The sequence below is a fragment of the Sus scrofa genome, chromosome 4, assembly GCF_000003025.6.
Source record: "Sus scrofa isolate TJ Tabasco breed Duroc chromosome 4, Sscrofa11.1, whole genome shotgun sequence".
NCBI lineage: Eukaryota > Metazoa > Chordata > Mammalia > Artiodactyla > Suidae > Sus > Sus scrofa.
In genome coordinates this window covers 88587663-88873133 of record NC_010446.5, presented here as the reverse complement: position 1 = coordinate 88873133, position 285471 = coordinate 88587663, and the positions used below count along the sequence as shown (strand labels likewise).

At 38.2% G+C, this 285471-nt stretch overlaps 4 protein-coding genes, 1 long non-coding RNA gene and 1 pseudogene across 12 annotated transcripts; 5 read left to right on the top strand and 1 right to left on the bottom strand.

The window, feature by feature from the left end:
• Nucleotides 17824–27080, top strand: FCRLA (Fc receptor like A). Of its 3 annotated transcripts, XM_021089517.1 has the most exons (5): nucleotides 17824–17980; nucleotides 23358–23555; nucleotides 23877–24143; nucleotides 24616–24900; nucleotides 25867–27080. In XM_021089517.1, exons 1-5 carry the CDS (start codon nucleotides 17848–17850, stop codon nucleotides 26166–26168), a joined length of 1185 nt encoding a protein of 394 aa, XP_020945176.1. In that variant the 5' UTR covers nucleotides 17824–17847; the 3' UTR covers nucleotides 26169–27080. The 3 variants fall into 3 exon arrangements, with proteins under 3 accessions (XP_020945176.1, XP_020945177.1, XP_020945178.1); XM_021089518.1 differs by lacking the exon at nucleotides 23877–24143; XM_021089519.1 differs by lacking the exons at nucleotides 23358–23555; nucleotides 23877–24143 and having other exon boundaries at nucleotides 17833–17980.
• Nucleotides 33826–40408, top strand: FCRLB (Fc receptor like B). Its single transcript, XM_021090810.1, has 5 exons — nucleotides 33826–33856; nucleotides 34499–34819; nucleotides 36965–37231; nucleotides 37858–38148; nucleotides 38469–40408. The coding sequence occupies exons 1-5, from the start codon at nucleotides 33826–33828 to the stop codon at nucleotides 38879–38881; spliced, it is 1323 nt and encodes a 440-aa protein (XP_020946469.1). The 3' UTR covers nucleotides 38882–40408.
• Nucleotides 54621–61569, top strand: DUSP12 (dual specificity phosphatase 12). Its single transcript, XM_001924537.5, has 6 exons — nucleotides 54621–55100; nucleotides 56058–56171; nucleotides 56257–56375; nucleotides 56758–56854; nucleotides 57166–57352; nucleotides 60975–61569. The coding sequence occupies exons 1-6, from the start codon at nucleotides 54718–54720 to the stop codon at nucleotides 61134–61136; spliced, it is 1062 nt and encodes a 353-aa protein (XP_001924572.2). The 5' UTR covers nucleotides 54621–54717; the 3' UTR covers nucleotides 61137–61569.
• LOC110260306 lies at nucleotides 61203–66944 on the bottom strand. The gene is made up of 2 exons (XR_002343375.1): nucleotides 66831–66944; nucleotides 61203–63967 (listed from the first exon to the last, which is right to left on the bottom strand). It is a non-coding gene; the product is annotated as an uncharacterized LOC110260306 (long non-coding RNA).
• ATF6 (activating transcription factor 6) lies at nucleotides 66978–281855 on the top strand. Of its 6 annotated transcripts, none has more exons than XM_021089515.1 (17): nucleotides 66978–67024; nucleotides 75377–75453; nucleotides 79252–79339; nucleotides 81245–81351; nucleotides 87366–87495; nucleotides 88493–88696; nucleotides 96251–96471; nucleotides 113406–113591; nucleotides 114845–114936; nucleotides 127088–127150; nucleotides 132647–132778; nucleotides 140617–140730; nucleotides 141798–141897; nucleotides 147461–147528; nucleotides 149668–149782; nucleotides 218271–218355; nucleotides 276194–281855. In XM_021089515.1, exons 3-17 carry the CDS (start codon nucleotides 79291–79293, stop codon nucleotides 276400–276402), a joined length of 1875 nt encoding a protein of 624 aa, XP_020945174.1. In that variant the 5' UTR covers nucleotides 66978–67024; nucleotides 75377–75453; nucleotides 79252–79290; the 3' UTR covers nucleotides 276403–281855. The 6 variants fall into 6 exon arrangements, with proteins under 6 accessions (XP_020945174.1, XP_020945175.1, XP_020945171.1 ...); XM_021089512.1 differs by lacking the exon at nucleotides 66978–67024 and adding an exon at nucleotides 67706–67982 and having other exon boundaries at nucleotides 149671–149782; XM_021089510.1 differs by lacking the exon at nucleotides 66978–67024 and adding an exon at nucleotides 67707–67982.
• On the top strand, nucleotides 184430–190581 carry LOC100154887 (annotated as a pseudogene).

The following is a 285471-nucleotide window of genomic DNA, read 5'->3' as shown; positions in this document are numbered from 1 at the left end:
CTCAACGAAGCCATCCCAGCAGGTTAGAAATATGACTAATAGCTCCCTTGGGAGTTTGGTGGGTGCCCTTGGAGAAGCCTCGTTTTCCTGGGACTCTGACACAGCTTCATTGTGCAACACTTTTGCATTAAGGATTTAGCAGCTTCCTTTGTTGGGTAGTTTCTATAGCTTTCTATAATATTCACATATCAGATTTCATACCCACATATTGTTATAAAAATAGGGAATAGTAATTGCAATTACTGGGTTATTGAGGACTTACTTTATGTCAAACTATGTGCTTTAGAATTAGAGTACTCTGGTGGCTCAGCGGGTTAAGGATTGGGAGTTGTGCCTGCTGTGGCACAGTTTCAATCCCTGGCCCAAGAACTTCTGCATGCCACCAGGGCAGCCAAAAAAAAAAAGTGCTAGTCATTCATGGTTCTTCTTTTGTGATTTTCTTGTTCACATACTCATGCCCATTTTTATAGTAACAAATCCCTTTATAAATTACACAGTAGCAACTGTTTTATTTAGATGTAAATTATTTTATTCCACGAATTTAAAAAAACAGATAAGCAAAAAAGAAAGAAAAGATATAGAAAAACCTGATCAGATCAATAATCTGAAAAAGATATAATTAAGATCACCTATAGGAATTCCCATTGAGGCTCAGCAGGGTAAGAATCCTACATAGTGTCCGTAGGATATGGATTAGATCCTGGGCCTTAATCAGTGGGTTAAGGATCCTGCATTGCAACAAGCTGCAGTGTAGTCCGAAGATGTGGCTCAGATCTGGTGTTGCCATGACTGTGGCATAGGTCTCAGCTATAGTTTCGATTTGACCTCTAGCCCACAGGCTTCCATAGGCTGCAGGTGCAGCTCTCAAAAAAAATGATTGCATGTCCTCCCAGAGTATATTAGGGTATCCATTTCCTGACCCCCTTCTCAGTGTTGACTATTTAAAATTTTTTCCAACCTGATTATAATGGATTATTTCCCTACCCAGCATGAATTTCCCCTCATTCTAGTATCAGAACCTGTTTTCTCTTTGACTAAATAGCTCTACTTCCCCTTTCAGTCCGTGTGAGTAGGTAGGTTGACTTCATCTCTTGATTCTAGATGAGAACATGCACTTCAAACTGGGCCAATCAACAGCATTTCCCTGGAATTTAAATCTTGAGCAGAGACACTACGACTGAAAACAAGCGAAGTTCGTTCATCCCAATGACATTGCCCAGATGAGACCAGCTTCCTATATCCCTATATCTGCCCTGTTTCTAATAGTTTTTAGGATCCTTCAGCTTCTTCTTAATTAATTTAGATTTGATAGAATTCTCCTATAGTGTCACATGGGCTTGAAAGCTTTTTTACGATAGATTTTTGACAAATTTTTTTCCTGTCATTATTGATCAGTTTTTTCTATATCTTTGGAATTAGTTTTGAAAAACATGTTACTTTCCTAGAAAATTATCCATTTTACTGCTGTGCAGCTATATACATTGTATTTTCTTCTATTTTTTTTTGTCATAATTTATATATCTATACTTTTCTCTTGCCCCCATATGCAGGCTTGCTTTCTTTTATCAGAATGACTTCAGATAGAAATAACGGGAAACCTGATTTGAATTGGCTTAAACAATAAGGAAATCCATTATCTCCTATAACAAAAAGTTCAGAGACAGGATGTCTCCAGTACATCAGAACTCTGGATCCACTTTTCTGTAATCCTCTGAGTGTTGCCCTTAGCCTGGCTGCATGATGATTATAGCATTTCTAGGCATCACTCCCAAAGATATAGAGAAGGGGACTAACTACTTCTTCTATGTGTCTCTCTCTCTCTCTCTCTTAAGAATGAGAAAACTTTCTCCAGAAGTATTCCTGTCCCATCATATTGGTCAAGACTAGGTCACATGCCCATTCCTAAATCAATCACTAGAAAGGGGAATAACTTACTTTAGCTTAATCATTTTGAGGTGGAGTTACTTTTGGAAAGTAAACCATCTTGACTATTATATATGTTTATCTTAGGGACTTGCCAAAGGTTTGTCTGTGGGGTTTTTTTTTTTTTTTTTTGGTCACAACTTTTGACTTAATGAACCAAGACATGTTTATTTTCTAATGTATTATTATTATTATTTTTTTTTTTTGGTCTTTTTTTTTTTGCCATTTCTTGGGCTGCTCCTGCGGCATATGGAGGTTCCTAGGCTAAGGGTCCAATCAGAGCTGCAGCCGCCGGCCTACACCAGAGCCACAGCAACACGGGATCCGAGCCTCGTCTGCGACCTACACCACAGCTCACGGCAACGCCGGATCCTTAACCCACTGAGCAAGGCCAGGGATCGAACCTGCAACCGCATGGTTCCTAGTTGGATTCGTTAACCACTGTGCCACGACGGGAACTCCTCTAATGTATTATTTCTTTATTGTACTTTATTTAGATTTACTGTATTATTCATTTATTTTTATGCTTCTGTTTTTAAACAAATTTACAAAGGCTATAACTTTCCCTCTTATTGCTATTTTTGTCTACATCCATTCAATTTTGATAAGTATTTTTGTCATTGCTATTTGTCCCTAAATGATCTACAACTTTCGTTTTATTTTCTTCTTAACTCAAGGTTTATTTAGATGAGTGTTTCATTCTGTTTGTTTTATTTCCAAGAGGAATGAGTGCTATCATTTTTATTGTTATTTTCCATTCTCATTTCACAGTGATGTGATCTGTATGATTTTTCTGCATGTGAATGTTTTAAATGTGTGTGACGATAATGCTTTGTTTTTAAATAAATTTTAATTTTCTATTAAATTAAAACACATAATTTGAATTATATAAGAGTACAAGGCATATAACAAGAAATAACTGTGACACTATATAAATGTTATCTAAAATGCTCTTGTTTTTGTTTGTATTTTTTTGTTTGTAAATCTTGTTTGTATTTAATTTCCTCATTTGTTTTTATTTGAGGTTTAATTAGAAATTATAAGCACAAGGGGTTTATGGTTAGTGTTATCTAATGTGATAAAATTTTAAGTAAATTTAAAAAAGAAATAACTGATTTTTGCCTCTATCACCCTTTGTTCCTATTCTGCAGATGCAATCATTTTCAACAATTTCAACTATGTGTTCTGTTAATTTATGTCGATATTTCCAAATGATACAATTTGCTACTTTCTTGATTTTACTGTTAGAAATTATTCATTTGATTTCCTACTATAGAATATGAGACTGTAACTTCACCGTGGTTACTCAGTTCCTTTTCCTTACCTAGTGCTCCAATATAGTTTATCCCTATTTTATGTCTACTGTTTATTACTGAGAAAAATAATATTTTCTGATTATATTTCTCCTCCTGAATAATCTTTTTTCCCCTCTAGAGATCATTACTGCTTCATTTTTGCCATTTGTTTAGTTTTCTATGTACCTATTATTAGCTTTTCCCAAAATTTTCAAAAACTTTCTGAAGGGGCTTATCACTATTTCCCATGTGGTCAAATGCACCAAGGAGTTTTTCTTTTTCATTTTCCTCCTCCCTCGCTCTTTCCCTCCCTTCTTCCTTCCTCCCTCCCCCTTCTTTCTTTCTTTTTTCTCTCTCTTTCAGGTCCCCTCTAGAAATCTCTGTTGTTCAACACTAATTGAGTGAGGTCAGGGATCGAACCTGAATCCAAAACCTGATTTTTTGATTTCTAGGCCCCCTGCACAGCAGTTGTCTTGGAACTTCCCTTCATCTGTTTTTGTATTAAATCCCCCCCCCAATTTTATGCATTCCTATTTCTTGATTTACTTCTTTACTTGGGTAGATTGTGTTTGCCAGAGTGTCCTGAGAAATGATGCCTGGGTGGTATAGCAGGTACCATTGATGCCACACCTCATATTCACTTGACTCACCCAAGTTCACAACCACTTGCTGGCTGGTTTAATTTCTGCTGAGAATTAATCTATAGTGAAGGAAAATGAGTCACCTGGAAACAACTACTCCCCCTGTGTATGAGAGAGGCCTTAAGACTCTAACTTCTCCTTTTACAGACTTTCCAGCTATCCCCTCATTTTTAAAATCAGTCCTTATCCACATCTTGTGTTGTACCTAATGCCTCCAATTCCTGAACCTTTCCAGAACTTCCGGGAAGATTGCTTTGCTTCTCAATAGGCTTCTCTTCTTTAGGGAAGTAAAATCAATTCCCTACAGGTCAGTTTTCTGCATTAATGTGACCAAGATTTGTGGTCATCCCAATGTTACTTCTTAATTCTTAAACAAAATTTTGTGGTTGAATGGTTGAATACCAAAGGGAAATCTTTATACCTCTTTTAACCAGAATTGTCAAAAGTCTATTTCATTAGTCTTTTCACAAAATCAACTTTTGATTTTTGATCGTCTTCTCTTTTGTTTTTTTATTTCATACAATGAAATCTCTTCTACATTTTTAATAATTTTTAGTCTTGAATATCCCCTTTCTTATTTCTAACGTTACATTTTTAATACCAAGGAATATGTATAAATTTAAAGTCATCTATGATATTTGCCCCACTAGTCTATTCTCATTTATTGTATTCCTGTGTCAACTGGATTAAATTAAATTGAATATTCCTTAATTTCTTTTTTATTTTTGCCAAAAAGCAAAATTTCATCAGAGCATTTAGATTATACTAGTATTTACATCAACAAGATTACTGAAAACTTCTCACCAGGCGTTCCCGTCACGGCTCAGTGGTTAACGAATCCGACTAGGAACCATAAGGGTACAGGTTTGATCCCTGGCCTCCTCAGCTGGTTAGGGATCCAGTGTTGCTGTGAGCTGTGGTGTAGGTCACAGACACAGCTTGGATCTGGCATTGCTGTGACTCTGGTGTAGGCCAGTGGCTACAGCTCTGGTTAGACCCTCCGTGTGCTGCAGGTGTGGCCCTAGAAAAGATAAAAAGACGAAAAAAAGAAAAAAAAAACCCCCAGAAAACCCAAAAAACAAAAAACAAAACTTCTAACCAAAAATCTTATAACATGCATTTCTATAATTACTGTTAGTCAAATAAATGAACCCCTTCAATGGATGATTTCCACATATTCAATGAAAATCTCTGTATTTTAACAGAGCATGTTTTGATATCAAGTCTAACTCTCTGCTTATCATCAGAGCCCCCAAAACATTTCTCCTATATTTTTGTAAATGTTTTATTGTTATACCTTTTATATTTAAGCTTATGATCAATTTTGAGTTCATTTTTTTATGAGATGTGAGACAAATTGAAGTTCCCTTTTTTTGGCTATGAACTACTAATTACTCAAGGAACCATCTATTTAAAAAGTCTTTCTTCACTGAATTACCTTTGCACCTTTGTCAAAAATCTGTTGGACATATTCTTGTGGGTCTGTTTCTGGTTCTCTGCAGAGAACATTCCTCTATGTGTCTAATCCTCTGCCAATCACCTTGATTACTAGAGATTTTTTTCCCTCTCATTTTATTCTTTTGTAACTTTATTTTAGCTACTCAGCTTCCTTTGTCTTTCCGTGTATGTTTTATAATAATATTGTCTAAATCTACAAACCTGTCTTGCTAGGGTTTGACAGGAATTATGTGCAACCCATGTATTACACATAATAAGTTTGAGAAAAATGACTCTTTTTTTAACTGTGTTAAGTTTTTCTTTTTCTTTCTTTCTTTTCTTTTTTTTTTTTTTTTTTTTTTTTTTTTTTTTTTTTTTGTCTTTTTGCCTTTTATAGAGCTGCTCCCGTGGCAAATGGAGGTTCCCAGACTAGGGGTCCTATCGGAGCTGCAGCGACCGGCCTATGCCACAGCCATAGCAATGCCAGATCCAAGCTGCATCTCCAACCTACCCCACAGCTCACTGAAACGCTAGATTGTTAACCCACTGAGCGAGGCCAGGGATTGAACTCGCAACCTCATGGTTCATAGTCGGATTCGTTAACCACTGCACTACAACGGGAACTCCAATGTTGAATTTTTCTAATCCATAAACATGGTATGACTCTCCATTTATTTATGTATTTATTATTTTTTAATAAATTTTATTGGAGTATCCTTGACTTACAGAAAGTTGTGTTAGTTTCAGGTGTACAGCAAAGTAAATCAGTTATACATATACATATATCTACTTCTTTTGGATTCTTTTCCCATATAGGTTATTACACAGTACAGAGTAGGTAACCCTGTGCTGTACAGTAGGTCTGTGTTACCTATCCATTGTATACATGGTAATGTGCATATGTCAATCCCAATCCCCCAATTACCCACACCCCACGTTTCCCCTTTGGTAACCATAAATTTGATTTCAAAATCTTTGTGTCTATTTCTGTTTTGCAAGGTTTTTTGTATCATTTTTCATTAGATTCCACATATTAGTGGTCTCATATGCTATTTGTCTTTCTCTGACTGACTTCACTTAGTATGATAATTTCTAGGTCCATCCATGTTGCTGCATATAGCATTATTTCATTTTTTTTTCTTTTTTTTTTTTTAGGCTGCACCTGCGGCATGTGGAGGTTCCCACCTAGGGTTCAAATCAGAGCTACAGCTGCTGGCTTATACCACAGCCACAGCAATGCAGGATCCGAGATGCATCTGTGAACTATACCACAGCTCATGGCAATGCCAGGTCCTTAACCCACTGAGCGGGGCCAGAGATCAAACCCAAAACCTCATGGTTCCTAGTCGGATTTGTTTCTGCTGTGCCATGATGGAACTGCTATTTCATTCTTTTTATGGCTGAGTAATATTCCATTGTATATTTGTACTACATTTTCTTTATCCAGTCCTCTGTTGATTGATATTTAGTTTGCTTCCATGTCTTGGCTGTTGCAAATAGCACTACAATGAACTCCATTTATTTAGATTAACATTTTTTCATCAGTATTGTATAGTTTTCATCATACAAATTCTGTACAACTTTTGTTAGATTTACACTTTTTATTTCTTTAGTGATTATAAATGGTATTGCTGTGTGTGTGTGTGTGTGTGTGTGTGTGTGTGTGTGTGTGTGTGTGTGTCTTTTTAGGGCCATACCGGCTACATGTGGATGTTCCCAGGGTAGGAGTCAAATCAGAGCTGTATCTGCCAACCTATACCATAGCCATAGCTACTCAGGACTTAAGGTGTGTCTGCAACCTACACCACAGCTCACGGCAACACCAGTTCCTTAATCCACTGAGTGAGGTGAGGGATCAAACCCACATCCTCATCCTCATAGATACCAGTTGGGTTCTTAGCCCACTGAGCCACAATGGGAACTCTGAATTCTAGGAATTTTTAATGAATTATTCAGATTTTCTACATAGATGATCAAGTAGGAATATTTTAAAATTTTATTTTCTTACTTTATTAAACTGGCTAGAACTTTTAGCATTATGTTAAGTAAGTGGTGAGAGCAGACATCTTTGTCTCGTTTCCTATCGGAAGGGGAAATCATGTAGTCTTTCACTGTTAGGTATGATGTTAGCTGTAGGCTTTTTTTTTTGAAGGGAACCCAAGGTGTGCAGCAGGCTGATGTGGGATCTCAATTTCCACACCAGGGCTTGAACCTAAGCCTCGGTGGTGAAAGTGCTGAGTCCTAACCACTAGGCCACCAGGGGACTCCCAGCTGTAGGCCTTTTGTAGATGCTCTTTATCAAATGTGGAAGTTCCTTTCTATTCATTTTTTTCCTAAGAATTTTCATCATGAGTGGGTGTTGATTTTGTCAAGTGTTTTTTTTTTCATTGATTGATATGATCATCTGATTTTGTCCTATTAATATGGTGAATTAACATTAAATAACCTTTTTTTTTCCGCTTTTTTTTTTCTTTTTCTAAAGCTGCACCCGAGGCATACGGAGGTTCCCAGGCTAGGTGTCCAATTGGAGCTACAGATGCCAGCCTATGCCACAGCCACAGCAACATGGGATCCAAGCTGCATCTGCCACCTACACCAGAGCTCACGGCAATGCCAGATCCTTAACCCAGTGAACAAGGCCAGGGATCGAAACCGCAACCTCGTGGTTCCTAGTTGGGAACTCCCCTTTTTTCTTTTTCTTTTTAGGGCCACACCTTTGGCACATAGAAGTTCCTGGGCTAGGGGCTGAAACACAGCTGCAGCTTGCAGGCCTACACCACAGTCACAGCAATGCTAGATTCAAGCCACATCTGCAACCTATACCACAGCTTGCAGCAATGCTGGAAACTTAACCCAGTGAGTGAGGCCAGGGAATGAACCAGAATCCTCATCGATACCATTTGGGTTCTTAGCCCGCTGAGCCACAGTAGGAACTCCTTAAATAACTTTAAATATTCAAGCATCCTTACACCCCAGGGATAAACCCCACTATGTCATGGTGTATAATTCTTTTTTGTATGTTCTTAATTCTATCTGCTAATATTTTGTTAAGAATTTTTGTTGGAGTTTTTGTCATGGCTCAGTGGAAACAAATCTGACTAGTATCCATGAGGATGCAGGTTCGATCCCTGGCCTCACTCAGTGGGTTAAGGATCCAGCATCGCCATGAGCTGTGGTGTAGGTCACAGACTCAGCTCAGATCTGGCATTGTTGTTGCTGTGGCTATGGTTTAGGGCAGCGACTGCAGCTCCAATTCAACCCCTAGCCTGGGAACTTCCATATGCCATGGGTGCAGTCCTAAAAAAAGAGAGAGAGAGAGAAAAGAATTCTTGTATTAGAGGTTCCCATTGTGACTCAGTGACTCAGGAACCCAATGTAGTCTCTGTGAGGATGCAGGTTTGATCCCTGGCCTCCCTCTGTGGGTTAAGCATCCAGCATTGATTGCCACAAGCTATTGCACTGGTCACAGATGTGGCTCAAATACAGCCTTGCTGTGGCTGTGGCATAGGTCGGCAGCTCTGATTCGACTCCTAGCCTGGGAACTTCCATATTCCATAGGTGCAGCCATAAAAAGAAAAATTAAAAAAAGAATTTTTGCATTAGTATTGATGAGAGGTATTAGTCTGTAATTTTTTTTTATTTTTATTTTTTGACTATGGGCATGACCGGCAGAAGTTCCCAGGCCAGGGGACAAAGTCAAGCCACAGTAGCAGCCAGAGCCACAGCAGTAACAATGCCAGATCCTTAACCTGCAGTGCCACCGGGGAACTCCTGTAATTTTCTTTTCTTTTCTTTTTTTTTTTTTTAAGCGATTTGGTGTTTTTTTCTATTTTTGTTTGTTTGTTTTAATGGTTGCCATGTGGAAGTTCCTGGGCCAGGAATTGAATCTGAGCCACAGCTGCAGCAATGCCTGATCATTTAACCCACTGTGCAGGGCTGGGTATTGAACCCATGCCTCCACGGTAGCCTGAGCTGCTACAGTTGGATTATTAACCCACTGCCCCTCAGTGGGAACTCCTGTAATTTTCTTTTTATATGTGTGTTAAACCTGTATTTGTTTGGGGCAAAGGATATAGTCTATATTTTTATATATTCCACGGACACAGAAATAATGTATGTTCTTTGTCTGGCTTTGGTTTCAGGGTAATACTGACTTCTTAAAGTAAGTTTGAACATGTTCTCTCATCTTCTGTGTTCTGGAAGTGAGCCTTAAAAATTGGTGTTAATTTGGAATTTGAGCTGTGGCGAAATGGGATTGGCAGCGTCTTGGTAATGCTGGGACACAGGTGGATCCCTGGCCTGGCTCAGTGGGTTAAAGATCCTGTGTTTCTGCAGCTGCAGCTTACATCGCAACTATGGCTCTAACCCCTGGCCTGGGAAATCCATATGCCACAAAAAAATAAAGAACAAAAAATAAATTGGTGGGTGTTCCTATTGTGGCTCAGCAGGTTATGAATCCAACTTGTATCTGTGAGGATGTGGTTTCTATCCCTGGCCTCCCTCAGAGTAAGGATCTTGCCAGCGAGCTGTGGTGTAGGTTGCAGATGCGACTTGGAAACAGAATAACAAAAAATTAAAAATAAATTGTGTTGCCATGGCTATGGTGTAGACTGGTAGCTGCAGCTCTGATTTCACCCTGATCCCTTGCCTGGGAACTTCCATATGCCATAGTGAGGCCCTAAAAAGAAAAAAAAAAAAAAAAAAAAAGTGTTATTTTTTTCTTTAAATGTCCAACAGAATTCTCCAGTGAGATTATCTGGGCCTGGAGATTTCTTTTGGAGGAGTTTAAAAACAACAAATTCATTTTCCTTTATAATTATAGAGCTATTCTGTTATCTGTTTCATTTTGGGTGAGTTGTGGTAGTTTGTACTTTTCAAGAATTGTTCCATTTTATCTCAGTTGTCAAATTTATTTTTATTTTTTGGTTTCTTTTTGTCAGGCCTCACCCACGGCATATGGAGGTTCCCAGGCTAGGGGTCAAATGGGAGCTACAGCTGCAGGCCTATACTACAGACACAGTAACAAAATTTTTTTTGTTATTTTATTTCCTTCTTTCTCTTTTTCATTGTCAGTCTTGCTAGAGGTTTGTCAATTTTTTTAAATCTTTTCAATAAAATCAACTTTCTCTATTTTTCATTTCGCTGATTTTCTCTTTTCTCTCTTTTCATTGTTTTCTGCTCTTCTCCTTATTATTCCATTTCTTCTGCTTTCTTTGGACTTAATTTGCTCTTCTTTTGCTAGGTTTTTGAGGTGGGAGTTTAAATTATTGATTGATATTTTTCTATTTTTTAATATAATAGTTCATGCTGTATATGTCCCTCTCAGCAATACTTTGTGTCCCACAAATTTTGATACATTGTATTTTCATTCTCATTCAGTTTAATGTATTTTTTTCCCTTGAGACTTCCTCTGACTTATGTATTATTTGGAAGTATGTTGTTTAGTTTCCAAGTATTTATAGATTTTTTTTTCCTGTTCTCTTTCTGTTGACTATATTGGGTCTGGAAACCATAATCTTTATAATTTCAGTTCTTTCCAGTTTGTTGATTTTGTGTGTTTTTTCTTTTGTTTTTGCCCAGAATGTGTTTCAGCTTTGTATATACTCCATGGACACTTGAAAAGAATGTATGTTCTGCTGTAACTGGGTGGAGTGTTCTATAAATATTGAACGGATCCTGTGGTTAATGGTGGTGTTGAGCCTCTTTCGTTCTTGTTGATTTTCTGTCTAGTTGTTTTATCAGTTGTTAAGAGAGAGCATTGGAGCCTCCAAGAGTAATTATGGATTTGTCAAGTTCACCTTCCATTCTATCATGTTTGCTTCACATATTTTGCAATAATATTGTTTTCCACATGTTAATGTAGGGTCTTTTTTGGTGGATTGATCCTTTTATCATTATATGTGTCCCTCTCTGTCTCTGGTAATGTTCTCTGCTCTGAAGTTTGCTTTATCTGATGATTTTGTGGGTAGTGTGGGGGCACAGATTTTCCCTGGGGCATTTATTGTCTGAATGTTTTTGGTTATACTAAGCTGTTCCTTTTCGAGTCCTTTGGCTGGAGAGAACTTTTTCTGGGCCTTCTTTTTTTTTGGCTGTGCCATTGGTATTTCTGTGTTGTTGGTATTCAACTCCAAATTTGAGATATATAAAGCAAAAAGAAAACCCAGGAAATATACCATTGTGTCATTCCTCAGGTCCTAAGGTCTCTAAGCTGGTCTATTTTCTTCTCCCCAGTTTTTAAGAATTTATTTTTGTTTATTTATTTTTTTGGTCTTTTTGTCTTTTTAGGGCCACACCCGTGGCATATGGAGGTTTCCAGGATAGGAGTGGAGTCGTAGCTGTTGTAGCCGGCCTATGCCAGAGCCATGGCAATGCCAGATCCAAGCCGTGTCTGCGACCTACACCACGGCTTATGGCAATGCAGATCCTTAACCCACTGAGTGAGGCTAGGGATCGAACCCACAATCTCATGGTTCCTAGTCAGATTCGTTTCAGTTGCACCATGATGGGAACTCCAAGAATTTAATTTTTGTTTTATGTATAATGTCCAGCACTTTTTGTTGTACTCAGCAGGAGGAATAGAGAAAATAAACTTTTATTCACATTCCCAGAAGATATCTGAAGATTTATGTTTTTAATATGCATGTTTAAACATATTTTCTATTGATACATAGAATTAATTATAGTCTGCATTTTCCTCCTAAATTTGTTGGGGGGAAAACACCCAACCAAACTATCCATAGAAAAAGTCTCTAGGTGAAGGAGTTGTGTCTGATTTTTTTTCCTTTATTTCTTTTTTCTGTCTTTTCTACACCTTCTACAATTAACATGCATCATTATAAATAACATTTGGAATATCAGTGGTCGATGTGCTTTATGTTACTATTATGAAGTAAAACCCTATTCATTTCTGCATAATTTCTAACGGCAAAATAGGCCGTTAGAATTTTATAGGCCTTCTTTTTGCTTTAGGGCTAATGATTAAAATTTCAGATTCTAATCTTAAAAATACATCTTCATAACTAATAAAAGGAGTCTCAGAAAGAGATGAAGGAGATGTCCCCTCTCTCTTGAATCAACAGAGGGAGCATTATCCTTCTGCATTATGAAGTGGGCTCAAAGAATCCAACTTGATAAGATGTTACACTGAAGACTCTAATAAGAATATCAAAAGACTTAAAATCCATAATTCTATTTGGTTATCTTATGTCATAATTTGTTGCTTGTACAATAATGCAATTGACATTTCTGTATTCCTGCACAGAATAGATATTTGTAAAACTGCTCTGTCAAATAACTAGTTACTGATGTTTTCATTTTCTCAGTCAAGTGTGTGGGAGAAAAAAAGCCTGTGGTTCTGCTAATCTACTTTAACAAAGAAATCAAGAGACTTATTTCAATTAATTAACAAATTGCATTAATAAATCCATGCAGGGCTGAGAGCTGAAGGCTATGCTCTGTGCTGACAGGCCCAAATAAAGAAAGCAGCAAAGAGAGGGGCGATAGACCATCTCTTTGAACCCTAGAAAGAGTCTGCTTGTCTCTGTGATGTAACTCTTGCCAACTCAGACTAACTCTGTTCTACTGAATGAGTCTGCAGAACCATCACAAAGAGAGTAAGAAAAAATACACACATATATGGTGTAATCCCCCGTGGCCCAAGAACCTCAAGCAGTTTTAATTTCTCAAGGAAGAGGAGCCCAGGGCACTATCCTCTGTGAAATAAATTCTTTGATTTGCTGCCAGCAGTCAGGCTAAAGGAAGAGCTCTGGGCACAATCTTCCAGGAATATGTGAGTTTTCTTTATGAAAAGGAGGCCACTTGGTAGCAGGGTGAGTTTCCCCATACTTTTAGTCTCCTGGAGGTAAAACACTGGCTTTCTTTGGGAACCAGGAGTTGCTCCCTGAAAAAGAAACAATAGGATGAGAGATCTGGTGCATTTTTAAGAACTCAGAGCATCTTTGTATGTGCTTTCTGAATGTGTGTCCTGAAACTTTAACTGTAGGTGAAGCAGGCATCCAAAGAGGGTCATTTCAATTCATATCTGACATGTGTGGAGACTTCCAGCTTCCACCTGGGCAACATGACACTGGACCTGAGTGTATTCTTTTTTCCTCTCCCTCCCCTTTTTCCCTTTATCCCTCTTTCTCTTCCTCCCTATTCCTTCTCTTTCAAGAGAGAAGCCGCACCTGAAACTAACATAGTGTTGTAGGTCAATTAAATCTCAATAATTTTTTAAAAAAGGAAAGAAAAAAGAAAAGAAATACTGGACCATACACACACACACACAACCTCACAAACACACATACATTAATTTGGATGATACCAAAAATTTTAAAAAGAGAATGATATGAAAATAAAATGATGGAGTTTCCTTCGTGGCTCAGCAGTTAACAAACCCCACTAGGATCCCTGAGGATGTGGGTTCAATCCCTGGCCTCACTCAGTGGGTTAAGGATCTGGTGTCGCCATGAGCTGTGGTGTAGGTCGCAGACATGGCTCGGATCTGGTGTTGCTGTGGCTGTGGTGCAGGCTGGAGGCTGCAGCTCCGATTTGACCCCTAGCCTGGAAACCTCCATATGCCGTGAGTGCAGTCCTAAGAAAGAAAGAAAGAAGGAAAGAAAGGATCAGTCAGATTAGGATAAAATACTTCTAAAACATATTATGTAATGAAGGACATAATATTTAGAACTAAAAAAAAGAAGAAAAAGGAAAAAACCTCTTACAACTCAGTAATAAGAAAAAAATCACAACTTTAAAACATGGGCAAAGATGTGAATTAAAGTCTTATGAAAGAATATATATGTTTACTAAATAAATACATGAAAAGATGCTCCACAGCATTAGTACATGGATGTTTATAATAGTTTTATTGATAACTGCCAATCCTTGGAAGCAACCAAGATAACTTTCAGTAGGTGAGTGGATGAATAAACTGGTATATTTAGACAATAGAATCTTTTTTAGGGTTAAAAAGAAATCAGCTATCAAACCACGAAAAGACATGAAGGAACTTTTAATGCCTTTTGCTAAGTGAAAGATAATCTGCAAGGACTACACAATATATGATTTCAGCTATATGGCATTCTGAAAGGGGCAAAACTGTGGAGACATTAAAAAAAATTAGAGGTTGCCAGAGGTAGGGGAAGTGGATGGGTGAATAGGCAGAGCACAGAGAATTTGTAGGGCAGTGAAAACACTCTGTATGATGCTATAATGATGGTTACATTTGTCCGAACCTATGGAATATACAACACCAAGAATGCATCCTAATGTAAACTATAGACTTTGGGTAATTATTATATGTCAGTATGGGTTTGTCAGTTTTAACAAATGTACCAACTCTGGTGGGGGATGGCAATAATGAGGGAAGTTATGCATCTCTGGGGGCTGGAGGTTTATGGGAACTCTCTGTACCTTCCCTTCAATTTTGGTATGAATCTAAAACTACTCTTAAAACATAGCTTTTAGAGTTCCCATTGTGGTGTGGCAGAAACAAATATGACTAGGAACCATGAGGTTGTGGATTCGATCCCTGGCCTCACATGTTAAGGATATAGCATTGCCATGAGCTATGGTGTAGGTCACAGATGAGACTTGGATCCACAGTTGCTGTGGCTGCAGTGTAGGCCAGCAGCTGTAGCTCTGATTTGACTCCTAGCCTGGGCCCTAAGAAGCCAGATAGAATAAAATAAAATAGTTTTTAAGTGGCATGGACTGGGAATTTGGGGTTAATAGATGCAAACTATTGCCTTTGGAATGGATAAGCAATGAAATCCTGCTGTATTGCACTGGGAACTATATCTAATCATTTATGATGGAGCATGATAATGTGAGAAAAAGAATGTATATATGTATGTGTGACTGGGTCACCTTGCTGTAGAGTAGAAAATTGGCAGAACACTGTAAACCAGCTATAATGGAAAAAAATTAACATCATTAAAAAAAAGTTTTTAAACATGAAACACACAAACACACACACATACACATACATCTGACCTGAAGGGTGCCAGAAAAAGAATGAAGAACGTTTTGTCCAAGGCCAGCACAAGGTTAGTAAATTCACAGGGAAAAAAGGAGAAAGCACGTCTCAGAACAATAAATACAATATTCTTCAATTTACTAAAAGTTCAGGTGCAAAATTATTACAACAACTATGAAGTAAAGGGAGTGATAAATACAAGATTAGGATTGTAGTTGATTGTCATAGGGAAGGAAGAAGATATAATCAGAAGGGATCCACATGGTACTTATAGGATAATGGTAATATTCTATTTTCTCAACTGGGTGAGGGTACAAAAGTCAGCGTTGCATTATTATTCTTTTTTTTTTTTTTTTTAATCTTTTTGCCATTTCTTGGGCCGCTCCCGCGGCATATGGAAGTTCCCAGGCTAGGGGTCGAATCAAAGCTGTAGCTGCCAGCCTACACCACAGCCACAGAAATGTAGGATCCGAGTGGCATCTGAGACCTACACCATACACAGCTCACCACAACAACGGATCCTTAACCCACTGAACAAGGGCAGGGATCGAACCCGAAACCTCATGGTTTCTAGTTGGATTCGTTAACCACTGAGCCACGACGGGAACTCCGCATCATTATTCTTTATACCTTCACATCTTTTATAAATATTTTTATCCATTCAATTAAAAGTAAAGGAAAAATAAATATCAGCCCACTTGTGACAAGCCAGGCACAGCTGAGGATGATATCCAAGTCTAATTTGTACTGAGGTGGGATGAGAATGGGAACTTGCCCTGTCACCCTGTGAGAATTCTGGGGTGATCTTCATGGTGGAAATAACTCAATGAACTGAGGTTGGCCTCCATATGCACATAATAGGCCCAACATTACTCTTTTCCCAGGGAATCACACCTGATCTGAATGGTTCATGCATCAGTCTTCAAGTGAGTAAAATTTTCCAGATGCTTAGTTGAAATTTAAGTGCAAAGAATATGACCGCTTCACCTCATATCTTCAGAGGCCTTCTTCCTCTCCATACTGACAGTGGGATCCTTTGGGGGTAGATGCAGATGGTATGTACAGATGAGGGTCTCTGTCCAGGTATGACTTGATGGGAAGGGCAGCTAGGAGAAGGGGTGGCATGAGAAGGGAAAGATTTCTGGGGTTAGTTTGGAAGCCCCTTAAAGACCTAACTCTGAGAATCTATATTTTTAGGGAGTGTTAGGGGTGGATGTCCATTTAAACTCATTTCATTTTCTTAATTTTCATTAGGGCTGGCCTAGACTTCTCTTCCTCTTCTGTGGCTGCTGGTTTTTTTCACATCACATCACCTGCAAGGCTTACTGCCTCACTGCCTCCTCCCCATGCCCATATTCGCCACCCCCCCCACTCCTGCTGGATTCCCTGGGGCCGCTTGCACAAAACATTTGTCTCTCAGATAATGGAAAATTTATTCTAAATTCTTATTTTAGATTGAGAAATATCCGCTCTCTCGTGCCTCTGTTGCTAATATATCTGTAACCTGTGGTTTTTGCACAGTTGAAGGGTCATGCTGGCCCTCCTTCTCCCTTCAAGCAGGACTGTCTTCCCCCATTTCTGACGGCTCATTTCATCTTCAGTTAACCAGTTGAGGGCCTGGTGGATGTTATGATGGGGAAGGGAGAAGAGTTTGATGTCTGCAAAAAGAGTCATGGGCCCTGACATTGAGGAGACCTCAATTAAACAGCAAATATTTGGAGGCAGGGACAGTGGTTCCCCCTGGAGCTGAAGAGAGATGCCGTGGCCTCCCTATCGCCCCTATTCCGGAGTCTCCTCAGGTTTCTCAAGCTATCAGATGCCTTCTATCTTTAATTTCGTCAGGATCAGTGGCTTGTGCTTTGGCCATGAACTTGAGCCCCAGGTTTATGGCTAGGTCCTCTGAAAAATGGCTTTCCATTTTTGTGTGCTCTTTCCCAGGGCCTCCCTCTGCCTTTTACTCAGATTTCCATTGAGACTAAATAGCCTTAGTTGTACTGGAGAAACAGAGAGCTGAGTCATGAGTCTAGAGAAATTCATGTACAAATTTGTGTGGCCATTGGATGGTAGGAGCCATCATTAGATATCAGATTAACCAGGGGATGAATCTGATATTTAATTGGGTACCATTGCCAATCTTCCCTCTTCTGTCCGGCTCTAGTCTGGTTAATAGGAACATGTAAGACTTGGAACAGGACAGGGCAGGGCACAAGTTCTCTCTATTGCTCTCACTGTGACTTTCTGTGTCAATTTCAAGCAATTTCCTGCCCCCATTCCCAGTTGTTTCGATGGTGAAATGGATGGTTATGGCACTGACCTTTCCCAGAATTTTTGTGACGGCTGGTGAGATATCAGACAATTAGAGGGTTGGAAAGGGCTCTGAGCTCTTATGGGGGAGTTCTTGAACAACTGAGAGAGCTACCATTTCACCCACAATCCTAAGGGTGCTGATGGTGCAGGAACCAACCTGGCCAACCTGAACAATGAAAGCCAATTGTAAAGTTGAAAATAGGCCCCAGATGCGAGGCAATTAGACAGTTTGATTTACTTCCTCTTTTCTAATTTGAGAGGTTTCATGTTGAAGAAAGTCAGTGTGTTAGAAGCTGCAGGAGACCTAAACACAGTCACCATGAAGCTGGGCTATGTCCTCACGACAGGGGTCTTTTCCTTTCCTCCTCCTATGCTCTGGGCCGCTCAGATGCTACTTGGTAAGTAAAATGTTTGAATAAGTGGAAATGGAGAGATGCATGACTTTGGGGAAAGGACCCAAAAGAAAGAAGCATGGATGACTAACTTCAGTCCTCCAAAGAAGCAGTGTTCAGGTGGGATGTGAAGGGTAGTATAAGAAATTTGGTGTATAGAACTGCATGGCTCTTTCTGAATATAATAATCTTCAACACTGTTCCATCCTAAAAATCCCCTTGACTGTGATGCCCTCCTCAGGTACAATCTTGACTCTTTTTTTCTTTTCTCAGATAAATTTCTTGAAAGAGCAGCCTTTACCTGCTATCTCCATTTCCCATTTCACTTACTCTTCAATTCTTACTGTCTGGCTTCCCCTGGAATCTGTTTTAGCCAGGGTGCAATGACCTCTATAATGACATTGCACCCTTTTAAAATCTCATCCTGCTGGACTTCTATGCTGCACTGGGCACTGGTTTTGTTTTTGTTTTTTTTCTTTTTCTTTTGTAGGGCTGTACCCGCCTCATATGGAGGTTCCCAGGCTAGGGGTCTAATCGGAGCTACTGCTGCCGGCCATGGCCACAGCAACCCAGGATCTGAGCCGGGACTGCAACCTACACCACAGGTCACAGCAACACCAGATTCTTAACCCACTGAGTGAGGCCAGGGATCGAACCCACGTCCTAATGGGTACTAGTAGGGTTCGTTAACCACTGAACAATGATGGGAACCCCAGCACTGGGCACTGTTGATTGCTTTTTCTTTCTCAGCAATCTCTACTCCCTTGGCTTCTGTGTGCCATTTTCTCCTTGTATTCCATGTCTCTCTCTTGGTCCCTTTGGTGGCTTTTCTTCTCTTCCCCTTAAAGACTAGTGTTTTCTACACTTGCGTCCTTATCTCCCTACTTTACTTTACAAGAAAGATAAAGTGAGATTATTTGTTTGTATAATTTTTACCATAACAGTATAATTAAGGGTTCTAAATCATGTCTCCAATCCTAATTATGATTTTGAGTTTCACATTCAAATATCAAGCTTTGCAGAAGACGTATCTACCTGCGTGTTTCAAGGTACCTCAGTACAATAAGACCAGAGTTGAACCTGTCTGTCCTCTTGGCCCCTTCCTCTCCTAATTTCATCTTTCATTATTATTATTATTATTTTGTCTTTTGTCTTTTTAGGGCCGCACCTGTGGCATATGGAAGTTCCCAGGCTAGGGGTCGAAACAGAGCTGTTGCTGCTGGCCTATGCCAGAGCCATGGCAATGCCAGATCTGAGCTGCATCTGAGACCTATACCACAGCTCACGGCAACACCAGATCCTTAACCCACTGAGCAAGGCCAGGGATCGAACCCGCAATCTCATGGTTGGATTCATTTTGGCTGCGCCACAATGGGAACTCCCTTTTGTTATTTCTGATCTCAGTTAACAGTAACCATCTAGATACCCAGGGCAAAAATTTGGGAGACAACCTAGATTCTTCTCTCACCTTTATCCTCTATACATGATCAATTATCAAGTTCGGCAAGGTCTACCTTCTAAGTTGGTCATAGAGCCAGTCTCTTCCATGGAGCTTAACTAAAGGTATCCTAGGACAAGCCCTCATTATTTCTGACTTGGTCTAGTCCAACAATTTCCTAACTACTCGTCATGTCTCAGCCTTGTGTCCTTGAAATAAGTTCTGCACTCTGAAGCCAGAAGGATTTCTAAAATTCAAGCCTGCTGGGCCAAGCTCTTTATCATGGCATTCAAAGTCCACTGTAACTTGGCCCCTATTTAACCTCTTCTCTCATTCTTTGAGCCTTGCAATTTATAATAGCAATAAATTATTATTATTATTATCTAATAAATCCCAACCTGCTTATATTCACACACTAGACTCTTACCTGTCTCCAAAGTTTTGCTCATACTGCTACTTCTGCCTGATATGAGCACTCCCCATTGCCCTGTATTCCTTTCTCACTTACAAACATCTAGGTATCCTTAATGACTCAGCTAGGTGGCATCTTTACCAGGAAATCCTCCCTGAAACTTCCTTTATGCTCTGATAGCTACCTGTGATAATTCTTTCTTATTACATTCTTCCTCATGCTAAAACAATCTCTTCATGTGCCTGTGCCATCTGCTGAACCAAGAGTTATTTGTAGGCAGGGACAGTGCTTTTTTGTTTATGGCTTTTAACTGTGTCTTATTTATCTTTGACTTCTCAGCACCTGCATTGTCCCCAAAACAGAACAATAGTTTTGTTGAATTGTTGTACTGAGATCTAGAAACAGGACTAGGTGGCTGTATTAATATACAGCAATGCTATTGTGGCAAGAACTCCAGTCATGGAATCAGATGCTCTGGTTTCAAGCTCCTCTTCTTTTATTTACTAGCTCTGGGTCACTTTGGAAAAGTCACTTTCATATCTCTGAATTCAGTTTTCTTATTTACAAAATGAGAATAGTAATACCTACCAAAAGTTTATTGAGTGAAAGTGTCTGGTAGCCCACCAATATTTTTATTTTACAAAATGAGAGAAGACCAGGTCCAGTTGAGTGACAATGGAGGAACTGAAAAGGAGTAGCAGGGTGATGAAGGGAGCTGACAGAGGACCTAAAGAAAGCACTTGGTACTGATGTCATGAGAATTAGGAAGTAGAGAGGGGCCTTGCTAAGGGAAGTTACAAGGTCAAGGGAAAGTATTAGGCCTTTGAAGTGGAAGGGAACAAAGCAAGTGGCATAGGAAAGGACAGACCGAAGAACTGAGTATAAGAGAATGGCCATGGGGCCAGAAGAAGGGGAGAGATGTTAAGAGGGACAAGAAGCAATCATGGAGATGGGAGAAATTTACCTTACCTGGGTAAACCATGGAGCTAAGAGATAGACTGAGGAGATCAGGTGAAAAATCTGTAACTCTTAGTTTCAACCCTGAAGCAAAGAAAGGAGTGTTCTTTAGTTACAAGTACAGACTGAGAATAGAGAATCAGGGGCAGAAAGAAGGACATGGGATGGGCTCTGCTGTTGCCAGGGAATGTTCAAGGAACAGAGGATGTGAAGGTAGAGATGGATGAAAAAGGAAGACCTGAAAGGGGAAGCAAGGAAGAAGGTATTAAAAGCTATTTGGTGAATAACATATTCAAGGATGAAGAGCCACATGAAATGTGGGAAAATGAAAATATGAAAGAAAGCCTTCATGGAAGGTCTGAAGATTGAAGTAAATCTGAACAGCTCAGTAGTCTGAACAGTGAAGTAAAAAGAACACTGACTTTGCATTCAGACATACATGACTTTCTTGCTCTGCGCCCTACTCTCTTTTAAAATTTGGGGTAAACTGACCTTTCTAAGACTGTTCATTTGAGATTTGTAAAATGGGGGTGAAATCACGTACCTAGAAATCTTAAGATTTTTGCGATAAAATAAGGTGTTAACATGCCTGGCAGTGTCTGGTACGTGGTAAATACCCAACAAATGTTAGAATCTGATCATCTTCCTTTCGCTCCTGTCCTGTGTCTGCCTGCTCTGGGCTCCTCATTGTCTTTGGCCTCTGGCTTCCTGCACCTGCAGCTAGATGTTATGCTGGTGAGTTCTCTGTTCTCTCTCTACCCATCTCCTTAAACCACAGCTCATTCACTGACAGCACCTGCAAGCCATCAAAATGAGTCAGAATTATTCCTCTGAGAGATCCTTATGGGTCTTTTGGAAAAAAGAGAGTTCTTTTAATTTAAAAAATTGTTTATTATAGTTTATTACAATTATGTCAATTTCTGCTGTACAGAAAAGTGACCCAGTTATAAATATATCTATGTATATGTGTATATATATATATTCTTTTTCTCACATTATCTTCCATCTTGTTCCATCACAAGTGATTGAATATAATTCCCTGTGCTATACCATAGGACCGCATTGCTTATTCACTCCGAATGCAATAGTTTTTATCTACTATCCCCAAACTCCCAGCCCATCCCACTCCCTCCCTTTCCCGTGGCAACCACAAGTCTGTTCTCCATATCCACGAGTTTGTTTCTTCTCTGTAGATAGGTTCATTTATGCCATATATTTGATTCCACATATAAGTGATATCATATGGAATTTTCTTTCTCTTTCTGACTTACTTCACTTAGTATGAGAATCTTTAGTTCCATCCATGTTGCTGCGAATGGCATTATTTTGTTCTTTTTTATGGATGAGTGGTATTCCATTGCGTATATGTACCACATCTTAATCCTTTTGTCTGTTGATGGACATTTAGTTTGTTTCCGAGTCTCAGCTATTGTGAATAGTGCTGTGATGAATATAGGAGTGCATGTATCTTTTTGAATGAAAGTTTTGTCCAGATATATGCCCAGGAGAGGGATTGATGGAACATACAGTAGTTTTATATTTAGTTTTCTGTGGTACCTCCATACTGTTTCCTAGTGGTTGTACCATTCCCACCAACAGTGTAGGAGGGTTCTCTTTTCTCCACACCCTCTCCAGCATTTGCTATTTGTAGACTTATTAATGATAGCCATTCTGACTGGTATGAGGTGGTACCTCATAGTAGTTTTGATTTGCATTTCTGAAATAATTACTGATGTTGAACATTTTTTCATGTGCCTGTTGGCCATCTGTATGTTTTTGGAAAAAAATCTATTTAGGTTTTCTGCCCATTTTTTCATTTGGGTTGTTTGTATTTTTGCTGTTGAGTTGTATGATTTGTTTGTATATTTTGGAGATTAAGCCCTTGTTAGTTGCATCATTTCCAATTATTTTCTCCCATTCCATAGGTTGCCTTTTTTTTTTAATGGTTTCCTTTGCTGTGCAAAACTTATAACTTTGATTGAGTTGCATTGGTTTGTTTTTGTTTTTATTTTTATTGCTTTGGGAGACTGACATAAGAAAACATTTGTACAGTTGATGTCAGAGAATGTTTTGCCTGTGTTCTCTTCTAGTTTTATGGTGTCTTTAAGCCATTTTGAGTTTATTTTTGTGCATGGTGTGAGGGTGTGTTCTAGTTTCATTGATTTACAGGCAGCTGTCCAGTCTTCCGAGCACCACCTTGCTAAAGAGACTGTCTTTTTCCCATTTTATATTCTTACCTCCTTTGTTGAAGATTAATTGACCATAGGTGTCTGGGTTTATTTCTGGGTTCTCTATTCTGTTCCATTGGTCTGCATGTTCTGTGAAAAATGTCATGGGTAATTTGATGGGGATTGCATTAAATTTGTAGATTGCTTTGGATAGTATGGTCATTTTAACTATATTAATTCTTTCAATCCAGGAGCATGGAATATCTTTCCATTTGTTTGAATCTTTCTTAATTTCTTTGATTAATATTTTATAGTTCTCAGCATATAAGTCTTCCTATTCTACTCTAAAGATTCCCTGAGAAGAGGGAGAAACCCTTGTAGAGCAATTTCATGTCCTCTTTCTCCAAGTTGCAGCATCATTTTCTGGTTCTTTGCGGACCATGGCCTCCCCAGCTGCCAGTTTTGATGCACTCCAATGCAAAGTACCTCTCAGCAGCCAGGAGAGCAGGTGCCACATGGATGAGGACTTGACGGACCTGAGGGATGTCGACTTCCAGATCAAGGGCTACACTTTCAGTGAACCCTTCCATCTGATTGTGTCCTATGGTGAGGTCCCAGAAAGGACTGACCGGTGCAGGGCTGCTCTTTTTCCCATTTCCCAAAGCTCTCTTTTCAGCCCCACAGCCTACTCAGGAAGTTACCCCCAGAAAATTGGCCATGGGAGGGGATGCCTTCTTCCCCATCTTCAGCTTAAGAAGCCAGGGTGCCCTCTGTGCTAGGCCCTAGAGAAGTTGATTTATGTTCCCAACCAAGGGTGAGAGTTACCTGGCTTCTCAGAGAAAGATTAGAGGGGTCTCTTATGGGCAGGACCTGGGGAGCTCCCAAGGAGGACAGTGGGTCACACTCAGCTCTTGCTTTGGACCACAGACTGGTTGATCCTCCAAAGTTCAGTCAGGCCCATATTTGAAGGAGACCCACTGGTTCTACGCTGCCAGGCCTGGCAAAACTGGCCGCTGACCCAGATCACCTTTTACCGAGACGGCTCAGCCCTGGGTCCCCCTGGACCTAACAGGGAATTCTCCATCGCTGTGGCGCAAAAGGCAGACAGTGGGCACTACCACTGCAGTGCTGTCTTCAGGAGCCCTGGTCCTGGGAGCCTAGAAACAGCATCATCTGTGACCATCACAGTTCAAGGTAAGAGCTGGAGGCAGTGTCATTTTTGCAGAGGCAGGTGGGGAGAGACAGAGGGACCAAAAATATCTTTCACTTGGGGATGGCAAGATCACTGAAGGCCTGAGGAGTAGATTGCTGGCAAATGCCTAAGTTGGGCTTCAGGAAGGACAGAGTCTAGGCATTGCATTTTCAAGTCATTCAGCCCCATTTCAAGCTTAACATGTTTCCTACTGTTCTATCCTACAGATCTATGCTTCCCAATTTTCACTGACTGGCATCTGGTCTATTGTCAGATTTGCCCATCTCCAGATCTAGTCCAGTCCTATCTACTGAAGAGAGAGAAAACCTGAAAGGTTCAAATGGAACTTTTCTAAGAGAGCTCCTTCCTGATAGAAATAGGGGAAAGAAAGTGTAAATGGGGTTCTTTGCCTGTCATGGGTCTACCTGAATGTAGGATGGCTGAGCTCTTCTTTCTCACCTCTCTCTCCCTCAGAACTGTTTCCAACTCCAGTGCTCAGAGCCACACCCTCGGCTGAGCTCCGGGAGGGAAGCCCGGTGACCCTGAGCTGTCAGACAAAGCTGCCCCTGCAAAGGTCAGCTGCCCGCCTCTTCTTCTCCTTCTACAAAGACGGCAGGAGAGTGCGCAGCAGGGGCCCCTCCTCAGAGTTCCAGATCCCCACAGCTTCAGAGGCACATTCTGGGTCCTACTGGTGTGAAGCAGCCACTGAGGACAATCAAGTTTGGAAACAGAGCCCCAAGCTGGAGATTAAGGTTCAGAGTGAGTTAGTGTGTTTGTGTGTTTGGTGTGCGTGAAAAGGCAGGGAGGAAGGGATAGGACAGTTGGGTCCATGAGCTAGGGTTTGGTGTGAGCAGTTTAAGAAGGGACATACAGGTGGCAGGAACAATGAGCCAGAGTCCCTGGTGATGGAAGAAAGCACAAATAAGGAACTTTTCCTTCAGACTATGGTGCACATCGCACCAAACCAAAACCTCAGCCAGCTCCTCTGCTGCTGCCCCATAGATCTTACACTCCCTCTGGGCATTTGTAGGAATACAGCATGCAGAGTGAAGATGAAGTAGTCTGGAGTTAACATTCAATTCTGGGAGTCCCAGTTAAGAAGGCTGCATTTGACCTGACATATACCAAGATGAGGGGTCTTGAGTCATGTCATAAAGAAAATAATGGAAAGGAATGGGAGATGCTTATCCTGAAGAGGAAATAATTCAAAGAACCAGCAGAGGTGTCCTCAAAACACTGAAGGCTATGGAGTTCCCTTGTGGTACAGCAGGTTAAGTATCCAGCATTGTCACTGCAGCAGCTCAGACCTGGCCTGGAAGCTACCAAATACTGTGCGCACAGCTTAAAAAAAAAAAAAAAAAAAACGCAGAAGGCTGGCAAAAGGATAAGGATTTATACTAAAGCCATTTGCCATAATAGGTTGACCTAAGACCAGTTACCACACGTATGCTGTAGGAAATTCAATACTGCCTTGAAAGAGGAGGAACTGGCTAAAATCAACAGTTCTCTGACGATGAGACCTTATTGCCAAAGATTTTCAAGCAGAGGGAATCAAGCTTCAGATTCAAATTTGGACCAGAGTCCTCCAGTTTCTGCTGCTATTGGGCCCCACAGCTACATTCAGAGAATAAGAAAAATTGACCAGGAATATAAGGGTAGGGCTAGAGTCAGACTTCACCCTTATGTGTATCTCCTCTTATATGTATCTCCTACTCCATGATCCAGGTCCCTCCAGCTCTGCTGCACCCCCCATCTTGAATCCAGCTGCTCAGAAGTCAGCTGCTCCAGAAACTACTTCTACTGAGCGCCCTGGGCCTCTGCCTCCACTGCCCACCCCTTCTTCTAAGGATCCAGGCTTCTCCTCTCCTCTGGAGATCCTAGACCCGCATCTGCGTCACCAAGTGCGTGAACTCCTCAAACAAATGCAGGATATAAGGGATCTCCTTGGTCACCTGGTCATGGAGCTGAGGAGTTTGTCAGGCTACCTGAAGCTTGAGATCACAAAGGGTCCTGCCGAATACAAGTAAAGCGTTCACCAACAGTATTTACTCAACTGCCTGCGATAAATCCAACTCTATTTTTCCTCTTTTTGTTCTGTATTTACCCATAAATACTTGTGCAAGTTTCCCAGTGTTTTATTAGTATAACAGAGTTAGATGAGTATAAATGTTTGTACACAGTGATAATTGGATTTTAGCTATAGAAAAAAATTGTGTATTCTCTCCTAATATGACAACATAATCCTGCTCTGTCTAGATTAGGAACTGCCTTCTGTTGTCCAGACCAGAATCTGGTGATCGAAAGAGAAGCAATGAGATAGATTTAGCGCAGTAGTCTCAACCAAGGGCAATCCCTCCCCACCCTAGGGGACATTGGACAATGTCTGGAGACATTTTTGGTCTTCGCATTGTGTTGGGGCTGCATATTACTGGTGTCTAGTGAGCAGAAGCCAGGCATGCTGTTAGACATCCTATAATCCACAGAACAGCCTCCCACAATGTAGGATTATCTTGTCTAAAATGTCAGTAGTGCCAACTTTGGGAAACTCAGCCTAACAGAGACATTGGACTCTGGGATGGACCTTTGCCTCATCTACTTACTCTCCCCTATACCCTCCTAGCCTTATTTAGCAAATATTAGTTACATGCTGGTATTTCATTGGCCTCTGCTACATGCCCAAGTTTATGTTATGCTATGTTAAGTATACTCATACGACAACGTCTCTGTCTATGTAGGGTTTACAATTTGAGATGGAGAGGCAGTAATATTCCTACCCATAAACAATTAAGCAGGGTATATAAAAATTCCCTACAGGATCCTACTAGGCTCAGAAGTATGTGATCAAGTATAACATTGCCTGAGTAACAATTAGTTGTTTTAATTTGTCTCTGAAGTAATTTTTCTTTAAAAATACACATAAATCTATTTTGGTACCATAAGAATACTCTTTTGTGTGTGTGCGTGGACTGCTGGTGTACATTCTCAACCAATGAGAGCTAGCCTGACAGATTCTACAGTAACCTTTGGTCAATGAGTTAGCACATCATTTGACCTCAGCCAATGAGTGTTCTACCATGTTATCCTAAATTACATGGTATGAGGTTATCCATGTACTCTTTCTTTGTGCCATTTATTCTGTGCATAGTTTTGATCCATGATAAATTACAAATCATACATATGTGATTATTGCAGACATACCACAAAAAAACAAAGGAATAGAATCATGCTGAATTTTAAAACTCAAGTGTTATGGTAGTTCCTAGACCCCTCTAAAATGTGAGTTTTATGATGGTCCCTAACACATTTAAGGGGGATCAGGAAGCAATTGGGAATTGGTAAAAGTCCATAAACATCATGGATTTGAGTAAGTGGAGGCTCAGTTGCCAATGGACCATGTTGGATGTGCCTCCAAAGATAATATGGTATAGCCATTCTACATGGAATTGATTTTGGTTAGTGGTACCATTTTCATGAATGCACCCTGCAAGCTCATACTAAGTAAGGAAGTCATGTACAGACAATAAAAGCTATCAGAAGGAGTTCAATTGTGGCATAGTGGAAATGAATCCGACTAGTATCCATGAGTATTTGGGTTCGATCCCTGGCCTCACTCAGTGGGTTAAGTGAGCTGTAGTGTAGGTTGCAGATGTGGCTCGGATCCTGAGTTGTTGTGGCTGTGGTGTAGGCCAGCAGCTACAGCTCTGATTTGACCCCTTGCCTGGGAACCTCCATAAGCTCGGGTTTGGCCCTAGAAAGCAAATAAATAAATAAATAAATAAATAAACAAATAAATAAAAGCTATCAGAGATCAAGGAGAGAAGACATGGGTGCAGCTGCACTCCTCATCCATGTGTCTGCATGGACCTCTATCATCACACTGCATTAACTGTATTTTATTTTATTTTTGTCTTTTTAGGGATGCTCCTGCAGCATGTAGAAGTTCCTAGGCTAGGGGTTCATGACTTTGGAGCCAGTTGTCCACCAACAGAAAAATGGATATGTCGTGCTATTTTCACAGAATGGAATACTATGTAGTAATAGAGTAAATGAACAATGGCTACTATGCAACAACATAAAAGAATATCAGGAATAGAACATTCAGTGAAAAAAATCAAGTCCCATAAGATACCATATAGTATGATGCCCTTTTTACAAAGGAATATATTGCTTAGCCATTCACTCATACATATGATAAACCTTTCTAAAAAGGCATGAAAATAAGCACCAACGTCAGGATGGTAGTTACCTCTAAGGGACTAGAAGAAGACCATAGGGGAAGAGCATGTAGGTAGATATTATTAATTTTTAAAATCTTCTCAAAGTAGGAATTTAGTCCTCCTTTAAATATATGTATTTCTCTAAATCATCTTCAAATTCCTATATTTTCCGACTTTATCTTTCTTAGAGGTAGTAAGAAGCCAAGTTTATAACTTATAATGTAAAGTAGTTCTTTCTTTTATTGATCCCCAAGTAATTCCAACCTGCTAAAGAATGTTCCCAGTACACTCTTAGTACTGCTGGATTTGGTGAAATTTTTTTTGTTCACCTTAAAATCATGACTGTAAATATTTCACATATTTTCCCCAGCCTTCTTCAGAGTAGACAAGATAACTATTTTTGTTTTCAGTACTAAAGCATCTTCATTTAGTTTGGCATTTATGTGCAAAGTACTATGCAAGGTGCTATAAGAAAAAAAAGGAAGATAAATTTAACATGATCTCTGCTCTCAAAAGAGAATTTAGTTGAAGTTTATGAATAAAATCTTGCCACACACAGATTTGTAGTTGGAAAAGGTAGGAGCATTTTTAAGAGCCTTTTTATATAATTGTAGATATTCTTCTTTGATGCTACATGAAAACTTGACATTGCTACACGAAAACTCGACATGAGTTGCATTATGGAATCTGAAACCATATCAACAAGCATTTCTTACTTTGTTACATTAAAATTCATTTGTTCATTACTATCGGATTTTTTCCCTTGAAATGACAGATTCACTTAGTTCACTTTTCAGAAAATGTGGAACACCCATGTCAGAATCACCATAATCTTTCAGTCATTCTTTCAGTTAAAAATGGTATTCTAAGAAAAAGAGAAGCTGGTTAGGATCAGAATTCAATTGTGCATGAGCTTTCCCTAAAAATAGCCATTTATATTTCAGTATGGAACAAAAGTTCACTCCTCCTTATTCATCACACAGAATAATAAAAAGATGTATACCTGCGCTCAAAATTTAATAAATTAATTTTAAAAATCATTTCAGGAGTTCCCATCGTGGCACAGTGGTTAACGAATCCCACTGGGAACCATGAGGTTGCGGGTTCGGTCCCTCCCCTTGCTCGGTGGGTTAACGATCTGGCGTTGCTGTGAGCTGTGGTGTAGGTTGCAGACGCGGCTCGGATCCTGCGTTGCTGTGGCTCTGGTGTAGGCCGGTGGCTACAGCTCCGATTCGACCCCTAGCCTAGGAACCTCCATATGCCGTGGGAGCGGCCCAAAGAAATAGCAAAAAGACAAAAAAAAAAAAAACCAAAAAACATTTCATCAAGGTTTTGTTTTGTTTTTGATTTTGTTTTCTTACTGTAAGTGCATAATGGTGAAAGAGAAAGTTTGTTGCCACTGCTTTAAATTGTGCTAAGGAGCCAGTAGTTTTATCCCACATTGCTTTGTACCATCAGTGCAAGTGTCAACTTGGTGCAAAAAGCAAAGAACCTCTTAGTATTAATATAAACATAATTTTGACTTTGCAGACACCCTGAAAAGGAAATTAGAACACCCAGGCATCCACAGATCAAACTGACAACCACTGAACTAGACCATTCTTAAAGCCCAGCCTGACGCTACCCTGAGTAACCTCAAGATCTATGCATTTCTGAAGAGACGAACCCAGTTATCTTTGTATTCCTAAATCAGTTCTCTGGGCTTAATACAATAATTCTGACCTCTACTTCAGGTCAATCTTTAAAATATTTTAATTAATTAGTTAATTATTATTTTTGTCTTTCTGTCTTTTCTAGGGTTGCACCCATGGCATATGGAGGTTCCCAGGCTAGGGGTGTAATAGGAGCTATAGCCACTGGCCTATGCCAGAGCCACAGCAACACCAGATCCGAGCCATGTTTGCGACCCACACCACAGCTCATGGCAACGCCGGATCCTTTACCCACTGAGCAAGGCCAGGGATCAAACCCGCAACCTCATGGTTCCTAGTAGGATTCGTTAACCACTGAGTCATGGCGGGAACTCCAATTTTTTTTTTTAATATTTTTAATTGAATGCTTTTTAAAATCTAAGTTGATTACACTATATGTTTATTTATTCCTTTGTACATCTGTGAGAAATAGCATTAGCTTCTGCACAGCGGTGGAAATAATCAACAGAGTGAAAAGGCATGGAATGGGAGAAAATACTTGAAAACCCTATATCTGATAAGGTTATATGTATATAATATATGTGTTATGTGATATATAATAAACTCATACGACTTACAGCAAAATATATAATAAACTCATACAACTTAATAGCAACAAAATCAATCAACATTATTTTAAAAATAGGCCAAGAACCTGAACAGACATTTGCCAAAAGAAGATGTACAAATGGCCGACAGGTATATGAAAAGGTGTTCAAGAGACTTGGTAGATTTCTATTCAAATTCCGGTTCCATCACCACATTCTCCACACATGTAAAGTGAAGATAATAATAATCCTTCCTTAAAGTGCCTTTGTGGTGTTTAAATAAATTAATATCTGTGAGGTGCTTGGTATGGTGCCTGTCATACACGTAGGGCTGCCACGCTCACCATAGTAAGCTAGTGTCGTTTTTGATAGCAACAGCAGCATTATCTCATTATCATCACTGAAAATGTCTTATTTCTCAGAATTATTACCAGATAATGGCATAACTCATCCAAAAATTATGCCTGATAGGTTTCAAAAAATTGCTCAGATAATAAAGGATAATTGCTAAATTTCTCTCCATAGTAAAGATGTGATGAATTAGGAGTTTCCGTTGTAACACAGTGGAAACGAATCCAGCTGGTAACCATGAGGTCGTGGGTTTGATCCCTGGCCTCACTCAGTGAGGATCCCTGTGGCTGTGGCTGTGTCTGTGGTGTAGGCCGGCAGCTGTAGCTCCAATTCAACCCTAGCCTGGGGTGTGGCTGCGGGTGTGGCCCTAAAAAAGTTAAAAAAAAAAAGATGTGAAGAATTAGAAATTTTGCAGCTAAAAGTTCTGCGTGGATGGAGTTCCCTTCGTGGCGCAGTGAAAACTAGGGGCCTGGGGTTGTGGGTTCGTTCGCGTTGCTGTGAGCTGTGGTGTAGGTCGCAGACACAGCTTAGATCTGGCGTTGTGGTGGCTGTGGTGTAGGCCGGCGGCTACAGCTCTGATTGGACCCCTGGCCTGGGACCCTCCATATGCCATGGGTGGGTCAAAAGACAAAAAGACCAAAAAAAAAAAAAAGTTCTGTGTTGAGAAAAAGATCCAATTTGGGAAAAATGCAGAAGAAAGCCTAGAATAAAGAAGTGTTGGGTGGGAGATTCTTCAAGCCAAAATTTAAGCACTGGCACTGTATGATGTGAACTCTACGAGTAATTCTAGAGATTTTCAGGGAAGACCATACACCTTACGAATTTTGAGTGTAATCAGGTTTCTTGTGAAATCTGATAAAGAGGCTGAGATCTATGTGGTGAGTCATAAAAAGCCAAAATAGAGTCATTCATGTAGACTAAGAGAACAGCTGATGAGTGCATTATATTCTTATCATACAGGCAGTTGCCTGGTGCCGAGCTCAGACCTCAGGGGCAGGTAGTAGATGAAGTGGGAGGCCTGAGCCGACCCTGGATGAGGCATCAGGCAGACCGTGGGGAACTGGGAGCATCGCCTACCCGGCCCTCTTAAGCAGGCATTTTATGATCTCTGTTTCTGATATGTAGTTCTCTCCCTCCTCCACTCTTAAGCACCCTATCAATTACCTCCCTGCTCTTCAGACCCATATGACTCCATCTCTCTTTTATTTTATAAGTTATTTATTTTTAGGGCCTCATCCGAGGCATATGGAGGTTCCCAGGCTAGGGGTCGAATCAGAGGTGTAGCGGCTGGCCTATACCACAGTCACAGCAATGTGAGATCTGAGCCATGTCTGCAATCACAGCCCTAGGGGAATGCTGGATCCTTAACCCACTGAGCAAAACCAGGGATTGAACTTCTGTCCTCATGAATGCTATTCAGATTCCTTCTGCTGACCCTGAGCCACTGTGGGAACTTTCTCTCTTTTAGCAAAACCTGCTCTCAAAACAGGATCAGTGGTTAATGAACCTTACTAGTATCCGTGAGAATTCGTGTTCTATCCCTGACCTCACTCAGTGGCTTAAGGATCTGGCATTGCTGTGAGCTGTGGTGTACGTAACAGACACAGCTTGGATCCTGAGTTGCTGTGGCTGTAGTGTAGGCCAGCAGCTACATCTCCTATTTGAGCCCTAGCCTGGGAACCTCAATATGCCACAGGTACGGCCCTAAAAAAAAGAGAGAGACACACACACACAAACTATGAGGGATTTCTCAGAGTGAAGCTTTGGGCATCAACAAACAAGAAGGGAAGAGACGGTTTTCAACAGAGTTGACAGGGTCAGATAATCCATCTCTTTCCTGCCGAGTTCCAAGGCAAGGAGGTGCCTCAGTATTAAACAGCTATAGGTGAGGACAGAAGGCTGTCCAAGGAGACATACTATCAGGTTGGAAAATTCTTTAATTATTTACAGGAGAATTCAGGTTCCTCATTGCTCAGGGTATGCTCACATGGTTTGGAAAGCACAAGAAGTAGAGAAGAGAGGTCAGATCTGAGAAGCTTCTGAGGGACTGAGCAGTGACTTCTCTTCCACAGGTAAGTTCTGTTGGAATTGGGGCATAGTTGGAGATGCACAGAAGGAAGGAAGGCACAAGTGATCAGAGATGTCATAGAGTAAGTTCACTGGGATGGGTAGGGACAAAGAGTTTTCTGATTTCAGAAGTTTTAAGTCTCTGGGAAGGGAGAAAGGAAAGGGAAACACAACATTTCTATTTTTGACTGGGACACTGTAAGACAGTGACACAGAAGGTGGTTGGTGAGTCATGCTTTTCTGTATATTCACCTGTGGGAGGACATGAACTCTGGGGGCACAGAACCCAATGTCAACCTCAATAGGCCTCACTCCAATGTCTGCCACAGGAAAGTGAGCAGAATTAGTGTCCTGGGTGGAACTTGAGGACATGAAGATGTGTCTTTCTCAATTGAGGCTTACCGGGCCTGCTAGAAGATGGGGAGGAGGTGGGATGGGAGTTGATGTTGATGGCAGCCTGAAGGTGGCAGGGTCATCTGCCAGAACCTAGGGTTCTCTGTGGCTTTCTTGGGCTGAAGAGGCACAGACTTTGCTCAGCAGGTCTTCTCTACAGGAGTTGGGGTTGGCCTGAGATACGAGGTGGCTCGAGGGGTAGTAGGTGGGACAATGTCTGGTGTTTGGGACACCTGAAGTTTGACACATATCCAGCCTGTCTCTTGCCCTCTCCAGTCCACCATCTTCAGGAATTAGGAATGGGTGGGAGAAGCAGCAATGTCTCCCAGGCCTCAGTGGTCAGGACAGGTCTCTCTCTCCCCTCATCCCATGCCAGGGCATCTCCATTGTTCTGCAGCTGCTGCAGGTATTTCCATCATGTGGTCACTAGCAGCCTTCCTGCTCCTGGGTAAGTCCTCAGTGAGGCAACAGCCACAAAAGGACTTTGGGTGTGGGGAAGAGGGGGATAGGGTGTGTGTGTGTGTGTGTGTGTGTGTGTGTGTGTGTGTGTGTGTGTACGTGCGCACGTGCATTGGGGGGATACTCAGTCATCGATTCCAACAGTTCATTATCTATTTTTGGAGAGGAAAAGAGGAAAGGTCTTTCTCAGAGCTGAAGAAACTAAAGGCAGAAGGAAAACAGGTCTTGAGACCTATTGAGTCTTTCTTAGGGTGAAGAAAGTCCCTTTCTTTTCTCTCATCTCCAACGTTCTCCTTCTACTTTCTTATTTATTTCTTGTTTTACAGTTCCAAGCATTGGGCAAGCTGGTGAGTCTTACACATCCCTCATACCAATTTTCTACAACTTCCACTCTGACCATCCTAAGTGACCTGCTTGGGTACTCCCCACTTCTTAGCTGTTCTGGGATAGGGTCTCCTCTCATGGCTCCTTAATCCGTATGGCTCAAGTTGCCTGTAGGCACTGGCACTTAGAAATGGGTGCTGCCCAAGGGATTGGTTTGTAGCTCAACATGGTCTTGCCTCTTAAAGGGATGAGCTATAAATGGGCTGGGTCCTAGAAGCTGGTGTTTTCTGAGACGTCCCAACCTCAGACCCCATCTTTGAGCACCTCACCTTGATTCTCTTTTTCACATTGACCCCTCACATACCCTCCCCAGCTACTCTGGAGAAGCCCATATTGTCTCTACACCCACCTTGGACCACAATCTTCAAGGGGGAGAGGGTAACCTTGCGGTGTGATGGGTACCACCCTCTGCTCCTGGAGCTCCGACCCATCAGCACTCTCTGGTATTTGGGCCACCTACTCCTGCCTTCTCACAAGAAGAGCATTGAGGTGCAGACACCGGGGATCTATCGATGCCAGACACGGGGAGCACCTGTCAGCGACCCCATCCACCTCTCTGTATCCAATGGTGAGTATTTGAGCACGGGGGAGAAGCAACACACATGTCCTCAGGCAATACTGGTCCTCCTGTGGGAGAGGACACTGGGCCACTCTCATTGGGGCAGGAAGGAGGGGTTTACATTGAATTTCTGGGGGCAGGCAAAGGACTGCCCTAGTGCTATGTGAGAGATGCAGTAAGGCTTGTTTGGCCCCAAAGTCCCTTCACCCTCCTGCTGCAGTGGACAGCAGCTAAACATTTCTGTTCGTTTACTGGCTCTGAAGAAAACAGGCTCTGAGGACCTGGGATACTGAACAGAGAACTTTTGAGGAGGGCGGTGTGGGCAGGGAGGGAAAGGGCAAAGCAAAGAAAAAAAAGTGAGGGTCCCTGGAAGGCCGGGAGAAGTACTCCTCCTGAAGTATGATGCTTCTCTGTACCTCCCATCAGTAAAGTAGGGACAAAAATAATATCTATCTCTTTGGTTGTTGTGAAAATTAAAAATGAATTATGATACGTTGTCGAAGGAAAAAACAAATGAACAAAACACTTCATTGAAATTTTATTACAGGAGCTCCTGTAGTGGCGCAGCAGAAACAAATCCAACTAGGAACTATGAGGTTGTGGGTTTGATCCCTGGTCTCGCTCAGTGGGTTAAGGATCCTGTGTTGCTGTGAGCTGTGGTATAGGTCACAGACACCGCTGGGATCCTGTGTTGCTGTGGCTATGGCATAGGCCAGCAGCTATAGCTCTGATTTGACCCACAGCCTGGGAATCTCCATATGCCATGGGTGCGGCCCTAAAAAGCAAAAAACAAACAAACAAAAATTTTATTACAGACATGTATACATGTGCACATAGGAGACAATTAAGAAACTAACTCCTCAGGGATACTTAAGGTGTTTCAAGATAGGATAAGAGAAATAACAGCAATTTTTTCATTAGGGCACAGGATTGGCTACTTTGTAGGAAAGATTATGTCGTTGTAGTCTGGTAAACTATACTTTGTATTCGGAATTTAAATATCATCACTCAATGTGCAGATTAGCACTTATATTCCATGTCCATACTCTGTGGTTTCTTGTTTGGAAATTGATATTGGAGTTCCTGTCATGGCTCAGTGGTTAACAAATCCAACTGGGAAGAATGAGGTTGCAGGTTCGATCCCCAGCCTTGCTCAGTGGGTTACGGATCTGGCGTTGCCATGAGCTGTGGTGTAGGTCACAGACACAGCTCAGATCCCGAGTTGCTGTGGCTCTGGTGTAGGCTGGTGGCTACAGCTTTGATTGGACCCCTAGCCTGGGAACCTCCATATGCCACGGGTGCGGCCCTAGAAAGACAAAAAGCCCAAAAACAAAAACAAAAAAAGATAAAGAAAAAGAAATTGATATTGAGTGCAAATAAGATACTGAATGTAATAGCTGGTAGTTACTGCTTGTAGAACTGAGAATAGCGTAAGATTGTGGCTATAACTTGCAGAATTCTTTCTCAATATAAAACATCTAAAGTGGCATCTAGCACACACTAGGGCCATGTAAGTGTTAGGTATGAAGATGATGATGGTGATCAGGTAAATAGGGTGCTGCGGGAAGTGCCTAAGGCTCTCTCTCTTTTTAGCTGGGGTAGTGGGTGATCAGCTAAGTTTTCTGAAGGAGAAGAGATCTAAGCCCAGACCTGCAGGATAAATAGGCCTCAACTAAAGCTGGTGAAGGGGTCTTCTTGGTAGGTACAAAAGCTCTGAACTCAGAGCAGGGCCAGTTCTCCCAGCAGTCCAGCATGGATGGACATAGCCAGCATTAGGAGAGAAAGGTGGAAAGGGAAAAGGAGACACAGGGCAGAGGAGAAGCCCAAGATGGTGCTGAAAAGGTAAGTAGGGGTAAGGTCAGGAAGGCGGTGTTGCCATCCTAAGGAGTTTAAACTGGATTATGATTGGCATTACTCTTTGAGGCTGGAACAAAGTCTCAAATATTTTTGCCTTCTTAGTACCTAATGAAAGACTGGCCTTTCCTCCCCACTCATCATCTGATGGTTCCAATTCTGAGGTTCCTGAGGTGCTCAGAAGTGGAGAGGAAGCTGGTGGGGAAAAAGGGGAAGGAGAGGGAGCAGGGAGGTGGAGAAGAATGAGAGACTCCAAGGTCTGGATTTTCTCTTGGAGTCAGGCTGTTTGTGCTGTCGTAGACTGGCTGATCCTGCAAGTACCCTATGCTGTGGTGTTCGAGGGCGAGCCTCTGGTCATGCGCTGCCGCGGTTGGTACGACAAGGTCGTCTACAAACTTCACTATTACCAAGATGACCAACCCGTGCGCTACTTCCACTCCAGCGCCAACTACACGGTGCCCCAGGCGCGCGCCAGCGATAGTGGGCGTTATCAGTGCTCCGGCACCATGCGCATCCCGGTAGAGAGCGCGCCCATGTTCTCCGCTAAAGTGGCCGTGACCGTGCAAGGTGGGAGAGACTTGGGGCCCGAGGGGGAGGCAAAAGAGCACTGGGAAATTCCGGGACAGAAACCAGGCGGGGAAGGAGGGGCGAGGTTCTAGTTGCTGCCAAGTGGCGGATTTCCCTGCGGGACAACTTTCTCCTTTCTTCCTCCTCCTCGATGTGGTAGCACTTGATCTGTATCCTGCGAGGGGGTGGGGCGGTGGTGAGGTGGGCAGGTGTCCCTTCTCTCCAACACGCTTACTCACGGTGGGGGCCCCAAGTAGGTGGCAGCTCTGTCCGCAGCCCCATCAGTGTGGGACTGGGGCGGGGGAACAGCTCCTGAATGTCCTGCAAAGCAGGAGCAGCGACGCCCTTTCTGGCTGGAGAATCCAAGCTGGATATCAGTCGGGATGTGACACGAAGCATCTGGCCTTGTCTTGCCTGCCCTCCCTCGTGGACTCGTTCCCCACATTTCAAGATTGTCCTCTCTCCACGTGTACACACAGCCTTCTCCCTAGTCGGCGAGGAACCCTCGCGGGAAACTGGAAGGGGAGAGGGGTCGTGGGACTGTGGACAGGCGGGACCAGGTTCCCTGGGACTCTTGCGCCAGCCTTAATTGCATCCCTAGCCACTGGGCCCCCTCCTCTCCGCAGAGCTGTTCCAGGCGCCAGTGCTGAGGGTGATGGGCCGGGTGCAGGGTCGCGGCCCGGCCCTCGGCGGGGTGGTCTTGCGCTGCGAGACGCACCTGCATCCGCAGAAGCGCGACACGCCACTGCAGTTTGCCTTCTACAAGTACAGTCGCCCAGTGCGCCGCTTCGACTGGGGCACGGAGTACATGGTCCCCGAACCCGAGGTCGAGGAGCTGGAAACCTACTGGTGCGAGGCAGCTACCGCCACCCGAAGCGTCCGGAAACGCAGCCCCTGGCTGCAGCTCCCTGGGCCGGGTGAGAGACCTAACGCCCACCCGGGCGGGCAACCCCACCCCCGCCCTTGGGGAACTCCTGTTTCCCCCACCCCTCACTCTCCCTCCTCGCACTCCCCCTCCTCTCTCCTGCCCTCGCCTTCCCATCTCCGTGCCACATCTCCACGCGCTCCTTCACACCTCCCTCCCCTCCTCTCTACTTCTATTCCCACCCCCACTCCCCTCACTCTCCTCCCCGGCCTGGAGCTCTCTCCTACTCACCCAACCACTCGCCCCCTCTTTCTGCTGCAGGCCATGGCAGAGCGATTTCAGCCTGCGGTACTTTGTGTGTTGCGTTCACAGGTTCTCCCCTGGACTTGGCGTCCACCACGGCCCCTGTCCCAAAGGCCGCGGCCTTGGCGCCGGCTAACAAGCCGCTTTCCTTCAGAAAGCCCCCAGTGTCCAGATCGGTCCCCGCTGTCACCTCCGTCCCGAACACCACCTCAGCGGGGCTGCAGTTCCCCTCAGGTAGAGGGCCCACTGCTGAGCCACCAGCCTGCGCTCCCCCAACGCCCTTGGAACAAACCGCTGGAGCCCTGAAACCTGATGTGGACCTTCTGCTCCGAGAAATGCAGCTGCTCAAAGGCCTTCTGAGCCGGGTGGTTCTGGAATTAAAGGAGCCAAAGGCCTTCCCAGAGCACAGGGAAACACTCGAGACCACTTCCCACTTTGCTGTGAGTCAGGGAACCCCCGAGACCACTGCTGTGGAGAGCTGAGGGAGGGGGTGCTACTGTCTCCTCTCCAGGCGTGTTCATCCCTGGTCCTGCTTATCATCGTGTGGAGACCTTCCAAAGCCATCTATTTGCATCCCTCTGTCTTGCTGTGGTTTGTAAAGTGTGGTGGCTGACATGTCCCTCTCACACAGCACATTTGAACAGTTTGTAACCACAAGGCCTTCCCTCTGATTCCCTTCTTTCCCCTCACAGTTTTCAGTAAGGAAGTAGAAACCTGATATTTACTACTTTGAGGTTTATGTTTGGAAGTGAATTTAGTCATCCTTAGGTTTTCATATTAACCCCCCCCCCACACACACACACATATTTCAGGAGGGGCAATTTTTTTGTACTTAAGGTCATTGAGATAACTGAGTCCTTTGGAGCATTTAAGGGTCAAGTTGTAATTTGTTCATCATGAATTTAATGTTAAACTTTAAAAGACTTTCAGTTCTGTTTCTGATGAGTCCTGGGTTCTAGTTTTAGAGGGGGAAAAGGATTTGTGTGGACCTTCCATTCCAGGTTATAATGATCAGTGTACTGTCACACTCACCCAGATGTACCTCTTGCACTAATGTTAGACAGACTGATGGACTCTGGTGGCAGCAGGCAGGCCAGACTCACTTTACCTTGAATTAAGTGGTACTATCTGCATCAATAAATCTCTTTGAAGAAAATTTAAGACAAATTCTCAAAACTGCTGAATTCTAGTTTTTGGCAGTTTAATTTTTTTATATTTCCCTAAGAACCATTCTAACACTAATACTCAATTCAATTTTTACGAGTCCTCCATCTGCCTACAAAATAACTGGTTCTCTACAAGGCTGGCATGAATCATTCCCAGGAGATCTCATTCTCATTGGCTCCATACCCCTCATCATTTAAGCCTTACCATTAAGGCTTAGAACTTGTAACTACCCTCCCATCCTTCTGCTTAATAGATATTCAGTCACAACGCAATTTCCCATTTCTTTTTGAGCAGTTAACCAGAATAACATCAACATCCTTCATCTTTTTCTTCTTAGTATTATCTTCATCATGTTATTATTACAAAGTCACTGAAATTAAACAGAGAGAGGCAGGCGGGTGCCCACTAAATTACAATGCAGTGTGATAAGCGCTGTATGAAACTCGGGGAATTCAGAGAAGGAGGCTGAACCTTGAAGAAAGAGCAAGATTTCATCATGCGGAGATGTGCAAAAGATTGAGGGGTAGGCTGAGGATGCAAAGGCAAGAAGATGTGAAAGACCCTAGTGTGTTTGTAAAGCTGAAAAAAATTGGAAGTGGTTGGAGAATTATGTGTTTTTATGTGTGTGTGCTGGAGGGTAAGGTGTATTTTAGGGAGAAGGTGGCAGGAGATGAACATGGGGAAGTAGAAAGGGATCAGAACATGAAAGTCTTTTTAAGAGGTACTTTAACCTGTTGGATATTTTGGGTGGATATTTGGAAGCATTCCTTATTGAGGGCATCAATAAACTTTACTGGAGAAGTTAATTTAAAATTAGAAAAGAGCAATCAAATGAACTGATTTCAGTGAACACTTGCTTAACTGTGAGAAGGTAATTTGGGCCCCATGATCCAGTACTGGGGTTCTGGTTTACAAAGGTCTTTGTAGTTCTGATTTCCAGCTTGCTTGCTTGTTTTTTTTTTTTTTTTTTTTTTTTTTTTTTTTTTTTTTTGTCTTTTTAGGGCCATACCCACAGCCTATGGAAGTAGCTGTCGGCCTACACCACAGCCACAGCAATGTGGGATCTGAGCTGTGCTTGTGACCTACACCACAGTTCACAGCAACGCCGGATCCTTAACCCACTGAGCAAGGCCAGGATCGAACCTGAGTCCTCGTGGATACTAGCCAGGTTCATTTCTGCTGAGCCATGACAGGAACTCCCCCCCCCCCCGCCCTTTTTTTTTTTTTTTTTTTTTTTTAAGGGCCACAGGTGTAGGCATATGAAAGTTCCCAGGCTAGGGGTCTAATAGGAGCTACTACAGCTGCCAGCCTGCGCCACAGCAATGCAGGATCCAAGCCATGTCTGCAACCTTCACCACAGCTCACAGCAATGCTGGATCGTTGACCCACTGAGCGAGGTCAGGGATCAAACCTGCATCTTGATGGATACTAGTCAGATGCGTTTCCACTGTGCCACAATGGGAACTCCAGGAACTCCCAAGAAGAAAGGCAAGTTTGGCTAAGCTTTCTAATGCAGTCTCATCTCACTCCCCACTCTCCCCTAGTAAGCCATCCCTGGCTAACCCCACTCTAGTCCAGTGGCCCCATCCTGATTTTGTTCTCCTGAAGTTTCTGCCATCCCTAATCTAGATAGGAAGTAACTAGTATTAATGTCAAGAGGCTAGGGAATAAAAGAATCCCAAGTCATTAAAGAAACAAGCAAGTAAACCAAAACAGTTGATCACTTTTTAGGAGAGCAAAAGAAGAGAGCAAAAGAGTGCAATAACTTTTCAGAAGAGAGTTGTATCTCTTCATTCATCTTGTTAGTGACCATGAACTTTCTTTTTGTCCTGCCCCCTCCTCCATTTAAGGCTAAGGAAGTGGCATAATGGGGAAGAATAAGAATTGCTGGGTTAGGAGTTCCCATCATGGTTCAGCAGAAATGAATCTGACCAGTATCCATGAGGACACAGGTTCAATCCCTGGCCTCACTCAGTGGGTTAAGGATCCGGCGTTGCTGTGAGCTGTGGTGTAGGTCGAAGATGTGGCTCAAATCTGTTATTACTGTGGCTTGTGGCATCGTAGGCCAGCGGCTACAGCTCTGATTCAACCCCTAACCTGGGAACATCCATATGCCATGAGTGAGGCCCTAAAAAGACATAGTAATAATAATAATAATAATAATAATAAAAGAATTGATGGCTTAGAATGAAAATCAGGACTCAAGGGGTGTGTGTGTGTGTGTGTGTGTGTGTGTGTGTGTGTGTATGGGAAGAGTGACTCTTAGGCCTTCTAGCATCCACTCTCTTTAAGGCCCCCAACTCTCATTGATCAGTCCCTACAATATCTGTTAATAGCCTCCCAGGAAGACCTGAACTAAAGAAATGTCAGGAAATATCACACAGGCAACCTGCTGGCCATGTTCCTCCGGGGGAAAAAGTCCTCATCCAGCACTATTTCAGGCTTCAACACTCATTTATGGAAACAGAGGGCTGGATAGCCCAGGCTGCTGGAGGAGAATCTCAAGCTCATTCCCAAGCAGCAAGTATGGCAACAAAATGTTAGAGAAGCCTGGGGAGTTCTTTCTGGTTCTCTCTGATCACTTCTGTGTCTCAGACTGAAGCCTCAGCCCTAAACTTGTGGGTATCCATACCCAACAGCAGGCAAGGAAACGCAAATGTCTTCCATCAGAGAGTAGAAAGCATCCTGGCAAGTTTCATCTGGATATCAGCTTTACTCTCTCATTCTGTTCTCCCTAAGTTTCTTATCTGGATTTAACTCTTTGGAAAGAAGGAACTCTTTGGGTTCTACACTTATGACTGTTTTCCTAAGAGAGTAAATCAAATTCTCTAGGTTGAAGTCCAAACTCCCTCTCATGCGGTCAAGAGCCCACTCACCCTGTGTTGCAGTCACATTGACCACTTGCTCTTTCCGCAGCACGCCACCCTCTTTCAGGCCTCTCTGCCATTGGGTTACTTTTGGCTTGGGAACTCCAAAGAATGCCTTTTTAAATTTTAATATATATGAGAGTTCCTGTTGTGGCTCAGCAGAAATAATCTAATATCCATGAGGATGCAGGTTCGATTCCCTAGCCTCACTCTGGGGGTTAAGGATCTGGCATTGCCACGAGCTGTGGTGTAAGTTGCAGACGTAGCTCAGATCTGTCATTGCTGTGGCTATGGTGTAGGCCAGCAGATATAGCTACTCCTTTGTAGCCTGACAACTTCCATGTGCCCTGGGTGTAGCCCTAAAACAAAGCAAAAAAAAAAAAAAAATTAATTTAATAGATATTATTATCAAATTACCACACAAAGAGAAGTAGCAGTTTTCACTTCCACTAATTATAATGAGAGAGCTTGTTTCTCTTTCCCTAGTCAGGAGAGCAAATAATTATACTTATATTCCTTAATTAGACCCAGAGAACCTCTTGACTCTTTAACTACTGTTGAATTGCCCCCAGTTAGATCCTGACAACATTACTAACCTTGTGTCATGCAACACCCCAGTAGTACAGTCCTTCCAGGGTCTGTGCCCCAGTTTGTAATGCTAACCCAAGCATCTTCTGAATTCTTGTTTGCCAGTTTGCAGTTAAATAAGGAAAATGCAGTCCTGAGTATACTTCCTTATTAAATGCAAACTTTCTGCCAAGTAGAGGTCTTATCTCAAGCCAGATCATTCTAGTTCTTCACCAGATTTCCAAGCCATAATAGTTTATTCCCCAGTCACTACACCCGCAAAGATAATTGGTTTCTACGTTTAACAATGTTTTTTTTTTTCTTTTTAGGGCCGCACCAGCAGCATATGTAGGTTCCAGGCTAGGGGTCCAATTGGAGCTACCGCAGCTGGCCTACACCACAGCCACAGCAAAGTGGGATCTGAGCCATGTCTGCAGCTCACGGCAATGCTGGATCCTTAACCCACTGATCGAGGCCAGGGATCATCGAACCCGAGTCCTCATGGATACTAGTCGGGTTTGTTAACCACTGAGCTACAACAGGAACTGTGACATTTTAATTATAATGAGGCCTCATATAATTGTCCATCCCTGATTCAGGTAACAGCTGAAGCTAAGGAATTGGTACAGTACACTTAAGTCTTTTCAGTTTAATGGAGCCAATCTCACTACAGTGATGTGGGAGATGATCACTCTCCCATCTCTTTACAGTGAATATGCTCCTAATATAGGATGTTAAGTTGTCTTTTTTTTTTAGGGGCACACCCAAGGCACATGGAGGTTCCCAGGCTAGGGGTCTAATCAGAGCTGTAGCCGCTGGCCTACACCACAGCCACAATGCCAGATCCAAGCAGCATCTGCGACCTACACCACAGGTCATGGCAACACCAGATCCTTGACCCACTGAGTGAGGTCAGGGATCGAACCCAAAACGTCATGGTTACTAGTAGGGTTGGTTAACCCCTGAGCCACGACGGGAACTCCTAGGATGTTAAGTTGTAATAGCCAAGCTAAGTAGCTGTGGACCTAGAAGTGGAGGAGTAGAGAGGATAAGAACCCTGGCTAAGCAGTTAAGAGACTTACATCCAAACACCACTTTGGGAGTTCCCACCGTGGCACAGTGGTTAACAAATCCGACTAGGAACCATGAGGTTGGGGGTTCGATCCCTGGCCTTGCTCAATGGGTTAAGGATCTGGCATTGCTGTGAGCTGTGGTGTAGGTCGAAGACATGGCTCAGATCCTGCATTGCTGTGGCTCTGGTGTAGGCTGGTGGCTACAGCTCTGATTAGACCCCTGGCTTGGGAACCTCCATATGCCGTGGGAGCGGCCCTAGAAAAGGCAAAAAGACAAAAAAAGAAAGAGAAAAACATCGCTTTGGCTGCTTAGCTGCTGTGTAGCCTTGGGCAAGATACTTTGTCTCTGAAGTTGTGTTTCCTTATCTGCAAAGCCTAATAATATTAACTGCCTTACAGAATTGGTAGAAGGATTAAAAGAGATTATGCAAGTAATTTACTTGATACTAAAAAGCCATAAATTTTTATTATGACTGTAATTCACTGAATCTAAAATGACACTGACTATAGGATGCACCATTAAAGAGAACACCAGGAAAGGGAATCATGGCCAGATACTTACATAATATCTTTTAGGCTTAATTAGAAATAGAAAATTTGGGGAGTTCCCGTCGTGGCTCACTGGTTAATGAATCTGACTGGGAGCCTTGAGGCTGCGGGTTTGATCCCTGGCCTTGCTCAGTGGGTTAAGGATCTGGCATTGCCGTGACCTGTGGTGTAGGTCGAAGACGCGGCTCGGATCCCGAGTTGCAGTGGCTGTGGCGTAGGCCGGTGGCTACAGCTCTGATTAGACCCTCCTAGCCTGGGAACCTCCATATCCCGCTGGAGCCGCCCTAGAAAAGGCAAAAAAGATAAAAAAAAAAAAAAAAAAAAAGAAAGAAAGAAAGAAAGAAAAGAAGAAAGAAAGAAAGAAAGAAAAAGAAAGAAAGAGAAATTTGGGGACTTCCCTTGTGGTCTACAGCATAACTATGTGAGAGTTGTCACTACAGCAGCTCTGCTTCAGTCCCTGGCCCTGGAACTTCCACATGCCATGGGTGGAGTCAACCAAAAAAAACCTTTTTTTTTAAATTAAATTATAATCACTCTTAAATATGTATAAAAAGGACAATATAAGGGAAATAAAGTGGGTAAGGTATTCCTAAAACTGCTTTCAGAGTCTGACTTTACTGAATCAATTTTCAACTCAGATTCATCAATTTATATTTTCCCATGCTTGTAACATACTCTTCCCATGAAGAGTGTTAGTAATGAGGCATTTCTCAAAAGAAGTCATAAGAAGCATAACAGTCATCATTGCCATTCTGTTAGGCTGGCTTTGCAATTAACTGGTGCTAGCTTACTTCTGACTCCTGCTTCAGGAATGTTGCTAAACATGTCTGATTCACCACCAGCCACTCCACTTCTCACAACCTGCGATACTCTCACCTCCAGAGAATTTCCCCAAGCTGCTCATACCCGTTCTTCAATTTTGATGCCAGTACTTTAACGTTGGTGCTTATTTAAGCAATGATCATTATGACAAGACAGCAATTATAAGATGCACCATGGTTCCAGAGATGTTACTATGTAGTTTTTAAAAAACTCATGTCTTAGAATACAATACAAAATGCATTCTGAAAGCAAATCCAGGAAAGCAAATTTAAAATGTCTGGAAAAAAAAAAGTTACATATGATTCCACAGGTAGCCAGAGACTAAAGGTGGGCATCTTTTGAGTTGAAGTCTTCAAAAACTTGAAAGGAATTGAAATTGTTTGGTTCAACCAAGAAACCACTTATGGAGACTTAAACTTCTCTTGCCATGTGGCCATGCAAGCATTCTTGACTTATTGTGAGCATGTGGTCCTTATTACCTCCCACACTATCTTGGGATTGCTCTGGCAGTTACAGAGTTCTTCCTATGGATAATGCGCAAAATGATTTTGTCATATCTTCTACTTACTATACTTCCTAGGGTTACACAGAACAGATCTAATTCCTGGCCTTCTTGTCAGGCCATTTGAAATTTAAAGACACTGTTTAGCTCATACTTATTTTTCTTAAAAATAGACTCTTTTTTTGTTTGTTTCAGTGTTTTCAGCTGTTCCTAATTTTGAGTTCCTTCTCCACCCTGGCTTTTCCGAGCACATCTCAATTGTTCTGTATTTACTTAGCTTACAATGTGACACCCACATCTGACTACAGTTTCTCAGGTGGGTGTGTCCAGGGAGCATAAGGTAGGAAGGGAGAATTTTTTTTTTTTTTTTTTTTTTTTGTCTTTTTGCCTTTTCTAGGGCCGCTCCCATGGGACATGGAAGTTCCCAGGCTAGGGGTTTAATGGGAGCTGTAGCCACCGGCCTACACCAGAGCCACAGCAACTCTGGATCTGAGCCTTGTCTTCGACCTACACCACAGCTCACGGCAACACTGGATCCTTAACCCACTGAACAAGGCTAGGGATCGAACCCACAACCCCATAGTTCCTAGTCGGATTCGTTAGCCACTATGCCACCACGGGAACTCCTAGGAAGGCAGAATTTTATTTTTATTTTTTACAATTAAGCAATTGCCCTTGTGACAGGATGTCTAAAGTGCTATTTCCCGATATAATAGAAATTCTGAAGCCAGATCATCATATGCAGAATTTACGAAGGAAATGGTTGTGGATCTGTTCCTTGACTTTTGAACTCTGAAATCACTTCAAGGAGATAAAAAGGAGTCAGAGTATGGAAAGGAGAGGGGCCCTGTGAAGGGATTTCTTTGCAGTGTGAAGAATATTCATCACAATTCATACTCACGGAGGAGAATTTTGGGAAAAATTACCCTCTCCTCCTCAAGCCTAATGAGATGCCCATGGACTCGCTCAGAGAGGTCTGAAACATGTTCCCTGCAGCTGGGAGACACAGGAAACCGGCCCTGACTCCTTCCTAAGAAAGCAAACGTGAGTTGTGGCTGTAGAACAGAAGAGCCTATTTGGGGTTTTTTGTACTATAAAATATGCTGGGGTGAAGCCATGTGTGTGTGTGTATTTCTGTGCTCCATGAAAGATAGCTGGCATGAGGTTGTCTAGATTCCTGTACAATAAGGTCACCAGGAGGAATTGGAAAACAAAAACAAAAACAAAAAACAAAACAAAACAAAACAAACCGGAGGTGATCCGGATTCCCGGGGAAAAAAGATGCATCTGCCTTGAGTACAGGACCAGAGGAGAGCAGTTCCCCCCCAAAACAAATGCCTCCAAAGTCCACAAAAGTGGAGAAAGAATTGGCCATAGTCAGTGGGAGAAAGAACTGGCCATAGTCACCTCCAGGTTCAGAGAGTAGGAAGCTGCCTGGCCAAAGAAGAATTTTCTATTTTCTGGCTGTCCTATTTGGCCTAGGCGAGGCAAGGAGATATGAGGGGAAGGAGATATGGAGAGACACACACATGCATAGAGAGAGAGAGAGAGAGAGAGAATGAGAGAGGGAGAGAGAGGGAAGGAGAGGCCAAACAAGCTCCTTGCCAAAGTCAGGACCTAAATTGAGTAATTAAGTAGGAAGGTGATGAAATATCTCTAAATCAACATTGAAAGTCTGATTAATGTCTAGGACTGGGAATTCTAATTCATAAGTTGAAACTATGCTTGCGACCTAAAGTCATTAAAGGACTATCCATTACCAAGAGAAGCAGAAAAATCAGGGATTTGCTGAAACTTTAAAGTACACATGAATCACCTGCAGCCCTTCTGCAAATACAGATTGTGATTCAGTGGGTCTGGAGTAGGGCCAGAGAGTACATTTCTAACAAGTTCCCAATTGATGCCAATGATTGCAAGTTCTTGGGGCATATTTTGAGTAGCAAGGAGAGCAGGGAATTTCCCTATTGAAAGAATTTTAAATAGATTATGAAATACATTAAAAAAAAACTGCATTTGATCATACCACGAATTATGCTTTAACATATGGTCCAAGAAATGAATGCTCAGGGCCCTTCCTCTTGCACCATAGAGCTAGAGTCTGGACACTGGGATTGCTGCTATTGCTGCTACAGAAAAAAACCCAAAAGCCTCCTCAATCTGGTCTCCAGAAGCAACACAGCTACAGCTTCTGCTTCATTTTCACCTTCCATAAGTTGTCCAAGGGTTTTTTTCCTTCCTGCTGAAAGATTATTGTCTTATCAAAGAAGTAATTCAGAAATGAGATGGAAATTGAGAAAAGAAAGTGAGGATTTATATAGGTGATAAATAGACCCCCAAAGGGGAGGTAGACAGACGGGTGTGAGCAGCAGCTGCCCTGCATTTCTTTGGCAAGCTGGTTTTGAGGGGTATACAAACGAAGGGATGGATATCCACTGGGGATTCAGGAGGGGTTTGGAGGTTATATTCCCAGATTTTCATTTCAGCTCCACTTTCCCGAAGGGAGGAGGAATTTTTTTTGTCCTTATTCATCCTTTATTGGAAGTGTCTTGGCGTCCCAAGCACAAAGGGAACTTCGAATCTGCAAGGCTAATTTTATTTTAATGAGGGCATAATGTGCAACAGTTTACGTTTAGATGTTAGAGATTCCTGCCTTTTCTACCTTTCTTTGCCTCCAGGACAGACACCTTAAATGTGTGGTTTCCTGTCAATATGGAGGTTCCTGCTTTTCTTTGTCTGCCCATGGACCCCCACTGTTTACAAGATGCTGGGTTTCCTGCCACCCTTCCTGTGGGCCTCTGCTCATACCTAGCTATCTGCCTGCTGTAACAATCCGAGTGTTCAGATCTAAATTACACCGGGCACCTATCAGCAAGGGAGTCTCAGTCCCCTTTAATTCTCCAGGCTCTGCAGTTCAGAAAGGCACTTGAGATGGCAATGAAAGCTGTTGACCCCACCTCCACAGACAATAAAGGGGTGAGTCCTACCTAGGCTTTTACTGCTGTAAAGGACCTAGAGATTTAGTCCCACTTGTTAATTTACAGATCAGGAGATTAAGACCCAGAGACTAAATGACTAGTTAGTTGTGGGGTAGATATAGAATTCAAGTCTTTTGACAAGGAATTTGGTGTAGCCTAAAGGATAGCTACTTTCTCAGGAGTCCAGTGTATTGCCTCATTAAGCTTATTCCAACAAACCCATCCAAGAGACTCTTTTCATCTAACATACCTCTTTGACCCCCAATTTATATTTATGTAGTTTATTTGGGGGACGAAACTGTAGAATCTTATATTTATCTTTTTTGAATTTTGTTTTTGTTAGCCTAGTAAAAAATTTTTGATCCCAGTACAGACCCCTGCAGCTGTAACATGCAGATTAGGTAAGCATGTCTCCTGTACCTTAATCCAAATCACTCAAAAGAAAAAAAAAAAAAAAAAAAGAGTTGAATAAAACAAATTAAAGAAATTTAGATGATTGCTCCATCTCACTAGAAATGTTTCTCTTGTTTGCCATTGAGCCATTTTTCTCTCTGGGTACAACTGCTTAACGAATTACCAACCTAATTCAATTGCTCTCACATTCAGCCTATATTTCCCACTCTTGTCCATAAAGAGATCTGTCTAAAAGTCTGGAAAAGTACAGATTCAGATTTCCTCTAATCTGCCTGTCTAGGCCATTGTCAGGAAATAAAACAGACTATCAGGGTAAGACTATCCTTGGTAAACTCATGCTGGCCCCTGGTGGATGCTGTTGCTGCTGCTGCTTCTTCTTCCTCTTCCTCCTCCATCTTCTTCTCTTCTACTTCTCCTCCTCCTCCTCCCCTCCCTCTCCCCCTCCTTCAACTGAGGTACTATAATGGACATATAACATTATACTAGTTTCAGGTCTATAATGTAATGACTGGATATTTGTATATATTACAAAATGATCACCACAATAAGTCTATTTAACATCCTTCACCATACAGGGTTACACGATTTTCTTCTATTTCCTTCCTTCCTTCCTTTCTCTCTCTCTTTCTTTCTTTCTTTCTTTCTTTCTTTCTTTCCTTCCTTTTTCTTTCCTTTCTTTCTCTCTTCTTCTTTTTTACCTTTTTAGGGCTGAACCTGAGGCATATGGAGGTTCCCAGGCTAAGGGTCCAATTGGAGCTGTAGCCACAAGCCACAGCCACAGCCACAGCAATGCCGCATCGCTGACCCACTGAGAAAGGGTAGGGATCAAACCTGCATCCTCATGGATACTAGTCAGGTATGTTTCCACTGAGCCATAGTGGAAACTCCATCTTTCTTTCTTTTGATGAAAATTTTTAAGATCTACTCTCTTGGCAACTTCCAAATAGGCAATACAGTATTTTTTTTTTTTTTAATGCTGCACCTGTGGCATATAGAAATTCCTGGGCTAGGGGTCGAATTGTAGCTGCAGCTGAGGCAATACAGTATTATTAACTATCGTCACCATGCTTCCTGTAGTTGATAATATTAGAGTTGATATAGCTACTTTTTAAAATAAATGCTTAAAAGACATTACTGCAGTAACATTACTGAATCTTTTTGGATTCGAGAAAGCCTTACTAGTTTGATACCCTAAAGATATAGAAGCAGATTGGGGCTTATCCACTTAGTACCCCACTACCCATTTTCCATTTAGTGACCCCACTAAGGGATTCTGAGATCCTCTGTGAAAGGGACTGTGGAAGCATTAAGCTTGTGAGGGGTATGGAATAGCCTTCTTTCCACAAGGGCTGCACCTCTGTGAGGCTGCTGTTAGGACTGGATGTGGCTGGTGGGACCAAATACAATGTTCCAGGACAGCTTGTGAAGTCTCAAAACAAATCATCCATTTTTTGGACATACTGGGCACATTTAATGAAATATTCTCAACTGTCTTAGCCCTCATATCTCTTTGCCTTCACCGCTTTCTGTCTTCCCACCACCTTCCCAGCCCTTTCTCTCTCATCTCCTTCACCAGTGGGAAAGTCCCAATTCAAATGCCACCTTCCTGGAGAATTTTTCCCAGTTTCCTTCAGACAAAATAATTTTTGTTGTTGTTGTTGTTGTTGAGAGCCCCCAAGTGTTTTGTCTGTACTGTCAGTTGAACACTTGGTTTTTGGTACTTTCATCCCTTAGAAACTTGAGTCTAAGATCTTCGTCTTATTCCATGCTCCATCCCTGCTTTGGGGCCATATGCAAGTGCTTCTACTGAACATATAAATCTAGTCTTTTTCTCTTTATTTATGCAGCTTCCTCCAGCCAACTTGAATGTTCGTAAATAGCCCATCTTTGTTTTCAGTTCTCGTGGCTGAGGATGTATAAATTACTAGTAGGTGTGAACAAAGAAATGTATCTTGGAAGAGGTGAGATAGTGAATGTGAAGCATACTTAGAAGCAGCAGCAGAGTATATTTGGTAGTAAGGAGGGTCAAGGAACAGATTTGAAAAGGTTTTAGGAATATTCTGTGGACTGACCAAAAGTTTATAGGATTTCTGATTTGTATAGTTTAAAGACATTTAGGGAATGTCAGGGCAGGCATTATGAATATTGCTTTTTTTTAATGGGGACACTAACTGGCTTGGCCAAATTATACAACCATTACATGAGAGAACCAGAACTTAAGTCTAGGACTTGTGCATACAAGTCCAGAGCTCTTTCCACTACAACACACTGGACTATGTTTACGCAAGAGAGCTCCAAAGGTTGTGACATTGGGAAGGGGGAACTGTGACCATTCTCTGTATTTTGTTTTTCTGGTGATGGATGGAAGGAGAGGAGTTCTGCAAAATGTAACCCACCAAACCCTTGACATGGAACAGGGAACATCTGTGGTCTCCTTTGCTCTACTCATCTGACTCTTTTTTTTGGTTTACCAGTTTCTCTTTGAGTCAAAAAAGGAACTGAGCACAACCCAACTGTCACCAACCAGTTCCTGCCCCAGTGTTTCTCAGATGGTAGCCCCAATGTGATGAGTTTGCAAATGTTGGGGGTGATTGGAAGGCACAGTTGGGAGTAAGGCAGGAGTTGTCCTTGACATAACAAGGGTGTTATCTGTGTTCCCAGGTTTCATGAAGCTGAAGTTATTCCCAAGAATCTTGACAACAGGTGCCATTCTAGGGAGGACACTTCTAAACTAAGTGGACCTCAGGATGTGGTTATAGTTGCGTAGATAGTTCGGATCCACTTTCTTCTAAGTCTCATGACCACTGAATTCATGGATGATCACACTCAATGATTCATTTCTGCTCAGCAGCTTCCTCAGGACAAGCCATCTATAGCCTTTTCTCCCTCATTGCACGCATCCTCTCCTGCACTGTATCCTCTCCGAGCTGCTTCTGATGCAATGGTTCAGCTTAGGATTTCTTTCTCCCACTAAGACGACATGTTGTTAAGTTAATTCTTATCAGAACTCTGCAGTATGGCCATAATTACTCCCATTTTGTAGATGAAGAAACCGAAGCTTAGAGAAATCATACAACTTTCTGAAGACACATGATCACATATTGGTAGGTAACATGGTCAGAAGCAGATGGGGATTCAGACTTAGGTTTTCTCTGACTTCAGACTGTGCCCTTCAAAGACAGGACCAAATCTGAACTCATCACTTTCTAGGTATCCACCTTTTTTCTTCTGGCCACACCTCTGGCATATGGAAGCTCCCAGGGCCAGGGACTGAATCCGAACAGCTGCGGCAATACAGGGTCCTTAACCTGCAGGAACTCCTAGGTATCCACCTTCTCATGAACACAGACAAAATAATAGAATTATGTTATTACTACTCACTTATATTTTTTCTCAACATTTTAAGTTGGGAGCTTAAAGTATATTTCATGTGTATCTTCATAACTGTTCTAGATCTTAAGTCCCTTTAAGAGCATAAATGGTGGAGTGTCTTTCATGGCTCAGTGGTTAACAAACCCCACAAGGATACATGAGGATGCAGGTTCCATCCCTGGCCCTGCTCAGTGGGTTAAGGATCCGGCATTGCCATGATCTATGGTGTAGGCTGCAGATGCAGCTTGGATCCCATGTCACTGTGGCTGTGGTGTAGGCTGGCAGCTGTAGCTCCCATTAGACCCCCAGTTTGGAAAATTCCATATGCCGTGGGTACGGCCCTTAAAAACAAACAAATAACCAAAACATAATTGGTAATCATTTAGCAACCATATACTGATAATTATTGGGTGTAGGAGGGCTTGGGCAACATGCTGGGGATAGAAAGAGGAACTTAACTTTGGGCCATGATGGGGAGGCAATGGGGCAAAAGAGGGGAAATTTCCCTGCTTATTGCTCAGCACGGATATTATCACGGATGGCACTTACAGCAAATATTTTTAAAGATGAAAGTGGTAAATCATGCTTGTGGTCACAAAGATGAAAAAACCAAAGAACAGGAAGGCCAGGTGATGTGTATTCTCACGTAATTAAGCCATTCATAAAATGAGTGGGTGTCTTCTTAAAATGCAAGCCACCACATACTTGGCTATATCTTAGAATTTTTGCTTAATTCATGTTTATCAATGTTGTAGGCTTGCTTCCGATAAAATGAGCAGATAAGCAGTGCATGTGTGCGGGTGCACCGACCAATGCTAAGACATAGAGCCTCTTCTCCTCTCTTTGACAGGAAGCAACCCCGCTCCTTCTCCAAAAACAAAAACAAAAACAAACAAACAAACAAACAAAAAACAAATTTCCTTCCCTGGGACTAACATTCTGCTTTTTTGGGGGTGGGGGGAATCAGTAGACAGATTAATTTTTCCGTATTTCAACGGAGGTACGGAAAATATATCGTAAAAGGGCACATGGTGCCACCTAGTGGCTAAGATTATAAATACAGAAGCAGGTAATAGACAAGCCTCAGGAATTGAGATATTCCTATTATTCACCCAGATACAGATATTCACTGCATGGGGTATTCCATAAAAATTCAGAAGTATGTCCTACTCCCATCCTTGTAGGAACTTATATTCATTTTAAGGATTTGAGAAAGAAAAGCTCATTTCCAAGAGAAAACTAAAGCCAAGGGAATGATTAGGATTCCTTAATAAAATGTCCAGGAGATGAATCCTTAAATTTTTTCTATTTTTCCAGAATGTAAATATCTATGATTGTTAACAGTGAATAATTTTAATAATACTGGTTGAAAAAAATTAAAAATATATAGAAAGAAGTGTATAAAGTGTATCATGTAAGTCTCCTCATGTCAGCTCCCAGAAATAACCAGTTAACTGTTCAATATATATCTTTCAATATTTTTCATATATATATACTTGGTGGTCTTTAGCTGGAGGGCACTGACACACAAAATCATGAGATTAATATATAGAATAGTATACATTGACAAGAAAAGGATTAACATACCGTAAGCAACTAGGAAAAAAGAAAAAAAGGGAAAGCAGTCACAGGGAAGAACAATAAAGAAATGGCTTCATGAGCATTGAAAAAACGTTTTACTTGAAATGCATAAATATGTGTTTCTGATTCAGTTGATGGAACTATCATTTCAATTTGAATCCATCTTCTGCTCCTGCAGAAAGTCCAGAAAATCTCAACACTAAGCGCCTGAGAACTCTTGTATTTGGGTTGATTTATCCTCTACCACCAAACTGGGGGAGTGGCGGAGAAGCTTCTTTTAATGGGGTTTAGCTCCAGCCAAGCCGCAGTAATGTCACTTTCCCCAGTCAGCGCACATTCCCGAAGTCGACGTGGTCCTCCGATGGAGCCACTGAGCAACTCAGGCCCAGCGGGCCCAGAGGAAAGACGTTCTAGCCAGCCATCTACCCGATGGTAGGGCAAGCAGCATCCTGGCCTCTGGGCGCGGCCATGTTGGAGACTCAGGATAAGAGCCATGGCGGCGAGGACGCTTTCCGCGGGCAGAGCCCATCCAGCTCCGACGGGCAGATGCTGGAAGTGCGACCGGGGTTGTTCCTGGGTGGAGCCGCGGCCATCGCAGAGCCCAACCACCTGAAAGAGGCAGGCATTACGGCTGTGCTGACGGTGGACTCGGAGGAGCCCGACTTTAAGGCAGGGGCTGGGGTCGAGGGTCTACGGAGTCTCTTCGTGCCAGCGCTGGACAAACCCGAGACCGACCTGCTCAGCCATCTGGACCGGTGCTTGGCTTTCATCAGCCAGGCCCGCGCTGAGGGCCGAGCGGTGCTAGTGCACTGGTGAGTGGCCTGGTCTGTGGGGAGAGCAGCCCCGCCTCGCTTCCAGCCTGTCCCCCTCACCTTTTTTTCTCCGAGGCCTCAGAAGAGGACGAAGGGGCTGTCAGGTAGCTAGAACGTCCTTCAACTCTCTCCTTCGTAGACCTGTGTCGTAGAGAGAGAAGTGGGCAAGAGGCAGCCCCTGATGGCGTGCAGGCTTTCATTTGTTCTAGTTTGTGTTGGTACCTTATGCAGCCGCCGAGGTTTGTTTTTGTTTTTTTTTTTTTTGGAGGTTAGGAGGAATCGTCAGATAAATGACAAAGTCCCTGCTCTTAAGCGTTTAAAGCTCTCTAGGAGAAGCCAGACCCTTACCCAGATTATTGTGATGCAGTGCAGGAGAGGTTATGCAAGTTTAAGAGGAAGAGCAGATTATTTTCACTGTTTTTGTTTCAGGCAGGGGATGGCTGATGGACAGGATAAATCGGTTAGGATGTAAATGATTCCTAAGCCATGCCTCGGGGAAAGACAGTGTGCGTGATAGCAACGGCAAAAAGTGCAGTAATAATAGTTTGTTTATTGAGCTGATGCCTTTACTTTGTGCCAGCGTTTGTTCTAAATATTACACAAAGCAGTGAAGGTAGTAATACTATTGGAAAGAAATCTGGGACCAGATCTCCAGGGCCCTTAACTCCAAGAGCAAAGGAATTTAGATTTGTTCCGAAGCCATTATAAAATTTTGAAAAACTAGTGTAATTATTTTTGAATAGATGGTACATTCTCGAGGTTCAGAATTCAAAAGGAATAAGGAAAAAAAGGGATAATTCTTTTGTACAGTGGTAGTATTTCAGAGGCAGAGGGTTCGTTTGAGTAGAAGAAGCAGACAAGAAGTGGACCTGAACTTTACCCTTAAGAAGGAGCTGAAAGTTTTTGTTTTTTTAATTGCTGCTATTTGCTATTTTGTTTTAAAGATTTCTTTTTCAGTCATGCAGGAGTCAGTCGAAGTGTGGCTGTAATGACTGCTTTTATGATGAAGACTGACCAACTTAGCTTTGAAAAAGCCTATGAAAATCTTCAGACTATCAAACCAGAGGCTAAGTGAGTTTGTCATTATAGCAATTCAGCTTTTGTGATGTGATTTTATGTATTTAAAGAAAATTCAACTCTATATTTGTCCTTGCAGGATGAATGAGGGATTTGAGTGGCAACTGAAATTATACCAGGCCATGGGATGTGAAGTAGATACCTCTAGTACAATTTATAAACAATATCGTTTACAAAAGGTTACAGAGAAGTATCCAGGTAAGAGATAATTGGTGGTATGTATTGGGTCTTTTCTAGACGCTCTTTACTCTGACACCAAATGCTTCAGGTGCATTATCTCGCTTTTCCAGCAATCCCTGGAGACAGGTAGTTTTATTTCCTTTTGAAACCATGGCTTAACAAGAAATAGCTAGTTCAGGGTCACATAGTTTATAAGTGGCTGGCTTGGCTTTGAACTCAGGCAGTCTGCGCCCAGAACCCAAGGACTTCATCACTGCTGTCCTACCTCATCCTGATATCTCAACACTGGATTTTTCTTTTTAATTTTTTTTAAAAGTTTTGCCTCTACTTGACATTAACTGCATTTGGTCTAAAGATGCAGGATTGATTTTGACAAATGGCTATGATTTATGTTGTGTAGAATTGCAGAGCTTACCTCAAGAACTCTTTGCTGTTGACCCGTCTGCCATTTCACAGGGATTGAAAGATGGGGTTCTCTACAAATGTAGAAAGTGCAGGTAAACTATTTTGTATCTTTTGAAGATTTTATCTTGTCTCAGTAGCTGAAAAGTACTGAAAATTTCAGTTTCCTAAAATCTGTAGGAAGATTTATTAACTGAATAATTACAGAAATTTCATTTTCAAATCTGGTTTGAAGAAGAATATGAATTCTTTAAAGGGTAATCCAGTTACTTATAGAGGTTATGGAAAATTTAAGTAGCACTATCAATGAGATGTTATTTTGTCCTCTAAGAAATACTGCACATTTCATCTATTTTTTTCATCCATTTGGAAGTCATTAATCTTTTTACTTGTTTGGGAATTGCAGGCGATCTTTATTTCGAAGTTCTAGCATTTTGGATCATAATGAAGGAAGTGGTCCTATAGCCTTTGCCCACAAGAGAATGACACCATCTTTCATGCTTACCACAGGGAGTCAGACTCAGTGTACCTCCTATTTCATTGAACCTGTACAGTGGATGGAATCCACTTTGTTGGGAGTGATGGATGGACAGGTGAGAACACATTTTAATTTTATGTTATCTATATTTTGTTTCTTCTTTCATTTTAAACCGTATTTTGCTCCATCTTAACTACTTTTCTTTCTAAAGATTTTATCTTTCTATTATAGACAAGATTCTATCAAAGCTGAATTAATTAAATAAAAACCAGCTGATCTGAAATAGTGAACCACTTTTGGTTGAGTGCTGATGGTCTAAGTTAATTCTTTTTTAAGGCTATTGTTTATATTTTTTCAAATAAAGACTAACAATAATTAGACTATAGTTAACAAAACTTAAACTTTGTGGCAAGTAGGGCAAATCAAGGGTTTACAAATTAGATCTGGAGAGTTCCTTTCTTGGCTCAGTGGTAAGGAACCCAGCTGGGATCCAGGAGGATACTGTTCCATCCCTGGCCGTGCTCAGTGGGTTAAGGATCCAGCATTGCCGTGAGCTGTGGCTTGGATCTTGCATTGCTGTGACTGTGGTGTTGGCTGGCAGCTGTACCTACAATTTGACCCCTAGCCTGAGAACTTGCATATGCCAGGGGTTCGGCCCTAAATAGCAAAGCAAAATAAAATAAAAACTAGATCTTAATTTTCTCTTAATCTTTTTTTCTCTTTTGCCTCCATGTCTCTTTCTGTTTTCTTTCAGTTTTGTGTGTTTGTTATGATATTCTTTTTCATTTTCTGTCAGTTTTTAAGAATGCAGCTCATATGACCATCCTGTGACAGCCACAGTTCTCCTTTAGGTTTACTTGATATTAATCTAAGGATATTCTTAATCTAAGATACACTAATGTTTACGGTTTGTATGGGCTGTATCAAAGTTTGTACAATGAGTATTTTATGAAACCCTTTCACCATATTATTTCATTTGAAGAATACAATAACTTTATAAAATAGAGCAGATATATTCACATTTTATTTATAAGGAAACTTAGTTTACATTAGTGTCTTGCTTAGAAAAAGGTACTCTATCTTCAAAACTATGTTTTCAGGTGATGCTGCTTTTTGGAGATATATTCACTTACCATGTAATTCATCCATTGAAAGTATACAGTGGTTTTTAATATATTCACAGAGGTTTTTGTAACCATCACCATTTTTATCATTATCAAATAAACCCTTTACAACAGTCACTTCCCATTCTTTATATTGTTTGTTGAAGTTCACTTTACCAGTTTTTTCTTTTGAGGCTGTGCTTTTGGCTTGCTGCTTTTATTTAACCTGGAAAACATGCAAGAGAAAGGCATTTTTGTGAAATATTCTAGATTACATTTATGCATACTTCTTTGTATTCTTATTTAAATTTTCATTTTTTTATGGCTGCACACACAGCACATGGAATCCGAACCGCCAGGGATTGAATCTGAGCTGCTGCTGCAACCTATGACATAGCTGCGGCAGTGCCGGATCTTTTAACCCACTGTGCTAGACTGGGGATCGAACCCGTACCTCTATAGCAATGTAGGCTACTGCACTCAGATTCTTAATCCATGCTGTGACAGTGGGAACTCCCATTTTAAATATTGGTAATATTATGGGCAGACATTAACAATGCCCATACAATTTGCCATTTACTAATGTTGAATGCATGTGTTAATTTCCCCATACCCTTGGCACAATGGATATTGTAAAACGGGTCCAGTTTTGTCAGTCGGTCTGTGAGATGAAAAATGTTAATCCTAAAATGGTGTAATTTGAATCTCCATGACTATTATGGAAGACCAACACTTATATGCTTATCAGCCATTTATAGTTTCTTTTTCAGTTAATTTCCTTTATATCCTTGGCCCATTTTTCTGTGAATTTTGTCTTTTTTGTATGGATTTGTAGGAGCTCTTTCTCTAGTCTAGAGTTTTAATCTAATATTTTATTTTTTTTGTCTTTTTGCCTTTTTCTAGGGCCGCTCCCACGGCATATGGAGGTTCACAGGCTAGGGGTCTAATTGGAGCTGTAGCCACCGGCCTACACCAGAGCCACAGCAACGCGGGATCCAAGCTGTGTCTGCGACCTACATCACAGTTCATGGCAATGCTGGATCCTTAACCCACTGAGCAAGGCCAGGGATTGAACCCTCAACCTCATGGTTCCTAGTCGGATTTGTTAACCACTGCGCCACGATGGGAACTCCTGATCTAATATTTTATAGGTATCTTCTCCAGTCTGTTGCTTCTCTCAGTTTTGTAATACATTTTTTTTTTTTAGTTTATTGAGATACAGTTGACATATAGCACTGTATAAGTTGAAGGTGTACAGCGTAATGACTGGACATACATATATTGTGAATGTGGGCTTTTTAAAAAATTGTAAAATATTCATAACATAAATTTACCATTTTAACTATTTTAAGTGTATAATTCAGTAGCATTGAGAACACTCACAGTGTTTGCAACCATCACCACCAACCATCTCTAGAATTTCTTTTTCCCCAACTGAAATGCCCCATTCATTAAACAATAATTCTCTATCCACCCCTCCACAGCTGTGCCCCACTCCTCAGCCCCTGGCAACCACCATTGTACTTTCTGTCTTTATATATTTGACTACTCCAAATACCTCAAAAAATGGAATTACACAGTCCTTTTGTGACTGGCTTATTGCTCTTGGCATAATGTCCTCAAGGTTCATTCATGTAGCATGGATCAGAATTTCATTCCTTTTTAATTCTGAATAATGCTCCATCTTATATATATTTACCACATTTTATCCATTCATCCATCCATGGACATTTGGGTTATTTCTTCCCTTTTGCTGTTGTGAATAATGCTGCTGTGAACGTGGGTATACACATATCTGAGTCCCTACTTTTATTTCTTTTGGGTATGTATTCAGAAGTGGAATTGCTGGATCATATAATAGCTGTGTGTTTAATTTTTTTGAGGAATGTGGTATATTTTGTCAAACTAAAATTTAAGATATTTGTGTAATCCTAGTTTCTGGGTTTATGTCCATATTTTTATAGCTCAAGATTAGAAATAAAAATCGCTGGTTTAGGAGTTCCCTGGTGGCCTAGCAGTTGAGGATCTGGCATTGTCACTGCTGTGTCATGGCTTTGATCTCTGGCCCTGAAACTTCTACATGCTGTGGGTGTGTGGCCAAAAAACAAAAACAAAAATGTGCTTTAAAACTTAACACAGGAGTTCCTGTTATGGCTCAGCAGAAACAAACTAGACTAGTATCCATGAGGATGCGGGTTCAGTCTCTGAACCCTGCTCAGTGGGTTAAGGATCCTGTGTTGCCATGAACTGTGGTATAGTTCACTGACGCAGTTTGGATCTGATGTTGCTATGTATGTGGCATAGGCTGGCAGCTGCAGCTCTGATTCAGCCCCTAGCCTGGGAATTTCCATATGCCACAGGTTTGGCCCTAAAAAGAAAAAAAAATTGAACTGAACACATATGCCACAATCATGAGACCTTCTGTTTCACATCTCAAGCTTCACCTTTCTCTCTTAACACTAGAGTGAATATGTTCCTCCTACAAACTCCTACTAGAGTACAACGTGCTTCTTATACTCTTTTGTAGTCCACTATCTGTTACAATAAATTGCCACTACATTTTATGTAATGTAATGAATAACTTTGTTTTGTATAAAAGTGAATCACTGAAGTAATGCTTTTGTTTTATTGCAGCTTCTTTGCCCCAAATGCAGTGCCAAGTTGGGTTCTTTCAATTGGTATGGTGAACAGTGCTCATGTGGTAGATGGATAACACCTGCTTTTCAAATACATAAGAATAGAGTGGATGAAATGAAAACGCTGCCAGTTTTGGGACCACAAACGAGAAAGACATGAACTTGTGCCATTTGATAACTTGGGAAGAAACTTGCTGAGGATATGTGTTACCCTTGCTTGTTGTCATTCATGGCAGATTGTCTACTTTTATAGGCCATCAGCATTTCATTTGAAATGTGAGAAAAACTCAATATGGGCGCAGCAGAAATGAATCTGACTAGGAACCATGAGGTTATGGGTTTGTTCCCTGGCCTGGCTCAGTGGATTAAGGATCTGGCGTTGCCATGAGCTGTGGTGTAGGTTGCAGACGAGGCTTGGATCTGGCATTGCTGGGGCTCTGGCATAGGCCAGCAGCTGTAGCTCTGATTTGACCCCTAGCCTTGGAACCTCCATATGCCACAGGTGTGGCCCTAAAAAGCTAAAATAAAATAAAAACTTTTTAATCATGTAAATTATATTTTATTTGATATTAAAATCTACAGGAACTCCCAAATTAGCTTTTCAGTGTGTTCTTTGGAGACTGGAATTTATTTTACTCATTGCTGATAGTTAGAATTGTGCCTAATTAGATATGTGAACATTTACATGAAATCAGAATTATCTAATAAAGAGAAATATAGTACATGTTCATAACATATTTTTCATATGTGAGTATATCCATATGTACATAACACCAAAATGAGAATTATCTTAAATGCAAAAATAAGCGTGAATAATGATCTTTAAAAGTGTGAGAGTGTTACAGATGATTTTTGAGACTGTTTCAACACAGGACCTAAATCAACTTTCATATAAATTTTTCTTAGAAGAAAAAATTTCTCCATTTCTGCCTCAGCTTGCACAGTATCTTTTACTTCTTTACTTTATAATGTTATACTCTAGAAAGCTTTTTTTTTTATAAACAATTAGATTGAACTGTGTAAAATTGCCTCTTAGAAGTAAGAAGTAGTCAAAAAGCAGGAGTTTCATGTAGTTCAAGCTAATATCTATCCATAACACACCACGGCATCTAACACAGAAAATTACATAGATTTTATTTGAGTTTGTAATTGTTAATTCAGTAAATATTTACTAAGTATCTATAATATGCACAATTCTAGGTGATACACTGAACAAGATAGATAAAACCTCTGCTGCCTTGTAATTTCTATCCAGGAGATAGCAAAATGTCTTTTTTGAAAGATAATTGGTATTTGCCAGTGAGGAATGATTTGGGGGATACTTGATTTTTCTTTATGTAAATGTTGAAGTTTTGTGAAACATCTACTAAGCAAAATTTTCAGATTTAAAGCCGTTTAATGTTTTGACTTTTTGGGGTGGTAGGTAGAAAATCCATTATGCCTTTATTCTCAAATGGCAATGAAAGGATCCTTTCTTTTTAACATTTAGGGATATCAATGTAAAACATTTAGATTTACACATTTGTGAAAATAGTAATATTATTTCAGAGGCAATAATGGCACAGTGAAAACAATACTGAAGTAGAAGTCAGAGTGGGCTTTAATAAATCTGGATCCACTGATTACTGTCTTCCTGAAAGTGAACAAGTCATTTGAAAATCGTCATTTTTCATCTTCACAAACTGGCATTAATATTTGCTCTGTCATCCTGACAGGGTTGTTTGAAAGGTCATTTGTATTAGTTTTAATTCCTTTTTATATAAAGTGGAGATGATATCCACATCTGGATTATTAAGAGAATTTTTGTGATACAGTGCAGATAAAGAACTTAGTGTAGTGCCTAACTAGTAGCATTTAACATTTTCCCATAAAGTAGCTGCAATTTCTTGAGAACTTAGGATATCAGTCACTATCCTAAACACTTAATGTGTATTATTTAATTTAATCCTCAAAACAGTCCTGAGATCCTTTATTTTCATTTTACAGGTGAAATTGAGGCTCAGAAAGGTTAAATCACTTCCTCAAAGTTACAATGCTAGCAAATGAACATGGATTAAAAGCAATATTTGGCTTATTCCAAAATCTGAGCTTTTCATCTCTCTAATAATGTTTGGGATTTGGGTTCATTTCAGGCTGATACTGTCTTTTTGTCTTTTTGCCTTTTCTAGGGCCACTCCTGGGGCATATGGTTCCAAGGCTAGGGGTCCAATTGGAGCTGTAGCCACCAGCCTACTCCAGAGCCACGGCAATGTGGGATCTGAGCCACCTCTTTGAGCTATCACAGCTCAGGGCAATGCCAGATCATTAACCCACTGAGCAAGGCCAAGGATCGAACCTGCAACCTCATGGTTCCTAGTTGGATTCGTTAACCACTGAGCCATGATGGGAACGCCAGGCTGATACTGTCTTAAAGATGTCATACTGAAAATGTCAATCAGATCGTAAAATCTGATAGTACTGATGAAATGCAATTTTTAACTATTAAGTCCAGGCATCCCACCAGCACTTACAGGGTTCAGACAGGAGTACAAATCGAGGCCCACATTACTATTTGTCTTAATATTTAAAAGTTATTAATAAAGCTACCAGACTTAAATAAAATGTTTTATTCTCTTGACAAGTATGTTTTCATAATGATATGAAAGACAAGGTTCAAATTTAGAGTTCTCTGACTTCATGGAGTTACATGACAAAATATGAAATTCAGTGAAAGTTGGCCCCTGACCCACCCACTGCCCCCTTTCCCCACAGCTGAATTTGTTCATCGGGATGGTGGTGCATGTGTATTTGTGGATTCCCCACCTCACTTTTCTAAGCTCTGTCTACACTCCTGGCATATACCATTGGCACAGTTCTTCCTTAGGAAGTCAGAGGTCTGAGCAAGCCTTGGATGCACATTTGGAGCTATTGGGCTATGTAAGAGTCAGAAGCATGTCTAGAAGGAGACAGGTATTTTGGCTGGGCGCATAACTGGCATCATGGCTTCTTAACCTGTGGAAAGTGACATTACTAGAAGTCAGTATAGTCCTAGGTATGGATCTGGACATAAAACTCAAATTTCATTTCTCTGACAGTGGTTTAAGTTGAAAGCAAATAAGGACTAAATTAAGAAGTATTCAATACTACTCAACATTAATGACTTGAAAAAAAAAGCATGTGATTGTGACTAGGTCTTAGCTGCAGCTCCGATTCAATGCCTTGCCTAGGAACCTGTGTGGCAGGTGTGGCCATAAAAAGGAAAAAACAAAAACAAAAAGTGCATGACGGGATCCGTGGCATCTTGGGAGTGCCGCAGCTGGGACTTGGGCTCAGATATGATCCCTGGCCTGGAGCAGCCAAAATAAATAAATAAATAAAATATTTTTAAAAAAAGCATGGTAACTAGAACGGAAGGAAGCGTCCTTAAACAATATGCATATAAAAAATAAAATCTACAAACAGCGCATTTCTTAATGAAAACTGAAAATAAATGTCCTTGTATTTTAAAAAAGTCTCCAATTTTTTTTTTTTTTTTTTTTTTTTTGCAAAAACAAATGAAGAAGTAAAAACAAAAAGCCAACCACCCCTCTAGATTTTACAATCAGCACAACCACAAAGTGAGAAATTCTACAGGACAAATGAGAGATTCTTGTCTCTTTGAAATTTTCCATAGTAAAGGTTTATTTTAAAAGTGATGTTAAATAAGCAAAATCGATTTTTTTTTTGTTTTCTTTTTAAGGCTGCACCTGTGGCATAAGTTCCCAGGCGAGGTGTCAAATTGGAACTGCAGCTGAAGGCTTTGCCCCAGCCACGGCCACAGCAACACCAGACCCAAGCTGCATTTGCAGCCTACGCCAAGGCCTGTGGCAACGCCAGATTCTTAACCCACTGAGCAAGTCCAGGGGTGGAACCTGCATCCTCAAGGAGGCTATGTTGGGTTCTTAACCTGCTGAGCGACAATGGGAACTCCAACATAGATTTTTAAATGTTACTGTTTGCATTCAGTAAGTTTTTCTACACAGAAAAATCCAAGGGAATCAACACGAAAAATCTTAAGAGTCATCAAGGTTTTTAAATACAAGATTTCTGTATGAAAGTCAATAATGTTATTATGCCTCAAAAATAACTGAATTAAAAAAAAAAGGGATGTGTAAATCGAAACTATAAAACTATGAAAAGAACAAAAATAGACCTCAGGAGAGGGAAGGATTTCTTACCCATTATGCAAATAGCAGAGATCATTAACAAAAGTTTGATAAATTTGACTACATTGAAATTAAAGCATAGAGGAGTAAAAAAACCAATAAACAAAGACAAGTGTCAACTTAGGAGAAGGTATTTACAATATACATATAGATTAAATGAATAGAATAGGCCATCTAAAGGTGAACACATCATCGAGAGAAAGAAAATAGGAAATTTTGTAAAAGATAATAATGGGCAATTCACAGAGGAGGAAATAGGGTTTAATAAATATGAACAGATACACCACCTCTTTAATTGTCAGAGAAATGTAAATTATAGTCACACCCTTCACAACCAAAAAAAAAAAAATGTAAAAGTCTGATCACATCTAGTGTTGGTGAGTGTGAATTAATATAATTTGGCAAACATTAGTACTCCTCCTTCATGACCCAGCATATATCTAAAAGACATTCTTGCATATTTGCACAAGGAGTCCCATACAAGCATATGTTTTATGTAACAGAAGTTGAAATATTCCAAATGTCCATTTAGTAGGGAAATGAAAAAATATATATTCAAGGAAATACCATGTAACAGTTAAAAAACAGTTAAAACTTGAAAATAATGCTGAATGAGAAAAGAGACTTGGAGAACACTAGTATGGTATGTTTATGTAAATTAAAATACCCCCAAACAACACTAACTATGTATATGTATACACACATATTTAAACATGATAAAAATAGAAATAGATTTGAATGATTACCACAAAATTCATAATGGAATTTGTCTATGTGGAGGAAGGGAAATGAAGCAGAGGAAAAAGCAGAGCTCAACTTAATCTGCAATGTTTAATTTTCTTCCTTCCTTCCTCCCTCCCTCCCTTCCTCTCTTTTTTTGCTTTTTAGGGCCCTACGGTGGCATATGGAAGTTCCCAGGCTAGGGGTCAAATCCTACAGCTGCCAGCCCACGACCTACATACACCACAGCTCACAGCAACACCGGATCCTTAATCCACTGAGTAAGGCCAGGGATCGAACCCGGATACTAATCCTAGCTGAGCCACAATGAGAACTCCCTGCAATGTTTGATTTCTTATGAAAAGTCTGAAAGTGGAAAATGTTAATATTTGTTAATTCTTGGTAATAAGTACACAAATGTTTTGTAATTACCTGCACTTCTTGAATAAAATATAATAGTTGCAAAAATTTAAAAAAAAAGGGGGGGGAGCTCTGCCATGGCTCAGCAGAAACGAATCTGACTAGCATCCAGGAGGAGGAAGAGGTTTGATCCCTGGCTCTGCTCAGTGGGTTAAGGATCCTACAATTCGGTGAGCTGCCGTGTAGGTCGCAGATCCCTCTGGGATCTGCGTTGCTGTGGCTGTGGTGTAGGCCAGCAGCTGCAGCTCGGATTCGACCCCTAGCCTGGGAACTTCCATATGCGGCGATGCGGCACTTAAAAAACAAACAAACAAACAAACAAAAAAAGAAAATTTGCTTAAGTTCAGTTATGATAATTTACTTAAAAAAAAAAAGACTAAGGTGTCTGGTGCATATAAAATAGAAGACTCTTGCTAGTTTTATTTTAGTTTTTATGCCAATATTTGAATTTGCAGTTGAGTGAGAATAAAAACTTATAAATTGCACCCGAAATGAAAACCGGTTAGTTAGTTTGTGATAGAAGGAAACACCTTTAATGTCAGGGCATTTCGATAATTCCTTTTTTCCGGAGTTGGGTCCCAGGGATATTTCGTATGCTGCGGATGGTGTAATCAGTAGTAATCAACCAGCCACAAGTAGTTTGGAGGATTCTGGGAAACATTTGTTTTGTTTAGTAACCGAGGGAAAGATTCCACTTGGTCTTAGAGGGATACGTGTTCTTAAGGTAGAGTATATTAAATAGTCAACAGCTGAAATTCTTTAAAATACATTCCATTAAATAGCGTTCTTGAAACTGTCTCATCAGACTCAGTTCAAATTTTCAGTAGAAGTTTCTGATGTATGTGGGATTTTTCTAAACAAAACCGGTTCTTAAGTTTTAGTAATAAAAAGATTGGGAACTTACATTATTGTAGATGTTAGGGTAGTCTGGCTTGGACTGTCACTACCAAGTACGATGCTTTAGAGATGCATATTTAAGGAGATAAGTTTGATCCTAGGGAGTTTATCTTTCATATTTGCTTTGCTTGAATTTGTTTTTTAAAAGTAAGCTTTTTAAAAATCCTAATTCATAGTATTTTTGCTTGTCTCCGATACTGTGCCCGTAGAGAGGCAGCTCTAACGAATGTGGAAAAAGTTGTGTGTTTTTCTTCCCCAAACTTGTGTATAAAGATAATTTTTAAATTGATACCGAGTTATTCGTTAAAAAATTAAACCAAATTTACTTGCTTAGTCTCTAGTTTTGTTCTGATATAGCCACGCTGTGGTCTTAAGGCTATTCAGGGGATAAGCCAAGGCGTTCAGAGTGGGTTTTTCCATCTTTTAATATGATCAGTATATTTTATTTAACCGAAATAGTTTACTTTTTTTTCTATATATTTTTTTTCCTTCAAACGGCGGGACAGAAAATGCCGACAAATTCAAAAGAGAAATATTTGCCCAGAGATTTGGTTAAAATTAGCTTGGTCTCTGACGTCCCCTGTGCCGAAGTAGTTTGTCTTCATTCGGCCACCGTCTCGACAGCGTTTCGGAGTATTTTGTCCGCCTGCTGCCGCCGTCCCAGATATTAGTCACCGAGTTCCAGCGCAGGGGAACGTGTGTTTCGGGGGAGCAGGCTGGCGTTGCCGGCACCATGGAGTCACCTTTTAGTCCGGGACTCCCTCACCGGTCGGATGAAGATTGGGGTGAGTGGGATTTGAGACTGTATCAAGGTGGCTCCGGGTTTCTTCCTCCCTGCTTCCGCGCACTTGTGGTGACAGGTGTGGACAAACCCCGCCGGGGGAGCGAGGGCCATTCGTCGCTTCCGTCTGTGGTCCTGGTAGAGTCTAGCAGAATCTGTCGGTTTCTGCCCTGGCGACAGCGAGCGTAAAATGTTGCCCGATTGGAATTGCTATCGTTTTCCACTGTTTCCTCTGGGAAAGTACCAGGTGATGATATTATGGGGCGAAAACGACGTCATTAGGAACCTTAGGGCAGGATGGCTGTGATCACTCAAAACGCTACAAGCTATTTTCTGTGTGTGGGATGTGTGGGTAGTGCTTGCCGTGGAGTGTTTATACGTGTATGTTTTTGGTTTGAGGGAGAGAATGTGAATCTTCATCTCGAAGCTTCTGCTGTTGATTCAGGCTGATGTCTATGTTGGCAGGGGAGCAAAATACACCACCACATGACCTTAGGTCCCTGATTACCTAGACCTAACGCTTGTAAAGGATACGTATACAATTCCGACCGCTTTCCTGGTACATCTCTGAATTTTCTCGTTTTGTCTGGCTTCGTTGTCAGGAAGAGTTTGGGATGGTATGCAGTGGAAATGAGAGTGGAGAAGCTTTATCATCTAAATGTTTACAAGAAACTTTTATTCCTCTCTTGTTTGCAAGACATAGTACTATATTGTTCTTGGGCTTCGGTGTGAATTTGGGATCGTATACGTCCCTGAATGGGTCCTGTAGTGAATCTGCAGGATTTACCAGCTTTAAAATCCTAGGGGGAACAGAGACTGATCTTCATCATTGCACCAGGGACCATCATTCTCAGTACCAAGAGTGTAATCTCAATTCTATTTGTTGAACTGAAGTCCTCTTTTGATTTTCCAAGGGCAGCCCCACCCCCAGCCCCGGCTGCGCCCGTGGCATGTGGATGTTCCTGGGCTAGGGATGGAACCCACACCAGAGGAGTCACCTGCGCTGTTGTAGTGACAACACCGGATCCTTAACCTACCGCGCCACAGCCAGAGAACTCCAGAACTTCTTTTAAAGTATGTACCGTTAGAAGAGTTCCCATTGTGACCTAGTGGGTTAAGAACCCGATGATGTCTCTATGGGGGTGTGGGTTCGATCCTAGGCCTTGCTCAGAAGGTTAAGGATACAGCGTTGTTGCAAGCTGCGATGTAGGTCTCAGATTCCGCTGGAATCTGGTGTGGCTGTGGAGTGGTGTAGGCCAGCAGCTGCAACTCCTAATCGACCCCTAGCCTGGGGAATGTTCATGAGCCACAGGTGTCAGTAAAAAGAAAAAAAAATACGTATGTACTGTTAGAGATTTATTTCAATCTTTGGATAGATTTTCTATGAGTTGTTGGAAAAATTTTAAACTATCTATCCCAAGTATATTTTCTCAAGCCAAATATAGTAGTAGTTATAGGAACAATTACCATTTATTTAGCACTTTATTTGTGTCAGGTGCCCTGCCAAGCTCTTACAAGCATTATCTTATTTAATCCTCCTAGCATTCCAGTGAGGTATTGTTATTTTATAGATGAGGAAACTGAGGCTGAGAGAGAATGAATAGTCAGGTTTATAGCTAGTGAGTGTCAAAAGCAGGATCAGAACCAGATTTGTCTACCTGCACTTAGTCACTATTTTATATTGCTTTCCTAAATTACTTCTACAAGATTCTTACCAAGATTCCCCATGGTTATTAACAAATCTACTTCAGTATATTAGGTAATTATCTGTTTTCTCAGCTTGTCAACTGTTATATTTTCATGATGTTTTTTAAACGATGTTTTTTAAACTATAATTGTAAGATACTTCCTGATGGTGTTCTGATAGTTGTTAGAGTGAAAAATTAAAGAGGCAGGAGGCTGGAGGGCCGAGACTTCAAGCCAGTTTTATTGACCAGCAAGACTGGCCAGGAGCACTGAGAGAGAATGCAGGCTTTACTTGGTTTAGGGAGCAGTTAGTTATATAGGAAAAGGGGTAGTTTGTATTTTTAGCACATGTTTGTTCTGTGCTAAATCAGTGTTCAAGGGTTAGGGGAAGGCAGTCTCCTTAGGAATGTAGGTAGTGGTTTAGGGTAGGGGTAGAGGGAAGTTGTAAAGAAAGATTGCATGACAAATGACTGTTTAATTGGTCCCCAAGGCAGTTCGTTGGGGGAGGGATCACCCTTCTAGATTGTTAAGTCTGATTAGAGTTTTGGTGATACCTAGCAAGTCTTGTCCGATTCCCCACCTAAGAATACTCAAGCTGCATTTTCCTAACTAAGCTGATCAGTTGACTCCCAGTCTTGTTCTTTAACCGAGCATTTGGTTCTTTGTAGTCAGTTCACTGACTCAAGTCAGGTATCTTGCCCTGCTTCTCCCTGAATATGGCCATTTCCCATGGTTTTTCAAGTTTCTTTTTCCAGACTCTTAGCAGTCTTCTCTTAGTTGAACATTTTAATTCTGATTCTTCTGGTGTTAGTAAGTAGGCTAGATTTTGCAGGCCCTGGAGTGAAATGTTAATGTCTGCTAGCATTTCTCAGTAGAATATGGATTCTTTTTCTGGGAGTTGCCATTTTGGGTGTTCAGGTACTTCACTGATTTGATGATTTTTTTCATATATTAGAAGCTAGCCAGTTAAAAATTTAAAATCAGATTATATAATTAGTATTTGTGATTCTTAACAACTTTGAATAGTTAAAAATGATTTACTCAGAATAGTTTATGATGGGATGTGCTTTTTCCCTTTTATGTAGGGTAATGAAATTTAGAATGGGCCAGTAAACATTTTCTGTAAAGGTCTAGATAGTAAATATTTTAGGCTTTGTGATGGTGTGGTTTCTGTTATAAGTACTCAGCTCTACTAGTTCTAATACAAAAGTATCATGGAGAGTGTAAACGGAGCATGACTGTGTTCTAAAACAACTTATTTATGGATGGTGAAATTCTATTTCATGTAATTATTTTTAATACTTAATAGAGTTTGCTTTCAGTACAGTTTTAGATTTATAGAATAACTGAATGGCCAGTACAGAGTTCCATTTACCCTCCCCTCCTTTCCCCTATTGTTAACATCTTGAATTAGTGTAGTACATTTGTTACAATTGATGAGCCAGTATTGATACATTAACTAAGTCCACAGTTGACATTAACTGTTCACTGTTCTTCATTCTGTGGAAATGTATAGTGTCGTGTATCTACCATTACAGTATCATATGGAGTAGTTTCACTACCCTAAAAGATCCCCTATGTTTCACCTCTTTGTCTCTCCCTCCCTCCTCCTGAGCCCCCAGAAATGACAGGTCTTCTCACTGTCTCATTTTAATGGCCTGATAGTTCTCTCCTTCCCTTCCTCCTTCCGTTTCTTTTTCTTACATTTGTGCAAAAGCCACTTTGTATGCGTGTGTGCCACATGTAAGACATTATGTACCAAGATCAGACACTTCTATCTGCCGCTGCGGTTTCTTTGGTAACCTCAGTATCTTCTGTGAAGTTCTTTCTGCCTTCTTGCATTGACCAAAAACCAGTTCCCCTGATGACTCTGTTTTCCCTAAAGTCCTAAAGAATGGTAGCTATTTTCATTCTCAAAAATTTTTTTTTAAAATTAAAAAAATTTTTTTTAACCATTAGGGCCTCTGAAGAGGGGTTAGATGTCTTCCTTGTTCTTCATTGCTACTTTTAGATCATTCTCCTTTCATCCTTCCTTAAAACATCCAGATTTAGATCTCACATTGTCTCTCTCACAAGCTATCCTCTGCCTCTCCCTCTGTAGTTGTCTGCTGATTCCTGGTTTGCTTCTGCCTCACTTATTGAAAAAAATTTTATAGTTCTCTCTTTGATAAAATTTTATAGTTCTCTCTTTGATAAACCACAACCTTGGGTAAATCCAGTTCTGCCTACTCCATGACTACACTCATACAGCTGAACATGGCTGAAAAAAGTTCACCTGACTGGTCTCACTTTAAATTTATGACGCTAACATGAAACAAACCTTTAAGTATTGCCTGGTCAATCATATTTTTCTGGTCCTCCCACTCTGATGATTATTTGTATAGTTTCTTCTCTCTTCAAACCTCCAACATCTCCTCCCGCATCATTTGAATCAGAACTGCTGCAATCTCCTACTACCTCGTCTACCCACCTGCCAGCATGTTTGCCTTCTCTTCCGTTGGTGGGATGAATGGCTTTCTTGTTCTTAGCTAGAGCTGATCCCTTCCATGTGTGCTGTAGACCCCTCCTTCTTTATTCAAGAATATTACTCAAACTCTTCTTCCTTCTGTTTCCTGCATCATCATTTCCCTTCCTGCATGTGGTTGCTTCTCCTATCTAGAGTGGGAAAAAACCAAAACAACCCAACCCTCTTTAGATGTTACTTCCCTTCTAGCTGCCACCAGTTTTTTGTTTTTGGTCATGCCAGCAACATGTGGAAGTTCCAGGGTCAGGGATGGAACCACACCCCAGCAGCGACCTGAGGTGCTGCAGTGGCAGTGGCAGATCCTTAGCCCACTGTGCCACAGGGGAACTCCACAGCAGAATTCTTTTTTTTTTTTTTTAAAAAAAAGTCCATGTTGGCTAACTCCAGTTTTTCTTCTCTCATTTTCTCTTGAACCCACTGCAGTTAGGCTCCACCACTCCACCGAAACTGCTCTTTCTAAGGTCACCACTGATATCTGGTGGCCATTTCTCTTCTTGTAAGAAGTGAATGAATAATACTAAAGGTGGTGGTCATGTGGGAAAGCTTTCTGAGCAAACTAATAGCTACCATAGTTTACTACTGTTAGGAGAAATTAAATAGTAGTGTGGAATTGGTGAAAAAGATAAAGAAGTATTCAGTAGATTTTAGAGATGCCTTACAGGTAGCCAGCACCACCACTTTCTTATAAATCCTTCTCAGATGTTCTATAGATATACAAATGTATTTATCAACCCATTCATTTTTTTTAAGTTTTCACAAACCGCAGATATTTAAAAGATCAGTGTAGTGATAACCTATATTTCCCTTATCTAGATTTACCAACTGTTAACATCCTGCCATACTCAGTTTTTCTCAGTATTACCTGTACTTCCCTCTTCTTTCATGATCTGAAAGCAGGTTGTAAATAATATGAAACTCCTAAACACTTCACCGTATATCTCCTAAGAACAGGGAAATACATATTTTTTTAATTTTTTTTTTTTTTTTTTTTTTGCTTTTTAGGGCCATACTCGCAGCATATGGAGGTTCCAAGGCTAGGGGTCCAATTGGAGCTATATTTGCCAGCCTATACCACAGCCATAGCAATATAAGATCCGAGCTGTGTCTGCAACCTGCACCATGGCTCATGGTAACATCAGATCCTTAACCCACTGAGTGAGGTGTGGGATTGAACCTGCAACCTCATGGTATTGTTCTGAACTACCTTTTAGACATCCAAGAGAAGATGTTGAATACTCAGTGTATACATTGATCTCGAGGCATGGACTGGAGATGTGTTTCAGGAATTCTCGGCCTATAGATGTTATTTAAGGCATGAGCTCAGTGATCACAAAGAAAGTATAATAGAAAAGTTTACACTTATCCTGGGGACAATTTCATGTTAAGGAGATGAGGAAGAACCAGCAAGATAGGGCCAACCAGTGAGGTGGGAAGAAAACCAGGTGAGTATGGTAATTTGGAAGGAAGCCAAGCGAAGAAAATGCTTCAATTAATGTGAAAGGATCAACTGTTTCAAATACTGGTGATAATAAGATGAGGGACCATGAATTTACTATTGAATTTAGCAATGTAGAGGTCGCTGGAGACTTTAAAAACTGGTGTGGGTGTGCACACGTGGGAGCTTGATTGGAATAGCTTCAAGAAGGAAAGGGATAAATGAGAGACAGTGGATAAAGAGAACTATTTCAAGGAGTGTTAGCCTATGTGTAAGGTACATACATGGTTTCATCTACTTACATGGATTTGTTTGTTTTGGTTTGTTTTGGCTCTGCATCTGAGTTTAAGGTAGTCCTTTTCTGAGTGTTATATGAATAACCTTTCATTATCATTACACACAAACTATTTTCCTATGTACTGTTTTGTTTTAGGTTAGTGAAATGTTTCTACCATTGGCCAAGTCAATGATAGGCTGGCATTGTAGTTCCTATGTATGTGAAATGAGGAAATCACCAGAGCACATTTCAGTGGCATGATAGTAGGGAGTACAAAGGCAGACCTAGTTTTTTTTGTCTTTTTGCCATTTCTTGGGCCGCTCCCACGGCATATGGAGGTTCCCAGGCTAGGGGTTGAATCGGAGCTGTAGCCACCGGCCTACACCAGAGCCACAGCAACTCGGGATCCGAGCCACATCTTCGACCCATACCACAGCTCACGGCAACGCCGGATCCTCAACCCACTGAGCAAGGACAGGGATTGAACCCACAACCTCATGGTTCCTAGTCGGATTCATTAACCACTGAGCCACGATGGGAACTCCAAGACAGACTTAGTTTGGAAAACTCTTCAAAGTTCTTGAGGTTCTGAAAATGTTAGAAAAAATAATTTATAGGTTGTACAATAATCAGCCTTCTTTGGGCTTGTCAGCACCTTGACCTTCTGTGGTCATATATTTCTTGGTTTATAATGAAATCTTATTAAGAAATTGAAGCATAGTTAAACTTGCCGAAATAAGTTTAATGGTTTAGATGAGTCAGTCATTTATTGTTTGGTTAGAAAATTGGTTGTACCTTTAAGTCATTGGAGATATATGTGCTGCCATATTCCTCTCTTGTTATCACTGTTCATCAGCCATGTTACTTTTTTTGTGTTGAACCCAAATAGATGTAGCCTCAGAATTTGTGTTAGAAAGTCACTATGAGTTAGTTCAACGTAACATCACAGAACATAAAACCATTTTTTTAATCCCTGGTGTAATGATTTAGTTCGAAAGAGGAGTTCCCATTGTGGCACAGTGGAAATGAATCCGACTAGGAGCCATGAGGATGCAGGTTCAATCCCTGACCTCCCTCAGTGGGTTAAGGATCTTGTGTTGCCATGAGCTGTGGTGTAGGTCGTAGACATGGCTTGGATCCCATGTTGCTGTGGCTGTGGTGTAGGCTGGCAGCTGTAGCTCCAATTTGACCCCTAGCCTGGGAACCTCCATATGCTGCAGGTGTGGCCCTAGAAAGCAAAAAAAAAAAAAAAAAAAAAAAAAAAAGATTTAGCTCACAAGATAAAAATTAAGTGGAGAATAATATATATGTTAGAAACTGGCTTTGAATAGGTTGTCATTCACACTGTTAGGGTTTATTAATAATAGTTATGGCTAATGAAAAACCATAATAGAACTGGCATAGGGATACAATGCTTATTTTTTTGTCAAAACATTGAGTTAACAGTTAATGTCTATTATTTTCTTTTCTCCAAAGATTCTACCCTGTTTGCTGAACTTGGCTATTTCACAGACACTGAAGACCTGCAGCTGGATGCAGCAAAGGAAACTTATGTAAGTATTCACTAGAGGAGAAATACTGAATAATGTGATATTTAATCTTTATTCTGATTTTTGCAAGAGATTTCAGGATAACACATTTAGGTTACTTGTTTAAGTTTTAATTACTGTTAGCATTAAGTATGAAAGTTAATAGCCATTTTGTAGTCAGTGAATGTTGGATTATAGGAATTGCATTGGTCTTGGTGTGAGAAGACTTGTATCCTAAGTCTGCCTTGGAAAAATTACTTAACTGCCTACTTGGTTTTTACAGCTATTTTGCTACATAGGGGAAACGTAGGAGGTATGTGTGAGTTATGGATCTAGTTAAGTCAAACTAATCAATGTCTTTTTTTTAAAGTTCTGTATCTTTAGGATAGAAAGTTCTGAAACTTAGAAATGTCCTTACTTTTTGTCTTTGAGTGGTTAGAAGTCTGCCTGAAGCTATTGCTATAGTACTTAATATCTCAGAATTTTCAAATTCTTGAATTAGAATTTTTTTTCAAAATTCTAGGATATCTTAGTAATTTTTTTTTTTATTTCAAAATATCTTAGGACTTTTTTCTTCTTTTCTGGGTTAGTATATGTGAAGCTCTTTGGCCTATAGATCTTATTTTATCTTATTCTTTAATGGATGAGGTGCTGTTTGACTTGGGAAGTAGTTTAAGTGAACAGAGTGATTTTTATATCCACAGGTTGAATACTTAATCACTTTTGTAAGCCCTTATTAAATATAAAGCTTACTCAGTGGGTTTAAGCCATTGCTCAAAGAACAATTTAGCGGTTGTTTTACCATGAATCAATAGAAGGAGGTGAAGCACATGATATTTTTAAAAATCAGTACATGCAGTCTTAATGGTTTCATTTACTCTGTGAGATGCTTTACAGTCTTGTCTGTTGATTAAATTGGTGTTTAGTATTGGCCGGTTGCTTAAGCAACTGATATTTTTTCATAATTTCCAGAGCCTGATATCATCAAGAAACAATATAGTAAATTTGAAAGATTCAAGGAAATATCATCTTGATTTTATAACATTGTTACCTCAAACAAGTCACTTAGTCTTTCAGTTCCATAATTTTTCTGGTATAAAATAAGAGATTGGATTAAATGGTTTTGGAGAGCCCTTTCTAGCTTTAAAACTGTATAATTCTTCTTTCACATGGCAGTAGTTTTCAAGGAGAAGTCACTGAAGAACCAGAATATATAAGTACCAGTATGTTTCATGTACATAAAATGGGCCTGTGAAATTTCCAACTAGATAAAATTCTTATGCTGTAAAAAGTATTTGGCTTTTTTCGCTGAAGATTGAAGAAGTATCCCTGAAGTAGGTCATGCCACTATGGAATATGTTAAAAAGTATTGCCAGCACTCAGGCAAATATCATTGCTGAATTTACTTAGAAGGTTTAAGGATTTTTTTGGTTGCCGAAAGTGTGAGGCTGCTTAAATTTTTGATGTATAGACTCAAATAAGAGAAAAAAAGCAAAGGAAATTGATTTAAAAGATGGTTCTTTCATAATTTAAGTAGTTTTGGAGTTCCTGATGTGGCTCAGCAGTAATAAACCTGACTAGTATCTGTGAAGACTGGGGTTTGATCCGTGGCCTCACTCAGTGGGTTAAGGATCCTGCATTGCCATGAGCTGTGGTATAGGTTGAAAATGCGGCTTGGATTCTGCGTTGCTATGGCTGTGGAGTAGGCTGGCAGCTACATTGATTCAGCCACTAGCCTGGGAACTTCCATGTGCCTTGGGTGCAGCCCCCCCCCCTGAAAAAAATTTATAGTTTTTTTTTGGTCTTTTGTCCTTTTTTCTTAGGGCCACACCCATGGCATATGGAGGTTCCCAGGCTAGGGGTCTAATCAGAGCTGTAGCCACCGGCCTACGCCAGAGCCACAGCAACACCAGATCTGAGCCGTGTCTGTGACCTACACCACAGCTCATTGGCAACGCTGGATCCTTAACCCACTGAGTGAGGCCAGGGATCAAACCCTCAACCTCATGGTTCCTAGTCAGATTTGTTTCTGCTGTGCCACAATGGGAACTCCTATAGTTTTTTTTTTTTTTTTTTTTTTTTTAATAATGTGAACTTTCACACATTTTTCTTTATGTAACTTGCTCTAATATTTACTCATTTTAGGGCAGTATGATAAGAAAAGTTTCCCTTCTCTCCTTCTGTTACATTCTCAATAAGAATAATCCATATTATAGACATTTTTTGAAATGATATTATTCTAGAAATTGTCATCAAATGGTTGTTAATAACTACTAGATTAATTTTTACTTTTTGCCTGAGGCTTCCTTTCTCTTTTGATGCTGGTATTTTTTTTTTTTTTTTTTTTTTTTTTTTTTTTTTTTTTTTTTTTTAGGGCTGCACCCATGGCATATGGATATTTCCCAGGCTAGGGGTCAAATAGGAGGTATAGCCACTGGCCTACACCACAGCCACAGCAGTGAGAGATCCGAGCCATGTCTGTGACCTACACCACAGCTCACAGCAACTCCGGATCCTTAACCCACTGAGTGAGGCCAGGGATTCAACCTGCGTCCTCATGGATGCTAGTCAGATTCGTTTCTGCTGAACCACGATGGGAGCTCCTTGATGCTGTTTTATTATCTGTCACATTAAATTGACATTGACTGCTGTTGTACTGTTTGTTAAGGTTACTTCTCTTCTTATCTCTCTAACCCTAGACATTTTAAAATAGTGGTATCGTCTTAATCTTAAACTCATATGAGGGCTATGAAGTCATGTGGCAGTTCTTTATTAATGTATATGGTATAAGATGGTCATCGAGATGACCCAGAATATGCTTATATTTATTTATTTATTTTTTTGTCTTTTTGTCTTTGTTGTTGTTGTTGTTGTTGCTATTTCTTGGGCCACTCCCGCGGCATATGGAGGTTCCCAGGCTAGGGGTTGAATCGGAGCTGTAGCCACCGGCCTACGCCAGAGCCACAGCAACGCGGGATCCGAGCCGCGTCTGCAACCTACACCACAGCTCACGGCAACGCCAGATCGTTAACCCACTGAGCAAGGGCAGGGACCGAACCCGCAACCTCATGGTTCCTAGTCAGATTCGTTAACCACTGTGCCACGACGGGAACTCCAGAATATGCTTATATTTAAATTAAAAAATTATCACCTGAATGAAAAGAAACTAAGAGCCCCTCTAAGAGGGTTATTGATCCCTATTTGAGAAATGTAGCTTTTTCTTCTAGGATTAAAAAATTTTATAAATTTTATTTTAGAAGTTTGAAAAGTACAAAACAGTAAAAAAAATATCAAATTACTTATCATCCTATGGACCTCTTCCTTCTTCCCTAACCTTTTTAATATTTGGTATATCTGAAGGTTCAGTTAGTCTCTTTTTGACTCCTGTGGGTCTTTTGGATACATTTATATTCTTTCCATTGTATATAGAAATGATAGGGTAAATAGACATTTGCTTTGACTTTTTCCTCTTAATGGCAATGGGAAAATTTATTTTACTGGATCTCCCTTAAGACATAGTACCTATTTTGTGACTCTTGTAATAGTCTATTTCCATTGAAAAGAATGAGACTAACTGAATCTTTCAGATATTGACTCTGTTATCTTCTTCCTAGATCTTACTACTGTGCGTAACATAACCAAATTGGTTTTTCTCTAAGCCACCCAGGAAGTATTCTCAAGATGAACTGATAATTTAGTAAAGTACTTTTACTAAGTTGGGTAATAGCAGTTAATATTATTTATGGCAAATTTTGCCTGTTTAATTTCTGAATATATGTGTTTTAATCTTCTAATACTCTTTTGCTGATTTGATACCTGCAGGAAAACAATTTTGATAATCTTGATTTTGATTTGGATTTGATGCCTTGGGAGACAGGCATTTGGGACATCAACAATCAGTTCTGTGAAGGTAATGGTGTATTTCATTGGTAAAACCTTTAAATGGATCCCTTTTATTTTGTAGTTTGATAATAGTCAAAATTAGGTGGGGTTTGTTGGGCTACTTTTGTGGGTTAAAAAATTCCAGGACTATATTCTACTTCTGGTATGACAGTGCGTACATAAGTCTCTTGCCAAAATAGATGTAAAGAATTTAATAGTTATGTCTTAGTCACATAATTAATGCAAAATTTATCATTCAGAAATACTGATTTTTGAATTATATGTAATACTTTTAAGAGATTAATCTGAGAATTAGAATTTAGGGAATCAAAAGGAAGAGGTTTGGGATTATCAGAACCTAGGAATTTGGTGTAGGGGTTCCATGTATATATTGCTGAGGAGACACTACCCGGTGATGCTAGTATCTTTAAGACACCCAGTGAGCTATTTTTTTGGGGTATGCTGAAAAAAGCTGGAACCTGCAGCAAACTCACTTCTGGAGTGAGCTGATGGGAGGGTGAAGAAATTCCTTTTCCCCTTCATTTGTTGTTTTTGTTTTTGGCTACACCTGTGGCATGTGGAAGTTCTGGGCCAGGGATTGAACTCATACCACAGCAGTGAACCCAGCCACAGCAGTGATAACACTGGATCCTTAACCTACTGAGCCACCAGGGAACTCCCCCTTCTATCTTTTAGCATCCTTCTGGTGTCCTCTGTTGACAGGATTGAAAAGGAGGCCAGCTGGAACATGTATTAATAATTTGCATCACAGACTTTGGGAGGTGGACTTCAAGCTGGGAGAAAATAACCACATTTCCCCATCTAAGTTGCAGCCCTCCCCATCCCTATGTTTCCTGTTCCCCTTCATTTTATGTCCTTTTATATCTTGTTCAATTTTGTCTTCTCTCATAGGCTGTGGGCTATAAGGCCGGTGTTCTGGTTACTGTTGTATAAAACAAACTACTCTAAAACTTGGTGGCTTTAGAACAACACCCATTTTATTAGGCTCCCAGATTCCGTGGGTTAGGAATTTGGACAGAATGCACCAGGAATTGCATGTCTCTGCTTGTCATGATGTCCAGACATCATCTGGGAAGATTTGAAGGCTGGGGTAGTTTGACATCTGGGGACTAGAATTATCTTAAGGTTTCTTTACTTAACATGTCTGATGCCTGGTCTGGAATGACTTGAAGACTAGGACTGCCAACTAGTGTGCCTACACATCACCTTTCCATATGGCCTGGCTTCCTCCCAGCCTGGTAATTTCATGGTTGTTAGACTTCAGAGGCTCCAGTGTGAGTATTTCAATGTAAAATATAGAAGCTGCATTGCCTAATGTAACCCTGTGGCATATGGAGGTTCACAGGCTAGGGGTCTAATCGGAGCTGTTGCTGCCAGCCTACACACAGCCACAGCAACGCAGGATCCGAGCCACGTCTTCGACCTACACCGCAGCTCATGGCAATGTCAGATCCTTAACCCACTGAGTGAGGCCAGGGATTGAACCTGAAACCTCATGGTTCCTAGTCGGATTCATTTCTGCTGCGCCACGACAGGAACTCCCGAGAATCTATAATTTTTTGCAGATGTCGTAATATTCTAAAGGTACAAAAAGTCAATAGAGTAGGAAAATGTCTTTGGCTCTTGTCCCTCAGCCAACGAGTTCTGCTTCCCAGAGACAACCACTTTTACCAACTTCATATGTTTATTCCTCAAGAGAATTGGTGTAGATGTTAGTAGTAGACACATACATAATTCATTACACAAATGGAAGTGTACCGGATATACTTTTTTCTGCATCTTGAATTCTCTCTTGGTATATTTTGGTGACTTTAGCTTCCATATCATTGAATTTTAAGAGTAGATTTTGCTTATTTATTTCATTCTGAGTATATATTGTCCAATGGAAAAATTTTTGTTCCTTGTTTTTCAGTTAAAGATATTAAGGCAGAACCTCAACCACTTTCTCCAGCCTCCTCAAGTTGTTCGGTTTCATCTCCTCAGTCAGTGGACTCTTATTCTTCAACTCAGCATGTTCCTGTAAGTAGGCAGTCTTTTATAATGATTTTGGTTATAATGATATCTGGAAAATATGTATGTGTGGAAGGCAGTTAACATTAATAAATTGTTGCTATAAGCCTTATTATCTCATTTAATCCTGAGCAAACTGAATTTTGAGCAAGAGCCTTCAGGGAGCTAGAAAGTTGTTAGTTACTATGTTTTTTTCCTCTTTCCCTTCTGTTCTCTTCTTTGTAACTTCATTGTTTTATTTGTTTCATTGTACTTTACCAATATCTAATATTTTTTGGTTTATTGACTTACTGCCTTTTCTCTCTGCTGTCCTCTCTACTCACTATTAGAATATACATTCTTTGAGAACGTGGAAGACTGTAAGGTGGTCTGTTTTTGTAACCTCTTAGCCGTAGAACCTAGAATGGTCTCCAAAAAGTTCAGGACTGCCAAGCACTACCTTTTGAATGAGCTAATAAGGTTTTTTGTTTTTGTTTTTTTTCAAAAGTCTAGAAAAACTTAAAAATGTTTTGCTTCTGCTCCTCACAAAAGCTCTGAAGCCAGGAAGTTCCAAAGGACTTGGGTATTTTTTGGAATGGAAAAGGAAAGGAAAAACTTAAGAAAAATTCAAAATAATGTTTCAGTATATTATATCTGCTGTAATATATTTTCATTCTGACATGATTTACATATAGTCAATTAATAAATCCAGATGATTCTGTCCACTTAGTATCTTTAGGATTCATCTTCTCTACCCATGCCAGAGCATCATCACCGTAGCTGGATTAAGGTATAGAATTTTGACTGATCTCTCTGCCTCCTAACTCCCCAAACCTTTCTTAGTACAGGACTGGAAATCTTTAAAAGTCACACATTTGATTATGTCAATTTTTTTGCTTAAAACCTTTTAATGTCTTTCCAACCCTTACAAGGACAAAATCAAATTGCTAGTGTACTAGGTCCTCCTGCTTACCTTTCCAGTCTTGTTTCTCAGAGCATCCTTCCTATTCCTACCTTCACACTCCCTTTAGCTTTAACCCTGAGAGCTCGTATGCGCTCCAGTCATTTAGCACCTGAGCCAGCAACTGTGCCAAACACCAGCAGTGAACAAGAGCAGTGAGATCTCTGCTCTCACCATTTTAGGTTTTGCACATACTCTTCCTTCTGCCTGGAATAGCCTCATTTTTTTCCCCTTCCCTTAGAGAACTTCTATCATCCTTAAGTTTCAGTTCAAAAATCATCCTCTGAAGCTTTTCTCTGATTACTGCTATTGAAAGTTCTCTGTGGTCCCTACAATTTCTCCAAATGATTTAATTTAAAAAATTAATTTGCTTTTGAATTCAAAAGTATATAACAGGGTATATTTACAGACGCCTGATTTCTGTCTTTTGCTTTCCATCCTTTCTATACAAAAGGTAGCATACTGTGTACCCTGTTCTTCACCTTTCTTGTTTAACTCAGTGATATATCCTGGAGGCAACTCCAATTTCAGGATATAGGATCTTTGTCATTCCCGTTTATAGCTGCATAGTGTTCCAATGTGTGGATATAGCATACTTTAATGATTTACTGATTGATGAACATCTGTGTTGATTTTGGTGTTTTCCAGGCTCAAATAATGTTGTAATAAATAACTTTGTACCTAACTCACTTTCTATTTTTGCCAGGATATCTTTGGAATATATTCATAGAAATCTGATTGCTGAGATCAGGGTGAATACATTTGTAATATTACTGTTTATTGCCAGATTTCCCTCCAAAGGTTATACATTTGTGTATTCTGATCAGCAGTATGTAAGAGGGCCAATTTCCCCATCATCGCTATATAGCTGTTTTATTTCTTTTTCTTTTCTTTTCTTTCTTTCCGTTTCTTTTACTTCTTTTCTTTCATTCTTTTCTTTCTTTTCGTTCGTTCTTTCGTTCTTGGCTGCACCCACTGCATATGGAAATTCCCAGGGTAGGGATTGAATCAGAGCTGTAGCTGCTGGCCTAGGCCTATGCCACAGCCACAGCAACGTGGGATCCTTGCCATGTCTGCAACCTTACACCACGGCTCATGGTGATGCCAGATTCTTAACTCACTGAGTGAGACTAGGGAATCAACCTGTATTATCATGGATGCTAGTAGGATTCGTTACTGCTGAGCCACAATGGAAACTCCTATTTTTTATTTCTTTTACTATAAGTGTAGTTGAACATGTTTTCATATATTCATATGTATAAGGCCTATTTGCATTTCTTCTTATGAACTGTCAGTTCAAATTTTTGTCCACTTTTAGTATTGCATTATATTGGTCTTTGTCTCTTCAGTTTTTCAAGTATTTTACTACATATTAGGATTATATTAGTGCTTAGTTTGTGGAAAAAAAGTTACAAGTATTTTCTCCTCCAGTGTGTCATTTGTCTTTAAACTTTATTTCTGATGTTTATTTTCTCCAGGCATACTTTTCTTCATAGTTGAATTATCAGTCTTTTATTTATTGATTGATCAATTGATGGGTTACTTAAAGGAGGGTTTTTGCATTCAGGGGTTATAATATTTTTATTCTTGTTTTCTTATATTAATATTTTGGTTTGGAAAAACCTCAAACTCATGTTACAAGTACATTGCAAGAATTTTTTTTTCTGAACCATTTGAGGGTAAGTTGCCAACTTGATGCCCTATCACCCCCAAATACTTCGGTGTCTACTTCCTATAAGCAAGGCTATGTCTTATAGCCACAATACAGTCATTAAAATCAAGAAATAAATGTTTGTATATTAGTATCATCTAATCCTCAAATCCCATTTAGATTGTGCCACTTGTCCCAAAGATGTCCTTCAGGCACCAAAGGGATCTCCTTTAGAATCATATGTTGCGTTTGGTTGTCTCGTCTCTTTAATCTCCTTCACTTGAAACAGTTCATTCTTCTTTGACTTTCATGACCTTGTCACTTTTGGAGATTAAAGACTAGTTATTTTGTAGAATGTCCCTCAGTTGGGTTTGTCTGCTGTTTCTTCAGAATGAGATTCAGGTTTTGTATCCATGGCAGGAATATCACAGAAGTGATACTGTGTCTGTCTCATTTACTTTTGATGAGATGGTACACAATTTTAATTTGTCCTATTATTGATGAGATTCACTTTGTACATTTGATTAAGGTGGTGTCTGCCAGGCTAGTCCACTGAGAAGTTGCTCTTTCTCCCTTTGTCATAAATAAGTATTTTATAATGAGGCAGCTTGTTTATTTATTTTTGTCTTTTTAAGGCCACACTCACTGCATATGAAGTTCCCAGGCTAGGTGTTGAATTGGAGCTGTAGCTGCCAGCTTATCCCACAGCCACAGCAACACCAGATCCCAGTCACATCTGCAACCTATATCCAGCTCACAGCAACGCCAGATCCTTAACCCACTGAGCAAAGCCAGGGATCAAACCCATGTCCTCATGATACCGATCAGGTTCATTACTGCTGTGCCACAGTGGGTACTCTGGAGATACTTTATATAAAAATATCCTCTTCTTCATCAGACTTTAAATTTTCATTTATTTATTTATATCAGTATGGACTTAAGGTTTCCCATTTTATTCAGTGGATTGTAACCCACTACTATAATTATTTATTTTCACACTTACGTTGTCCTGGATTTGACCAGTGCAGGTACCTCCACACCTGCTCCTGTGTTCTCTTCACATGTCTCCATTGGGCCATGACACCCTATATCAGGCAGACCCAGTGTGATGTGCTTATTTCCTTGCTCCGACACCCCATTCTGGGCTACCTGCCCCCACCTTCTCCCCTTAGACTCTGACAGCACCAGCCTGCCTCTCTGTGCTGCCCCATCTAGTGGCTTTAGGATCAAATTGTTGAGGAAGAAATCATTTGTGAGTGACTTAATAGATATTTTTCATAAAGTTTTTCTTTTGTGTGTGTGTGTGTGTGTGTGTGTGTGTCCTTTTAGGGCCATTCCCACAGCATGTGGAAGTTCCCAGGCCGAGGGTCAAATCCGAGCTGTAACTGCTGCCTTACACCATAGCCACAGCAACACTGCATCTGAGCCACATCTGTGACCTACACCATAGCTCGCGGCAACATCAGATCCTTAACTCACTGAGGGAGGCAGGCCTCAAACTGGCGTCCTCATGAATACTAGTTGGATTTGTTACTGCTGAGCCATTGCAGGAACTCCATATTTTTCATAAAGATTTATTTTTAATGTTTAGATCTCTGATCCATTTGGAGTAATCCTGGTTTATGATACAAGATAAAAATCCAATTATTTTGTTTTTCCAAATGACTATCCAAAGGATAGTTCCAATATCATTTATTAAAAAATTCATCTTTTTCTCACTGACTTCAGTTTTGTGTATTTTAAATTTTTAGTTAAGTATTATAGTTTTCTTCATATAGGTCCTGTACATCCCTTAGAAAATTAATTCCTAGATATTTTATAATTGCTATTACTATTGTGAGTGAACTTTTTAAAATTATATTTTCTAAGTGATTATATACAAAATATTTTCATAGTGAAATTTGTTTAGTTCTTAAATGTGTTCCATGTAGACAGCCCATGACCTTGCAAACAAAGGCACTTCTGTCTCTTCAAGTTTAATATTTATTACTTTTATTTCATTTTCTCTTTTAATTATGCTTCCTAGAATTACAGAAAAAGCAGTTGTTTTCTGCCTGGCTTTAGTGTTTTACCATTAGGTATGACTTTGGCTATACAATTATGCATAGCTTTTTTTTTTTTTTAGTGTTAAGAAAGCATCCCTGCAGTCCTTATTTTCTAGGACTTTTATGAGAAATCTTTGCTGATTTTATCAGATATCTTTTAAGCATCTAAGGCCACGAAGATAATCATTTTCTCTTGTTTTATCTCATACTCTTCATTTTTTTCTAAATATAATATACTCTCCAAGGTTCATAACTTGGAGCTTATGGCTGCATGCTGAGTAGTTAAGGATAAAACAAAGCATTTTTCATTCTCACCAGCATGGCTAAGAATGACTGTTTTTCCTATAGGCTCTTTCAGGTCATTTTAACTCTTCTTATCTGATGACTGAAAAAAAAAGATTTTTTAAAAAAAATTTGTCTTAACTACCATTTGCATTTTCTATTCAGTGAAATGGCGATTCCTGTCCTTTGTTCACTTTATTTTTGGCAAATATTTTTCTCCCAACATGTATGTTTTAATTTTGTTTATTGTCTGTTTTTATTATAAAATATTTTAATTATTTACTTTATGACTTCTGAATTTTTTGACCTAAGGGGGCCTACATCATTCTGAGAGTAAACAAGTATTCTCTTAACTCTTCTTTAATTAATTTTTAAGATTCTTTTGAATATGGTATGTTGGATGTGTGTGTGTATGTATATGTATGCCCATTCCATTATTATAGATAGCACTTTTTTCTCTCAGAATTGAAATGCTGCTTTTATCCTGTGTTAAGTTTCTTTGTTCTAATGAAATAAGACAGATCCACTGAATATTAAAAAACATATGGAAAATACTATTATCTTTATTTATCTCTGATTATCGATTCACTCATTAAATAAAAGAAAATAACTTTGCCCCTTTCAGTGTTTTTCTTTCACAACATTTGGGACAAAGGCAGTATTAATAAATAGAAAAGGATAAAAATACTAATTATTTGCTTTTGAGAGTCCTATAAGACTGAATAAGATGGTAGGGAAAGGATATTAGCATTCTAACTCTTTATAATGATACTAAATGCTTGTATGACTAGGAACCAAGTAAAATATAATATTTATGGGAGAAAATATAGAAGCACATCGGGTCAGTGGTTCATATCTTTGCCATAAGAGAATGAAATATACCTACTTAGCATTTTTAGTTATTTTTCCTTTAGTTGATGGATAGTGTAGATTTATCCATAATCTCTTAGTGCTTGGTATATATAGTTGTGATATAGCACACCTTTGCTTGAAGTTGTCTTGAAGTGTTTCTCTGTATATGGATCTTGTCTCTCTTTCTAAGCAATTTTTTACTCAAGGATAGTATTCTTTTGCATGAATGTATTTGTGTTTTATTTTGCTACAGGAGGAGTTGGATTTGTCTTCTACTTCCCAGATGTCTCCTCTTTCCTTATATGGTGAAAGCTCTAATACCCCCTTCTCATCAGAGCCGCTAAAGGAAGATAAGCCCATTATTGGTCCTAGGAGCAAAACTGGTATTACTCCATCTTCTATCTTCTGTTATTTATTTATTTATTTAGGACTGCACCCTTGGCATATGGATATTCCGAGGCTAGGGGTCAAATAGGACCTGCAACTGCTGGCCTGCACCACATCTATGAGGGATCTGAGCCATGTCTTCAACCTACACTGCAGCTCCTGGCAACGCCGGATCTTATCCCACTGAGCAAGGCCAGGGATCAAACCTTCATCCTCATGGATATTAGTCAGATTCATTTCTGCTGATCCATGATGGGAACTCCTGTTATAGACTAAGCTTAGTCTCCATTTCTTAAAAGAATATGTTGGATAAAGTGTATGGTTATTAAGCTGGCTTGCCATTTTTAAATTAATGGACCTGTTTTGTCCGTTGTGGATAATGAATGTGGAAAAGAAAGGGAAGAAATAATCTTTGGTTGTTTTTATAGATGAACAGTACTTTAAAATAGAGTTAGGGCCCCATTCATCTTTGGGAGAAATTTTAAAATTATAGTTACAGATACTAAGTGTGGGGGCCATTTGCTTGTGACATATGTTATCTCATTCGCCTTGAGGCTTTATTCAGAGATTTTACTTTATTCTATTTTGTTTATTAATTTTTTTTTTTTTGGCCTCACTTGACGCATGCAGAAGTTTCTGGGCCAGGGATTGAACCCACACCAGAGCAGGGACCTGAGTGACAATGCGAGATCCTTAACCCCCTGCATCCTTAGGGAACTCCTTTATTCAGTGATTTTAGCTATTCTCCTTTATTGGTTCATGTGTCCCCTTCAAAGAACTGCACCTTGGTCAGAAAGGAAGACCTCTGATTGAGGACTTTTCTTCAGTCCATTAAGATATAGAGTAGCTATGCTTAAACTTGAGTAAAGGATAGTCAGAGGTCAAGATAATGTGTCCAGAAGGATGTGTAATAGAATCTTTTTTCTAGGATTTGCTTAATTGCCTTTAAATTGATTTATGGTTTTGTTTTGTTTTGTTTTTATATTTCTCCAGAAAATGGACTGACTCCAAAGAAGAAAATTCAGATAAATTCAAAACCTTCAATTCAGCCCAAGCCTTTGTTACTTCCAGCAGCACCCAAGACTCAAACAAACTCCAGTGTTCCAGCGAAAACCATCATTATTCAGACACTACCAACACTTATGCCATTGGCAAAGCAGCAGCCAGTTATCAGTATACATCCTGCACCCACTAAAGGTACCTGAATGGAATTTGAGCTGTGTGTGTTTAATTGGAGGATGCTAAGGCATGTGTCATATGATTTTTTTTAATTCAGGTTATAATTTCTGAGCACATGCTGTGTGTCAGGAATTGTCCTTGGTTCTGAGGATGTCGTAGAGAGGACTGATAGGTGGTTCCTCTTCTAACAGGGGAGATAAGCTGTATAGATCAATTATATCTGTATGTCTTTTTTCTCACAGTTTTAATCATGAAAACACCTGTCTCTAAAGCTTGTGGTTTTGAAGTTCCCTTGTGGCACAGCGGGTTAAGGATTCAGGATTATCACTATAGCAGCTCAGGTCACTGCTGTGGTGTGGGTTTGATCCCTGGCCCAGGAACTTCCACGTGCCATGGGAACAGCCAAAAAACAAAATGAAACAAAGCAAAAAACCTACACAGCTTGTGTGTGGTTTTGTGTGTGTGTGTATGTGCACGCGCACGTCTTTTTTAGGGCCATATTCACAGCATATTGTGATTCCCAGGCTAGGAGTCAAATCAGAGGTGCAGCTGCCGGCCTGCACCACAGCCACAGCAATACCAGATATGAACTGCATCCCTGACTTAGGCTGCAGCTTTCGGCAATGCCTGATCTTTAACCCACTCGCATCCTCATGGATACTAGTCAGGTTCTTAACTCGCTGAGTCACAATGGGAACTCCAAAAACTTGTGGTGTTATATAACCACTTGTAATGAAGAAAAAAACCTGGGAAACTTTCTTGGTGCCATTTTATTCTGAGATTTTTGTGTCCATGAACTTTTTTATATTTAAGGAGAGGTCAGTATGAAGTTCTCATCGTGGTGCAGAGGAAACAAATCCGAGTAGGAACCATGAGGTTGCGGGTTCGATCCCTGATCCCTGGCCTTGCTCAGTGGCTTAAGGATCTGGCATTGCCATGAGCTGTGGTGTAGGTCACAGATGTGGCTCGTATCTGGCGTAGCTATGGCTGTGGCTTAGGCCCGCAGCTGCAGCTCCAATCGGACTCCTAGCCTGGGAACGTCCATATGCCGTGATTGTGGCCCTAAAAAGCAAAAAAAAAAAGAGAGGTCAGTATTTAAAATAATATGGTCCATTTCAGGTCTAATAGGCATATTTTGACAATAGAATCAGCCTCTTAGTCTCTGAGGAGACAGCATTGTTTAATAAGTATGATCTTGTGTGGTCGTAAGAAGAGACCTGAAAGTGTCAGGTAGTTAAGAATGTGTTTCTATATTTTGTCCACCAGATGGCCTCATTTAATTGATTCTATAAGAAATTGAGGTCTTTATTGAAAGAAGTTCAAGTTTGAGGATTTGGTACTGTTTAGATACAGGAATCATTTGCACATAGAGATCTCTTGGGAATATTACTCATCATTATACTGAAATGTGTACACACGACTAAAGGAAAACTTGTGCGGCATTCTTTCCGTGGATTTAGCTTGTTGGCAGCAGGTAGGACTAGGTGTCAGTGTGTTATGACTTGTAAATAAACACCAATGTTACATTTATGGTTATATTTCCAGCTATGGATTGTTAGCTTATTTCTTTGGAGCATGGTTTTAATGAGGACAAGGTCATAAATTTGATTTCCAGGTACTCTCTTATCTTTGTTCTATTCCATAGTCCTAGACAATATGACATTGATAAAAAGAACCAGATAAGAGGATTTCCCATTGTGGCTCAGCAGAAACAAACCTGGCTAGCACCCATGAGGATGCAGGTTCGATCCCTGGCCTCACTCAGTGGGTTAAGGATCCAGTGTTGCCGTGAGCTATGGTGCAGGCCAGAGACTCCAGCTCCGATTTGACCCCTAGCCTGGGAACCTCCATATGCCATGGGAGTGGCCAAAAAAAAAAGAAGAACCAGATGATAAACTGGATGGATCAGTGCAAATCCGTCAATCAATCCCTACCAAAAAAACCCCAGCTAAACAAACCTGAAATACCTGCCTTCTCAGTAAAGGGTTAAAACTGCTGTCTTTTTCATGAGAAAGCAGTCCTATAGGATGGGTCTTATGGTCTGTGAGTAGATGTTAAGTGTTTTTGAACTCCTTGAAATAAAATGTAAGATTTAGTGTATGTTACGTGTGGATTTTTCTTTTTTTCTTTTTTGTCTTTTTTGCTAATTTTTGGGCCGCTCTCACAGCATATGGAGGTTCCCAGGCTAGGGTTCTAATCGGAGCCGTAGCCGCCAGCCTACACCAGAGCCACAGCAACGTGGGATCCGAGCCGCGTCTGCAGCCTACACCACAGCTCACGGCAACGCCTGATCGTTAACCCACTGAGCAAGGGCAGGGACTGAACCCGCAACCTCATGGTTCCTAGTCGGATTTGTTAACCACTGCGCCACGATGGGAACTCCACGTGTGGATTTTTCTAGGGAGAGTCTCCAAAACTTTCGTCAGGATCTCAAGAGTCTGTGTCTTCCCAAAGGCTAAGAATTTGAACTATAATGAAGCTCTTCCCATAAACTATTAAAACACATGTGTAAAAAGTTGAAGTTTGACAGAATATGACCAGTATGTAAATCAAGGGGTTTTCCTAAGAATTTGCTCTTAGCAGACCAGACCATTGGCTATGTTTGAATGATAGATGGTCTTAACCTATACCAAGAAGAGAAATTTCTTTTCTGAGTAGTTTATCAGTTTCAGAAACCTGAATCATATGTTATTTAGAACTTCAGTGATTTCCCATTATCTGAAGATAGTATTTATTTTGGGGGAGCATATGCTAATACAAGGCACTTGTCTGTCTTTATAGTATAATCTGTAAAGGTGATATTATACTAACATACAGATTTAAGTATATGTCTTCCATTTATTTGGGAGTGAGGAGAGAGGAAGAAGGGACATATAGGAAAGGCATTTTACAGTTAATTGATACATGTATCAGAAGTAAATATTTTGCTCTTGAAAAAGAACCTATATGGGAAAAGAATTGAAAAACGAATGGATATATATATACAACTATAACTGATTTACTTTGCTATATACCTGAAACTAACACAACTTTCTAAGTCAACTATACTTCAATGAAATTTTTTAAAAAGTAATTTTTACAGGATTAAGTTCAGATTCTCTGGCTTTAAATGGAAAACCATCATGGTTCAGCTCTAGTTTAGTTTTCTAACTTTACCTTATAGTATCACTCCCTTTCTATAAATCCTTTAGTCCAACTAATTTGGCCATTGGTCCTTTAATTTTCTTGTTTTTTTCTAGTTTCTTGATGTGACATTCTGTCTGCCTAAAATAGCTTCTGTCTACTTATACATCTAAGTCCTGTACATTCATTAAGACTGTTAATGAGAGGAGTTCCTGTTGTGGCCAGTGGGTTAAGAACCCTATAGGTATTCACGTGGATGCAGGTTTGATCCCTGGCCTCTGTCAGTGGGGATCTGGTGTGTCTGCAAGATGTGGTATAGGTCGCAAATGCAGCTTGGATCTGGCATTGCTGTGGTTGTGGTGTAGGCTGGCAGCTTGAGCTCTGATTCGACTCCTAGCCTGGGAGCTTCCATATGCCACAGGTGCAGCCCTAAAAAGGCAAAAAAAAAAAAAAAAAAAAAAAAAAAAGATTCTATGAATAGTGCAGGTGAGAAATGATGAAAACTTAGAATATCAATGAAAATGAAGAGCCAGGATGGACAGTAGAGATGTTAAAAAGGATAGAATCACAGGGCTCGGTAATTAGATGATGTGAAAGGGGGATGGAGGATGAAGAGGAAGCTATCCTATCTTGGGCTTTTTGGGTAGTAGTGCTAATCATTGAAATGGAGGATAGAGGTAAAATAACTTGCTCCAGGTCATTCTCCTAGTGAAAGGTAGCGTCAGAACTTGAGCTCAGGTGGTCTGGCTCAGAGTCTATGAATTAATCATTATACTATTTTTGCCTCTAACAGAATTCAGAGATGTGGTTCTTTGATCTCAAGAATTCTATCTAATTGGGGAGTTAACAGATTTATATAAATAACACTCACTATGAGAACTGATGAATAATTATACATGCAGTGCACTTACGGAAGCTGCTATTACACCTAAAAGTAGATTGGTAGTAGTAGTAATAATAATAAATTACTATTACTACTATTATTACTGTTAATACTGGCTAACATTTGATCTTTCTATGTGCCAGATACTGTTCTAAGTGCTTAAGTGCATTATCTTTTTTTTTTTTTTTTTTGGTCTCTTCTAGGGCTGCGCCTGTGGCACATGGAGATTCCCAGGCTAGGGGTGTAATCAGAGCTGAGCTGCCATCCTACACCAGAGCCACAGCAACGCTGGATCCAAGCCACGTCTGTGACCTACACCACAGCTCATGGCAACACTGGATCCTTAACCCACTGAGCAAGGCCAGGGATCGAACCCAAAACCTCATGGTTCCTAGTTGGGTTCATTAACCACTGAACCACGATGGGAACTTCTTAAGTGCATTATCTTATTTAATCCTTGTATGAACTCTGTGAGGATAGATGCTATTATTATCATCTCCATTTTATAGATGAGAAAGTTAATACACAGAGAAATTATTTATTCAGTCACAAAGCCATACTGTTTTAGACAAAGCAGACATTCAATAAATCTTTGATAAAAAATTTGAAATCTTTGAAGATAATCGAAAGGGAAGAAACTGACTATGACAATCAGTGAGTCATAAATAGTCAAAAATATATAGCATTGAAACCATCCATAGTCCATTAAGGGAGATTTGTATGTAATGCCAAAGAGGCTTTTGAGCATGCTGAAATGGATAAACAGCCTTTTGGTATATCCTTTTTAACTGTTTCCACAATAGGAAGAGTAGTAACTATCTGTATTCAGCTGCTAACTGTTTAAGACTAGAAACAGTCCTTGTATTGCATTTTTTGGTCTGGTAAGCATCTAGCATGTCAGATTTATCAAGTCACCATCAACACATTGTAATAGAAATTTAGTTGTTTCTCCCCATTCTATCTTGAACCCAAACATGCCTAGAATATGTAGAGGATCCTTGATTTAGATGCCGAATAATTTGAGGTTAATTGGGCACTCTGGGGTGAAAGGGCTTGATGTGCATTTTTGGAGAAAAAAAGGAGCTATCAGTGGCTTGGCAGGACTTGGAGCCACGTTTGCTACACAGATCTTGCCTTGGTATTGCTCCATCTCCCTCACTTCCTGCTGCAGTTCTTTCAGCAAGGAGGTGGTGATAACCAAGTAATGGATGTTATACAGTTGGGTTATTTTTCTAAATTAATTTTAAGAAGTGTTACAAACCAAAGCCATCTGCATGTGTTATCTGCCAGTGCTTTAAATCTATAACTGGAGCTTGAAGTAGGATCTTTTTTTGAAACGACTGAATTCTTTATGTTTACTGCCGCCTCTGTTCTTTGGGATAATCCTCAAATTCGTTGAACAGTGTTTAGTTTTTTGGGATCTTTTTATCATAATTTTAAAACTCAGAATATGTGGAACATTGCATCTGATAATGCTTTTCTCAAAGTATTGGTTTAAGTCAGTGGTTCTCAACCTTTATACTGTAGACCCTGGGGTATGGGTGGTAGGACGAGTGGTAGTTTTTGGCTTTTTTGCAGGGCATCTGCAAATCTGTATTTTCTGTAGACTGAATAAATAATTAGTTTCATATGTCTTTGTATTGCTCCCTTTCAGATTTCGTTAATACGCTCCAGATTCATTACTAAATCATTACTAAATTCTTAATAGGCTTTTCTCGTTACATATTTTCTCAATCCTCAGAAACTGAAAGGACACCCATGATCTTCTTGGGTGACCATGGTATTTTTTGATATTAAAGAAGGGTCCTTATATTCAAGGTGGGAACCCTTGGTTTAAGTTTTACATTCTGAGTATGTATTTTCTCCGTACCAGATTGACTGTAGTATCTCAACAAGTGTTATTAAAAACCCTAACATTTGGTCAAATGCTATTTACTTTTTATTTTTATTTGGCTACTTGACCTAGGCAGATTTGTATCTGCTTATGAATCATTTCTGTATTTTATGTTTTTATTTCATAAAATAAATTGTTCCAAGGGAAAATCAGAAGGTGAAAATATGTAGTAGTCATTTATGCTCAAGTAAATTGTACGTATTGCAAATTATTTTTAGTTTTTTCTTACTAATTTACTAATTTACCTGGGGTAAAATGCCAATTCTAGTTTTAGTATGCTTTTTGAGGCCATCTGAAATATAAAGACTTTGACTTTATGGAAGTGGGTTTTTGTTTTTTTTTTTCTTTCTCTTTTTCTTTTCTTTTTAAGCCACATCCACAGCATGCAGAAGTACCCAGGCCAGGGATTGAACCTGTGCCACTATATTGACAATGCTGAATCCTTAACTTTTAGGCCACCAGGGAACTCCAGATGTAATTTTTTTTTTTTAGGCTAAGGCAGATGTTCTTAAGAAACAGGTGTTTTGATTTTTAGTTTTCCTTGATCCTTTGAAATGCTGAGCTAAGTTTTACATGGGTCATGTTATACCATCAGAAAGCATTAGTGAATTATTTTCCCTTAAAAAAGAGTATTAATATACTAGGTGAAATTTTAGTTGCCAGTTACTTAGTACCTTTATTTTGCTAGATGGGCTCAAGTAAATGTGGATATTAGGTGAGACTTTCAACACCTTATAAAATTGGCCAGATCTGAAAGGAAACACTCAGCAGGCAAGTAAAATTTTTAATAGACCAGTGTTATTAGTTGTATGTGCCTTCTTTAGGTTAGCGATAGTAATTCTCCTCAGGTTAGCATTAAGGAAAGATTTGTAGACCATTATGGTGGGGAGTTGATATTATCTATGTACTATTTAAAATTATAGATTTGTTCCCTATGTCAAGTGAGAATTCCTTTCAAAAGGTTTTAACATTTTTGGTATTTGTAGCCTCTTGTTCTTCCAAGTATTGAGGTACTGAATCTCTGTTCATGTATTCTTGGTGTGGATGTATTTCTGAATTCCATTAATTTAAAGTATATGATTCTGTTTTCAGTATAGTTATCCATAATAGGAAAAATACTTTTAGCACTAATACATTTCAGAGGTTAAGACTTAGAGAAATCCATGTATAACGTAAGAAATTTGATATATGTTAGTTGAAAGAGTGTGGAAATATGTTGTTAGCGACAGCTTAAAAGAGAATGAATTTTGTTGGTTTCATTAAAAATAACAACAGGAGTTTCTGGTGTGGCTCAGTGGAAATTAACCTTTGGCTAGTATCCATGATGATGCAGGTTTGATTCCTGGCCCCACTAAGTGGGTTAAGGATCCGGTTTTGCGGTGAGCTGTGGTGTAGGCTGGCAGCTGCAGCTCCAATTTGACCCTTAGCCTGAGAACTTCCATATGCCTCATCTGTGGCCCTAACCCCCCCCCCAAAAAAAAACCCCCAAAACAATAGCAGTAAAAGTCAGTATCAGTATGTGCTGCTACTGATTGTGTTTTAATTGGTGGTTTCAAATCCCTCTGTGTGATCTTACCTATTACTTTGCAGAAGAGACCTAAACGTTAAACAGCTTCCCTTGCTGCAGTAGTTAATGCACCCTCTGATTCCTTTTCATTTTTCTCTATTGCAGGTCAGACGGTGGTGCTCTCTCAGCCTACCATGGTACAACTCCAGGCACCTGGAGTTCTGCCCTCCCCTCAGCCAGTCCTTGCTGTCACTGGGGGCGCCACACAGCTACCTAATCACGTGGTGAATGTGGTCCCAGCCCCTGTGGCAAATAGCCCAGTGAATGGAAAACTTTCTGTGACTAAACCTGTGCTTCAGAGTACCATGAGAAGTGTGGGTTCAGATGTAAGTTTTGAAACTTAGTACTTTTTTAATGCCTGATTTAAAAAATGAAAACAGTACGAAACACTTTTTTGTTGCCTTGTTTTTGTTTTTGTTTTTTAAAGTTTGTCATATTGTGTCAAATGTGCTGAAATTGCCCATCCAATCTTTGGCAGAAAGTTAGGGTAAGGCTTACTATGTTAGAATCTAAATGAAAGGTTTTAAAGAGTCTTAAGTGGTTTGATGAAAAGAGAAGTATGCATATCTTCTTTAAATCCTTCTTTTGAACCTTTTCATCACATTCCTCCTAACCGTAACCCCCAACTCAATCATATACTAGTATTTTACAGGATTCTTTCATGTTTCCTGATTGAAATGTTTTTGGCAACTCCCCAGATAAGAGTCTGCAGACTGCTTTTGAGTCAGGGTTTATATTTAGCTTTTCGCTTGACTTATTGAAGGATTTTCACCACCACATAACGATGACTTGCTGCTCTTAGGAATTCTGTTTCTTAATAATTATTTAGTATTTTCCCATCTTTGCAAACCTTCAGGTCTTCTGTTGCAGGGATTTTTTTTTTTTTTTTTTTTGTAATTTATAAATCACAGAACATTTCCTAAGATCTCTCACAGGCTAAGACCAGTTACAGTACTTGCCTGCTAACTCTTGCTTTCTTTAAAAGTGATGTAAAATACCTCATGTTATGTATTAAACAGTAATTGAACATTATGGGCCTAAAGTTTAATGAATGTTAAAGTCAAATAATTAGTATAAAAGTGGATTCTCTAAAATTGTGATTGGGAAAGCAAATCCTATATGTTTTCTTTAAAATAAAAGTGTTTATTATTGGTGGTTACTATTGCTACTCTACCTTTTCTTTAGGTCTTGCAAAGTACTTTTAAAATCCTGTGAGTTATGTAAGGTTGTTTATCAGACTACTGACTGATCTGTCTACCAGAATTTATTAAGTAGCCCATTTAGTTGTGAAATTACTCTACTGTTGCATAAACACAACCAAGTAATCTCCATCAGCAGTATCGTAAAGCCCCATAATGAAAAAATATTATCTAGTGGAAGTAGAACATTAAAGTTCTACATGAATTCCCCCAGTTTATATAGATATTGAAAACAGTGCATGCCAAGACATGAATGAGGAACATTAGTTTCATATGAGAATAGGCATGGATAATTCAGGATTAATTTTGACTATTATTATGTTTATTTTGAGGACTAGAAAAGGTAAGGACAGTGCTTGTGGTGTAATAGGCACTAGTGCATAGTATGTGTTTCAGTTGATGAAATGATATGATGCTGGAATTTGCTTTAAAAAGCTATGGGGAGGTGACGAGCGCAGGATAGAGGAAACATGTTTGGCAAAATGTTGATAACACTTGAAGTTGGGTATGAAATTTCCTTTTGGGAAATTTTCTATAATAAGTCAATGAACAACAAGAACAAAAGTCTAAAAATCTTTCATATTTTCAATTAAAAAGTTGTATAGTCAATAAAGAAGTATGTTTTTCGCAGACTGAGAAAATTAAAAATGATGAGGATTTTTGCATGCAGATAGATTCTATGTCATTTCTAGTGATTGGTCTGTTCAAATTATCTGTTTCTTCCTGTCTTAGTTTTGGCAAGCTGTGTGTTTCTGGAAACTTGTTTGTTTCTTTTAAGCTTTCCAATTTGTTGGCATATAACTATTCATAATATTATGATTTTTTTGTATTTCTGTGGTATCAGTTGTTAATTCTCCTTTTTCATTTCTTATTTTGTTTGAGTCCTCTTCTTGGTGAGTCTGGCTAGATGTTTGTTGATTTTGTTTATGTTTTCAAAAAACCAGCTCTTGGATTTATTGATCTTTTCTATTGTTTTTGATATCTATTTTATTATTTTGTTTTTCAAATTCTTTGAGGTGGCAGATTGGGTTGCTTATTTGAGATTTTTCTTGTTTCTTGACAAAGGATTCTTGCTAGGAACTTCTCTGTTAAACCTTTTTTGCTACGTCTCATAGATTTTGGAAAGTTGTGTTTTCATTTTCATTTGTTTTGAGGCGTTTTCTGATTTCTTCTTTGATTTCACTGTTGACCCATTTTTTTTTTTTTATAGCATGTTGTTTAGTCTCTCTGTGTTCATTCTTGTCCAATTTTTCTTTCTTTGGTTGATATCTAGTTTCATACCATTGTGGTCAGAAAAGATGCTTGAAATAATTTGTATTCTGGAAAATTATTTTAAAAAAATGGTCTCTTACAATTTCCTTTTAGTACTTTTAAATCATGAGTTTGAGTGTTTCTTCTGTAATACTACCAAATAGAACTAGTAATAGAAAATATTCAGAGTTGTCTTTATATAATTTATCTTGATATTCAAGATGTGTGTTATAAAATATTTTAGATGTGAAAAAAGGTAATGACTAAATAGAAATTTAAAAAATGTAGATCACTAGTATATCATGGTTGTTAAAAAATGTTAACATATTCTTAGCCTCCAGTCCTAGAATTATAACATCCAGTCATGGGACAGTCCATAGTAACATGGCTAGGATGGGGAGGAGGTCTAGAAACCATGTCAGAGGGAGAGAGATAGTTTAAGGTAAGTATGATTCAGTAAACTGAGGAGAGAAGACTGAAAGTAGAGCCATCTTCTAGGAACTGAAAGTAGTCATGTGGAAAATAGGATAATTGTTCTGAATTATTCCAGAGGACACATCTAAAACAGGTGCAGGTAAGTTATAAAATAATTCTTTATAATTCTAAGATTCTTTGTTACAGTTATTGTATTTAAAAACCAGAAGAGGTCACTGTCTCCTCTTAATGAGACGTCTAGTGAGCATCTTAATGTTGGCAATCATCATTCTATTTCAACAACTCATTTTATAGTCTCTAAATATTTCAATTAATTATTTGTTCATCCATTAGCCAGACATCCTTTATAAGTTCTTTGGTGTGAAAGACTATGTCTGTTTTGCTTTTGCACTCTTAAGAGTGCTCTGTAAATTTGGTGAATAATTCAGTCAACATTGGAAAAACTGGGAGATATGTGAGATGAGAAAGTATAGAACCAACAAGTATTAGCTTTTTTAAAAGCAATGTTTATTGACTAGCATTCTTATTACTTTTCAGAATTTGGAGTTGATAGTAGTAGAGAAGAAAGTTTCAAGTATTGTGTGTCTGGTGCCAGAGACCTAAAGATGGGTAGAATAAATTTTCTAGTCAACCTGCATTGAGATTTTTGTGCTTATTTTTCCTTGGCTAGCACATCAGGAAGTGAGCCAAGCCTTTTCAGTATGAGTTTTCTGGAAGAGGTTTTGACTTAATGTTTATTTCAAGTAAAGAAACATCAGTCTGTCCTATCAGCTGGCCAAACCACTCAGGAACCCAGAGTAAATCTGTTCCAGAAGGAGCTGTAGAAAACTTTGGTCTGCTCATATATATAGTCTCCTGTGTTAGTAGCTTGGTTGACCTCAATAGTGCGTGTGTTTGTTAGACTCAAGTCCTATTAAGTTAGGATAAATTTGAATTACTATAAATTCCTGATTCAAAATGGGCAAATGAAAATTTTTTCATCAGGTTTTTTCTTTTGTGTGTTTTAAACCAAAAGTGTGGTGAAAAAGTTGTAATTCAGCACCAAAAAGAAAAAAAAAAAAGGATACCAGTCTTTTGTGGCTTTGTATTGCTGACAGGGCTTCTTTTTTTTTCTACTTTTTTTTTTTTTCCTTTTGTTTGGCTGGTTTCACTCTCTAGAGGCCTGCTACTGCCATAAAGTAGCATTTTTAGCATACCATATTCTGCAAACTACATTAAGTGCCACATTTTCTGTTATGAAACAGTTTGCCTGGTTCAAATTATAATCTCACTCTTCCTGCCTTTTGCTGGTAAATCTGTTCTGTTTAACTCTTGGAAACCTCACCTAAGTTTTCAAGAAGTATAGTTGGTTTTTGGCTCTGATCCTGATGGAAAAAATGAACATGGTCTCTCATTTCAGTGTAGAAGTTCTCTTATGTAGTTTCTTAGTAAATGGCAATCTTGGAACTACAAAGGTGCCTTCGTGGGAGAACATGGGCTTATCTTTCTTTAAAGTGCTATTGAATGTTGCCAAGTCAAACCAGGGGCTTGGAAACAGCCTGTTTAAATCTGCCTTTAGTGCTTTCGCCTACCCATCATTATTCCATAAAGTTCATCAGACATTAAGGCCCTGGTTTTAAGGCTATGGAGCTAAATTTGTTTTGGTTATTGAGACAATAGACTGGGGGAAAAAGTAGTGAAATTCTCTTCTCCATGCTCCACAGTAGATCAAGGTGGGAGCTTAATAGAAATCAGTTGGTGGGCATAATGGAAAGAAAATGATCAGAAACCAGGAGGTCGGAACTAGAAGTAATATCAGATGGGAAGGCCGATGAAGGGATATAGTCTATACTGACAGGAGGCCCCGGTCTTCTTATCAGCCCATTTACTTCATTGAGCATCTTCTAGACCCTTTATTCCTTTGGATCCTCTATCTGTTTCTTTACTTAGTGGCCTTGACCCCTTCCATCCCAGTTCCTACCCTTTGGGAGTCCCTCCCCTGAGTCACTAGAGCCTTCATGAGGAGGTATGTGCTGGAGGGATCCATTTCTACCAGCCTTCAGGTATTAGAAGTGTTGTGATGGAGATTCCCTTGGCAAACAGAGTAAATTGAAGTTTTGTATTTCTTCTCAATGGAGACAGTGTTATACAGTTAAGTTCAAGATTTCAGGTATTGTGTTATTGTGAGCATGGAGGTGATGTGATACTGGCTCAGATAGATGGGTGCTGTGCCCATAGTATTCCTTTATTGTAGTGGCGGCATGCTGAATTTGGGAGTTGCCTGCCTTTACAGCAAGCAGTAAGCAAGTTTCTTTACTGTCCAGAGGGAGATGTCACCTCATCTCTCAAGGTTTCAACCCTGAGAAATGGCCTGGGTGAAGATTGGTCAGCGCCTCTTCCTGGGTATCCTTGTTGTACCCAGGAAGACATGTAGTAGCACGATTCACAGGGGACCCACTAAAGGAGTATCTTCCAGAAAAATATGAATCTAAAATAATCTATTTACAATGCAAAGAGTGTGGAGGGAATCTTAGAAAAATAGAGAGTGCCTGTGTTCTATTTCAGAAAAAAAAGTGTAACTTCTACTGATACTTAAGTGGCTTATTTTGTCTGTAACACCCAAGAATAGATACTCTGTTAGGTCAAAGCATGAGCTGAATATCCTTAAATTATGTGACTATCTTAGATCTAAGAAGATAAAGGAAAGATACTTTAGAGTAACTAAATTGTCTAACAGCAAAGACATTGAGGTCATATTTCTTTAGGCTACAGAGCAGAGGGATCTTCAACAGGAAGTTTTGGAGATCTGAAAAGCTCTCCAGATTCTAGTAAAAAATTACTTCTGTACTGACTACGTTTTGGCTTTTGTGCTACCAGGGACTCAGCAAATAAAAGAAAAACATGCTTTGTTAAAATATTTGCAGTTCCTCTTTAGATGGAGATTTGGGGACTTCTAAAAATTTATCTTGAATAAAGAATTTGGCAAGTAATCTCTTTTGTGGTTACAGTAGCTTTGGAATGGTAAGTGAACAGGTTTTTTTTTTTTTTTTTTTTTTTTAAATTCTGATGTGTTGCATTAGGTTGGATTTATGTTGTGGCAACTTTAGGTTTTGTTTGTTTTGTCTGCACCTATGGCATATGGAAGTTCCCAGGCCATGGATTGAACCCAGGCCACTGCAGTGACAATGCCAGATCTTTAACTTGCTGGGCCACAGGAGAACTCCTACTTAAGCATTCTTTATTCTGTATTTTAAAGTTTGGCATCCTGATAAGGTTAATATGTAATTATTTTTAGAGGGATGCTGATTTGTGTCTTAATAAATAAATGCTTCTCTCCTTTCTGTGATTTTTCTTCCCTAACCTGCCTCCGCAAACTCATTCTTAGGGAGACGGTCCTCCCATGTCCCAGATGCTTTCTAGCCATTTTGTTCCCCTGCTCAGAAGCAGTCATTGTTACTAGTTAATGAGACAGTTCTTTAATATATTGAGTATTTGTCTTTTTGCTTATTTACCTAATTTATGAAAATGGTAATATAGCATGAACACTGTCCTGCACTAAAGGATCTGGTGTTGCTGCAGCTGTGGTATAGGTTGCAACTGAGGTGCCCATCTGATTCCCAGCCCATATGCCATGGGGCAGCCGAAAAAGAAAGAAAAAAAAGAATAACTTGATGCTTATTTCATTTTGTTCATGTACAGGTTTATCTGTAGGAGAAATTCCTGGAATTGGAATTGGAGAGTCAGAAAGTAGGTAGTTTTTCTTTTCTCTTTTTTAGCACCACACCCATGGCATAAAAAGTTCCCCAGCTGGGATGGAATTGGAGCTGCAGCTGCTGGCCTACATCACAGCCACAGCAACACCAGATCCAAGTTGAATCTAAGACCTGCACCAAAGCTTTCGGCAATACCAGATCCTTAACCCACTGAGGGAGGCCAGGAATCAAACACACATCCTCATGGATACTAGTTAGATTCTCAACTCACTAAGGCACAGTGGGAACTTGATTTATTTTTTTAAATGTTTGTTTATGTGTTTTTTAGTTTTTCACATTGGGGAAATTCTCATTTGTTCTTCCACTTACAGAGTATGAGAGTGACAGTCACAGGGTTTCTTAATGGAGCCCATAGATAGGTTTCATTTTTCCATAAACAAGTTCTCTTCACCTCACTCCTTTCTTGGCATAATTGTTTGTAATACTTTTTGTGTGTGTGAGCCTTTGTCTGGAAAGATAGTCCATAGCTTCCTATGTAGTTTTTGTTTGTTTTTTTAAGAGTTGCACCTGAGGCATATGGAGGTTCCCAGGCTAGGGGTAGAATCTGAGCTGCAGCTGCTGGCCTATGCCACAGCAGCTGAGGATCTGAGCCACATTTGTGACTTATACCACAGCTCACGGCAACGCCAGATCCTTAACCCACTGAGTAAGGCCAAGGATTGAACACTCATCCTCATGGATCCTAGTTAGGTTTGTTTCCACTGAGCTACAATAGGAACTCATGGATGTTTTAGTTTTTTTTGTTTTGTTTTATCTTTTTGCCTTTTCTAGGGCCGCACCTAGAGGTTCCCAGGCTAGGGGGTCCAATTGGAGCTACACCTGCTGGCCTACGCCACAGCCACAGCAATGAGGGATCCGAGCCGCGTCTGCAGTCTACACCACAGCTCATGGCAATGCCGGATCCTTAACCCACTGAGCAAGGCCAGGGATCGAACTTGCAACCTCATGGTTCTTAGATTAGTTAACCACTGAGCCATGACGGGAACTCCTCATGGATGGTTTTTTGATAGCTTAATTGAGCTAAAAGTCATATATCTTAGAGTTTTAAAATGTACTATTTAGTGATTGCTTAGTATATTCCCAGAGCTGCTGTTATCACCACTATCCCTGCTGTCTAATTCCAGAATATTTCATCACCCTAAAAAGGAACCCTCTTCATGTTAGCAGTCATTCCTCATCTCTGCTCTCCCCCACCCCTGGCAACTACTAATCTACTCTCTTTATGAGTTGCCTATTCTGGACATTTTGTATCAGTGGAATTATATACATAGTATATAGATTTTGTTTATGACCTCTTTCACTGAGGATATTTTTCAAGGTGCATTCATGTTGTGACATGTTTCAGTACTTCTTTTTATGGCCAAATAACATTGCATTGTTTGGGTAAACTACTTTTGGATTATCCATTTATTAATTGATGGGCAATTGGGTGATCTCTACTTTTTGGAAGTCATGAATGATCCTACTTTGAATATTTGTGTTCAAGTTTTTCAGTCTTTTAAAAACAATTTTTAGTGTAAAAGTGTGACAAATTAGAAAAATGCGAGTTAACACAACAGTCAAATGTACAAAATAAGTAATTTTACAAAGGAGAATGTCAAATTATTTCCGTGAAAGTATCAGTGGCTATTTATTCTTGAAGGTGTATGTCCTCTGAAAACTTACTACTTTACAAGTATAAAATATTATATATTGCCAAGTGGAAGAATATTAATTGTTAATAAAAGAGGGCTTTTGACTGGTTAAAGGTGGTTTACAAATGGTATTCAAAGATTAAACCCTGTTATGGTTAATATTTTCTGCAGTTCTTACCCTGTTGATTATGGGTTCTAAAGGAAAATATCTTTGTGTCTTTCCTGTAACTCCCTAGTGTTAAGTGTGTACCACCACCCTGTGGGTGTGTGTGTACATGTGTATTAGATCTTGTATATGGTAGTAATTTTCAAATTTTAGAAAAGGTGACAAAAGAAAAAGTGAAGAGAACACCCACGTGCCTTTACTTGGATTCACCTATTGTTAACATTTAACCACATTTGCTATATTAGTTCTTTCTTTCTATCTGCCCATCTGTCTCTCCATCCACACACATACACAGCTTTTTTTTTCTGAACTATTTTAGAGTAGGTTATATGCTTCATAGTCCTTTACCCCTAAGGATTTCAATGTGTATATCCTCAGAATAGGAATATTCTCTTACATACCCATAGTACAGTTAACCACCTTCATAAATTAACCTTTGTAAAATACTTTAATCAACTGTCGATATCACAGTTTTGTCAGTTGAATTTTTTCCCCTCCAATACAGGATTCAGTCTAGGGTCAGGCATTTATTTTATTTATTCATTTTTATTTTACTTATTTATTTTTTGCTTTTTTTAGAGCCCCACTGGTGGCATATGGAGGTTCCCACGTTAGGGGTCTAATTGGAGCTACAGCTGCTGGCCTATGCCACAGCAATGCAGGATCTGAGCCGCATCTGCGACCTACACCACAGCTCATGGCAACACTGGATCCTCAACCCGCTGAATGAGGTCACGGATCTAACCTGCAGCCTCATGGTTCCTAGTCGGATTTGTTTCCTCTGTGCCATGACGGGAACTCCATTTTTAAAATTAAAAAAAAATTTTTTTTAGGGTCAGGCATTTAGATGTCTAGAACATTTACCTTTTTTTAATCTAGAACATTTTCACAGCCTTTATCTTTTTTTTTAATCTAGAACATTTTCACAGCCTTTATCCTTTTGACACTTTTTTTAATCTAGAACATTTTCACAGCCTTTATCCTTTTGACACTTCTGAAAAATTCAGCTGTTTTCTAATACAGTTTTGGTAAGTACTTCATATTTGTTTCCACATAGTCCTATTTGATTCACACAAAATCCTTGTAAAGTAGGCTTTAGTCCCATTTTACCATTGAATGAATCAGTTGATTAAATGTTTCAGCCAAGGATATATTGCTTAAATGGCTAATCGGATACAGTGGTATGTACTGAACACTTTCTAAGTGCATAAAACCTTCTAGAGGGCTTTTGAGTTGAATGAAGTCCTGGTAAATACAGAATAAGGAGCAGACGGAGGGATCTCTCTGGAGTGTGAATTAGATTTTTATTCTTAGACTCTGTTTTTCTGCTTTTATAGGGATTAAATGAGATTTCCAGATTTTGTCTATTTTTTATTTTTTGTTTTTTTTCAGTTTGGTATTTAAAATTTAAATATGTGAAATAGGCACTGGAATGAGGACAGGTATTTTCAGTATTACTTCAGTTGTACTGTTAGGGCAGCTGGATAGCACATTGTTTATTGAAATTAAGAGTTTTTGCCTCCTTCCCAGTTTATTCATAGCTATAGTTTCTTTCTTTTTACTGAAACTTCTGTGTATGATACATTACAGTTTACAAAAAAACCTTTATGTCCACTACTCACTTGATCCTCACCTTAATCACATGACCTGCTATAATAGAGTTAGGATTCAAGCCTATGCCTTCTCTTAGTCTAGCATGATTTTTTTCTCTCCCTCTGCAAATGTATTCTCTTAATTTAAAAAAATTTCGGGAGTTTCCATCGTGGCGCAGCGGAAACAAATCTGACTGGGAACCATGAGGTTGGGGGTTCGATCCCTGGCCTTGCTCAGTGGGTTAAGGATCCGGCATTGCCGTGAGCTGTGGTGTAGGTTGCAGACGTGGCTCAGATCTGGCGTTGCTGTGGCTCTGGTGTAGGCTGGTGGCAGCCCTAAAAAGACAAAAAGACCAAAAAAAAAAAAAAAAAAAAAAAATTTCAGGCAAGTGGTTTTAAGTTGAGAGACAAAGTATAATAAGGGTTGACAGGGAGTTCCCGTCGTGGCGCAGTGGTTAACGAATCCCACTAGGAACCATGAGGTTGCGGGTTCGGTCCCTGCCCTTGCTCAGTGGGTGAACGATCCGGCGTTGCCGTGAGCTGTGGTGTAGGTTGCAGACGCGGCTCGGATCCCGCGTTGCTGTGGCTCTGGCGTAGGCCGGTGGCTACAGCTCCGATTCAACCCCTGGCCTGGGAACCTCCATATGCCGTGGGAGCGGCCCAAGAAATAGCAACAACAACAACAAAAGACAAAAAGACAAAAAAAAAAAAAAAAAAAAAAAGGGTTGACCTTATTTGAACAAACTAGTATCAAGTAAAACAGCAAACTTAATCTTATCCATATTTTATGATACAATAGTCATTATTGTGCTGCGTGGTAATTAAGTACACATGTTTAACAGCAGTACTAGAACCGTTTTGTTTTTGGATTGGATGAGACCTTTAGAGGATTAAAGTGGTTGCTTTAAACTTTTTGCCCACAATCCACAGTAAGAAATGTATTTTACATCTCTTTCGACATACACAGTCTAATGAAACAAGAGCTAATCTCTTGAACTACATACAAAGCCTTCTCTTTTCTTTTATTCTATCCTGTGGTTTTTTTTAAAAGCCTGTCAATTTTTAAAAAGTCTGTTGTGATCCACTGAGTTTTTCATACTGCCTGATACTGGGTTATAATAGTTTCAAAAACATGTTGTGGTCTAACTCCCTCTTTTTATTAATGTTTAAATAGACCCTTGGAGAAGAAGTGATTTTTCCAAGATCTTCCAGTTAATTTATTGTAGTGCTGGGACAAGCATTAAGAACTCCTGATTTCCAGTGTTGTTGTTTAGTGACTAAATTACTGTTACTCTTATGGAGCTACACCAAGTATTTCTAGGGATTTATGAAGCAGAGGAGTCCATAACTGAAGGCACAGGAAACTCCTTTGCGGATCTTTGAAGATCCTTATGCATGGGACTAAAATTCCTCCAATCCTTCAGGAGGCTCTGCCCACAGTGTGGCTTTCCTAAGGGCATCTGGTAGATATTCCTGCCTTTGTCTCTACTAGTTGCTTTTTCTTTTCACTCAGAAGATGAGATCAAATAGGGCAGCCTGGATCTATAATCTAGCAGGGATTAAGTCTATTATCCTTTCTCACTCTGGAAATCATACTACATGTCACAGGACATTCTTCATTAGGAAAGAAAAAAAAGAGAGAAGGAAATTGCAGGGCAAAAATTATTTCCTTGACTCTCCCAATTAAATAGCTCAGGTTCCCAGTAATGAAGCATCTTTAATGTAATTTAAAAAAAACTTTAATTTTTTTTGTGAGTAGGAACTTGTTATACCACACACACACACAGCTTAGTAGAGAGTAAAAATGAAATTTTGACTTTCTGTTGTGAGATTTGAGAAAAAAAGGTAGTATAAGTAAAAATTATGTTTTTCTGCTTTAAATAATTTTACAAGGAAAAGGAGTATACTTAAGATTCTTAAGATAAATCAAATTAAAATATGTAATTTATTTGAATATTTAAAATAAGCTAGCCACTAATTAAGTTTGTCAATGATTTTAGCTATACACCTTTTCTAAAAATTTTTTAATATAGTTGATTTCCAATGTTGTATCAATTTCTGCTATATAGCAAAGTGACCCAGTCATACGTATATATACACATTCTTTTTCTTGTATTATCTTCTATCATGTTCTATCACAAGTATACACCTTACTAAGGATATAGTTATAAATATATTTACTATGATAGACAGTGATATGTAAATTAAAAGAAATATGTAAGGAAATTTATTCCTTTGGCTTTTAAATCGGTTTCAAGCAGACAAAGTGTATTTCTTTTTTAAATTTAATTAAAATTTTTTTTGTATGATGAAGAGGTTAATCAGTACTTCATTTTTCAGTTTAGAGGGAAAGATTCAGCAAAAAGAGAATTAGAACTGATAGATGTGTAGTAAGTCGGTGATTCCTTCACCTGTAGGTTATCAGTACTTGGTCTGTCTTGAATTTGTGTGAGATGTTGGAATGTATTTCTTAGCATTAAAATATCGTATTTTAGGAGCTCCCATTGTGGCTCATCAGGTTAAGAATCTGGCTAGTATCCATGAGGATGTGGGTTTGATCCCTGGCCTCGGTCGGTAGGTTAAGGATCTGGCCTTGCCGAGAGCTGCAGTATGGCAGATGTGTCTCGGATCCCATGTTACTGTAGCTGTGGTGTAGGCCAGCAGCTGCAGTTCCAATTTGACCCCTAGTCTGAGAACTTCCATATGCCACAGGTGCGGGCTAAAAAGAGAAAACAAATTATTTTAATATCTTTAATTTATAGCCATTCAGAACTCTGAAGCTCATTTTTTAGCAATATCACAGAATCAAGGGTCTAAATAGCCTATTTTTGCAAGGAGAGCATAATATCTTATAGTCAATAGCAGTCAATAACTTAAAATTAAAAAACATCATGCAGAGAGGTTTAGGATTTTGACTCTTAAATGGATCCAACCTTCAAAAAGTACTTGTCCGTTTGTGAAAGTTATCCTTTTATGAGAGTCTTTCTTACAGTCAAATAAATGTTTAATAATTAAACACCATATTTTATAGTGCAGTGGCACTAAAGGGAGAATATTTTGCAGCTGTGGAGTTTTTTCTTTCTTTTTTTCCCCCAAGGCACAATGCTTGGTGGGAGATTTATGTGAAGACAGGATGATCAGAAGCAGGGTCTGGCTGGCTGTTCACACATTTCAGTCATGTCATATCATCTGATACGGCCATAAGGGAGATGTGTCAATTGATGAGTAGGCCACAGAATGGATTTTAAGTTTTCAGACTGCTAACAAAGGAGATTAACCTTTCAGATACAAGCAGTTCCATAAGCCTTCAATTTCAAACAGGCACATAATTAAAGTAACCACACAGTTCACTGAGTTTAGAGTTCCATACTGTGATGCAAGACTTCCTATTTGGTATTTAAAAACAATGTGGAGCTGTTGTGTAAGTAGTACTGGCTTGGAACCAAGGGTCCTAAATCTAGCCTTGGCTCTTCTACTCTCTAACAGTATTAAGTGATGAGATTTATCTTAAAGAATCTTAAAAACTATACAAATTTCAACAAGAAGAGATTAATAAAATGTGTTATAGAACATCAAGATAATTTAAATAGTATGCTGCTATCCTCATGGCCTGTCAGAGTTAATCATGATACACTGTATGTACAAATTAGTTTACTGGCTTTCCTGCTGTGGCCCAATGGGTTAAGAATGTGACTGTAGCAGCTCAGGTTGCTTCGGAGGCACCTGGCCCTGGCCCTGTACAGTGGGTTAAAAGATCCGGCATTGCCACAGGCACAGCACAGGTTGCAGCTGCAGCTTGGGTTTAATCCCTGGTCTGGGAATTTACATTTGCCACAAGTGCAGTCATTAAAAAAAAAAAAAAATCACGGAGTTCCCATTGTAGTTTAGCAGGTTACGACTAGTCTCTATGAGGATGCAGGTTCAATCCCTGGCCTCAGTCATTGAGTTAAGGATCCATTGTCATGTGAGCTGTAGTATACGTTGCAGGCATGGCTTGGATCCATTGTTGCTGTGGCTGTGGTGTAACCTGGCAACTGCAGCTCTGCTTTGACCCCTAGCCTGGGAACTTCTATATGCCTCAGGTGTGGCCCTGAAAAACAAAACCAAAAAATCAGTTTGTAAAACAGTAATTACAATGTAATCCTTTTTTCTTTTTTCTCAATAAATTTTATTACATTTATAATTGTACAGCGGTCATCATAACCAAGTTTTACAGCAGTAATCCTTTCTTTCTGGTAAAGTATTTCCCCCACCAAGAAATCAAACAATATGTATGTGTATTTAATCTGAAAATTATATATAGTTTTTGTCTAGAAATACAGAATAAATGTTTATTCATATAGCTGAAGATAGCTTTCTGAGATGTAAAGTTGGAACTTCATGTTTTGTGATTCCTATGGATTTTTATATGTTTTTACTGTATTTATCTTTTGTATTTACTACTACTAGTGAGTATTGACTGCATTTTCAGAAATGTTGTACCTTCCTCTATGGGAAGGAAAGAATATTTGGCTACAGATGGTTTTCATTTTTTCAGTATGAGGCACGTGCATTGACAACCTTTGAAACTTTATGCTGTATAATATGCAGGTGCTTTTATTGTTTATAGAAATCCCTAATCTTTGTTTGAAATTTATTAAACGGTTTGCCATCTGTAAGCCTCCCCAAATTCCATATATTAATTAGCTTTTAAAATAAGATTGCCTTTTATCTAACTTTTAGTATAAACTCTTCCATCTGGGAACCTTCTCTTTTATGTGCTTATTCGGCATACTGTGCACTTTAGCACTCTAGTGTTCAAGTATTAATTATGGACCCTGGCATTCTCAGTAACAATGAAGATCTCTAAGAGTAATAGTAGATTGAATAAAGCAGCATTGTTCCGAGAATAATTTGAAATTGACGAATAATCAGTCTATCATGGTTTTACCATTGCTGTGTGTATGTTCGTGTGTGCATTTAGAATTATTGAAGAATGGGAGAGTTATTCCACATGGAAATTTTATAGATTGTTGGTTATGTAAGTCAGCATTCTTGTGAAGTTTCACTTAAAAAAAATGAAAAAATATTCTTTTTGATATCGCATGTACTGTTTCTATTCTGGTAGATTCTGATTGAAAGGTTGTTGACTTTGGTGCTGAGAGATGCTTGGTTGGCTCTGGTATACCTCACTTTCTAGTAAATTTAGTCTAGGGTGGGAATTTTGTTATTTCAAAAGAAATCAGTATTAAATTTTTAAGTTTTATTTATCCATCTCAGTAAGAGTTATTAAATCACAGTAAAATACTTTTTTTTTTCTTTTTTTGTCTTTTTAGGGCTGCACCCCCGGCATATGGAGGTTCCCAGGCTAGGGTTCGAATTGGAGCTGTAGCTGCTGGCCTAGCCACAGCCATAGCAACTCGGAATCTGAGCCACATCTGTGACTTGCACCTCAGCTCATGGCAACGCTGAATCCTTAATCCACTGAGTGAGCCAGGTATTGAATCTGTGTCCTCATAGATATTAGTCAGATTTGTTTCCACTGAGCTATGACAGGAACTCCTTATTTTTAAAAAATCTCTTAAAAATAAAGAGGTCAGTAATTTAGTTATCTGTATACTTACAGTAATAAATTTTAATATTGGTGCTTTTTATGGACCTAATTTTGCTATCTCGCCATCTCCCCCAAATGAACTAGCCTAATGCTAAAACAAATAGGTTCCACACTTTAGTTTAGAAAGTATGATAGCACTAATTTTGCTCAATAAGTTTTGATTATGGTAGATTTTGTGGGGAGTATTACATAGTTTTGGATTCTAAGGTATAAAATCTAGGTGGAGAGAGAGAGTCAACATTTTTTTTTTTTTTGTCTTTTGTTGTTGTTATTGTTGTTGTTGTTGTTGTTGTTGCTATTTCTTGGGCTGCTCCCGCGGCATATGGAGGTTCCCAGGCTAGGGGTCGAATCGGAGCTGTAGCCACCGGCCTACGCCAGAGCCACAGCAACGCGGGATCCGAGCGGAGTCTACAGCCTACACCACAGCTCATGGCAACGCCAGATCGTTCACCCACTGAGCAAGGGCAGGGACCGAACCCGCAACCTCGTGGTTCCTAGTCGGATTTGTTAACCACTGCGCCACGACGGGAACTCCAGAGTCAACATTTTTGACAGTTTAGATGGTTAAAGTGTTCGGGTGTATTTTCCAAATTATAAGGGCATAAGAAATGAAGAAAAAAATTAAAGCTCTGAGTGGTTCATCATAATTAGAATTTAGAAGTTTCTTAGAATTAGCTCAGTAGAGGAGACAGATTCCAAATTGGAATAAATAATATGATTAAAGGAATAAGTTAGATATGTGTGGAGATCATGGAGTAGCCTTAAATGATAAGATTGGAGAGTGTGGAGTAGATAGTTGTGAGGTTAGGGCAGTAGGAGATGGTCGCATTATGGAAGATTTTGAAAGCTAGAGCATGACTGCCTTGCTTTTGCAATGGAGTAGCAAGGTTGAAATGTTTTTAGGGGAAGGAAGTTATCTTAGAAATGGTAGACAGGATAAGACTGAAGCCAGTTAAAAGGAGAGACTATTGTAGTAGTCTAGAGTTGAGTTAACGAGTGCCTGTATTAGAAGAATGGCAGTGGAAATAGAAAGGAATGATTGAGACACACTTTCTCAGGAAGAAGTTTGCTCATTAGCATATCCTCAATACATATTTAGCAAGTAAATGAGAGGTTGAGAGAGAGAGTAAATTTAGGGGATGAGGGAAAATAGGTTAATGGTCCCACCTTTTCTTTATATCCTGAGAGATCCTTACCACCGACATGAGATGAACAGATTTTTAAAAATCTAGGTAGAAGGAGATAATTGGTTCAGTTTGCACATTGTGAATTTAAAACGATGGTAACTCTACAAGTAGAAGTGGTCTTATAAGTAATTGGACATATGGTTCTGAAAAATAGTCAATTCAGGTCCTGTGTTCTAAAGTGTATAAATACATACATACATATGTAATGTTTCTAAAGGGAAAATTGGAAGATCAATAAACCTTAGAAAACACAAGAAGAAATCATTTAACATTTAGGTTTTAGAAGGCCTTATTCAATAATTTGACTTGTTTGAGTAGTGTTTTTAAAAAGAACGAATAACCTATGTTTTGAATAATTCATTTAAAAATAACTGTAAAAATCAGTATATTCTAGTCTGATCTGATCTGATTCTGAAATTCAAATATTCTGATTCGCTGTAACTTTTCCTAGATTGCTGTGCTAAGAAGACAACAGCGTATGATAAAAAATCGAGAGTCAGCTTGTCAGTCCCGCAAAAAGAAGAAAGAATACATGCTAGGGTTAGAAGCAAGGTTAAAGGCTGCTCTTTCGGAAAATGAGAAGCTGAAGAAAGAGAATGGATCACTGAAGCGGCAGCTGGATGAAGTTGTATCAGAGGTGAGTGCTAGAGCCGGGATAATGGGTTCTTTTTGTCTGAGATGTCAACTGAAAATTTTACATTTATTTATTTATTTTTATTTTATTTTTATTTTTATTTATTTATTTTTTTTACAGCTGCACCCTCTGCAAGTGGAAATTCCCAGACTAGGGGTCAAATTGGAGCTACCGCAGTTGGCTTATGCCACAGCCATATTAACACAGGCTCTGAGCCACATCTGCAACCTACACCACAGCTCATGGCAATACCGGATGCTTAACCCACTGAGCAAGGCCAGGGATTGAACCCACATCGTCACGGGTTGTAGTCAGGTTTGTTAAGTGCTGAGCCGCGAAGGCAACTCCACATTTTAAATTAAATTGTGTAAAATAATAGTACTAGGAAAAGGTGGGCACAGTAAGTCCAAAAACATTTGTAGTAAGGATAAAGTATTGGAAAGAGGAGCTTTTGAGTTGTACCTCCCAAGCTACGTACAAAGTTGTCTCCTTTTCCCAGGTGTCTCCTCACTCATGACTAATAGAACTCTAGCTTTCTCTCCTGGTTTTTTTGTTTTGTTTTGTTTTGTTTTGTTTTTGTTAAACTAAGTGAATCATATTGAGACTTCTAAGTAGTCCCACTAGGTCTTCCCTTTTGAAAAAGAAAACAACACAAAGTTAAAAATTTTGAATGTTTTCTCTGTTCACCTGACTACTATTATGTTTTGTATTTTGCTGCTCTGCTGGTCCCAACAAGGTTAATTTCCTCATTTCTGTTCATGAAATCTACTGTTTTCAGGCTTTCCTACTGCAATGCTGTCCTGGATTGAATAGATGCCTCTGCCTACAGAGTAGGGCTTCTTTCATTGCTCTTTATGTCTTGCCCTGAGCACATGGGAATATTTCATTATGTTACTGAAAACAATCATTTAAGAAGGAGACAAATCATAGAAATACCTCAGTATTCTTTGAAGAGCCATGCAAATATAAAATTTTTGAGTTCTTTCCTTTTGGGTGAAGGGGCCTGTGCAGCAGGGTGACTGCTATATTCTTTCCTGCTCCTCTCCTTTTCTCTCTCTCTGCTGAAAACAAAACTTGGAAGGTTCTGCTCTAGTCTTTAACAGTACTATTTCCTCACGTTTGCATTTGGGTTTTTTGTTTGCTTGTTTGTTTAAGCATTCACATAACTCGTGAAAAGGAGAGTTGTTATCTTAGATGTCGCTTTTTGTGATGTTGATTTGAAGTTCAATTGTGCTTAATGTGGTCGTTTTCTTTAGAACCAGAGGCTTAAAGTTCCTAGTCCGAAGAGAAGAGCCATCTGTGTGATGATAGTTTTGGCATTTGTCATACTGAACTATGGACCTATGAGGTAAGAGTATAGATATTTATTTTGGATCTAATGTTAATATTTTAAATTCTTGTTATTTATTTTCATTCTAGTTATAAGCTAGAGAAAAATGGCTTTGTTTTGTTCTTAGAGACAAGATAGGAGAAGAAAGATTTGTTCCTCATTCTTCATGTAGGTCTAGCAGAAAGTTCAAGTTTTTTAATGAAGGGAGCTTTAAGTTATTAAATAGATCATGGATAAAGCAGAATAATGAACTGATTAAGATCATGGGCCTTGAAATTAGACTGCCTGAGTTCAAATCCTAGCTCCTCCACATAGTAACTTCATAGTGTTTTTTTTTTTTTTTTTTTTTTTTTTTTGTCTTTTTGCTATTTCTTTGGGCTGTTCCCATGGCATATGGAGGTTCCCAGGCTAGGGGTCGAATCGGAGCTGCAGCCACTGGCCTACGCCAGAGCCACAGCAACTCGGGATCCGAGCAACGTCTGCAACCTACACCACAGCTCATGGCAACACCGGATTGCCTGATCGTTAACCCACTGAGCAAGGGCGGGGACCGAACCCGCAACCTCATGGTTCCTAGTCGGATTCATTAACCACTGCGCCACGATGGGAACTCCAGTAACTTCATAGTTTTAGGCAAGTTACTTAATCTCTCTGTGCCTCAGTTACTAACCTTTGAAATGATTTTATAGTAGTAACATTACTTACCTTAATACTATGATACTTGAGTATCAGTGATTACAAAGCACTTGAGTGGCTTCCTCTCTAGCTAGAAAACAAGGAGCTATAGCAGTAATTCTGTTTCTTCTTTAGTAAGTTTGGAATGGGAATCAATATAAGTATCTTAAGCATTTTAGTTGAATTTGGTACAGGTTTTAAGCTAAGTCACAACTAAGAAATGCTGCTTTTAGGTTGGAGTTTTTGAATACTAGAATTCAGAGGGATCTTGGAAAGCATCTTTTTCAGGTTCCCACTCACCATAGACATTCAACACATGATTAAGTCAGCATCATGGATGTTGGGGAGTCAAAGAGTTAATTATAATTAGGCAGTGGTCATGCCTTTAAACCTCCCATGATCTAGCTGGGAGGAGAGACATATGAAGGGATGACTATAGGATAATGTGATGAATGCCATAATATCAATATGGAACAAAGTACTAAAAGAATAGAAATGAGAATATGGATTCCTTAAGGAAAAGGTTCATGTCTTATTGATAGATGCTCAATTTTTTTGTTGTTCAATGGCAGAATGATAAGGGAAATCCCATAAAGGAAGCTGCATCTTGAAGTGTGGTGACAGTTTGCTAAGTACAAAGTATGGGAAAGGCATGCCAAACAGAGGGAGCAGCATGAAAGAAGGCACAATTGTGAAATGGCCAGACATTTTCAGAAGAAAGTGAAAAATTCAGTGCATTTTATATATGTGGGATTGTGTATGAGGAAATACGGCTAGAGGTATAAGTGGGGGCCAGATAATGAAGGGCCTAGTATGCTACTATATACAGTGAGGCATTCCTAGGTTTTTAGGCATAGGGTAACACAATCAGTTTTGTATCTTAGGAAGATGACTCTCAGGGTGGTATTGAGGGTGTATTGGACAGAGGAGAAACTATTGGCAGAGACAGGGTTAGGAGACTGCCTATTTATTTAAGGGAATAGATGAGATTCTGAACTTAGACTGTGAGGATGGAAAGGATGGACTATCCCAGAGTACATCTCTGAGATAGACTCTGTGGGATTTGATGATGAATACAATGTGAAATGTGAGGAAGAAAAGAGAGAAATTAAGATAATTCCAAAATTTCTGTCTTGAATGGTGATGCTGTTACTTGAGGTAGCAAACACAGAAAGATGAACCGTTTTATAATGGAAGACAGTGGTTTTTATTATGAGTATGGGAAATCTATGATAGTGACTGGATATTGGGAATTACCATAGTTGGTAGCTAGACAGATGTTAGATAGTTGAGATTTTCCCAGGAGAACAGCAATAAGAAGAGGAGGTGGAGTATTAAGAATCTGGAGGAATCAGCTTGAGCAGTAGATGGACTCAGGAAAAGAACCCCAGAGTGAGTAAGTTAGGAACAGAATGAGAAAAAAAAAAAAATGGTTTTCTGAAGCCAAGGATGAAGAGATTGTCAAGAGGGCCTTGAGCTGGAAGTTCCCGTTGTGGCTCAGTGGAAGCGAACCTGACTAGTATCCATGAGGATACAGGTTTGATTCCTGGCCTCACTCAGTGGGTTAAGGATCCAGCAGTGTTGCTATGAGCAGACATGGCCCAAGTGTTGCTGTGGCTGTGGTGTAGGCCAGCAGCTATAGCTTGGATTCAATCCATAGCCTGAGAATTTCCATCTGCCATACCTGCACCCCTGAAGTTAAAAAAAAAAAAAAGAGGGGCTTGAGCAGAGTGGTATCACAAGTTGAGGTCTTGGGAGAGGCACAGAGCTGAGGTGAGAACATTGAATTTGGTAATTGGCAGGCCCAGTAGTACTCTTGGAGAGCAGATTTATTAGGGGTAGGAAGTCTATGTTAAAATTAGTTGAGAACCGAAGGGAATTATAAGTTGAATGATCTTTTATTAATAAAATGTTTTATTATGAAGACTTTCAAACATACAGAAATTAGAGAAAATAGTACAATGAACTCTCTTAGACCCGTCACCTAGCTTCAGTAAATATCAACATTTTGCTAGCTTTGCTGAAAAGAGTTTAGGTAGTAGAGACAGTGAGCATGCATTATCCTTTTAAGAACTTTGGGAGGGAAAGGAGAGTAAGGATTTGGGAGGATTAAGTAGATTCTGTTTTTAGGATGTGGGAAACTTTACAGATGGTCATTTAGTTTTTGATGACAGTGAAATGCACTTCTGACAGTTGTTTACATTCTCAAAGATAATCATATTAATCTTTATTTTTCTAGCCTTACTCTCAGGCTCAATAAACCTAATTTCTTTACTCATTTGTCCTGTGTTTTAGTTTTCAAATCCGTTCTCTGTCCTGGTCCCTCTTCTGGATACTCATTCATCCATTTCCTTCATACCGAGTTGCATCTTTGTTCCAGGCTTTGTGATGGCCTTATTTATCAGCATACATGCTGGAATGTGAAGTCCAGAGCTGAAACATTTCCTCAGATGTGTTCTGACCTGAGTAGAATATAATGAAACTCTTACTTTCTAAGAGCTCTTTTTTTTTTTCTTGCAGCCCAATATTGTGTTAACTTTTTTTTAAGAGATGTATTATTAACTAAAATCCCCATATCATTTTCAAATGTTTGATGACCAAAATATGTCACTCCCATTTTATTTCTATATAGTTGGATTCTAAAGAATGAAATATAGATCTTGTATTGAACTCTTGTTATTGCATTTTTTTGTGTTGCTTTTTAGGGCCACATTCACGACATATGGAGGTTCCCAGGCTAGGGGTCTAATCGGAGCTACTTATTATTGTTTATTGTGACTCTTGTCACAGTTTCCCAGAGCATTTGATATCCTCATCATGGAGCTCCAGAGACCAATCTTTTTTTTTTAATGATTTTAATTTTTTTCCATTATAATTGATTTACAGTGCTCTGTCAATTTCAGAGTGCCCCAGCCATATATATATAATTTTTTAAATTAATTTACTAAGACAACTCTGAAAAGAAGTCGTAATTCTGAGTTGACTTATTTTTAATTTTTTAATTTTTTTTTTCTTTTTAGGGCCACACCCATAGTATATGGACATTCCCAGGCTAGGGGTCGAATCTGAGCTACAGCTGCCAGCCTACGTCATAGCCACAGTAACATCAGCTCCGAGCCATGTCTGTGACCTACACCATAGCTCACAGCAACGCCAGATCCTCAACCCTCTGAGTGAGGCCAGGGGTAGAACCCGCAACTTCATGGTTCCTAGTCAGATTCGTTTCTGCTGCACCACGACGGGAACTCCAGAGTTGACTTATTTTTGAAAGTTCAGGAGTTCCCATCGTGGCGCAGTGGTTAACGAATCCGACTAGGAACCATGAGGTTGCGGGTTCGGTCCCTGCCCTTGCTCAGTGGGTTAACGATCCAGCGTTGCCGTGAGCTGTGGTGTAGGTTGCAGACGTGGCTTGGATCCCGCGTTGCTGTGGCTCTGGTGTAGGCCGGCAGCTGCAGCTCCGATTTGACCCCTAGCCTGGGAAACTCCATATGCCGCGGGAGTGGCCCAATAAATAGCAAAAAAAAAAAAAAAAAAAAAAAAAAGAAAGTTCATACTATACTAGACATGTTACATAGTATATGCTGAAGAGATACCTGGATCAAGCATTTGAATTATTAAAAAATTTTTTTACTACTTTATTCATTATTTACTCTTGATAACTTACCCATATTCTTCACATTAAAATTATTTTGTCCTTTTAATTTTTGTGTTTAAATTTTTGTCTTCTTTATTCATGAAAATCTGTCTCTTGATTCATAAAGGAGAAAAGAGACATGCTAATCAAAACTTTACCCTCCTGACTTAGGAACTTGAGTATAATTAAATTTCTTGACTAGAGCAAATTGGATTATTATAGAGTGGGTATGGAGCCACCAGCAGCTCCCTAAATGAAGCATTTTATACTGGGACCTTCAATACTAGAGGGGGCTACATGACTGTAGGCCATTTGTTAGAACTCCAGCTATACTCATTTCTTCCTTTCAAAGTCTCTTTTGTATAATGACTTTTTCTGTGACTTCCCTCCATGACTTTTGGCCACAGCCATTGAGGAAAACAGAGCCGTAGGTTTTAATTATTATCTTATATTTAAATGTCAGCTTTTTAAGGTAATCATTAATAGTTATACCCTGAAGATTCTAACTATTATTGCACTCCTTTTCCTTTTGAATGCTCTTTGGACTACTTGGAACTGCAGGGCTCTACACTTTCAGAACTGCTATAATTAATTTGACCATTCTCCTATTAGTGGGCATTTACAAGTTATTTCTGCACACACACACACACACAGGGTACTGTCCACATGTATAGAAAGAAAGTATATATCGTGTGCGTGTCTGTGTGTGTGTGTGTGTGTGTGTGTAGAGAGAGAGAAGTAGACTGGAGTTAGAAAGCATGAATATCTGAAATTGTGATAGATTCTGCCAAATTACCTTCCCAAAAGACTGTGCCAGTTTACACTCCCACCAGCAAGTGAAAGGAAGATTCATTTCTCTGTATCTTTCCTGACATGGATATTGTGTTGTTGTTTTTTTTAAGATTTACCTATCTTCTGGATCAAAGTGTTATCATTATTCCGGCCACACTGGCTTCCCTGCTCTTCCTAAACACACTAATGATGTTCCTGCTTCAGGGTCTTCACATTTGCTTGCCTAGAATCTTCCCCCAGTGGCCTTCCTTCAATCATAATCTGAAATGCCCCCTCAGTCAGACTGTCCCTGGACTGCCTTCTCTAAATTGCCACCTCTGCTTCTACCATTATACTCACTATTTTCTGTCTTCCTTTACTCTTCTCCATAGCACTTCTCATCTTCTAGGATAATAAAATTTACTTGTTTTTTTTATTTCCATACAGATATTCATCTCTTTTTGTTTTACGGTGCTTAGAACAGTACCTGGGACATAATAGTCACTCATTAAATATTTGTGGGTTGAATGAATGTTTCCCTTCCTACCCCATCCCCTTTTAGTGTTATTTTTTGATATGTCTTTAGCTAGTTATATTTCCCTTTTAAAAGATTATTTGCTGTCTGACCAAAAAAAATCCTTTTTTTCTGTGTGAATTGCTGTAAACCCACTTGCATGTATCAAACATGTATCTAGTGTTTATTGGCAACTAACTTGCTTGCTGTACTTGGCATATGTTTACTAATTCCTGCTTTTGTATGTTTACATACACCAGTCCTAAATTGAAAGAATTTCCTTCTCTCTTTCAATGTATGTTTTTTATTCAACTGCTTCTCACCAGTTATGAAATTTATTACATTTTCTTCTACTTGTTGAAGTTGTGCTTTGTGCTGTTGTTTCTTATGTATGTTTTAGCACAGCTCTAAGGTCTTAGATCATGTTGTCTAGTTCTTTAATTTTGTCCTATAGGGACAAGGCAGTGTTCACCCTAGAGCAGATACACATTTATGTGTGTTCATTTGCTATTTCTCAAAAGCTATGTGCTTTTGGTTTCTCATTTCTTATCTAGGCTATATGAGAGGTACTCATTATTCAGTCAGATACATAGCAAATATTTTTAGAGCACTCTTGTTTTCCAGGTACTGAGCAAGGAACCAGGAGTGTAAAAATGAATAAAAGTCTAGTAAGAGAAGCATATATGTAAACAATTATAGTATGAGAAAGATTTATGTAGATATTATATAAAAATTAGGGACTTTTTTGAAGGAACATCAATAACTTTGCAAATGGCAGTCATAGAACTTTATGCAGTAGCATTTAATGAACAAATAAGGAGAATGGAATTATGCTGAAGGAATTGAGCAGTCTTTTTGTGAAAGCCCTCATAACTCAATAGAGGTTTGAAAAATAAGATATGAACAGAAATTTTTTCATGAATTAATGATCTTCACAGATATTGAGGTGATGATGTATCAGGGGATGGGTCTCATTTCCATGAGCAGGTAGATTGATGCATTATGGTTCAAGGAGATTTTGGTCTCAATTTATCAATAAAGATTTGTGTTTAAAAAAATTAGATGGACAATACAAAAAGGGGAATTAAGAATGGAAGAGAGTTAAATACTTGAAAACCCTGAGGAACAACCAGAGGAAATCTGTTTCTGTCTTTCTGTGAAGGCTTTATGAACAGCAGGCCAAGAAGTAGTGGGAATATTAGGAACTGTTCAAATTTTAAAAACATGTTAAAAGGCTTAGTTTGAAGAAAAGCAACAAACAGAAGAGCTGGAAGGAATGAAGAAATATCAAAGTATCTCAACAAGTTGGAATATCTCCAGGCACCAAAAAGGAAATAGGAAAGAAACTGGCTATGAAACTCATAAAAACTGGGAACCATTTCTTCTAGAGAATATTTGGCACAAACAGTGAAATATCAAAGCTCAGGGAACAACGATGACTTGAAAGATTGAAATCTACCCCTGAGCCAAATGTTGGGAATGGAGCTATTCCATCATTTATATTATTCAGAGTTATTTCTTGATTGACTTCATCATTTACAGCCTCTTCACTGCAAGGCTGAGGATCTTCTTAGGCCTGGGACTCTGCCAGCAGAGCAGAAACTCCCCAGTTGAACTCTATTAGTACACCTGGAAGATATTTGTTGAACAACTTCCACATCCATGGCATTGTATATCTATAAAGCAAGCATTATTATGTTTTAATTGGTATGAAATTGCATAGGCTTTTAAGTAGCAGATTGTGAGTTCTAACTCAACTTTTCTCAGGTCCGCAAAAAACTAAGTCTGGCCAAACCAATAGACATTTTAATCAGAGATTTCCAAAGTATTTTAAATTTAGGAACTTAAACTCTTTCGTAAGAGATCATGTTACCATAATAAAGTTGTTAATGTTGTTTCAGATGTTCAGTGTAGAATTGAACTTTTGTGCCTTATTGGTATGGGTCCAAGTGAGAAAAATATATAACAGACATTTGCCAAATGTAGGTATGCCTTAAGAAACATTGCTTGAAGGCACTTGGTGATGAAATGTAAATACATCTTATATGTAAAGTAGTGAGTTTTGTCAAAGTAATGTGTAGTGAAACTGACTACTTTGAAGAGTTTTGGGTTACTGAAAAGAGTTTCGGGTCACCACACGGAAAAAGAAAATAAATAGACTTAAAAGGGTTAATTTTCTAACGTTATTGATATTGTGTGGATGGTAAAGAGGGCATCTAGCTATTTTTGGCACAGGATTCAAGAATTGGCCTGCTCTGGGTGGTCTTTAAAAATAGTAACTGGGCAACAGGGAATGGCTAATCAGGACAAATGTGAATTGGTAGGAAACCCTCTTCTCACTACTTGTTGGGTTTAAGTCTATGATTATTAGTCATATTTTATAGTTGAAGTACCTGAAAGTTATCCCGTTTCTCTTTTTAAAAGTTATCATCAGGAGTTCCCGTCGTGGCGCAGTGGTTAACGAATCCGACTAGGAACCATGAGGTTGCGGGTTCGGTCCCTGCCCTTGCTCAGTGGGTTAAGGATCCGGCGTTGCCGTGAGCTGTGGTGTAGGTTGCAGACGTGGCTCAGATCCCGCGTTGCTGTGGCTCTGGCGTAGGCCGGTGGCTACAGCTCCGATTCGACCCCTAGCCTGGGAACCTCCATATGCCACAGGAGCGGCCCAAGAAATAGCAAAAAGACAAAAAAAAAAAAAAAAAAAAAAAAAAGTTAGCATCAAAAACTACACCTTTTCTGCTAAACTAAAGCATTTTCTCATCATCTGCCCCGCCCCCATTGTTGAAGAAACCTTAAGACCTTTTGTTTTTGGCAATAGGATGGGCTAGAAGTTCAAAAAAAACTTTGCATTTTAGTACACCAGAAAATACTGGATTAAAAAACAAATCGAGTTCCCATCATGACTCAGTGGGTTAAGAATCCAACTAGTCTCTGTGAGGATGTAGATTTGATCTCTGGCCTCAATCATTGGGTTAAGGATCTGGTGTTGCCTCAAGCTGTGACATAGGTTGCAGATGGCAGCTCAGATCCAGTATTGCTGTGACTGTGGTGTAGGCTGGCAGCTGCAGCTCTGATTTAACCCCTAGCCTGGAAACTTTCATATGCTGCAGATGTGCCTTAAAAAAAAATCAAAACTCTTATTTCCACAACATTGTAAAACAACTACACTTCACTAAAATTGAAGCAAATAGTGTACTTCTCTCAGTAATTGATAGAACACATAGACAAGAAAATTTGCAAGAATACTGAAGATTTGATTATTGTCCTTATTAAATTTGATCTAGTGGCCCTATCTATCAATGCAAAGTTTTTCAACTATATGTGAAAGTGTTCAAAAATTTTAATAGGTCATAAAGGAAATATAATCAAATTTTCAAAGAATAATATATGGACTGCATTTACTGTTCATGCAATTAAACTAGAAATCAGTAGCAAAAAGATGAAACTAAGAACCCCTATACTACTAAAAATTATAAAGCACAGTTCTAAATAATAACCCATAGATCAAAGAAAAAATCATAATGAAATTTGGTATTAAATTATGGTATTAAAATGCTATTTATCAGACCTTGTAGGAAGTACCATACTCGTAGGAAAAGCAAATTGCAGAGAAATATTTACAGTGTGATTACATATCAGATTCAGATCAGGAAAATTGTACACTATGAATGCATGTGCATATGTGGTATAGCTATAAAGAAAAGCAAGAGGATTGTTAGATTTCAAAAGTGGCATTGAGCAAGTTTAACTCACTGCTAGACTGGGCTAAGTATTTCTTCTTGGTGTTCCCAAATTATCCTATATAGATATAATAGAATGTATCACATTTTACTAATTATTTATTGGTGTATCTGTCTTCATCACTACAGACTTTTTTTTTTTCTCCAAAGAATAGAAGTTCTACTTTATTCCTTTTTTAAAATATTCTCAGCATGTAGGATACTATGTATAGTCGTTGCACTGAATTGCTAAGAAGGGTTTTGTCATGGTGACAAAGAGGGAAGGGCATTCTAGGCAGAGGGAATACCCTGAACAAATGATTAGAGAGGTGAAAGAGGATGGCTTTTACCTGCAGTAAGAAGCAGTCAAGGATGGCTAGAGCTTGCCTTGCTTTTATTTTTTTTATTTTAAAAAATGTTTTCTTTAATTTTTTTGTCTTTTTAGGGCCCTGCCTGAGGCATATGGAAGTTCCCAGGCTACGGGTCAAATCAGAGCCATGGCTGCTGGCTTGCCCCAGCCACAGCAGTGCCCAATCTGAGCTGTGTCTGCAACCTGGGAACACTGGATTCTTCACCCACTGATCGAGGCCAGGGATCGAACCTCCATCCTCATGGATACTAGTCGGGTCATTACTGCTGAGCCACAAGGGGAACTCCAAGCTTGCCTAGCTTTTAGATTGTGCTTAACATATTGTAGCTACTTCATAAATATTTGTTAGATGATAGTTGAGTGACTGACTGAATGATTGAATGTGAATGAATGTAGACAGTATGGTGGGGAATGGTAAATAGTTGGGCTGAAAGCGTAGGCTGTGTTTAGGTCATATAGGCCATCATGTTTGCTGCAAAGGAGAACAGCATAAAACAGTGACTAATGCAGGGAAATGTTCTAATGAGTACCAAGTAATGTGTTGTATGTGTGAGTGTTACTGAGAAAAGGGAGAAAAATGGAAATAGTTTTTATAAAAAAAGGCTTCACGGAGAAGAGTAAAATTAAAGGCTTATAAGGAGAGAAGGAGAGAGAGACATTCCAAGGGAAGTGTGTGATACATGGCAGTAACAAGGTATAGTATAGAAATGGAAAAGAAGTTATTCCCTTTTTTAAAAAATAAAACAGGCAAAAATTTTTCTTGAGTCCATTTTCTTTATTTCTTCTAAAATACATTTATTTTACATTTTCTAAGATACATTAATTTTCATAGCTATTCTTTTTATCTCATTTACTACTACTTTCTGATTATAAATGTGGTTTCTTCTAATCATTTTTCATAAACTAAACCTTCTAACATGTTGATACTGGATAGGATACAATAAATGGTTATTAAGTTTATTTTCTGAAATTGAATAAGCAATATTTTCTCTGTAGGGAGGGGATTTAATCTTTAGAATTTCCTCCTCTTGGGTTCCTACTTCCTTAAAGCAGTGGTCAAAAGTCATACCTGACGTTCATACCTAAAGCGTAATTTTTCATTGCTTCTCTATTCTGTGTTTCTGTTTAATTTGTAAATTTTGTTGTTAAGTTTATGCTTCATGACTTTTGATATTAGGTGTAAGTTTAACTTGCTCCCTGACTCCAGGGATTGATGTAAATCTCAGATATCCAGGAAATATGGTGAGGTAGGGGAAATGAGCAGTATTCATTTTAAGTAGTTGTAAAAATACTTCTTCATAAAGAAAAGTTGAATTAATTTAAGAAATGAGGGGGAAATAAAGGGAGAGAAAGGGAAAATAGATTAATTTTGATGAAAACAATTTCTGAAAGGTTCTGTTAGCAACATAAATTTTAACCAGGAACAAGTTTTTCTAAAAATACTTCCTTCTTTATAAAACAGGGTGACTAAGAGCTAGTTGGGAAACACCAGTCTAAATGCCACTTGCAGTTTGTTGTTTATCAGCTTTGTTATGTTCTGAATTTTGCCAACTCTTGAGTAATGGTAGAGCTAATTTTTGTCAGAGAAGTTTGTCTGATGTTTTGTAAATTTTACTTTTCTCCTTAACAGTTTGGATTTTTTTTTTTTAGGGCCACATTTGTGGCATATGGAAGTTCCTGGGCTAAGGTGTTGAATCCGAACCTCAAAGGGTTGAATTGGAGCTGCAGCTGCCAGCCTACACCACAGCCACAGCAACGCCAGAGCTGAGCCACGTCTGTGACCCATCAAGTGAGACCAGGGTTCATACCCATATCCTCATGTACATTAGTCAGGTTCTTAACCTACTGATCCACAACAGAAATTCCCTGGACTTTTTATTAAATTCTCTCCTAGTGGTTTTCAACTGTGCCTAAAATTAATTGCTATGAAATCTTAAAAAGATAGCTAACTGAGCCCTACCTCAAACCTATGGAATCTAGTAAGATGGATCTAAATAATTTGTTTTTAAGCAAAGTTTTTTCTTCCAGTGATCCTGAAGTATGTCCAGGTTGGAAAACTATGGTGTATAGTTTTGTATTTCTCTCCTTCTATACATTGACCCATATGGTAATGTGAGAGCACTTATCCATTAAGTTAGAAGATAATATATATAAAAACAGTTTTATTAAATTTCTAGACAGACACTTATGTATTTATAGGTCTGTATTACATAATTGCAGAAATTTATGGGTCTGTGCTTTTTTCAGAATAGGAGCCATAGCAATAACTCTGTGAGAGGAACTTCTTCCTGGCACCTAGGAGGGCAGTATATAGATTATTTTGTTACTTTTTCCCCTTTCTGTTTTAAAAGTTACTATAATTATCTCTTTTTCTGCCAATAATAAAGCAACATCTCGAGGAGGTTGTGCATATATTAGGTATTAGGTCTTTAAAAAAATAATAATTATTTGAAATTGACAATCCTTTTTCCTTCTTTGTTCTTGGTGAGGTGCTGTCCCCTCACAGAACCAGAATCTTTACAGTTTGAGACATCAGACTTGGATGAAGAAGGGTAAATCATACTACTTTATTTTTTGCCCTTTTTTTTTTTTTTTTTTTTTTTTTTTTAGGGGCCGCACCCATAGCATATGGAGGGTCCCAGGCTAGGGGTCAAATTGGAGCTATAGGTGATGGCCTACACCACAGCCACAGCAACGCGGGATCCGAGCCACGTCTGCGACCTACACCACAGCTCACGGGGAACGGAACGCCGGATCCTTAACCCACTCAGTGAGGCCAGGGATCAAACCCGCATCCTTATGGATACTAATTGGGTTCATTACCACTGAGCCACAATGGGAACTCCTCATACTGCTTTAAAGTCCAGTTACTCTGTGGTGTTGTTATGAGACTATGTTATAAGGAAAAGGTTGCCACAGAGAATACTGAATTGAATTTGAGTTGTCTGGAACTAGTTAGAAATAAATGTCTCTAATTCCAGTATTCTCTACTTTTGTCAGCTTTCCATTATTTTTACAGGAAGAATTATAGTTTTTTATCCTGACATGAGCCTGTCCCTAAATTTGGCTTCAATTTTTTTTCCCCAATTCAATTGCAAAGCACATTTTGCTGTATGATATCACTATTGGCTGTAGGTTAAAAGTTACTGTATAACGTACATGTCAGACTTCAAACCACCAAGTATACATGGTTTTGTTCAGATAGATTTTTAAATGAAATCTAATTCAAGTTTTTGGCTAAAAGTATTTTCCACATTTATCAAAGTGACACATAAACTGAAGAAATACAATATGACTAAATACCAGGTGTCATTGAATCTGGGATTGCAGAGAGGTAGCAGAATTAAGGGCAGTTTTTTTCCCTAGTCTTAATTTATTCATGTTCTTCAAAAAAGTATCAACAAAGTAGTTAGTTCTCTTTTCTTCCAGCCTCTGTAGATTTCATCTTTTGTTCTTACAAATGGCTTGCAGTCTATCAGTAGTACAGAGCTGAGTTTTGAGGGCATGGAAAATTCTGTTGATGATTTTCTTTAGTTTTGGCTTTCATGTGAGTGGTATATAGGGAGGCTTATAAGGAATATCCTGGTGACTATCACATATGACTTGGCTACCTTTCCCCTCCGATTCGATTTGTTGATGTGAAAGGGAAGCAGTTGAAATCAGAAACTTACTTACATCTTTTGTTAACTTATTTCTTTACTTTAAGTCACTATGTCACTTTCACAGATAAAAGGAGATAATGTAACTTCTGCTGCTTCTATCTTATGAGATGGCAATCAGTGAGAAACTAGGGCAGATGAGAAAACTGTCAGCATTTAAGTTGATCATTTTGGTATTTTCTTTAGACTATAAATCTTAGTTTAACATGATATAAGGACCAGGGGATGATTTGTCTGAAATAGCTTTCTCAGGCACCATTTTCAGTACTGAACTGTGCAAAACATAAATAATAGAGGAATGCACAGCTTTACTTTGTAATAAGTGGAGGTCTAGCCTAATATTAAGGTAGTACAGGCTAACTTTGAAACTTTTAATTTATCAAAATATATATGTATTATATAATTAAAATTATAATTATATAATATAATAATTATTATATAATTACGTGTATGATATGTAATTATTATATATTTTTTCTAGGCAGTTTGTCATTAGTTTCTTATTTTCTCCATAGTTGACCTGTTTTGTCATTTCAGTAAGCATCTGAAACTTATATTTTAAGGGTCATTCTACAGATTGTTTTCAACCAAGTTATGGCTGATATAGCAGGAACTGTGTGTGCTGTGCATCTAGACTTCATGGTTGTCTGTGTGTTCTGAACATAAACTGGCATCGATACCTTATGTTTCCAGTTAATTGATCACAATCCATGACTTCTGAGGAGCTAGAATTGGGGAATTACAGACACTCTGTATGCTTTATATGGCTTTCTATCTCAGCCCTTTTACTAACTTTCTCAATACAGTAATGTTGCTTGCATTCATTCCCCTCTACCCCCCATTTTTGTCTGAAGTGAATTTGAAAATGAGAGATAAATGGAAATAAGGCATTTGGAAAGAGAAGTTGAAGACAAAAGAAGGGCAGACAGTTACAGAATATTATGGGTTGGCTATATGTTGATACCGTCTACACTTGGTTGGTTAGTAGTTTTCGTGTTTTGTTGTGTTAAACTTTTATTTATCAAACATTTTCTATGCACCAAGTACTAGTCTAAGCACTTTAGATAAGTTAATTCCTCCTTGAACTATAAGTATTATTGTCTCCATTTTATAGATGAGGAAACTGAAGTCCCAGTTAACATGGGCAGAGCTAGGATTCACAGTCTGCATTTGGAGCCCTTGTGTCAATCACTAATAGAACAACAGCCATGCCATGCAGAGAAAAAGAAATTGGTGTTTGCAGAAAGAGGAATTAGGACTCTATCCAATAATTTAACCCATTTTCCTGAAGCTTAAGACTGGATATGAAAGGAGAAAATATGTATTTTATGGGTTGATGGGACTGATGTAACTATAACAGAAAAGAGATTGCACTCAAATTTATAGACATCTTGACATTTAGAATCATTACAGTATGTCTTTCTCAAGTAAGAGTATACCAAAGGTTGTTTGCTGTGTTAAATGACTCATTGACTTCACCAATTTAATTGCGGGTGTTATGAGTTATCTATTGCTATGTAGCAAACCATCCCAAAAAACTTGAAGGCTGAAAGTCATTTATTTTGCTGAAACATCTGCAATTTAGGAAGGGCTCAGTGGAGACAGCACTTCTTTGTTCCCTGGAGTGTCAGTAGGTTGGCTTGTGGTAGGGGACCTATTTTTAAGATGGCTCACTCATGGCCAGCAAGTTGGTGCTGGCTTCAGCTGGTACCTGAGCCAGGTCTGTTGGCTAGGTGTCTTTTTTTTTTTTTTTCATTTGGGCCTCTCCACAAGCTGCTTAGCCTTCCTCACAATATAGTGGCTAGGTTCCAAGAATGAGCATCACCTATTAGAAGAGTGCTTGCTTTATAATTGTTCATTGAATGGATGAAAGAATATCAGGTTGTTTTCTTGCTCTTTTTGGCTAACTTGGCAAACTGCCACCATAAAGTAGGTGTTTCAGAGTCTGGTAATCCTTGGTTCTAAAAACTGCTACTTAGAGGATTTTTTTTTTTTAATATCTTGACTATTGATCTATTTCTTCATTCAGTCAAATTTCTGTTCCTAGTAAATTACCCCTGATTACTTCTACCCTGCAAAGATCATCTGTGAACCATTTAATAAACAGAGAAAGAAAGCTCTTTTAAGATTGGGAGAAATTCCTTGAGAGCGCCCTGTCTTTAGCCTTAGTTGCAATGAAAATTAACATAATTTCCTGTTCCTGGATCTGGAGATGTTGCAATAATGAGTTCACCACCTGCCATTTAGGGTTAGTTTCCCTAAAATAAAGACCTTGATTTTTCTCCTGGCAAGAGGCAGAATGGTACATAAAATTCATTTGTTACTTAAAAAAAAGAAGGAATGTCTCCTATGGGTCAGGCATTGTCCTAGAATAGCACAGAAGTCTCTATACTCTTTAACTTATAGTTTAGTGAGGACATAAGAGATAATGAACATAATAAGTAAAATGATACAATTGTAAATTCCTTTTTTTTCCTTTTCTTTTTTGGCCACACCCACAGCACATGGAAGTTCCCAGGCCAGGGAGAGAGTCTGAGCTGTTGATGTGGCAATGCTGGATCCTTAACCCCCTGCACTGGGCCACGACCAAACCCGGGCCTCCACAGAGACACGCCGGCTCACTAACCCACAGTGCCACTTCGGGAAGCCCTACAATTGTAAATTCTGTGAACAAAAGGATAAAGTATGGCAGGGTAAATGGTTTTACAAGTGTGAGGGTAGATGTTGGAATTGTAGTTTATTTATTTAGGGACTGTAGTTTTAAATAGTGATTAGTGTAAAGTAGACATTTGAAGTAAGACTTGCAGGTGATAATTAGGCATATGGATATATGGGGCGAGAACATTCTAGGCAGAGGAAACAGCTGGTACAAAGACCTAGGATGGAAGTGTGCCTTGTATGTTTAGGGAAAAGCAAGGTGGGAGGGGTCAGTGTGGCAGGACCAAAGTGAGCCAGGGGGAGAGTAGTAGGAGATGATGCCAGAGAGGTATGATGGAAGGAGAGGTTGAATTTGGTGAGGCCTTGGTCATTTTAATGATTTGGGCTTTTACCATGATAGAAATGGAGAGCAATCTGAAGATTTTGAGCAGAGAAGTGACATAGTAATCTGACCTAGATTTTAAAACAATCACTGCAGTTGCTATGTTGAGAATTGCCTGAACCTGGCAGATAGAAAGAAGCTGAGCCACTAACTGGGTCATCTTTGGGACACATAGCCCTTCCAAATTTATAAAGCATGTTCACATCTGTCATCTGATTTGAATCTTTGGAAAAACCCTGTGAAATATTTATTTTTCCTATTTTACATGTGTGGAATTGGAGGCTCAGAGAAGTTAACTGACTTTCCCAAAGCTCTCAAGTGGGAATTCTCAGAGCCACCCATTGAATCCAGATTTCCTGACTCCAAATTTTGTGTTCTTTCCACTATTCCACATTAAAACCTGAATATCTCCATGCTTTTTTCAGCTTAAAGTGATTTCAGTTTTTCATGTGCCTTTCTCAGGCAGAGCAGTAGCAGCATATGGGTTTCCTTTGGGTATGGGAACCAGTATGGTTCTTACCTGCTGAGATGAATTGAACTTAAAATTGACCTACTTGTACCATAAGGAAATAGGTTTGCAATGAACAGAATAGATTTGGAGATATGCCATTTTTTGTTCAGCTACTTGTTTTGGAAATTGGGTATCTGAAATCATCTCTTTAGGATTAAGTTGGCTTTATAAATTAGCCTAAAACAGTTGTTGGCTTTTAGAATTTCATAAATGAAAAAGAAAAGTAACAATTTTCTTCTTTTTATATTTTTTCCAGACTTTTGGGGAAATTGAAATTACTTGTATTTTATTAATCTATGCTTTTCAGGCCCATTGACCTATAGCATGAGCAAGGTTTATTGGTGTAGTGATTATTTTGTGGCTTAAAACTGTTGTGACTCTTGCAGAGTAGCATGTTTCTGGTCTTACAGACATAGAGACTTCTATTTTTTTTTTTTTTTTTTTTTTTTGTCTTTTGTTGTTGTTGTTGTTGCTATTTCTTTGGGCCGCTTCCGCGGCATATGGAGGCTCCCAGGCTAGGGGTCCAATTGGAGCTGTAGCCGCCGGCCTATGCCAGAGCCACAGCAACGCGGGATCCGAGCCGCGTCTGCAACCTACACCACAGCTCACGGCAACACCGGATCGCCAACCCATTGAGCAAGGGCAGGGACCGAACCCGCAACCTCATGGTTCCTAGTCGGATTCGTTAACCACTGCGCCACGACGGGAACTCCATATGCCTGGCATTCTTGATGCATGGACCTGCACAAGTAATTCTGATTTGCTTCAGAGCTACATGTAGTATGCATTTGTATGACATTTTGATTTCAGTTATTTCTTATCATTTTAAATTTTTCAGTATATTGGAACAGGATTCCAGGCGAATGAATCCTAGTGTGAACCCTGCAAATCAAAGGAGGCATCTCCTAGGATTTTCTGCTAAAGAGGAGCAAGATACATCAGATGGTATCATCCAGAAAAACAGCTACAGGTTAGATGGCATGTCTCTATTAAATTGATTTAATGAAACTGAAACAGAATTATGTAGTATGACTGTACATCTAAATTGTTTATCTACAGTTTTAACTAGTAGAGCGAACGGATTGCAAGGACGTTAATAAATTTTACTGTTAAGATCTCTTCTAAGAATAAATTTACTTTTTAAAAACTCCCAGTTTTAGAATTCTTGTAGAGATGTGACCTTAAAATCTGATTGTAACTATTAATATACATATTATATTGTATATAACCTCTTTAATATAGTTATTTTATGTCTATCATATGTTTATATATATAATACATTTAATATTTGCTACTATATAATCTGTGGTGGATAAGATTTGGTGGAATAATATGTTTGAACCTATTTGCAGTCATTAGATAAAATCATTTATAATTGTTTATTGTGATCTTTGTTGAATCTCCTTCCCTTGTCATAATTTGATATTCTCTCATAAATTTCCATATAGTTTGTCGATAGTAAAAGACTTAACTCTATGAAAATACAATTTCTATATTATATTAACTAGAAGAAGGTTATAGTGGACCTTTTCAGACTTGTATACTTTTTTTTTAATGGCTTGTTCCTGCAGCATATGGAAGTTACTGGGCATCACAGCTGCAGCTGTGACCTACCTGTGGCAAAGCCAGATCCTTTAACCTACTGTGCTGAGCCCGGGATTGAACTCGCACCTCTGCAGCGCCCCAAAGTGCTTGAGTCAGATTCTTAACCCACTGTGCCACAGTGAGAAATCCAGACCTGTATACATTTTGATAAACATTTCCCTTGGTTGCCATAAGCTGCAGCATAGATTGCAGATGTGACTCAGGTCTAGTGTTGTCATGGCTAGGGCATAAGCCTCAGTTGCAGCTCTGATTTGCCCCCTACCCTTCCATATGCTGCAGGTGTGACTGTAAAAAGAAAAAAAAAATTTCCCTGTATTATTTGGAATTTTTATTAGAGTCAAATGGAGCTAGGTCCTTGACTAAGAAGGCAACAGGAGGTCATAGTGTGGCAACTGTGGCACAGAATAATGTTTGAAAATCATTAAGGGAGTTCCTATCATGGCTTAGCAGAAATAAATCTGACTAGGAACCATGAGGTTGCGGGTTCGATCCTTGGCCTCACTTAGTGGGTTAAGCATCCAGCGTTGCGGTGAGCTGTGGTGTAGTTCACAGATGCAGTTCAGATGTGGCGTGGCTGTGGCTGTGGCTGTGGCCGGCAGCTACAGCTCCGATTAGACCCCTAGCCTAGGAACCTCCATATGCCATGAGTTTGGCCCTAAAAAGACCCCCCCCCCAAAAAAAATCATTAAGGATTTGTTTACTCAACTCTCTAAGGTTTTACAGGTCAAAGGCCATTTGGGAATCATTCTTCTGATTTTTACTCTGTTATACCCATCCTATTTAATGAGATTATAACCATAGCTCTTCAGGCTTATCTCCATTTAGTCTTCCTGGAAAAAATGCTAAAATTCATTTTGTCTAGGAATTGGCAGTGTGTAAAGTACTATGCTAAGTGTGGCAGAGGATCTGAAGAATTGTATGGTAGTGACTGTAATGTAGCATAGAATGTGATGAACCATAATATTGGAAAACCTAACACTTCCTGCTTTTTTTCTTTAATGCCAAAATTAGCCATACTTCAGAAATACTGATCTTAGTGATCATGTAAGTGTTCCTGAATATTACTAGAGTTTAATAGTTTTTGTAATTTTATTGAGTGATTTTTCCACGTTTGCCCCACATGCTCTGTAACTTTTTCTATTGTTGTCTACATGAGAGCCATCAGAAGTTACATTTTTGGGAGTTCCCGTCGTGGCGCATCGGAAATGAATCTAACTAAGAGCCATGAGGTTGAGGGTTCGATCCCTGCCCTTGCTCAGTGGGTTAAGGATCCGGCATTGCCGTGAGCTGTGATGTAGGTCACAGACACCGCTTGCATCTGGCGTTGCTGTGGCTGTGGCGTAGGCCAGCGGCTACAGCTCCGATTCAACCCCTAGCCTGGGAACCTCCATATGCCACGGGTGCAGCCCTAAAAAGACAAAAAAAAAAGTTACATTTTTATGAAGTTCCCTTGTGGTGCAGTGTGTTAAGGAACTGGCATTGTTGCAGCTGTGGCACAGGCCTCAGCTGCACTGTGGGTTCAATCCCTGGCCTGGGAACTTCCACATGCTGTGGGTGCAGCCAAAAAAAAAAAAGGTTACATTTTAACGGGTAGTCTTTGGGTTTATGAGGATTGAGAGTGTACTACTTAGTGATATAGCTTGTTGCTAAAAATAAAACAAGCTATTGAATAGACACCTGAAATTGCAATTCAGGTGAGCTTTATAAGAACACTACTTATTTTGCATTAACCATAAATAGAATCCTTCACTTATTTGTCCACCCATGATAGTGTAAGCTAACATGGTGGCTCCCAGAATGCATAGAACTCTGTACTAGTTGAATCTAGAGGTCTGAATGACTTGTAGCTGTAATTTATCAGCTTTTAAAGCAGTGTGTGGATAATAACTTATATGGGAAAAAGAATGGAGATATGTGTGTGTATATATATATATATATATATATATATACCCATATTAATATATCCATGTATAAGTATGTATGTGTAACTGATTCACTTTGCTTTACACCTGAAACCTAATACAACTTGTAAGTAAAAAAACAAAACAACCCCTGTCAAAAAAACACCAAAGTGGTGCATGTAATGTAAGCTATCTCTCTGTCCCCTGCCCTAAAGTCACCATTGCCTGTGCATAATCCAGGTTACTGGTTTTAGTAAAAAAAGGAAATGATTATTAGTTGTTGGCTACATGCAAGTCTCTTAAAGTATCTAAGATTATTATTGAGTCCCTTGGAGATTTAGCTTGGTGCTGGTCCATTAATTTGACATTCTTGCTTGCGTCATTATAAATCATGAATAAAAGATATCAAAAATATTTGTGAAACATTTGAAAGCACCAAATATGAATTTGTTTTAAACTGAATCTTAGACATTTATTTATACTCAACCACGACACTTGTATTTTTTTTTTTTTTTCTTTTTTTAGGGCCACACCTATGGCATATGGAAGTCCCCAGGCTAGGGGTTGAATTGGAGCTACAGCTGCCGGCCTACACCACAACCACAGCAACATGGGATCAGAGCCATGTCTGCTCATGGCAGCAGCTCATGGCAATGCTGGATCTGCTACCCACTGAGCAAGGCCAGGTATCAAACCTGCATCCTCATGGATACTAGTTGGGTTTGTTTTTGCTGTGCCACAACGGGAACTTGCTATGTTAATTTTTAAATGCAGCTTATTTTATATTATGTTTCATTTTTTAAGAGAGTTACAGTAACTGATTCAAATAAAGTATTATATTCTAATCTCATAATTTATAATATTGCATTTGCCTAGCATTTAATAATTAACCACACATATATTTTCTGTGTTAGAAATGTATGGTATATAAATAAGATGACCATATAATTTGTCACCAAATTGAGACACTTTTAAGAATGAAAGGTAGTGTTAGTAATAATTATGTCAGGACATTCAGCATAAATCAGGACTATTTTGGATAAAGGGAAAAGGGTAGTCACCCTACATATAAGGCATCAGCCAGAACCTTTTTTTTTTTTTTTCCTAGGAATTTTCATTAACTCTAGCTCCTTAACACTGTCCCTCACTAGTGATATATTTGTTGAAATTTTTCCTGTTATGGAATGGTTTGCAAACAGCCTAGAACTCTGACTAGCTCAGGAGTCGTATGGATCTAATTGTCTCCAGATTGCCTGCTGGCTTAGAGTCTCCCTTTTCTTTCCCCATCAACTCCACCCAGTCCCTTCCCTGATATTTCTCCTATCAGATTTTTTCTTTCTTTTCCAAAGAAATTTTTGGCCAATAGAACAAAGCCAGTCAGCACAGATGTGCAGAAATCATTATTTATCACATGGAAGTAAAGTTATAAATCAGAATTACATTTTCAAAAGTAGTTTTAGGCTTTTCTGATGGTCTAGAATATTTGTATTTTTGTTAAGTGCGCAGACCTGATTTTTAAAATAACACAGTTGTGACAGATCTTTGTTCTTAGGGTTTTTTTTTTTTTTTTTTTTAGTGTGGCAAACAGCCTCCTCTCATAAACATTCAGAATTTACAAAGTGTAGAGTTTTCTTTCTTCTTCAACAGTTAATTTAGACTGATTTCCTTTTGTGTGTACAATCATTACTTGTGTACCGCTATCTCTGTTTTATTCCAAATAACTGTAACAGGCAGAAGAAAGGACATCAAGAATGTTTCTGGTGCAATCTGAAGGGAAGAATGATCTACATATCCTCAGCTGTTGCTTTTTTCCCTTTGTGTGTGGCATACATAGAAGTCTCTAACTTTTATCTTGAAGTTAGTTTTCCACTCTGCCAAAATTATTTTTGTCAAGGGGGCCAGTGATTTCAGTGTTGTCAAATTCAGTGCATATTTCTGTCTTCATCTCACTTGATCTTTCCTCAATATTTGGCTGTTGTAGATCACTCCTTCTTAAAATATTCTTTTATATTACTATGTTTTTAGTTTACTCTTCTTTTAAGGGGCTCTGCTTCATCTTTGTAGGCTCCTCCTCTATCTTAAGGTTTGGAACTGTGAACTTCTTGTTTTTTTTTCTGCCTAGGTGATTCATTCATAATTTAGCACACAGTCCATTTCTGTATATCCTAATGATTCTTGAATTTATTTCCCATCCAGACTTCTCTTCTGAGTCTCCAGAGTCATATATCCATTAGTTTCCGTGACTTCTCTTTTAACATTTCAAACCTAACACCTGTACAGTGGAACTCTAGGTTCTTTTCCATGTTTTCTTTTTCTTTCTTTCGTTCGTTCGTTCGTTCGTTTTAGTTCTTCATTTATTTATTCTTTTTTGGCTACTCCACGGCATATGGAGTTCCAAGGCCAGGGATCAGAGCTGAGCCAAAGTTGCAACCTAGGCTGCAGTTGCAGCAATGCCAGATCCTTAACCCACTGTGCTGGGCTGGGGATTTAACCTGCATCCCAAGATGTTGCCAATCCCACTGTGCCACAGTGGGAACTCTTCCATAGTCTTTTTCCACCCACTTTTCTACAATAGTCTTCTTCATTTCTGTTGTGCAAGCCCAGAAACTCTGATTGCTTCCTTTCAGCAAATGCTGGTGATATTCTTTACAAATATTATCTTGAATTAGTTCATTCTTCCTCATCCTTCACTGCCCTAGCTTAGTCCACAGAATCTTCAGCTCTTGCCTGAATTACTACAGCTCTCTCCTAACTGGTTTCCCAGCTTCCCCATTTGCCTTCATTAAAACTGTTTTTGGTACAGTGACAAGATGTAAACCTAAATTAAAATATATTACTTCTCTACTTAACACCCCTTTTGTGGCTTCTTGTAACATTTAGTAATTGCTCATCATAATCTGGTCTCAGTCCTTCCAACCTCATCTTGGGCCTCATTCACTTCCTCACAACTCTTGAGCTGGTGAGTAGTCTTCCTTAAGTTCCTTGAACCCTCCTTTTTCCCACTTGCCTTTATTTAGAAACTCTTCTCCCAGTTTCTGTAGGATTTGTCTCACCTTTGTGCCATCTCCTCATTTTATCTAAAGTAGACATTGCCACTGGTTTTCTATTTCAACCATATGTTTGTTTCTTTCATAGCTCTAACCACAGTTTGGGTTTATTTTATGTATTTGTTTTCTTATATTTAGTCCATCTTCTCCATTAAGGCCTTTAAGGAGAGAGACTTCATTTCCCTTGTTCTGTGTTGGAATTCCAGCACTTGGCACAGTACTTGGCACACATTTGGTATTCAGTAAATATTTGTTGATTGAATTAATGAAAAGTACAAATCTAGCCATGTCCCATTTTATGTTTATAGTTTTTATTTTTGGATTTTAATATATCTAGCTTTCTAAATCCAGAGTATTATATATAAAGAAATTCAAGATAGATCTAAGATTTCTTAGTGAAAAAGGTTAAAGTAGCAGACTGAAGAGAATAAATATCAATAATGCCCTCAGCTCAAATTCTAATTTTTAAATCAGATTTTGCTCCCTACTTCACATGTTAGATCTGAATTCATATGATATAGATCACTGTGATGGAAAGTTTATATTTTGAAGCTAATGGAATAACTGATTAATGTCACTCTGATGTTTGGCTAGAGATTCCTCCATGGTTTTAAAATTTATATTAGCTTTTCAACATTTTTACTTTTCTCCTGCCTGTTATTTTTTGCTTTTCTCTACCACACACACAATTTTAAGATTGTCAGTCTGTTATCATAGAATTGTGAATGACGGAGTTCCTGTCATGGCGCAGTGGAAATGAATCTGACTAGGAACCATGAGGTTGCAGGTTTGATCCCTGGCCTTGCTTAGTGGGTTAAGGATCCCGAGTTGCCATGAGCTGTGGTTTAGGTCACAGACATGGCTTGGATCTGGCATTGCTGTGGCTGTGGCATAGGCTGGCAGTTACAGCTCCGATTAGACCCTTAGCCTGGGAACCTCCATATGCTGTGGGTACGGCCCTAAAAAAAAAAAAAAAGAATTGTGAATGACCACAAAAACTTTTGTTCTGGTTATGTAATACTTTCATATTAATAATAATCTTTCCTATCAATCAGTGAGTCTTTCCCCTCTTACCATGTTACCTCCTCTGTTCCAGCAGCACTTTGTATGCCTTGAGCTCATTGAAGATATGAACCATGTGTTATCATTGTATACCTAGTTTCTGGTACCATACAATTGCCCAGTAAATATGAACTACCGTGATAATCTTTGTAGAAAATTGGAAAATTGGAGTTCTTGTTGTGGCTCAGTGGGTTAAGAACCTGAAATAGTGTCTGTGAGGATGTGGGTTTGATCCCTGGCCTTGCTCAGTGGGTTAAGGATCCAATGTTGCCGCAAGCTGCAGTGTAGGTCGAAACTTGGGTCCTGTGTTTTTGTTGCTATGGTTGTGGTGTAGGCCTGCAGCTGAAGCTCCAATTCAGCCCCTAGCCTGGGAATTTTCATATGCTGATATGGCATAAAAAGAAAAAAAAAGAAAAAGAAAATCAGAGAATGACATTTGTGTTGTGTTAAAATTATATTTGCTTTTTTCTTTCAGTATGTTCTATTTGCTATATATATTTTTCTTTTAGGGCCTGTGCCTGTGGTGTATGGAAGTTCCCAGGCTAGGGGTTGAATCAGAACTGTAGCTGCCGGCCTGCGCCACAGCTACAGCAATGCCAGATCCCTAACCCACTGAGCAGGGCCAGCGATTGAACCTGCATCCTCATGGATACTAGCCTGGTTCATTACCGCTGAGCCACAAGGGGAACCCTGCAATGTGGGATCCTTTAACTCACTGAGCGAGGCCAGGGATCAAACCCACATCCTCATGGGTACTAGTTGGGTTCTTAACCCGCTGAGCCACAAGAGGCACTCCCCTATTTACTATATTTTTATTTTCGTGAAAACTTAATGCTAGCGATGATTTTCTTTCTTTTTTTTTTTTTTTTTTTTGTCTTTTTTGCTATTTCTTGGGCCGCTGCTGCGGCATATGGAGGTTCCCAGGCTAGGGGTCGAATCGGAGCTGCAGCCACCAGCCTACACCAGAGCCACAGCAACTTGGGATCCGAGCCGCGTCTGCAGCCTACACCACAGCTCAGGGCAACGCCGGATCGTTAACCCACTGAGCAAGGGCAGGGATCGAACCTCATGGTTCCTAGTCGGATTCGTTAACCACTGCGCCACGACGGGAACTCCAAGCGATGATTTTCTTACAGCAAACTTCTTACGAATTTAAGACACAAAGTGACACATTTTTTATGTGTATGTTTCAGGTACGATCATTCTGTTTCAAATGACAAAGCCTTGATGGTGCTAACTGAAGAACCACTACTCTATATTCCTCCACCTCCCTGTCAGCCCTTGATCAACACAACAGAATCTCTCAGGTGAGTCTTGTTTATAGTTGACGATATATCTGAGTGAGTTCCTGTGTTTTGCTTTGGAACCTAGGAAAGTATTTGTTCAGATATACCAAGTGGCTGAGAAAATGTCTGAATTATTTATTGGATAACCATAGGCATATCAGTTGTCCATTTTCTCCACCAGCCTAATAGAGATCATGATGGATTTACTTCATGTGATGGTTGGTATTGGGGTTGTATACTTAAATATATCTTATTTGAAAGCTACAGAATGATATTAATATAAAAATTCAGGGGAAGTGATAGACTTGCAGGTGGTAAAATTCATAGTAGAAGGTACCTTTATCTTTAAATTAAGGTAATAATTTGAAGATATGTGATTCTGAAATCATTTTTGAACTGCTGTCCCTATCTTTATCTACTTTTCCTGTGAATTTTTGCCTATAATTTTGAATCCTGTCCCTGAACCTCAAAAACTGCTTCAGTTTTTTTATGATACATAGTAATCAACTAAGTCTACTCTAACATGGTTCACAACTGCTGTAAATAGTAAGAAAAATAAAGAAAAGATATATTTGAACTAGGCTATTTTTAAAAAAATTTTATTTCCAGGATTGGAAAATTGGATTATAGTTCAGTGAAATTTCTCTTCCTGAGCAGTTGATGCATTCTTTTTCTACTCCTAAAGAGCATTGTTTTCAAAGGCTTTAATGCATCCATTTGTTATTAGCAGTCCTATGACTGTTATGTGCTCTTTGGCTCTCCAGTGTCTGTGTGTACATAGTTCAGGAGCAGAAACAGGAAATACTTTTTAATGGAAAAACTTTTGCATCCAATATTCATGTTTGACAGATACTTCACTATGATTTTCTTTGAATTTTGAACTCATGATTGAGGAGGCTACTATATAAACTGCCTGTCTTATTAAAAACAACATTGAATATCTTAGCTTTCTCAAATCTAAAAACAATATTGAATCATTAGGCACTTAGAAGGCTCTTAGGAACCTAAGAATATGACTAAATTCATTTCCCACCAAAAGAGACAGCTCTTTGTATGGAACATGTTTAATTAATTAAGCTATCTTATAGGTTAAATCATGAACTTCGAGGGTGGGTTCATAGACATGAAGTGGAAAGGACCAAGTCAAGAAGAATGACGAATAATCAACAGAAAACCCGTATTCTCCAGGTTTGTTTCTGCTCATCTTCCAACAATAGTTGGCATATTTGCTAGAAGACTGCCTTCTGTTTCCTTTTTTTTTTTTTTTTTTTTTTTGTCTTTTTGCCTTTTTTAGGGTCACACCCCAGACATAGGGAGGTTCCCAGGCTAGGGGTTGAATCGGAGCTGTAGCTGCCAGCCTATACCACAGCCACAGCAATGGCACATCCAAGCCACATCTGTGACCTACACTGCAGCTCACAGCAACACTGGATCCTTAACCCACTGAGCGGGGCCAGGGATGGAACCCGTGTCCTCACAGATACTAGTCAGGTTTATTAACCGCTGAGCCACAGCTGGAACTCCTCTCTCATTGCTTTTGATGCAGCTGTCACTGCCACCGAAGCCCTTCTCCAAGTTTCACAGCACTCATTTAGGTTGTATAGCGTTGGTATTTCCTGCTCAGGCATGGTGCTGTTTCCTGTTCTCTCCCTCAAGTTTGCTTTCAAACCAAGGGTTCCTATGCATGAACATCTGTATCAAATGTTTTTGGCACAAATGGTATAATTAATGATACTCTTTATCACTTATGTTCTTAGAGCTTTTCAAACATAGAACAGCTTGGAAGTAAAGCATATCTCCATGAAGGGCATTTTTGTATTTGGACTTGTAGCATTATGGATTAGTGACAGCTCTTATAAGAAAACCTATTTAGTTGGGCTTCTGTCCTAATGCTCTTTACCACAAAGCACAATTCTAATATTTATTACTACTTCTGGAGCACTTAGACTGACATATTGCAGCTCCCAACAAATGATACCGGTGTTAGTAATTATGAGCCAGGTGCTATTCTAGACCCTCAGATATAGTAGTGAGTATGATAAAATCTTGCCTTCATGGAACTTACATCCTACCTGGAGAGATGAACAATATACAAGTACAGTGTAATAAGTCAGAAAAAGACAAATACCTTATGATCTTATTTACATGTGGAATCTTAAAAAAAAGCCAAACTCCTGGATACAGAGAAAAGATTGGTGATTCCCAGAGGTATTAGATGGAAGTCAAACTTCTTGTTATAAAATAAAGAAGTTATGGGGACATAATTTACTACATGGTAACCATAGTTAATAATATTGTAGTGTGTATCAAAAGTTGCTAAGAGCTATATCTTTAAAGTACTCATCACCAGGAATAAAATTAAATTTAAAAAAGAAGTAAAAAAATAAATAGGAGTTCCCATCGTGGCACAGCAGAAACAAATCCAACCAGGAACCATGAGGTTGCGGGTTCGATCCCTGGCCTTGCTCAGTGGGTTAAGGATCTGGCGTTGCCATGAAATGTGGTGTAGGTCGCAGACGCGCCTCGGATCTGATATTGCTGTAGTTGTCGTGCAGGCCGGCAGCTGTAGCTCCAATTTGACCCCTAGCCTGGGAATCTTATGCCACAGGTGTAGCCCTAAAAAGCGAAAAAAAAAAAAAAAGGAAATAAATATTTAAATATACTCAAAGTTAGAAATTTTCTAAAGAAAAAGCAGGATTGGAGGTTAGAGTTTGAATTAATAGATAAGTGGCTATTGTAGACTGGTGGTTAGAGAAGCCTTCTCTAAAGAGTTTCCACTTGAGTAAGGTATTGTCAAGGTAATTAATGCCAGCTGTTATAACAAACTGACCTCAAAATCTCAGTAGCTGAAAGGAATAAAAATTTGTTTCTTGCCCACTCAGAGTTTGAGGTACCTCTCTAGAATGGCTTTCCTCTAAGCAGTGACTAAGCAATCCAGGTTCTTTCACATTGTGGCCCCAACAACTTAAAATCCTTTGCTTCTAGCTTTGGGTGTTGGGGGAGTAAGAGTTTGGAAGAGAATGCAAGATATTTTAGGGATCAGACCTGGACTTGAGTGTTCAGTTGACTAAAACTGTCACTTTTCCCAGTCTCCCTTTGCAATAGGTTAGGCAAATATAGTCTTCTCATGTGGTCGGGAAGAAGAAAGGGTTTGGTGAGAGTATTGTTTTTGCCACAGACAGAAAATAAAGGAGTAAATAATGTAAAGATCTGGGGGAAAATTTGGAGAGCTTCCAGTCCAAGGGAGTATAGAGACCCTCAGGAGGAAACCGTTTGCATATTATTCAAGAAGTCAGATAAGGCTGGGCTGCAGTGACTCAGGGGGGAGTAGCCAAAGTTGATGTCAGAGAGACGAGGCTAAATCATACCAAATCTCATAGGCGATGGTGAGAACCAATGGTTTTCCTTCTGTGTGTGAGAGGACAGCATTGAGGGGTTTGAGCAAGGGTGTGACTTGATCTGATTTATGTTTTTAAGCAATCACTCTAACTGCTCCACAGAGTGGACCCTAGCAGGGAACATGAATGAAAGCAGGGAGAACAGTTAGGCCATTTCAGTAGTCTAGGAGAGATCATTGCAGCCCATATTAGTATGGTAGATGTGAAGGAGGAGGAAAATACTTGAATGACAAATGTATTTTGAAAGTAAAGCTGATAGAAATTGCTACCGTAAGAAAAAAAGTAATCAATTATAATTCCTCTGCTATAGTTATTTGGTGAATGGTGATCCATTTACTGAGACTGAGGTTGGGGAAGGAGAAGTTGAAGGCAGGAAATGAGAGTTTTAAGGGCATTAAATTTGAGATGGGTTATTAGACATTCCTGTGGAGAAGTCAAGTGGACAGTCAGATATCTAGGTCTGGAGTTTAGGGGAAGAGGTTGAGACTGGAGGTTTAATTTAGGATGATAGCATTTAGAAAGTAAAAAGAATAGAAAAGTGGTAAGGAGCTGAGCCCTGAAACAATTCCTACATTAGAGGCTGAAAGACAAGGAAGAATCAGTACTCAAGAAGGAAGAGGAATGGCTGGTCAGTAGAATAAGAGAAAATGTAGGATAGTTATGTCCAAAAACTCAAGCAAAGAAAGTTTTTTTTAAGAGGATGTGATTTACTTTTACAAAGGCTGAGACATTAAGATGAAGACTGAGAAGTTACCAGTGAAATTGATTATTAGAGTTTGTAGCAACTTTAGCAGAAGTCATATCACTGGAATGGTGATGACAAAAGTCTGATTGATGTGGATTCAAGAAGTAATAATAAAATAAGGAAATACAGAAAAGTATTTTGGGAAAATCCCCATAATAGGAACAGAGAAATGGAATAGCTGTAAGAATCAAGGAAGAGGTTTTATTTTGGGGTGGGATTTATTTCACCAGGCTTACCTGTGTATATGCTAATGGAAACTCCTTAACTATTTGATTATGTGGAGACTAATTGGAAGCAGTTTGTGATGTGTTCAAAAGTACATTAAAAGAATATTGAGAAACGTGGACTTTTAACCTTAATTAAGAGAGTATTTTCATATATAAAATAACGAGAGTTAGTCTAAATGAGCTTATTAAGCTCTGACATTCTGAGATTCTATAATCATCCATTATGTGTTTCTCTGGACCTCTCCCAACACCTTTTGTTCATCTATTGTGGCAATTTTATTGGTTGGTTGTACTTTTGGAGGCTACAGGAAGTCATTGCTGATGTCATATTTACCGTAGAGTCCCAAAGCTGCTTAGTGGCACTGGAATGAGATGTCCAATACTGCAAAAACTCAGGTCTGCCAAAGCCTACACATTAGCTGCCACCATGGCCAGAGGAAAAATGGACTGTGTCTACCTTCTGCTTCCCAAATATGGTGCCAGTGTATATATTATTGGCAGAACCTACATTATATCTACACCTTGGTAGCAAAAAAGTTTGGGCAATATAGTTTTCAGGATTTTATCCCTTGTTATATAGGGGAAGAACAAGAAAGGGAGAAGGAATAGCTAATTGTTAATAGATAATTTCACACAGATGGTAAAATGGACGTTATGAAAAATTAGATTAAAATTATTGACCTAAATGAGTTTTTTGCCTTTTGATATAATTTTCATGTTATTCTAATATTCCATGTTATTCTTTCCTGTTCACTAGACAAATAGAGTTAACTGTGTAAGTGTGCTTGGTGTTCTTTAATCTTAAAGAAATTTTAATGCAAGGAAAGTGATTTTGTTTTAAATTTATGGCCTTTGAACATTTGGAGGAGATTTGTTGTTTAAAGTCTTATCTCTTTCTCTGCCATCTTGGGTGCATATCTCCTGTAGGAAGCTTAGATAATGGTAAAAAATGGGAGACTCCTATATATTACAGAAAAAGGAATGACAGAGATGTATCTATTTGTTAAGGGTAAAAGAAGTTCTTGGTCAGTCAGGGGAAGGAGAAGTCTCATTCTTTTTCTGCTGTTGCTGATACCAAAGCATATAAAGAATTCATCTGATTTTCTTTCTCAGTGTGGAGAGCCTGTATCTGCTGTGCTTAATCTTCTTTCCTCATTCCAGCCTTCTTTTTCCTCACAGTTACCCCTTCAGATGCTAAAAGGTCTTAATGGTCTAATAAAATAGTCTATAAATTTGACAAATTGACTTGTAAAAACCATTTGTCGTCTCTAAGCATTCTATCCTTGATTTGGCTTTTCCCATTTCATAATTGTAACTTCCTGGAATGTTCTTCTTATTTAATGTATTTATTGAACACTTACTATATGGTAAGACCTACATTAGCTTCTCATTAAATAGGACCCTTGACTTCTCACAGAACTATTCATTCCTGCATATTGGTTCCATCTACCATCAAACATTGTTCCCTCTTCTTTCCTTCTTAACCCTTTGTCTATTCTGTTTTAGCATCATATTGCATTAGTTGCACACACTGTCTTCCCAGTTAAAGTATAAGCATGTTGAGGGCTAAAGTCAAATATTAAATTTTGTAGCCCCGATGCATGTAGTAGGCACTCTATGAAAGCTTGATTGCTGAAGAATGGATAGATGGACACACTACTGAACAAATACTAGTAATCTTATAATTAAACAGTAACTTAGGTCCCTTTGACAGGGTAATAGTAAGGTCACTTCCTAACATGATAATTGGTAAGATGCTCTTGAACTCTGATACTCTCACAAAACTTTTCTGAAGATCAGCTTATAAAGCTGCCAGGGTGTATAAGAAGTCATAGTGCAAAGCAGATGCTATGTAGAAGGTAGATTTCCAGTACAGTGCATGTGGACACTAATGATTCCAGATTGGACTGTTCTCTGGCTAGGAGTCATTGCTGAGATCTCTTTAATGATGGATTGATCCATAGACATATTTAGGCATGAAGATCTTTGTGTTTAACTCAGTAAACAATAGGATCTAGTTTTATTATAGATCTTTTATACTTTAGGAAATTTTCTTTGGGAAAATAATTATTTCAGACCAACATAATTGTTATATGTTCAGTATGAATTAGTCATAATACCTGTGATCCTTGGACTAAGTTTTTGGGCTATTTTCTTCATCTTTGTGGGAATTGCCTTACATCTCTTAGCCCAGAATATGGCCAGAGTTCTAATTTCTGTGTTGGTGTTTAATTGTGTACTTAATATGTCAGAATATTCATGAAAAAAACTTTATGAATACTTTAATGAAGTTTCATAAATGTAAGTGTAGAATGTGTCAATATAGTAAGCTCTTCATATAATTTCATTATATGACCTTAAACCATTTTTTTTTCTTCCAGGGTGCTCTAGAACAGGGCTCAAATTCTCAGCTCATGGCTGTCCAATACACAGAAACCACTAGTATCAGGTAAGAAAGTGTGGAAGCTCTTGGATAAGGAATTTTACATACCTAGTATTTCAGTAAAGTTGAAGTGCACACTGTTCTCATTATTATCTTATAGAAATAGATAATTCAAATATGTATAGTAACTAATAATTCCCTGTAGCCAGAGTATTTCATTCATTTACTCTGTGTATATTTAAATATATATATATTTTTTGACCCATCATTATGATGACATATTACTTCATTAGTTAAAAATGTACCTTCCCCTCAAGTTTTCTGTGAACTTGAAACTGTAATTTAAAAAAAGTTTTTAAAAAATGATTTAAGTGAATTATAATGACCTGCTTTATTCATGTGTTCTGTATTTATGAATCCGCTTGCTTGTGAAAATTTATTTGTACTCCCAGAATCAATACTCAGAGAGCTTTCATGGTCGTTTGCATTCCCACGAGAAGTTTTACAAAGCAATACTTTGCTTCCTATTTCCTTTCTCTTACTGTAAACAGCTGTCCTTTTTGGGATCTATCTAGTGCCATATTTTTCACATTTTTGTGCTTTTTGCTTGTGAATTCTTCATTTAAATTGGCCCTCAAGCATAGAACTGAAGTGCTGCTTAGTGTTCATAAGAGCGCAAGAAAGCTGTATAGTGCCATATGGAGAAAATACACATTAGATAAGCTTCATTCGGGCATGAGTTACAATGCGATAGACTGTGAGTTCAGTGTTAATGAATGAAAAGTATTTGTTTAAAGAAGATATCTTTAAATAGAAACACATAAAACAAGGTTATTTATTGATCAGTTGACAAAAATTTATTAGTTTAGGCTCACAGGAACCTAACCTGTATTTTCCTTACGAGAATTGTACGGTATTTGCTAATTCAGTGTTTACACTGACTTTATAGAACAAAACCACCATTAATAATAATTGACTATATATTAAAAATATAGTCAGAAATGGCCTACTGAGCACATGAAAAAAAAAATTTTTTTGTCTTTATAGGGCCGCACCTATGGAGGTATATGGCATATGGAGGTCCCAGGCTAGGGGTCTAATCGGAGCTGTAGCCTCCAGCCTGTGCCGCAGCCACAGCAACACCAGATCCTTAACCCATTGAGCAAGGCCAGGGATCAAACCCACAATATCATGGTTCCTAGTCAGATTCATTTCTGCTGCACCATGATGGTAACTCCGACATGAAAATATTTTAAAGGAAGTTCTTATGGTTCATTTATAATTTCCTTTTAGGTCAGTCTTTCCCTTCTCAAGTTAATAAAGTTTATTGAAGATATGAAAGAAGAACATATAAGAAAAAAATATTTATATAAGATTTCTTTTGGAAGAAAAATGAAACATTTTAAAATTCTCCTTTAACTTTTGGGTGTTGACTTATTGTGCTAAACAGTAAAAGACCCTGAAAATATTATTAAGAACTATATGAATATCATTTGAATATATCTTTTGGGATATGATGTGGTTTGAGGTATTATAGTTTTAGTTATTTTATCAAGGCACTGACATGGTACTTTTAATATCTGTGGCTAGCAATTGTTGAGTGACTCCTAATGAATAAGACCCATGCTTGGTACCAACATCTCTGACCCCAGTGACAGTCTTGCAAAGTTTATGTCATTATCTTCATTTTATTAATGAGGAAACTGAGGTTGCTCAGAGATTGATTTCCCCAAGAATATCCAGTTAAGGAGTAGAGCAGGAATTCAGAACCAGGTCTACTTGTTACTAAATCCTAAGGTCTTTTCACCTTTCATTCAGCCTTATAGGCAAGTGTGCCTTCACAGATTTGACAGAATGGTGAAAAATAACTTTTCCTCAGACTTAAATTTTGTTACTAAAATTTTCAAATTATGCAGACCAAGGCAGAAATCTATATTCTGGCATGTTTTTTGTTTTTACATGCTTTGCAATGCACTTGACTATCCGGTACATTTTAGAGTCTTGATTCAGAAATGAGAGTTTTAGCTTTGGTGAATTGGGTGCTATAGTGTCCTAACCTTGAGCTTTTCAAAAAGTCGTTATAAAAATTCCTGCCAAAATGCTGCTAATATTTTAGTTGAGATTCTTATAATTGAGACATCACCTTAGTATGAGAAGCATAGAAATTTATTAGTTTAAGAACACTTTGCCACTTTCTTTCTTCAGCAGGAACTCAGGGAGTGAGCTGCAGGTGTATTATGCTTCACCCAGAAGTTATCAAGACTTCTTTGAAGCCATCCGCAGAAGGGGAGACACATTTTATGTTGTGTCATTTCGAAGGGTAAGTTCATTTTGGAAGAAAAAAGAAAATGTTTTTGAATACCTGCTACATACAAGGCATTGTGCTGAATATTGTGGAAGATAAAAAGGTATGTGATATGAAGCAATATAAAATGAATTATATGAGTGAAACAGTTTAAATGCTATAATACATGCTTGACTTCCAGCTGTTCAGCATTATGAAGAGGAACATGGATTTGATATCAGGCAATATTTAGAAAATATAAACTGATTGTTGATTTTTACTCTTTGTCATCCCTGTAGGCATACTGTTTGTTTATAACCAAAGGGGAAATAAAACATAAAAATTTCTTTTTAGCTTTGTGGTTGTCCTCCCATTTGGTTATTGAAAAGTAGACTTCTCAAATTTTGTTTAATATGAATCATAGGCTGGTTAATATATTAATTATGAAATGTTTGTATCTATGTTCCTGACTTTTCTATTCTTCGTTTCTCCCTCTTTTCACCAAACATTTACTCCTGCTAAGTGAAGAATGTGTTAGATAATCAGTCACTTATGCAAAAGTAAATATTTATATGAGTACTTTTGAAAGTTACAAATGTTAGACTAAATGGGGAAAAATGCATAGCTTATTTTCATTCCATCTGCTTTTCCTCTGAGATGATAAATACATTTTTCATAGGCTTGTCATCTGTTATGGTGTATCTCTGTTAGAGTGCTATATGTTAAACCAGTAGTAACACATGAATGAGTTAGAATCCCTTTGTATTTTGTGTCCTAGGTTTTTCTTTTTCTTTTTTTTAAAGAATGTAGAGGGGACATGATAGAAATATACTAACAATAAATGATTCATTCTCTGGTTATTGTCACCACTCATTATCACTTAACTTCTCAGTTGACTTAATTATTTTCTTAAGATATAAAATATCTAGCAGCTTAGGATTTTGGACCAGAGAACTTTGACACCTGGAAATTAAGGGAAATCAAACATTTCTTGTGTTTTTAATTATTAATCAAATATTCTAGGAGATGCTGGTGACATCTCACTATTTCTGCCTTTTCGCAAAAATTCCCTGTGCTCAGCCTACTTTTTAAGATGTAACTGATGTATTTCCATATTGCACTAGCCTCAAAGTTCATTTTCAGCAGCAAGGGGGCAGCTGAGAACAGGGTTTCAGCAAGGATCCAACTGTATTGGCTGGTGAGAACTAAGTATTAGCTTAGTGTTGACATATTCATGTTGAAAGTCGGGGGAGGAAGTAAACTTTTAAACCTGATGTTCAGTACTGTGAAGAAGAGACTTGGTGGATGTTGAAGCATATGTTTTAGAAATTATCACAAAAGGATGTTTTTAACACTCAACTAGCTGAATACTTTTTCTCAGATTCAGGATAACTTCTTTATTTGATGGAAACAGTACAGTATATATTAAAAGTAGCAATAGTCAAGCCACGGATTGATGTCATGACTAGTAACATTTTTCTAGGGGAGAAAATAAGTATTTATTACGAAGACAATTATCCTAGCCTTGAAGGGACTATGTTTTTACAAAGGAAGATGTGAATGGTGTTCTTTTTTAAAATAAACACATTATATTTCTTGCATTTGTAAAAACTATTTCTCATTAGTTTGCTGTGAAAAGTGCTATTAGAAAATAATTTATCACTCCCCCCCCAAATGTTCTAGAAGAAACAGTCTCATATTTAAGAAAATTGTTAAGGAGTTCCTGTTGTTGCTCAGTGAGTTAAGAACCCGATCTAGTGTCCATGAGGTTGCAGGTTCTATCCCTTGCCTAGCTCAGTGGATTAAGTATCCAGGGTTACTGTGGCTGTGGCATAGGTGGGCAGTTGCAGCTCTGATTTGACCCCTAGCCTGGGAACGTCCATATGCTGCAGGTGTGGCAGTAACGAGGAAAAAAAGAAAACTGTTAGGTCTCTCTCACATTCTATTTGAGGTTTTCATTTCCTGAAACTGATTTATCATATCTTAGTGTTTTATATCAAGGTAAAGATAAGCCTGAACTTACTTAGATAACAGTAGTTAGAGACAGTATCCTTTTTTTACTTTTTTCTCTCGTTTTAACAGTAGGGATAAGAAAGTTAATTTTATCATATGACTTCAAACTATGTCATTGGCCAAGAATTTGATTCTTAAATCCTGGGTTGTTCTTTTGTTCTTACTAAAATGAAAATGAAAGAAGTAATGATTTCATGCTTAGTTTTCTTATCTGTTTTTCAGCATACAATATTCTAATAGTTTCATCAAAAAGGCAAGTGGCGTCATTTCTTGTGTGGAAGGATGTAGGCTTTCTCTCCCACTTAGGTTCTTAATTTCATTGACAGAAATTATTATAATTGATACTGTGTTATTGCATTAGAAATTAAGAAATACAGGAATTCTGATGTCCCAAGGTTTTGCTTAGTATAAGCCAGACTTAACAGAGCCAATAAGCAAGCCATACTGTTTTATTTTTATAATTGAACACGTATTTAACAAAATACTTCAATATCTAAAAAATAGATGTTTGGAAGTTCCTTTGTGGCACAGTAGATTAAGGGTCTGGCATTGCCAGTTTCATTTCCTCAGGAACTTCTATGTGCTGTGGGTGTGGCACAAAAAAATTTGAAAATAGATGTAGCCATGTATACTATTATGTAATAAACCAACTCTCTCCAAAACTTCCACTCCCTTAAACCCCACACTTCTGTTCCCTTTAGTCTGTAGTGGAGCTGCTGAAATGATTTTCTCCAAAGCAGACTCGCTCTTTGATAACTACTGAGTTCCTGTTAAAGGTCAGCAAGAAAGAATGCTTATGATCTCAGTAGTCCTGACAGAAGTTCAGACCTCTACTGTTCTTTTGACTTTCCTTTCTGTTTCTGCCTCCTGTATAATAACCTGCTTTGCTCTCCTGTTTTCTTCGAGGTATTCATAACTTTTTTTCCTATAAGTGTTTTGTCTTCCTTTCTTTGACGTGTTTTAGTTTGATTTGGAGTTGGGGGGTGGTTGGAAATAACTTTTTCTCAAACTTCCAAGTCACTTTGAGTGTGATATAACTGATACATTGATAAGAAAAAATCCAGTTAAGTTAAATGTTTATTTTTCTCAATGCTTTCTATAGTGTAGGGAAGGAGGCGGTGCATTAAAGAATGTAACGAAATGAATTCAGGAGCATGGGACAGCTAAAGATAATCAGGAAAGCTCAAGTAAAATAGGATAAGAAAGTGATTCCAAAGGGGGGAGAAAAGAACACATTGAGAAGAAAGGTAGGAAAATTATATTTACTTTATAACTCCAATAAACATTGAAATACTATCCTCCGATGCTGCTATCTTATCCCCTGATAACTACGGAAAGGAATTTTTTTGTCTTCCCAGGGTAATGTCTCATTAAGGACAGGTTCTCTTTGATTCAGATGGCTATGAATGTCATTTTACTGTATTATCTCCATTCTTACCTAATATTTCTCTTTCAAATGAATTGGATGCCTACTTTTGAAACACTTTTTATTTGTTTTATGTTTTCCATTTTCAGTACCCGTCCCTCAAATCAAAAGCAGACATTTAAGATTGTCTTTTCATTTGGTTCAAATACATATATAATGTAGCATACATAAGGAGAACCTGAGTCATAGCTATATGCCTGCCTCAGAGATGTTTCTCTCAGGAATTCCCTGGTACTCTAGTGGTTAGGATGCCATGCTCTCACCGCTGTAGCCTGGGTTCAATCCTGGTCTGGAAGCTGAGATCCCACATCAAACTGCCGCATGCCATGGTCATAAAAGGAAAAAAAAAAAGGAGATGTTTCTCTCTCCCTCTCTTCCTGAGTATTGAATGCATTCTAGAAATAGTATGATATTTGGGTACTTCACGTCTTCTTGCTCTCTTATAAAAAAAATTAAGAGCAGTATCGTATGTATAGCATAGATTCTAAGGATAGCCTTTAGTTGTAGGGTCTTATTGTGAGATTCATGGGAATTGAAGAAGCACAGGAAACTGACCCCAGCAGCTAAATAGTCCCTCTGTGCTTAGGCTTCATAGACTGGAATGTACACTGGTCCTCACGGAGAATTAGAATAGCAGTTTGTTGTCATTCCTGACTCAACAGCAGTTCAAGTAGTTCCACTTCAGTCATTTTCACACATTGCTCATTCAGACTCCCCAAACAGAAAGAGGGTCTGATTATATATGTTTATTTTTACCATTTCTTATGTAGAATCGCTGTGATAACCTTGGCTCATGATCTGTGGGCCATTCATTTATGACCAGGGAAAAAGGGTTGATTTCACTAAATGTGTTCTGGTTTTTTTTGTAAGCCAGCAACTTTATGCAAAAGGAATGACTGGGGCCACTCTTCTGAGAAAATGATTGTAATGGGCCCTTAGAACTTGATAAACTGTTTTTATACTATACAACCCTGCTTTAAAAAGAATTCTTTCTTGTATTGGTCCCTAATTGTTCTAAAAGGCTTGTCTTCTCATCTATATCATAAGCACTTTAAAGGCAGGAAGTGTCATGTGCTTTTTTTATTGCCATTCCTGGTGCTCGGCACAATGCTAGCCACTCAGTGCTTATTAAACTGAACAATTTTAGGTGTGGTTCACTAAGAAAGTCAAATGATGGAAGGTTATTGTTTTCCATAATCATTTAAAGTGTATATTTACATCTGTTTTGCTTAAAGAAACTTAAATCTATTTTACTGTTTTAAAAAGTACTGAATTCCAGCAGAAAGTTCCGTTAGCAATGACCTATCTTTGTTCATTTATGATTGTATCAGCCACAGATGCATCAGTGTTGTGCTTGTCTGTGAATCTAAGCTTTAGAGCTAAAGAAGTCACCTTGGTGAAATGTTTGACTCTGAATGTTTAATAGTCAGTAGGTAGAACTTTGGGGTACTTGCATCCTTGTTTTTTTAATATTTGGCAGGAACATTCTGGAGTAGATAGTTGTTAGATCTCACTGCTTTCTTTTGTGGAGAAGGGACAGTGTCTAGTATCTACAGATTCAAGCAGCATGAGCCAGAAACTTGAAACTTTGGACAGAGGATAGAAAAGACTCTAATTAGTGCAGAAAGATTGATTGGTGATATTATTGGTTCAAAATGTTTGCCAAAGGTTTATTCTCAGATAAGGCCATAAAAGAGAATTTCACAGAATAGCAATGCTATTTTATAAATTAGTGCCGAGATTAATACCCAACACATGCTTAGAAGAATGGCATATTTTCTTAATGCATATTATTTATTTCTTGGAAATTTTCGTTTAGTATATGATTTTATATAAACTCTTCAGAGGCAAGAGGAATTTCCTTAGTAATCAAAGGAAATTACAAAGTCTGCTTCAAAAAGAATACAGCTCCTTTTGTTTTGGGACTTCACAACTTGAGCATACACATGGATCTGGGAGTTTGGCCATTTTCTTATCTCTGCTTTCATGGCCTTTTAGCCAAATTCTTTCTCTGGCTGGAAAAAAAAAATGTGAATAAATGAGTTTGGAAAGACGCTTACATTAAAAAAACTTATTTTAGAAGAGCAAGGCTTAAAAAAACTTTTAGAGGGCTTTTTCTGAATAATTTTTAGCTTACCCTGAAATATACTCTAATTCAGTATAAAGAACGTTATAAAAAATAGAGCAGGGTTATCTGAGGATTCACTTAACCTGAGTTTACTTCATGATTACATCAGTAACATTATATATCTATTTTCTCTTTCATTTATATACAAGTATACCTTTAGTATTTATGGCCATTATAGTTCACAAACCCCTTTCATGTATGTAATTTCATTAGTTCCTTACACATAATAAAGTAAGTATTCCTAGTCCTATTTTACAGATGAAAAAATTGAGGCAAAGAGAAGTAGTTTGTCTAAGGACACAAGAAATGGTAAGCAGTAGAACCAGGGCAATCATTGAGGTGTTCTAATTTAATACAATGATTTTTTTTTCTTTTCCTTAGGCTGTTGCGTCTTAGATATGTTGCAGAATATTTAAGTAGCAAAATTACTATTCCTCCAAAGCCAACCATGTTTTGTTGCCAAACCTGCTGGACAGTTTTGCTGGAGTTACTGTGCAACACTTAAAATTTTTTGTTTGTTAATTAATTACCTAATCATAGATTAAGTGCTTTATTAATACACTTTCATAATAGTAAGGAATAACTTAATGGTCTGAAAGACTATAGCATAGCTTTAGATTTCAAACCAAGGGAATAGAATAAATAGGCTTTGAGAGTGTCTGGTTTCTTTTGAAAGCAATTGAGGGAAAAAAAAAAATGTTTGCTGTGTCTTAAAAAGGAAGTACTTTAGCCAAAATAGACACTGTTTTAATGATTGGTACTCTAGAACTTCATGTAGAGAAAGGTGGGTTTTGTACATGTGTAAATGCATTTTATTATGGATTCTGCTATGGCATGCCAGATTCTTGAGATCAGAAACTTTTGATCTCAAGCTCCTTGTTAAATATGAGTTACTGTTGTGTGGTTTTAGAGGATTTAGTCATTTGTTCCTTGGCTCTCTAACAGATTCCTAGCTAACATTAAAAAAATTTCTGTTATTTGGGCTTTTTCATTGCAAACTAATTTGTTTTCTGTTTGAAAATGATTGTCCAACAGTCTCTATAACTAGACTTGTAAGTGGAATAGCCATGGACAGAGTAACTTATAACTCATGAATAATTTGAAGTCTTCAAAATTCTTAGGATGGTGGGCTAGTACATCTGAGTCAGGATAATTTTCCAACCATTCGTTATTTGTGTGTTGTGTTTAATAGTCTTTACTTTATAATGTGTTTTTCATAGGCATTTGTTTAACTCCCCCCTTTTTTTTTTTTTTTTTGTCTTTTGTCTTTTTGTTGTTGTTGTTGTTGCTATTTCTTGGGCCGCTCCCGCGGCATATGGAGGTTCCCAGGCCAGGGGTCGAATTGGAGCTGTAGCCACCGGCCTACGCCAGAGCCACAGCAACGCGGGATCTGAGCCGCGTCTGCAACCTACACCACAGCTCACGGCAACGCCGGATCGTTAACCCACTGAGCAAGGGCAGGGACGGAACCCGCAACCTCATGGTTCCTAGTGGGATTCGTTAACCACTGCGCCACGACGGGAACTCCCCCCTAACTCCCTTTTTAGGTGTATTTTTTCTTTGGGCCAAGGATAAAATCTATTCATTCTATTTTGTCTTTCTACAAGGTCTATTGCAATGCACTGCAAACTATGCAGAGCACATCCTAACTAAATGTTAGGGATCAAACTGCTGTTTACTTGTATCTTTTTTTGTTTTTGTTTTTGTCTTTTTAGGGCTGCACCCACGGCATATGGAGGTTCCCAGGCTAGGGGTCTAATCGGAGGTATAGCCGCTGACCTACACCACAGCCACAGCAACACCAGATCCAAGCAACGTCTGTGACCTACACCACAGCTCACGTCATCGCTGCCAGAGCCTTTAACCCACTGAGGAAGGCCAGGGATCGAACCTGTGTCCTCATGGATGCTAGTCAGATTAGTTTCCACTGGGCCACGACAGGAACTCCTACTTTTGTAATCTGAATAACAATGAATAATTTAAAAACATATAGTCTACTTTGATGTGGCTAGACCTTTAGTTATAGAGTAGAATGCTTTCTAAAGAAAGACTTTTAAAGTTACCCTGATTCTTAGGTAGGATTTAAAAATCGATAGTTTAAAGTTTTGCTGATTTCCTTCTTATCAAATTTCAGATTTTTCATAATAAGGGAACAAAGCGTTTCCTGAAAGCAAAACTGCATTCTAAGAAAAAAATATTTCTTCACATCATGAATATATCTGGAAAAATGTTTTTAAAATAATTCATAGGTGGAGGCTTTAGTGACCTGCATTCTAGCCCCAGTTCTGCTACTTAAAATGTGACTTTGGACAAATCACTTGTCTCTCCTCCTGTCTTCAGTTTCCTTGTCTATAAAATGATAAAGTTAGAGCAAATATACATTTCCTTTTGACTCTAGAAATCTATAGAATTCTTCTATTGGGTGTGTAGTTAAATGAGTGTATACGTTTCTGTGTGAACACTGTCCTCTTAGAAATCTATAGTATTATGTTAAAACTCTTTAGAGTTAACTAGAGTGATTCAGTTTATTGGAGTTAGTATACTTTAAGTGTTTTGAAAAACAATCATAACAAAAACAAAATGTCAAGTTATAAGGTAGGTTTATAAATTAATGAGTTTGATGTTTTTAATAGTTGGTGGCCTTAATAATTTATTTATAATCATTTAAAAGTGCTTATACTGTGCCACTCTTTAGTCCTTATAATATCCCTATGAGGTAGGTACAGTTGTTCTCATTTTATAAATAAGGAGCCCGAGGCACAGAGAGGTTAATTAATTTGTTCAATGTGACATAGTTTGAAAGTTACTGAGCCAGAATTTACCTTAGAAACACTGGCTCCAGAGTCTATGTTTCTGGCCACTTCCCTGTATTGCCTTTCTAGAACTTTTATATTCAAATGCCTTATCTTTCAGAATATTCAACTTGGAATTTAATTCTATCGATCAGTCTGTTCAGAACATAGTTTGAGTTGCTTTAGGTTTATTTTCCAAAGAGAATAAGACCAAAGAGAAAACCCTGTGGAAAACCTAGATCCATGCTACTTAGAGTAATAGTTTAGGAAAATCAAGAGCTACCTGGGAAACACAGAGGAAATGATTAGAGATATAGAAGGAAAATTGGAATAGTATACTACAGATGAAGGGGAAAAAAATCAACTTGTTTATTTAAAAATAGAAGTCACGACAGGGATTTCCTGTCATGGCTCAGCAGTAATGAACCTGACTAGGATCTATGAGGACATGGGTTAAGGATACTGTGTTGCCATGAGCTGTGGTATAGGTTGCACACGTGGCTCGGATCTGGCATTGCTGTGGTCATGGTGTAGGCCAGCAGGTACAGCTCCCATTCGACCCCTAGCGGGTACTGCCTTAAAAAAACAAAAAAATATATAAATAAAAATAAAGGAGTTCCCATCATGGCTCGGTGGTTAATGAATCCGACTAGGAACCATGAGGTTGCGGGTTTGATCCCTGGCCTCTCTCAGTGGGTTAAGGATCCAGCGTTGCCGTGAGCTGTGGTGTAGGTCGAAGACGCGGCTCAGATCCAGCATTGCAGTGGCTGTGGCGTAGGCTGGTGGCTACAGCTCCGATTAGACCCCTGGGCTGGGAACCTCCATGTGCCGCTAGTGCGGCCCTAGAAAAGACAAAAAGCCAAGAAAAAAAAAAAAAGTTTTTTTTTAATTAATAAAAAATAAGAAGTCACAGGCAGAGTGACTTAGGTTGTTGTTTGTTTTATTTTGTTTGTTTTTTTAAATAAGTCAAGGAAGAAGAATTTAAAAAGGAGGTGGTCAGCAAGTATCGGGTATTACAGAGCTCATTGAGAATGAGAAATGAGGAAAGTCCATTTGGCCTGTATAAACATGGAAATCATTGGTAACTTGCAATTATAGTTTTAGTAGAGTGATCAGAACAGAACCCAAATTTAGAGGCTGTTAAGAGAGATTGTGAAGGTAATAACTGGTAGGTTTGGTACATTTGGTGTTGACGGGAAGTGGAGATAGCCTGGGTATAGGTAAAAGGAAGAGAACTAAGGGGGGTGTGTGTGTATTTAAGGATAGGAGAGATATAAATAGGTAAAGTATAAAGTAAAGAGGGACTACTGTGGTTAATTTATGTACATAAGAATTTAAGAATGGAGTTCATATATTATTTTTGACATATTTTAAAGGAGAATAAATAAGTCAGTGTTCCTCATCTATATTAATGTTTTTCTATTTAAAGCAGAGCATGGAGAAAGTTAAAGAAAAATTTTTGTTTGTTTATTTGCAGTAGGACTACCAAAAAAAAAAGAATGTAGAATTAAAACCAGATTTCTAAAAAATAAAATATTTAAAGCATTCCTTGAGACATCAAAAGTCTTCTAAATCTTAAATAAGAACCTGATTTTAGGGGGAGGGGGAGGGAGTGGGATGGATTGGGAACTTGGGGTTAATAGATGCAAACTATTGCCTTTGGAATGGATTAGCAATGAGATCCTGCTGTGTAGCAGTGGGAAGTATGTTTAGTCACTTATGACTGAGCATGAGAATGTGAGAAAAAAGAATGTATACATGTATGTGTAACTGGGTCACCATGCTGTACAGTAAAATGTTTTGGGAAAATAACGATTACAATTTTTTAAAAAAGCTGGTTTTTAATAAGGATAAATGTTGACAAAGCTGATAGAAGTATTTCTAATTTAATTTACGCGGAGATGGTCTTGGAGTTTTTCCTCATAAAGTCAGAAAACTAGCAATGTAGACTATTAAATCATTTTATGTCTATGCAAAATTTGGTGCAAGCTTTTTAACGATGTCACAAAACTTAATTACGGAGGAAGCAATTGTTATAGTTAAGAAAAGCTGATGATTTATGATATGACTCGGGGTAAGGTCTGAAATGCTTGTGTGCATCTCTCCCCTCCTCCATAAACACTGATTTGTTTAACTTTGACACCATAGCAAATCTGAGCACTGACACTTAGTAGGATTTTCTTGAAAATTTCTACAGTTATAATAGGTATGTGGTATTTATTTCAAGGCATTGTTGCTAATCCATAAAGAGCCTATCATAGGTAGGCCTTGAGTTTTCCAGTGCCTAGAATAGGAACTACACTGGAAGCCAGCAGGTTAGATGATTAGCTGAGACTGAGAGAATGGTATATTTCTAACTAAATAATTATGCAATTGTTTGCTTACTGTCTGTTTCCCTTGCCAGGCCTTAAGCATCCTCAGGGCAAGAACCACTTCTATCTTTGTTTGTTTGTTTGTTTTTGGTTTTTTTTAGGGCTATACCATGGCATATGGAAGTGCCCAGGTTAGGGATCGAATTGGAGCTGCAGCTTCCAGCCTACGCCGCAGCCACGGCAACATCACAGCTCATGGAAATGATGGATCCTTAACTCACTGAGCAAGGCCAGGGATCGAACCCACATCCTCATGGATTCTAGTCAGGTTCATTACCACTGAGCTGCAATGGAAACTCCAAGAACCTTTTCTATTTTAGTCATCATACTATCCCTAGTATTCAGAATAGTACCAGGTATATAGCAGGTATTCAGTAAATATTGAATGGGTAAATGAATGAATGAACAAGCTGGATACCAAATCTGTCAGTTCAATACCATATTCTAAATTAGCTTATGTACCGTCACCAAAACGTGACAATTTGTGATAGACCACCTTCTCAACTACTTTTATCAAGGCCATATGTGTCTCATGGTAAATGTAGAAATCAATCTTTGAAGATTAGTGAATTTAAATGCATTTTATATAGCATGGGGAATATAACCAATAATTTTCTAATAGCTTTAAATGGAGTATAATCTATAAAAATATTGAATCACTGTGTTGTACACTTAAAACTAATATAGCATTGTAATAAATGAATGCATTTTTAAAAGAATAGGGACCATTTTGCATGAGGGAGCTATATACCCATTAAGATATTTTTTGTGTTTCAGAGTTAAAACACTGAGCCTTGTAATACATAGATAGAGAAAATTATTTTTTTTTCAATTAGGATTCTAAACAGGCTGTGTCATCATTTTAAGCTCTAGAATTAAGTCACAGAATGAATAATCTCCATGTGTATAGAAACCCATCTATAACGTATGTCTATGATGTCTTAGGAGGATGGGATGATGTTAGTATTTTATCACTTGCATAGTGTTTATTTTATTTTTTTTATTTTTTATTTTATTTTTTTTTTTGTCTTTTGTTGTTGTTGTTGTTGCTATTTCTTGGGCCGCTCCCGCGGCATATGGAGGTTCCCAGGCCAGGGGTCGAATTGGAGCTGTAGCCACCGGCCTACGCCAGAGCCACAGCAACGCGGGATCTGAGCCGCGTCTGCAACTTACACCACAGCTCACGGCAACGCCGGATCGTTAACCCACTGAGCAAGGGCAGGGACCGAACCCGCAACCTCATGGTTCCTAGTGGGATTCGTTAACCACTGCGCCACAACGGGAACTCCCATAGTGTTTATTTTGTATATGTAAAGTATTTAAGAAAGGCTTGTCAGCTTAAATTGTTAAATCTCCCATAACCTGTAGTTTGAATAATTTATTTAAAGTCATCTGTATCTGGTTATAATATGACTAGAAATAAATCTTAAAACTAAAATATATCACAGAGCATAAAGAGGCTTCAGTTTTTCCCTTTGAGTTTTATAGCTTTTTTCTTTCTTATTCCATTTGTTATTAACTAGAAATTCAATAACTTTTATTCTGTTAAGCATGAGTCTGCCTTGGAGGGGGGTGTCAAGATGTTTACTTTGAAGTTCCTTAAAGGGACTAGTTGCATTCTTCCTCTTAAATTGTTTTGAATTGGTAACTTTGGAAATTTGTTCTGGTGGAGGTACAAGCAGTATAAAGAGAATGATACATATAGTTAAAAAATAATTTTTCCTTGGCTTTGGAATGAAAAAAAAAAATCCAACTCAGAGTTTTGCAGGCAGACATTTATCTGACCAGATATTTATCCACTCATCTTTTATATGCTTGACTCTTATTTGCAGGCTCCTCTTTTGCCTGAAAAATCAGACCTCAGACTCAACTGAGTAATAGTGAGATCCTTAGACTGATGTAGAGCATTAGTTCTCAAACATTTTGGTTTCATAACTCTTTTATATTTTCCAAAATACAAAGAAACATTAGTAAGAAGAGTGGCATGGTTTTATATTTTTATGAATCTTTTTAATATCTGGCTTAATAGAAGCCAGCTGGATTCTCATGTGTGCTTATGCAGTAATCATTTCCTTTCGGTTGAAATATATGAAGAAAATCTGACCTCACACAGATATGTAGTTGAATAAGGAATGTTTTTAAAGCATTTTCAGATAATTGTGGGTATTCTTCTTTGATGCTACACCAAAATTCAATAAGAGATAGTTTCTTAAAGGATAGTTGCAGTATAGAAGCCAAGTCTAAGAACTTTTATCACTCTGAAACATTAAAATCCAGTTGTTTATCTTGCACTTTGAACAGATCTCTTACCCATGCATGATTGTGTAACATTACACATTGGTCATTTGGAAAAAATTGGTTCACTGAGTTATGCAGATCTTTCAAATGTTGACACGTTATTATACAATATTTTTAAAAAATCAAATTCTTTAATAACACCACAAATATTATCTGAAAAGTCGTTAAATATTAGGAAGCTGTTAAGTTCATGGTAGCAGATACAAGTTTTTCAAAATTCTAGTGTGCTTGGAGGTTCTAATTTTTATTACTATCAAAAATATTTTCAGGAGTTCCCGTCATGGCGCAGTGGTTAACGAATCCAGCTAGGAACCATGAGATTGTGGTTCAATCCCTGGCCTTGCTCAGTGGGTTGAGGATCCGGCGTTGCCGTGAGCTGTGGTGCAGGTTGCAGACGCGGCTCGGATCCCATGTTGCTGTGGCTCTGGCGTAGGTCAGTGGCTACAGCTCTGATTGGACCCCTGACCTGGGAATCTCTGTATGCCTCGGGAGCGGTCCAAGAAATGGCAAAAAGACAAGAAAAAAAAAATGTATATATATATGTTTTCAGATCTTTACCTTGAAGTGGCAGTTTCCTTTAATTCCCTGGCTATCAAATACCCAAATTCAAGTAACTATAATTTATCTATCTAACATTCTTTTAAGTAAAATTGGCGTTACATTAAAAAGCAGCTAGTACAGCTCACAACTCAATTACGCAAGTGATTTTTCTCTAGACAACCATTATACTTTGGTTTTATGTGTATTTTCTATTTTGTCACAGCATATTAAACAGAAATCTACTCAAGGGTCAAGATTTAGTAAAATGAATAATTTTTATTGCTTTATCAAGGAGATGCTTACACTAACCTTGTATATGCACACATGTATCTGAACATGAGATGATGAATAATACAATGAGCTCTGTACAGTTTGGCACCACTGTTTTGTTTCATGCTAAGGCACCAGAATTGATTTTGCACCATCAGCGTAAATAGCAACACAGTTGTTCCAGGATAAATGATGATATTCAAAACCATTATTCAACACTGAATATTTTAGTACTGCTTGTGTTTATTGCCAAGCATTCCCATAAAAGATCTTTGTTTCTGATTACTTGGTGCTCATTCTGAATGAGTACAAACAAAACATTAAGACTGTAGATTTGTTCATTTGCAAAACCAAAGCACAATTCTATAGTAGAAATATGAACCCAGTCCTCATATTTTTAAAAATTTTCTTGAAGTATAATAGATTTACAACATGTTAATTTCTGCTGTAGAGCAAAGTGATTCAGTTATACATATATATATTATTTTTTCATATTCTTTTCCATTATGGTTTATCACAGGATAATAACTATAGTTCCCCATGTTATACATTAGGACCTTGTTGTTTTATCCATCCTGTATATAATAGTTTGCCTTTGCTAATCCCAAACTCCCAATCCTCCCTACCTCCCCGCCCCGTAACCACAGATCTGTTTTCTATTTCTACGAATCTTTTGTTTCAAAGATATATTGATTTGTATCGTATCTTAGATTTCACATATACATGGTATCATATGGCATTTGTCTGTTTATTTCTGAATTCACTTAGTATCGTAATGTCTCGGTCCATCCCTATTGGTGCAAATGGCAGTATTTCATTTTTAATCACTGAGTGATATTCATTGTGTGTTTGTGTGTGTTTACCACATCTTCTTTATCTGCATCTCTGTCTGTGGACATTTATGTTGTTTCCACATCTTGGTTATTGTAAACAGTGCTGCTGTGAATATAGGGGTGCATGAATCTTTTCAAATTATAGTCTTGTCTGGATATATGCCTGGGAGTAGGATTGCTGGATCATGTGGCAACTCTATTTTCAGTTTTTTGAGGGAACTCCATACTATTTTCCTTGGTGGCTGCACAAGTTTACATTCCCACCAACAGTGTAAGAGGGTTTCCTTTTCTCCACACCCTCTCTACCATTTTTTGCAGCTAAATCTTTAATTTGATGAATTATTATGTGATTAGAATATAGCAGTGCCATTGACTTTTCATCCAGTAGGCACCAAGCAAGGTCAGCTATCCAAGATTTTGTTAGTCTCTCAGGTATTGTATATACTTCTTTAGCCAATGCATTATAAATTACCAGCTAAGATATTTCACTGGTCTTTAAACTCTATGTGATTGGTCTCATAATAACATTGAATAACTGATACCCAATAGTATTTGAAATGTTTTCAGGTATAAAAAAACAGTAAGATTAATTATTAATAGCTATAGATCAAGAGGAAGGTAGTGTTCATTATGTGATCATTTCTTATTAATAGTTGCAGCCAGTTTCTTGGGGGTAGAGTCTGCCATTCTGTGAGTCACAGAATTCTCTGCTGCATCACTTTTTATCCTTTTCAGCGTCTGAGATGTAGGCAGTATAACTGAGGGGTTAAGGAAACACGTATTTTGTTTTTCGGTTGAAGTATATTTGATTTACAGTATTATGTTAGTTTCAGGTATACTGTATAGTGATTCAATATTTTTTTTAAATTATACTCTATTATATTATGGCTCTAATTCTTTCTGCTATATAGTATATCCTTGTTGCTTATCTATTTTATACATAGTAGTTTGTCATTTTTAATCCTGACACCTAATTTGTCCCTCCCCTCTTCCTTTTCCCCTTTGGTGACCACAAGTTTGTTTTCTGTATCTGTGAGTCTGTTTCTGTTTTTTGTATACATTAATTTTTATTATTTTTTAGATTCCACATATACATGATATTGTACAGTATTTATCTTTATCTATCTGACTTATTTTACTATGCATAATATTCTCCAGGTCCATAAACATTTCTACAAATGGCAGTATTTCGTTCTTTTTTATGGCTGAGTAATATTCCTGTGTGTGTGTGTGTAAGATATATATCCTCTTTATCTAAACATCTGTTGATGGACATTTAGGTTGCTTCCATGTCTTGACTATTGTGAACAGTGCTGCTATGAATATTATAGTGCATGTATCTGTTTCTTTTCTTTCTTTCTTTACTTTCAAAATAATGATTTTTATTTTTTCCATGATAGCTGGTTTACAGTGTTTAGTCAATTTTTCTACTTTACAGCACATATACATGTATACATTATTTTTTCTCACATTACCATACTCCATCGTAAGTGACTAGATATAGTTCCCAGTGCTCTACATCAGGATCTCATTGCTTATCCACTCCACAAGTCTGTTCTCCAAGTCCATGAGTTTCTTTTCTATGGAAAGGTTCACTTGTGCCATATATTAGATTCCAGATATGAGTGATATCATATGGTATTTGTCTTTCTGATTTACTTCACTTAGTATGAGAGTGTCTAGTTCCATCCATATTGCTGCAAATGGCATTATTTTGTTCTTTTTTATAGCTGAATAGTGTATATATACCACATCTTAATCTAATCATCTGTCAATGGACATTTAGGTTGTTTCCATGTCTTGGCTATTGTGAATAGTGCTGCAGTGAACATGTGGGTGCCTTTATCTTTTTCAAGGAAAGTTTTGTCTGGATATATGCCCAAAAGTGGGATTGCTAGGTCCTATGATAGTTCTATGTGTAGTTTCCTAAGGTACCTCCATACTGTTTTCCATAGTGGTCGTACCAATTTACATTCCCACCAACAGTGCAGGAAGGTTCCCTTTTCTCCACACTCTCTCCAGCATTTGTTATTTGTGGACTTATAAATGATGGCCATTCTGACTGGTGTGAAGTGGTACCTCATAGAAATTTTTTAATTTCTCTGATAATCATTGATGTTGAACATTTTTTCATGAGCTTGTTGACCCTCTGTATATCTTCTTTGGAGAAATATCTGTTCAGGTCTTTTGCCCATTTTTCAACTGGATTGTTGGCTTTTTTTGCTGATGAGTTGTATAAATTGTTTGCATGTTTTAGAGATTAAGCCCTTGTCAGCTGCATTGTTTGAAACTATTTTCTCCCATTCTGTAAGTTGTCTTTTTTTTTTTTTTTTTTTTTTTAATGGTTTCCTTTGCTGTGTAAAAGCTTGTCAGTTTGATTAGGTCCCATTGATTTATTTTTGTTTTTATTTCTGTTGCTTTGGGAGACTGACCTGAGAAAACATTTATAAGGTTGATATCAGAGAACGTTTTGCCTATGTTCTCTTCTAGGTGTTTGATGGTGTCTCGTCTGATGTTTAGGTCTTTAAGCCATTTTGATGCATGGTGTGAGGGTGTGTTCCAGTTTCATTGATTTGCATGTGGCTGTCCAGTTTCCCAGCACCATTTGCTGAAAAGACTGTCTTTTTCCCATTTTATATTCTTGCCTCCTTTGTCAAAAATTAATTGACTGTACATGTCTGGGTTTATTTCTGAGTTCTCTATTCTATTCCATTGGTCTGTATGTCTGTTTTGGTACCATTACCACACTGTCCTGATTACTGTGGCTTTGTAATATTGCCTGAAGTCTGGAAGAGTTATAGTGCATGTATCTTTTTGATTTAGTGTTTTTTCTTTTTTTCAGATGTATACCCATGAGTGGAACTGTTGGATTGTATAGTTCCATTTTTAGTTCTATGTAGCATATTTATATACTAAGTTTATATAATATAATGTATATACACTATGTATATTTATATAATATGTATATATATTAGTATAGTTCTATTTTAGTTTTTTGAGGAACCCCCATACTGTTTTTCATAGTAGCTGCACCAATATTTCCCCCAGTAGTGTGCGAGGTTCCCTTTTCTCCACATTCTCTCCAACATTTGTTTTTTGTAGATTTTTTTGATGACAGCTGTTCTGAGAGGTGTGAGGCGATATCTCATTTTGATCTGCATTTCTCTAATAATTAACACCGAGCATCTTTTTATATACCTCTTAGCTGTCTTATGTCTGCTTTCTAAAAATGTCTATTCTGGTCTTCTGCCCATTTTGATTGGATTATTTGGGTTTTTTGATATTGAGGTGTATGAGCTATTTGTATATTTTGGATATTAATTCCCTGTCGGTCACATTGTTCACAAATATTTTCTCCCATTTGGTAGGTTGTCTTTTCATTTTGTCAGTGGTTTCCTTTGCTGTGCAAAAGTTTTTAAGTTTAATTAGGTCTTATTTGTTTATTTTTGCTTTTATTTCTTTTGCCTTAAGAAACTGAACAAAGAAAATATTGCTATGATTAAATGGCAAAGAGTGTTTCATCTATGTTTTCTTCTAGGATTTTTATGGTTTCCATTCTTACATTTAAGTCTTTAAACCATTTAGATATTAGTCATGTATATAGTATGAGGGAATGTTCTAGTCTCATTGTTTTACACGTGGCTGTCCAGTTTTGTCAGCACCACTTGTTGAAGAGACTGTCTTTTCTCTTGTATATTCTTGCCTCCTTTGTCATAGATTAAATGACCATAGGTGTGTGGGTTTATTTCTGGGCTCTGTTCTGTTCCACTAATCTGAGAGTCGGTTTTTGTGCCAGAATCATGCTGTTTGATTACTACAGCTTCAGTAACTTCCTTACTGAAGTTTGGGAGGGTTTTTTTGTTTGTATGTTTTTGTTTTTGTTTGTCTTTTTAGGGCTGTATCTGTGGCATATGGAAGTTCTCAGGCTAGGGGTCCAATCAAAGCTGCAGCTGCCGGCCTACACCATAGCCACAGCAATGCCAGATCCAAGCTGTGTTGCAACCTGCACATTCTGGTAGTGTGTAACCTGCACAGCTCACACCAGTGCTGGATCCTTAACCCACTGAACAAGGCCAGGGATCGAACATGCATCCTCATGGATTCTAGTCAGATTCGTTTCCACTGAACTATGACAGGAACTCCAAGTTTGGGAGGGTTGTATCTCCAGCTTTGTTCTTTTTTTCTCAAGATTGCTATGTCATTTCAGGACCTTTTGTGACTCTATATCAATTTTAGGATTATTTATCCTGGTTCTGTGAAAGATGTCCTGGGTATTTTGATAAGAGATTGCATTAAAACTGTAGATTGCTTTGAGTAGTATGGTCATTTTAACAGTATTACTTTTTCCAACCACAGAACATGAGATATCTTTACATTCCTTTGTACCTTCTTCAGATTCCTTTATCAGTTTTTTTTTTTTTTAATAGTTCTCAGAGTATACAATTTTACACTTCTTTGGTTCAGTTTATTCCTAAGAATTTTATTTTTGATGTGATTTTGAATGGGGTTGTTTTCTTACTTTCTCATTTTTCAGCATTAGTTTATAGAAATGCAACAGATTTTTGTATATCTTTAATCTTGTGGTCGGCACCCTTGTTGAACTTGTTGCTTAAATAAGTTTTGGGGTGGAAACTTTAAGGTTCTTTAAATAAAGTATCATGTCACCTGCAAAGAGTGACAGTTTTATATCCTCCCTTCCGATTTGGATACCTTTTATTTCTTTCTTTTTTTTTTTTTTCCTTTTTGTATGATTGCTGTGACTAGAATTTCCAATCCTGTGTTAAATAGAAGTGGTGAGAGTGGGCATCCTTGTCTTATTCCCAGGGTTAGTGGGAAGGCTTTTAGCTTTTTACCACTAAGTATGATGTTGACTATGGGTTTGTCATAAAGGCCCTTTCTTTTTCTTTTTCTTTTTTTCTTTTCAATGGCCACACCTGCGGCACGTGGGAGTTCCCAGGATAGGGGTCAAATCTGAGTTGCAGCTGCCACCCTACACCACAGCCACAGCAATGCCAGATCGAAGCTGCCAGATCGAAGCTGCACCAACATTCATAGCATTGCTGCATCCTTAACCCACTGAGCAAGGCCAGGGATTGAACCCACATCCTCGTGGATACTAGATGGATTGTTTCTGCTGAGCCATGACGGGAACTCCAAGATAAAGTTTTTGAATTTAGAAAGGTTAACAAAAACTTAAAAAAATATTATTGCAAAACAAAACAAGGAGGTATGCTTTTTTTTTTGTTATGGTTAGGAAAATTTCAATAGTGAATTCCATCCATATAACTAAACTCTATAAAAATATGTTTCAGAACTTTCTCCATTAGTCTGATAGTAGATTGTGAAAAGTTTGTATATCTTGTGATTTATTTTTTCATATACTCAGCAAATTTTTTTTTCCAGGAACTATTTAATGAATATTATGATTATATGCCAGGAGCAGGGTTTCCACTTATAAGTAAGACAGGCACAACCTCCATGCTCTTGCAGCTTATATTTTAGTTGATGGTGCTGACCAGAAGACAAAACAAAAAAAAGAGAGCGATGAATTCATAAGACAATGGACTTAGAGGTATTAATATTGAGGCTACTTCAGGTAGGATAATCAAGAACACTTTCCTGAGAGGTGACTTCTGACTGACATTGGGAAGTGATGGCAGGAATTCAAGGCAGAGAACTTTGCAGTAAGGCAGGAGAGCTTTATTTGAGGTATTGTTAGAAAACCACTGTGGGAGAAGACTTGGTGAATTGGACTAGGGGGGCTTTGTGATGAAAATGAGGTTGGAGAGACTGGAAGGGACCATGTCACATAAGGACTGTGAGTACAGTAAGGAATTTCAGTTTTATTCTGAGGTCCAATTAAGGGATTTAAGCAACTGAATGACATGAATGATTTAGTTTGTAGGATGGCTTCAGTTGCTGTCTAGGCAATAGATTAGAAGGAGACAAGGTAGAAGCAGAGAGACCAGTTAGAAGGCATTTTCAGTAGTCCAGGCAATATGATGATGGCAATGGAGTGATGAATGGCTTCTAAATACATTTTGCAAATAGATTCAGTGGGAATTGGAAATGTTCAGATTTCTGGCTTGAGTAACTAGGTACATAGTGGTAATAACATTTACTGAGATGAGAAAGATTTGGGATAGGGCGGGATAATGTATTTGATATGAATGTTAAGAATTCTTTTTGGCAACATCTAAGTTTGAAATGTTTCTGAGATTTTCATCTAGGAAGAGAGTATAGAGGGAGAAGAGGGCCCAGGATTGAATTAGAGATTCCATTAGAGAAGGATAAGCCTGCAAAGGAAACTGCAATAGAGCAACCAACAAAGTAGGTGGAAAGTCAAGAGAGATGGTTTTGAGAGGGAGAGAGTAGTTGATTTGAATATTGCTGAAAGGTGTCGGGCAAGACAAAGGTATGTATCCACTGGATATATCAGCATGAATGTCATTGGTATCCTTGACAAGAGTCCTTAAGTGATGAGATGAAGTGAGAGTTAGATTAAGGATATATTCAGAGGTAAGGAAGTGAAAACAGCATAACTATGTAAAGAACTGACTATACAAGAGAATAGAGAAGAAGACAGTTTTTTTTTTAATCCCAAGATAATAATTAAAAAAATTTTTTTTCTGGGGAGTTCCCGTCGTGGCGCAGTGGTTAACGAATCCGACTAGGAACCATGAGGTTGCGGGTTCGGTCCCTGCCCTTGCTCAGTGGGTTGGCGATCCGGCGTTGCCGTGAGCTGTGGTGTAGGTTGCAGACACGGCTCGGATCCCGCGTTGCTGTGGCTCTGGCGTAGGCTGGTGGCTACAGCTCCGATTGGACCCCTAGCCTGGGAACCTCCATATGCCGCGGGAGCGGCCCAAGAAATAGCAACAACAACAACAAAAGACAAAAGACAAAAAAAAAAAAAATTTTTTTTTTCTTTTTTGCCCTCATGGCATGTGGAAGCCCCTGGGCCAGGGGATCGAACCTGTACCACAGCAGTAACTCAAGCTGCAGCAGTGACAGTACCAAATCCTTAACCTTCTGAGCCACAAGGGAACTCCCAACAATGAAAATTTTTAAAGGAATGAAAGTGGATAGGAAGAGAGCAGTGTTAGATAAGAAAAGTGATGAAGTCCTTGAGGAGGGACAAAAGGATGGAATTCATATCATAAGTAGAAAGACTGTCCTTTGCTAGAAGATGAGCTCTTTCTTCTCCTGTGGTAGAGTCAAGGCCAGTTTATAGGTAAGATGTGTGCTTCCAGGAAGATAAGACACCTCCGATGGCTTCTGTTTTCCCACTGAAGTACAACATCATCAGCTGCAAGTTAGGCTATTGGAGGAGGTATAGGGGATTTAAAGAGAGAGGAGCAGGTGTGAAGTAGTTGTCTTCGCTAATGGCTGGTGTGTCTGCCAGAGAAATAGTAGGATTGTCAGGCCATAGTAGGGTGCCAATTTGCATAAATTTTATAAATGAAATGTCTCCAAGAAAGTGCTAGTTGTGGGATTACAGTTGATTAATAAGACACAGCCCTTGCACTCAAGGAGTTTATAATCTAAAGAATGAAGGACAAATACTTAATTACAGTTCAGTCCTGTGCAAAGAAATCCTCCTGGAGACTTAACAGTTGAGACCTGACTGCTCTGAGGTATCTTACCTAAAACTATTACATCATAGCTTGTGGTGACAGAAATATTCTAGAAGTGTGATAGTCATAACTGTATTATTTCATCTTTATGCAGTGGCTTGTTTTCTTTCTGCAAACATCCTCCAGGCACCTCATTAACAATTTGAGATTCTCTGAGGCAAAAGGCTACCCTTCTTTCTCCCTCTTCTTTCCCCTCATGCCTTTTTTTAGTTCTGGCTATTGGAGGCTATAAAATTAGAAGAATCTGTAGATGCAGCCTAGAAATACTATTTTATTTTTATTTGGCATGTTCTTCTTATTATTTTCCGATTAGTTATATTCCCACTAGTTGTATTCTGTTGTAATCAGGAATATTTGAACATTTAACTTTTAACTTGATTTCTGCCTTATAGCCTTCAGAGGAATTAGCCTTATTACCAACTTATACTATTTGGAAGACTCTAATTCTCTCTTTTTTTTTTGATAGGCAAAAAATAGATTTATTAAGAACTCCAATTCTCTTAATATAAGAGTAAAACTTTGTGGCTGCTTTGAATTTAATTCTCTGGTATATGAAGCAAAGACTTATTCTTTAACATAGTTTGTATTTAAATTGATGGTAAAATCTTATATATCATGTAATGCCTTTTTTTAAAAGGTGAAGATTAACTTCCCCCTTGGCTTTATTGAGATATAATTGATATATAACATTGTGTAACTTTAAGTATATAAAGTAATGATTGGGTACAAGTAATATATTGTAAAATGAATACCACAATCAAGTTAGTTAACACATCCTTCACCTCATATAATTGTTTTTTTTTTCTTTGTAGTGAGAACATTTAGGATCTACTCCCTCAGTAACTTTCAAGTATATAATACATTATTGTTAACTGTAGTTACCATGCTGTATGATAGAGCTTCAGAACTTATTCATCTTATAACTGGAAATTTGTAGCTTTGACCAGCCTCTTCCAATTTCCCCATCCCCCATCCCCTGCTAACCACCATTTCACTCTATTTTTTTGAGTTACATTCTATTCTGCTTCAACATTTTTTAGGCTCTGAATATGAGTGCGATCATACAGTATTGTCTTTCTCTGACTTATTTCACTGTGTGTAATACCCTCAAGGCCCATCCTTTTTGTTGCAAATGGCGGGATTTCCTTTTTATTTTTTAATCAAAATATGCTTGATTTACAATATTGTTAGTTTCAGGTGTACAGAAAAGAGATTCAGTTATGTGTATGTGAATATATACAATATATATTTATTCTTTTCCAGATTATTTTCCATTATAGGTTCTTACAACATATTGAATATAGTTCCTTGTGCTATACAGTAGGATCTTGTTATTTATCTATTTTATATATGGTAGTGTGTATCTCTTAATCCCAAACTTCTAATTTGTCCTTTCCATCCCCATTTCCCCCTTTGGTAATCATGAGTTTGTTTTCTATGTCTATGAGCCTACTTCTGTTTTGTAAATAAGTTCATTTGTATCATTTTTTAAGATTCCACATATAAGTGATATCACATGATAGTTTGTCTTTCTCTTTCTGACTTACTTTACCTAGTATGATAATCTCTAGATCCATCCATGTTGCTACAAATGGCATTATTTCATTATTTTTTTCTGGCTGAGTAATATTCCATTGCATATATATGGAATATTATATATATATATATATATATATATATATATATATATATATATATACCACATCTTCTTTATCCTGCATCTGTTGATGGACATTTTGGTTGCTTTCATGTTTTGGCTATTGTAAATAGTGCTGCTGTGCACATTGTGATGCAGGTACTATCTTTTTGAATTAGAGTTTTTGTCTTTTCTAGATACATGCCCAGGAGTAGGATTGCTGGGTCATATGGTAGCTATGTTTTTAGTTTTTTAAGGCACCTCCATACTGTTCTTTAGGATTTCTTCTTTTTGTAGCTGAATAATATTCCACTGTGTGTGTGTGTGTGTGTGTGTGTGTGCATGTATTACATTTTCTTTATCTATTCATCTATCAGTAGACACTTAGGTTGTTTCCATGTCTTGGCTATTGCATATAATGCTTCAGTGAACACTGGGGTACAGATATCTCTTCAAAGAAGTGGTTTCATTTCTTTCAGATATATACCCAGAAGTAAGATTGCTCTATCATATGGTAGTTTTATTTTTAGTTTTTTGAGGAACTGCCATACTGTTTCCATGGTGAATTGTTTGTTTGTTTGTTTAAAAAACAGCTTTGATGATGTATAACTGACATATAAGAAACTTCACATATGTAATTGCACATTTTATAAGTTTTGACAAATATGTATATCTGTGAAATTATCACCATGGTCAAGATAATCGGTATGCCCATTGTTCCTGAAAGTTTTAAAATTCCCCTTGCCCTTCGTAATTTTCCCCCCTCATTCTCTTCCCTGTTATAGGCAACCACTGATATTTTTGATACTATAAATTAGTTTCTATTAAAAATAATTTTTATGAATAAATCATACATTATGTATTTTTTCTTCCAGCATAATTATTTTTGAGAATCATCTACATTGTCACTTTATCAATAGTGCTGTTGCTCAATTCTTTAGTATTCCATTGTAGGGATATAACAGTTTGTTTATCCGTTCACCTTCTACTTTGGCTAGTACAAATAATTGTTATCTATAGTTACTGTGGTAACTAGATCCCCAAGACTTATTAGTCTTATAACAGGAAACTTGTATTCTTTGACCATATAAGTTTACAGATAAGGCCACTATGAATATTTGTGTACAAGTCTTTGTAGGGGCATACCCTCTTATTTCTCTTGCGGAGTTACTTCAGAGTACAATGGTTGGGTTGTATGGTTAGGTATATGTTTAGCTTTTTAAGAAGCTGCCAAACTATTTTCCAAAGTGTTTGAACCATTTTACATTTTCACCAGCAGTATGTGAGAGTTCCGGTTCCTTCATATCCTTACCAAACTTGATATGGCCAGTCTTTTTAATTTTAGCCATTCTAATATGTGTGTGGTGGTATCTCAGGTTTTCATTTGCATTTCCCCAATGATGAATAACTTTAACTGTCACTTATTGTGCTCATATATCTTCTTTTTTTTTTTGTCTTTTAGGGCTGCACCCATGGCATATGGAGGTTTCCAGGCTAGGGGTCCAATCAGAGCTGCAGCTGCTGGTCTACACCACAACCACAGCAATTCAGAATCCAAGCCACGTCTGCAGCCTACACCATAGCTCATGGCAATGCCAGATCCTTAACCCACTGAGCAAGGCCAGAGATCGAACCCGTGTCCTCATGTGTGCTAGTCAGATTCGTTTCTGCTGAGCCACGACGGGAACTCCTATATACCTTCTTTGGTAAAGTGTCTCTTCAAATCTTTTACCCATTTTTAATTGAGTTGTAATCATTTTCTAATAACTGAACTGAGAGTTTATAAATATTCTAGATAGTAATCCTTCATCAGATACATGATTTGGATATATTTTCTTTTTTATCTTTTCTTTTTGTTTTTTAGGGCCTTTCCCATGGCACATGGAGGTTGCCAGGCTAGGGGTCCAATCAGAGCTACGGCTGCTGGTCCTTGCCACAGCCACAGCAACGCAGGATCTGAGCCAAGTCTGCAGCCTACACCACAGCTCACGGCAACGCCGGATCCTTAACCCACTGAGCAAGGCCAGAGATTGAACCCGCAACCTCATGGTTCCTAGTTGGATTCGTTTCTGCTGTACTACAACGGGATCTCCAGATATATTTTCTTTCAGTCTATCACTTGTCTTTCAATTCCTTATCAGTGTTTTTAAAAGAGCAGAAATCTTAATTTCAATGAAGTCCAATCTATCATCTTTTTCTTTTATGGATCGTGTTTTTATTGTCTTAAGAAATTTTTTCCTAACCTAGAGTCACAAAGATTTTCTCAAGTTTTCTTCTAACAGTTTTACAGTTTTAGGTTTTACATGTATGTCTATGATTTGTTTTAAGTTAGTGTTGTATATGGTAGAGGGATGGATCAAAGATCATTTTTTTTTGCATATGGATATCTAGTATTATGTCATATTCAATAGTGTTCTCATCCTGTAGCTTTTTTTCTTCTACATTTATTCAGATGTAATTGACATATAGCACTGTATAAGGTGTACAGCATAATGATTTGACTTAAACACATCATGAAATTATTATCATGTTTGTTGAATATCCATTATGTTATATAGACAGAAAATTTTAAAGTAGAAAAAACATTTTTCCTTGTGTCCAATAGCTTTTAATGTAAGAATTAAAGCAAAGCCAAGCTTAAAAGGGTGTATTAGGCTGTCAGTTTTCTTTGCGTTATCCTTAAAAATTTCTTGATAGCTTGTTGTACATTTTGCTGGAACTCCTTAAAACAGTATCCTATGATTGAAGTTCTTTAGCTTCAAATTTCCTATCTATACTTAACCAATGAAATGTTTATATTCTCTTTGGAAACATAACATATGCTGTTAGATAACTATAGCAAAAGTATAATGGGTAGCAGAATATATTGCCAAACCAAGATTCTGGAGACCAGATAAAATAAAAACATACCATGTGCCTATATAGCTTATAGTGCAAAGAAATACACAGAAAAGTAAGTGAAAGAGAAACTAAAAATAAATTTCTTAAAAGAAATATTACTTTTTGTCTAATCTACTAGTGTTCTCCTTTTGTGTGTATGTGTGTGTGTGAAAGGAAGCTATAGCATTAGATCCTAGAATTTTTTAAGTATATACATACACACACACACAAATATACATATATAATGTGTGTATGAATGTTTATGTGTAGGAGTGTGTATACACATAAACATATACATATTTTAGGCATTGGCTTAAAGAATAGAAAAATAACAGAGGTATAGATAGTTTATCCTGTAGCATTTTGCAGCTTATTCAGAAATGGGAAGAAAGTTTTTCCATTCAGCTATGAGTCATTACTTTTTAGTTTAGTGGAGAAAAAAACTTTGGGGGAGGGGCGAAATGGCATTTAAAAATTTTTTATTTTATTTTACTAGGATATAGTTGATTTACAGTGTTTTGTCAATTTCTACGGTACAACGTAGTGATCCAGCCATACATATATATACACACTTTTTCTCATATTATCTTCCATCATGTTTTATCCCAAGAGATCAGATATAGTTCCCTGTGCTGTACAGTAGGACCTCATTGCTTAGCCATTCTAAATGTAATAGTTTGCATCTACCAATCCCAAACTCTCCATCCATTCCCACTTCCTTCCGCTGCCTTGGCATCCACAAGTCTGTTCTCCATGTCTGTATGTCTGTTTCTATTCTGTGGATAGATTCATTTATGCCATATTTGGGATTTCACATATAAGTGATATCATATGCTACTTGGCTTTTTCTTCCTGACTTCATTTAATATGAGAATCTCTAGTTGCATCTGTATTGCTGCAAATAATTGTTTTTTTCTTTTTTATGGCTGAGTAGTATTTCATTGTGTGTATGTACCATACATTCTTAATCCATCCATTGATGGATATTTAGGTTGTTTCCATGTTTTGGCTATTGTAACTAGTGCTATGAACGTATAGGTGCATGCATCTTTTTGAATTGTAGTTTTGTCCAGATATGTGCCCAGGAGTGGGATGGCTAGATCATTTGGCAGCTCTATATTTAGTTTTCTGAGAAAATTCCATTCCGTTTTCCATAGTGGTTGTACCAATTCACATTCCCACCAACAGTGTAGGAGAGTTCCTTTTTCTCCACATCCTCTCCAGCATTTGTTGTTTGTAGACTTATTAATGATAGCCATTCTGACTGGTGTGAGGTGGTACCTCGTTGTAGTTTTGATTTGCATTTCTCTAAAAATTAGTGATGTTGAGTATTTTTTCATGTGCATGCTGGCCGTCTGTGTCTTCTTTGGAGAAATGTCTATTCAAGTCTTCTGCCCACTTTTCGATTGGGTTGTTTTCATTGTTGTTGTTGAGTTGTCTGAATTGTTTGTGTATTTTGGTGTTTGCAACTATTTTCTCTCATTCTGTAGGTTGCCTTTTCTTTCTTTTTTCTTTTTCTTTTTTTTTTTTTTGGTTTCCTTTGCTGTGCAAAAGCTTATAAGTTTGATTAGGTCCTATTTATTTATTTTTGTTTTTATTTCTATTGTTTTGTGAGACTGACCTGAGAAAACATTTGTCTGTTCAATGTCAGAGAATGTTTTGCCTATGTTCTCTTCTAGGAGTTACAGTGTCTTGTCCTATGTTTAAGTCTTCAAGGCATTTTGAGTTTATTTTTGTGCATAGTGTGAAGGGGTCTGTGTTCTAGTTTCATTAATTTACTTGCAGCTGTCCAGTTTTCCCAGTGCCACTTGCTGAAGAGACTTTTTCCCATTTTATATTCTTGCCTCCTTTGTCAAAGATAATTGACTATAGCTGTCTGCGTTTACTTCTCTGTTCTGTATTCTGTTCCATTGGCCTGTATGTATGTCTGTTTTTGTACCAGTACTACACTGTCTTGATTACTGTAGCTTTGTAATATTGTCTGAAGTCTGGGAGAGTTATGCCTCCTGCTTTGTTATAAAGATTCATTTTAATGCCATTATCATCTATCAACAGACAGGAAATTAGCACATTTGGAAATAGTATGAAATTGGCAAGATTTTACAGCAGCATCTTTTACATTACTATCCATTACCTAGTTAGGTTTTTTTTTTTTTTTTTTTTTTAAAGGGTGCGGGTGCCGGCGTGTGAAAGTTCCCTGCCAGGGGTCAAATTGGATCTATAGCTGCTGGCCTATGCCACAGCCATTGCAGTGCCAGATCTGAGCTGTGTCTGCAGCTTATACCATAACTTGCAGCAATGCCAGGTCCTTAACCCACTGGGCCAGATTCTTAACCCACTGAACAGGGCCAGGGATCAAGCTCTCATTCTCGTGAATACTAGGCGGGTTTGTCAGTACTGAGCCGCAATGGGAGCTCCCTATCTAATTAGATTTTTGAAGGCTTTATTTAGATAATTTAAACCTACCTTTGTCCCATTTAGGAGTAAAGAGAATCATAAATTTGAAAGAAGGAGATCTTCAAAAAAAAAAGAATCTCTCTCAGTAATCTATAACCTCTTACAGTAGCCTTAGCCTTTAAAAAAGTGATTTTAGAGTGATTTCTTAAATTAAATCTGTTTCAGTTTTCACTTCATGTGATGTCTATAGAAACTAGATACATACAGAGAACTAAGTAACAGAAGACACTGGGTTTTCTGCTGGTTTCAGGGTTTCTTCAAATTGACTAAAATACATTCATTTTGATGGTTTTAGTGCCATCAGCTGATAACTGAAAAGAATCTTATAGTCTTTAATTTGACCTTTCCATATATGACTGATATGTTATACATATGATAAGTCATCTAAAAGGTATAATAAACATTTTCATTTGTAGCATAAAGCCAGTCTTGTTTTCCTGTAAGTATTACTAACATACACAGAATCATATATACATTTTAAAACAATTACATCAGCATAGATTTAGTGTTATTAACAGATGTTATTGCACAAAGTTCCAATTCTGTTGCTCATTTTTAGATGAAGTCTGTTATCTGACATTTTTATGTGTAATGGAAGTTCATAGGTTATTAAATAGATCAAAAATTAATGATGAAGTAATTTGAACTCAGATTATGAAACAGTTCAAGTCTGTTCTGGTGAAGCAATTTTATTTAAGATTGTGGCTTTGGGATCAGCTTTTTAGCTGTAAAGTTTATCTTGTTTTTTAGTAAAATATTTAAGTATATATAATACTTTGCCATGCAAAAAGAGGTGATCAACCTAATTTCTGTGCATGCATGATTGCTGGGTTTTTTGAAAATTTATCCCCCTAGGATTATTTTATTTGTGTTTAGCTTAGGTCAAGGAGAATATAGTATCTCCTTAAGCAAAACACTTAATAGAACCAAAACAAGTCCAGACTCAATTGTTTTTATTTGTACTGTTTTGATTTTACTGAAATTTGGTGTAGTTGACCTGAGTTGAAAATAGGAACCTAAGGAGGCATATTTTCCGTCTGTCAAAAAGTGAATCTTAATTTCATTTTGAAGCAAAAGCTCATGTTTTAAGAAGCTGAGTGGCAGTGATAAATACCAAAATCCAAATTTTTTTAAACAAGTAGTGCTCCTTTTGTTGTTCTTTAAGAGAAAACATAAATATGAGATATCTTCATAACATAAAATGTTTTTTCCTTCAGACTTTAAATAATTGATTTTATTAATCAAAAAACTTGGAGTTCCCATTGTGGCTCAGTGGGTTAAGGAATCTGACATAGTGTCCATTAGGATTTGGGTTCAATCCCTGGCCTTGCTCAGTGAGTTAAGGATCTGCCACAAGCTGTGGTGTAGGTTACAGATTCAGCTGAAATCCCACATTGCTGTGGCTGTGTTGTAGGCCGGCAGCAGCAGCTCTGATTTGACCCCTAGCTGGGGAACGTCCATATTCTGCAGGTGTGGCTGTAAAAAGAAGAAAAACAACTTTACTCATCCTAAGTTGTGACTGTCTGTTTTAATAATTGCTTTATTTTTATCATTAAAAAAGTTTTTCCAAATGCAGTTATCCTCAAAGAATTATTTAATCAAGATATTTAAACAATTTTACTGCCATTCATGCAACAAAATATTTATTAGCCATTATGTTCCAGGCTGTTCTCACTGCAAAGAATCCGATAGACAAAATAAATCGTGTTTGCTTTTATATTCTAGAGACATGCACAACAGCTATACAAGTAAATACGTAATAGAATTCCAGTTTGTGATAAGAGCTGAGAAGGAAAGTCAAAGTGAGAGGAAAGAGTAATTATAAATTAACTTAGAGAAAATACATTTTTTTCAGATTGAAGCATGTAAATTCTTTGGGCTTTTTTATTTTTTATTTATTTATTTTTTGCTATTTCTTTGGGCATTCTTTGGGCTTTTTTATTTTTTATTTATTTATTTTTTGCTATTTCTTTGGGCCGCTTCTGTGGCATATGGAGGTTCCCAGGCTAGGGGTCAAATCAGAGCTGTAGCAGCCGGCCTATGCCAGAGCCACAGCAACGCGGGCGATCCGAGCCGCATCTGCAACCTACACCACAGCTCACGGCAACGCCGGATCGTTAACCCACTGAGCAAGGGCAGGGACCGAACCCGCAACCTCTTGGTTCCTAGTCGGGTTTGTTAACCACTGCGCCACGATGGGAACTCCTGAATTTTTTTTTTTATTGTGGCCTTTTTAAAAAAAATTGTTTTTGACCGTTTTTGCTGGTGAAAATTTATTTAGATAAATTAGAAACTCGTTGTGCATATTTTGTCTACTAATCAAAAAATTTATTCCTAGCTAGTGAATTTAGCATTTTATAAATGGAAGTGTCTAGGAGGAATAAAATCTTCAGTTAACCACTACTTTACTTTTAGCAGTAAAGTCTGCAGCTCATGAAATTTTAATTCTGGAGTGGGTTCAGCTTGCACCAGCCCCTGGGGAGCCTGTTGATACAGCCCTGAGTTACAGATTATTATTCAGCTATAGAAGTTTTATGCTTAGGCATTTTCTTACATCTTCTTCTCTCAGTCGGTGAAATCTTGTATTTTTGCCAAATAAAACAAATCTCATACTAATAAGAAGCTATAAATAAACAGTAGGAGCATGAGTCAGAGCTAGCACCACCCTTATTCCTTGCATGTGTACCTCTCTAGTACTTCCCAGTATGTTCATTTTGCACAAACATGTAGTAATGGGTAACTACTGTTCTACAGACCAACCCAAAGTTATTTAAGTGAGGGCTTTTTTTAAGAATTAAGCAATACTGTGACTGGTAGAATTCTGGCATATTACCAGAGTGAAATCTGCATGCTGTTGATGGGAGAAAAAGAGAAATATATTTCTGACTTTTTCTGTAAATCCCTGATGAGTTCAGCACAGAAGATTGCTGTTGGATTGATTTTTTCATGAGGTACCATAGCGTAGTTCAGCAATTTTGCAGGGGGAAAAGAGAAAGATCAGTTGCTTGAGAGTCCCATCTCTTCTGCAAGTCAGGTCCTGTCTAATAAATTTTATCCTATTTCCTTCCTTAATTTATTTACTTATTCAGTAAATATTTACAGAACATTTACTGTTACCAGGCACTCTGCTACCATAGAGCATATAAAAATGAAAATCTAAAATCCTTGTCCTCCAGGAATTTATTATAGTGGGGAAAAGTGACTTGTAAATTCAAAATTACAGCACTGTGATAGGAACTATAAAAGAGATACATGCAGAATACTTTGAGATTATAAATAAAACTACTACTATTTATGAAGAATTTACTGTCCTAAATGTTCTTTATAAGTCATTTCATTTAATCCTTTCAACAGCTTTATGAGATGGATATTATACTATTTAACTTGTGCCAGGAGCACTGACTTCATCTAGGAAGGGAGAAGGTGGTATCAGGAAAGGGTTTTTTCAGAACACAGTTCATGAGTTGATTATAGCAGGATAAATGAGTAGGGTAGAGAGTAGTAGGATGATGCATTGTGGCATTTTACACAGAGAAAAGGGTGAATAGTAAAAGCCCAGGATGTGTGAGAGAACTGTTGTTGGAATATAGAGTAGGTTCTGGGAAATAAAAGCTGGCAGGATCTGGATCCTAAAGGGATCTGATGGCTATGCTTAAGAATCTTGGTCCTTACACTTTAGAAGATAGAAATATGATCAGACATGCATTTCAGGGAGATAACTTCGGAATTGTTTGCACATGGCATTAGAAGAGGGTTTTTACTTTTAAAGGAAGTAATGTCTTTTTTTTTTTTTAACGAAGATTCTGTGTAGCTTTTTTTTTTTTTTTTTTTTTAATTTTATTGGGGTATAGTTGACTGACCATGCTGTATTAGTTTCAGGTGTACAGCAAAGTGAATATATATATATATGTGTGTGTGTGTATATATATATCCATTTTTAATATAGTTTTATATATATATATATATATCTCCATTCTTTTTTCCCATATAGGTTACTACAGAGCATTGAGTAGACCTCCCTGTGCTATACAGTAGGTCCTTGTTAGATATCTGTTTTATATATATAGTAGTGTGTATATGTTAATCACATCCCCTACTTTATTCCCCGCCCCCATGGTTTCCCCTTTGGTAACTGTAAGTTTGAATTTGAAATCTGTGTGTTTGTTTCTGTTTTTAGAGGAAATAAAATATATTTAAAATATAAGAAGCTATAATGTCTTTTAAAGGAAGAAATTCTCCACCTGCATTGATTTATGTTTATTAAGTACATATAAACATAAAATTCCAAACATCTATTTTTAGTTTACAACTACAAAACCAAAATACTATAATTATATAATATAAATGTAAATATTATATAATAAAATGTAAATTAAATAGAAATTATAAAGATAAAATTCAAATTGACATGAATTTATGTAGTAGATCATGCTTTTATGAAAGTCTACTGACAAGTGAAGGTGAAACTGATTCTCATGGTGCAAGTCCTTCCAATTTTTAATTAAACATTTCCATATTATTGAGTACTCTGTGATTAATTGTCCTTCTAGTTTTCTCTCTTTTAACTTCTAAGTAAACCTTAGTTCTATCTAATTAACTGTTTGGGAGAAGGGAAAAAAGGAAAATCATCCCCATAGGCTCCTTTCGCATCAGTCCCCAAGGCAGATTTACTTGATGCTATCATAATCATAAAAATGTAATTGTTGGCCCCCAGATTGCATGGCAGTTGTGACCCAGAATTTGTTTATATCAATTAATTTTTCATCAAAATGAAGACACACAAATAATTACAGGAACCAATAGACTCTGACTTGAGAAATACTGAACTAGAAGATTCATTGTTCATCTAGTACATTATTCATACAAGGATTTTGTAAACAAGGAAGCTGTCAGTGACTTGGGTGGAGAGTCATTGGCCAAAAGCATCTTAAAAAGTCAAGAATCTAGGACCCAGAGATCAGTGGATTTTTGTTAAAATCAATGATCTTAAGGACCTGTAAGAGTAGACATCATTGTTTCCAAACTATCCCAATTATGTAATTTGTAAGATAAAATAATATGAACTTGATGAAGACATGACTATTGCCTGAAGGAGTTCTCTTCAGATTTCTAGCACTTTTCAGCCAAGGTAGCCAGTAAAAACTTTGTGCTTTCTTCATCTATGCGCTCTGCAATATGTCCTCTAAATATTTAGGATCTCAGAAATTAAAGCCAGTGTTTTTATTTTTTGTCTTTTTTGGGCTGTACCCACAGCATATGGAGGTTCCCAGGCTAGGGGTCGGATCAGGAGCATAGCCACTGGCCAATGCCACAGCCACAGCAACTCAGGATCCAAGTCAGGTCTGCAACCTACACCACAGCTCATGGCAACACCAGATCCTTTAACCCACTGAGCAAGGCCAGGGATTGAACTTGTGTCCTCATGGGTGCTAGTCATATTCATTTCTGCTGAGCCACTATGGGAACTACCAGTGTTTTTATTTTATTTTTTTCAAGTCAGTGTTTTTAAATACTTTTATATTCAACTGTATTTACAATTGTAAATTGTAATTGTAGTACAATTAGTCATCACTATTAAATAATAAGATAGTGAACAAGAAAATTTTATCTTGGTTGGTTTGTCCAGATACAGATCTGCTCTATTTCAAAGAGTAAAAGGGAGATTTTAGAATGTTGATATAGAGCCTCTCCCTCAATAATACCTAACATTTATTGAGCAGTTACCATGTTGGAGTCCCTATATTAAACTCTTCGCATGTATTAACTAACTTAATCCTGAAAACAGCTTTTATAGCTAAATATTATAATGCTCATTTTATAGATGAAAAAAAATGAAGCACAGAAAAGTTAGATAATTTAGCCAGGTCACATGGGTACTAAGTAGCAAAGCTAGGATTTGAACATGATTAACTTCATAACTACCCACAATGCTTTGTTGCCACTCCTTTTTAAAGGCATGCACATGTTAGATGTGGAGACTGACTCTGGAGATGTTGAAGTGGCAATTAGAACTGACAAAAGGGTACTTTATGAGTGCCTCTACATTGTTTAGTTCGGTACCCTTACTTGGCAGCAGTCTAGAAGGAGGAGGAATGAAGAAGATGTGATTAATTTGTCAGCCAAAGAAACTGCTCACTTATGGGTATTCATAGGAGGTAAATGAAATCATTTGGTCTGGATAACATAAGATCCATTGCAACCCAGAGATGATGAATTTTATAAATATAAGGGAATAAATGTTACCATTTACTGGAGTCTTAAGATTATCTAGATCTGGCCCCATTGATTATATTTCTTCCAACTTTTATAGACAGAGAAATCAGTGGGGGAAAAAATTTATTTTGAAGGATTAAATTCCAATCTATATCTCAAGGTTACAGGTATCTCCAATAATTGACATAATAGCAGTCGCTTAGAATAGTTCTATAAATGAAACTTAATACATAGGACTGCGGGGCACAGTTTCAGAGTTGTAAAGTATTTAAAGGATAAGTCAATCCATAAATCTGAGTGGTATTCCTAAAAGAAAAGTGAGCTTTCTGTTATTGGCATCGGTTCATGATGAACCCTGCTGGTCTGTGGAGAAAGGAGAAACTGATCTAAACAAGACAATACTCTACACAGCTGTTCATGGCTCTCCTCCATCTGCTAGCACTCAGTGTTCATTTCATGGGTCAAATCAAGGCATGCAAGTGCATTGAATAATTTTTAAAAACCAACCGTGATTGCTGATGGTTGATGGGGGAAGAAAAAACAGGAGCTATTACCTTCCTACCAACTACTCTCATTAATAAGGACAGGAAACATTACAAATAAATAAAATTTTTACATCACACCATAAAAAAGAGAAGCTGAATGCCCCAAAGGATTTTATATTTTATCATTAGACAACTAAAGATATAATTTCATATAAACGGCTACATTAATCACTGTCATAATGTAAGTAGAACGAAACTTTTCTACTTCTTTAAAAGAGCAACTAGAAATGTTTTCTCTTTGAAAACAGTAACCATTTGTTAAACTATATATTGAGGATGTTTTTAATGTAAAAGGGAATTTCCGTACTGGCTCCATCATAATTTTTTACAGCCAAAGTTATGAAGAAAATCAAGATATGGGAAATTGTGGTCATGTTTCAGGACTTGCTTTTTCTTTTCTGTTTGATACTACTATCTAAATTCCTATAATTTGGATGTAAATGTGTGTATGTAAAAATGTATATATTTCTAATTCACCTCTTAGAAGAATATAAATTGAAATTCTTTAAGCCAAGAACAATGACATTAAATTAGTATTAAATTTTTCTTTTTCTCATCTCTCTACATCTAAAATTATCACCACTTACTATTAATTTTACTTCCTAAGATATTCTTGATGCTTCTCTTCAACCCCATCGCCACTTTAAACGAGGCATACTTTCTCATTTGGATTATGGCACAGTCTCTCTTCTTCAAATCCACCTCCACAATCTGTGTCTGTTTTTTTGCTTCCTGAACGTCCTTCACTGGCTTTTATTAAATTCAAGTTCCTCAAGCATGGCACCAAGGCCCTGCCTCCATGTGCTTGTCCTTGCTTATCATTTCCTGCTACTTTCCTTCTATCTTAAGATCCAACTTACCAGTAGTTCCCCAGTACCTTCCTCACATACATATATACCCTTACCACCCCTCCACTCGCACCTTTGAACATATAATTCCTGTCATCACATCCTTCTTTGTCACATTTTTGTGAGACTTGAATTGATCTGAACACAGAAACCATCTTTAAAGTTTTCCTGACTGGGACCGAATGTAGTTGATTTGAATACAACTTCATTGCTAGTTTATTAGTATAGGTATCTTAATATCTTACATGTGTAGTCGAAGCTGTGCTGCGTTCCCCAGATCCCTCCTCAGAACTAAAGTTTTTATTTCTCACCTGCAAGGAGTCCTGCTGCCAAAGAGCCCTCTTCAGGAACTGCCTTGACTCCACCTCAGGACAACTCTGAAGGGCATTTCTCAATTCTCCATGGGGTCAGTTGAGGCCTTGAGATTTTATCAAAGTCCAGCTTCTTCCTATTTGTCTCTACCTTTCTACAGGTTCTTATCTTAAGAACATACCTCTGGAGTTCCCATTGTCTCAGCAGAGGCTTGGGTCACTGCTGTGGCATGGATTCAGTCCCTGGCCCAGGAACTTCCACATGCCGTGAGCATTGCCGAAACATACAAACAAAACCCCTCAAAAACATACCCTTAATAAAGTTTCTATAAGCAACTGCTTTGCTTGCTGGAGCACTCAACCTGTAACAACATGTTTGTCTTATTGAGGCTTTCCTTTTAGTTCTAGATTTTGTGAAGCTATAGCTAGCTAAAAATCTTACTAAGTCAAGAACGTTTCATCTCCAGGTCTATCCATATTGCTGCAAATGGAAATATTTCTCCACATGCTTTAGCATTCGCATTCTCTATACACACGTACAATTTTTCTGAACCATCTGAGAATAGGTTAAATATATCATGTCACTTTGTCCTATAATACTGTAGTGTGTACTTCCTAAAAATAAGAATATTAACCTCTGTAACCGTACATTTATCAAATTCAGGAAATTTGACTTTGTTACGTTAATCCAAGGTCCAGATTCAATTGTTAATTATTTTCAAAAAGATGAGTTTTAAGATGAGTCATATAACTTAGCGTGTAATTTAAATTAAACGTTGTATGAAATAAGCCATAGACGATCTCAGAAGTTTACTAACTTGATTAAAATACAGTAGTGAAGTGAATTAACCCCTGGCTTTCTAAGGGAAAAGCATGGATAGGTCCAGGTTGCCTATAAATGTGTGACCAAAGCTTTCCAGATGTGAGCCTTCCTCTGGAGGGCCCATTTCCTGAAGTGCCTTTCAAAAGAGATTGTATTCTGGATGCAGAGATTGTAGATTTTCTTGAATTCAGATGTAAAGTACACAGATTTGTCATTGCCTGGTGTTCACAGCTTAACTGGCTTCCCACTCTCCTGGCTGGTAGGTAGGGGTAGGACTGCTTGTATATCTGGACCAGGCTGGGGACCCCCTGACACGTGGTCTGTGCTCTAGCGGCCTGGCATCTGGAGCCTGTGCTGGTCTCAGGAAGGCGGGCTGCCTGCCAGGGTGTGGTCGGGAGGGCGTGGTCAGCTAGCTGCTCCTGCTTCTGCTGCGCGTGGGTCGCCCGGACCCCCAGACGTCATTTCACCCTGAGGACCTGGTCTGTTGGGAGTTGGCGGTGGCGGCGGAAGCTCAAAGCCAGCCTGCCGAGGAAGGAGAAACTCTGGCTGTGTCTGCCCCAGTACCTGACGCCCCTGGAAGTCATGGCTTCCTCGCTGAAGCTAGAGCAGGACGTGCAGGGGAAAGTAGATTCATTTCGGGCCCGCATCGCTCAGGAGGCCGAGGATCTGGTGTCCACCTTCTTCCCTCAGAAGCTGTCGGAGCTGGATAGTCAGGTTCAGGAGCTCCGCCTGCAAGACCTGTCCAGGATCCGTTCGGTGCCAGCACCAGAAACCACCGTCTCCCCAGACACTGTGGGGGATGGGCCCAACCGGAGTCCACAGCCTCTGCAGACGCAGCCCTCCATCAGAGTACCAGCACTGCCAGGCGGCGAGGGCCAGCTCCTGCGAAGCAACCAGCATCTGGTGGAGCTGATTGAGCGGGTAAAACCTGAGATCGAGCTGCTGAGAGAGAAATGCAACACTGTACGGATGTGGGTGCAGCTGCTCATTCCAAAGGTGGAGGACGGCAACAACTTCGGAGTGTCTATCCAAGAAGACACCGTGGACCAGCTGTGGACAGTAGAGAGCACAGCAGCCTCGTATCTACGCCGCTTCTCCACCTACTACAACACCCGGGCCAAGTTGGTATCCAAGATAGTGAAATACCCCCAGGTGGAAGATTATCGTCGCACTGTAGCTGAGGTCGATGAGAACGAGTACCTGAGTGTGCGCCAGATCCTACTGCATGTACGGAACCAGTATGCCACCTTGCATGATGTAATTCTCAAAAACATCGAGAAGATCAAGACCCCTCGGAGCACCAACACTGACAACCTATACTGAGGACCTTTCTTCACCCCACTTTTCTTCAGGAGTTGGCCCAGCTGTTCAGGCAGCTAGAAGGCTGGTTATTAATAACTACAGGTGTGCGTTCCTCTTTAGTGTGGGTTTCATACAGCTCATCCTCATACTGAATACTCTTATGGTGTAATTTTTATTTGATTTTTCTTTCTGGGAGAGAATGGGAACAAACCACCTGGTAGAAGGTGGTAAGGTTGGCCAAGGAGAAAGGACTGCCATTTGAAAAAGCAGCTTTGTAGATGAATGTTGGCCAATTTATGGAATTGGTGGCACTGAATGATTTCAAAGGCTACTAAAAACCCCTAATGTTTAAAAGAAAATTAAATGAAGCTTTTCCTAAGGCTCTGCTCTACGTTACTTTGTTCAAACCTCCGCAATGCTCCTTTTACACCATCATTTGTCTTTTTGCAAGAAAAGGAGTTTAAAGGGAAGTGTTAAGGTTATAACACTTAAGGTTGTAAGCTTCTAATTTAGCAGATCAAAATAAAACCTGGTTTTAACTTTTTTTTTTTTTTTTGGTGGCTTAAGTGTGCTGATCTGAACTTTAATTTTCAGATGTATAGTTTCCCTCTTCCTTAGCTAGACTCATACCCTTGATATTTTTCAACTCTGATGTATAAGAAAAATGAGCATAAGAAAAATGAGCATGTAAAGAGTAATAGATCTTAATTGTTCTAAAGAAATGGACATTTGTATCTCCCTTATAAATCTGTGAAAACGGCTTTCTTGAACAACATTCTACCATCTCAGCATCTTCTACTTTCTTTTTATACACAATTTAGAATATATTCTATGTATCCATTTATCTCTTAAGTCCTTCAAGCTTTATATCACATTTTCTTTTCTCAACTGATTTTTTTCTCCCTTAACCTTTTGCCTCAAGGTATGTATTATAGGCTCTCATAAGTTTTCCTCTCACACTATGTGGGTCATTTTTTGAATCTAAAGACTCTAAAAGGTGACTGGGTTTTTTCCTCCTGCCTGCTTGAAAGGAAATCATTGTTGTCTTCTCAGCAGTGATCTGTATACTGTTGGTATATTTTAAGCACAACATTTCCAGGTTTCATATGCAGGTAAGATAAAGCATTGTACCTTGAGTCACCTTCTGCATCAGAGAGAATTTCTTGTGATGTCACATGATGAATCCTTTTTCCATAATGGTTTTTGTTCAGAATTTTATCTTTTCTGATAATGTAGATACTTAAGCCAGCTGAAGTATATTTATTGAAAACATTAATTACTATAAGTATTTATATTAGTATTAACATTTACTTAACATTCTATTAGTATTATTTGAGCATCTTCGTCACCCAAAAACAGCACCTGTGGAAGTTGTAGAATACATACTTGCAAAAAGTATAAGTGGGAGTTATTTTTGATATTTTTTTCTTCTTCTTTTTTTTTTTTTTGGTCTTTTTAGGACTCCACCCACGCCTGTGGCATATGGAGGGTCCCACTCCAGGGGTCTAATTGGAACTGCAGCTGCTGGCCTACACCACAGCCACAGCAACACCAGATCTGAGCTGCATCTTCAACCTTCACCACAGCTCACAGCAAGGCCAGGGATTGAACCTACAACTTCATGGTTCCTAGTCGGATTCGTTTCTGCTGTGCCACGACGGGAACTCCTGATAGTTTTTTCTGTATAAAAATGAGACTATTCCTCTATGCAATTAACAGAGTCATCTCTTTTTCCCATTCAACAAACTGTGCCCTGAATCCTCATGATACTTTTGAGACTGTATATGTACATAAATTCTGACCTTAATCTTTTAATGTATTTTATAGTAGTACTTTCATGCAATAAATTATTTCTCAAATGAATTTTTGGTAGGGAAATTGTGAAGGATTAAATTTATGTTTTGTGAGAAATGAGAATGTATTTCCCATTGAAATTTATTTTCCACATAAGACCCTCTGAAACTAGGTAACCAGATAAGACAGAGTCTAAACCTATATTAAAACTTATTTGTGGATTTCCTGTCATGGCGCTGCGGGAGCAGCCCTAGAAAAGACAAAAAAAAACTTATTTGTGATTCTGTCTTTTTTCCTATTTTGCAGTATCTTTATAAGAATATATTTGTTGCTGCAAATGAAACTGCCTTCAGATCTTGCTGTAAATAGGGTCAAAACATGATTATCTGTTTTTTTTTTTTAATCGATCCTAATCCTCCCTCCTTGCTCCCCTCTTTTCCCATTTAATGAATAAAATCACTTTTTTATGATTTTTATTTCTTCCATTATAGTTGGCTTACAGTGTTCTGTCAATTATCTACTGTACAGCAAAGTGACCCAGTCACACATACACATATACATTCTTTTTCTCACATTATCACCCATCACACTCCATCACAAGTGACTAGATATAGTTCCTAGTGCTATACAGCAGGATTATATTGCTTATCCATTCCAAATGCGGTTGCATCTGTTAGCCCCAGATTCCTTGTCCATCCCACTCCCTCCCCCTCCCCCCTGGCAACCACAAGTCTGTTCTCCAAGTCCATGAGTTTCTTTTCTGTGGAAAGGTTCATTTGTGTTATATATTAGATTCCAGATATAAGTGAAATCATATGGTATTTGTCTTTCTCTTTCTGACTTATTTCACTTAGTATGAGAGTCTCTAGTTCTCTCTATGTTGCTGCAAATGGCATTATTTTGTTCTTTTTTATGGCTGAGTAGTAGTCTCTGCTGTATGTATATCACATCTTAATATATTCATCTGCTGATGGACATTTAGGTTGTTTCCATGTCTTAGCTATTGTGAATAGTGCTGCAGTGAACATACAGGTGCATGTGAATATCTTTGATATTTGAAACTTTTTCAAGGAAAGCTTTGTCCAGATATATGCCTAAGAGTGGGATTGCTGGGTCATATGGTAGTTCTATGTTTAGTTTTCTGAGGTACCTCCGTACTGTTTTCCATAGTGGTTGTACCAATTTACATTCCCACCAATTTACATTCCCACCAGCAGTGTAGAAGGGTTCCCTTTTCTCCACATCTTCTGCAGCATTTGTTATCTGTGGACTTATTAATGATGGCCATTCTGATAAGTGTGAGGTGGCACCTAATAGTAGTTTTGATTGGCATTTCTCTAATAATCAGTGATGTTGAGCATTTTTTCGTGTGTTTGTTGGCCATCTGTATGTCTTCTTTGGAGAAATGTGTGTTCAGATCTTTTGCCCATTTTTCAACTGAGGTTGTTGGTTTGTTTTTTGTTTTTTGTTTTTTTTTTTTGCTGTTGTGTTGTATAAGTTGTTTGCATGTTTTAGAGATTAAGCCCTTGTCAGTTGCATCATTTGAAACTATTTTCTCCCATTCCGTAGGTTGTCTTTTTTTTTTTTTTTTGTCTTTTGGTCTTTTTAGGGCCACACCCGTGGCACATGGAGGTTCCCAGGCTAGGGGTCTAGTTGGAGCTACAGCTTCGGGCCTACACCAGAGCCATGGCAACGCCAGATCCAAGCCGCATCTGTGACCTACACCACAGCTAACGGCAATGCCAGATCCTTAACTCACTGAGCGAGGCCAGGGATTGAACCAAACCCGCAACCTCATGGTTCCTATTTGGATTCATTTCCACAGCATCAGGACGGGAACTCCTGTTTTTTGTTGTTGTTGTTGTTGTTGTTGTTTTTAATGGTTTCTTTTGCTGTGCAAAAGCTTGTCAGTTTGATTAGGTCCCATTGGTTTATTTTTGTTTGTTTTTCTGTTGCCTTGTGAGACTGGCCCAAGAAAACATTCGTACAGTTGATGTCAGAGAATGTTTTGCCTATGTTTTCTTCCAGGAGTTTGATGGTATCTTGTCTTACATTTAAGTCTTTAAGCCATTTTGAGTTTATTTTGGGGCATGGTGTGGGGGTGCGTTCCAGTTTCATTGATATATATACGGCTGTCCAGTTTTCCCAGCACCACTTGTTGAAAAGACTGTCTTTTTCCCATTTTATATTCTTGCCTCCTTTGTCGAAGGTTAATTGACCGCAGGTGTCTGGGTTTATTTCTGGGCTCTCTATTCTATTCCATTGTTCTGTATGTCTGTTTTGGTACCATTATCACACTATCTTGATTACTGTGGCTTTGTAATATTGCCTGAAGTCTGAGAGACTTTTGCAGTTATGCCTCTTGCTTGGTTTTTGTTCCTCAGTATTGCCTTTGGCAATTCTGTTTTTTTTATGGTTCCATATAAATTTTTGGATTGTTGTAGTTCTATGAAAAATGACATGGGCAATTTGATAGGGATTGCATTGAATCTGTAGGTTGCTTTGGGTATATGGCCATTTTTACAACATTAATTCTTTCAACCCAGAAACATGGAATATCTTTCCATTTCTTTGAATCCTCTTTAATTTCCTTGATTAATGTTTTATAGTTCTCAGCATAAAAGTCTTTCACCTTCTTGGTCAGGTTTATTTCTAGGTATTTAATTTTTTGGGGTGTGATTTTAAAAGGTGTTTTGTATTCCTTTTCTTTTCTTTTCTTTTTTTGTCTTTTTGCCATTTCTTGGGCTGCTCCCGCGGCATATGGAGGTTCCCAGGCTAGGCGTCTAATCGGAGCTGTAGCCACCGGCCTATGCCAGAGCCACAGCAACGCGGGATCCGAGCCGCGCCTGCAACCTACACCACAGCTCATGGCAACGCCGGATCCTTTAACCCACTGAGCAAGGGCAGGGACCGAACCCACAACCTCATGATTTCTGGTCGGATTCGTTAACCACTGCGCCACGACGGGAACTCCTGTATTCCTTTTCTAATATTCCATTTTTAGTATACAGAAATGCAACTGATTTCTGAATGTTAATCTTGTGTCCTGCTACTTTGCTGAATTCGTCCATCAGTCCTGCTACTTTGCTGATTCATTGAGTAGTTTTTGTGTGGAGTCCTTAGGGTTTTCTATATGTAGTATCATGTCATATGCATATAATGACAGTATTACCTCTTCTCTCCCAATTTGGATACTTTTTATGAACTCACTCTTGAATGAGATGTTTTATTTAGAAGTTCCTCTTCAACAATGTGTTTTGGTTGCCAGAGGTGAAAACCAGCTTGTATCCTTATTGTACAGACTTGACTCTAAAAGCTGCTATGAAAACATTTCCTTTTTTTTGCCATTTCTTGGGCCGCTCCTGCGGCACATGGAGGTTCCCAGGCTAGGGGTTGAATTGGAGCTGTAGCTGCCAGCCTATGCCAGAGCCACAGCAACTTGGGATCCGAGCCGCGTCTGCAACCTACACCACAGCTCACGGCAACGCCAGATTGTTAACCCACTGAGCAAGGGCAGGGACCGAATCCGCAACCTCATGGTTCCTAGTCGGATTCGTTAACCACTGTGCCACGACGGGAACTCCCATTTCCTGTTTAATAGCAAGAATTGCTTAAGATATAAAGCAGAAATGTTTTCTTTTGCATCTTTTTTAAAGAAAGAACTATTTCTTAGTTTGAAGTACACTACATTGCTAGTGGGTGTTTTTCTGTTTTTCTAAGATGGGTAGTGATGCCCACTACGTTTTCCTGAGGTGTTGTCAGTATCTATCCAGGAAGTGCCTAATGGCTTTTTGCATTTCTTTTTCATTTTCCTTATCTGTTTCACTTGAAGGAGTAAAGCAATTATTTCTCCATGAGTGAAGTGAATTAGAGACATAAAATTCTATTTCAATCACCTTTTAAAAAATTTATAGTTACATCTATATAACTTTATGCTTGCGCCTGTCCTTACTAAAATGAATATGAATATTCTAACTATATAGATTAGAAAAATTTGTGAACTGTTTTAGTGGAAGTTTTATTTTCAAAATCAACTTCTAAAAAATGACGCCAAGGTAAAACAAATTTATTCTTTTCTCGAGCCTCTGAAAAGCCTGAATCTCAAATTGCTCCTTATAAAACAACAAAAGATACTGCCTAATAAGACTTCTGTTTGCATTTAACATTCTTCCTCAAGAGTTCTCTTTATTTCCCTGGTAAGGTATTATATCTGGTTCAGAAATGTACAGGAATCCTATATCAGTTCATATCATTTGACAGGCATTTAATTGCATGCAAGTGTGTAATGGACAATGTAAGGGAAGTCCCATTGTTGCTTGTTTTTCAACCATAGTTAATCATCTAAAGCTTAAAATATCTATTCCATATATAACATAACCATCGTCTTTTTCTTATTCCTTGTCAAACCCTATGCGAAAAATAAACTGTCTCTAATTACAGATAAGTTTTAATAATAGGTTCTAGGCATGCCTTTAACCAAGAAAATATACACATTCTATGCAGTTAAACATTTCGGGTATTTGCATTTTTCTCCCTAACGTTGTTTCAAAATTGGAGCTAGAATGCCTTTATAAAGTTCCTACTTCTGCAAAAATTACGCCTTTATGATTTCCCCCTTTCTTACAAATGGTTGCAAAAGCTTTTATGTAATAAACCCATTTTAGGATCTGGTGTCAAAACATGGTATCCAATAAACATCATTTGCCTATTATTAGTACTTAAAACCCCCTTTAAATTCCTTTTTAAAACAGCTCAATTGAAAATGTGCATATTGATGTTTTGTTCTTAGGAAATGGTTTGAAAAACTCATTTTGGAATTAAATAGTTTTAGTTTTAAATTCTTTTTTTGATTCATGAAAGCTCCTAACTTAGATTTGTTTTGAAGTTCTGAAATTGGCAAATCTGGCTTTTAGAACTGAGTGAAATACCTTTCTTAAGCCATATAAATGATATAGAAAAGGCTTGATTTTAAAGTTCTTAAACTTTGTTGCTAAGAGGTTTTTTTTTAATTACTGAATTATTTATAAATTCTTTGGTTTTAGAGGCAACTTTTTTATAGTCTTTATGAGGTTTTCATATTTTTACAGAATTCTTACTAAATGGCCTCAGCCATTAATAGAGAACTATGCAATCAATTGAAAATGTTTTTTCAATTTCAAAAGGAGTGTCTCAACGCTCAGAAATTTGAAAAACAAACAGGGAGAAATCACCCATAACCCTCTAGTTTAACAAAATTATTAAAACATTTATGTGGGTTTCATTTAAAGTATTTTAAAGGATACATACATTTTTTATGTTATTGCAACAAAGATTATACATATTTCTGTGGAAGATAAGCTTTTATTTTGAATCCACTCTTACTTTTTTCATTTGGCTGATAGCCCCAAATTCTGATAGCAATAGATAAATAACTTTTCATTTTGTCTTCCAAGGGTTCTTAAGGCTCTGTTACCTGTGAGCATGATAGTCATCTGAGGCAGGGATTTTGACTATTGTTTGGAAAATAGAGATCACGTAGCCAGGAGGACGTGTGCCTAGATGACTGTGAGAATGTCTAGATATTTAGACTAGGATTCTACTCTGCTTTTGAGTTAAGATTCCATAATGGCATTAGTAGTATATCTGTGAACATTTTATTAGTTAGTGCTTATCTCCTTCCCCCCAAAAAACATTTTAATGCCTCTATAAATATATATAAGAAAGCAGTTACACTGTCTCATACTGATTAGATGAGTTATTCCTGCTTACATGATTTGGTATGTGTAGGAGGGAATCCTACTCCCTCTGTCAACATTTAAACATTTCTGAAAGACGCTATTGTGCACTGACATCAAGGCATTTTTTAAAAATTACTGATCTTTTTGAAAAAACAAAAAACAAAGGACTCAGTCAGTTACAGAAACAGGTGCTGAACCACCCTTGTTCCTCTGCATTACAACACTGTACTGCTAACACATAAGTATGTGCCCTCCTTGAACTGAAATTATCCATGGGAAGCAGAATATAAATACACAAGTTTCATGACTTATCTTTTCATCAACAATAATAGGTGTTTCATATTATACCTTTGTATATATACTTTTGTATATTTTTTCTTTGCCTGCTTTGTTGTGATATCTTTATTGTAATAAGACTTTACTGTATGTATTTTTATTTGCTTTCTTTATCGTGAACTTATTGTGGTGAGTTCCTAAAGGTCAATTAGCAGAATTTTGTAAGTGTGGCTTAGTGATCCCAGTCATTGAAATTTAAAGTGTTTCAATACTAAACTGAATTTAATGAATTCTCTTCTATAGAGAGTATCAAGTGTTATTTTACTCATTGGCGAAAAGCTAGCAGGAGCTTTTCACATGGAACAGGAATTAAACCTGCAAAGAGAATTAAGTTCTGTTTACAATTTGGCCATTTATTTTGACTTTGTTATTTAATCGCACTCTTACAAAGTTTTACAACAACATTACATTGGAAATAAAATTTGCTTCAAATAATATAGCATTTTGAAATTCTTAAATAAATATATAAATTTCCAGTTAATATTTTTGAGATTGAGAGATGTAGTTTTGTAAATTAATTCATCTTAATTTTACAGATGAAGAAATTTAGATCCAGAGAATTATAGAGCATCATGTAACATGTGTGACACAAGTCTAGAGGCCAAATCATCTTTTACTTCAGGCTACTACTTTTTTCACTGCACTGAGCAACCTCCTTACTATCAGTAAATAAAACCATCTTAAAAGAGACTTTTAGAACCATGCAAATCAGTAGAATTCCACAAATTAACATATCCCTATGAAGTGATATATTATTTTATTCTGCAAATTTAAGAAAAATTGAAATGGTTCTAAACCAGAATGGGCTGTAATATTTTTACTTTAGATTTTAATTTTAGATTATGTAAGGAAATCTAAAATTAAATCTAAAATTTTTAATTTAAAACAGCCTCTAAATTTAGGTTAACTGTAACTTTATTTTGGTCATAAAAATGATCCTTACTAAACAAAACCCAGGAGTTTCAATACCTCCAGTTCCACTTCCTCTTAGGAGGCATCACTCTACACTATCAGCCATGCTGTTTGTGTTGGAGGGTGATGCTATTAGAGCATTTGTAGATAGACCAGGAGAAGTATAGTATAAGATTTTGTTTATTTCAGTTTTGAATATATGAGTTTAAAATACCCTTCTGACCAAGTCCCCCACCCCTCATTCTTCATCACCAAAGAACTGCTGAGTGAAGTTGTCTAATAACCTACAGAATAAAGGGGGAAAGCAGAGGAGCTGTAGTTTTTTGTTGGAGAGGAATGCTCTAAGGGCCATTTCCCAGAATTTTATCCTCTAGAGTGTCACTGTGTTCACTTCAGTAGCCACTAGTCTTCAAATGTAGCTGATCCTAATGGAAATGTGCTGTAAATGTAAATAGCACACTAGAGTTTGAAGAAAAAAAATAAAATATCTCAATAATTTTACATTGATTTCATACATGTTGAATGATAATATTTTGGATATATTGGATTAAATAGAATAGATTATTAAAATTAATTTCACCCATTCCTTTTTACTTTTTTATTGTGTACTAGAAAGTTTACATGTGGCTTGTGTATATGGTTTGCACTATATATGCATTAGACAGCATGCTCTAGAGCTAAGATTTCTAAGGTAATCTTCTCCTGGGATGAGTCTTAAAGCTGAACCAAAACCTTCTATGGTGACATGAACTGTAGAAATTGACTTTCATCTTTTCATAATTTACAATTTGGTAAAAGTGAATCAAGCCTTCTCAGAATTTAACTTTATCTTGGAACTTGGAATGCCTAAAGGAGTAGATGGCTAGCATGCCTCTACATCATACCTTCTAACTATCATATCTCTTATCCAGACTTATGGTGAGAACCTAGAGTATTAGTATTCTGTATTGCTACTTCAGGGTGGCTCTTTATGCTTTAGAAACTAAATAGAGGTAAGGTTAACATCTTATTTTGAATACTGAGATACTTTGCTAACAGTTATCTGGATGAAAGAATAAGGTACCTCTGGTGCCTACAAATATCTTCAGGCAAAGTCAGGCTCTTTCTCGTGAAATAAAACTTAAACACTCAGTTGAATCCCCAAAATTCCTTTGAATTCCTGTAATACTGTGTGTGGCATATACCTGTCTAGATAAGTCTGAGAATAGTGAGGGATTTTTTATTCACTTTTTTATCCTTCATGGTATTTTGCATTTGGTAAGTTTATAAAGTATTTTGAGTTAAATTGAACTAAACCAAAAGTAGATCAAACTAAAGAAAATTTTTTTTCATAAGATATATGGTAATTGAGGCACTGTGTTACCATTGAATATGTTTGTGAATGTATACCCAGGAATATGTAACAATGATAAGTGACGTCTAAAACTTTGATTCAGAATTAAACAAAGACCAATTTTAGGCCTCTAATTAAACATTTTTTCTTACCACAATAATATAAATGTTTGAAGGTACTTCTGGCAAGTCTCCTTCAATATTCCTGGTGATTTCATTAAGCCTATTCACCCTGTAACAGCTGCAAGTTATTCCAAACATCTGTACTAAATCCCCATGCTGTATAAGCCCATTTGAAAACAACTCTCTCACCCCATTAATAGCATCAGTAGTTCTCTTATTACTTTTCTAACCATGAGTTATGGAGAAATAAATCTAGTATATCAAAGAGTGAAGAATCTTGTTTTTCAAAACCGATTCTCTATGGTCACAAACAAAATGCTTTACCCTTCTAGATTTCTGTATTTAAAAAGTTAAATAATTTCTTAAATACCTAAAAGTTACATAGTTTGTTAAATAAGAAGGAGTTCTCTTAGATTTTAACTTTTACTTGGTAATAGAGACTTAAAACATTCTGGTTAAAATTATTTCATAAAATTTTAAACAGTTTTAAAGGTATAGTAAACTAAACACATCACTATCTTACTCCTCTGCTTCTTTAATATTGGTTAACATTTTTCTATGCCTCTTTGCTACATTTTATGCTGTGAGACAAGCACAAATGGAGCCCATTACCTATATGTTTCATAGCTTACTCTAATACTTCTACTAGGCACCCATCCAGAACTGAAGAAATTTGGAAGACTAATATGGTTGCTCTGTCTTTGAAGAATTAATGAAAAAGACCTCTTAGAAAGCTATTTTTATTAGTTTATTGAGCTGAGGGTTCATATCTTCAATAAGAAGCCAATAAATTGAATATAATCTTTGCATTTAAATTCCACATTATTGCATTGAATTATAAGAAGTCATAAAGACCAAACAGTTAGTATGGTAAGAAGTATTAAATGTTACTTAAGAATCTAATTTATGTCTATACTTTTAGAAAGAAGATTAAGAGTAATCACAACTGAAGTCAGCTTGATTAAACAAAGCAAATAATTGTAGTTTATTAAAAGAATATCTCCTTAATCTTATAGTAGGTGTTGATTTTTGTTTTGCATGTAAATTTATATATTACCTGAGACATGCTCATTCTGTATAAGTTTTGTGCAAAACTACTGAACTTTAGGCCCATAAGAAAATTTAAATATTTGAAAGTTAGAAATGACATTTGAAAAATGGAAACTGTGATAATTCCCTTAGCAAAGCTTATAGGAATTATTGTAATCAGAAAGAAGTGTTATTCATTTATTTTAGTTCTTCCATTCCTACCTCAGAAATCGTTTAAATTTATTCAGAAAGGTTTATTTTAAAAGTTATGCCTAGAAAATAAATGTGAGACTTTTAGTATTATTTCACAGTAGTGCTGTTCTAACCATACGTTTATATAAGAGGTAGATTGGTGTTCCTTTTGATGAATTAATGCTAGGATATAGTTATTTATTTTATTTAGTGTCTTTAATTATTTTATTTCATTTCTAAACTAAATGAATTTACTCTGAAATTTTGAAATTTTTAGCTACACTGTCCAATTAATGGCTAATTTATTTTCTTAGTTATAGTTACTGTCTCAATCTCAGTAATTTCAAGAAGCAATATTATTTCATTAAACCATCAAATTGTACCTGTCCATTGATTAACATATCCTGAGGATTTATTGATTTATTATTTTATTAAAGTGTATTTGAAACTCTTTCTGACATGTTAATGGGCTCATATTTTATATTAATGAATTTACTAACTTATATTTGGGAATACTCTCGCTGTATAATATTACATTGTTATGATGTAAAATTTAGTGTAAAATTACAGTAGAAAGACCACTATGTCAGTCACCCATGCATTATTCTATCCTGTTATCCAACAAACATTGTCCTTGACTATCATAAAATAGATTTTCCTGTTTGCCATACATATGAAGTATTTGAATGTACTTACATGAAATAATTTTTAAAGCCAGTTAGTCTTAAATGACCAAACATACTCTTCAGTCCCAACATTTCCCCCTATCACCCACCCGCATATACTTAATTATATAGGCGAGCCATAAATTGGATTTATATTCATAGCTGTGGCAATACTGATGAGTAGCATTCACTACCTATTTTTTAGATTTGAACTTGCTCTTGGATTATTTATAAATAATTAAATAGCTAAGTTATATACTCACCTGAACCTTTGTGATTTAAAACCACTCTAGGAGTTCCCGTCGTGGCACAGTGGTTAATGAATCTGACTAGGAACCATGAGGTTGCGGGTTCGGTCCCTACCCTTGCTCAGTGGGTTAACGATCCGGCATTGCCGTGAGCTGTGGTGTAGGTTGAAGACACGGCTCGGATCCCGCGTTGCTGTGGTTCTGGCTTAGGCCGGTGGCTACAACTCCGATTCGACCCCTAGCCTGGGAACCTCCATATGCCGCGGGAGCGGCCCAAAGAAATAGCAAAAAGACAAAAAAAAAAAAAAAAAAAAAAAAAAAAAAAACCACTCTATTATAATTTTAACTTACTATTTTATTTTGGAATAATTTTATTTTCTAGAAAAGTTTTGTATTCTGAGTTGTCATCAGATTGTACTTTGATCATTCTTTGACTGCCCATAATAGTCATACATTTATTTCATCCTTGTGAACAAAGAAAATCATTTAACAGTTCTCATTTCTCTTCATGCACAAGGTGTATCCTGGCTGGAAATAATAGATTGAAAGATTTATAGAACTGTTTCCACTACTCGTGACTTAAAACATATTAAGAATAATTACTGATATGTAAGAGTGCTTCTTCTTTTTTTTTTTTTTTTTTTTGTCTTTTTGCTATTTCTTTGGGCCACTCCCACGGCATATGGAGGTTCCCAGGCTAGGGGTCGAATCGGAGCTGTAGCCACCAGCCTAAGCCAGAGCCACAGCAACACAGGATCCAAGCCGCGTCTGCAACCTACACCACAGCTCACGGCAACGCCGGATCGTTAACCCACTGAGCAAGGGCAGGGACCGAACCCGCAACCTCATGGTTCCTAGTCGGATTCGTTAACCACTGCGCCACGACGGGAACTCCTAAGAGTGCTTCTTATATGTGTTTTGACTTTAACATTTTAATATGTGACTGTGTTAGAATTATTCATGCAAATGCATTTCAGGGTCCTATTGATAATATTGAAATAATTATATTGAAATTACTTTAACTCACCTTTATTTACAATCATCCTTAGTTCTTACTTCCATATAATTATCGGCGATTTTATTTATATAGATTAGAGGCTATAAAGATTATCTATGATGACAAATTTTTCCCTGCTTATATAGTATCCTGACATTATATGATTCAGAATGATGTTAAAGGTATAGCATATGCTTCCGGATCACACACCAAAGAAAGACCAGAAAAACACAAGGCAGAGAGTGGAAATTTTATGTTATAGACAAATATGACTTGTTAGATAATTATGTTTGAACTTCTTCAAAAGTAAAAAATTTTATGCTTTAAACAGACTATTAAGAAAGAGAAAAGAGAATCCATAGAATAGGAGAAATTATTAAAAATCGTGTATCGGATCAGGGACTTGTATCTAGAATAAAGAAATCTTATAACTCAGACAACTCGATTTTAAAATGAGCACAGGATTTGGGTAGACATTTTGCCAAAGAAGATATACAAAAAAGCTAATAGCATACAAAAAGATGCTCAGTATCATTAGCCATTAGTAGAAATTAAAACTAAGAAGTGTTAAAAATATTTAATGATTCACTTGAAAATAACAATAATAAAACAATATTTTAATAAATATTATATGCTTTGAAACAAAAATAATTTTTTTACTGAGAAGATTGGCATTGTTTTAAAGTTTTTTAAATTTCTGATACCTGCTTTAAGAAATAGGATTCTCATTTGTATTTCTCCATTCAATATGTTGTTTTGGTATAAATATATGAAGAAAATACTGATATGTAATTGGAAACAGGAGAACTGTTTTAATACACTTTTCAGATAATTTGGGGTATATTCTGACACTATATCAGAACTCAATAAGTGATTATTTCTTAAAAGATTAATTGCACCGTGGAATCTGATACCATGTCAATGGAACTTTTACCCTTGATAACATTAAAAGCCCTTGATCTATCTTATACTTTGAGTGGAACTTTTACTCATGGATGATCTTGTAACATCATGTGCTGGTCATCTGGAAAATACAGGTTCACTGAATTAGGTATATCTTCTAGATATGAACACATTTCATTATCCAATATTTTAAAAATCATGTTCAGTAGTATCACTATTATGCTCATAGTGGTGGATACAAGGTTTCAAAAATACTGATTTTCTCTTGAAAACTTAAATTTTATCATTTGCAATACAATATTGTTAGCTATTTTCTTTGAATTGACATGCTTACTTCTCTTATTTTCAAGAAAATGTCTGACGGATACTCAAGCCTGAATAACAATAGTTTGTCAGTCATTATTTCAAGTTAAAGTGTGTAATTTGGCCAGCAACTCATTCACTTAAGTTTTGGTTTTTTTTGTTTTGTTTTTTGGTCTTTTTTGCTATTTCTTTGGGCCGCTCCCACGGCACATGGAGGTTCCCAGGCTAGGGGTTGAATTGGAGCTGTAGCCACCGGCCTAAGCCAGAACCACAGCAACGCGGGATCCGAGCCGTGTCTTCAACCTACACCACAGCTCACGGCAATGCCGGATCGTTAACCCACTGAGCAAGGGCAGGGACTGAACCCGCAACCTCATGGTTCCTAGTCGGATTCGTTAACCACTGCGCCACGACGGGAACTCCCCTAAGTTTTGTTTTGTTTTGAGGTAGCCATCGTGCTTCAGTAGGCAGCATACTGTGCTATTTTATGTGATATTCATCAGAGAATATTAATAATTTTTACTGTTTTGATAAAAATATTCTTAATTGAAATTGACTTTTTAAATTTTTGTGTTCACTAATTCATTGTTTCATTTTTACTATGAGTGTGTGGCAGTGAAGAATGCATGATTACTAGTATAGTTTGGTGTTAGCACCTAGACTCATGCCAAGGCCCAGCAGTTTTACCTTGCTTTTTCACAATCAGTGCAAATTCCAACATTGAAAAAAGGCAAATAATATCTTGATATTATTATGAAAATAGTTTGACCCTACAGACCTGCTGAGGGTCTCAGGTACCCTTGCTTCCTTAAGACAGAGAGCTAGTTAAAAGCTGCTATTATAAGTCCCCTGTAGCTAATTTGTTTATATTATGAACCATTTTTGGATATCTGTCGTATGAAAGACTGTAATAGATTCTGGGAATTCACTGATGAACAAAACATAAAAATGTCAGCTATTGTAGAGCTTTCTTGTAAAGGATAAAGACAGATAACAGTGCTGGAGAGAAAAATAAAGCAGAAAGTGAAAGGATGTGAGTACCTTTGTTGGGGATGTGTTGTACAATTTAACTAGGGTAGCCAGGAAAGCCCTCACTGAAAAGTGTACATTTAAGTGAAGATTTGAATGGGGTGAAGATACATGCCATACCCATATGTTAGGAGATGATATTCCAGGGGGAACAGCAAATGTAAAGGCCCTGAGGCAAGAACATACTCCTTGTATATAAGGAACAAGAAAGGAGGCTGTTATAGCTGGAGTAAAATTAGGGAAAGAACCATAGAGGATGATGTCAGATGATAACATATACATCTTTAAAAGCCATTGAGGTTATTTGATTTTACTCTGAGATTGGAAATCATTGGAGCATTTTGATGTACATTTTAGCAGGATCATTCTGGTTGCTGTGATGAGAGAAGATTTTAAGGAGGGAAGAGCAGAAGTGGGCAGACCATTAGGAGGCTATTATAATTATACGAACAATGGACTGATGGTTAGATTCTGGATATATTTAGAAAGTAGAATCAGTAGGTTTTGCTGGTGGATTGGATGTGGAATATGAGAAGAATACTGCGGGGATCCAAGGAGATGCAGGGACTCAAAAAAAGGACTTTGCCTGATGGCAGAAAAACCTGAAGGCAGGTTCCTAACCAAGAAAGGGAGCTCACCTGAACGGTACAAGGTACAAGCCGAAGGTGGGCCTCTGGACAGGATAAAAGCCTGCCTGAATGGTGCATGCTGAAAGTGGGATTCTGGTCAGGATAAAAAGCCTGCCTGAATGGTAGAGGGCAGGCCTCAGGTTACACAGCTCTCATTTTGAAGTTTATGGGGAAGAATTGGGGCTTTCCTGGGAAAGCAATTTCCATGTTTGCACTGGAAAACGTGGATTGTTTCTCGGGTAACCTAGTCTTTTCCTGTTTTGTTATTCAGTTTTCCTCAGTCTTTCCTGATTATTTGCTTATTATTCTTATTTCCCACCCTTATTTTCCTGTGGTGATTTGTGATTTAACAAAGTTACAATAATAATGTAATAGAAATTTCATCCTGAAGGACTTTTCCCTATTCATATCCAACTTAATATATAGTGTTTATCTGCTAACTAGTCACAGTAAACTTTAGAGTTAGGATTTTAATGAGGTTTATAGAAGTTAGACATATATTATTCTTGATCAAAAGAAACCCAGCTGTGAGTCTTGTCCTTGATTTTAGAAACATTTAGCGGTAGCTAGCTAAGCTGATTTGTATTTTCTCATACTGTTTCCCTGCCAAGGATGCTTTAAAGGTAGACACTAGTCTAAAGACAGATTTTTTTTTGTGTTTGTAACTTCTTCAGCTTGTGGGAATTGGCTGGCCATGAGATGGTTTGTGCTGAGTCTCCCCTTTCCCACATGATATGCTACACCTGTTTGTCCTTGATTTGTACGCATTAAATTTAGTTACGTTGAAGATTTTAGAATGTGATGAATTGCTACTGTACCATGTGATCAAAAAACAAAGCCTAATAGTTGACCAATGTACTTTTAACACTATGATGTAATCTGTAGTGAAAAACTGTCTATATAATCAACCACTTATGCTAATAAAATTTGAGCAGTTCAGCGCCCTGAAAGAAGGGACAAAGAGGCTGTCTCCGTAATTGTACATTCGCCGACGCCGTGTCCCTCTCCGATCGGGATGTATACCCCCTGGCTGCCAGAGCTGGCCTCCGGCAGAATACTACATTATTTTTGGCCTGAGCACCTGAGAAGAATGGCATTGCCCCTGAAATGAGAAACACTATTGAAGAAGCAAATCAGGAGCTTGGTTTTGGATGTTTTAACTACAAGATGTCCAAGGGGATATATTGAGTAGGCAGTTGGATATAGGAGTCAAGGCCATGGGAATGAAATGGATTAGAAATGTAAATTTGGGAGTCATCTGTGCATAGATAAAATTTAAAACCCTGAGACCAAATGAGACTACCAAGGAGTGAGAAGAGGTGTAAAAGAGGTGTAATGGGGACTTAAGCTCAGGAATGAGAAAGGGGTGTATTTGGTGTTGAGAGTAAGAAAAATGGATGAGTCCAAGACGATTTTCTTTCTATTTGGATAACTAAATAGAAATGGATGAGTCAACAAAAATAAGAAACCACAAGGAAGATAAACTGTAGTTTAAAGACCCTATTATAGAGTATTCCAGTGGAGATGTTTAATGAACAGTTTTAAATATGGGTCTTCAGTTAGGTTTTGAGAGGTTTGAGCCAGAAATGTACTTTAAGTCCTGGAACTAGATGAGAATGGCAAGGGATGGGAATTCCCGTCATGGAATCCAGCTAGTTTCCATGAGGATGTGGATTTGATCCCTGTGGGTTAAGGATCTGGCATGGCCGTGAGCTGTGGTATAGGTAGCAGACACAGCTTGGATCTGGCATTGCTATGGCTGTGATGCAGGCTGGCAGCTGTGGCTCCAATTTGACCCCTAGCCTGGAAATTTCCATATGCCTCAGATGCAGGCCTAAAAAGAAAAAAGAAAAAAGAAAAAAAAAAGGAATGCCAAGGGATGATATGGAATGAAAAGATTCACCTCTGAGAAACACCTATAATAATATGGGATGTGGTGGAAGAGAAGGCAACAACAGCATTGGAGGGAAATGAGCACTAAGAATTTGAGGAGAGAAAGTTCATGTCAGATGCTGCACAGAGAAATCTAGGGTGAGCAGTGGATAAAAGCAAATAGCTTTGACAATTAGAATATAATATTTATGAAGACATTTAAGTAGAATGCTGTTAACAGAGTCAGTTTTCATTACTTGGAACATCAAATGGGAGATAAGGAAGACCACTGATTTATGACTCAATCTATTGTATTTTTTTATCTACCTAAAATAATGCCATGATTAATTAAAATTAGTATTTTTGGAAGATGTTAGGTTAGACATTAACTAGCAATATCAAATATGTCAGAAATGAAATTAAAGCTCTATGCCAGTAATGTTTCTTTGTTGTAAACATCAGAAACCTAATGTAACTTGAAGTAGAAACTGCTAACATTAAGCAGAAAAGGAATTTATTGGAAGGCTTTTTGTTAGTTCACAGATTCCATGGAAGATTGGAGAATTCAGCTTGGAACATGGAAGGAGCCAGGAACACAGTCATTGTCTCAACTCAAGTTAGGTTAGGACAGTCCACTGCTGGATACCCCACAGCTTGCTAGCACTGCTTGGCAGACTCTCATCACTGCTATGAATAATTTGTATTTCTCTGAGTCTTTATTCACTAATACCCAAATCTTTGAATTTAAAGGGAGAATCTTACTAAGCTTAGGTACTTAGGCCCATGCCCTAGCTGCAAGGGATCTGGGAGAGAGGCAGTGTCCCCCTGCTTCCGGCTTCTGTAATTAGAGGTATTTCCCTCATAAAAGCCCTCTCAACGGTGATACCAACAAGTAGAAAAGCTATTGGCATGCTGGATTGCCAAAATCAACAACTAGTACTATAAAAACTAAGTACCAAATCTTGAAGACTTAGGGAAAATAATTTGAAATTCACATGACCAAAATGAAAATTATTTAATAAGCTCAGGAATATAAGCCATAGCTTGCCTTACCAATATTAACTATCAAGAATTTCAAATTAAAATCTTGGCTCTGATCTCTCTTGCTTTTATACCTTATCGTATAGGCCCTTCAGTATCCTCTCATCTCGGATCTCTGGGCCCCTGTAACACCTACACTGGGATTCATGTTGGCAGCCTGGTCAAACCAAATGGAGGCGCCACTTCTGAACCTAGTAGTAGGAGCACATTTCTAAGGATGAGATTAGTCTCAGCTAGACCTGGATGGATATTAGGAGTAGCTGTGACCTTTTGAAGGCAGAAGGAGGAAAATAACACAAGCCAAAGAGCAAATTGTGTTGAGACTGGGGGAAAAGTGCTTCATGCCTTAGCAGAAGCTGAGCTGAGGGACTGAGTGGGGTAAGAGACATGGCAGTGGAAGGAAGCAGAGAAAGGCATGTGTCCTACAGATAGTTGCTGCACAAATTCTTCAAATAACTAGGCTTATGATAACCTTTTTTTTTTGTTTTTTCCTTTTTTTTTTTTTTTTTTTGCTACTAGGATTTAACTTGATTTTTAAAGGTGTTTCCTTGTTAGAAGAATATTATGAAGTCCCCCCACAGAGTGAGAAAACCCTTTATCTATGTAATTCAAATAAAACTAGACTTTTTTGTTTGCCCTTTTAAAAGACTAATTTTGGTGTAGTGACATATCGAAAAGAAACACAAATCCAGAATTTCAAAAACTTGGTAAGTAATGTAGCCCTTTGATGGAGTCTCTTGAAGATATTGTAAACGGGATATTAAATCAAACAATAGACAGCGAAACAACCCCTCGCCCCTCTAGCACCGCCCCCCCACCCAAAGCACACAGAGTCACTGCCCCAGTCTCTCTTCTGTCAGACAAAAGCCTCAGCCCAGGCTAGCATTCAACTCTTTTCCACCCTTCCAACTTCCAGATTTTTTTCCCTGCTAACTCATGCTTTTTTAAAAAAATTTAAACAAATGTAACTTCTTCCAACTCTCCTCTCCAGCTATAATCTCACCCCCTACCACACACTATCCAGCAGTGCTTTAAAAAACAAACAAAAAAAAAACCCTCAGAAAAAGCACAGAGTAAAACCTTTGAATTCTTATGCTTTAGTTATTTTTCCTCTGCCCTTTTTAAAAGTAAAGGGCATGAAATATCAGGGTGTCTTCCTTTGTTGAATTTATAGACTGTTTATGACAGTTGGCACCAGTGTTTGTGAAAAGAGGAATAATGAGAAGTCACCGTAGAAATAGGCCAGATCAGTAGGGACCAAATTATGAAGAGCTTTCATTTCTAGACTTGGGAGTCTGGATCACTTGTAAGTGCCTGTCACTCTCAGTTTCTTTTATTCAGACTGGACAGTGGCTCTCAACTTTGAGATAGAAAGAAAGAAACCTAGACAGCAGTGTTGGTGCCCATGCTCATGCTTCCTGTTGCATTTCCTCAAGGACTTCTCTGATCTCAAACTTTTGGGTCCTTTAAAAAAAATATTTCTAACACTCTGTGTGTGTGTGTGTGTGTGTGTGTGTGTGTGTGTGTCTTTTTAGGCGCGGCATATGGAGGTTCCCAGGCTAGGGGTTGAATTGGAGCTGTAGCTGCTGGCCTACACCATAGCCACGCTACATCTGCAGCCTACACCACAGCTCACAGCAACACCAGACTCTTTTTTTTTTTTTTTTTTTTTAACCTGCAATTACATTTTTTTAAAATTTTAAGTAAATGTAATATTTTGTTATCTCTCTGGTAGCTTCTCCTCTGTATTTCCTATTTTTTTATTATTTTATTATTCAAATGAATTTATCACATCTGTAGTTATTTAATGATCATAACAATCTAATTTCACAGGATTTCTATCCCACAGCCCAAGCACATCCCTGCACCCCCCAAACTGTCTCCTCCGGAGACCATAAGTTTTTCAATGTCTGTGAGTCAGCATCTGTTCTGCAAAGAAGTTCAGTCTGTCCTTTTTTCAGATCCCACATGTCAGTGAAAGCTTTTGATGTTGGTGTCTCACTGTATGGCTGACTTCACTTAGCATGATAGTTTCTAGGTCCATCCATGTTGCAAAACATGCTGGTATTTCGTTCTTTTTAATGGCTGAGTAATATTCCATTGTGTATATGTACCACATCTTCTTGATCCACTCCTCTGTCGATGGACATTGAGGTTGTTTCCATGCCTTGACTATTGAAAAGAATGCTGCAATGAACATTGGAGTACATGTGTCTTTACAAGTCGTGGTTTTCTCTGGATAGATGCCCAGAAGTGGGATTGCTGGATCAAATGGTAGTTCTATTTTTAGTTTTCTGAGGAATCACCATACTGCTTTCCACAGTGGTTGCACCCATTTACAATCCCACCAACAGTGTACTAGGGTTCCTTTTTCTCCACACCCTCTCCAGCACTTCTTGTTTGTAGACCTTTTGATGATGGCCATTCTGGGTGGAGCAGCACCAGATTCTTAACCCACTGATCGAGGCCGGGGATCGAACCTGCGTCCTCATGGATACTAGTCAGATTTGTTCCCATTGAGCCACGATGGGAACTCCTCAAACACTTCTATTAGTGCTTTCTGTGTACCAAGTCACTATTCCAAGTGCTTTAAAGTATTAACTTGTTCAGTCTTTACTAACAGTCCATGTGGTAGGTATTGTCCCTATTTTACTGATGAGAAAACAAGGGCTTAGGGAGATCAAGGCACTTGCTCTAGATCCTACAGCTAAAAATTAGTCGGTAGAGGCAGAATTTAAGTCCAGGAGGTACAGGTCCAGAGTTCACTCTCCTTATCTCCGTGTCTTGCTGACCACTGCTTGCATAGTGGTGTCCTGGAACTGTCTGCATTAGAATCACCAGGGATACTTGTTTAAACCAGATAAAACGGAATATTTTGGCCCACCTCAGACTTACTGTATCAATTTCTTTGTGGGGAGTAGGGAACCTAGGTTTTTATATTGTAAAGTCTTGTAGGTGATTCTGATACATATCCTTTGTTAAGAACTTCTGTTTCAGAGGAACTTGCTACTGTTACCAAGTCCACTTTTGATCCTGGCTTCTTTTGAGCATAAGACTAACTGCTTTCTATGGGATCCTAATTATTACCGAAGTTAAAATTAATACTGTTATACTGTACTTTGCCTTTTAAGTGATTTCTACCTGAAATTTAGCTGAAGTCCTTTCTAGAACAGTATTTGACCAATGAAAACAAAAATTTTAAATTTTTCCACAAATTCGTTATTTCTGAAAAATTCACTTTAAAACTGAATGGAAACTGAGAACTTGCTGTTCTATTTATGATGAGAATAAAAAGAACTATACTAAGTTCTGGAAAGTATACCTATATGATACAAAAAGAGATCTCTCTGGATTATGGAACAGGTCTATATAGTATCATATCTCCCTCCTGAGAAAGGACTGCAGCTGGCAACAAAGCTCAGTTTCCAGTATAGACAAGTGTTTAGTCTGGCTGTTTTGCTAACACAGGAGCCCAAGAGAAAATTTGTCCACTAAGGTAGATAAATTGGATTATTAAAGATTATGAATTAAAATTTTAAGGGAGTTAAAAGAAATTTAAGGAACATATTTTTTTTTCACCTTGTTATTTGCCTTGTCAAGCCCAATCTTTCCTAAAATGTACTTTACAGATATTTTATAGTCCTTCCTATTCCACTGTGTGAAACCAAGATCAAAATCGCTTTGGAAAGAAAAGGATCAAGATCTTTAGAGAAGACCAGGGAAATATCCAGGCACTAAGAATCACGCTAGAAGAGATTCCTTTAGAAATATAAATTAAGTAGGCCCCCTCTTCTACCTTTAGAAGATTGTAGAATCACTGATACGAAGGAATTAGCTAGAATAATGTCTCCTCATATTCCTATCCCCCTACTTAAACACATGGAACATTTGAGTCTACTCTTGTACAAGTTTACCCCATTCCCATGGCCTCTGCCTAGAACTTTAAAAAAATGATTTTTTTTGGTTTCAACCCAATATTTCCCCCATTTTTTCCCAACAAAAAGTAATTCTCTTAGATATCTATATTTAACTTTCCTTGAAGTGTTTCCTAATTAATCTCTTTTCTCAGAAAACTTGTTGACTCAAGATGCTGTAGCCTCCAACTCTCCCTCTGTCCCTTCCCCATGCTTTGCTTTCATAGCATATCTGTAGGATGCAAGTTATTTCTCAAGAAATTTACTTCCTGACAGTAGTCCTGAGTAAGGTCAGTTTTTAAAAATGAAACATCTTATAAACATTATGTCTGACAAACTCTCATATGGTTAAATCAAAATTTAGTGTTTGGTCTTTTTCCTTTATAAAAGGCTTTTTGGGATTGTCAACACTCTTGGCCACTCAAAAAATGATTGATAACACGTTTCAGGGGTCCTAATATATTTTCCTAAATCACATACAGTCCAGCCTTTGAAAAAGCTCTGTATCATAGATGACAAAGTTTTGAAGTTTGATGACCTCAAATTATTGAATGAAGTATTATGAAGTCAAAGACACATAACCAGCATTTTATCTAAGAGCTTTCTTTAGGGAAAACAATCCTACCCTGGTTTAGAAACACTTTTCCTGAAACTCTCGTCAAGAGAGAAGAAAGATTTGGAGGCTACTGTCTTATTCTTGGGAAAGTTTGCAAGGAATAATTTTGACCATGAAACTCAAAATTAATTCCAGGTTTAAAAAAGAGACACATATAAGTACTAGGTTGAACATTATGAAATTACTGAGATTTAACTCACAAAAATGACAATTTTGGATGATTCAGTTGTATACCTTTTTGTGTGAATAAAAGGGGAGTTCAAGGTCAGTTGGGCAGTTTTGGGGACTTCCTGTAGAGTTTGATATGAGAACTATGTCGTAGTGCAAAACTTGAGTTTGCACTTATTAGGATATCAAGCTGATTTTTCCTCTGGTGAACTTGCCCGCATTCTTAGATTTGAATTTAGTGTCAAAATTTTCCTCTTCTCAAAATGTAAACCTTGGCTTACTCTCGGGCCATCTGTTGTGCACTAAGCTTTGATTTATTCTTCCTCTGGCTATCATGAATACTAATGGTGCAGATGCAAACTTTACATTTCCTTTTATTAGTCTGTAGTTTTATTGCATACATTAGTGGCACAAATACTGCATTCATATTAGTTATTTCTATTTAACTGTTTCTAGTTCGGGGATGAGTAATATACTTTGCTTATGTTTTTACTATGATGGGAAGTTCTACATCATAGACATTTTGATAAACTTTTAAATGATTACACTCTACTTAATTTTACTACTACTGAATTTTTTTTACAATTTTTGTTTTCAGGATATGTCACTATGTGTGTTTATGTATTTTAATGATTTCAAATTTCCTAATTGCCTTTGCTTTTTAATTGCTTTGAATGAACACATTTCAGTATAACTACTAGAAAATAACATTAATTCAGCATGTTGTGAATTTGATAAATAACTTTGAAAGGGCTACTTTTAATGACTGCTTTGGCCCTTTTATTTTTAAGGTTTGATATGCTTTTCAACTTGTTTGGCAGCTTGAAAGATACTTGGTAAGGTAAATGAGGTAGTGATAGTAGAAACAAAACTCTCTAGGAAAGGAAAATAGATTAGAGAAAATTAATTACAAAGCTATTTTTTTAAATGTGGATAAATGCTGTTTTTATTTTTTATCTGGATTTTAACAATTTTCTGTGTTGGAAAATCAGCCCCATCCCTGTAATCCAGTGGCTATGGATCAAATATAAAATGTCAAGAGGCCATTGTTATTAATGCGGGCCTGATTTATAAAACTTTTTGACTGATAGAGGTTCATGTTGGTCTAAGTGAAAACTGCTTACTATCACCAGTGCAGCGTGTTGCAGACCAAGTTTCCCTCATCCCTATGGGACATGGTTAATATTAAATACTAAATATTAAATCCTTTCTATCCAAAGTAAAGGGCTGTAGCCTTGAGCCAGAGTTTCCTAATATAAGAAAAGCTGTTTCACCAAGTACGGTAGAGACTAACGGATAATATGTTGTTTAGTTAACAAAATGGTGTAAAGTGGGAGATCATTTTTGTTAAAAGATGTGTGTATGTATGTATACAAAAGATATGTATGTATATTTTATTTCCTTTAATTATGTAAATGTGCATTCATTAGTCAAGTTTCAAGGTAAGGCAATTTTTTTTGAGTCCAGGTCTACTAGCATTCCACATTGTCTTTCCTACATAAACTACACTCCCAGCGCTCTTCTTTACATTCTGTATTTTTATCAGTTATGTTGTATTTTATTAAATTACACAATTAGTAACAAACACACTTAGCAAAAGTAGTTTTGGAAAAATACACAATTAATTATGAGTGTTCAGTGTGCTAAGGGCATGAGTTAGTAAGTTTTATAGGGGGAGGAATAGGAAGGGTCATTTAACCTAGTAAGTTGGCTTAAGTTGAGGTCAGTTTCTACTCTACATACATAAGTGGAATGAGCATTTAGTAGGACCTCAATTTTATTGTGTTTTATTATCATAACCTTTAGCTGAGCAAATATGGCCCTATTCTTTTGGATAAGTTAGTCTCCAGTGCTTTAGCACTCTTAAAAAGAGAAGAGACAGGATGCTGTATTGTGCACTAACATTTTATCTCTTTTTAACAAAGTGCTTGAAAGAGGGGATTGAGAGAACTGTATGAAAATAGTGTGTTTTCTCATGCACAGTATTGCATAACATTGGAAAACTGATGCTTTATTCTCATAGTGAAATGTTTTGGTATTTTCCCACCAGTGTTTCTCTAACTTCCTCTGGGAATAAAAATAACAAAGTGTTGATTATAATATTTGTCCACATAGTTTCCCCCCTGAAGATGTCCCTTGGTATCTCAGTCCTATAAAGGCTTTTTAGGAGTCCATTTGAAGATATCTTAAAGTTAGTGACATAGTTTTGAATGACAGTGGCAAAACATATCATATATGTCTCTATGGCAACATCTTTTTTCTGCTTTTTATTTTTAAGTAGCTTCACCTTTGTTGCAGTTAGAGTATATTAATTGAAAAGAGTTTTGTTCATTCATCTAATTGTACTGGTACTGTTCCAGGATTGAATTTCCTGTACAAGTTCTTTAATAAATAAGAAAGGGGGTTTGGAAGGAAATACATCACGGAGGCTAGATAACAAATATGGGTTCTTTTATGCTGTTAAAAAGAGTAAAGCTATCTCCGATTACTTTAACCCTTACTGAGATTTCTCTTGAATAAACACCATTAATAGTATTTCACAAATTTATAACTACTAGGTTTAGTACTCAGTGACAGAAAATCCAAAATAATGGTGGCTGAGACAGATTAGAAGTTTGTCTCTCTCCCATATGTAAGTTCTAGAGGTCTTACAGTAACTCCTTGATCATCACTGTTCCCAGCTCCTTCTATCTTGTTGCTCCATAATCCTCAGATTGCAGTTTCCATCTCACAGTCCAGGATAGCTCCTCCAGATCTCACAGTCACATTATCTGCATTCTAGCTAGCAGGGAAGAGAAAAGGGAAGGAGGGAGGTTGCCTTCCACCATCACCCCCTTGACAAAGTTGCATGCACCATTTCTCTTGACAGACCACCGACCAAAATTTGAATGTATGGCTTCATTTGGTTGCAAGGGAATATTGTTTATTCTCGGTGGCTTTGTGTCCAACTAAATATGGAAGATTCTATTTCTACTCTGTTATAGAAGGGAAAGCAGACACTTGGCCACAAACGACTGTTTCTGCCACAATTGGCATTCTTTCCCTGACACAATAAAAGCCTGAATTTATGTTCTTTAAAAGAAAATATCTTCTGTAGCACAATGTGAATACATGGCAGGTCACTATACCTAGTAAATTTTTTCTTAATGGTAAGAAGTCAATGAATATTTGTTGATTGACTCCTTTGTTTCTGGAGATGTCACTAATAGAATTAGTAAAATGCCATAAAAAAGAGTGGGATGAACACAGTTGGAGAGAAAAAGTGATTGAAAATTCATTATTGTGGCAAGAAGCATTTGAGGAAGTCAAAGTAAATGCTAAGTGAAGCAACTACCCTGTCCCAGGTGTGTGTATGTATAAATTATTTTTGTAATATAAAATAAACACAGAGTTTGTAGTATACCAGCTTTGATTCCCTGTAATTCTAACTTATAGGAATTTTGGTAAAAAAGCACTTTAAATTATAGGTTTCCCCCCCAGTTTGAGAACTTTTAATAATTAGATATAAGGCAGGGTAACTGTAATAGTTTTTATGCATTCAAAATGTGGTCTTTCTTTTTCAAAATTAATAATTTTTTTGGTTTTCTGTTGTAAAAGTAACTACTTTGTTAGAAATTTAATGAAGAGAGAAAGTAGGAGGCATTATGTTAAGAAAATCATGTTTTAAATGTTTAATGTAACATCTAGATCTTAGCAGGAAACTCAGATTTAATTCTGAGCCTGGCCTTAACCCATGACCAATGGAATCTAAGTGTGTTTATTTTTACAGTAGCCTTAATTGGGGGCTTGTAAGTTTGTTGGTTTGTTTTCTCATTCAATTTTGGTGATCTTGAAACAATATTTTAATTATAGGAGTTCAGCTATTTATAATTTTCATGGCATGAAGATCGGCAAATTTTGTTTTGTCTTGGCCACCATATGTTATCTTACTTCAGAGATGTGTGATCTTTGTGTCTAACAATGCACTTAAAAAAAAAAAAAAAAAACCCTCCTATGCTGCAATGCTGGAATTCTAACAGAACAATCACTCATCTTCCCCCTCTTTTTAAAAAAACTTGTTCTCATGGAGATATTGCCTTGAATTAGACAAAGAGCAAGCAGATACTAGAAATGTTTTCTGTACAGTTCTGTTCATGTACATTAATTTCAGTTTGTTTTTCGCAGTCTAGGTTTTTTCTTAGCTCTGCTGTTAATTACATTTCATAGTAATATTGATTTTGAACTAAGTTGCATTGAATTTTCATCACTCAGCTATGTCAAATTCTACTTGATGTGTCCTTCTATATAGAAAGTTTATTGAATGATGAAACAAATGAACAAAGGAACAAGAAAGAAAGCAAGAGGAGTTAGACTGAGGGTTGGCTTTCTTTCCATTTTAACCACATTCCCTTAAATGGAAACACTAGTGCACATTTTTTTCCTTTTTGCTATGACAATTCCCATGTTTTTGCTAGGAAAAAGCGGAGTTATTGAAAATAATAATTAACATCAAACTCGTAAGTTATTTACAGTCAGCTTTGGAATACCTACAGATGTACATACCTTTTCCAAAACACTCATACTTCCCCCTTTTTGAAGCCAAACTCCTCTTGGCTCATTCTTACTTCAGTTTTTGTGTGGTTGGAAACCAGAAACCTCAGATGCCCTGAGTCACTTAAAGATGATCAGAAGTTGACAGTATTACATTTAGAACTATGTAATTGTGCTAGGGATGCATTTATATATATAACTCTTCCATGAAGCTGTGTACTTTTTAAAGGCAAGAATTTTACATCTTCTTTAGTAGTATATACCTATTGCTTACCAAAAAGAAGTCTAGCACTGTGGCTGCTTCAAAGGGAGAAGAGGCTAAGCAGGCAAGATTCTTTTATATATTGATAATTTGGGATCAGAATTTTTTTTGGTGGGGCAATATTCCTCTTCTTTTAAAAAGAAGTTTTGAAATGACTCTGTTGGATAGGTAATATCAGTATCTTGGGACATTATCTAGTCTAGCCACCTTGTTTTTAGGACTGAAAGTAGATCCAGATCTTACAGCTATTCCATGGCTGAACTAGAATTAAAATCCCTCTGTTCTGAATGCTTGACCAGTACTCTTTATAGTATACTGCAACATATGAGCTATCAGAACCTAGGAGTATTCCAAGAATACTACATAATACTTGGTAATGATAGTCACTCAGTAAATCATAATGTTTATTGCATTATGAATGAATGAATCATAAAATGATTTGTAGTAAATTACCCTGCAGTCAGATTCAAATAACTGTCATTTTTTTTTTCTCATCCCAATGAAATGTTGGCATCTTCGAAACTCTGAATTTGGCTTGTTATAGGACTGAGCCAATTGTATGTGTAACAAATTGTTCTTTGTTAATCTTAGGATCACCTGCTATTACCAGCTACCACCCATAACAAGACCACAAGACCAAAGATGTCAATTGTATTGCCAGCAATAAACATAAATGGTAAGTTGAACTTTTGATTTATGAATGACATGGGATTGCTTTGTTTAACCTAGATTATCTGGATTAACTAAAAACACTTAAAGTATTCATTTGGTCTGGTAATATATCCATGCATTAATTTTGAAACAATTTCCTACTGTTTTCACAAAATGTTACTTTTAAATTTCTATACTTTTTTTTAAATTAAAAGGTTTAAAGTTATTTTTTAAATTACTACATTTTTGAAAGAAAAATTCATTCTCTCTTATTTACAAAATTGGGAAAGTCAACATCTTTACTCATCTGTATACTTGTTGTCTGGGTCCTTTCTGATTATACATGCTATTTAAGAAGTATCTGCTGTGTTCTAAGAATTTGTAGGTTAGGTTTTTGGAACTCAAAGCAGTTTCCTATATTATATAAATGGTGATATGATTCCTAGACCAATCCTCAGAAGCCTATTTATTTTTAACCTATAATACTGATGAATTTGGTATTGATAGTATTACTATTGCATTTTGTTCTAGCACTAGTGATGGGTATTAAATACAAATACAAATAATACTATAACATTCCAAGAGAAGCCAAAGATGTTAAGGCATAGTGTACTTGCTTAATAGTTTAGGAAGAGAAATAAAATGTGCACAGCAGTCACTGTACTCCAAAAATAAAGTCCCATAAGGAATAAGCAGAGTACTAAAGAAGTTTAATAAAGAGATGACTTCCAGCTGGATTCTTCATGGAAAAGAGCAATAGCTCACTCCCAATGCCAGCTGCATGTTATAAAGGAGCATAGTGTATATTGTTGACTAATTGCTTTCTCTGACACATCATACTAGGTTCTAATGAAACTAAGAGGATTGGCTGTCCCTCCTCAAGTCCACTTATGTGGTGTAATAGAACCACTGGTAAATTTTCTGTCTGGTAATGAGAACCTCATAGTTTAATGACTAAGACAAAACTGAAAAGCCCTTTGAGCTTATTATCTACATTTTAACCAGTCCACATTCTGATTGATGATCATGATTAAGCCACAAAATACAATTATAAAACAAAACCCTAGGATTCTAGGTAGAGTCCAATAAAATTTAGTCTTAGAGGAAAAGTATTAGATACCTGTTGTACATTTTGAGACCACAGAGGACTATAGAATTTCAATTAGCTATGTACAGACAGCTTGTCAGAACTTCTTAGGAGGCAGCTTTATATACATAAAATAAGACATTTTTTGTTAAAGCATAAAAGAATTATGATATTTTCTTAATCTTTCAAAGAATATAGAATGTTTTGAATATATGTTTTGAATGTTTTGAATGTTTTGAATATAGAATTTTCAAAGAATATAGAATATGTTCAAAGAATATAGAATATAGAATATAGAAGTATGCCTTCAATAAAGGCATACTTCTGAAGATTTCATGAACCCATCATATTACAACTTCAAGTGGAACAGCATATTCCAAAGTGTAATATACTCCAAAGAATATACTTAGGAAATATTTATTCTTATTCTATAGGTACCTAGATTTCTCTGCTTGAACCATAATAGATTTAACTTTTGGTCAGTTTATGCTCAGAAAAGCTCTGGTCTAAGCTTCAACAAGGCCGACTTCACTTGATTTTGTTGTTTTGATCTCAGGTTCTTATAAAATAAAACCAGGCATTCTTTTGCATAACAGTGAGCTATCTGTGCTAATCTAAGAACAAGAAGATGCTGTTTGACTTTGATTATCTTGGCCAGGGGGCTAATTTTTGAAAATGAGCCTTTTCATGGATTTGAAAAAATACAATAACTAGAGAATCATTTTCTTTCTAATCTGGTTTGGATTTCTTTGTAAATAAGTTATGTTTTGTTTACCTTTTTAGGATATAGTAGGCAATTAGAAAAGTTGAGATTCAAATTTGAGAAATAGTGACCGAGGAAATTCTGTTGTGGCTCAGCGGGATTACGTGTCAGTGAGGATTCAGGTTCAATCCCTGGCCTTGCTCACTGGGTTAAGGATCTGCCATAAGCTGTAGTGTAGGCTGCAGATGTGGCTAGATCCCATGTTGCCATGGCTGTGGTGTAGGCCTGCAGGTGCAGCTGTAAAAAGAAAAAAGAAATGCTTGAGTATATTATCAGGCATCTAGTATTGTGCTGCATCCTCAGTCTCTTTTCTGAAAAGTCCTTTCACCTTCTTGCTCTATGGAGGCTGCTTCTCAAATTAGAGTTTGATTTTTCTTCTCCACCTCATACACCTCTGAGCCTGCAAATGGGGTGGGTAGTACTCTTGCTCCCCACTACAACTTGCAAATGATCTCTCCTTTCTTCTTCAGTCTCCCTAACATCTTTCAAGTGTGTAACATTCCTCTTACCCTTCTTTGTTGCTATCTACTACCCCACCTTCACTGATGACTCCCCACTGCTTTTGTCAACTCTTTGCCATGCAAATTTCAACATCTACATAGAGGACCTATCCTGCACAGTGGCTTCTTTTGATCTTTTATTCTGCACTACCTCAGCCTCCCATCCACACAATCATACTCTAGACCTCATTATCATTGTAGTGGCACTGCCTTTGAAATCTCTTTAAGCATCCCACTCTGTTACTTGCTCTCCTGCTGTAATACACATATTCCAACTACTCTCTGACCTCACAAATCTCCAGTCTTCTGACCCTACCGCTTTTCTGTGTCCATTCCATCCATAATGGCTACATTCCTCTTTACCCAGCCTACATTACATGTCCCATACAATCACTACTCTCTTGCAATCTACCCTCCCTGTCTCCTTTTTCTGCTTAAGTCTCACTTGTCTGTAAAAATCTCACTCTAGTTAAATCCAGTTATTCTGTATATGTCTGCTCTTAAGCAGCTGAAAATTATTACAAAATATCATCCATGCAGATCAAGTAGATTCACTTTAAATTTATGACCGTTAATTCCAAAGGAGCATTCAATACAGCCTGTCATAGCTGGTACATTCACTTGCCTTCTCTTTGAAACAGGAATTTCTTACCTTTTCTTTTCAAATCTCCAACATCCACTCTCCCCACCTCTCAGCTGACGAATTCATCAAACACTACATTGAGAAAATAGATGTAATCATATAAGAGCTACCCCATCATTCCACTACCAGCAGCCCAGCTGCATCTACACCCACAAATGCCTTCCTTCTAATGGCACTAGGAGAAAAGTCTCTTCCACTGAGTTCTAAATCCCAGCTTTGCTACTTATAGTTGAGCAAGTTAATTAACTTTTTTGTGTACCTCAGCTTCCTGTAAAAGGAGATATTAGTAATACCTTCCTCTTAGATTTGTGTGAGTTAAATGAGCAAAAATGCTTTAGGGAGTTCCCTGGTGGCCTAATGGTTAAGGATCTGGTGTGGTCACTGCTGTGGCCTGGATATGATCCCTAGCCCTGAAACTTTCACATGCCTTGGGTGCAGCCCAAAAAAAAAAAAAAAAAAAATTGCTTTGAATAGTGCCTGGCTGTTTTCAGGTTACTCACTATGTTAACTAACTTTGTCACTATTGTCATTGTGATCATTATTATTATTATCTAAGGGACTTCTTCCTTTTGGAGCCTGCATTCTAGCCCCTCTCATAGTTTCAAAGGTTTTGCGCCTTCATTTTTATCCTTTCTATCCTGAATGATCAGTTTCTTCTCTACTGGATCATCCCCATCAACATACAAAATATCTTAATATTACTTCAGGTATAGGGAGACTCTCTTAACTCTACGTTCTATTTCTCTGCTCCTTTTCATAGCAAAACTCTTGAGAGGGTTACCTGTACTTGTTGCCTCCATTTGCTTATCTCCCACTCTGTCCTCTGCTCACTCTCATCTAGCTTTTGATCCAATTGAAATGCCTTTGTAAGAGGGCACCAATGACTAGTATCTTTCCAGTCATGGAGACAATATCATGTCTCAATGTTTCATCTTATCTGACCACTCAACTATGTCAATACCTCTCAGTATTTGACATGGTTGACTGTTCCCTCTTTTTTTTTTTTTTTTCAGTCCTTTTAACTTTTATTTTTAAAAATTTCAAATCTACAGAAAAGTTGAAAGACAATGAGTATATGGAGACTCTTTACCTAGATTCTACTAGTTAACACTTTTCCACATTTGCTTCATCTTTATCTGATTATCTATTTACACTCACATGTGTTTTCAGAAAAAAACAACCATTGAAGCGTTAATTGTAGATATTTTGACACTTCACCTCTAAATACTTGATTGTGCATCTCCTAAGCAAGGGATGTTCTCCTACATAAGCACAATAAAATGACCACACCATAGTTTAACATTGCTACAATACAGTTTAATATATATTCAGTATATATTCATATATGTTCAATTTTTTATATTTGTCCCTAAAATATTCTTTATAGCTTTTGGGGAGAGGGATTCAGAATCCAATCAAAGGTCATACATTGCATTTACTTGTCACACCTCCTTAGTCTCCTTTTATCTACAACAGCTCTTCTGCCCTTTTAAGAATTGTTTTTCTTTCTTTTTTTTTTTTTTTTTTTGTCTTTTCGCTATTTCTTTGGGCCCCTCCCACGGCATATGGAGGTTCCCAGGCTAGGGGTCGAATCGGAACTGTAGCCACTGGCCTACGCCAGAGCCACAGCAACGTGGGATCTGAGCCGCGTCTGCAACCTACACCACAGCTCACGGCAACGCCAGATCATTAACCCACTGAGCAAGGGCAGGGACTGAACCGGCAACCTCATGGTTCCTAGTCGGATTCGTTAACCACTGTGCCATGACGGGAACTCCAAGAATTGTTTTTCATGACATATACATTTTTTAGATGATTTCCCACCTTTACTGTAATGTTCGCCTTTACCATTGAGCTTTCCCATTCATAATTTTCTTGTTTCTAGCTGTGTCCTTTTCTTTTCTGTCTAGTGAAGTTCCTTTGGCATTTGTTGTAAATCTGGTTTGATGGTGCTGAGTTCTCTTAGCTTTATCTTGTCTGTAAGGCTTTTTTTGGGGGTGGGGGTACACCCACGGCATATGGAGGTTCCCAGGCTAGGGGTCTAATCGGAGCTGTACCTGCTGGCCTATGCCACAGCCACAGCAATGCAGGATCTGAGCCGCATCTACAATCTATACCGTAGCTCATGGCAACGCCGGATCCTTAACCCACTGAGCAAGGTCAGGGGTTGAACATGTGTCCTCATGGATGCTAGTCAGATTTGTTAATCACTGAGCCATGACAGAAACTCCAGAGCTTTTGATTTCTTCCTCTAATCTGAACCAGAGCCTGTTGGGTGGAGTAGTCATTGTAGGTTTTTCCCTTTCATCACTTTAAATACATCATGCCACTCCCTTCTGGACTGCAGAGTTTCTGCTGAAAAATTAGCTGATAATCTTATGGGGCTTCCTTTTATGTTATTTGTCCCTTTTCCCTTTATCTTTAATTTTTGTCAATTTGATAAATATGTGTCTCATCATGTCTCTCATTGGGTTTATCCCTCCGTATTTCCTAGACTTGTGTGTATCTTTTCCCATTTTAAGAAAGTTTTCAGCTATTATCTCTTCAGATATTTTCTCCGGCTCCTTCTCTCTCTTCTCCTTCTGGGCCCCTATAATGTGAATATTGGTGCATTTAATGTTATCCCAGAGGTCTCTTATGCTCTCGTTTCTTTTCATTCTTTTTTCTTTATTCTGTTCAGCAGCAGCAGTGATTTCCACCTATCTGTCTTCCACTTCACTTATTTGGTCTTCTGTCTCATTCTGCTATTAATTCCTTCTAGTATATTTTTTAAATTCAGTTATTGTTTTGTTCAATTCTGGTTTTTTTTATTACATCTTCTAGTTCTTTGTTAAACATTTCTTTTGTCTTCTCAGTATGTGCCTACATTCTTTTTTTCTGAGATCTTGAATCATCTTTACTATCATTACTCTGAATTCTTTTTCAGGTAAATTATCTATATCTGCTTCACTTAGTTGTTCTTCTGGGGTTATATCTTGTTCCTTTGTCTGGAATATATTTCTCTTCCATCACATTTTGTCTAACTATCTGTGGTTGCAGTCACCATTAGGCAGGCTGCAGGATCATAGTTCCATTTGCTTCTGGTGTCTCCCCCTAAGGGTTGAGGTTGGCCCAGGAACTTGAGCAGGCTTCCTGGTAGGAGGGACTGGTGCCTGCTTGCCTGGTGGGTGAAGCTGGGATTTGTTCTTCTGGTGGGAAGGGCCATGTCAAGGTTCATGTTTAGAGGTAGCTATGAGATCAGAATGACTTTAGGCACCCTGTCTGCTAATAGGTACAGCTGTATTCCCACCTTTGGTTGTTTGGCCTGAGGTATCCCAGCACTGGAGCCTGCAGACAGTTGGGTGGGACCAAAACAACAGGTTCAGGGAGAGAGCTCACATGGGTGATTATTCCTTGCTGCTCTGCCACCAATGTCCTTGCCCCCACAGTAATCCATAGCCAACCCCTGCCTCCCCAAGATGTTTATCTCCAAGATCCACAGGTAGGTCTGGCCCAGGCTTCTATGGAGTCACTGCTTTGCCCTGGGTTCCAGTACACATGAGACTTTGTGTGTGCCCTCCAAGAGTGGAGTCTCTGTTTTCCCAAGTCCTGTGGTGCTCCTGCACTCAAGCCCCATTGGCCTTCAAAACCAAATGCTCTGAGGGTTCCTTCTCCCAATGCCAGACACCCAGGTGGGGAGCCTGACATGGGCCCAGAATCCTCACACCTGCGGGAGAACCTCTGCAATATAATTATTTTCCTGTTTACGGGTCACCCTCCTGTGGGTAGGGGATTTGATTATATCATGAAAGTGCCCCCTCCTGCCATCTTATTCTGGACTCTTCTTTGTCTTTGGGAATAGGATATCTTTTTTGGTAGGTTCCAGTCTTTTTTGTCAGTGGTTGTTCAGCAGTTCAGTTGTGATTTTGGTATTTTCATGTGAGGAGGTGAACTCAAGTCTTTCTGCTCTGCCATCTTGTCTTCCTCCCCATATGCATTTTTTAGAAATTAGATTTATTGAGGTATAATGGACATGCAATAAATATCACCAGTTGTATGTGTATAATGAGTTTTGACAGATGTAATGTCTCATTTTCCTCCTGTCTCTCCTTCTCAGTCAGCTTAACCTGCTTCTCCTCCTCTGTGAGGACAGGAATCTTGTTTGTTATGTTTGTACTTATGACCATATCCCCAGAACCTTGAGCAGTGTCTGGTGTAGGAAACATTGCAAGATGTTTATCTCTGTTAATTTATGTAATGCTCAGCTGCCAGCTAAATATTATCTTCTTTTTATGGATGAAGACGTTAAAACTCAAGGAAGTCATTTGTACCATTTATACAACTACAACATAACTAAGAGCCAAGTTCTGACTACATTGTATAAAATATTTTGATTATTATATTGTTAATTAAATATTTCAGCATTAAAGACAAATGTGCAAATATTAAAAATATTTGGACTCAAAAATTTGATAGATTTTCGTACCACTTTGTCCCTGTGGTATAAAGGCTAAGCACATTCATTGACAGCAGTATAATTTAGTGTAATAGAATGTTTTGGATTTCATCTGCACATGTTTGTTGAACAACAGAATAAGTAAGGTAAATGTTATTTGGTCATTACTTTGTGGTCACTTGAAAAACTTTACTATTTTACTCCTTTCATGATTAAAAAAAGTTGACGAGCACAGTTTAGTCTAATCTTTTCAAGTATAAAATAATTAAAAATACGTACTAGGTTACGTTTCTACCACATTTTAATTTAACTTTGGAATTCACAGTAAAGAGTGGACTGAAATTATGAATCTCCTTTTCAACAACTGTTCTACAAAAGGAGAACTCATGCAAAAAATTGAACTGTAGAACTCTCCAAGATTCAGAGATTCCTTTGACTTATCAGGCAATAAATTTGACAAGCTGTGCTATAATTATATCATTTATAATCTGAAAAGTATAAAGTATATGGGCATAATAAAGTTTAGGCACCTGTTTATCGAAAGAGCGGAGTCGTTGTGAGGACACCTCTAATATCAAAGTTTTTCACCTTGAACAATATGAGGACTTAAGAAAGTTGAATAAAAGATATTTTCTGCCATTTCTAAATTCAAAAGTTATGTGTAACTTGGAAAGAAAAAAATGAGTTGTGGGTTAGAACCCTCTCTCTGACTTAAGTGGAGCCTGTAGAATTTTGGAGAGGATAATAGAGGACATAAAGTCAAATTTTATTGAACAACTGATTTTATAGTATTCTAGATAGGGATATTTGGGAAGAGGAATTTGATTTTCCAATTTTAGCAAAGTAAATTAGATTCCCAGGTCAACACCTGGCCTTAAACTATAGTGTATAAAGATTCTACTTTGTGGTTTTGAGCTTGGGAAAAGAGTCTGTATAAGAAACAGCTGAAAGAGAGTAGGATATTGGTATGAAATTAATGCCATTTAGAAAATACTAGTCACATCATCATTCTGTATTCTCCATGCCATGTTTAATTTTTGTAATTTATTGGTCTTCATTTTGAGTTTTCTTTGTTATTTAAGTTCCTTTGTCTTGTAAGAGAGTTGAAAACAAGTTAGTGAAGCTGTGAGAAAGTCTTTGTCTCAGGAAGTCTTCACAACGAAGATTATTGAAGCAAAATGAAATTCTAGGTATGCTTTAAAAAAGCTTTTAAAAGCGATTGCAGATGGATGGCAGAGCAGTTGGTAATGAAGTAAAAACTATTGCTATTTTTTTTAAAAAGGTTTCTGGAAGGTCTCTTTGTACTATAAATCTCTTTGTACATTGCCTGCTTTTAAATGATTTCCACTTATGTCGTGGTAAAACTCCTTGTTTCCTTTCTCTCACTCTTGACGAATTGTTCAACAAAATAGAGCATAGAGTTTTTAAATGGTAGTAGCTATGTTGTAGACCCCTTTCGTCAGGGAATGAACACAGCCATTAGCAGATGTTTCACAGTTTTACCATCAATTTTGTTGATTTGGGTTTTCTCTCCTCCTCTCTGTATACCATTGGTGTGATAGGTGAGTAATAAAAATAAAACTATAACTCTAATTCAACCCTATTATTATTACGGGTCTGAGTAGGTGAACAAATGACTACAAGGCTAAACTATAATTAAAATTAATCTCAAAATAATTTCCATCTAAAGAAAATCTAGAAGAAATTACTAGCAATGAAAAATCTTTTTTATTGGAAAGGGTGTAACAGAAGGGCAGGAAGCAAACCAACCAAATAAATGGGTTGGTTTTAATAATAAGAGAATGTTGATAAAGTTGCTTTTGATGATCACTTTCATAGAAGTGTTATCCCAAAGAATACATTTGGAAACTCCTATTTTAGATTTGCTCTTGTCAAATAGATTGGTTGCCTAAGAGAGTGGTGCCTGAAAAGTGTGCCTTTTCTTATATATTTTCGTTTATCCTTAAAGGCTTGTATTCTATCTGTTTTTAAAATGTAATTACAATTTTGCATTTTCATTACAATTTATTCTATTTCAGTGTTATATAATCATGTCTAGTTGAGTGAATGGAGTCTTCTCTTAAAGACATGTTTTGATTTTTTTAAAAATTCATGATTAAATAGTTCTCTTTTGACTCTCTACTAAAACCAGTAGTAAAATTCCTGTACTGAGAATTTCTATCGAGAAAAAGAAAAATCATACTGTTCACCTGAGAAAATTTTTTTCTCCCAAAATATGTACAGAGATATATCAATTATGTATATAGTAATAACTGGCAGGTAAAATGATGTGTTAATACTTACTATACTATGATAACCAATACTTTCGTAAAGCTCTAACTTCACGTTTTAAGCCTCTGAATTGAATTGGCAGTTTTCTAGTGAGAAGACAATCACCTAAGGGAGGCAGAGTATGACTCAAATTGCCTTTAGAATTTGAGTAGAGTTTGGCTTAGTTCCATAGGTTCCTTTTTAGCTCACAGTCTCCATTGATGCTAAGTTACCAAGTGGATATAGACCAACAGTGATGATTTAGATCAGTTCTAAACCATAAACAATATGCTGATTTTTTTTTTTTTTTTTTTTTTTTTTTGCTTTTTAGGGCCACACCCATGGCATACGGAGGTTCCCAGGCTAGGGGTCCAGTCAGAGCTACAGCTGCCGGCCTACACCACAGCCACAGCAACATCAGATCCGAGCTGCATCTGCCACCTAGCCACAGCTCACGGCAAATGCCGGATCTGTAATCCACTGAGCGAGGCCAGAGATCGAACCCGCAACCTTATGGTTCCTAGTTGGATTCGTTTCTGCTGAGCCACAACAGGAACTCCTGATTGATTTTTTAAAGAGTGATTAATTTAGGTAGTAGGTAGTTATAAATTCCAATGCCTATGATATAGGATCAAAAATTAGAAGAATATGGTAGATGATAAAATCTTGGTGACTAACATCATTTGGTACCTTAGGAGATAAAACTTGAACTAGGCTGTAAAGGAAACTTAGAATATAAGGATGAAGAGAGTATAAGATATTTATTAATATATAATTGACTCAGCTACAAGTAAACAGAAAACCTAATTAAGTTATTTAAGTTGGCTTAAATAACGGGTTTAATTGGATTTATTTTTTCTTATGTGCTGAGAAGTCCACAGCAATGAACCAGTTGCTGGTGTTGATTCAGTAATTTAAGGATGCTAGGACTAAGGTTAATGCAGTTCTTTTGGCCTTTCCCAGATGATCTCAAAGTGGCTGTTGCAGCTCAAGCCATCATATCTGTAGTTCAGATGGAAAATGGGGGGAAGGCATGGTGTCTGTCAGGAAAGCACATTTTCCCGAAATTTCCAGCAGACTTTTGTTTGTGTCTCATTGGATGTAAACTGTGTCACATGCTTATGCCTAGCTTCAAGGGAGGCTCAGAAATATAATATTTCAACTAGGCACATTGTGATCTGAAAAAAAAATGTGGACTTCTCTTACTATGGATATAACAGATATTGTGGACAAACTAGCAGCAGCTGCTTGCTCCATCATATGCTACATTGGGATTGAGCAAGAGGTCCAGGAGGAGACAGTAAAGAGAGGATTCATGCTGAGAGATAAGAAATAAGTGTTTATTGCAAGGGATGCAGCTGTATGATTTAGGTCATTAATGAGTTAAGGAAGTAAATTTAAGCTATTGATTTAAAAAACACTGTAAAAGATCTATTGAAAAAAAGACTTTAACCTGGCTGAGGTCTGTAAATAGAAAATAATTAAGAGGGAAGCTGAGCTAGGAGGAAGGGTAGGGTAAGTTGAAGCATCAGAGAAGATGAGCTAGGAGACATTGCAGCAATCTTGGGTGAGGTCATTAAAGGCCTGGAATGGAAAGAAAGGAAAAATGTCCAAAGAAATTCCAAAAGAAAAATCCATAGTGCTTGGCTGAGGGAGGGAGAAGTAAAAGCTGATTCCCTGATTTTGAAATAGCTGTCCTGCAGCTGTTTCTTGCACCCCCTCATTTCTTCTGGTATCTTTCTTTCCCTTTTTGTTTCTTGAAGTCATCAAGGTATCTGTTTTTAACTTCTTCCAAACTGTTATCCACACTTTAAGCATATCCTCTTCGGAGCCCTCTTCTACAAAGTAAATTTGAAAAGAAATAAATTTTTTAAATAGAAGAAAAAAGATTAATGGTATATATCTGTCTTTGTGTACTTGGAACACTTACCACTTTATGGAGAATGATTATTGCTTTGATGATTTATTGGCAGTTACACAGGAAATTTTTTTTCTTGAGTAGTTTGTCTTTTTTTGATTTACCAGTCAACAATTTAATCTACGTGAACTTTCACAAGACTCCAGAAGTTTAAATTAGACCAGTTTGCACTGCGTCTTCTAGGATATCAGGCCTTCCTTGACCCAGAGGAGCCAACTGCCAAGCCCACTGTTCCTAAATGACCTTCAGAGTCCGGTTAGCTTCAGTGAGATCACTTTCACTTTTTCTCCCTTGTGGCAAAAATCTGTTTCTACTCAAACAGATGGTTTAGCTTTCAACAAATAAAAGCTACAGATCAGCATCTATTTAATCCAGCAAAATTTGTTTGAACCTCCTACTAACTGTCCAAATCTGAAATATTTCTTTATTTTACACACATTAATCTCCTCAGAATAGATTTATCTTTCTACTGGAAGAATCAAGAACCTTGTAGTGTGTCAGAAGATTGAGCCATTTCACATAATCTCCAGTTTCTGTTTTTCAGGAGAACTGCTTAACAAGCACAGGTTCAACTCCTCTGTGTATTCTCTTTTGTGGTGATAGCAATTGGAAACACTTGGGATTATAACTTTCTGTGGAGTGTTACATAGTTCTTTCAGCATTTGTGTGGTAAATTCTTTGATATTTAAGACATAAGCTGAAGACGGGGTGATAGGCCAGCATCATCTCAGGGATATACATGTCAAAGACATTGTAATTTCTGTTCACACTGGGAAATACACCCCCCCTTAGGCTTTTTACACACAAAAGCCTTAAGAAATATATATTTCTTTTTTCTGAATCCAGCATGTTGCAATTGAAAATACGGATACAGATTGTTAATTAGAGAGAACATTTGCTTTGAGGATCTTGAGTATATCAGGCAAGAGTTGCCTTTAGGAGTTCCTACTGTGGCTCAGCAGTTAGCGAACCTGACTAGCATCCATGAGGACACAAGTTCGATCCCTGGCCTCATTCAGTGGGTTGAGGATCCGGTGTTGCTGTGAGCTGTGGTGTAGGTCACATGGCTCGGATCCCGCATTGCTGTGGCTGTGGCGTAGGCTGGTGGCTACAGTTCCAATTGGACCCCTAGCCTGGGAACCTTCATATGCTGTGGGTGCAGCCCTAAAAAAAAAAAAAAAAAAAAAAGAGAGTTGCCTTTGACTCAACCAAGTGTCCATAGAGATATTTTACTACAGATTTATTACACTCTTTACAGAAACAAATGCATGCCTAATGAGACAAATAAACTATAAGATGGTTTGTTGCTAGGAGTGGAGTTATTAGAAAGGATTATATAGAAACTATTTCTTCTACATGGCAGACCTTTAACTATTTATACACTGTGTACCCTCTGAGTCTTCACATACCAAGGCCTTCTAAGCTATTTTTCTTGGACCTGGGTTCAAGTTGCCTCAATTTGATCATTTGCTTCTGAGTGGTCTCTGCTTTTTCCACCTCTCTTAAAGAAGGCCATGAATGCTAAGCATAATGAAGTGTGTCCAAATTCTATACAGATGGTCCCCAACTTACAAATGTGTGACTTAACAATTTTTTTACTTCGAGGTGGTGCAAATGTGATGTGCATTCAATAGAAACCATACTTCAGACTTTGAATTTTGATGTTTTTTTCCCCAGGTCAGTGATATTCATTATAATACTCTTATGTTGCTGGGCAGCAGTAGCTCCCAGTCAGCCTTGTTATCACAAGGGTAAAATGATACACGTACAACCATTCTAGACCCATACTGCTATTATGTGTCCACTTTTGGCACAATATTTACTGAATATGAGCTGAACATGAGATGTTCAACACTTTATTGTAAAATAGGCTTTGTGTTAGATGATTTTGCCCAATTATAAGCTAATGTAAGTGTTGTGAGCTCATTTAAGGTAGGTTAGGCTAAACTATGATGTTTAGTTGATTACGTGTATTAAATGCACTTTCTTTTTTTAATCAAAATATCAGTTTGATGTAACTTACAATTTACTTTCACCATATTCACAAAAATGAAATTCTGTCTAAACAAAGTGATATGTAAGTTTTCAAGCAGAATATGTGGTTCTTCTGCTTGAATACTTACACAAAGCCAAAAGGAAGGACCACCAAAAAACTGTAAGTTCTAACAACTCTGTCAGTAATTATTCTAGAACATAGAATAATGCACAAATTATCCATATTCTAGCCTAAAGTTTCTAGAAGCATTAAATGCATTTTCGACTAAGGATATCTTCAATTTACAATGGGTTTATCAGAATATAACCCCATTGTAAGTTGAGGGAGATCTGTATTGTGTACTTCTGTTGGTGAAACCAAGGGTTTTTTTCCCAATTACATCATATATTGTGCTTTCTTCAAATATAGTTTATAACTCTTTTTTCACATATATTACTACCAAGTCATATCTCTAATTTGCTTGGTGATTCTGATTTTTGGACTAAAGTTTAGGTCTATATTTTTATCCTGATTTAACATATTTTTGATAGTTTTTTCTTAAATCCCTTACTCAACCAGCATTCAGGAAAGGCTTTTCTGAGCCCATAGAATAAGTCGGGGGTCCCTCCCCACCTTATCTGCCCAGAATACTCTAAACTCCCTTATTTTTGTAACATTCACAACATTAGTAATTAGTTGCTTATTGTCTAAGTTCCCTGCTAAACTGTAGGTTCCTTAAGGTTAAAAATCCTATTTGTTTAATATTTTCTGTTGTTCTAATGCCTTAAAAATAAGTGCCTAGAAGTTCTATTGTGGCTCAGCACGTTAAGGATCTGGCATTGTCACTGCTGTAGCACGGGTTCAATCTTGGGAACTTCCATGTGACACGGGTGCGGCCAAAAAAAAAACAAAAAGTGCCTAACATATAGTAGGTGCTCAAAAATGTTTTTGTTGAATTAAATATAGATAAGCATCTGTACAAGCCAGGTACTTGTGTAGAATAGCCAAGAAAAACAATTAATTAAATACACATATGGGAGTTCCCGTTGTGGCTCAGCGGTAACAAACCCAACTAGTATCCATGAGAATGCAGGTTCAATCCCTGGCTTTGCTCAGTGGGTTAAGGATCCGGCGTTGCCATGACCTGTGGTGTAGGTTGCAGACACGGCTCGGATCCGGATCCTGAGTTGCTGTGGCTGTGGAGCAGGCCGCAGCTACAGCTCTGATTCTACCCCTAGCCTGGGAATTTCCATATGCCTCGGGTGTGGCCATGAAAAATAAATAAATTAAAGTAAAAAATAAATTCAAAAGACAAAAAAAAAAAAAAAGTACACACATAAACACAGACACAGGGTGAAGCTTGAATTGAATCTTGGAGGAAAAATGGGATTGGCCAAATGGATGAGATACTCTAGGCAGTATAACATGGATATCAGAAAAGGAAGAACACTCAGCCCACTTGGGACACTGAAGTAGGATTAAAGTGCACAGGCACTGAGGTGTAGAAGAATCTAGAGAGGAAAGCAGAAGCCAGTTTTTGAAGGCCTTGTGTGACATGGTACAGAGTTTTGAATATCCTATGAGTAAAAAGGAGCTACTAAAAAATTTTAAGCAATGGAGATGCACAAATAGACTCACATTTCAAATATTTCTCTGACAGCAGTATGAAGGATAAATTAGAGGCTGATTCTTTTACAGGGACAACAGTTAAAGAGTTACAATCATCTAGGCAAGGAATGAAATGAGGGATACACTTCATGTAGCAAAATTACTAGAGGTAGATACATAGATAATTAGTTATCTATAACCTGCAAACCTAGCAGTTTGAAAAGACAACCATTGATTATCTCACACAATTTCTGATGTCAGGAATCTGGAACCAGCTTAGTAGAGTGATTCTGGCTCCAGGTCTCTCCTGAGGTTGCAGTCAAGCTTTTGGTGGAGCTGAAGATTTGATTAGGGCTGAAGGATTTGCTTCCAGACTCACTCACTGTTGGTAGGAGGCTTTAGCTTCTCACCATGAGGGCCTCTCCTTGGGGCCTCTCTCAAAGTAAACTGATCAATGGGTAAGAAAGAGAGTGAGTCAGAGAGCTTCCAAGAGAGAAGCCAGTCTTCTAAACCTAGTCGTGGAACTGATATCCCATCAGTCCCCCTGTGTGCTACTGCTTACATAGACTCATCCTGGTTCACTGCAGCAGGGACTGCACAAGGCGTAATACCAGGAAGTGGAAGTGGTACGTATGGAGCCTGCTTACCACACTGGCTTATGACAGTATGTAAAGAGTAAGTTTAGAAGTCAGGAATATTTCGATGGTTTGTGGAGATAAGAGGACAAAACACTTCACGTAGAAACTATGCTATTTAGTCATGCCTCCCAGCTTCCTACTACCCAGAGCAGGTAAAGGAAGCATTTGCTTGATTGAAATGTAAGGTAGGAACCCACTGTAAATGTTAAATAATGATTACTTTTGCAGTAATTGCTTAGTTTTATACTATAAGATATAGTAATCTGGTTCCATATGTGTTTTATAGTGTCATATAATTGCAGTTCAGATTTACAGATAATTGCACAGCACCACACTAAGTAATATACAAATTTCAGAAGACCTCTTAAGATGTGATTTATGCCTTCAGAGAATGAATAGTCTTACTGGAAAGCAGGACATACGTAGATCACAGAAAAAATCTCAGAACTGGAAGAACACTTAGGGACAGGGTAGCACAACAGCTTCATGATACAGATAAGAAAACAGATTGGGAAAAGCACATGGCTGATTCAGCCCAGCTGCTAATGGAGCTGTGACCAGAGTCCAGATCTTTAGATTCCCCAGACACAGCACTTGAGTTAACTGTAAAAGGTAATTTATTTATACCACCAAGGACATTCTTTGAAAACATAAGCCATTTGTATATTTGAAGCAAAATGACTAAGTATTTGTCCTGGGAAGGGTGAGACGTAAATGTCTCAGAAGATGTTTTTGTCTTTTTTTTTTTAAAGGCCAACTCATTTGTCACTGATTACTGTGTGATTTTGAGCTAAATTATAATTAGTATTAGTAAACCCAGAGAAATAATTAGGAGTGTCCCATACCTTACAGTTTTTTGAAGCAGGCACCACTCTAATTAAAGTAAGATGTTTACTTAAATTTTCCCATATTAAAGTGATAATATCCAGAGTTAGGTAAAGTAAGAATTATGGTATAAATAATGAGTAAAAATAGTATGTAAGTATGAGCTACCCTGTTAGAATAAAGAGAGTGAAAATAAATAAAATTAAGCATTGAAAAGATTTATTCAGCTTAAATGTCACATCTTAAAATATTTTGGAATTTTGTCCCAAACAAAATGCTTTTTAACATAGATTTGCCCTGTGCTACTAAATGGTTTAAATTGCAAATTTAAGTTTAGCCCCCTCCCCACCTTTTTTGAGTACCCACCTTGAATGTTAAGCATATTTCTGGTTTCTTTAACACATATAGTTGCATTTGATCCTTACAAAGTCCTCATGGTATAATTTTATACCTGTTTTGCAACTGAAATGGCTGCAAAATTAAGAGAACCATAACTAAACTTTCTGAATAGTCCGTTGCAGTTTCCTTTAGCCCAAGCACTAGCTCCTACTGGTAACGACAGCTTTTCCCTAAATACAGTTTGCAACTAAGTGAAAATAGTAGAACTAAACACGAGCTTATGCTACCATAATTTCAGAGTAACAGCTACTGTGCTTATGTTCCAGTCACCTAAACTATTTAATGGTAAACACACAGTTGGGCATGATGGCCAACAAAAAGATGAAGTATTTATGTTCATAATAAGATAGACAGGCTCACAAACTAGTCCCCTGGAATTTCCACAATAAGCCAGGAAGAGTTTTTCACCAGTATATCAAAATATGGTGAAAATGAAGAATTTTCTGGAAATATGAAGAAACAAATTGAGAAACTGTAAACTCCAGCTTTCTTGGCATCATAAGTTTACCTAATTAAAGTACTTGTTAAATAAATTCGTTCTATCCAAATTTAGCAGACATTGATTTCAAAGTTTGCTTGCTTTTCCCATGACATTTAAACATACAAAAGTCTTTTTTTTACATTTTCTAGTAAGTAGATGTTAGTCATTTCCCTAACCTAGTCTGTTCCAGACCAATAGATCAGTTCTACATTCAAAATAAAACATCACTTAATAGTAAAAATAAACAGTCTGTCTTCTCACTAATGAATTTACTGTCTGCGTTTCTATAGATGTGGCCATGTATCTTCCCAGGAAAATTGGCTTGTACTCAGAGTAAGATAGAAAGTTCCTAGTTTTTCTAGAAGAACAAGGCCATGAACATAGAAATTCTCCTGCCCCTATTCTGAGTTTGGTTAATTGTACTGTTCTCACACACTCTAGCAAAAATGTACTATTCTATTGGTGCTGTCTTTTCCCTTTTATCCCAGGGAGCCTCATTCGTCATACAGTTAATAAGTACTACTTTGAAAACATCTAATTCAATTCCACATTTATTAGGAACCTACTAAATGCTAGACCTTATCTTATGAGCTGAGAAATACTGCTTAATATGAAGACTACATATAGTGCCTGCCCCAGATAAATTCACACTATAGTATAGCTTTCTTGCTTCTTGCTTGTAGCTGCATATAATAATAATTTTTCAAGTGACAGAAACTAACTCGGGGTAACCAAGCATACTTTCTAGGAGAGCCAGACAATCAGACTTGGAGGTCTCTTAAAACAAGGCCCCAACTTACTCTACGGAGCTGGTCACAGACCATAGTTTGTACCACAAGATCACTGATTTCTAATTGTGCTTCCAGAACCAGTGCTCTTAAAACTAGATACTCCCGCTTCCAGGGCTACCACCCTCTCTGGAAGAGTCTTCATAGCCACAGATTTTTTGTAGTCTGGAGCTGGTGCATCTTATAGGCAATGCTTAGGTCACATGCCCACACCCTAGTTGCAAGAAAGTCTGAGAAATAAAATATCTGGTCCTCAGGGAAACACTTACTTATTTTTACCAGTTTATTAAAGGATATACTAAAGGATACAGATGAACAGCCAAACAAAGGGACCCAAGAGATCCGTAGGGCAAGGTCCAGGAAGGTCCCAAGCACAGAAGCTTCAGTACCCCTGGAATTGGGGTACAGAATTAGGATGCCCTCTCAGTTCATGGATGTGTTCACAAACCTAGAAGCTCTCCAGACCCCATACTATTGGGAATTTTATGAAGGCTTCATCACATCAGGCATGATCAGTCATTAATTCCATTTTCAGCCCTTTTCCCTCTCCAAAGACTGTGGAGCAGGGCTGAAAATTCCAAGGTTCTCATCGTGGCTTGGACTTTCTGTTGACCAGCCCGAACCCAGGAGCTATCCAGGAACCTACCCAGCATAGCCTCATTAGGATAGAAGATACTCCTGTCATCCAGTACAAAGGTTTCAAGAATCTGTGTCAGGAACCAAAGTCAAAGACAAAATATTAGAACAAAAGATGTTCCCAGTGCTCTTATCACTCAGGAAGTTCCAACAGTTTCAGGAGGTCTGTGCCAGGAACCAAGGGCAGAGACCAATATATATTTCTATTATCTCATAGGAACTTAAACTTACATAGTGGAAGGTAAGCTCTGCCTCTTAAGATAGGAGAGTCTCCAAACATACAAAGACTGTTAGATGCTAAGTGACCAAAAACTTCTATCCTCTACATTTTGGATAATCAGAATGTTAAACACAGGAGGTGAGAAGGAGACAACAACCAAAGGAGAAATATACGCTGTTTGGCATTACTTCGTATTACTAAAAGAAAAAAAAAAAAAAAAAACCCAAAACTGTTCCTATACCACTTGATAAAACTCATTTAATGGAAGGCTAGGTGATAACTGACTCTCAGAAGTTAATAAGGTCCTAGAGAATATAACTTTACTTGAGGCCCATTATCTCTCTGCTGGTGAAAAGGACTATCATCTCTGGAAAGGGTTAGTCTTCACATAATGCCCACACTTAGAGTCAAAGCTCTTAGTTCTCATCCTTCTCAGCTCCGTAACCAAATGTGTAAGTAAGTAGTTCAATTTAGTGCCCTCATCTGTGTCATGAGAAGGTTGGGGTAGGTGATTTTTAAAGTTCTATAACTTCTGCATAATAGGCTAATTGCAGTTAATGTCTTTGCTTAAATGGATTGTGTGTTTTAGAAGGCTCATAAATCATAAGCTTATTTTTTCATGACAGTAAATTTCCATGAACTCAAATAATTAAACCTTCAACTCCCACAAAGTTTTTTTTAAACGATACTATTTTTTAAAAAAAATACTATTTTCCCACACAGTACAGCTTAGGCATTCAAGTTGCAGCAGGGGAAATGCTCACTGAATTTGTCATCATTATTTTCGGCTTCTATGTTTATGAGAGCCTCCTTAGTTTCCTAGTTTCAATAATCTATTTCTCAAATAGATTTAAGCCATAGCATACCTGAGTTAACATTTGAGGATTAAATTGCAGTTATGATAATGAATTAGAACGTTATGTTCTTTCAAAAATAGTTTTGTCTCATTACGAAATAGAAGATTCTTCACATTTTTTGGTAAAGTGGAGGATTTTGGACACATTCTATATCCACTGGTTGGCTATTTTCCTTTTTTAATACAGTTGATTTAGTGGTGGAGATGGTAGAAAATTATGCATTTAAAACAGATAAAAATCAATTAATTGAATAAAAACCAAATTATTTTCCACCGAAACCTGCACTTTTTATGTTTCCACCATTTGTGTACAGGCACTCCGTTTTCTCCATATTCTTGACAACAGATTGTTGCCTGTCTTGTTCTTAGCTGTCCTTGCTGATGTGAAGTGGTGTGTTAACTGTTGTTTTGATTTGCATTATTATTGGCTAATAATGTTGACCATCTTTTCATGTGTTTATTGGCCATTTGGGTATCTTCTTTGTGAAATGTCTCATCAGATCATTTGCCAATTTTTTTTTTCCTTTTTTTAATCACTCAAATGAATTTATCATATCTATAGTTGTATAATGATCATAACAATCCAGTTTCACAGGATTTCCATCCCATAACCCAAGCACATCCCCCTGCCCCCCAAACTGTCTCCTCCGGAGACCATAAGTTTTTCAATGTCTGTGAGTCAGCATCTGTTCTGCAAAGAAGTTCAGTCTGTCCTTTTTTCAGATTCCACATGTCAGTGAAAGCTTTTGATGTTGGTGTCTCATTGTATGGCTGACTTCACTTAGCATGATAATTTCTAGGTCCATCCATGTTGCTAAAAATGCCACTATTTCGTTCATTTTAATGGCTGAGTAATATTCTATTGTGTATATGTACGAATATTCTTGATCCACTCCTCTGTCGATGGACATTTAGGTTGTTTGCATGTTTTTGCTATTGTAAATAGTGCTGGAATGAACATCGGAGTACATGTGTCTTTGTGAGTCGTGGTTTTCTCTGGATAGATGCCCAGAGGTGGGATTGCTAGAACAAATGGTAGTTCTATGCTTAGTTTTCTGAGGAATCTCCACACTGTTTTCCACAGTGGTTGCATCAATTTACAATCTCTCCAACGGTGTACTAGGGTTCCTTTTTCTCCACACCCTCTCCAGCACTTTTGGATGATGGCCATTCTGGCTGGTATAAAGTGGTATGGTACCTCATAGTGGTTTTGATTTGCATTTCTCTCATAATGAGTGATATTGAACATCTTTTCATGTGTTTTTTGGCCATCTGTATGTCGTCTTTGGAGAACTGTCTGTTTGGATCTTCTCCCCATTTTTCAATGGGGTTGTTTGTTTTTTTGGTATGGAGCGGCAGAAGGTGTTTATAAATTTTGGAGATTAATCCCTTGTCAGTCAATTCATTTGCAAATATTTTCTCCCATTCTGTGGGTTGTCTTTTTGTTTTGTTTAGGGTTTCCTTTGCTGTGCAGAAACTTTTAAGTTTGATTAGGTCCCATTTGTTTATTTTTGTTTTTATTGTCAATACTCTAAGAGGTGGATCTGAGAAGATGTTTCTGTCATTTATGTCAGAGAGTATTTGGCCTATGTTTTCCTCTAAGAGTTTTATAGTATCTGGTCTTATATCTAGGTCTTTAATCCATTTTGAGTTTATTTTTGTGTATGGTGTTAGGGAGTGTTCTAATTTCATTCTTTTCCATGTGGCTGTCCAGTTTTCCCAGCACCACTTATTGAACAAGCTGTCCTTTCTCCATTGTATATTCTTGCCTCCTTTGTCATAGATGAGTTGGCTGTAGGTGCGTGGGTTTAATTCTGGGCTTTCTATCCTGTTCCACTGATATATATTTCTGTCTTTGTGCCAGTACCATGTGGTTTTGATGATTGTTGCTTTGCAGTATAGTCTGAACTCCAGGAGCCTGATTCCTCCAGCTCCATTTTTCTTTTTCAGGATGTCTTTGGCTGTTCTGGGTCTTTTGTGCTTCCAAACAAACTTTAAAATATTTTGTTCTACGGAGTTCCCGTCGTGGCACAGTGGTTAATGAATCCGACTAGGAACCATGAGGTTGCGGGTTCAATCCCTGCCCTTGCTCAGTGGGTTAACGATCCGGCGTTGCCGTGTGCTGTGGTGTAGGTTGCAGACGCGGTTTGGATCCCGCGTTGCTGTGGCTCTGGCGTAGGCCGGTGGCTACAGCACCGATTGGACCCCTAGCCTGGGAACCTCCATATGCCGCAGGAGCAGCCCAAGAAATAGCAAAAAGACAAAAAAAAAAAAAAAATTTTTGTTCTAGTTCTGTGAAAAATGTCCTTGGTAATTTGATATGGATTACATTGAATCTATAGATTGCCTTGGGTAGTATAGTCATCTTGATGACATTGACTCTTACAATCCATGAGCATGGCATGTCTTTCCATCTATTTGTGTCATCTTTGATTTCTTTCATCAGTGTGTTACAGTTTTCAGAGTACAGGTCTTTTGTCTTTTTAGGTAGGTTTACTCCTAGGTATTTTATTCTTTTGGATGCAATGGTAAATGGGATTGCTTCCCTAATTTCTGTTTCTGATCTTTCACTGTTAGTGGATAGAAATGCCGTCGATTTCTGTGTATTAATTTTGTATCCTGTGACTTTGCCAAAGTCCTGGATGAGCTCTAACAGTTTTCTGGTAGAGTCTTTAGGATTCTCTAGGTATAGTATCATGTCATCTGCAAATAGTGATAATTTTACTTCTTCCTTTCCAATTTGGATTCCTTTTATTTCCTTTACTTCTCTGATTGCCATGGCTAGGACTTCCAAAACTCTGTTGAATAGTGGTGGTGAGAGTGGACATCCTTGTCTTGTACCTGATCTCAATGGGAATTCTTCCAGCTTTTCACCATTGAGAATGATGTTCACTGTGGGTTTGTCATATACCGCCTTTATTATGTTGAGGTAGGTTCCTGCTATGCCCACTTTCTGAAGGGTTTTTATCAGAAGTGGGTGTGGGATTTTGTCAAAGGCTTTTTCTACATCTATTGAGAGGATCAAATGGTTTTTATTCTTCATTTTGTTAATGTGGTGTATCACACTGATGGATTTGTGGATATTGAAGAACCCTTGCATCCCTGGGATAAATCCCACTTGATCATGGTGAACAGTCCTTTTAATGTTGGATGCGGTTTGCTAGTATTTTGTTGAGGATTTTTGCATGAATGTTCATCAGTGAAGTTGGCCTGTAGTTTTCTTTTTTTGTGGAGTCTTTGTCTGGTTTTGGTATCAGGGTGATGGTGGCCTCATAGAACAAGTTTGGGAGTATCCCTTCCTCTGCAATTTTTTCGACTAGTTTCAGAAGGATAGGTGTTAGCTCTTTTCTAAATGTTTGATAGAATTTGCCCGTGAAGCCATCTGATCCTGGACTTTTGCTTGTTGGAAGTTTTTTAATCACACTTTCAATTTCAGTTCTTGTGATTGGTCCATTCATCTTTTCTATTTCATTGTGGTTTAGTCTTGGAAGATTGTACCTTTCTAAGAATTTGTCCATTTCTTCTAGGTTTTCCATTTTATTGGCATATAGTTGCATGTAGTAGTCTCTTATGATCCTTCGTATTTTGGTGATGTCCATTGTTCCTTCTCCTTTTTCATTTCTAATTTTATTGATTTGGGTCCTCTCTCTTTTTATCTTGATAAGTCTGGCTAAGGGTTTATCAATTTTGTTGATCTTTTCAAAGAACCAGCTTTTTGTTTCATTGATCTCTTCTATGGTTTTCTTTGTTTCTATTTTATTGATTTCTGCTCTGATCTTTATGATTTCTTTCCTTCTATTAACTTTAGGTCTTATCTGTTCTTCTCTCTCGAGCTCTTTTAGATGTAAAAGTAGCTTGTGTATTTGAGCTTTTTCTTGTTTCCTGAGGTGGGGTTGTATTGCTATAAACTGTCCTCTTAGAATGGCTTTTGCTGCATCCCATAGGTTTTGGAGTGTCATATCTTCGTTGTCATTTGCCTCTAGGTATTTTTTAATTTCCTCTTTGATTTCTTTGGTGATCCATTGGTTGTTTAGTAGCATGTTGTTTAGTCTCTGCATGTTAGTGTTTTTTGCAGATTTTTTCTTATTGTTGATTTCCAGTTGAATAGCATTGTGGTCGGAAAAGATGCTTGATATGATTTCAACTTTCTTAAAGTTACCAAGGTTGGATTTGTAGCCCAGGATGTGATCAATCTTAGAGGATGTTCCATGCGCACTTGAGAAGAATGTGTATTCTGTTGCTTTTGGATGGAGTGTCCTATAAATATCTATTAAGTCCATCTGGTCTAATGCTTCATTCAGGGCCTGTGTTTCCGTATTGATTTTCTGTCTGGTTGATCTGTCCATTGCTGTAGTGGGGTGTTAAAGTCTCCCACTATTATTGTGTTACAAATGAAGAGAGTCTGAGAGAACTCTGGTACAACATTAAATGCACTGACATCCGTATTATAGGGGTGCCAGAAGGAGAAGAGAGAGAGAAGGGGACAGAAAAAATATTCCAAGAGATAATAGCCAAAAACTTCCCTAACATGAGAAAGGAACCACTGACTCAAATCCAGGAAGCACAACAAGTACCATATAAAATAAACCCAAGGAGGAATACACCGAGATACATATTAATCAAACTGACCAAAATTAAAGACAAAGAGAAAATCTTGAAAGCAGCTAGGGAAAAGAAACAAATAACGTACAAGGGAACCCCAATAAGGTTATTGGCAGATTTTTCAGCAGAAACTCTGCAGGCCAGAAGGGAGTGGCATGATATACTTAACATGATGAAAGGAGAAAACCTCCAACCAAGATTACTTTACCCAGCAAGGCTCTCATTCAGATTTGAAGGAGAAATCAAAACCTTCACAGCGAAGCAAAAGCTGAGAGAATTCAGCAACACTAAACCAGCCTTACAACAAATACTAAGGGAACTTCTCTAGGCAGAAAAGAAAAGACAGCAGCAGGAAACAAAAATTCCACAAATGACAAGGCTCACCAGTAAAGGTATATGTACAGTAAAGATACGAAATCATCCATGCACAATTATACCACCAAAATCAGAAATCATGAGAAGAGGTGGGTACAAATGCAGGACACTGGAGATGAACCTGCAATTGAGTGAACAACAACTTAAAACAATCTCATATACATATAGACTCTTATATCAAAACTTCAGAATAACTGCAAACCAAAAATCTACAATTGATACACAAAGAAAAATCTACTGAAATATTACACTAAAGATAGTCATCAAACCAGAAGAGGAGAGAACAAGAGAAGAAGGAAAGAAAAAAGAGCAACAAAAACAAATCCAAAGCAATTAATAAAATGGCAATAAGAACATACATATCAATAATTACCTTAAATATTAATGGACTAAACACCCCAACCAAAAGACATAGACTGGCTGAATGGATACAAAAACAAGACCCATATATATGCTGTCTTCAAGAGACCCACTTCACTTCTAGGGACACATACAAATTGAAAGTGCGAGGATGGAAGAAAATATTTCATGCAAACAGGGATCAAAAGAAAGCTGGAGTAGCAATACTCATATCAGACAAAATAGACTTTAAAATGAAGAATATTTTAAGGGACAAAGAAGGTCATTACATAATGATCAAAGGATCAATCCAAGAAGAAGATATAACAATTTTAAATATCTACGCACCCAACAAAGGTTCACCACAATATATAAGGCAACTGTTAACAACCTTAAAAGAACAAATCATTTGCCAATTTTTAATTTGATTATTTGTCTTTGTTATTTGGTTGTGAGAGCTTTTTATATATTCTAGATACAAGTCTCAGTCCCTTATCACATATATGATTTGCAATTATTTTCACTCATTCTGTGGGCTTGTCTTTTTCACTTTCTTGAACAAGTCTTACTCTTAACTCTGCTTAAAGTCTGCTTTAGAGTTTCCTGAACTCTAAATTTTTATAATATCTCTAGTTGTAAAGTAACTTGAAATTCTATGAAAGTAAAAATAGATTCTAATTTTAAGACCATAACAGAAAATAGTGTTTGTTATAGGAACCAAAATTTGTTGGTTATTTACCATGTACCAAGTATTGCACTGTTTCACAACCCTAAAATGTAGATATTCTTATTATTTCTGTTATATGGATAAAGAAACAGGCATGAAGAGGTTGAGTTGCACAAAATCAAAAAGAACTAATGCCAGTGGTTTAAAGTTGAAATGCCAATGCAGGTTATTGTGTCTTTATATTCTACCCTCATGCTTTTAAAAACAATATTATTTTACAACTTTATTTTTTATTTGCTAACAATCCCTAGATTTTTCTCAGGCATACTGGAATCTAGTCATCTACTTCTGCTCTTAGATTTCTGCCTCTTTGAAACTGGAATTTCTTAGTTTATGACCAAATTTTTTCATTAATAAAACTTTTGGATTTTGTGGCTGTTCCCTTCAAATTAGCCCTTTTTAACTTTTTTTTGGTCTTTGTAGGGCTGCACCTGTGGCATATAGAAGTTCCCAGGGTAGGGGTCAAATTGGAGCTGTAGCCACTGGCCTATGCCACAGCCACAGCAATGCCAGATCCGAGCTGCATCTTCGCCCTCCACCACAGTTCATGGCAATGCTGGATCCTCAACCCACCAAGCGAAGCCAGGAATCAAACCCGTGTCCTCATGGGTATGCGTTGGGTTCATTACTGCTGAGCCATAACAGGAATTCCTTAAACTAATTCTAATATTAGTCAAAGTTTAAGAAATATTATAAAGGTAAACTTGCTATTAAAAAGTGATTAAATATATATTTCAGACACTTTAAATGTCTTTTGGATTAGCCATTGCTAAAAATTTAACTGATCTACATCTCTATTAAAATGTATAAATAGCTCAATGTGTTAGTTATATGTCGTTGTGTAACAAATTATTCCAAAACATATTGGCTTAAAACATTTATTATTTCATAGTTTCTGTAGGTTAGGAATCCAGGTGTAACTTAGTTGGGTGCCTCTGGTTTAAAGTCCCTCATGAGGTTGCAGTCAAGCTATCAGCTGGGGCTTCAGTCTCATTCTTAAGGTTCAACTTAGGGAGGATCCATATGGAAGTTCACTCACATGATTTTTGGTAGGATTCAAGTCCTTGTGAGCCTTTGGGCTGAGAGCTGCACTTCTTACTGGCTACTGGCCAGAGGCCTCCTGCAGTTACTTGCCACATGAGCCTCTCCGTAGGACGGCTCACAACACAGCATCTGACTTCTCTCAGAGTGAGCAAATAGGAGACTGCTCAAGATGGAAGCCACAGTCACTTTGTAACCTAATCTCAGAGTTGATACACCATCACTTTTACCTTACTTACCTTGCCTTAGTCTACATATTAGAAGCGAATCATGAAATGCAGCCCATACTCAATAGGAGGGAGTACCAGCAGTGTGACTGCCAGGATGTGGGGCCCACTTAGAGGCTACCTGTCATATACAGTGAATTTGTGTAATCATGCAGTACCCAAAAGTAGAACGTTGACACATGTGATTTCATCATGCAAAGAAGTGCCAGTTTTATTCTCAGAAAATATGTATTATAAGCAGGTCTTTCTATCCTAAAATATATGTGTGTGCGTATTATATATATATGACATATATATAATATTTTATGTATATAAATATTATAAAATATTTATAAAACATATTTTATGTTATATATAACATATATATAATATTTTGAAGCATCTTAATTGTGAATATCCACTATTTATTAATCCATTTTATCAAGAGATGGCATTAAAGTTCTGAGACATAATTAGAAAAATTTTTGTGTGTAACTTCATTTTTTTCCCTTGACTCAAAAAGATTGACATTATTCAGTTTTAGTAATGGAAAACTCTGGCCAGCATAGAGATGATTTTAATTTAAACATGTTCAACATGCAGAAGAATATTTTTCTTTCTCTTAAATCATGCTATAAACTTCAGTTCTAATTTAACAAACTAAGTAGTTCTGAATGGACTTAGTAGTTCATGTGTTCAACATGGCTTGTTAAGTTACTGTCATAACTCATTATGAGTTATACCTGTAATAAAGTCCACGCTCCTAAACTTTGGCCTCCATTGCTCAGCTGATCTCTGTGCATCTCTCCAACTTTATTTCTTCTGTCACCACCACCCCTATTCTTGTTCATTGCATCCAGCGCACAGTCCTTGGTTATCTTCAGCTTGACTCCCCATTCTGGAAACCTCTTACCCCATAACATCACATGGCTCACTGCTTTACATCATTTACTTCCCTGTTCCAGCAGCACTACTATAAAGAGGCATTCGTTTGCCACTAGGAACCAAAGGAAACTTGGGAGCAGCAGCATATAAAGCTCCCAAGACTCCTTTGATCCCTGGTGGTACTGGCAGAGCTTCTGCTGGATGCACCATATACTTCCCAAAAAGAGCTTTTATGGAAAGTATATGCCCAATACCCTCTATTGTAAAGGCCCATAACTCTCAAGAGTGTGATTTTTTTATATATAAGAGTTAACAGTTTGGTGCTTTCTCTTCTTCTAAGTAACCTTCTAATTGTTTTTCCTCTTGTTCTTAAGCTCAGTGATTTATTTTTTCCCTGTATTTTCATATGCTTGTGGAAAGAACAAACATGTTTCCATGGCACTTAGCCTGTTATAAACACTTTGTTTTACAGGGAGTAAGCGCATTCTACTACTGACAGCATTTAAACTATATTCCTAAGGTAGTCCATGTTTCCCTGGGAGCAGGGCAAAATTATGACTAGCTTTCATGTTCTTGGCTTTGTTGCTGGGGCATCATCACTCATTGTTAACCACTCGTAGCAAGTTTCCTGCCAGAAATAACAACACCTCTCCCTCTACCCTCCTTCGAATTGACTTTCCATTATAGCTGGAGAGCATCAGACTTTACAGAGAAATCTGACATATATTGCGCACAAGTGTAAAGAAAGATGCTGATGGGTTTCAGTAATTGCTATGAAGTTATCACAACTCTTTAGATTAACAGGTACTTAAAAACTAGGTAGGATTATTTTTTACTCTATGTTATTATAATATGCACTCTTGAAAACACTATACATACTTGAAAATATCCAGAGAGACACATGCTTGTAAGCATGGGCTTTTGAAACAGATGGACTTAGGTGTGAATTCCAGCTCTTCCTTAACTTTATGATTGGCTCACTTTGCTCTGAGTTGGGATTTTGTCATATGAGGTTATAGTAAAGAATGACTTAATATATTATGTACATTGCCTAATAATACATCTGGCATATAAAAGCATTTATAGTGGATTCTCAGTAAATAATGACAGTGCTCAAACATTTCTAATAAAAGGGCATTGATTATATCTAGACAGTTCATTCTGTTTCCAGACAGCTATAAATGTCAGAAATTCCTTTCTATATTTCTCCAGAATCTGTTCTTTTCAATTATTGATTCTAATTCACACCTTAGGCCTCAGAGAAGTAGTCTAATTCCTTTCCCACATGGTCCACTTCGAGGTCTTTGGAAATAGCCACTTCTACCTCTGCATCTTCTCCTCAGTTCATAGAAATACACTTCTACTCTCTCTCAGCCTGGGTTTAAACCAGGCCAGAATGGATTACAACACTATAAGTGTGTTCTGATCAACAGGTAGAGAATAGAGTTCTCACTTTTTCATTGTGTTCTTAATACAACCTTAGTTGGCAGTGAGTTGGAGGGGGGGCAGTTATGTTTTGATTTATCAAACTTACATACTTAATTAAGACCTCCAATTTTTTTTTTTTTTTTTTTTTTGGTCTTTTTGCCATTTCTTGGGCTGCTCCCGCGGCTAAGGGTCGAATCGGAGCTGTAGCTGCCGGCCCACGCCAGAGCCACAGCAATGCGGGATCCAAGCCACATCTGCAACCTACACCACAGCTCATAGCAAGGCCAGGGATCAAACCCACAACCTCATGGTTCCTAGTCGGATTCATTAACCACTGAGCCACGATGGGAACTCCTCCAAATCTTTTTCAAATATGTCTCTAGTCACTCTGTCTCCCTCATTGTGTATTTATATAGAATTTTACATTTGGACTTAATAGTTTCATCTTGTTTGAGTTTGCTCATGTTTTTCCTAGCCTATCAAGCTGTTTTGGGGTCCTGATTATGACAGTGAGAGACTCAGTTATGTACTTCCTTAGTATTTGTTCAATATCTACACTTGAATAATTAAAAATAATTATGAGGAAGAATATCTGTACCTCTAACCTTAACCTAACCCCTAAATTCCATTCATTTATCCAACTACCTATTTAATACCTCCCCTTGATGATTCCTGGGCAGCTCACACTTAACCAGACTTATTTCTGCCCCCACCTTCTCCGCCCATAGTCTTTCCGTCTCAGTTAATGGCATAGCCATCCTTTTGCTTGCACTGCCAAAAACCCTGGAGTCATCCTTGGCTCCTTTCTTTTTCTCCCATACCCCACATCTAACCCCTCAACTAATTCTACTGAATCTAATTCAAAACATATCCTGAATCATACCTCTTCTACTTCTCACCTCCTTGCCCTACTACTTCGGACCAGACATCATCATGTCATCCCTGGTTCCTCTAATTGACTCCTATTGTTTTCTGCTTTTACCCTGGCCCTTTTAGTCTTTCCCAAAACTGCAGCTGAAGTGGTCCTGTTAAAACATAAATTAGATCATTTCCCTCCTCTGTTCAAAACAGTCACTTTCCATTTTACTCAGAGTGAAAGCGAGAGCCCTGACAGTTGCCTGCGCAAGCCTATGTGATTCTGATCTCACACACACACACACACACACACACTGCATTTCTGATCTCATTTTCTTCTCTTCTACCCTATTTTCTCTTATCCATGCGCAGTGTCTTCTATGCTGGTCCCAGAACATGCCAAACATACTACCACCTCAGGGCCTGTATTTACTGTTCCTTTTGCCCACAGTGTACTTTCCTCATCTTTTTTACTGTCTGGGAATCTTCCCTGTGAAATCTCCTGATGTCATTTTTCTGTTTTGTTTTCTTTAAGATATTATATGAGACGCTATGTGCTAATAGAAGTTGTAGGACTCTTGGCTAATGGCAAGTGATTTGGCTTCTGGATTCACGCAAATGAATATCTTGGAATTATATCTGAAGAAGTAACTGCCTCTATTTACATAGAATTTTGTGTGAACACTTAGGTTCTTCCTCCATCTCCTTTTCTACTAAATGTTAGTGATTTTAATGGTACTTGAGATTTCCCTGTGAATCTAAGAGAATACAAGAGCAAAAGGATTTTCAGGGAAACGGTCAGATTTCTCCAATGGAAAAAGTACACCAAGGACCAAGGTTTTTAATTCATTGGTACCAAAAATATAAGGTAGATCTGAAAGTTTGTAGAAGAAAGTTACATCAGACTATCAAAGTTTTTTTTTAAATTGTAGACACTGATTTACAAATAAGAAAGAATCCCATAAATTTCTATTTCCATTTGTAGTACAGCAATAGCATTTGCACTATTAATGTGATATTAAGGTTCTTGTTTAACAACTTGAGCTGTCATTCCTTTAAGGAGATGAATTTGGATTACCTTTTCAAAGAAAAAATTACTCCTTTATAAAAATATAGGTATTTCATACTGTATTTCAGAGCTCATGCTTTTTATTACTTGTCATTTAATTTTTAAATTTGTCATTATAGTAGTTTTGATAATAATAGTGCTCACTTATTTTTTTTTTTAAATCTTCCCTTGAATCTTTGTTTCCTCGCCAGTTATCACCCATTTCTCCATCACCCTCTTTAGCAGAGCTCATCGAAAGATGCATCTGTACTTGGTGTTGTCTCCTTTTCTCCTCCTAATTGGTCTTTAACCCACTACAAATTGGCTATCATCACTCCACTGAAACTTCACCTTCATCCTGTCAAACTCTCTTGTCTGTTCTCATCATTCCCAGGAGCATTAGGCACCATCCACAAACACTTTATTTAGTTCTCCTGTCTTGTCTTGTCTTGTCTTTCATCTTATTTCACTAGCAGCTGCTTCTCAGTCTCATCTGTTGACTCTTTCTTTCTCTTCTCCCAAACCCTAAACATAGAAATATCCTGGGGCTTAGACTTGAGTCTTGATCTTTTGCCTCAGTGATGTCATTTACTTGCATGATATCTAAGTTACAGTATACATTAAGCTGCCATAACAAAGAGACCCCAAAATGCAGGTGCTTACTTCTCTTTGCTATAGAAGTGTGAGTAGATGAGCTGACTGATATGATAACTCATTCATGTTGGAGACCTAGACTCTTTCTTTCCTGTTGCTGCTGTTCTCAACATGCTGCCTCCATTCCCTGGTCCCAGCTGGCTGCTCCAGCCTCTACATCATGTCTTTTCTAGCCATCAGGAAGAAGAAATAGGAAGTGAAGGGCACATCCCACCCTTGAGGACATGGACGTTAAACATTTCTTTTGCCATCATCCCACTGGCCAGAACTGAGTCATATGACAACTTGTTGAAGGACCTTTAAGAAACATAGTCTTTAGTTAGGTAACCATGGTCTCCAGCTAAAATTCACTTTTACTAGAAGAAAAAAGAGGATAATAGATTTTGGTGGACAGGGAGCAATTTCCACTACATGTGACTTTTAAGTATTATCGATGTACTGATGTCTCCCAGTTTTGTATCTCTAGCCTTGACCTGTGCCCCAAGTTCCAGACTCTTTACCCAGCTGCCTTTCCAACATCCCCAAACACCTACATATCCAAAACTGAACTCTTGAGTTTTCTTCTAACCCTTCCTTATTAGTTTTCCTGGCTGCTCGTGCCAGAAATATAGGACAACCATGGTTCCTCTCTCTCTCACCCAACAACCAATCCGTTTATAAGTCCTACTAACTTTGCCTTCAAAATAACACTTCTCATATCTCTACTGCATCACTCTGATCTATATGCCATTATCTCAGCAGACAACTGTAATTCCTTCCTAACTAGCACTCTCTCGTTCTACTCTGCAACAGCAGCTAGAGTAATGTGACCTCTTTTTTGTTTTTTACTATAAATCAGATTATATCCCTGTCCTGTTCAAAAATCCTAAAATGGCTTCTTGTCACACTTAGAAAAAATTCCAGATCCCTTACCTGGCTTACAGATTGCTACATGATTTGCTTCCTGCCTCCTTCTTTGACTTCATTTTTCTTCCTTACTTATCCTACCCCAGCCTCCCTGGCCTTCTTGGAACATGCCATGCTCATTCCTTCTTCAGGCCTTTATCTTTTCTAGTCCCTCTGCTTGGAAAACTCTTCTGCCTGGTCTTTCCCTGGCTCTCTCCTTCCCATCACTGGGATCCGAGCTACAAGAGGACATCCTCAGAAAGGCTTCCTCTATTCATACTATTGCTGAATATAGCACAGTCTTTCCTCTTTCCCCTTCCCTCTCTCCCTGTCATCTGCCCTCCCCACCTCTTCTGGGCACTTATCCTGCTTTGGTTTCTTCCTAGCACTGTCACTGTCTAAAACTGTATCTTTGTTTCGTTCTGATTTCTCCACTGTTACATAGATACAGTGAGGGCAGAAACAAAGATTTGTTTGATGATCTCTCTCCAGCCCCTAATATGGTGCCTGGCATGTATTAGGTGCTTAATATTTACTGGATGCTCAAGTCCTTCTTCATATTTAGTCATGATATAAAAATAGAGATTAGGCTGCTATGACAAAGAGACCTACCACCATGGAATGGATGAAATAGGAACCGAACTCAGTGTTTGTGGAATGATTAGATATGCTGGGTAGAGATGGGCAGAATTTCTTTTGTACACAGAGTCACCTAAAATGTTAGACCTTGGAGTTCCTGTCATGGCGCAGCGGAAATGAATCCAACTAGGAATCATGACGTTGTGGGTTCGATCCCTGGCCTCACTCAGTGGGTTAAGGATGCGGCGTTGCTGTGAGCTGGGGTTGTAGGTCACAGATTTGGCTTGGATCTCGTGTTGCTGTGGCTCTGGCGTAGGCTGGCAGCTGTAGCTCCGATTGGACCCCTAGCCTGGGAACTTCCATATGCCGCGGGTGTGACCCTAAGAGGACAAAATAAATAAATAAATAAATAAATAAATAAATAAAATAAAATGTTGGACCCAATCAATCTTGGGTTTAGAAGTCAAATCTCAAAGAAACCAAGATAATCTGTTTATATACTGTTTTTCTTCTTTGCGGTAAGATCATCATTTGTCATCACCTTGTCATCTGTTTTCTTTCATTAAAGAGAGTAGAAGAGTGAAAAGAAAAAGCAAACGGAATGGAAATGTTTCTAAAATATAAGGCATTTTCACGAACATGAAAGATCTTTCTGAGCCTGCATAATGTACATGTTGATAAAGTTTGAGTTGCTACCTCTTCTTGGGCAATCTTATAGCATTGCTGTCATGGAAAAAATACTCAGACTTGGAATCAGACCTGAGTTCACATATGATTCTGCCACTTCACCAGCTGTGTGTTTGCAGGCATTTTATTTAAATCTCTCAGACTCAGATTTTCCCTGTGTTAACTTAGGGGCTATAATAGGTACCTTCCAGGGCTGTCGTGAGGATTAAAAGAAACAGTATATGCCAAGTGCTTTGGTACAGGTCCCTTTTCTGTTTCCATTATCCTTTCCCACTTGCCTGTTCTCTAAACTGATTTGCTTCTCCCTAATAAAACTAGGTACTGCCATTGTGTGGTTTAATTGGGTTAATTCCAGAGCAGCCATAGCCATAGAAGTGGCTTGATATACATATATGCATGTTCTTTAATAGTGTAATCAAAGTCAGTTTAGTTAAGTAGGAAGCAATATAGGAAATGGAAGCAACGTAGGAAATTAGCAAATTCTTCAGTATTCCCTTGATAATTCCCCATTGTTCCAAATCCTTTTTGTGTAACTTATTTTGAATGTTAAAAAAAAAAATTGCCTAAAGGGAAACAGTAGATTTTTTTTTCCCCCACTATGGGTCTAAGAGCCCCACTGGACTTTTGGAGATGCCTCAGCAATGTTGATGTATCAGCAACATTTATTAGAGACAAACCAGACCTAATAAGGACAAAGTATGACTCATGCATCAAACAGTATATGCTCTAGAATGTTAGGCATATGTTAAAGATCTTTGTTCCATGCTTTTTGCTTCACTGATAGATATAAAGCCAAACTAATGGACCTTTTTGCTCCAAAGGAAAAAAGTCAAGGAGTATAAAACTTAATGTTGAATCATCCCTTGGTTCTTGCCTCCATCTTTCACCAGCCCTATCTTTTGCACTACCACCAGTGACCTATTTAAATAAAATGTATGTCCAATCCTGTTTCTTCCTTAAAACTCTTCAGCGGCTCCCCACTGTCATTGGGATAAATTCCAAGCTCTGTATGAACCATCCTTTCTCACTTCTCCAGCCTCATATGCCCTCTTTCCACCTCACTCTGTAACTTCAGCAACACCTTGCACAGAACATTGCCTTATGACTTCATTATTTAGTAGTGCTTATCCCTGTCTAGAATGTCCCCTACATCTGACCAACTTGAGGAATCCTTCAGAGTTCAACTCAAGTGGCACTTCCTTCAGAAAGCCTTCTCTGACCCCTTCTCTTTGTTCTCATCACACCATATGCATGACCATATAGCATTTATGCTGTGCAGTATCTGTTTACATAGCTGCCTCCCTTATTACATGGTAAATGCCTTGATCCGGGGCCAGGTCTTACTCATCTGTGTTTTTCCAGCACCCAGCACAGTGCCCAACACATAACAGCTGTTAAGTAAATATTTATGTAATTGAATCATATTGATCATATGAACAAACTCTCCCTGGGAGAACATCTGCCTTGCCTATATATCTGAGAAAAGTCCTTAGTTATTATGCTCTTATTAATTGAGAGCTGCCATGCTCCATATTAAACTGGGTATTCTAGTCCCTGCTGAGAGTAGCATATTCATAGTTTTGTTAAGATTACATAATGCCTGTTATTGCAGAAACATAGGTAGTGACTGCACTTTGCAGTTGTTTGAGATGTGTGATGCCCAGCTGCAGTCTAGGGTAGCTTTGTGTTTTTGGTGGTATTTTGATAAGATGAGCTAATAGGGTAAAAGCTGCAGGTCACTGTTGGTCTATGGAAGAGGCTGGGTGGCAAGCCTTCTCTGTTTTCAAGTCTTGCTTTTTAAAACATCCCAAAACATGTAGGTCCTTTCAAGAAAGTTTATGGCCTGCATTTCCTAAGTCATAAACCAGCCTAGTTTTCAGCCTTCAGCCTGGCTCCCGTAGAGATTAACAGTGACCTATATAAACTATGTGGTGGTTCCAGTTGTTTCACCCAGTAAGAGCCCCAAGATTTTCACTGAAGAAGCCCACAAGGACAAGATGTCACAAGTTCTGTGAGAAGTACTAAGTTACAAGAAGCTGATTAGGATAACTTATCTTAAAAATGAAAAAGAGAAGGAAAACTTGCCAGATTTTCTAGTGCTTTCTTAGCCCTATAAGAAGACTTAAAGTTTTAAAACTTGTCAAAATTTCCCCTCTGGAACCATTTCCACTGTGTGATAGAGATCTGCTGCTGCAAACCTGTCTCCTTTTTCTTTTCTCTTCTTTTTTTAAAATGATAAGTCATAGAACTCTAAAGGCTCTGGATAGTGTTCTCAAGATAAACAGAGAAATCCTACATTGTTTCCAATGCAGCAGCAGCTTCCTCTGGATTCTTTCACTGTCTCCTTAATGGATGTCTTTTAGTCACACTTGTATTAACAGTAGAAATATTCTGCAGTGTCTCCTTTCATACAGCAGTGTCACGAGCATTAATTCCTCAGCCTTCATGCCAGCACAGGCAGGTGGCAGTCACTGTAACTTCCATCTATTGGAGAGATGGAGAAAATGAACTAATTGCAGAGAATGCTCCTCACCACAAGACCATGAGGCCATGGAAAATCTGGGCTAGACCCTCACTCATTCCTAGGCCTCTCCCTTGTACCCTGATGCCTTTCTGTTCTTGCTACTTAGAGAGGTGTTATGTTGCATGCTGTGTTAGGTACTTGAATTAATATATTTAAGGGAGTTCCCTGGAGGTCTAGAGGTTAGGACTCTGTGCTTTCACCACTGCAGCCCAGGTTCAATCCCTGGTCTGAGAACTGGGATCCCACATCAAGCTGCTCCATGCCATGGCAAACGAACAAATGTTTAACAACCTACAGGTGAGGCATTAATATCCCTATTACAGATGAAGTTACAAAAACTTGCTAGGTACTAATTAGAAAAGCTGGCCTTCAGGGAGTTCCTGTCATGGCCCAGTGGTAACGAACCCGACTGTTATCCATGAGGACATGAGTTCGATCCTTGGCCTTCCTCAGTGGTTAAGGATCCATCGTTGCCGTGAGTTGTGATGTAAGTTGCAGACGCAGCTCAGATCTAGTGTTGTGGCTGTGGCGTAGGCTGGTGGCTACAGATCCGATTCCACCCCTAGCCTAGGAACTTCCAAATGTCTTGGGGTGAGTCACTAAAAAGACAGACAGACAGAAAGAGAGAGGGAGGGAGAGAAAGAGAGAAAGAAAGGAGAAAGAGAGAGGAAGGAAGAGGGAGGGAAAAGAAGGAAGAAAGAAAGAAAAGCTGGCCTTCCCACCTGTCTGTTGATTCCAAAGCCCGACATCTCTCCATTGTGCTACACTGTCTACACACAATGACAGTAAGTCACATTTTATATCACTTTATAGTCCTCCACAAAGACCATCACATTTAATTCTTAAGAACTTTGGAAATATGAATGATTATCACACCCTTTGTAATAAATAAGACTTTAGTCAAAATGATCTTACTAAAACCTAAATCAGTCAGTGACAGTCCTGCTCAGACCCTCTTATTGTGTCTCATCTAATAAAGGCCCAGATCTGTGTGACCTGAAAGGAGTCTGGTCCCCTGGATCCCTCTCTAGCTTCACCTCTCCTTCTCTCTCTGCCCCAGTCACACTGGCCTCCTTGCTGTTCCTCAGATACTCAGGGCTGTTACACTGGCTGTTGCCTCAGCCCAAAATGCCCTTTCCCCACATTCCTGCATGACTGGCTCCCTCAGTACTGTCAGGTCTTGATGAAAAAGTCACCTTGTCACCAGAAATCATCTTCCAGGTCAAGCCTACCCAGACCTTCTTTCTAAAATTCTAGTCTAGCCCCCAGTGTTTCATATGCCCTTTCCATGCTGTAGTTTTTGTCCTTAGTGTTTATTTTCAAGCATACTGTTTGTTTACATCTATTGTTTATCTGCTTTTTTCTGCCCAGTAGAATGGACATGCTGTGAGGAAATGCTGTGAAGAAATGCCTTTGTCTGTTTTGTCCACTTCCAACTCCAGCACTGCAAACAGACTTGGCACATAGAAAGCATTCAGTGACTATTTGGTGAATGAAAATAAATTAGAAAATGGATGATCAGAAAGGAAAAGTGATTGTTCCCCAGAAAATGCTGTGGCCCAGAAGTGTCAAGAGTTTAAACCGACACTGGTCTTCTGATCCACATTCCATGCTTTTTCAGTGAGGAGCTAGCTAGGCCAAAATCCAGAAAAGTTTGTAAGTGATTTTATAAAATAAAACCCAGTTAATAAGGAATACTTTTTATGTAATTCACACTTTTAAAACACTTGTTTCCTCAATTACCATATGGTGGGGGACATAGACCAGTCCTTCCTTCAGACTGTCTCCACACAGCAGGAATAATGAGAATAAGTTACAGAACTTCACATAAACCTAATAGTTTCTTCTCACTGTGTTACACTGTAGGACCGGCAAGCATGCTGGTCTCTTATGTAGCCTCTGCTGTAGGGAGTCATCCAAGAGGCAAATAACCCAGAAGGCAAGGCCACTTAAGTCTGGGGAATTAAATCAGTGACACATAAGTCAAGAAAGGAGGTATGTCTACAACATGACCCGATGCTGTTGCCTTTATGAGTTAAGGGCATGCACCAAGGTTAACAGAACTTAGAAGAAACGCACTGTTAAGTCTAGTGAATGGTTGTCCAACTCTTTAACAGCAGTTTTGGTGAAGAAGGTTAAGTGCAGTGTTTTGCACTGTATCTCAGCCCTGTCCATTACTTTTGTAAAAATTCTCTTTATAGAGAGTATAGTTATGTGGAGGTGATGTGTGCATCCTTCTGAGCAGAAGAGCTTTCCAAGCTCCTTCACAAATATCAGTTATTAAATGCACAGCTTGAGTAAGGTTTGTGATTCCCACTCCTGTTATACTGCTGCACAATGGTTTATGGCTAAGTGAACCTGCCATAAGCATGACAAGATAGAACGTGTTAGAATGTAGAAGGTAAGAACGACATGTTCATTACTGAATGTGGGATTTGATCAGTAATCAAACCAAAACTTTTGTTTGAAAATAAAACAAAACACCAAACACCCTCAGTCATCTTTCTCTTAACTCAATTTCCATTTGCTCCAGAAGAAATGAATCTTGTCTTTCTCCTCATCTCTGAGCACTTTTATAGCTGCACTTAGTTAAAAGCAACTCTGTTAATTTCTTTGCTTGAACCAAAGATTCTTTCATTTATTATAACTATTACTTCTATCATTGTACCAACTAGTGTTTGGATTTCACAAATAAGTCCTGCAGTTGCCGAAACACCAACCCATCACTACTTATTTATTCTTAAATGACTTTTCACTGGGAGAAAGTATAATTATCTGTCATAACAGAACTACAAATAGGGTCCTAATAATAAGCTTATCATTTGTTAAAATTTCTGTTGCATGCAGGAAAATTGTTATATCTTTCTGTATTTTTTTAATATCTTCCTTCTGAACTGTTCTTAGTGTTTTATTTCCCTATGTATTTTGTCTGCCAACCTGATTGTAAATTACTTAAAGATAGAAACTGTGTTATATAATCATTTGGAGCAAAGCATGTGTTACTTCTATGAATGATCACAGCTAATAGGGAATTTGGTTAGACATTTCAACTGAAAGCAGTCCCTGCCCTGACACCGCACTGGGCCCACTGAACCCATAGCCAACTAGCTTTTATGAACACCTTTTCTGTGTCTCCCACCCAAGTATTTACATAAGACACTACAGGATGCCTGACTGCAGACCTGCAGAGTCTTTAACATACAGGAGTGAAAGTGAGGAAGAGCCTGTATCCCTGATGTTAACACTCCCTTGAGACAACTATGGATCCTCTTATGCTTTGGCTTTAGCAGTGACACCTATTAGGAATTGTTCCATGAGAGAGCATGAGAAATTCTCTGGAGTTCAAAATATCAAAATGACATCCTTGATAAAAAAATCTCTGTATGGTTTGAGTATCATAGCTGACACCAGGAATCTCTGGGAATTTGGTCTCAAAGCTATTCTCAGAGTGTGTGTTGCCTACATTCCACACAGGCCTTGGGGGATGGAGCAGGCTTAGTTGGGGATTTTCGGCAGATTTTGTCGTCTTCGCAGCTAAGTGTAGCACTGCAATGTGACATTCACTCAAGTATTCCCACTTTTCATTCAGTGCGTAGCATTTTCAGTGTAGCAGGTCTTATCTTAAAACAAACAATCTCTTTGCTTTTGTGAGTTTAGTTTGTAAAACAAATGAGAGCAAGAGACTTCTCTCCACTAGACTTCATCCCTGGGTATTAACCCTCATTCCCTGTTCTCACTCTTCCCTCAGCAGTCGGATGACATTTATTGATCAGAACATTTTATGGTTAATTCACTTTAAAATTTTCCAAAATGCCATTCAGTTTCTTATCAAAGTGCTGTAGTACTAAGATTTGCTCATTAGTTTTATAAATGTGATTACTTATTTTTTCTGAAAGAAAGAGAAATGGGACTGAGAGAAAATGGCTTCCCTGCTAAAAAGAGAAGGAGCTTTTTATCACTCAGAGAATAATGGTGTAACCATAGCAAGAGCTGGCTTGTCTGTATCCCATTTTATAATAATTCAAAAATCATGATAGATTATTGGAAAAGAGGCATTTGTTGTAAGAGTCAGAAGCAGTACTGTTTGTAGGCTTGCATGATAGTGTATCAGAGTTAACAGAATGGAAAAATGGCTCAATGTGTAGAATAGTATATTCCAAATTATTCTGTTATAGAAATAAAAAGTATTCCACAGTCCTTAAGCCATTCCTTTTGAGAATCTGAGAGCCTAACAGCCAGTCTGTTTCGTTCTTTTTCTTTTCTTTTTTTTCTTTTTTTGAGGGGAGGGAGAAGGTTGGGGTATCAGTTCACAGCAGAACCTTAATTGTCCTTGGAAGTGACCTGTACCAGCTATTCAATCATGTGTCCTCTAGTATTTTTCTCTAAATAAATAAAGAGATCTTTCCTCACTTATTAGACAACTTTTTCTAGGTCGGTATCCAGTAGTAGCAAAAGGAAAAATCTTTTCCAGAATAAATATTTTCTAATTACTTCATCTGTAAGAGTGAAGTGAACACTGAAAATGCTGCAGTGAGCTTCAGTCATTTATAGGAATGTCTAAATAAGTCAGTCATCACTTATTTGTTTTTCAGATGTCTACGAGTGTTTCTTAACTAAGATTCTTAGAAATCCTATTTGTTATCAAAGACCTGTGTCTAAAATATAAAATTTTGTAAGTTTTAGAAAAAGTAAAATCTTAAATGACTCAACACTCGCTTAAATTTCAACTAAGAATGAGATTGAATTAGCAATCTCTGAATCTCAGCATATGTTTGGCCTTACCTTTTTTTTTTTCTTTTTTTTGACTTTCGTCTTTTAGGGCTGCACCCATGGCATATGGAAGTTGACAGGCTAAGGGTCAAATCAGGGCTATAGCCATCATCCTTCACTACAGCCACAGCAATGCCAGATCCAAGCAGCATCTATGACCTACACCACAGCTCACGGAAACGCCAGATCCTTAACCCATTGAGTAAGGCCAGGGATCAAACCTGCGTCCTCTTGGATACTAGTCAGATTCGTTTCCACTGAGCCATGACGCGAACTCCTGGTCTTACCTATTGTTAATGAAACTTGCCTGCAAGCAGGGCTTCATGTTTCACAGCTTAAACAGAGTAAAGAAACCATTTATAAATGCGGACACCTTTATGAAGACCTGTTTCCTGGGTTTCACTTATGTCAGCCTACAAAACTATCAGTAGTAAGTAACTGAGGGGAGTAAACATGAAAGTTCTCAAATAGCTAGGCTTTTCTGAACATTCTGAGATTAAAAAGCAGCCAAGTTTACTGCAGACTGAGAACTGCAGACATTTCAGTGGAGGAAATGAGACCCAGAGTGGCAGCTCATGTCGCGGACATTGACCTGTGAGCCTGGTCTCCACCTCCCTCTTACCTCCACGCCTGCCCCTTTGAAAAGAGGGAAGGAAGGAATTCTGTAGTCAAAAACTGAATCCCTAGGACAGTCTGTCTCTCCTGAAGGAGCAGTCTGACTCTCATTCTTGTTTAGCTCCGTTCCCTGAGAAGAGGAGTGTACTTCCAACACCCTCTTTAAGTCAGCATCCTGTGGGGCCCCTTCCACACAACCAAGGCCTCATTCATTCATTTATTTTAAAATGTTTATTGCATTTCCATCCCAAACCCCCAGTGCGTCCCCCCACCCCCAACCTGTATTAAAACGTTTACTGAGAGCCTTCTTTGTGCCAAACCCTGGGGATTCGGCAGTGAACAAACAGATAAAAATGCCTTGCCCTCAGGGAGCTGACGTCCTAGTATGACTCCTTCCAGGAGGTGTCCAAGTTGAATTGAGCTTTAGGAATGGGTATCCCCGGAGTTTATGGGGCCCCCTAACCTGTTTCTTTGCCCTCCAACAGGTTTTCTATCTGAGCAGATCTGGAAGGGGAGAGATACTTCCTCTTATTAAAAAAAAAAAAAATGTAGAATGGCTGCCTTCAGTGTTATACAAACTGCTTTTGGCTATATATATGTGTGTGTGTGTATATAAATTTTTACCTTATTGGTTTTTTAGTCTAAAACTGCAATACCATGTCAAGTCACATTTATTTGAACCTGTTGGCAGTTGTTTCTAGCATGTGAATGAGTTTTTCTGAATGTACCTAGTATTGTGTGACTAGGTAAACATTTCCAAAATATTTTAAGGTTCCATTTTATGAATAAAAAGTATGCTAGACTTTTTAATGGGCTGAGAGTAATATGATAGTATTAGGCCTCAGGTTCTTTCATGTTTTGAAATTCTGATTCAGGAGTACCCATCATGACTCAGCGGTAACAAACACAGCTGGTATCCCTGAGGATGTGGGTGTGATCCCTGGCTTTAGCTCAGTGGGTTAAAGATTCGGCATTGCCCAGAACTGTAGTGTGGGTCAACCCAGCTCGGATCTGGCATTGCTGTGGCTGTAGTATAGGATAGCAGCTACAGCTCCAGTTTAGCCCCTAGCCTGAGAACTCGCATATGCTGTGGGTGTGGCCCTAAAAAGCAAAAAATAAGAATTAAAAAAAATTCTGATACAGTGATTCCTTTTAGAAGAAGCCGAGCCTACCCAACACAATGGGTAGAAATACTGCAGAGAAAGCCATTTTGTTGCTCTGAAAAATATGTTTAATTCCCATGAATTTTTTTTTTTTTTTTTTTTTGTCTTTTTGCCTTTTCTAGGGCCGCTCCCACGGCGTATGGAAGTTCCCAGGCTAGGGGTCGAATCAGAGCTGTAGCTGTCAGCCTACACCAGAGCCACAGCAACGCAGGATCCGAGCCGCGTCTCCGACCTACACCACAGCTCACAGCAACACCGGATCGTTAATCCACTGAGCAAGGCCAGGGATCGAACCCGCAACCTCATGGTTCCTATCAGATTTGTTAACCACTGCGCCACGTCGGGAACTCCCCATCTATCAATTTTAAAAGCAATTACGGAGCCACAGTTTTTCAGAAGAAAGAGTGCTCTTTTGACCCAATATTAGTAATGGCAGAGGTTTGGTCTTTAATCTGCCTGCAGGATATTATTCCACATGTTCTAGTTTTATTGGGAAGTGCTTCTGAACATTGGTTCAGTTCGTAGGGGTGTCAAATTCCAGGGTGTGACACCATAAAACAGTTTTTTAGTACTTGGCACCAGTGATTAGTTATTAGAAGCAATAAAGTTATTGGCCATCCCTAGAGTTAGGCCACTGGCCCCAGGCTAAAACTCCAAACTGTGTCTTAGGGCAGCAAATCAGGTCCTAGATCATGTTCCCTCAGCCTTCAGAATGAATTTTAACCCCAATGCAGTCTTCTCATGGGTCCCTTTGTGGCTGCCATACCTGCAGTTCACTGGTTTTCTGTTTTTGAGGCACTAATTGAAATTACATAACCAAATTTCAGTTTGGTAGTCTAGAAACTCATTTTGAGAAAGTGAGTAAGAATTTTGTTAGTCACATCTGTTTTAATGATCTTTCAAGGGATGTTGAAGATCAATGAAATATAACTTTTCTGTGATCTGATGAACAAACCTCTCACATTTGTGGGCAGCATTTTCAGCGGAAGAGTAGGCAGGTACAGAGTAAAGCTAATTACCATTCATGTCTTTGAATAATTATGGAATTCACCAGATTTCCTGAAATCATCTTTGGAGACGCTCATAAGCACTGGAGGAGCTAAACTTGAGGAAAAGTAGGAACTTGACCATATAGCTTACAGAGGCCCCTAAATTTCCCAGGGGATAAATTTCATCTTTAAAAGAGTCATTGTTAATGGCTATGAATTCAAAATATAAACTTGAGATTGAAGAGAAGTGACTTTGGCTGTGTTTCAGAGGTCTTAATAGGATTATTTTTGTGTTTGGAGATGTTGGAAATTCCTTGTTACTACTACTATTTCTGCAACTATTCTGGGGTTAAACTTTCATAAAGCAAAGAATTATCTAATGACATGACTAGCAAGTAGGAAGGACAGACTTCTTAACACTGAGACTGCTGTATTTTTCATCGTCAGCTCGGTACCAGGGACTTTGCTAACTCTGGGTATGTAGCGGTGAATGAAAGAGAATGAATGAAACAGACATCCTTTCTGACTTTAGGGGATTGATGGTCCATTGTTAAACAAGTAAACAAGCCAGTGTTTAATTATACATTGTGATAAGTGCTGTGAAGGAAAAGAGCTGACATGATTTGGGGATGTTACTTGTGTTTTGGTAGTAAGAAAAGGCCTTTCTGAGGAAATGCACTTGTTTGATGTTTTACTAATATTTTGCATGTAATTCTGCTGCTTTTGCAACACTCCTGTAAGCTGTGTAAGGAAAGAAACCTAATTTTCTTCTGTAATTCCTTACAGTCTAAGGAATTCAGTAAATGTTGGCTGACAGTTTTGTGACCCACCATATGATATCCGTTTTCCTTTAGGAAACTCACTCTCTATTTAATTTGGACACAAAAAATGGGATCTAAATGTTTATAAGCGTCTGTAAATGTGCCTGGCACATAGTCGGTACACAAATAATTGCTGAATGATTGAAAGTTACAAACTGAGTTTGGTTTTTTCAGTGAAAAGTACTCTCAGTGACCTGATGAAACCACAGTCCTGCCCTTTTCCTTCATGCCCATCCTCTTTAACACACATGTTCCCATCATTCGTTCCCCCAAGAGTACCATTTGTTTTCAGGACTCCGTCTATCTTCTCTGCAGATAACTTCCAAATACAGTTCCAGCCCTGTTTTCTCCTGCCAATAAGTCCTCACCCCTGTTTCCTACTGCTTGCCTGTTTTTTCCACTAAAATGTCTTCCTGGAATCTCAGACATGTGTGCCCTCAACTCTTCCCTCAGCAGCTGCATGGGTCACTCCTCGCCTCCTAATGTCTTTATTCAGAGGTCACCTTCTCAGAGAAGCCTCCTCTAGGCACCACATCTAAAACAGCAAGCCATGTCCTCACACCCCACCCTCACCTTCTGTGCTTTATTTTTCTCCATACCACATATTTAATGTTTTATATATTTAACATATTTATTATATCACATTGGTGATGGGATTTTCTGAAATGATGGACAATTCTCAGTTATGTTTAGAAAAAAAATAATATTCCCAGCATAGTGGAGTGGTTATAAGAATGCTTTCCAAAGCCACACTGCCTAGGTTTGAAATTCCTGCTCTGCCATTTGCCATATGAGTGGCTAGTCATATGTTCCTATGTTCCAGTTTTCTTATCTATAAAATAGGGGATAATAGTAACTATAATAATAATACCTGACTTAGGAGGTAGTTTTGAGAATTAGATGAACGGTGTATGGCATACAGAAATAGTAGGTGTTATTAAATAAATAAATTATTATTTAGTAGTTTATTCCTGGAAATTTAGTGTATATAAAACCCATGTAAAAGTGCTCTATAGTTAAATATAAAACAGCAAGTTTATTAATATAGTAAAAATCAGGGCTTTTTTTTTAACCTACATGAATTTTGCATGAGATAAAGGACAGTTTTGCAGGAGACTATCTCTGTGCATTATAGACTGTTCAGATTCCTGGTCCCGTCTGTTAAATTTTAGTAGTTCCCTTCAAACATCACGACCACTACAAGTGCTCCTGAAGGGTTGGGGATTTTTATACACATTATTCTAGGTCTGTACATTTTAAAATTTTATTTATTTTACTAAATTTTATTGGAGTATAGTTGATTTACAGTGCTGTGCTAGTTTCAGGCATACAGCAGTGTGAATCAGCCACATATATACACATGTCCATTCCCTTTCAGATTCCCCTCCCACATAGGTCACCACAGAGTACTGAGGGAAATTATTATAGATCTTCTAACTAGGTAAAATCTTTCTCATCTGACTCCCCATGGTGTAGGAATGTAATACCCATGTAATATTTACCGAATTCTGCTAATACTTATTCTTCCCAAACTATTCTGAAAAATTGAAGAGGAAGGAACATACCCAAATTCATTTTAGCAGGTCACCATCACCCTGATACCATAACCAGACTAAGGCACTACAAAAAAAAAAAAAAATTACTAGCCAGCATCTCTGATGACTAGAGATACAAAACGCACAACAAAATATTAGTAAACTGAATTCAAAAATATGTAAAAAAGGATCATACACTATGATCAAGCAGGATTAATTCCAGGGGTGCAAGGATGGCTTAGTATCCACAAATCAATCAGTATTATGCATCATATTAACAAAAGGAAGGACAAAAATCACATGTCTGTCTCAGTAGACACAGAAAAGGCATTAGACAAAATATAACATCTATTTATGGTAAAAATTTTATCAAAGTGAGTATAGCAGGAACATATCTCAACATAATAAAGGCCATTTATGACAAATTCACAGCTCATATCATACTCAATAGTGAAAAGCTGAAAGCTTTTCCTGCAAAATCAGGAATAAGACAAGGATGCCCATCTCACTACTTCTATTTGACATAGTATTGGAAGTCCTAACCACAGCAACCAGACAAGAAATAAAAGGAATCCAGATTGTTAGGGAAGAAGTAAAACTCTCATTACTTGCAGATGACATGATACTCTATACCAGAGTATAAGTCTTTACCAGAAAACTAACAGAATTAATATGAATTTAGTAAGGTTGCAGGATACAAGATTAATGTACAGAAATATGTTGTTTTTCTAAATACCAATAATGAACTATCAGAAGGAGAATTCAAGAAAACAATCCCATTTACAATTTCATCAAAAAGAATAAAATACACTGTATATATAGCACAGGGAACTATACTATATACAGTCTTCTGGGATGGACCATGATGGAAAAGAATATAAAAAAAGAATGTACATATATGTATAACCAAGTCATTTTGCTGTACAATAGAAATTGGTACAACCTAGTAAATCAACTATACTTTAATTTTTCAAAGGAGAGGGAAAAAAAAGAATACCTAGGAATAAATTTAACCAAGGAGATGAAAGACCTATACTCTGAAAACTCTAAGTCATTGATAAAGGAAATCAAAGATGCTACGAATAATGTAAACCTATCCGTGTTTGTGGATTGGAAGAATTAATCTTGTTAAAATGACCACACTACCCAAAGGAATCTACAGATTCAATGCAATCTCTATCAAAATACCCATGACATTTTTCATAGAACTAGAACAAACAATTCTTTTGTCTTTTTTTTTTTTTTTTTTTTTTGGTATTTCTTGGGCCGCTCCCGCGGCATATGGAGGTTCCCAGGCTAGGGGTTGAATCAGAGCTGCAGCCACTGGCCTACGCCAGAGCCACAGCAACGCTGGATCCGAGCCGTGTCTGCAACCTACACCACAGCTCACGGCAACGCCGGATCGTTAACCCACTGAGCAAGGGCAGGGACCGAACCCACAACCTCATGGTTCCTAGTCAGATTCGTTAACCACTGCACCACGACGGGAACTCCTAGAACAAACAATTCTAAAAAAACTTATATAGAGCCAAAAAATACCTCAAATAGACAAAGCAATCTTGAGAAGAAAATAAAGCTGGAGGTATCACATGCCCTGAACTCAGACTACACTCCAAAGCTATAGACTTCAAATGGTGTAAACTACTTTGTTTTCTCTAGGAGTTTTATGGTTTCCAGTCTTATATTTAGGTTTTTAATCCATTTTGAGTTTATTTTTGCTTATGGTTTTGTGCCAGTACTGGCACAAAAGCAGATACTCAGATCATGGAACAGGATTGAGAGCCCAGAAACAAATCCATGCACTTATGGTCAATTAACATCTGACAAAGGAGGCAAGAATATGCAGTGAAGAAAAGACAGTCTCTTCAGTAAGTGGTGCTGGGAAAATTGGACAGCTACATATAAAAGAATGGCAAAAAAGACATAAAAAAAAAGAATGAAAGTTGAACATTCTCTAACACCATGTGCAAAAATAAACTCAAAATGGACTAAAAACCTAAATGTAAGCCTGGAAACCATAAAACTCCTAGAGAAAACATAGTAGTTTATTCCTAGAAACTAGAGAAAACATAGGCAGAACACTCCTTTGATGAAAATCATAGCACTGTTTTTTTTTGGATGCATCCCTGAAGTACAGGAAATAAAAGCAAAAGAGAATAAACGAGGCCTAATTAAACTTAAAAGCTTTTGCACAGCAAAGGAAACTATTGACAAAACAAAACACAATGTACCAAATGGGAGGAAAAAAAATTGCAAATAATATGACCAATGACAATTAATATCCAATATATATAGGCAGCTCATACAATTCAACATTGAAAAAACAAACAACCCAATTTAAAAACGGACAGAAGACCTGAATAAACATTTTCCAAAGAAGATGCAGATGACCAACAGGCACATGAAAAAATGCTCAATCACTAATCATCAGAGAAATGCAAATTGAAACCATAATGAGGTATCACCTCAGACCTGTCAGAATGGCCATCATCTAAAAGACCACAAATAATACATGCTGGTAAGGATGTGGAGAAAAGGGAACCTTGGTATATGATTGGTAGGAGTGTAAATTGGTGTAACTGCTGTGGAAAACAGTATGGAGTTCCTCAAAAAACAAAAACTAGAATTACCGCATGATCCAGCACTTCCACGGGCTATCTGAAGAAAATGAAAACCCTAATTGGAAAAAATACATCCACCTCAGTGTTTGTGACAGCATTATTTACAATAGCTGAGATATGGAAGCAACGTACGTTATCTATCAACAGATAAATGGGTAAAGAAGATGTTGTACACAGATATACACACAATGGAATACTGCTAAGCCATAGAAAAAAATGGAATTTTGCCATTTGAAAACAATATGGATGGACCTGGGGGGGCACAAATAAGCAAACTAGTGAATATAACAAAAAAGAACCAGATTCACAAATATAGAGAATAAACTAGTGGTTTACCAGTATGGGGGAGAGGGAAGATTAGGGGTAGGGGATAAAGAGGTACAATCTACTAATATATAAAATAAATAAGCCACAAGAATGTATTACACAGCACAGGGAATATAACATTTTTAAAAAACTGTAAGTGTAGTATAATCTATAAAAATTTAGAACACTACGTTGTACACCTGAAACTAACGTATTTTAAATCAATTATACCTCAATTTTTTAAAAAGAAATTTTAAAAGAGGTCCTTTGAAGAGTAATAAGTACTTAATAAATGGTTGCTGTAGTTATTATCATTAAAAATTGTATGATTACTGTTATGATTATCATTATTAAGTCCCAAGGTCAATCAAAATCAAAGCCACAGTGAGTTATCACCTCACACTTGTCAGAATGCTTATCATCTAAAAGACCACAAATAATACATGCTGGTAAGGATGTGGAGAAAAGGGAACCTTGGTATATGATTGGTAGGAGTGTAAATTGGTGTAACTGCTGTGGAAAACAGTATGGAGTTCCTCAAAAAACAAAACCTAGAATTACCGCATGATCCAGCACTTCCACGGGCTATCTGAAGAAAATGAAAACCCTAATTGGAAAAAATACATCCACCTCAGTGTTTGTGACAGCATTATTTACAATAGCTGAGATATGGAAGCAACGTACGTTATCTATCAACAGATAAATGGGTAAAGAAGATGTTGTACACAGATATACACACAATGGAATACTGCTAAGCCATAGAAAAAAATGGAATTTTGCCATTTGAAAACAATATGGATGGACCTGGGGGGGCACAAATAAGCAAACTAGTGAATATAACAAAAAAGAACCAGATTCACAAATATAGAGAATAAACTAGTGGTTTACCAGTATGGGGGAGAGGGAAGATTAGGGGTAGGGGATAAAGAGGTACAATCTACTAATATATAAAATAAATAAGCCACAAGAATGTATTACACAGCACAGGGAATATAACATTTTTAAAAAACTGTAAGTGTAGTATAATCTATAAAAATTTAGAACACTACGTTGTACACCTGAAACTAACGTATTTTAAATCAATTATACCTCAATTTTTTAAAAAGAAATTTTAAAAGAGGTCCTTTGAAGAGTAATAAGTACTTAATAAATGGTTGCTGTAGTTATTATCATTAAAAATTGTATGATTACTGTTATGATTATCATTATTAAGTCCCAAGGTCAATCAAAATCAAAGCCACAGTGAGTTATCACCTCACACTTGTCAGAATGCTTATCATCTAAAAGACCACAAATAACAAATGTTGGCGAGGATGTGGAGAAAAGGGAACCCTTGTATACACTTTACAATATGACTATGGAAAACAGTATGGAGTTCCCCCAAAAAACTAAAAACAGAACTGCCATATGATGCAGCAATTCCACTCCTGAGTGTATATCCAAAGAAAATTTAAAACACTAATTTGAAAAGATACATGCACCCAATATTCATGGCAATAGTATTTATAATAGCTAAGATATGGAAGCAACACAAGTGCCCATCAGTAGATGAATGGATAAAGGTGTGGGATATATCTGCAATGGAATACTACTCAGCCATAAAAAAAATGAAATTTTGCCATTTGCAACAACAAAGATGCCCCTAGATAATATTATGCTCAGCGAAATTAAGTCAGAGAAAGACAAATACTGTATGTTATCATCTCTATGTAGAATCTAAAAAATAGAGCAGGAGTTCCCACCATGGCACAGCGGAAATGAATCCAGCTAGGAATCATGAAGTTGTGGGTCGATCCCTGGCCTTGCTTGGTGGGTTAAGGATCTGGTGTTGCCGTGAGCTGTGGTGTAGGTCGCAGATATGGCTGGGATCCTGTGTTGCTGTGGTTGTGGCTGTGGTGTAGGCCAGCAGCTGTAGCTCTCATTGGACCCCCCCCCCAGCCTGGGAACCTCCGTATGCAGCAAGTGTGGCCCTAAAAAAAAGGCAAAAAATAAATAGAGCAAATGAATTAATATAACAAAACAGAAACAGACAGACATGGAGAACAATCTAGTGATTACTAGTGGGGAGAGGGAAGAAAGGAGAGGCAAGATAAGGATAGGGGATAAAGAAGTAGAAACTACTGTGTATACAGTAAGCTACAGGGATATATTGTGCTGCACAGGGAACATAGCCAATATATTATAATAACTTTATATGGAATATAATCTATAAAAATACTCAATCTTTATGTTGTGCTACTGAAACATATGAAAATAGCAAATTAACTATACTTGAATAAAAAACATGTGGTTTATGGTTATCAAAGGGGAAAGGGTGTGGGGGGAGGGATAAATTAGGAGGTTAGGATTAACATATAAATTGATAACCAACAAAGACCTACTATATAGCACCGGGAACTATACTCAATATTTTGTAATAACCTATAAGGGAAAAGAGTTTGAAAAAGAATGGATGGATGGATGGATAATAGATAGATAGATGGGTGTATAACTGAATCACTGTGCGGTATGCTTGAAACCAACACGATACTGTAAGTCAACTATACTTCAATTAAATAAACATGTATTTTCAAAATATTGAACAAATTCTGGCTTGTCTTACATTTAAACGTATGCCATCCTTCCCACCATTCTTCCCTGGCTTTGGACACTCACAGCCTTCAATCTCTCCACTGTCAGGGAAGATCTGCACAGGGCAGACATGGTGGCTGCTGGGAGCTCTTTGCTCTTGCAGATGTTCTCCCTATGTCTCCAGAAAATTCTTCAAGTTGGAAGCATTGTGTTTCTATGTACAGCATGACTGGTACTTTTATTCACTCAGTCTTCTTCCTCACTGATGAGGGAGAGGTTCTAGTTCTACCACTGAGCCCCCACCCCCCTACCTTAAAAATTTCCAGACATTTCTTAAAGGAGCCAAACCTCTTTTCTATAAATATTTTATCATATTCAGTTACATGGAACATGTATATGTTGGTTATAAAGAAGATCAGTATTGGAATTTTCATAGAAGGTTTCTTAGACGTATAACTGGAAATGGGCCTTTAAGGATTAATAGAATTTGACCAGATGGAGAATTTGACCCAATAAAGAAGAGCAGAAAGAGTCCATTCCCCCCCCCCAAAAAAAAAGGATACTGGTAGAGATATAATACATGGTATGCTAGGATGGTCCAAACCAGGACTCAGGTTAAAAATTAGAGGCAATATTGGCTAGGCATAGTGAAGTCAGCTTTGGAAGTTCTTGAAAGCCACCATATGGATGTGATATTTTACCATTTCTTTGTTCATTGTATTCCCACCTTCCTTTCTCTTCTACTACTTTGTCTCCCCTTTCTTACCCTTTTGGATTTCTTTCCTGTTTTTTTTCCATTTGTTTGTTTTGGATGAAGGTATCTTTTGTGATCTGTGAATGGGAGGATTTTTATCTACCTTCCATGTTCCATCCCCACCTCCCCTCCCAGACAGACACATACACTACATCCCACAGGATTCAGGCACAGATGCCAACAGCCTGTCACTGCCTGTCACGAGCCAAGCTTACACAGAACAAACTACCTCTTGTTAGGATTAGTGTCTGATTCTGAATAGGAATCTGTTTTATCATACATACTTCTTTGCAAAGCACTGGCGAGGTCTTGTCATTTTTTAAAATTAAACTTTCTGCAAAATTTTTGGGGTTATTCTGTTTATGGTCAAGGTTCTGATGTGTGTGTTAGTCATCTCCCAGCTAATAGCCTCTTGGCAGGCCGTTCTTAATTCAGTTATTGTGTGTTTACAGGCTATGCAAAATTCCACATCGCCTAGAGTTTTTCCTCCCCCAGTGTCCAGGCGCTTTTTTTCTTGCTTCCCCAACACTTCTGGGCATTCAGATCCAGTTTTCACTGCTCGTATTTGAAGCCAGTCATCGCTTTTCCTTTTTATTTGCCTGACTGATATTTTACATCTTTTTCCTGACTCAGGTCAGTGTTTCTTCTTGTTCTGAGGGCCCAGAACATAAGATTATGTGTAATCTTACTTGTGCAGCACCCAAATGTTTCCTGATAGAAAAGGGAAAGCAAACCTTAAACGTTTTTGCTCCATACTATTCCTTTTAGTTCTTTTTTCCCCAAATAGTCACTGTCTTTTCATTAAGAACACAAAAAATGGTCTAGCAGTCAGCTCTAACAGTTTCCTAACCCAATGTTTGCCTTGTTTCCTCTTGTCAGAAAGCCCATGAGCTGCAATGTTTTCTCTTACTACTCGGGTACTGCCCATTCATAATGGAGGCCTGGCCCTTAATGTAAGTGTGCAGTTCATCCTTGGCCTCTCACATGCTGCCTGGGTTTCCTGTCACAGGCTCTTCTCTCCTCCCTACCTGAGCCACCGGTCTTCTGATTCTCACCTCTCCAGTTAGAACCTATTCTGGTATATTTTTTCACACTGAGGTGCAAATTATAGGTGACAATTGAAAATGTTGTCCTTTTCAAAGGTGGTCAATTATTAACTGTGCACAAAGGCTGAAAGTAAAGGATAATGGGGATTCATCTGCCATGTGAGAGAGGAGTTTTAGAGCCTTTCTGCTGCTCCTGAGAGCATATCTTTTGAGCATATGCCCAACAGCGGTCAGTGAAGGGGCCTACAAAGACTGTGAGTTATCATAAGCCATTTCCCCTTCTTTCCTCCTTTAATTAAAGTAAGTAGAATCTGGGAGGTCCCGCCATGGCTCAATGGTAACGAACCTGACTAGTATCCATGAGGATGCGGGTTCCATCCCTTGCCCAGCTCAGTGGGTTAAGGATCCCGCATTGCTGTGGCTGTGGCGTAGGTGGGCGGCTACAGCTCCGATTCGACCCCTAGCCTGGGAACTTCCATATGCCACAGGTGTGGTGATAAGAAATAAATAAATAAAAATAAAATAAGTAGAACCTCATAGGTAATGTTGAGACCGCCTCACTGACTATCCAAGGGGGTCAGTACTGAAACAACCAAAGACCTCTTTTATAAGATCCCACAGAGTGGATCAAAGAATATTGCCCCTTTATTTTTTCAGAGGTGTTGGGTAACCTGGGACTCCTAATGGCATGTCACTTTAAACCCTAAAGTATCCAATTTGTCATTCAGAAGGGGCTCCCTAAATTCAGTTTAAGGGCATTCATATCTTATCTGGTAAAGTCTTCTTCTAGTAATGTTGATAATTTCCTTGGCCCAAAATCCAGAAAAGAGTGAAGAACAGAATCCTTTTTAAAGTTACCTGGATCATACCTTGCTTGAGCCTAGGTTGAGTTTAAGATGATAGTGGCATTTCAGCCATGGCTACGGACTTACAGGTTTTGAAATCAGGTCACACCTTTAGTTTTCCCACTGAGCTCATATTACCAGGTTTTTCATCTCTTCCCAACATTTAAGGTATTAAAGAACTCTAGTTATCAATGTAAACCATAGCACGCGCACGGGCTCTAATGACTTCTGCAGGTGGTAGGGCCGAATGAGAGAACCTAGCCTTGATCTTAAACTGTCATCTGGATTCCAAGTTAATCCAGGAAAGTAGTAAAAATTAGTAATCTGTATTACATGTTTCTTATACATGTGTTTTTCATTATTTGGTTGTGTGTGTGTGTGCGCGCACGGGTGCATGTGTGCATGCATGCACGTAATCTTTGAGTTTTCTTAAAATGGAAAGGGACCATGGTTCCAAAAGGAAATGACTAGTGTGCTACCTTGGAATCTGACCTCTGTCACATGTTCTGAATGTAATGACTCCAAATACATTAGCAGATTGTCTTTCTTCCATTGCCTACTTTTTGGAAAAGAAAACACTTGGCTAACTTATAGGCAATCAGATTTAATTCTCTAAAGATAAGTAAATGACTTGATAGCCACTTCAAAGTAGCAGGAGTTGTAAAATTGGAGTTAAGTTTCCATAGCAATGGTTTTAAAGAATAGGTAGTGTTAGTTAACGCACAGCAGCAACCAACTGGTCTCATCGCTAGTAAGGCTGGGAAAGAAGAAAATTAGCTTCAACTGTAATCAAAGAGATTTGTAAGACCTATAATGGGAAATTCACCAGTAATGGAGACTGCTTTAGAAATTGGAACAGTCAGCCTATAGAAGTGGAAGAATGATATCTTCCATTGGCTTTAAAATAGGATATGTGATCTGCTCAAGGCACTTAAAGTTGATAGGTTACTAGATTAAATAGTTTTTAACTTTGGGGGTCATAGACCCCATTTAGAATCTGATGGGTAGCCAAGACATGGAAACAACCTAAATGTCCATCGACAGACGAGTGGGTGGACAAAGGTGTGGTAAACATGTATGCAATGGAATATTACTCAGCCATTAAAAGGAAAGAAATAATGGCATTTGTATTAACATGGATGGACCTACAAATTATCATGCTAAGTCAAGTTAGTCAGACAGTGAGATACCAACCTCATATGCTATTACTTACACATGGAATATTAAAAAAAAAGATACAGTGAACTTCTTCACAGAACAGATACTGACTCATAGATTTTGAAAAATTTACAGTTTCCAAAGGAGACAGGTTGGGGAGGGGGGATGGGCTGGGGGTTTGGGATGGAAATGCTCTAAAATCAGGTTGTGATGATCATTGTACAGCTATAAATACAATAGAATTCACTGAGTTAAAAAAAAAGAATCTGATGGACTCCCCCCTCCAGAAAAATGCACACACAAATAAAACTGCATATAATTTCAGGGAAATTATGGACTCCCTGAAGTCTGTGCATTAGACCCTAATTTAAGACACCCTGGATGAGATGATCTCCATGGGTCTTTTTCGTGCCTCATAAGTGACAAGCTGCATGGCTCAATTTCCTCAAACAGGATGGAATCTGAGGATCAAGTGTCAAACTTTGGATTTTCTTCCTCTAGATTTATAATACTTGGCACACAGAGTGTAAAATAAAAAAAAATATATAACAGAATAGAAAGAATTCTGCTTTTAAATTCAATTCTTTGTCCCAGAGAAGCCAAATGTTTAATTTTAAAATCACTGGTTGGCTGTATATCATATTTACGAAAAGGCAGCGCAGGATGAGGCCCTCGCCAGCAGTTATTCTTCCTGGTCCCCACACCCAGCTCTGGATTCATGGTTGAAAATACAAACTGAGATGCCACGTTGACTACCCAGCATCCTTCCAAGTTCACACAGCTTCTAACTGTACTGCTATGAATGTCTAGCTGTACTTGAAAGATACTATCTTTTTATAATTCTCTCATCAGTTTTATACCTGAGTTTCATTGACTGCAAGTTGGACAATGACCACCCAGAATTACAGATCGGGAGATTATTTGGCCCGCTCCCTAAAATAAAGAGCTTTCATCCTCTCAGGAAGCATGGAGTGTAATACATGTCTGTGTATGTTAAATGCATGATAATAAGTTACCCCATATGTGTTAAGCATGGCTCTGTATGGTTTTTCCTGTTCCCTTATGCCAGTAGCCTCTAGTTTACCTGGAAGTCCTCTAGTACTCCTTTTAATCCCAAATGGGAATTGTACCAGAATCCAGAACTCTGGAATTAAAGATGGCCTTCATGTGGAAAGGAAGTGATAGTGGTCTCTGGGAAACAGCATAATTGTCAAATGTCTGTAACTTGTCATCCATCTTCACTGTTCTTTATGTTCCTAAGTACAAACCCTTAAATTCGTAGTTGGGAATGTCTTGATGAGATGAGAAATATTACTGATGAACAGGAGCCAAGCAGTCTTGGCCAAGGTCTCCGTACCATTCACATGATAAGGTGGTCCTTTTGAGAGTTATTCCCTCCTACTGTTGAAATGGAAGGGGAGGACTTAAGTATTCTTTCCCGTACCCCGCTGCCCTTCCCCTAAATCTGTTGCTCTGGTCATGGTGAAATATTGCATTGAAAGCATATAAGACATATGATATCTGTGCACAGATAATCTGTGGTATGAACTCTTGACAGTGGCTGCAGCCCTTGTTGAGCCAAAGAAGGTTGTTTGGGAACTAGAACTGAGGAGAGGACAGGTCATGCCAGCACTGTAGCCCTGCTTAGTGACTGATGACGTCTCTTTACCCTTGAAAGCATTTTGGCAGTTCACACCCTTAAAGCTCATTGATGACTTTCTGGGATTGAAGTTATAGCAGAATTGCATATTCTACTGAATATTTATTTCTTATGTGTATTCTTCTCTGCAGAGAATGTGATCAACGGGCAGGATTATGAAGTGATGATGCAGATTGACTGTCAGGTGATGGACACCAGGATCCTCCACATCAAAAGCTCCTCCGTTCCTCCTTACCTCCGTGATCAGCAGAGGAATCAAACCAACACCTTTTTTGGTTCCCCTCCAGCAGCCACAGAGGCAGCCCATGTTGTCAGCACCATCCCTGAGTCATTACAATAGTACCCTGGGGCTACATGGGAAAACTGAGAATGGGACCCTGCTAGACTGGAGAGTAGGTGAGAGAAGTGCTTCTTTCTGCCTTCTTGGTGGCAAACAGAGAACCACCTCATGATACAATTCAAGAAAGAAGAGAAAAACGAAGCTGCTCTGTTTTTTTTGCAATCCACCCATCTACTTGGAAAGCACTGGAACTCAGACACAGGGGAGCAGCATTTCTCCAATGGCACACATTACCCTACATCTTCCACTGTTGCCTGGTGGAGATTTTTTTCTATACCTTCCTAAATTGCTTTTCTGTCTGTATTTGTTTGTGTTTAAATAGTTATCTTCTTTCAAATAAGATTCATTTCCCCACTCTGCCATTTCACTTACTTGTAAAGAGACGTACTTATAGAAAGCAGCACAGCACACAGATATTTCCACTGATTAGATCTGTCATCAGCTTAATGCAAACCAATTTTGGATATTGTGCTTGTTGGAAAGCAAATGTCAAAACCAGAAGAGCCAAAAGCATCCCCAAAAGAATCAAAACAATTTGGCGGCTTAGGTAAAAGGGAAAAATCTCTGGGTGGTAAAATTTATCTGAGACTGCACGTGACTATTTGGGGTTGGAGGCAGATAGCAAATTTGAGAGAATGAAATGGAAGGGAAGGGCTAGTGGTGGGGCTTGGTAAGAGGAGAAAGGTCCATTAATACACATTTTTAAAGCACTGAAAGTTTGATGTGACTGCAGTTTAAGATTAAAGCCACACTGACCATTTATTCTGCAGGCCCCAGACCACGTACTTATGTCTTCTTTTTTACTCATCTAGTTCAGATCCTCAAGAGCCCCAGGGCAAGTCCTTCATTTTTGTTGTGAATCACCACACACTACACACGTTTTATTAATACGATACCAAATTCAGCTAAGGAGCATGTCAGTGACTTTAAACAAACAAGAGCTTTTTCTCTTGAGAATTGACAAGTATTTACTCCTTTAAGACTATGCAGACAGGCGAGTTGGATTCCTGCTGGGAGAGTGCATCCCATAATATGGCAATGATTTTCAATTCTCCAGTGAAAAAGCAGTGAAGGAATTCACTCTTTTTGTCCTCCAATTACTTAAAAACAAAAACAGAAAAACATAAATCTTCCACTGTGTTCACTTGTACTTTGATAATTCTCTCCTCTCTGATTTCTACCTTCAACTCCTAAAGCGAGTCCTCTACGCTCTCCTCCTATGAAACTTTTCAATTTCTTAATATAATTTTTTTTCTGCAAACATTGCTTTTTAACCCTAATTGACTAGCCTTTGTCAGATTTCTTCCCTTCCTTTCCCTCCCACACTGTATCCATCTCGTCCTCCTTGCAACAAAAGGAAAAAGAAATATCAACTCCTCAAGGATTACATGTAGCTGGTTAGAACTCTTTCCCTGTGAAATCAGGCATGGCTCTTGAATAATTCTGAAAACCCACCAGCACTTCTGTCTGGAGAGTGATGCCTCTGTGCCCAAGCCTTTTAGATGCTCCCCAGGAAATCAGTTTGACTCTTATGAGGAGAAGGGGGCTCTCTTACTCTATTTCCTGGGAATCTGGGGTTTGAAAATTATCAGTTTGCCTCCTTCTTTTCTACAAGTACAAATGGTTTTAAGTCAGGGCAGCACTCCTGTCTGATTTAGCTGCTCCTGGGCAATTTTCAGGCAAGACCCCTTCTCCCTTGGGGCCACTCTTACTTCTGATGGGTGCCAAGGAAGAGAAGGTAAGTGTCTATAAGAACTTTAGGGTCCAGCGCAGTTTTCTCCTGGCCCTGCTCCTTCCCATTGTCCTGTGAATTAGCCAAACAAGAGGCTGTGACCATGGCTAGTAGGCAGTGGCAACATGGTCGTTCCCCAGCTGCCAGTCTTGAGGAACTGTCCTAGTTAGCAGTGGATACAAACACAGTGTCCGTGGAGTGATTATGTGTGATGCTTCCTTCCTCTATTTTGCACTGAATCACACAAGAACAGACCATCATGTGGGACTTCTTGTTTTAAGCACTTAACTTTTACTTTATTCCTCTATGCCTAGCTTTTCCTTTGCTCATTTTACCATCTCATCAGACTGAGGACTTCTATTATGTACGTCGCTTGAATGCCTCTCTCTCAGGTCAAAGTGTGGGTCGAAGTTAGGAAGGAGTCATGACCAAGAGCAGGCAGGTGTTGAAAATAATGAAGTTCAGGGACCTGCCAAGTGACCATCACAAGCAGTCTGGGAGCCTTGGCTTTCTCTTCACTCATTGACCCGTCAGCTCCTTGTTCTTGAATTGATGTTTTTGAGATGAGGGAACAGGAGTCTTCTCAGGGTAAAGTTTCAGGAAGTGAGTGAAAGGCAACTGACAAGTGCAAAGAAGTATTCTACTTTTTACATTGCTGTCAAGGCTACTGTTCCTCCCTGGGCACAATGGTAGTTTTTATTTTAATGTCTCTATGTTGGTGCAAAGTCCTGTAGGAAAAATTGCTATGCCTGATGAATAAATTAAGCTGGTCTTTTGATTTAATTGTTTGGTGAGATTGCCTTTTGGGGATTTCAGTCAGGAATTATGGGGAGTGTGTGTAGTTTTTTTAATTTATTAAGTTTTTAAGTGGCATTTTGCAAGCTTATGAGAATATTGGATAAGCTCATGGAGGAGGCACATCCGCCTCTTACTAGATGATTTTGTGCCCTTTGGGGCACAGTACTGCTCTCTTAGGAAGTGATGGTGGAGGCTGCTGGGAACGGTTTTTCCACCTGAGTGCAAGTTCCAGGCTTAATGGAAATGGATGTTCCCTCATGCTAACTACTGAGGCAGAATCAGGAGCTTCTTCCCTGTGGGTTAACTCATGCAGCAGAACTAGGATTCAGCTCCGTTAGAATGGGAATGTAAAATGCCTCTTTCCAAAGTAAGGATTTGTAAAAGGATCATTTTGATACAGATGTATTGCTTGCCATGCTTATCGTCTAGAAACTTTACATTAGATTATTGGGTGGGTTTTGTCTTTTCACGAGTTAAAAAAAAAAAAATCCCTCGTGATTATAAGAGCTCAGAGCATCTTCTAATTTTTTTTTTTTTTAATGACTACAAGCTTCAGCACAAAGCTGGCATTTCTTTGCCTTTTCTTGTTAGCAAGAAGTTGACATAGAGGTATTTGAAATCAGCAATGTTATATGAGTCATTCTTGAGTGTTCTGAATAAACACTACTTAGAAACAGACAAGAAACTTGGGATTCAAACTGATTTTTCTAGCATTTTTAAAGAGACACTGTCCTAATTAAACTTTCCTGGCTTGAATCTTCCCCCAGTAGTCACAGCCATGACATTCTGATAAGACACTGCTATGGCATTTGGAGTGATTAGAACTGGAGAACCTCTCAAGAAGCTCCTTGCAATTTTTTTTTTTAGGGCCACACCCATGGCATATGGAGATTCCCAGGCCAGGGTTCTAATCGGAGCTACAGCTGCTAGCCTACACCACAGCCACAGCAACGCCAGATCCAAGCCACATCTGCAGCTTATACCACAGCTCATGGCAACGCCAGATCCTTAACCCACTGAGCAAGGCCAGGGATCGAACTCACAACCTCATGGTTCCTAGTCAGATTCGTTTCCTCTGTGCCACGCGGGAACTCCCCTTGCACTTTTTTGTACTGTTTTCTGACTCTTCCCATTTTACTAAAGCTCAAGTTGTGAAACTTGACAGATCAGAGGGAAATACTTGTAGTTGTATTTGACTTTCTAACACATTGGAAAGTTTCAAAGCCGCTTCCATTTTCATCTATTAGAAGTAACCACTACTGAGGAGCCGGCATAAGATCCCATGCCCCCTTCAGTTTGACCTCATGGAAATTTTCCACCATGAAAGCCCTCTTTCCACTGCATGCTGCTGGGCCAACTCAGCTTCCTACAGCAGAGTCACAGGCCTGAACTTCAAATGAGACATTTCATATGTTGCCTGTTTTCATATAAATTAACCTCTCAAGTAAGATTGCTTAATGCCAAAATTGATAGACATTTATTACCTCCTATAGACCCCCCCCATTCTTTACCAAAATGTTATTTTTGTCAGTCCTGGGTCAATTTACAGAAATTAGAATCTTTGCTGCTAATATGAATACTAATTATAATTTTTACCTTAAAACCAAGAATAAAGCTTAAAGAAAATGAAATGTAATAATTTTTTATTCTTATCCCTAATAATATTTGGGAGGGAGAAATTCCTGCTTTCCCTCACCCCCCAAGGGTTGTGGTTGATTTTTACTTTTCTAGGAAACAGAATATTGGACTACCCTAAAAAATGTTGCCAGAGTCCAGATGGAACTATGCATATTCAAAAAAAAAAAATACAGTTTTCTCTTACCAGAAAAAAGTCAGAGTGTATTCTGTTAACATATTTTTAATGACTAAGCTTTAAGATTTATTTTGGATAAGATTAGAACTTTTAGCAGTTTATTCTAATATGTGTTTGTTAATATCTGTATTAATATCTATCAGAATTTGTGGAAAGAATGACAAAGGTATCTTGATCAGGAAACTTGATCCTATGTATGAATCATGTCCTGGCTAGTCACTGTAAAAGAGTAAACACCATTCTCAACACATTAGTTTGCTAACCTTAAGGCTTAGAGACTTAGCACTTAAAAGGCATTTAATTATATTAAGTTGGGGAAACCAAGGAGTAAATAAATCATAGTTTATCATTTGCCAGGGTCAACAAACAGCACACTGTCTTGCTGCTTTCCTCCATTGGTGTTGGTGACTGTTAATTAATAAGCAAACCAGGAGGCCTGGCATACTGATGTTGGTGACCATTAATTAATAAGCAAACCAGGAGGCCTGGCATATTGATGTTGGTGACCATTAATTAATAAGCAAACCAGGAGGCCTGGCATATTGATGTTGGTGACCATTAATTAATAAGCAAACCAGGAGGCCTGGCATATTGATGTTGGTGACCATTAATTAATAAGCAAACCAGGAGGCCTCCCAGAGAGAGATCAGCATGTTGACTCATGGAAAATGTATATTGGACCATTTTAACCCACACTCACCCCTAACTTCTAGGTCAGTCATCTTCAGATATGATGCTGGGGAAATAGAACTTTAGATGGAAACTTCTATGCACTTCTGGCCTGAGAGATGCTAGTTTCTTGTTCTCCTCATGTTGGCAATATGGTTGGGCTAAGACCAATAGTGCTTCTCCCATGAAGCCATTAGAATCTGAGGAGAGAGTGTTAGAGATGCCATTTCACCAGGATTTGTTTCTAAGGTTGTATTCATGCTCAGTTAAGAATAGGTTAAAAATGTGGAGGAAAGATATACCTTTCTCTCCCTTAATATTTATGTTGATTTACAACACATAAAGATATGATGACAGACTATGATATGCTTTTAAGCAAGTCTTTATAATGCAATACTTGTTCTTTGTCTGAAATTTAAATAAAGAATTTTTAAAACTTGACCTTGTTTTGTTCTGTATATAGAAAGAGTGAAAAAAAAAAAAAGACCAAAAATGAATATTCAGTGCTAAGTGATTAGTAATGAGAAGGGAAGCTTAAACTAGTTTTATGGCCTGTTGCTGTTTAGCTGAAACAATGGAACTCTTTTCCACTCTTCTTCCCAACCTAGTTAAGTAAAACTTTCCTTTACCGTATCCAATTATTTGAACTACAGTGTTAGCAAAAGAAAAATACTGTCTAAAAACACATACTTTGTTCTTCTGTGTCAGGAAACTGAGTTAATCACACCAAAGGCGTCTTTTCAGCTTGGAATGACATGTCTCATGCATGAAGCTGGTCACTGCAGACTGACAACAAAGAATCCATCTGGGAAAAATCAGTGCAGGCATTTACTGAGTAGCTTGTGTATGCCTCAGACACTGCTCTAAGTTCACTAACTCTTTTATTTCAAGCTTTCCTATGAACCCATTTCCTAAGATGGTTACATACCTAGTAAATAGAATAACCAGCATTTGGATCCAGGAAATTGAGCTCCAGCACATGGATTCTTAACCACTATATTGTTCCACCTCCCACAGCATAGATGGGGCATGGGTTCCTGCCCTAAAAGACCTCACAGCAGCTGATGGAGCCAGGCACAAAAATATAAAAATTACACTAATGTCAGGGTTCTCTCTGGGGCAAAACTACATTTGTTTCCTAAGATAGCTTATTACGCTTCTTTAGAAAGTAAGATCCCAGATCCCCTTTTCTGCAAAGAAAGCGCACATTGGAGGGTAGGGCGCTGGGCAGCAGAAAAGTGGATCCAAGCTACATGGCTTGGTCTCTGGATGCTGGAGTCTCTCAGGGACTCGTGAGAAGATATCTTGGTGGCAGGAGAGCAAAAGGACTTCAAACTTGTACTAAAATGTAAATCCTCTTCATTGTCTCAAATATTCAGTAAAGTCTGTTGTACCCACAGCTTTGAATCCATGTTGTTTTGGGGACCCAAAGTATGATTTAGTGCTCGGTATAGCCAGTGCAGAAAAAAGCATGCGGCTAGTAAAGCAAAAAAAAAAAAAAAAAAAAAAAAAAAAAAAAGTCATGAACGAGTGAAGCAACAGAGGTGAGTAGGGAAACATAACTCCCACATACCCTTATCCTTAGGGGACACTGCCACCAAATCCTTATGGACTTCTCACCGCATGTGGTTACTGCTCAAGCCAATCTTTGGATCTCAAAGATAACCGTAACTGGCATTTGGATTACACAATATACAGTGCCAGAAATAGAGGGCTCTTCTAGCATACACTCTGCAATTTATCTAACTGGTCCTCTTTTGTTAGAAATGTAGACCACTTCCAGTGTTTTGCTAACCATAGGAAATCCATAGCATGTCATTTACTCCATCACATTGGTGGGATCTGTACACCTGAAGACAATCCTTTCCATAGTTGACTTCATGATAACAGCTGAAATACACTGAAGACAACTTCTGCTCGACATTGTGCTAAGCATTTGCAAGAATTAGTTCATTAAACTTTATGGCAGCCCTATGAAATAGACATCATTATCCACATGTTGTAGATGAAAAAAAAAAAATGTGTGCAAAAGATTAAGGAACTTGCCCAAGAACTCAAAACTAGCACATATCAGAGGTGGGATTTGAAATTAAGTCTACCTTGATTTTGAAGCCACAGTCTTTGTACTATAGTATGTTGCCACTCATTCTTTAATGACATAAAGGATGTAGCAGGAGATAAAGAAGGGAGAAAGGAACCAAGCCACACGTCACAGGCAACCAGGGTGTTTAATCATGCTCAGCAAAGAGGCAAGGTCTAACAATGCTGGTGGGTTTTCTGTGAACAACTCATTCCCTCTGAAGGTGTACACTCAATGCTGGTTGCATGCAGCTTGTCCTAGACCTCAATCCTTGTGGTCCTCATCTTGGATGAGTTGCCCAATGGGTTAAGGACAAGTTAGATGCTCCCATAATTGAAGGTGCCAGGTTTGGCCAACCCTCCGACTCTGCCAAGTGTGACCATTCAAGCCCATCCCCAATTGCATCCAACTGTCTAATCTTTAAAGTTTTATTATCTTCAGAATGTTTCCACTACAGAATTAATTTCCAGTGTGGATGCTAGACTATGAGATGGTGAGGGATGCTTTTGTAAGAGACCACTAATCCCCAAATCCAAACTGAAATGCTTTGGTCCAGCAGTGAAGGACATATCTTTAAAATAGATGCAACATACCATATTAAGAAATGGGTCATTTATATGTGTATGTGTGATTGGGCCACTTTGGTTTACAGTAGAAAACTGACAGAACACGGCAAACCAGCTCTAATGGAAAAAAATAAAAATCATCAAATAATAATAACAATAAAAAGAAATGGGTCATTTGTAAGATTAACTATTTGTAGCACTATCACTCCTAAAAACTGTGCTAATTTAGATGGGAGAACCTTGTGAAGCTAACTAAAAAATAGTTCCAGTTGTTTACAGGTGTAGCCCTGTTTCTGCATACATCAACTGGTTGCAAAGGAAGAACTGAGAGCCCTAAAAGTCATCCCTGGAGTTCCCAATGTGGCACAACAGGATTGGTTGCATCTCTGCAGTTCTGGGACACAGGGTCAATCCCCAGCCTGGCACAATGAGTTCAGGATCTGGTATTGCTGCAACTGTGGCTCAGGTTGCAACTGCAGCTTGGATCTGATCCCTGGCCTGGGAACTCCTCCATATGTTGTAGGGTTGCCAAAAAGGAAAAAGAAAAAAAAAAAAAAAAAAAAAAAAGCCATCCCTGACTCTCATTTCTTAGGTGTCCAGCTAGACTTTCAAACCTCTGGGATTATGCACATCATCTGAGCACTCAGTGGATTCTTAAACTGAATTTCTGCATAGCCAGTAATAACGGCCTTAATTTACAACTGTCACAGATTCTCAGTGTTGTAACAGGCAAATGCAGGAGACAAGACAGCAAAGTAGAAGAACCTGAGCTCACTTCCTCTCACAGAAACAACAAAATCACAACTAACTGCCAAAAAACTATTGACAAAAAAGACTGGAACCTACCAAAAAAGATATTCTACATCCAAAGAAGAAGCAACAATGAGATAGTAGGATGGTGCTTTCATGATGTAATCAAATCTCATACCTGCCATGTGGGTGACCCACAAACTATAAAATAATTATATCACAGAGTGAGTGAGAGTTCTGAGCCCCACATCAGGCTCCCCAGCCAGGGAATTGGGCATCAGGAGGAGGAGCCCACAGAGGATTTGACATTGAAGGCCAACAGGGCTTGACTTCAGGAGCTCCACAGGACTGGGAGAAACAGACTCCACTCTTGAAGGGTGAACATAAGGGTGTACCTGAACTTGGACTCAGGGCAAAGCAGTGACTCCATAGGAGCCTGGGCCAAACCTACCTGCTGATCTGGGAGGGACTCCTGGAGAGGTGGGGGGGGGGTGGCTGTGGCTCTCTGTGGTGACAAGGACACTGGTAGCAGACACCCAGGGGAATATTCATCTGCATGAGCTCTTCTGGAGGTCGCCATTTTGGCAACCAAGAATGACCCCACCCAACAGCCTGTAGGCTCCAGTTCTGGGATGCTTTAGGTCAAACAACAAACAGGATG

Bases quoted from the DNA above. Each gene is read 5' to 3' on its own strand.
- FCRLA (XM_021089517.1), top strand. From the start codon at position 17,848: ATGTTGAAGAAAGTCAGTGTGTTAGAAGCTGCAGGAGACCTAAACACA. The intron at 17,981-23,357 runs GTAAGTAAAATG...TCTTTCTCCAAG, and splicing joins GGCCGCTCAGATGCTACTTG to TTGCAGCATCATTTTCTGGT. The intron at 23,556-23,876 runs GTGAGGTCCCAG...TTTGGACCACAG, and splicing joins CCATCTGATTGTGTCCTATG to ACTGGTTGATCCTCCAAAGT.
- FCRLB (XM_021090810.1), top strand. From the start codon at position 33,826: ATGTGGTCACTAGCAGCCTTCCTGCTCCTGG. The intron at 34,820-36,964 runs GTGAGTATTTGA...GTGCTGTCGTAG, and splicing joins CCACCTCTCTGTATCCAATG to ACTGGCTGATCCTGCAAGTA. The intron at 37,232-37,857 runs GTGGGAGAGACT...TCCTCTCCGCAG, and splicing joins AGTGGCCGTGACCGTGCAAG to AGCTGTTCCAGGCGCCAGTG.
- DUSP12 (XM_001924537.5), top strand. From the start codon at position 54,718: ATGGTAGGGCAAGCAGCATCCTGGCCTCTGGGCGCGGCCATGTTGGAG. The intron at 56,376-56,757 runs GTAAGAGATAAT...TATGTTGTGTAG, and splicing joins GGTTACAGAGAAGTATCCAG to AATTGCAGAGCTTACCTCAA. The intron at 57,353-60,974 runs GTGAGAACACAT...GTTTTATTGCAG, and splicing joins TGGGAGTGATGGATGGACAG to CTTCTTTGCCCCAAATGCAG.
- ATF6 (XM_021089510.1), top strand. From the start codon at position 67,931: ATGGAGTCACCTTTTAGTCCGGGACTCCCTCACCGGTCGGATGAAGAT. The intron at 87,496-88,492 runs GTATTACTCCAT...ATATTTCTCCAG, and splicing joins TGGTCCTAGGAGCAAAACTG to AAAATGGACTGACTCCAAAG. The intron at 147,529-149,667 runs GTAAGAAAGTGT...TTCTTTCTTCAG, and splicing joins ACAGAAACCACTAGTATCAG to CAGGAACTCAGGGAGTGAGC.